At 37.5% G+C, this 283,230-nt stretch overlaps 28 protein-coding genes, 1 non-coding gene and 4 pseudogenes across 44 annotated transcripts in view; 12 read left to right on the top strand and 21 right to left on the bottom strand.

Moving 5' to 3' along the window:
• Positions 1-9,621: 9,621 nt before the first annotated feature.
• On the bottom strand, positions 9,622-14,525 carry LOC137712037 (beta-glucosidase 24-like). Its single transcript, XM_068451184.2, has 12 exons — positions 14,429-14,525; positions 12,679-12,873; positions 12,485-12,543; positions 12,333-12,408; positions 12,114-12,191; positions 11,546-11,633; positions 11,177-11,435; positions 10,956-11,071; positions 10,630-10,853; positions 10,481-10,509; positions 9,991-10,205; positions 9,622-9,911 (listed from the first exon to the last, which is right to left on the bottom strand). Exons 1-12 carry the CDS (start codon positions 14,523-14,525, stop codon positions 9,737-9,739), a joined length of 1,611 nt encoding a protein of 536 aa, XP_068307285.2. The 3' UTR covers positions 9,622-9,736.
• Positions 14,526-16,472: 1,947 nt separating this feature from the next.
• Positions 16,473-20,383, bottom strand: LOC137713178 (argininosuccinate synthase, chloroplastic). The gene is made up of 11 exons (XM_068452445.2): positions 20,214-20,383; positions 20,066-20,143; positions 19,776-19,834; positions 19,588-19,672; positions 19,262-19,403; positions 18,460-18,508; positions 18,156-18,338; positions 17,777-17,851; positions 17,512-17,697; positions 17,302-17,390; positions 16,473-17,218 (listed from the first exon to the last, which is right to left on the bottom strand). Exons 2-11 carry the CDS (start codon positions 20,130-20,132, stop codon positions 16,672-16,674), a joined length of 1,482 nt encoding a protein of 493 aa, XP_068308546.2. The 5' UTR covers positions 20,133-20,143; positions 20,214-20,383; the 3' UTR covers positions 16,473-16,671.
• A 7,008-nt stretch (positions 20,384-27,391) lies between these two features.
• On the bottom strand, positions 27,392-37,587 carry LOC137712045 (beta-glucosidase 24-like). 2 transcript variants are annotated; one of them, XM_088683738.1, is made up of 17 exons: positions 37,351-37,587; positions 35,904-36,017; positions 35,657-35,790; positions 35,405-35,549; positions 35,097-35,299; positions 34,710-34,831; positions 30,511-30,705; positions 30,341-30,399; positions 30,189-30,264; positions 29,970-30,047; positions 29,406-29,493; positions 29,037-29,295; positions 28,816-28,931; positions 28,490-28,713; positions 28,341-28,369; positions 27,854-28,068; positions 27,392-27,774 (listed from the first exon to the last, which is right to left on the bottom strand). In XM_088683738.1, exons 1-17 carry the CDS (start codon positions 37,507-37,509, stop codon positions 27,600-27,602), a joined length of 2,391 nt encoding a protein of 796 aa, XP_088539864.1. In that variant the 5' UTR covers positions 37,510-37,587; the 3' UTR covers positions 27,392-27,599. The 2 variants fall into 2 exon arrangements, with proteins under 2 accessions (XP_088539864.1, XP_088539863.1); XM_088683737.1 differs by lacking the exons at positions 34,710-34,831; positions 35,097-35,299; positions 35,405-35,549; ... (1 more) ...; positions 35,904-36,017; positions 37,351-37,587 and adding an exon at positions 31,837-31,930.
• A 2,530-nt stretch (positions 37,588-40,117) lies between these two features.
• On the top strand, positions 40,118-43,235 carry LOC137712917 (cycloeucalenol cycloisomerase). The gene is made up of 8 exons (XM_068452119.2): positions 40,118-40,278; positions 40,392-40,534; positions 40,730-40,813; positions 41,354-41,395; positions 41,846-41,956; positions 42,029-42,220; positions 42,559-42,656; positions 42,751-43,235. The coding sequence occupies exons 1-8, from the start codon at positions 40,272-40,274 to the stop codon at positions 42,941-42,943; spliced, it is 870 nt and encodes a 289-aa protein (XP_068308220.2). The 5' UTR covers positions 40,118-40,271; the 3' UTR covers positions 42,944-43,235.
• A 542-nt stretch (positions 43,236-43,777) lies between these two features.
• LOC137713146 (ribonuclease J) lies at positions 43,778-51,894 on the top strand. 2 transcript variants are annotated; one of them, XM_068452406.2, is made up of 17 exons: positions 43,778-44,370; positions 44,860-45,082; positions 45,426-45,549; positions 45,844-45,900; positions 46,381-46,572; positions 46,651-46,728; positions 47,084-47,266; positions 47,384-47,464; positions 48,135-48,200; positions 48,301-48,393; positions 48,888-49,013; positions 49,314-49,427; positions 49,577-49,672; positions 49,754-49,851; positions 49,948-50,450; positions 50,831-51,276; positions 51,368-51,894. In XM_068452406.2, the coding sequence occupies exons 1-17, from the start codon at positions 44,184-44,186 to the stop codon at positions 51,461-51,463; spliced, it is 2,763 nt and encodes a 920-aa protein (XP_068308507.2). In that variant the 5' UTR covers positions 43,778-44,183; the 3' UTR covers positions 51,464-51,894. The 2 variants fall into 2 exon arrangements, with proteins under 2 accessions (XP_068308507.2, XP_068308508.2); XM_068452407.2 differs by having other exon boundaries at positions 43,938-44,370; positions 45,426-45,535.
• Positions 51,895-53,584: 1,690 nt separating this feature from the next.
• On the top strand, positions 53,585-54,605 carry LOC137713992 (putative calcium-binding protein CML19). The gene has a single exon (XM_068453353.2). The coding sequence runs from the start codon at positions 53,901-53,903 to the stop codon at positions 54,321-54,323; it is 423 nt and encodes a 140-aa protein (XP_068309454.2). The 5' UTR covers positions 53,585-53,900; the 3' UTR covers positions 54,324-54,605.
• Positions 54,606-56,444: 1,839 nt separating this feature from the next.
• Positions 56,445-62,148, bottom strand: LOC137713068 (conserved oligomeric Golgi complex subunit 2). The gene is made up of 12 exons (XM_068452311.2): positions 61,454-62,148; positions 60,967-61,173; positions 60,223-60,559; positions 59,543-59,704; positions 59,345-59,444; positions 59,029-59,244; positions 58,838-58,946; positions 58,396-58,596; positions 57,666-57,770; positions 57,030-57,155; positions 56,803-56,937; positions 56,445-56,701 (listed from the first exon to the last, which is right to left on the bottom strand). The coding sequence occupies exons 1-12, from the start codon at positions 61,907-61,909 to the stop codon at positions 56,588-56,590; spliced, it is 2,268 nt and encodes a 755-aa protein (XP_068308412.2). The 5' UTR covers positions 61,910-62,148; the 3' UTR covers positions 56,445-56,587.
• A 3,867-nt stretch (positions 62,149-66,015) lies between these two features.
• LOC137711965 (metal transporter Nramp7.2-like) lies at positions 66,016-73,303 on the bottom strand. Of its 2 annotated transcripts, none has more exons than XM_068451116.2 (13): positions 72,887-73,303; positions 72,695-72,773; positions 72,322-72,362; positions 71,896-71,974; positions 71,474-71,578; positions 70,841-70,950; positions 70,534-70,715; positions 69,296-69,365; positions 68,182-68,355; positions 67,654-67,758; positions 67,345-67,476; positions 67,153-67,248; positions 66,016-66,767 (listed from the first exon to the last, which is right to left on the bottom strand). In XM_068451116.2, exons 1-13 carry the CDS (start codon positions 73,034-73,036, stop codon positions 66,441-66,443), a joined length of 1,650 nt encoding a protein of 549 aa, XP_068307217.2. In that variant the 5' UTR covers positions 73,037-73,303; the 3' UTR covers positions 66,016-66,440. The 2 variants fall into 2 exon arrangements, with proteins under 2 accessions (XP_068307217.2, XP_088540676.1); XM_088684550.1 differs by having other exon boundaries at positions 72,695-72,770; positions 72,887-73,123.
• An 8,550-nt stretch (positions 73,304-81,853) lies between these two features.
• On the bottom strand, positions 81,854-92,522 carry LOC137712665 (uncharacterized). Of its 3 annotated transcripts, none has more exons than XM_068451792.2 (28): positions 92,340-92,522; positions 92,014-92,212; positions 91,746-91,861; positions 91,452-91,568; positions 91,083-91,229; positions 90,555-90,917; positions 90,286-90,443; positions 89,554-89,675; positions 89,365-89,456; positions 88,890-89,133; positions 88,701-88,764; positions 87,955-88,100; positions 87,787-87,857; positions 87,519-87,692; positions 86,827-86,898; positions 86,555-86,656; positions 86,383-86,472; positions 85,447-85,522; positions 85,252-85,345; positions 85,081-85,147; positions 84,746-84,925; positions 84,356-84,478; positions 84,186-84,269; positions 83,914-84,098; positions 83,625-83,763; positions 83,479-83,538; positions 82,495-82,599; positions 81,854-82,409 (listed from the first exon to the last, which is right to left on the bottom strand). In XM_068451792.2, the coding sequence occupies exons 1-28, from the start codon at positions 92,433-92,435 to the stop codon at positions 82,296-82,298; spliced, it is 3,600 nt and encodes a 1,199-aa protein (XP_068307893.2). In that variant the 5' UTR covers positions 92,436-92,522; the 3' UTR covers positions 81,854-82,295. The 3 variants fall into 3 exon arrangements, with proteins under 3 accessions (XP_068307893.2, XP_068307892.2, XP_068307890.2); XM_068451791.2 differs by having other exon boundaries at positions 90,546-90,917; XM_068451789.2 differs by having other exon boundaries at positions 90,286-90,917.
• Positions 92,511-144,914, top strand: LOC137712948 (SNF1-related protein kinase regulatory subunit gamma-1). 2 transcript variants are annotated; one of them, XM_088684164.1, is made up of 7 exons: positions 92,511-92,526; positions 142,357-142,577; positions 143,019-143,191; positions 143,491-143,673; positions 143,754-144,029; positions 144,141-144,304; positions 144,392-144,914. In XM_088684164.1, the coding sequence occupies exons 2-7, from the start codon at positions 142,391-142,393 to the stop codon at positions 144,687-144,689; spliced, it is 1,281 nt and encodes a 426-aa protein (XP_088540290.1). In that variant the 5' UTR covers positions 92,511-92,526; positions 142,357-142,390; the 3' UTR covers positions 144,690-144,914. The 2 variants fall into 2 exon arrangements, with proteins under 2 accessions (XP_088540290.1, XP_068308257.2); XM_068452156.2 differs by lacking the exon at positions 92,511-92,526 and having other exon boundaries at positions 142,081-142,577.
• Positions 98,845-101,793, top strand: LOC137712831 (SWI/SNF complex component SNF12 homolog). Its single transcript, XM_068452001.2, has 3 exons — positions 98,845-98,975; positions 99,233-101,030; positions 101,604-101,793. The coding sequence occupies exons 2-3, from the start codon at positions 99,475-99,477 to the stop codon at positions 101,671-101,673; spliced, it is 1,626 nt and encodes a 541-aa protein (XP_068308102.2). The 5' UTR covers positions 98,845-98,975; positions 99,233-99,474; the 3' UTR covers positions 101,674-101,793.
• Positions 105,040-107,647, bottom strand: LOC137711964 (cytochrome P450 94B3). The gene is made up of 2 exons (XM_068451114.2): positions 106,806-107,647; positions 105,040-106,026 (listed from the first exon to the last, which is right to left on the bottom strand). Exons 1-2 carry the CDS (start codon positions 107,587-107,589, stop codon positions 105,275-105,277), a joined length of 1,536 nt encoding a protein of 511 aa, XP_068307215.2. The 5' UTR covers positions 107,590-107,647; the 3' UTR covers positions 105,040-105,274.
• On the bottom strand, positions 121,264-124,857 carry LOC137713639 (putative calcium-transporting ATPase 13, plasma membrane-type pseudogene; annotated as a pseudogene). The gene has a single exon (XR_015955895.1). The product of XR_015955895.1 is annotated as a putative calcium-transporting ATPase 13, plasma membrane-type pseudogene (transcript).
• LOC137713510 (protein LOWER TEMPERATURE 1) lies at positions 137,003-140,061 on the bottom strand. Its single transcript, XM_068452813.2, has 6 exons — positions 139,824-140,061; positions 138,894-138,939; positions 138,628-138,754; positions 138,305-138,375; positions 137,457-137,563; positions 137,003-137,253 (listed from the first exon to the last, which is right to left on the bottom strand). Exons 1-6 carry the CDS (start codon positions 139,944-139,946, stop codon positions 137,215-137,217), a joined length of 513 nt encoding a protein of 170 aa, XP_068308914.1. The 5' UTR covers positions 139,947-140,061; the 3' UTR covers positions 137,003-137,214.
• Positions 144,915-146,127: 1,213 nt separating the features above from the next.
• On the bottom strand, positions 146,128-148,808 carry LOC137712624 (exocyst complex component EXO70B1 pseudogene; annotated as a pseudogene). Its single transcript, XR_015955722.1, has one exon. The product of XR_015955722.1 is annotated as an exocyst complex component EXO70B1 pseudogene (transcript).
• Positions 148,809-156,482: 7,674 nt separating this feature from the next.
• Positions 156,483-159,156, top strand: LOC137713544 (snurportin-1 protein). Its single transcript, XM_068452856.2, has 7 exons — positions 156,483-157,007; positions 157,099-157,285; positions 157,384-157,634; positions 157,797-157,911; positions 157,998-158,090; positions 158,517-158,660; positions 158,792-159,156. Exons 1-7 carry the CDS (start codon positions 156,664-156,666, stop codon positions 158,912-158,914), a joined length of 1,257 nt encoding a protein of 418 aa, XP_068308957.2. The 5' UTR covers positions 156,483-156,663; the 3' UTR covers positions 158,915-159,156.
• A 5,337-nt stretch (positions 159,157-164,493) lies between these two features.
• LOC137712326 (putative inactive purple acid phosphatase 27) lies at positions 164,494-168,235 on the bottom strand (annotated as a pseudogene).
• Positions 168,236-172,296: 4,061 nt separating this feature from the next.
• LOC137712325 (nucleotide pyrophosphatase/phosphodiesterase-like) lies at positions 172,297-184,026 on the bottom strand. Its single transcript, XM_088684636.1, has 12 exons — positions 183,795-184,026; positions 183,575-183,666; positions 175,250-175,313; positions 175,056-175,178; positions 174,811-174,903; positions 174,567-174,696; positions 174,351-174,432; positions 174,133-174,265; positions 173,770-173,975; positions 173,557-173,682; positions 173,139-173,448; positions 172,297-172,783 (listed from the first exon to the last, which is right to left on the bottom strand). Exons 1-12 carry the CDS (start codon positions 183,999-184,001, stop codon positions 172,478-172,480), a joined length of 1,872 nt encoding a protein of 623 aa, XP_088540762.1. The 5' UTR covers positions 184,002-184,026; the 3' UTR covers positions 172,297-172,477.
• LOC137723834 (uncharacterized) lies at positions 177,161-179,997 on the top strand. Its single transcript, XM_088684637.1, has 7 exons — positions 177,161-177,672; positions 177,794-178,188; positions 178,403-178,641; positions 178,772-178,990; positions 179,102-179,200; positions 179,285-179,365; positions 179,467-179,997. Exons 2-7 carry the CDS (start codon positions 177,918-177,920, stop codon positions 179,890-179,892), a joined length of 1,335 nt encoding a protein of 444 aa, XP_088540763.1. The 5' UTR covers positions 177,161-177,672; positions 177,794-177,917; the 3' UTR covers positions 179,893-179,997.
• Positions 180,603-182,055, top strand: LOC148691130 (uncharacterized). The gene is made up of 5 exons (XM_088684638.1): positions 180,603-180,699; positions 180,830-181,048; positions 181,160-181,258; positions 181,343-181,423; positions 181,525-182,055. The coding sequence occupies exons 1-5, from the start codon at positions 180,634-180,636 to the stop codon at positions 181,948-181,950; spliced, it is 891 nt and encodes a 296-aa protein (XP_088540764.1). The 5' UTR covers positions 180,603-180,633; the 3' UTR covers positions 181,951-182,055.
• Positions 184,027-191,847: 7,821 nt separating the features above from the next.
• On the bottom strand, positions 191,848-194,077 carry LOC137712324 (uncharacterized). 2 transcript variants are annotated; one of them, XM_088684441.1, is made up of 5 exons: positions 193,671-194,077; positions 192,983-193,234; positions 192,639-192,717; positions 192,229-192,322; positions 191,848-192,140 (listed from the first exon to the last, which is right to left on the bottom strand). In XM_088684441.1, exons 1-5 carry the CDS (start codon positions 194,010-194,012, stop codon positions 192,077-192,079), a joined length of 831 nt encoding a protein of 276 aa, XP_088540567.1. In that variant the 5' UTR covers positions 194,013-194,077; the 3' UTR covers positions 191,848-192,076. The 2 variants fall into 2 exon arrangements, with proteins under 2 accessions (XP_088540567.1, XP_068307525.2); XM_068451424.2 differs by having other exon boundaries at positions 192,890-193,234.
• A 342-nt stretch (positions 194,078-194,419) lies between these two features.
• LOC137712573 (uncharacterized) lies at positions 194,420-198,226 on the bottom strand. The gene is made up of 12 exons (XM_068451665.2): positions 197,800-198,226; positions 197,481-197,609; positions 197,294-197,386; positions 197,085-197,164; positions 196,559-196,672; positions 196,221-196,294; positions 196,019-196,095; positions 195,693-195,776; positions 195,513-195,605; positions 195,294-195,401; positions 195,108-195,179; positions 194,420-194,996 (listed from the first exon to the last, which is right to left on the bottom strand). The coding sequence occupies exons 1-12, from the start codon at positions 198,112-198,114 to the stop codon at positions 194,568-194,570; spliced, it is 1,668 nt and encodes a 555-aa protein (XP_068307766.2). The 5' UTR covers positions 198,115-198,226; the 3' UTR covers positions 194,420-194,567.
• Positions 198,227-200,854: 2,628 nt separating this feature from the next.
• LOC137712838 (ubiquitin-like modifier-activating enzyme 5) lies at positions 200,855-204,991 on the bottom strand. Its single transcript, XM_068452011.2, has 14 exons — positions 204,634-204,991; positions 204,134-204,202; positions 203,926-204,039; positions 203,681-203,809; positions 203,372-203,440; positions 203,014-203,166; positions 202,854-202,890; positions 202,639-202,721; positions 202,450-202,524; positions 202,082-202,156; positions 201,837-201,923; positions 201,612-201,727; positions 201,394-201,440; positions 200,855-201,225 (listed from the first exon to the last, which is right to left on the bottom strand). The coding sequence occupies exons 1-14, from the start codon at positions 204,721-204,723 to the stop codon at positions 201,092-201,094; spliced, it is 1,278 nt and encodes a 425-aa protein (XP_068308112.2). The 5' UTR covers positions 204,724-204,991; the 3' UTR covers positions 200,855-201,091.
• Positions 204,992-218,706: 13,715 nt separating this feature from the next.
• LOC137713497 (F-box protein At1g67340-like) lies at positions 218,707-220,221 on the top strand. The gene is made up of 3 exons (XM_068452796.2): positions 218,707-219,003; positions 219,094-219,256; positions 219,353-220,221. Exons 1-3 carry the CDS (start codon positions 218,834-218,836, stop codon positions 220,082-220,084), a joined length of 1,065 nt encoding a protein of 354 aa, XP_068308897.2. The 5' UTR covers positions 218,707-218,833; the 3' UTR covers positions 220,085-220,221.
• A 2,269-nt stretch (positions 220,222-222,490) lies between these two features.
• LOC137713853 (Cytidine/deoxycytidylate deaminase family protein) lies at positions 222,491-225,600 on the bottom strand. The gene is made up of 9 exons (XM_068453207.2): positions 225,281-225,600; positions 225,033-225,108; positions 224,802-224,841; positions 224,566-224,624; positions 224,422-224,459; positions 224,137-224,200; positions 223,785-223,838; positions 223,423-223,524; positions 222,491-223,131 (listed from the first exon to the last, which is right to left on the bottom strand). Exons 1-9 carry the CDS (start codon positions 225,466-225,468, stop codon positions 223,075-223,077), a joined length of 678 nt encoding a protein of 225 aa, XP_068309308.2. The 5' UTR covers positions 225,469-225,600; the 3' UTR covers positions 222,491-223,074.
• A 12,269-nt stretch (positions 225,601-237,869) lies between these two features.
• Positions 237,870-239,130, bottom strand: LOC148691131 (uncharacterized). Its single transcript, XM_088684635.1, has 2 exons — positions 238,341-239,130; positions 237,870-237,892 (listed from the first exon to the last, which is right to left on the bottom strand). Exons 1-2 carry the CDS (start codon positions 239,116-239,118, stop codon positions 237,870-237,872), a joined length of 801 nt encoding a protein of 266 aa, XP_088540761.1. The 5' UTR covers positions 239,119-239,130.
• A 17,441-nt stretch (positions 239,131-256,571) lies between these two features.
• On the top strand, positions 256,572-256,652 carry TRNAL-AAG (transfer RNA leucine (anticodon AAG)). The gene has a single exon. It is a non-coding gene; the product is annotated as a tRNA-Leu (tRNA).
• A 2,218-nt stretch (positions 256,653-258,870) lies between these two features.
• Positions 258,871-259,632, top strand: LOC137712323 (uncharacterized). Its single transcript, XM_068451423.2, has one exon. The coding sequence runs from the start codon at positions 258,933-258,935 to the stop codon at positions 259,443-259,445; it is 513 nt and encodes a 170-aa protein (XP_068307524.2). The 5' UTR covers positions 258,871-258,932; the 3' UTR covers positions 259,446-259,632.
• A 4,607-nt stretch (positions 259,633-264,239) lies between these two features.
• On the top strand, positions 264,240-269,040 carry LOC137713332 (TITAN-like protein). Of its 6 annotated transcripts, none has more exons than XR_011065296.2 (9): positions 264,240-264,777; positions 264,966-265,092; positions 265,219-265,537; positions 265,672-265,748; positions 265,853-265,907; positions 266,142-266,595; positions 267,005-267,195; positions 268,140-268,207; positions 268,290-269,040. XR_011065296.2 is itself a non-coding variant. In XM_068452616.2 (7 exons), the coding sequence occupies exons 1-7, from the start codon at positions 264,491-264,493 to the stop codon at positions 267,141-267,143; spliced, it is 1,458 nt and encodes a 485-aa protein (XP_068308717.2). In that variant the 5' UTR covers positions 264,240-264,490; the 3' UTR covers positions 267,144-267,278. The 6 variants fall into 6 exon arrangements, 3 of the variants coding, with proteins under 3 accessions (XP_068308717.2, XP_068308719.2, XP_088540856.1); XR_015955945.1 differs by having other exon boundaries at positions 268,294-269,040; XR_015955946.1 differs by having other exon boundaries at positions 266,142-266,569; positions 268,001-268,207.
• LOC137712322 (arabinogalactan O-methyltransferase 2) lies at positions 267,486-269,751 on the bottom strand. The gene is made up of 2 exons (XM_068451422.2): positions 269,743-269,751; positions 267,486-268,757 (listed from the first exon to the last, which is right to left on the bottom strand). The coding sequence occupies exons 1-2, from the start codon at positions 269,749-269,751 to the stop codon at positions 267,798-267,800; spliced, it is 969 nt and encodes a 322-aa protein (XP_068307523.2). The 3' UTR covers positions 267,486-267,797.
• Positions 269,752-270,361: 610 nt separating this feature from the next.
• LOC137712820 (nuclear transcription factor Y subunit C-1) lies at positions 270,362-272,965 on the bottom strand. The gene is made up of 2 exons (XM_068451991.2): positions 272,020-272,965; positions 270,362-270,654 (listed from the first exon to the last, which is right to left on the bottom strand). Exons 1-2 carry the CDS (start codon positions 272,724-272,726, stop codon positions 270,651-270,653), a joined length of 711 nt encoding a protein of 236 aa, XP_068308092.2. The 5' UTR covers positions 272,727-272,965; the 3' UTR covers positions 270,362-270,650.
• A 3,070-nt stretch (positions 272,966-276,035) lies between these two features.
• Positions 276,036-277,048, bottom strand: LOC148691132 (uncharacterized; annotated as a pseudogene).
• A 2,975-nt stretch (positions 277,049-280,023) lies between these two features.
• The window catches only part of LOC137713454 (uncharacterized), a 6,109-nt gene continuing 2,902 nt past the window's right edge, over positions 280,024-283,230 (bottom strand). For both annotated transcript variants that reach the window (XM_088683889.1, XM_068452749.2), the window contains one exon: positions 280,024-283,230. This exon is cut by the window's right edge and continues 154 nt beyond it. In XM_088683889.1, coding sequence (XP_088540015.1) covers positions 280,522-283,230 — 2,709 coding nt within the window. In that variant the 3' untranslated portion in view covers positions 280,024-280,521.

Raw genomic sequence — 283,230 nt, forward strand, 5'->3', positions numbered from 1 at the left:
AGCTCTTCTTTCATAGCTGTCATCCACTCAGAACTTTGCGATGCTTCTTCGAACGTCTCAGGTTCTGTTGCAGTTGTTTCTTCAATTATGGCTGCATTGGCGTATTTGGGATTTGGCCTTCGTGTTCTTGTTGACCTTCGGAGTTGAGATTGTGGAGTTGATTCTTCTGTTTCACTCGGCCCACCTTCTTCGTTTGGTTGTTGATACACGCCAGTTTGCCAAGGATTCTGAGTCACTCTTTGTTCGACATCATCGCTATTTGGATCTCCTGATTCATCTGAACTTGGTTGGAGTTGGATAGTATGCTCCCCCATCTTCTGTTGCAGCTTTTCTCCAAATTCTCTGGAGTCTGGTAGCACCTCCTTCTCTAAGGACCACCAAGAAGATGCTTCATCAAACACCACATCTCGTGAAGTGTAACATCTTCCACTTGTTGGATCGCAACATTTCCATCCCTTTCTCTGATACCAATTGTTGAATAAGAAGAGTATCCAAGATAACTCTAATGATCCCAAGAAGAAGAAAATAGAGCACACACTTAAAGAAAGCTCACAAAACAAACTAATTAGCAAAGCTTTTCTTCTTTAGCTCTAGGCTTTGTTTTTCTTTGAATGATTTACAATGCTTGAGAACTTGGGTATTTATAGCAAACCAAATGATTAAACTAAGATTATTTATTACCACACAAAACACATTAATTGCACCTAATAATTTTTATTCAACCATACCTAACATTGCCTAACTTTCCTTGCCTAACTTTGACATTGATTTTCAACAAATCCGTCAGACTGTACATTCGAGATTTTTTACGCTCAAGCTCACGAGAAGCAATGGGTTAAGCTAGAGGCGCAAGCTCTGGATGATCGAATATTGGTGCTAGGGGATGACGGCTGCTACTCTCTTTCTTGGTTTCAGGGAGCCTGTCGAGTTCTCCCCCGAAAGCGGCTTTCTATTCTAGGAGGGAAGTGGGCTTCATTCAATGGAATGCCTTGTTGGTTTAGCGAAAAAGGTAGTTTACTTGCTTAGTGCTTGCACTAAGGGCTTATACCCAAAAAGTATGACACACACTATATGTAATGGGACGGACGGGATGAAAGATTTCCCTGGAGTGGAAGGGAGATGTATTTATTTCCACGAGCCTCTTCATAGCAAGAGTTACGAGTTCCGTCGGTTAAGAAGCATATTAAGCGATATTGCAGTGTACAGCTTGGATTCTGGCCGTGTCTCGCGGTTAGCAAATTTTCCGAGTTCGAACATCATCTTTTGCCCACCCCCAACCTGGACGTGGCCTAATATGCCAGAGCTGTCTTGCAGACGTGATCAAGGGAAAGACTCCGGATCAAGGGCGAGGAAGAGGAGGAAGATCAAGGCCGTCGTGAGATGCCGCAATGGGCGTTGAGTAAGTTCTCGATCGGTGGTGTTTCTCTTTTACATACCATGTATTCTGTTCTAGCTCGATGACTTCTTATGATTCTCTGTTTGAACTTTGTAGTAGTTTTTGTAACTTATACATCTCATTGTCTTGTGTGTTTCTGTTTTCCGTTTCCAAGTTCGTGTTTACGATGATCGATTACCGAAAAATATGAAGAAAAACGAACTCGAAATTGAGATCTTAGCAGAGCAAAAGGTTGCTGAAACTGCATAATAATTTCAATAATTCACTTGATCCTATATTACACCTCCATTCTTATCTGCAATCTAGCAGAGGTACAATGGTTTCAATCAAGGTACAGATGTATTAGCTTATCTTAGCCATACAACACATCATGGACGAAGCCAAAGATCAATATGAACGAGACCATTCTCAAACAACAAAGTTATAAATTAAAAAACTCAAAAATTTACTAAACAAAGCACTTATATATTAATTTATAAGGTTTTTCATACAATATATTACATATCACTCAACGCATTTTTTTTATTACCAATACCATCAAATATCTTTATAAAAATAAACATGTTATTGTTCATCTATTGATCTATAACCCAACTTCTCAATTGATTCTTAAAAAATTCCCTAACTGAAAAGTGAAAACACTCTATCACGTAAGATTACCATGTGCATTATGAGCTTTTTTTTCTTTTAAATAAAATAAAATTCACTAATATAAGACGAACAACTAGAACATGCAATTCCAACTGAATCATTAGTATAGTGGAGACTAAGACCGAATTAATGACATGATTAAGACCAAACGACATGCTTAGGGTTTGTGGTTTGGGATTGTGGTGCTTTTAAAAGAAGCAACTTATTAAATAATTTAAAACATTAAATGTGTTTGGTAAAACAAAAAAAAAAAAAATTTAAAAAAAAACTGCTATCAATGAAAGTAAAAAAAACATATAAAAGCAGAAGCAAGGTTACTATGCTTCTAAAAAGGTTTTTTTTTTTTTTTTATTTTAAAAAACACAGTAATCAATGCTCATTTAGTGAACTTTTCAAATGGCAAGTATAACTCTGTTTTACAAAATTACAATCTTTGCCCCCTGCATTATTCTCTTTAACCATTATTATATCACATTAAATACTATATCCTTTTTAGTCGTTAATATGACAGCCCGTCCCGGACTTTTCGTACCGTAGGGGTGAAATGACGGTTTTGCCCCTAATGGATAATTGTTGTTTGTGTGGTTGTTTTGAGTTCTTGGTTGGTTGCATCCCAGCCACACATCCATCATCATCCTTACCCCTCTCTCATGTTCTCCCTATCTGTCCCGAGACCCTCTCTCTATCCCTTTCCTATCCTTTTCGTACGGACACCACCCAAAACCCTTGAAATCTTCACAAATCGAGGAAACAAGTTACACAGTTGTGCTCGTGAGGTCCTTAGGAGTTCAACCATACCCATTTCAGGTAAGGATACCTTCGTTTTCACGTCGAACTCGAGATTCCCTATTTTGGTCACTGTTCATGCACACGTTAATTCTTGTGTTTTTGGGAATTTTAAGCTTGTAGGAAGCTTGGTGAGGTCCTTAGGAGGCTCGGGGTGGTTCGTTTGAAGGTTTTGGACATCGGGATCGTGAGTTGCAGGTTTGGCCGGAGTTTGGTCGGAGAAGACAACGGAATATTCCATCAGTTTGGACAGAATGTTCCTAACGGCGTTAACGGAATCCGTCAGAGTTAACGGAATATTCCTGACGGCGTTAACTGACGCCGTCAGTGTGCCAGGCACGTGTGGCCGTGCCTTGGCCAGCGCGTGGGGGCGCGTGCGGCATCGAAAAATTATTTTAAAAATATGGGGATGTTCCTGAGGTTAAGTAGATCACGTTGGTGTATTCATACATCCTATTTGAGCATTTTATGAGAAGTTATTTCGTAAGGTTGGTTATGTGCTTTAAAATTTACGTATTTATAGTTGTTTCGCATATAGGTGAAACCTAGCCCGAAGACGAGCGCGGTCACTCGAGGCAAGGAGGTTATGACCCTTCTACATACCAGTGAGTGGGCTTTTGGTTTTCCGTATATACCTATATACTTATGTTTTTTCCCAGAAAGTGAAATGAAACATTTATACGCTTTTATGCCATGCATTATGCTTACTCATTTAATTATGCATTATTAGTTGCATGTATACATATGTTTGGTGCTGCGGACGCACAGGTAAGTAACAGGTAAGTTATGGTTTATGTTTATGTTTAGTAGTGATTTGAGATGCATAGAGAGCTCATAACTTGCACCCCCGGTGTTAGTGCTCCCGCCCAGAGTTGAGCACAGTCTTTCACGTGATGTTCACCTCCCGCACTACACGCTCACCTTGGATCCAAGTTAGGTGCACAGTCCTATCGTACAGACCACTTTAGGTGGTTCCGACTCGTAGGTGACCCGCGATTATTCGCCCAGTCTTCACGTGATCGTAGCACTTGAGCATACTTATTATACACTCAGTTCTGTCGTACAAACCACTTTAGTTGGTTCCGACTTGTATGCAGGTGTAGTTAGTGAGTTGGAGATTTGAACTCTAGATTCAACCGTACAGGTCACGTTAGGTGACTCCGGCTGACATATTACATGGCATTGTTTGGCATTACCTGAGTACTTGCATTTTATTTCGAGGCATGTGGCATGGCATATTTCCGAGCATGATTTATATATATGTATATATGTATATATTATATTTTCTGGGAAGTATACAGGTTTTATGGCGAGGGGTTAGAACTTTGTTATGAAATGGTTTTCGAAAAGCTTTGTTTTTGCCTACTCACGCTTTCTGTTTTGCGCCCCTCCAAGTTCTAGTTGGCTAGAACTTTTGGTGGCTCCCCATAGGATTTTCTCGGCTTATCTGACAGATTATCACCAGTGTAGGACCACCTTTGGGTGTGTTTATTTAGTGTTGTTTCTCCCGGACTACACTAGGTCTTCTGTGCTCTGAACTTGGATTTTCACACTTACGCTTGCACATGTATGTTATTACTTTGTGTACAACTGGTTTTTATTTATTCGTACTTTTATTATTATTTATTAGCTTCCGCATTGTGCACATGGTTACGTCACTTCCACGTAACAGCCAACATGCCCTGATCTCGGTCGGGGTGTGTCAGTTAACATATCCAAAACAATTTATATAAAAATTTACCAAACACTCAAATACTACTTTTTATATTAAAAGCACTTTTACAAAAAAAAAAAAAAAGGTTTAGCAAACTCTTAACAACTTTATTTTATAACTATTTATTCTCACAATATAGCAGAAACATTTTTTTTTTAAACACAACAATATCAAACTAACCCTTACACTATGTTTGGATGAGGGAAATAAACTTGAAATTTGGGTAAAAATTAGAATTTATAAATTGACATGCACCAATTCCTGTCACATCTTGGCCCGGGGCGGATCACTTTCCGGGTCCGCTCCACCACCGTAGCACGATATTGTCCGCTTTGGGCTTACCATTCCCTCACGGTTTTGTTTTTGAGAACTCACGAGCAACTTCCCAGTGGGTCACCCATCATGGGATTGCTCTAGCCCCCTTCTCGCTTAACTTCAGAGTTCCTACGGAACCCGAAGCCAGTGAGCTCCCAAAAGGCCTCGTGCTAGGTAGGGATGGGAATATACATTTAAGGATCACACCCCTGGGTGATGTGGGATGTCACAATCCACCCCCCTTAGGGGCCCGACGTCCTCATCGGCACACCACGACCAGGGTTTGGCTCTGATACCAATTTGTCACATCCCGGCCCGGGGCGAATCACTTTCCGGGCCCGCTCCACCACCGTAGCACGATATTGTCCGCTTTGGGCTTACCATTCCCTCACGGTTTTGTTTTTGGGAACTCACGAGCAACTTCCCAGTGGGTCACCCATCATGGGATTGCTCTAGCCCCCTTCTCACTTAACTTCAGAGTTCCTACGGAACCCGAAGCCAGTGAGCTCCCAAAAGGCCTCGTGCTAGGTAGGGATGAGAATATACATTTAAGGATCACACCCCTGGGTGATGTGGGATGTGATTCCCTCATGATTTTGTTTTTGGGAACTCACGAGCAACTTCCCAGTGGGTCACCCATCATGGGATTGCTCTAGCCCCCTTCTCGCTTAACTTCAGAGTTCCTACGGAACCCGAAGCCAGTGAGCTCCCAAAAGGCCTCGTGCTAGGTAGGGATGGGAATATACATTTAAGGATCACACCCCTGGGTGATGTGGGATGTCACAATTCCCTTGTTGGATTCATAAATATAGAAATTTAGAATTTCCACGTGGAAAAAAACTTGGAATTTGGGACCTCCAATTCCCAAGTTTAAATTCCATGTAAATAGGTGTCATTTCCCAATTTATATGAATGAGAGTTTAAAAATAAAAAATTTCATATTCAATTCCATTATTTTTTTAGGTTTACCAAATAAGAAAATTCGCAAATTCTAGAAAATAAAATCTCATCTTTTCAATTTCCGTCATTTTAAAATTTCTTCATCCAAACATAGTGTTAACATCATGGTTACTGTGTTGCTATGTAGATGTTCTCGAATCCAGAGCATACAATATTTGCCTTCGAACATTTTTTTTAAAATTTATTTATTAACCTAAATAAAAATTGCTAAAACAGTTAATTTTGTACTCTTGTTTTACCAAAGAGCCCACGAGTAGAAACAAAAATTATGCTATAAATTGTTATAATTTTTTTATTTCATTTGAGTCTTTTTCAGAGTCACAAAATTGGACAAAAATAAATACACAATCACCACTAAAAGATTAAGATGAACAAGAAATGGGACAAGAACTCCATATTCCACATACAAGACAAGTTCCCTCATGAGCCCTTAGTTTGTAGACAGGTTTATTTTGATTAGCAGCAAATATCTCGAAAACATGAAGTAGTGATGCAGTGCATCAAACTGAAATTCACTGAGCTCTCATATTTAAATAGCTAATTTATATTTTAGTAATTTTGTGTTTTGGTAAGTTGCGTTTTAATTATGTATTTGGGTTGAGATTTGATGATTATCATATATAAAGTTTAAGTAGACTAGGAAGTTGTGTTAGTATTTAATTAGGCAGTTGGCTAGACCTTTTAAAATGCTGGAATTCTGTCATTCAGTACTACGGGCTGGTGTTATTCCTCTTCATCTGGAAGTGAGAGGTCTTAGGTTTGAATCTCATGGATGACGAATTCGATACCAAATTAAGTTGCCCATTATGTGTATATCGTTGTACTAAAAAAAGAAAAAAAAAAAGAAAAAAAAAAGCTAGAATTCTGGAGGTTGGGAGAGATTATGTATTTGAATGAATTTATGAATAGAGTTTGGCACCTTGAGACCGTCAAAAGACGATTGGAGGAGGTTCTCCGCTTCTGTCAAAACCTGCACTGAGGGTGTGCAAGTGATGCCACTACACAGGGCCAACAATTCGCAAGACTCCCGATTTATGATTTTATTTTTCCTTTATGTATAATATATAGATTAAATCTGCACCTATATATCAAATTGTTCATTCAGTCTCTTTGTCCTGAGCGTCTTATCACTGCACCACCAAGCGGCTTTTCTTTAGTATTTTATTTTATTTTTTTTGGTATTTAAAAGCCTGGTTTTGCGTTTTATTTTAATTTCTTTTTGGTATTTAAAAGCATGTTTTGTATTAGTTATTTTTTTGGTATTTAAAAACATAGTTTTGTGTTTTATTTTAATTTCTTTTTGGTAATAAAAGCATGTTTTGTATTTTATTTTAATATTTTTGGTATTTAAAAGCATGCTTTTGCGTTTTATTTTAATTTTTGTTGGTCCTTAAAAGCATGGGTTTTGAACTCAAAAACATAGGGATGTAAATAGATACCTAGCCACCACACCAAGTCTTTTTTTTTTTTTTTTTTTTTTTAACACTATCTCAATTTATATATAATAATAAAAACTAAAATGTAAAAGAAAATTTTTATTTTTTTGGTATTTAAAAGCATTGATTTGTGTTTTGTTTAATTTTTTTTAAAAGCATGTTTCCTATTTTATTTTAATATTTTTTACATTTAATGTGACATCCCACATCGCCCAGGGGAGTGATCCTTAAATGTATATTCCCATCTCTACCTAGCACGAGGCCTTTTGGGAGCTCACTGGCTTCGAGTTCCATGGGAACTCCGAAGTTAAGCGAGAAGGGGGTTAAAGCATTCCCAGGATGGGTGACCCATCGGGAAGTTCTCGTGTGAGTTCCCAAAAACAAAACCATGAGGGTGGTAGGCCCAAAGCGGACAATATCGTGCTATGGTGGTGGAGCGGGCCCGGGAAATGATCCGCCCCGGGCGGGGATGTGACAATTTGGTATCAGAGCCTAACCCTGGTCGCGTGTGTGCCGACGAGGACGTCGGGCCCCTAAGGGGGGTGGATTGTGACATCCCACATCGCCCAGGGGAGTGATCCTTAAATGTATATTCTCATCTCTACCTAGCTCACTGGCTTCGGGTTCCGTAGGAACTCCGAAGTTAAGCGAGAAGAGGGCTAGAGCAATCCCATGATGGGTGACCCACTGGGAAGTTGCTCGTGAGTTCCCAAAAACAAAACCGTGAGGGAATGGTAAGCCCAAAGCGGACAATATTGTGCTACGGTGGTGGAGCGGGCCCGGGAAGTGAACCGTCTCGGGCCGGGATGTGACATTTAAAAGCATGATTTTATGTTTTATTTTAATTTTTGTTGGTACTTAAAAGCATGGGTTTCGAACTCAAAAACATAGGGATGTAAACAGATACTAGCCACAACACCAAGATTTTTTTTTCCTTTTTTAACACTATCTCAATTTATATATAATAATAATAACTAATATGTAAAAAAAAAAAAAAAAAAATAGCAACCAAATGTTACACCTTTTAAGGGCTTTAATTTAATTTAATATTTTTTTTTTTGGTATATAAAAATAAGGAGCTTCGAACCTAGAAACATAGGGATATACAAAGAGGTACCTAACCACTACACCAATTTTTTTTCTTTATCTCAGTTTATGCATAATCATAATAATTAAAATGTAAAAGTAAACATACCAACCAAAATTATATACATTTTTAGGGGTCTCGCACAGGCCCCAAAATCTCAAGACCGGCCTTGCCTCATGTCTACCTGATTTGGACGCACAAATTCCAACTATGACGTGGTTATGTAGGCAAAAGTTATAGTTTTGTGATTGAAACAATGAAAGTGATATTCGTGTAGAGGTTTTCACCAGGTAGGATACACATCACCAAACGATTTAGACTTCGAACATCACATATGGTTGTAGAAACTGTGGTAAGCCTTCTAAAGGTAATTGTCATGTCGATGGTTGTTGTTGCACTTGTGATTTACCTTAATGCCATAAACGTGCCATTTACTCATAGATACTTTGTCTGTTGTTTATAACACTTCAATCGATGGGTTAGGTAATTAAAATTAATGCATGGATGGATTCTTAGTAGATGAAGAATTTAAAATTAGACGTGATTGCATTTGTACAACCCACTTTAAATAGATAATTTATCATTGTGAGAAGTTGAAATGACACAAAATATTCATTTACACCGTAATAAAATAATTGTGCTTGGTTTTTTTTGTCTGCAAAAATATTTGTGATTGTTTGTAGGAGTATTTCACGAAAAAAGTATTTCAGAAAAGAAAAAAAAGTTGTAAGTTTTGAACCTTATATGATACATCATATCTAGGATGAAGTTGCAAGTTTTGAACCTCATACGATACATCATATCTAGGAATTCAACATCCATGAAAAGTGGATCTAGGATCCCAAAAATAAGGAAAGGTTTCTAGCAGATGGACATTGCTTACAAATTTCTACTAAATGGGCTTTGGGTATTTTGCATCCCTCCCTCTCAGCTTTTTCGTTTTGTTTTGTCATCAAAAAATTGTGTGCGAGTATAGGATGTTCCACCGCACATTGGTTACAGACTAATCCCCTTCATTGCAGCCAATTGTTAATAGCAGAAAAGAGAAAAAATAGAATAGTAGGAAACTCCTGCCTCCTTGCAATGGGAGATACAATTGCTTCACTTGTTTCATTGAGTGTAAGAAACCCTTAAACTCTCTTTAAAAAATGATTCTTTAACTAATAAGAGGACAATCAAAGAAGTTGATGTAAGATTGTTTTGCTTGCAATATAACAAGTATATTAAAAGTACATGGCATTCCCACAGAAATTACAAGCTTATAAACTCAACATTCAAGGCACATATAGTACATATGTTACCACTCTTTATTTACAGTTTTCTGCAATTGTGTGCAAGAAAGTAGACGAGCTTGATCAACCATCTGGAGTTTATATCGAAACCTGAGTACGTCAAGCCTCACCCTTTAGGAACTTAGGGAGCCACTTAGCAGACTCTTTTGGAATACGCTTGAGATTGTCTTTGTAGTCGACATAGTAAAGCCCGAATCTTGGGATATAGCCTTCTCCCCATTCAAAATTATCAGATAAAGTGTAGTGGAAATATCCTTTGACATTCACACCACTCCTGCAAAAACAAAAACAACATAAGTAAATGCATACTCGATGCATCCTCAAACTTGTAAACATAGATTGCAGTGACTTACTTTATTGCCTTCTTGATCCAGTACAAATGGCGAAGAATGGATTGAATTCTATGTGGATCCTTAAGTGCGTCACTAAGTCTTAGTTTATCGTCCTTTGCCTCAGTTATTCCATTTTCAGCAATGTAGATTTTAGGGTGCCGGTACTTCTTCTTCATAAACTTTAGAAGTTGTTGTAGGCCTTGAGGGTAACTGTAGACGAACCGACTGCCTCCAGCCTACACAATTAAAAGAAGTTAGTTTTACTATATATAGAGGGAATTGTTATTAGCACTCCAAAAATCTCATTTTTACACTCCTTACAAGTGTATTTTTCTTTCTAATTATGGAAAGTTTGGAGTGCCAAATGAGATTTTTGGAGTGCTAATAATAATTCCCTATATAGAAAGATGGAAATTAAACTACATAGTACAAAATTATATATGCATGTCATCCTTCCCCATTGGCTCAATTAATAAATATCACAACTTCGCAAGTCAAAAGTTATGTGCACCTGAGGACCAATTTGGGTTCCATTTGCATCTACAACAATCACAACATAAGAAAACCGTATAAGTTTTAAAAATTCTCATCGACTTATTGACACAAAAACACATGTGCGCACACAGAAAAGAAGTAATGGTGAGATATTATGAAGTTTACTAGTAATCGACGCCAAAGCTAAAGGATCATTGCTATAGGAGATTGGTGTTTGTGGATCTGCTGGGTTGTTTCTACCATATCTCGTGCTGTAATAGTTGATGCCGACAAAATCTAAGGATCCCTTGATCATCTTCTTCTCTTTCTCAGTGAAATGTGGTAGCCTGTCCTTGACCAATCGTCTCATACTCTTTGGATAAGATCCATATACTAATGGTTCCATGAACCTAAATAAGAACACCATATACAGCAATAAGACTTCTTATACCAATGAAACAAGTAAATTTAGGGATATATATACAGTTATACACACACATATATATACTAACCATCCAAGTTCAAAGTCTATTATTCTTTTTGCAGCAGCTTTGTCTTCTGCCGAACTCGAATAAGGCTTGACAAATTGACCTACTAGACAAATTCCAATTTGTCCGCCTTGCTTTTCCTAAAAAATAATATTAACCAAGAAAAAAAAAATTTATCTCATTTATTTGAGATATGCAAAAGACAAAGCTTCTTTATTTCAGCAGATTCGGTATGAGCGTTTCACCTGAAATTTCTTTCGGTAAAGCTTAACGGCGGAAGCATGGGCGAGGAGAAGGTGGTGTGACACAATGTAAGGTTCTGTGGCTGAATTACCACCATTTGTGCACGGAAATACAGTTTGAACTGAACACCTGCCGGGTGGACCAACGCCTTTGTCGTACCCCATCTTCGCCATAATCCATGGCTCGTTGATTGTAATCCAATTTTTCACCCTATCTCCATAAAGTTTAAAACAAAGTTTACTGTAATCCTTGAAATCTTTCCTGAAAAGAAAACGTGACAAGGAAAATATCAGAATTTATGGTCAATGACTAAATGGTATGTTATCCTAAACTATGAGAAATGAAATGGATGTAATTTAGAAGGTGCTTACACGAAGGAGCGATTGAGAATGCCGCCGTACTTGTCTGTCAAAGCTTGTGGTGGATCAAAGTGCAGTATCGTCACAAATGGTGTGATGTCTGCATTAAAACATATGGTGATATATTAGAACCTCTTCAGTGTGACAGTTAACCCCACCTTATGATGTTAGAGTCCAACTCATGTGTGTTCATTATTAATTTTATACTGTAAATTTATCATCCATCCATATTATAACACTCATCACATTAAAGAACTTTCTGTGAATACGACCGCATGAATGTTTGAAAATTGTATTTTATGTGAAGTGGATTTGCCAAATTTCTATAGAGTGGATTTGTCAAACTTGTACACAAAGAATGAAAAATAAAATATGTGGAAAATAAAGCGTTGTTTCTACCTTGAGCTGGTCGATGTGGAACAAATTAGTACAACATAAACAAAGTTCAACTGAGATGCTCATGAGATTACGGAAGCCTACGAGATCTTTCTGGATATATAGATTTCAACAAACTTATGTATAATATATACAAGATCAATTATTGTCGTAATATAAAGGATTTGCTTGAACATATTCTTACCATTCTTGATTAGTTCATCGATGAAGTTGTTGTAGTGATCGATACCCTCTTGGTTTACTCCACCACTCAAGGTTCCCTCTACAGATTGAGAGTTTCAAACATAAAGCAAGAGTTTAGCAGAGATTAAACATAAAACCTTCAATTTTAATTCACAGATTAGCGGAACCACTTATTAGCAGAACTGCAAAAGAAAAAAAAGAACTAGGTAAAACTGATTACTAGGAAGAATCCTGGTCCAAGAGATGGAAAATCTGTGAAAATCGACTCCAAGGTCCTTGAGACCCTTCACTTCTTCCTACAATTACAAATATTTGGTTTAAGATTTATGCCAAAGACGAGAGAAACTTAATTATTGCTAGCTCGATATGCACCTTGTATCGCTTGTATGAATCGATGGCTGTAAACATGTTCGTGTGGTCTGCAATCCGTTCTGAAGGTAAACAAAAAAATCATAAACAAAACATAACGAACATAAGAAACTAAGAAAAGTAAATGCATGCATTATAATATATATGTCTTAGCAGCTGATATATATATATATATATATATATATATATATATAAACCTGGGAATTTCTCAACGTAGTAGTCCCAAACACTTGGTCCTCTTCCTGCTTCTTTTGCAGATCCTTCCATTTGTGCAGCAGCAGTGGTGACTCCGAACACGAAATCACTAGGGAAGTCGGACCTCTTCACTTTTAGTTCTTTAGGGTTTGATGCATTTTGTAATGGCTGAAACTCGTTCTCAGCATTCACATCAGCTGCATCAACGTATGCACTTAAATTTATTGGATTTTTTTAACTTTAATCCTTCAAAAGATTGAAATTTAAAATAAACCTGATATTATATTAGATATTGATTATAATCCTTTGATGTGTCCTTAATTCAAAATAATTAATATGCATTTCAATTAATGTTTCCCATTAAATATTTAAATTTATTAATATACACATTTTAATTTATTTTTTTACCAAAAAAGATTTTATTTAATTTATTAATTTTATTTAATATTCTTCAAACTTGAAAGACTCAATTAATGTATCTAAATGTTAGTACCGAAATGTATAATATTGAACTAATGTATTTAAATGTTAGTACCAAAATGTATGTACCAAAATATATGCACCGAAATGTATTATATTAAATTAATTACCAAAATATATGCACCGAAATGTATTATATTAAATTAATTATCTAAATGTGTGTACCGAAATGTATGTACCGAAATGTATGCACCGAAATGTATTATATTGAATTTATGTACCTAAATGTTTATATCAAAATGTATGCACCGAAATGTGTTTACCTAAATCTATGCACCAAAATGTATTATAATGAATTTAATTTACCTAAATGAAGAAGACAAAGTACATCGAAATATATTGAATAACAAAAATTAGTTTATCTAAATGTTTACAACAAAATATATTACGATAAATGAAATGAAAATGAAAATTATAATGAAATAAAATTAATATATTAGAAACTAGGAAGAAAAAGAGAAATAATTAAAAAATCAAAATATAATTAATAAATGAGGTTATTAATGTATCAAGGGAGTAAAATTAAATTTTGACCTTACTAATGGTTTTAATCTAAAAGTCATCTTTGCTAAGGATTAAGATGAAGGTTTCTATAAATTTTATTCCCTTTTTCATGTTTGAGATGCAGCTTAAAAATAGCGAAGAAAAAAAAACCCGAAGACATGTTTTATCGATTGGAAAATTCGTGCCTCAACATATTTTCATATGAAGAACTGTTCCACAATTGTAATTTGTCTTAGTTGTTGATGCAATATGGTGAGCAAACAAAGCAAAAAATAATTATCAAGAGAAATTTTAAGATTTAAGATATTGAAGTTAATTTTATAATTAGAACTTACAAACCTTGTGACAAAGAGGCAATAATAAAAGCAATGGCACACATCCCTTGTAAGATCCTTAACCATGGTGGTAAGAACTCCATGACCTCCAAAACAAAAACCCTAATCTTAATCTTTAATTAATATTTCTTGTCTGATTAATGAAATTTAACCCATCTTTATAGGACCTCTTCTTTTCTAGCCATGAACAAGAAAACAAGAAACCAACTAATTAAACAAGATTAAACACTATTTTTCTATATATATATATATATATATATATATATATATATATTTGTTTGGTCAACAACAACAAACAATTAACAAACTGAGAAAATGGTAACCTTTTTTTTTCTAGAAATTAAGTGAGATATTTTTTATGTGGACCACCAGTATATTAGGAGTTTGGTATCTAGGGTTCTTGAAATATTAATAACAACTAAACAAAACCCACCATTTATAGGCAAACCATCATCCTCTCCTTTCGTGAAAGTTCCCTTTCCCCCTTCGTTAGAGTACCTTCTCTCCCATGTGTACGCCTTTTTTGACATTATTATTGGTGGCAAGGCCGGCCCAGGCCCAGTGGGGGCAAGATGACCGTCTGAGGCCCAAAAAAGCTGGGGGCAACAAAATTATTAGGGTAATATATTGATATATATTTTTATAAGAGTATAAATTTATAAAATTTGGTTTAGTGACTAAGAAATTTAATCAGAACTAGTGCTTTTGTTGTTCAAAATTAATGAAATGAGGAGGTCTTAGGTTCAAAACACCATGGGTGCTTATTTACATTTCAATTTTTACAAATTTCTTTTCATAATTGTATAAATTTATAAAATTTGGTTGAAAGATCAAGAAGTTTAATTAGAAGCAATGGCTGTTTAAAATTAACGAGACGTCCTAAGTTCGAAATGTTATGTGCATGTTTATTTTTTTCAATTTTTACAAATTTTTGTTTGGTTGTTAATTTATTTACTAGCTAGTAGTTATGTGGGTTGTTATTTTTATACATCCGTTCCAATTCAAATCTAATCTTCAACAAAGAGTAACGCGTAGACTAAATTTTTAGACCAAATTTGCAAATAATATTACATGACATCAAAAGGTTTAACTTAGTGTTCATTCATTACTTATACATATTCTTAAAGACTCGAAAACATTATTATTTTTTTAGTCTTATATTGACGAGGTTAGTAAATAAGAAAAAATACCTCACGATTTATACAAAAACACTTTAAAAGTTTAAATGGAAAACAAAACTCATAATCTATCTACTTGTAAGCCCAAAGTTTTATAGTTTTCTTCTCTTGATATAAAATAAATTAGTTATTCTGTGTTTCTAAATTATTGAGTTTGAAGTGTTTTTCTAAATATAATTTTATTGATGTCTTACATGTGAAAACAAATAATTTTTTTATATGAAGTAATGACACATTTTTAACGTCGTCTTGGGTCTCAAAAATCTCTGGACCTGACTTGCTGGTGGGATCTCTTTCCCACTGGTTTCTTTTAAACTCTGGTTCAGACCACAAGTTTTTACACTCTGTGACTCAGATCCATTTGCTGCTCGATGGAGGAGGGTTGCGGCTTTCTCTTCCGCCACTTCTGGGGAGTCGGTTGGATGGATCCACTGCTGGGGAGGATGGCCGTGCACGGAGCAAGATTGCTGTGCTTCAATGGCGGTTGTATTACGGGCTGATTTGGGCTGTTTAGTTTCTGTTTTTTGTCTGACCCAATTTCTGTTCACCAAAGGTGCCAAAACAGTTTTTGCAGTACTAACCCAACGTTTAAAGTGGTCTTAGTTTTGTTTATTCTCTTTTTCATTTTTAATCAACCCAAAGATCATACAAATTTTTGCATCAGAGCCACACCAAAACCTTGCAACAAAAAACAAAAACTGTGCAATAATCTCAATTTACTTTTTATTTTTATTTTGGTCTTCTTTCGGTCTGAAATTTGTACAAAAATAAATTAGTATAAAAGCAAAACAATTAAAAAAATATGGTTTTATAAATTAGTAAAACAATAAAAAATGCATTTGTGGGGATGAGTAATATACTTTCTGTTTTCTTAAATTAGTAAAATAATAAATAATTTCACAAGTATGACATGGTTGACATCTATTTCATTAGAATGAAACTGTAGGATTTCAAAATTAGATGGAAGAAATAGATAAATGGCTGGTTTGGAAAGTGTTTTTAAATGACTAAAAATGTTTTACAGAAAATGTTTTTGAAACCAATTTCTAGTAAAAATGCACATTAATTCTGAAAAAACACTTGAAATACTTCATACAAAGACACAAAACTAGTGCTTCCTAAACGCAATAACACTTTCTTTAAAAGTGATTTTAGTTGTTTAAAAACACTTCCCAAACAAACCCAAAGTGTATTTTGATTAGTGGATGACATTTAATTTTTTTCTTTTTTTCTTTTTGGTCAACAACATTTAATTTGTTTTTCATTGTTAGACATCTTCTCTTTTGTAGATACATTAACTTTGTAAAAATTAAACAGTAGGTACATAATGTTTCAATATTCAGAGTAATACAAATAATATTCTCATTTTTTTTGCTAATTTACCTTGCCTAAAACATAAATAAATTAGGAGTAGAACCACAATTAGATTCTTGTTTAAAACAACTGGCTAACATAACATTACAAACAAAACCTAACAAAGCCATTGAAAACTCCCCTTTCAAGAGTCGAGCATTGCTCGAACCCTAATGGGAAGGCCATACAGCCTAATGAACCCAGCCGCATCAGCCTGATCATATATATCCCCACTCTCAAACGACGAGATGTCCTGCCTGTACAGGCTGTACGGGCTCTTCCGGCTGGTCACGATAACTGAACCCTTGTACAGCTTCAGAATTACTGAGCCGGTGGTTGTTTTCGAGATTTCCTCCATGAACGAATCCAAGGACTCGCGAAGTGGGTCGAACCACCTGCCTGCATATACCAGCTCCGCGTATTTGAGGGCTAGTGAGTCTTTAACTTGCATTGTTTCTCGGTCCAGTGTTAAAGACTCTAGCTCGCGTGCAGCAGTGAAGAGGATGGTGCCTCCAGGAGTTTCATAGACTCCACGGCTCTTCATACCAACTAGCCGGTTTTCAACCATGTCAACACGGCCAATTCCATGCTTTCCACCAATCTGATTTACATGATCAAGTAGAGATGCTGGTGAAAGCTCCTTCCCATTGACTGAAACTGGAATTCCAGAAACGATTCCAATTTCTACATACCTACAGGAAACAAGAGCATGGGTTAGAAACATACTCAGCGCACACAGTAAGAGCTAAAACACATAAGATCAGGTGGAACTTACTCAGGTACATTTGGTGCATCTTCAGGATCGACTGTTAACATGAACATATCCTTCTTGGGCTCATTTTCTGGGTCTTCCAAAATATCACCCTTTGATCAATTCAATCAACATATAGACAAATGGAAGAGAGGATTTTAGAACTCAATAGGTAAGATCTCATATGAAAATTCCTATTTATCCAGACAAAAAGGAGAGTTGTAAAGCCTATACCTCATGACTTAGGTGCCATAAATTGCCGTCTCTACTGTATATGGATTTCTTTGTCACTGGGACAGGCACATTATGTTTCTTAGTGTATTCAATAGCATCTTCTCTACCTGTAATATCCCACTCCCTCCAAGGAGCGACAACATTTAGTTTGGGATTGAGAGCGAAAAATGTCAGCTCAAAGCGAACCTAAACAGACAAGAGAGATTGTGTCAGAAGGAGTACATAAGTTGTTGTAATACTAAACGCTCTGAATTGGAAGGCATGCCTGATCATTTCCTTTCCCAGTGCATCCATGAGCTACAGCATCAGCTCCAACTTCTTTCGCAACATCAACCATGGCCTGTTTTAAGAAATGTCATTGTATGGAGTAATAGGTAAATATTTAGTTTAATGTGTTATAGGATATCCTGATATTGACATGACAAAATGACTTGGTAAAAATTCTCAAATTGAACCAATAAGGATCTATACTTGGAGAAACCAACCAACGAGAATTAGACCTCAAAAGAACATATGCATATATCAAGAAATCTAAAAGGTAGTATCTTAATCTGTACATTTGTCTCGACTGTGGATGTATCAATCTACAAAGGTGATGAATTCATAACTAACACAGAATTGCAAAAATCAAACTGAGAGATCACCTTAGCAATAACAGGACGGGCCATTGAAGTCCCTAACAAGTATTTCCTCTCATAGATTGCACCAGCCCGCAAGCAAGGGAATATGTAGTCCTTTACAAACTCCTCCTTTAGATCCTTCACTACTAACTGAGAAGCCCCACTGGCTTTCGCCTTTTTTTCCAGACCATCCAATTCTTTTATACCCTAATAATTTCGAATAAAGTAGCAAGCACGCAAGTCAGAACCAATAATGACTATCTTAAAGTACATAGCATGAAACAAGAAAATTTTGACTTTGAAGTAGATGTTGCTACTTCTGACTTACTTGACCAACATCAGCCGTGAAGCAAACAACATCACAACCATAATTCTCCCTGCAAGTAAAAAAGTATCAGACAAAACAATAGTGACAAAGTCAATACTCAGAAGTAAAATGTCAACTGTGTTCCCTTAGAATAAATCAATATGCATTAACATTGAGTATGAGGAAATGCTTCCGGAATACATAAACGAGGACGCATGCAGCACACAAAAGAAAACTATCCAAAATGGGAATTCCACTAATCTTTAATCAGACAGAGTTATGTTTGGTCCTTATTGGTTGCGGTCCAAAGCAATTATCTCAACTATTCTGTAACAAAGTAGGATAACATGATAATGCAACAATACTTATTCTTGAAAGTACAACACATATAAACATATATAATATAATTTATGTTATGTTACTCTACAAACCCCTGTTTCCTAATGTATTCAATTTGTAGTCAATTCCTTATTTGGCCACAATTATGTTTAAACCTACGTATATGCTTCATCTACAATCATACTATCCCTGAGGTATGAGACAAATTGAACATTAAAAAATACTTATTCCAAAATTTGAAAATTTATGCAATTATAGCATGCATATCAAAGTGTCCCAAAAAAAACTATTGGAATATGGACAGGGCTGCAATTTATGCCTCCAAAGCATGAAAGCTATTGTTCTCCACAAAAGTATAGAATTTTCAGAATTTGAATTGCAATCGAAGATAAAATTCAATCATGATGAGTCTCGTAATCTCGCGGGACATTAAGTACTTGTTTTGAAAACAAATGCCTTTCGGGGGAAAAATACACCGGCATACCTTAACCATGGGACAATGACTGATGTGTCTAAGCCACCACTATAGGCCAGAACAACCTTGTTCAATTTGCCACGCAGTCCTCTTTCCTTCGTGGATCCGGACACTTCTGTCTCACTGTAAGTGGGCAGCACCGCTCTAATAACTGCATTCACAATTTCACGTAAAGGTAAATATAAAATTGGCATCCAACACCTACAATATTACAAGACAAACGAATAAGTGAATTTTGAAAATTAAATATCATATATCGGCATCTCAATTGAGGTCCTTTATTTGTCTATCTATCTAATGTGCAAGTGAAATAACCTCTGATTAGGCAACCGCACCTTGCTTGTTATGAGCTCTTACCCTTCCATTGCCACTGGTAACCGCAAATGCATTCCCCTGCAGCTCACTCTTTCGTGCCCCCAACTGCAGAAACAAATTAAAACGAAAAATCGCATTGCAAACACGAAAAAGGCAAAACGAACAAAAATTGATGTACGCAAGGTATTGCAGGTGTAGGTACAGCTACCTCTTGAAATGAAGATAATTTCCCCGGACAACAAACTCTGCCATGATATGGATATGATTCTGCTCATACAACAAAAATAAATTATACACGTTGATATCAGAATACAACACCAAATTGTAAAATCCAACAATTTTTCCATCAAGATTTAAGCTTTTAAGCATCTGGGTACTGCTCATTTCTCCTCAAATTGTTCTAAATCCATAAAGATTTAAATTTTATTCTCGAAATTAATCAGCATCATTTCAGGAAAAAAAAACCATCTTTGGAGAAAAGGAAAGGTGAAAATGTACCTCTTTTGGGCGCGTGAAAAGTAAGGTTGACGGCGGAGCAGGCGGACATGGACTTCAATTGGGCCATGGTTGCGGCGGCTGAGATCAGAAATGAAATTCAACGGAGAAAAGTAGAATTTGCTGAGGAAGAAGAAGAAGGGAGTCTTCCGTGAACGGAGGTTAGCGGCGGCGACAACGGCGGATGGTGAGGAGTGACGAGCGAACAGACGGTGGTTGTGTAGTTCGAGTCGCTGGCTGTGTGTCTGAGCGTCTGTCGGACTGGGGTTTATTGTGGAGGTTTATACCCAAAACAAACTAAACCCTTATTTTTAGCTAGAATCCATTTATTTTCTAAAACTCAAAATTCTTCCCTCTATTTTATAAAATTCAATATTCACGCCAATTTAGCTTATTTATGTGTATTCCGTTAAACAAACCAAAGTGAATCGAATAATGAGTTTCAGGGCACAATGAAATTGAAATCGAGTTAGCTAAAAATAAGCCTAAATTAAAAACTTGAAGGCAAAATAACCACTGAGATTATCATAACTATTTACTTTGATTCTTAACAATGAAATCGACAAAAGTGGTCCTAAATTTGTTCACCGTAAACTATTTTGATCCTTTTATGAAAAATTTATCAGTAGTCTCATTAAATTGTCATATAAACGACCACGTGACCACCTTTTAACAATATTTTTGTGAATCAATCTCTCCACTTAACGAAGATATTGACAGATTTTAACAGTAGTCTCATTAATTATTTACATGACCGACCATGTGACTACCTTTTAATAGTATTTTTATCAATCAATCTCTCCACTTAACTAAGATATTGACAACTTTTTCACGAAAGAACAAAATAATTTACGACAAACAAATTCAAAAATTATTTTTATCGATTTTATTATTAAGACTCAACGTGAAAAGTTATGACAACGTTAGAACTAATTTAACAAAAAAGCCAAATACCCACCCACTGGCAAACATAAAAGAGTCTCCCTTTTAACGTACGTGCACTTACGTCGCGCAAAGCTGTTTTGCGCGACGCCACATACGTCACGCAAAGATGTTTTGCGCGACTCACGTAGCCCTGCGTCACGCAAAGTCAACAGAAAAAGCGGTAAAACTTACTTGCTTCAGCACTAAAATCGTGCGAGACGCACAAAACGTCGCGCAAATGGCCTTTGCGCGACTGCACTTTGCGCGACGAAGATTGGCGTCGCGCAATACTGTTTTGCACGACGTAAGTACCCTTACGATATAAACAGAACACCCTAAATTAGATAAACAAAATTCATACGCAAATTCCATCTGAATATCGAAAGTTGTCAGCAAGATTCTATCACCTATGCAAATATCTCCATCATCATCACATTCAAATCAACTTTAGTTAATTGAATTAACTTTAATAATTGTAATAGGAAGTAATGATTATGTCCAACCTTCGGGACAACATTTGTAGGCTATATCTGCAAAAAAGTACTAAAAAAGTAGAAAAACTCACCAACGAACGCCAGACGTTAAAAAAAGGGACCCTGATAAAATCGAAAAACCAACAAAATTCGTATCAACAGGAGATAAGATAAGGTGTAATAATGAGGCTACATACCTATTTTTCGCTTGGAAAAATTGAAAAAAAGCGCCTATTTTTCGCTATGGACCGCCAAAATTATCAATTCGCGTGACGTAGGTATACAATTCAACGTCACGCAAAGTGGTTTTGCGCGACGATTAAAGCGTCGCGCAAGGTTTTTTTATTTTTTTTTTAAGTATTAAAAAAATTACCAAAAATGTGACTTTACTCCTTTCAAGTTCAATTTTTATTTCACATAAACCCCACAATAATATATTATTCTAAAAAAAACCCATAATAATTTTTTTTACTTATATATCATTCAATTTCTTAAGTGTTATAAGCACAAAATAAATAAATTAAAATCTACTTAGTAAATACATATACCATTGCACTTGATGGGAAACACATTGTACGAAACTAGTTTCAACGATCCAACCGTCAAACTTGTTTGTATATGCTTCGAGATCGCATACGCCAAAAATAGGAAAAATAACGATTTAACGGTAGTTTTAATGCCGATTTTGATGATTTTTTTACAGCTACACTCCTTGACCCTATATGGAGTGTAAATTTCATCTTCTCCTTGGTGATTGCATTGAGGCTTGATCTTGGTGATTCCACAGGCTTACTCGTGAACTGGGCTGGAAGATTCTTTTGGTCTCCCCCGAAGGTCTGAGCTTACTCTTTTTATCTGTTTCTTTGTTCAATCTCTCCAATTCGTATTGAAGAGGGTTAGAGGATAACTCAGCATATGCAGTTGTTGCTTGTCTCTACATGCTTCAATGTATCATTTTCACTTGCCTTACTTGCTCCCCTTTGCAGAAGTGGTCCCTTCTCTGGAAGTGTATCAACCGTTGAAGATGACTACTCGAGAGCAAAGCTAGGTAAGCAACCAGGGAATAGATTACAAGCAGTCGGTTCCAGATCGGAAGACTGACTCCAAGTGCCAGCTGATTGCTTCTTTCACTTTGCCATGCGAGTAAGAACAAGGACAAAGAAAAAGACAGGGAAAGAGCATGATATGAGATACTTTTGCTTTTGACCTTGATGATATGAGATACCTTTGTTTTTGAAGAAGCGGTGAATGAATCAGCACATGTATTTGTTGTGCTTGTCTCCACATGCTTCGATCTACCGTTTCCTCCTGGGTTATCTGTACTCCAGGCATCTGGTATCTTCTTTGGGGAAGAAGAAAAAATTGAGTAATTCGATAGGCTTTGCTGGGAGTGCACCCTCAGAGGTGAGGAAAAGTTGGGCATTTTCTTCAGGTCTGCCTTGCCATAAAAGATGAAGGTCGACATATATAGGGATTTCCCAATAGCAAGTGGTGGTACTGTTCTTTTACCATTGTCGACAAAATTTTTGATCCAGCAAATCTGGCTTTTTGAAAAAGAGTGCTGACTCTTCGATTTCTGAACGAATGCCTCTTCGATTTCTGAACGAATGCCTCTTCGATTTCTGAGCTAGCGCCTCTTTGCTTTCTGAACAAACGCCTCTTCGATTTCTGAACAAACGCCTCTTCGATTTCTAAACAAACGCCTCTTCGATTTCTGAACAACACGTAGTAGTGCGGATGCGGCTCTGTCAGAGATCTTTTGACAAAGTTGCACGCGTTTTCTGGAAAGCCGAGAGAGCGTCGCCGAACTTTACGCAGGAAATTCCGGCTTTTTGAATCGGTGGTCGTGTCGCCTTGACTTTTTATAGAGGTATCGATCACCTCCAACATGCACACTTTGAAGATTGCCCATCTTTGAAAATCGTCTCCGGCCCTTTTAGATTTTACTTCATCCAACCCTTCTCTTTGAACACCTTTGAAAAATGGCTAACCCATCTAACCTTTGCTTAGATTTGAGTCTCAGCAGCGATCCGGTTGCGCCCCGTCAAGGTAATGTATGACGCCCTTCTTTTTTATCTTCTAATGGCCCTCTTACAGGTGAATACTCCATGATGACAGATGCAACAACAGCTACGATAGTAGCTAGGAACCTCCTCACTCCTAAAGATAGTAGGCTGCTTTCAGGACGGTCTGATGAGTTGGCCGTTCAAGAGTCCCTCGCTCTCAGTGTTCAGTGTGCAGGCTCTGTGTCCAACATGGGCCAACGCCTACTTGCTCGCTCCCGTCAGGTTGAATCGTTGATGGCAGAGGTGGAAAGTCTCAAGCAAGAGATCAAACAGCTTAAGCACGAGAATAGAAGTTTGCACGTGCTTGCAAACAATTATTTGACGGGCATGAAGAGGAAGCTTGATGAGCTGCAAGAATCTGAAGGTCGGATTCAAAGTGACCGTCAAAGGCTTGCGGCTTATCTCCAGATGCACCTCTTTCCTGGGTCATCTAGCGTTCTACCAAGTATCGAGGCCTCGAATGGTCTATCTTCGATGCATCCTGCTCCGATGCCTCCCGCTTTGATGCCTCCCGCTCCGATGCCTCGTAGTGGGGCTTCACGTAAACATCCTTTGTGAAGGCTCCATCATTCTGCCATGTTTTTTTTTTTTTTTATTTAATCAAACGGCATGGAATTTATCTTTGAATGGACGGTGATACTTGAAATGATCCGGTAATAGTTTAAATTCAAGATTGGGTGCCTGAATCATCAACAACATGTTAGTATAAAAGAAAATTGAAATTCGGGGATTGGTTTTGGATGAATTTGAAATTAAAACAGAAACTTGGAAACAAAACAGATTGGAAAACGAATTTGATGGATCAATGGATGATGGAATAGCTAAGGGGTTCTTCTCCACACATGTTACACTTGCATACAAGATGATTTTCAGTTGGTCTTTCGATAAATTATGAAACTCAACACCCCGGGTTAATTAGGTCCGCTTAAATTAACCGTCAAAAGGGGATTGTAATGGTGTGTGGTGTTGTTTGTGGCTGAATGTATGGATGGAATGGTGTGTGGTTGGCACGGCATAAGGGGATTGTCTCCTTTGGTCTTCAATTTCGTCCATCTACTTGGCTTTAAGCATATGCAATCTTATGTTATACACAAGTGGATACCACAAAATCTTATGTTATACTTAATGAAAGTATTAATAAACTCTAAGTGTTAGTAAATCTACCATTTTGATGGACGTTTAGGTACGGATATTTCAGTACACTAATTTAGTGAAATATATTATGATATGGACGTTTACCAATATATTTCAGTACACTAGTTCACTGCAATATATTTAGATACGGATATTTCAGTACACTAATTTAGTGAAATATATTATGATATAGACGTTTAGGTACACTAATTAGAGGAAGTTAAATAAAATTAATGAATTACAATGTGTATAATAATAAATTTAAAATTTAATGCAATGACATTAAATAAGATATCTATAAAACAAAAATATAAAATGAGTTTGAATTCAGTACACATTAAGAGACTAAAATCAATATACAAACTGACACTAGATTTTTATTAAATTTTAATCGTCTTAAAAGATTAAAGTTCAAAAATACAATTCTCGACTTGCCAATCTATTTGTTTACTAACACATGGAATTGAAAAAATTTAGCTTGTTAGTTACTAACACGTGGATCAGGCCAATCTTCGTCACGCAAAGTGCAGTCGCGCAAAGGCCATTTGCGCGACGTTTTGTGTTTAACGTCACGCAAACATACTTTGCGCAACGTATTTAGCTGCGTCGCGCAAGTTTTCGTCGCGCAAACATGTTTTTGTACTAGTGTACACAGGGCCAACAATTCGCAAGCCTCCCGACTTATGATTTTATTTTTCCTTTATGTATAATATATAGATTAAATCTGCACCTATATATCAAATTGTTCATTCAGTCTCTTTGTCCTGAGCGTCTTATCACTGCACCACCAAGCGGCTTTTCTTTAGTATTTTATTTTATTTTTTTTGGTATTTAAAAGCCTGGTTTTGCGTTTTATTTTAATTTCTTTTTGGTATTTAAAAGCATGTTTTGTATTTTATTTATTTTTTTGGTATATAAAAACATAGTTTTTTGTTTTATTTTAATTTCTTTTTGGTAATAAAAGCATGTTTTGTATTTTATTTTAATATTTTTGGTATTTAAAAGCATGCTTTTGCGTTTTATTTTAATTTTTGTTGGTCCTTAAAAGCATGGGTTTTGAACTCAAAAACATAGGGATGTAAATAGATACCTAGCCACCACACCAAGTCTTTTTTTTTTTTTTTTCTTTTTTAACACTATCTCAATTTATATATAATAATAAAAACTAAAATGTAAAAGAAATTTTTTATTTTTTTGGTATTTAAAAGCATTGATTTGTGTTTTGTTTAATTTTTTTTAAAAGCATGTTTCATATTTTATTTTAATATTTTTGACATTTAAAAGCATGATTTTATGTTTTATTTTAATTTTTGTTGGTACTTAAAAGCATGGGTTTCGAACTCAAAAACATAGGGATGTAAACAGATACTAGCCACCACACCAAGATTTTTTTTTCCTTTTTTAACACTATCTCAATTTATATATAATAATAAAAACTAATATGTAAAAAAAAAATAGCAACCAAATGTTACACCTTTTAAGGGCTTTAATTTAATTTAATTTTTTTTTTTTTGGTATATAAAAATAAGGAGCTTCGAACCTAGAATCATAGGGATATACAAAGAGGTACCTAACCACTACACCAATTTTTTTTCTTTACCTCAGTTTATGCATAATCATAATAATTAAAATGTAAAAGTAAACATACCAACCAAAATTATATACATTTTTAGGGGTCTCGCACAGGCCCCAAAATCTCAAGACCGGCCTTGCCTCATGTCTACCTGATTTGGACGCACAAATTCCAACTATTACGTGGTTATGTAGGCAAAAGTTATAGTTTTGTGATTGAAACAATGAAAGTGATATTCGTGTAGAGGTTAAATAGTTTCACCAGGTAGGATACACATCACCAAACGATTTAGACTTCGAACATCACATATGGTTGTAGAAACCGTGGTAAGCCTTCTAAAGGTAATTGTCATGTCGATGGTTGTTGTTGCACTTGTGATTTACCTTAATGCCATAAACGTGCCATTTACTCATAGATACTTTGTTTGTTGTTTATAACACTTCAATCGATGGGTTAGGTAATTAAAATTAATGTATGGATGGATTCTTAGTAGATGAAGAATTTAAAATTGGACGTGATTGCATTTGTACAACCCACTTTAAATAGATAATTTATCATTGTGAGAAGTTGAAATGACACAAAATATTCATTTACACCGTAATAAAATAATTGTGCTTGGTTTTTTTTGTCTGCAAAAATATTTGTGATTGTTTGTAGGAGTATTTCATGAAAAAAGTATTTCAGAAAAGAAAAAAAAAGTTGCAAGTTTTGAACCTTATATGATACATCATATCTAGGATGAAGTTGCAAGTTTTGAACCTCATACGATACATCATATCGAGGAATTCAACATCCATGAAAAGTGGATCTAGGATCCCAAAAATAAGGAAAGGTTTCTAGCAGATGGACATTGCTTACAAATTTCTACTAAATGGGCTTTGGGTATTTTGCATCCCTCCCTCTCAGTTTTTTCGTTTTGTTTTGTCATCAAAAAATTGTGCACGAGTATAGGATGTTCCACCGCACATTGGTTACAGACTAATCCCCTTCATTGCAGCCAATTGTTAATAGCAGAAAAGAGAAAAAATAGAATAGTAGGAAACTCCTGCCTCCTTGCAATGGGAGATACAATTGCTTCACTTGTTTCATTGAGTGTAAGAAACCCTTAAACTCTCTTGAAAAAATGATTCTTTAACTAATAAGAGGACAATCAAAGAAGTTGATGTAAGATTGTTTTGCTTGCAATATAACAAGTATATTAAAAGTACATGGCATTCCCACAGAAATTACAAGCCTATAAAACTCAACGTTCAAGGCACATATAGTACATATGTTACCACTCTTTATTTACAGTTTTCTGCAATTGTGTGCAAGAAAGTAGACGAGCTTGATCAACCATCTGGAGTTTATATCGAAACCTGAGTACGTCAAGCCTCGCCCTTTAGGAACTTAGGGAGCCACTTAGCAGACTCTTTTGGAATACGCTTGAGATTGTCTTTGTAGTCGACATAGTAAAGCCCAAATCTTGGGATATAGCCTTCTCCCCATTCAAAATTATCAGATAAAGTGTAGTGGAAATATCCTTTGACATTCACACCACTCCTGCAAAAACAAAAACAACATAAGTAAATGTATACTCCATGCATCCTCAAACTTGTAAACATAGATTGCAGTGACTTACTTTATTGCCTTCTTGATCCAGTACAAATGGCGAAGAATGGATTGAATTCTATGTGGATCCTTAAGTGCGTCACTAAGTCTTAGTTTATCGTCCTTTGCCTCAGTTATTCCATTTTCAGCAATGTAGATTTTAGGGTGCCGGTACTTCTTTTTCATAAACTTTAGAAGTTGTTGTAGGCCTTGAGGGTAACTGTAGACGAACCGACTGCCTCCAGCCTACACAATTAAACGAACTTAGTTTTACTATATATAGAGGGAATTGTTATTAACACTCCAAAAATCTCATTTTACACTCCTCACAAGTGTATTTTTCTTTCTAATTATGGAATGTTTGGAGTGCCAAATGAGATTTTTGGAGTGCTAATAACAATTCCCTATATAGAAAGATGGAAATTAAACTACATAGTACAAAATTATATATGCATGTCATCCTTCCCCATTGGCTCAATTAATAAATATCAACTTCGCAAGTCAAAAGTTATGTGCACCTGAGGGCCAATTTGGGTTCCATTTGCATCTACAACAATCACAACATAAGAAAACCGTATAAGTTTTAAAAATTCTCATTGACTTATTGACACAAAAACACATGTGCGCACACAGAAAAGAAGTAATGGTGAGTTATTATGAAGTTTACTAGTAATCGACGCCAAAGCTAAAGGATCATTGCTATAGGAGATTGGTGTTTGTGGATCTGCTGGGTTGTTTCTACCATATCTCGTGCTGTAATAGTTGATGCCGACAAAATCTAAGGATCCCTTGATCATCTTCTTCTCTTTCTCAGTGAAATGTGGTAGCCTGTCCTTGACAAATCGTCTCATACTCTTTGGATAAGATCCATATACTAATGGTTCCATGAACCTAAATAAGAACACCATATACAGCAATAAGAATTCTTATACCAATTAAACAAGTAAATTTAGGGATATATATACAGTTGTACACACACATATATATACTAACCATCCAAGTTCAAAGTCTATTATTCTTTTTGCTGCAGCTTTGTCTTCTACCGAACTCGAATAAGGCTTGACAAATTGCCCTACTAGACAAATTCCAATTTGTCCGCCTTGCTTTTCCTAAAAAATAATATTAACCAAGAAAAAAAAATTTAATCTCATTTATTTGAGATATGCAAAAGACAAAGCTTCTTTATTTCAGCAGATTCGGTATGAGCGTTTCACCTGAAATTTCTTTCGGTAAAGCTTAACGGCGGAAGCATGGGCGAGGAGAAGGTGGTGTGACACAATGTAAGGTTCTGTGGCTGAATTACCACCATTTGTGCACGGAAATACAGTTTGAACTGAACACCTGCCGGGTGGACCAACGCCTTTGTCGTACCCCATCTTCGCCATAATCCATGGCTCGTTGATTGTAATCCAATTTTTCACCCTATCTCCATAAAGTTTAAAACAAAGTTTACTGTAATCCTTGAAATCTTTCCTGAAAAGAAAAAGTGACAAGGAAAATATCAGAATTTATGGTCAATGACTAAATGGTATGTTATCCTAAACTATGAGAAATGAAATGGATGTAATTTAGAAGGTGCTTACACGAAGGAGCGATTGAGAATGCCGCCGTACTTGTCTGTCAAAGCTTGTGGTGGATCAAAGTGCAGTATCGTCACAAATGGTGTGATGTCTGCATTAAAACATATGGTGATATATTAGAAACTCTTCAGTGTGACAGTTAACCCCACCTTGTGATGTTAGAGTCCAACTCATGTGTGTTCATTATTAATTTTATACTGTAAATTTATCATCCATCCATATTACACTCATCACATTAAGAACTTTCTGTGAATACGACCGCATGACTATTTGAAAATTGTATTTTATGTGAAGTGGATTTGCCAAATTTCTAGAGAGTGGATTTGTCAAACTTGTACACAAAGAATGAAAAATAAAATATGTGGAAAATAAAGCGTTGTTTCTACTTTGAGCTGGTCGATGTGGAACAAATTAGTACAACATAAACAAAGTTCAACTGAGATGCTCATGAGATTACGGAAGCCTACGAGATCTTTCTGGATATATAGATTTCAACAAACTTATGTATAATATATACAAGATCAATTATTGTCGTAATATAAAGGATTTGCTTGAACATATTCTTACCATTCTTGATTAGTTCATCGATGAAGTTGTTGTAGTGATCGATACCCTCTTGGTTTACTCCACCACTCAAGGTTCCCTCTACAGATTGAGAGTTTCAAACATAAAGCAAGAGTTTAGCAGAGATTAAACATAAAACCTTCAATTTTAATTCACAGATTAGCGGAACCACTTATTAGCAGAACTGGAAAAGAAAAAATAGAACTAGGTAAAACTGATTACTAGGAAGAATCCTGGTCCAAGAGATGGAAAATCTGTGAAAATCAACTCCAAGGTCCTTGAGACCCTTCACTTCTTCCTACAATTACAAATATTTGGTTTAAGATTTATGCCAAAGACGAGAGAAACTTAATTATTGCTAGCTCGATATGCACCTTGTATCGCTTGTATGAATCGATGGCTGTAAACATGTTCGTGTGGTCTGCAATCCGTTCTGAGGGTAAACAAAAAAATCATAAACAAAACATAACGAACATAAGAAACTAAGAAAAGTAAATGCATGCATTATAATATATATGTCTTAGCAGCTGATATATATATAAACCTGGGAATTTCTCAACGTAGTAGTCCCAAACACTTGGTCCTCTTCCTGCTTCTTTTGCAGATCCTTCCATTTGTGCAGCAGCAGTGGTGACTCCGAACACGAAATCACTAGGGAAGTCGGACCTCTTCACTTTTAGTTCTTTAGGGTTTGATGCATTTTGTAATGGCTGAAACTCGTTCTCAGCATTCACATCAGCTGCATCAACGTTTGCACTTAAATTTATTGGATTTTTTTAACTTTAATCCTTCAAAAGATTGAAATTTAAAATAAACCTGATATTATATTAGATATTGATTATAATCCTTTGATGTGTCCTTAATTCAAAATAATTAATATGCATTTCAATTAATGTTTCCCATTAAATATTTAAATTTATTAATATACACATTTTAATTTATTTTTTGACCAAAAAATATTTTATTTAATTTATTAATTTTATTTAATATTCTTCAAACTTGAAAAACTCAATTAATATATCTAAATGTTAGTACCAAAATGTATAATATTGAACTAATGTATTTAAATGTTAGTACCAAAATGTATATATGTACCAAAATATATGCACCGAAATGTATTATATTAAATTAATTACCAAAATATATGCACCGAAATGTATTATATTAAATTAATTATCTAAATGTGTATACTGAAATGTATATACCGAAATGTATGCACCGAAATGTATTATATTGAATTTATGTACCTAAATGTTTATATCAAAATGTATGCACCGAAATGTGTTTACCTAAATCTATGCACCAAAATGTATTATAATGAATTTAATTTACCTAAATGAAGAAGACAAAGTACATCGAAATATATTGAATAACAAAAATTAGTTTATCTAAATGTTTACAACAAAATATATTACGATAAATGAAATGAAAATAAAAATTATAATGAAATAAAATTAATACATTAGAAACTAGGAAGAAAAAGAGAAATAATAAAAAAATCAAAATATAATTAATAAATGAGGTTATTAATGTATCAAGGGAGTAAAATTAAATTTTGACCTTACTAATGGTTTTAATCTAAAAGTCATCTTTGCTAAGGATTAAGATGAAGGTTTCTATAAATTTTATTCCCTTTTTCATGTTTGAGATGCAGCTTCAAAATAGCGAAGAAAAAAAAAACCCGAAGACATGTTTTATCGATTGGAAAATTCGTGCCTCAACATATTTTCATATGAAGAACTGTTCCACAATTGTAATTTGTCTTAGTTGTTGATGCAATATGGTGAGCAAACAAAGCAAAAAATAATTATCAAGAGAAATTTTAAGATTTAAGATATTGAAGTTAATTTTATAATTAGAACTTACAAACCTTGTGACAAAGAGGCAATAATAAAAGCAATGGCACACATCCCTTGTAAGATCCTTAACCATGGTGGTAAGAACTCCATGACCTCCAAAACAAAAACCCTAATCTTAATCTTTAATTAATATTTCTTGTCAGATTAATGAAACTTAACCCATCTTTATAGGACCTCTTCTTGTCTAGCCATGAACAAGAAAACAAGAAACCAACTAATTAAACAAGATTAAACACTATTTTTTCTATATATATATTTTTTGGTCAACAACAAGAAACAATTAACAAACTGAGAAAATGGTAACCTTTTTTTTTTTTCTTGAAATTAAGTGAGATATTTTTTATGTGGATCACCAGTATATTAGGAGTTTGGTATCTAGGGTTCTTGAAATATTAATAACAACTAAACAAAACCCACCATTTATAGGCAAACCATCATCCTCTCCTTTCGTGAAAGTTCCCTTTCCCCCTTCGTTAGAGTACCTTCTCTCCCATGTGTACGCCTTTTTTGACATATTATTGGTGGCAGGGCCGGCCCAGGTCCAGTGCGGGCAGGACGACCGTCTGAGGCCCAAAAAAGTTGGGGGCAACAAAATTATTAGGGTAATATATTGATATATGTTTTTATAAGAGTATAAATTTATAAAATTTGGTTTAGTGACTAAGAAATTTAATCAGATCTAGTGCTTTTGTTGTTCAAAATTAATGAAATGAGGAGGTCTTAGGTTCAAAACATCATGGGTGCTTATTTACATTTCAATTTTTACAAATTTCTTTTCATAATTGTATAAATTTATAAAATTTGGCTGAAAGATCAAGAAGTTTAATTAGAAGCAATGGCTGTTTAAAATTAACGAGACGTCCTAAGTTCGAAATGTTATGTGCATGTTTATTTTTTTCAATTTTTACAAATTTTTATTTGGTTGTTAATTTATTTACTAGCTAGTAGTTATGTGGGTTGTTATTTTTAAACATCCATTCCAATTCAAGTCTAATCTTCAACAAAGAGTAACGCGTAGACTAAATTTTTAGACCAAATTTGCAAATAATATTACATGACATCAAAAGGTTTAACTTAGTGTTCATTCATTACTTATACATATTCTTAAAGACTCGAAAACATTATTATTTTTTTAGTCTTATATTGACGAGGTTAGTAAATAAGAAAAAATACCTCACGATTTATACAAAAACACTTTAAAAGTTTAGATGGAAAACAAAACTCATAATCTATCTACTTGTAAGCCCAAAGTTTTTTAGTTTTTTTCTCTCGATATAAAATAAATTAGTTATTATGTGTTTCTAAATTATTGAGTTTGAAGTGTTTTTCTAAATATAATTTTATTGATGTCTTACATGTGAAAACAAATAATTTTTTTATATGAAGTAATGACACATTTTTAACGTCGTCTTGGGTCTCAAAAATCTGGACCTAACTTGCTGGTGGGATTTCTTTCCCACTGGTTTCTTTTAAACTCTGGTTCAGACCACAAGTTTTTACACTCTATGACTCAGATCCATTTGCTGCTCGATGGAGGAGGGTTGCGGCTTTCTCTTCCGCCACTTCTGGGGAGTCGGTTGGATGGATCCACTGCTGGGGTGGATGGATCCACTGCTGGGGAGGATGGCCGTGCACGGAGCAAGATTGCTGTGCTTCAATGGCGGTTGTATTACGGGCTGATTTGGGCTGTTTAGTTTCTGTTTTTTGTCTGACCCAATTTCTGTTCACCAAAGGTGCCAAAACAGTTTTTGCAGTACTAACCCAACGTTTAAAGTGGTCTTAGTTTTGTTTATTCTCTTTTTCATTTTTAATCAACCCAAAGATCAAACAAATTTTTGCACCAGAGCCACACCAAAACCTTGCAACAAAAAACAAAAATTGTGCAATAATCTCAATTTACTTTTTATTTTTATTTTGGTCTTCTTTCGGTCTGAAATTTGTACAAAAATAAATAGTATAAAAGCAAAACAATTAAAAAAATATGGTTTTATAAATTAGTAAAACAATAAAAAATGCATTTGTGGGGATGAGTAATATACTTTCTGTTTTCTTAAATTAGTAAAATAATAAATAATTTCACAAGTATGACATGGTTGACATCTATTTCATTAGAATGAAACTGTAGGATTTCAAAATTAGATGGAAGAAATAGATAAATGGCTGGTTTGGAAAGTGTTTTTAAATGACTAAAAATGCTTTACAGAAAATTTTTTTGAAACCAATTTCTAGTAAAAATGCTCATTAATTCTGAAAAAACACTTGAAGTACTTCATGCAAAAACACAAAACTAGTGTTTCCTAAACGCAATAACACTTTCTTTAAAAGTGATTTTAGTTGTTTAAAAACACTTCCCAAACAAACCCAAAGTGTATTTTGATTAGTGGATGGCATTTAATTTTTTTTTTTTTCTCTTTTTGGTCAACAACATTTAATTTGTTTTTCATTGTTAGACATCTTCTCTTTGGTAGATACATTAACTTTGTAAAAATTAAACAGTAGGCACATAATGTTTCAATATTCAGAGTAATACAAATAATATTCTCATTTTTTTTGCTAATTTACCTTACCTAAAACATAAATAAATTAGAAGTAGAACCACAATTAGATTCTTGTTTAAAACAACTGGCTAACATAACATTACAAACAAAACCTAACAAAGCCATTGAAAACTCCCCCTTCAAGAGTCGAGCATTGCTCGAACCCTAATGGGAAGTCCATACAGCCTAATGCATATAATAAGATTATGCAACTGGCGTGTAGACTCGCGAACAATGACATTTATGCATGCCTATACCACGAAAAATAAAAGTTGGCAGACTCAACCCTCTCAAGAAAGAGAACTGAAAACAAAAAAACAGAAAGGAAGACTATAAGCAAAGGTTACCTTTCTGATGGTTGAATCTTCGGATGATTTCACAACTGCTGATATCCCAAATGCAGATGGTGCAGTCCTCAGATGCGGATATCAGACCAGATTTGCTGAAGGTTAATGCGGTAAAAGATCCGCTGCAGGAATTATAGGTATGTAAGCAAACTATAATATGGAAAAATGAATATAGCTCTTATTTTGTTATAGTCTAGTACTATTTTTTTCTTCTTCTTCTCAGATTTGAAACGAGAGAGAAGAGAGATTAATCTAGTTGCAACTTACAACTACATTAATAAGATGCTGAAAAATAAATGAACTATAACAGAAAAGATTTTGTTGAGAAAAGGAGACGTTTATCTCCAGCGATCTAACAAAATTAACTTGAAAGACCAATTACATTACTTGTGTCCTTTTAGCACAGGTGACTGATCTTCAGCACCAACCAAATAATCCTCTACCAGTCCGATTTCGAGTTTGTTCACAAAAATTCTTCCGTCTATACTTCCGGAGAAAATTAACTGCTTCGTTGAGTGAAGAGTAACTGCAGTTATCCCTGGTGGATAAACTTGAGTATGCATGAGGTTTCCCAAGACTAGATCCCAAACCTAACAACAGATACATAAATCAAAAGAATAATTTGCTCTCAGTAAGAAGATGATCAATCAAAAGATACAATTTTCTGGAGCAAGAACTAAAACGAGTTTTGCGACCTTGCAAAAGCCATCAAGTGAGCTTGATATTAACACTGGACTAGAGATGCCTGATGTAGTTAACAAGCCAGTTATAGAGGATTTATGCTCCGTTGAATAATGTAATGGTGACGGAAAGCTTTCAACATTTTCTACATCCAGCAAACTGCCATCCAAACGATTGAAAAATAGCATCTTTTAAATTCTTATTATCCTAGAGTTTTTCTAGCATCTAAAAAGTGACGAGGGCAAAATACAAAGTTTAGTTGTTACCTAATCAAGTTCCACACAAATATCATCCCATCATCTGAACCAGAAACAAGAAGAGAACCATCATCCGAAAACAGCATACAGCTCAAAGATTTATCATGTCCACGCCAAGTTTTGAGCATTTTTCCGTTAGTAACCTATGCATCAACTCATTGCAATCAGGACCCAACATTATCGACTTTCTTATTTACCATGACACAGCATTTCGAAACAAGAAAAAGTGGTGGAATTGGTGGCAGTGATTACAAACCTCCCATAGGTAAACATCTCCAGATAGAGCGCCAACTGCAAGATATAGACCATTCTTTGTGGAAGAAAGTGGCCCAATGGCCTCCAGCGGGTAGCTCTGAATAGGCCTCTGAGGCTAATATTGCATACAACAAACAAAATATGATTTGCACGAGAAAATAATGTTATTGTTTACGTTTTTTAGTTCAAAAGGATGGTGTTATCCACACACCTATTTTTAGAATCAGAGGCGTGCGCAATCTATCGAATACAACGGTTTAAACCTAGACATCAATCAGTACAGGAAAATTGCAAAGGATAACCGAATTTCCTTGTGTAATAAAATTTCTTCCTAAGATCGTAGCAATCTTGAAATTTGAAACACAAAGAACATGTAATGATCTCCCCCAAGGTGAGATTATAGGGGTAAATCATCTTAACTGAAGGTTATTGGTGACAACCATGGTTATTGAGGTTAATCCACGTATTAAGCCACCAATGGTTGTACAAAACCTTGGATATTCTTTTGATCAGCCCCTCTAGTTAAATAGCTTGTAAAACTACAGAATGTAAGATTGAATACAATTTGTATTTAAATAGACCATATAATCCATTCTAATAAATTGATCTCTTTCAGGCATTTTCTTGAGTCTCTAATCGTCATTAGGCCAACATTTACACATAACTGAACAGAGATCAATTACAATTTCCAAAACCCCAGGGTTAACTAGGGAACTGTAACACTCCAAAATTGTCGTCCTGCACGAATCCATCATCCATGTCAATATTACTCTAATGTTTTTATGAGGAAGGAGTGCAAAATGACCCTTTGGGAGTGTTGAAAAGACTCTTTTGAAGTGATGGATTACTCTTCTAGAGTACCAATTAAAATTCCGAGAAAAATATATCAAGTTCACCGATTTGAGATGTTAAAAAAATGTGATTTTCCCAATTTAAATCTTGATTTCATATGATCAAATCCATGTATGTATACATGGGAATCAATCCACACACAGATTTACGAGAGAAGACAATCAAATTTTTTAGGAAAATGATTTTCACACCCCGTTCCTCCTTCTACGTATCTCTATTTCCTTTTTTTTTTAGGTTTCCCAAGGTGTCCCCAGGCAAAGCTCAGTATTAATCCTTTGAGGTACGGTCGGGCGCATATGCGGGGACCTCTTCCAAGAAAGTTTTCTACATCCACAAGGGCTCGAAACCGAGACCACTTGCTTAAGCGACCAGAGCCCCTTCCACTCTGACCAACATTCATTGGTCTCTATTTCTTTTATGTCCCCTTAATTCTCCTTTGATTTATCAATCCAATAATCACAAGGGTTTGTTGGGACAAAAAAAAAAAAAAAAAGAGGTGTGCATAAATCATTTCACATTTCCTATTCTAGTACAAGATCACTGAAATCAAACAAACTCTCATTGTTGAAATCGAGTCCAAAAGCTCTGAGAATTACCCTGTTCAAGTTCCACATAGAGATGGCCCGCCGCCCACGGAGCCTGGTTTGTGAACCTGAGCAGCTACAAGGACCTGGTTTCTCAAGCACACAAGACCACGAGCAGGAGAAGCGCAGGTTGGTATGTGAAGGAGTCGATCCCCTGTGTCTATGTTCCATATAGTTATCCCTGCTACCATACTCTTGTCACTGCACACAACCACCGCCTCACCACCACCACTTCCCATCTCTCTCTCCTCTCTCGGTCTCTGTCTCTTTGTGTGTGTTTTGAAATTGCATAGAGAAATGTAGAGTTTTATAGAGAGTTGTGAATTGTGATTATGCAAGGCACAATGCATGTCAAAGGGCTTTAGTCTGTGGGCGTGCATGGAAGGGGTGACGCATGGCACGTAAAAGCGTGGAAAGGACAAAGGCAGCTGGAGAATTTCGTACCTTTCGATTGTCTTGCTCGTATAGCACTTCGGGGTTTGAAGGGAGAAATTTTTATGTGCACTGGAAACACTGTTGTGCAAAATTAGGTGTTATAATATGAGAGAATGATATGATTGATATGTATCATTTTTAGGCTACAATATTAATAGAAAAATACATATGTTATAATTTGAGGGGAACAGTAACATCAGTGATAATGTTTTTGTGTGCACTGAAAGGTTACTCACGGTGACGTATTTGAAGCCAATTAAATATTACCATGTGTTTTAGTTTGTCCATGTGGGAGTTCATGATTGGATTTAAATGTTGTTACTGTGACGTCTTATGAATTTTCTTGTGAAGAGCGTCATGTGTCTATGTTATACAAGTGGTCGACATGCAAATAAATGATTTGCCGGCTATGTCCAATGAAGCAAAGACACATCAAAGCAATTACGTAAGTGGGCCCCTGAAGAAGAAAAATGATTCTTAAATTGAGATTTTGGAGAGAATTTAATTGATTTATAAATCTATGGAGTTTGATGAGTTCAATTGATTTATAGATTCTATGTAAAATTTTGAGTGAGATGCCTCAAAATCTCATGGGAAATGAGGTATTTGTTATTTGTTATGCTTGAAATACTCTATGAAATCTATCCAATTCTTCGGAATCCTTCACTTTTTAAAATCTTTTCAAATCAACTCCTAATTGAATACGTATGAAATTTTAGGGTATCTCCAATGGGAGATGCAAAATGCCTTGAAATGAGCATTTTTCATCTTTTTTTGCTGGAAAATTCTCTAATGATCGAATGTAAATTATTCATCTTCTCCCGAAGATGTAAATAAAACTTAAACTTACATTCAAGAGAGAAAATTAAATTGGATCCCCACTTTCATTTACATATGTCAGAAATGTAGAATGAGATGTAAATATGATTTTTTGAATCTCAAATTTGAATTTTCCCATTGAAGATCCCCTTATAAACTTACTCAAAATCCTACTAATTTTAATCAAGATCCCCTAATTGTAGGCACCTAAATTTCTACAAATTTTAATATATTCATTAAAAAAAATCTTGATTAAATACCAATAAATGCGCTCATAAATTAAGGGTGGTGAGTAAAAATACACTCATAAATTTATAAAAAAATATTTTTTTTCAAAATCTCAATTAAATACACTCCTTGTCGAAAGTTAACTAGATTTGCAAAAACAAAATACTACAGACAAAAAATGACTTACGTACATGCTATCAAAGCTTGTCACATTAGTTACCATGTTCATGTTGAAACTGGGCACCCTTGAACAAAACAAAGACCATATCTTTTTTATTTCTTGTCTAAATTTAACGAACAAATTAACCAGAAAATTCGCTTCTGAAAACGTAAGTTAATGTTACATCATCCAATTAACATAGACTAATGAGCTTATATGTGAGTAATCTATTGTAATTGAAATAGGAATTCGAATTTGGGTTCTCATAAACTTTGAGAAGAAAATTGAAATGAAATCAAGAACGCTTGGTCCACATTAACATATCTTAGAGGTAGAACTGGAAAAAAATTTCGAAATTCCCAAATCAAATCCAAAAAATCCCAAACCCATAACGAAAAATCCCCAAAAATATTTGGTTTAGGATTCGGGATCTCATTTCGGTTCAAAATCCTGTACCGAACCAGCCCTACTTAGAGGTATATTTTGGCAAAACGTGGTGTTGTTAAGGTTGTACGTCTTTATTTAGCCTACTCAACTCCAAACAACTTACATTCACTTGTTTTAAAAGATAAGAGTAAATTGTAGCAATGATCCATTTACTTTAACTCAATTAAAGCAATGGTCCTTCAACTAAAATCTATTACCATTAGTCTCTCAACTCATCAAAACGTACAACTATAGTTTCTCAACTAAAAATTCATTACAATTAGTCCCTCAACTAAAAATCCAACTGAAGAAATAGTTTATCAACTTTAACCCAATTGGAGCAATAGTCCCTTAACTTTAACCCAGTTGTAGCAATGGACCTTCGAACATAACTCATTTTGACAAAATTCTGACGAAGTTGACGAAAAATATCATAGTTACATATTTTGATGAGTTGAAGGACCAATGGTAATGAATTTTTAATTGAGAGATCATTGTTCCAACTTAATTAAAGTTGAAAGACCATTGCTACAATTTACTTAAAAAATAAAACTACTACATTTCTCTTGGCACCAAATTTTGATGACCTAGTTACAGTGTCAAATTAGATTATTTTCTTCAAGGTCACTTGTACATTAGTAAATACCTAACTCAACAGACCCCTTTTAGCAAAAACTCCACCACCTCAGCACAATACGACAAGTGACAACAAGTACAGAACAGCAGCAATATCTAGGCGCAATCACGACGGAGCTCACTCTCACTAGTCACTCAGACAGTGAAACACTCAAAGCACCGCCCACCGCTTCCACGTTCCGCCCCGATCCGAGTAAAAACCACCGGTTTTGAAGATCCGAATACCAAAATGGGCGGTAAAGTTCGCTACTACTCGAATTCAAATTCTTCAGTTGATTAGGGTTTTGAATTGCGGTATCGGAAGTCTAATCCGGGTTTTTGATAAACCCGTGTTTGGCAATGCGTGCAGGTAAAGAAGAACCGGATTGTTATTCGAGTTTATGGTTGGCTCCGAATCCAAGCAAGAGATGGGGGGAGCTCTTCTTCCTTCTCTACACTCCTTTCTGGCTCACTCTCTGCTTGGGAATCGTCGTGCCCTTCAAGCTCTACGAGGTTCGATTTCCGTATCATCTGTTTGGTTACTGAGAAAATAACAAAGAAAATAATAGAAAAGATGGAAACTTTATTTGATGAAATGTATTTGTAGTCCGTAGCAGTGAAAAAGTGTTGATTTTTTTGGGTGAAATTGGTCAATTTTCTTTTGCTAATTAGTTTTCGTAATTGGATTTTGATCTGTGTATGCGGCAGAGCTTTACGGAATTGGAGTATTTGCTAATTGGATTGGTTTCAGCAGTCCCTGCATTTTTGTTGCCAATGCTCTTCGTCGGGAAGGTATTACTTGAATCTTACTAAGTTCAGCTTAAATTTCATTTTTTTGGACAATTTTCAGCTTAATTAAAATGAGGTGTCCGGAATAACGTTTAAATTTTTCGTTTCCCTATTGTCGAATGATGGTTAAAATTACAATTCCACTAGCCCTTTTATTTCCACTCTCGAAAGTGCTTCTTAAAGTGCTTTTGGTAAAAATGTTTTTGGAACCAAAAATGCAAGTGAATCTTGGTTGTTCTTCTTCCAAGAAGCACTTCAAGTGCTTTTGGAACCCAAAAAAGTTTTCTGTAAAAGCGCTTTCAATTATTTTAAAGCACATCCAAACGAGCCAATATTCCTTGTAGTATAAACTTCATTACTGTTTTGAAGTTAGTAGTACTTTAATCCAATATACGAGAGAGAAAGTATGCATTCGCTGATAAACCAATGTATGATTAAGCTTTTAGTGCAATGGAGTAGGAACTATGGATTGTATTAGCCAGAGTTTGTTTATGTTCTAACCTTTTCTTTTTTTTGTTTAATTTTTTGCGAGTATCGTTGCAGGCAGATAGCAACTTGGCTTGGAAGGATCGTTATTGGGTCAAGGCAAGTGTTTTCCTGGGGTAAATTCATTATATGTCATAATTAGGACAAGGTCATCGAACAATGGAACTTATAATTTGGATCATCAGCTTTTGTCTTATTGGTGATATTTTTTAGCAAGGAAAGTCTATACCTTTTGCAGCCAGTTATGCTGGACTTATCGTTTATTCAGAATGCAGTGATATTTCTCTTCTTGGTACTTTGTATGATGTGTTTATATGCATGATATCAAACATCTTGGAAAAAACACTCATCATTTGTTTATCAAGTTGCAAAACATGTGATAAATGAAAATTTTCCGATGTGAGTCTTGTTCTTGTCCCTTGAAGCGGTTCTTTTATCTTCACTGCTTTACTGCACTAATTGATCCACTAGCACTTTGTTTAATATGACATTCTCATCTGTATTATAATTTTATGCTTAGCCTGAACCAAACTTTGATTTCTGTAACAGGCCAGCGTGTGGATAATAATTTTTAGCTATGTTGGGAATTACTTTTGGACCCACTATTTCTTCACCGTTTTGGGAGCTTCATATACTTTCCCATCATGGAAAATGAACAATGTAAGCGAGAAATCTTGAAACGCTCTGCAATAGACTACCTAGCTTTTCTAATCACTTTTTATTTCTGTGCAGGTACCGCACACTACCTTCCTCCTGACACATGTTTGCTTCCTATTTTATCATGTCACCTCAAATATAACACTTCGCAGACTACGCCATTTTACTGCTGAATGGCCAGAACAAGTTCAATGGGTTGCTGAGGCTGCTTGGATTTTGGCTCTTTCTTATTTCATTGCATACCTGGAGACTATAGCTATTTCTAACGTATGTTGCAACACATTTATGATATCTTTCATCTAACTACTTGTACATTTTGACTAATTTCTAAAGGTGGCCTATCAATAAATTAGGTTAGATAAGGTAGAATGCTGTAGTTCATATATATGTCGCTTCATGTTCCTCTAGTCTTCCTTATCCTTTGCATTCCATTTGACCCGTATGCCTTATCCGCTATCTCTGTTGGTTGGTGACACCCTTGCAATATAATGGAGCTCGTAAATAATTATGCATTCCATTCTTTGAAATGCTGGTAATTTAATGATTCGTTGATTTCTATGTGAAATAGATGCTGTTACAATGATGTTTGCTTTGACCATGTGCAGTTCCCTTACTATCAGTTTGTGGACCGGGCGTCTATGTATACAGTTGGTTCCTTGTTTTATGCGATCTACTTCATCGTTAGCTTTCCCATGTTTCTTAGGTAAGAACCAGACAGCCTTTTGGTTCAAATTATTGATCAGAAATATATCAGATCACTTAGAATGCTCATAACACGTGTTTGTTCATGTTAACAGGATCGATGAGAAGCCTGGCGATCCATGGGACTTGCCTAGAGCGGCCATTGATGCTTTGGGCGCCGCAATGCTGGTGACAATTATACTAGATCTGTGGCGCATCTTTCTGGGACCTATTGTCCCAATTCCAGAAACAAAACAGTGTCTTCAACCTGGACTGCCATGGTTCCCGGGACACGCTGCCCAAATTTGACAACTGCTTGTGCAACCGGGGACCTCGAGTTATTTCCCAACACCGGAAGATTACCACGCTCAGGGATTTCTTGCAGTTGCTGCTGCAATGGTTACTGTACCATGTTTGGATGACTAATTTTAATCTCAAGGACATAAAAAGAATTGTATCAGATTATTTCATATGATGCATGTGTTGTTGTACCTTCATAATTTTTGACACAAAGGATATTTTCATCCAATGTGAATTTACTAATTTACCACTACATCAATATGAATAGCTTGTACAAGTACAAGTCCTGCTTTCTGGAAAATGCTTGCTTACAATTTTCAAACACTCACCACAAAAATTGACACATTGAAATCCAACCGCTAACATCTATGTGAAAAAGATAATAACTAAGGAGTCGGTATTCACACTTCAAAATAGTTATTATGTAGTTTAGTTTTTGCTTTTAGCGAGGAATTTGTGATTCAGTTGATTAAGAGCATTTAGAGCATATGAGATTGAGTGTTCAAATTCTTCTTCCATGGCAAATTCTAGTGCCTGCTTGTCAGCCCAAGTGGTTATGCGGCCACGCACACAAATTGAGTGATTAACAACCACCCTATCTTGGTCCTAAATTTATGAACTAAAGGTGACATGCGACCGATTGTACATAGGAACTTGCTCTTTTCCAATATCACTTGTATTTGTTCATTTATTTTGGTTTACTAAAAGAAAATTGGTAATAATAATAAGAGAAAGAAAGAAAAAAGGGCGTTAAACAAGTATGTGTGATTTTATACACGTGTGGGGTGGGGAGAGGATCCAATCCGGGATCTCTCCCATCAAAGGTTCAGAATCAAGTGATTTATGTTGTTGAAATTTGATCTAACGGCTACAAACAGAGTCCCTCTAAAAGTTATAATAATTATAGTCGTTGAATCAAATTTCAATAGTCCGGATCATTTAATCCTTGATCTTTAATGGAAGAGATCTGGACCGAATCCTCTTCTGTGTAGGTGGGGGTTGGGGGGTGGGGGGAATGGTTTAAGCAAAACCCACTCCCACGTGCGAGTGCTTCACCACCTTCATCCTTCCAAAAATGATAAGAGAGATAATTCAGAAGCCTACAAAAATCCTCTAAAATCCTCTCTCCCCATTCTGCACTCTCCCTCCCTCCTCCCCTTTCCCGCTTCTCAGCAAACCCCAACAGCCTCCAGATTTCCGGGGTTTCGTTTCGCCGTTTCGGGCCTCCGAAACGTCCACCTCCACGCTCATGCAATTAGGGGTTCTGGGGGGTTTATCTGTTTACCACTCTCTCTACCCAGCTCCGTTTAAACAAAGCTCGTTGGCCCAAATGGCCGCTCTCGGAGCTCTTTCTCCTTGTCCCTACAGCCTCCTGTGGCGGCCGAAAACCTCGAACCGCTGCGTTTCGTGCTCCGTGGGCTCTTCCACTGCTACAGGTACTTAAAATAAGAATTTGGGTTTTCTTTTCTGCGTTGGAAAAGTTGAAGAAAATGGAAAATGGGAAGTATTATGAAATTTAGTGAACATAATTTTTAGTAATGATGTTTTTGTTTAATTGGGTAACAAAGTTTTCATTCTTCTGTTTGGTTTATGGAATTTGAAGCAGGTTATTTGAACTAATTGGAATTCGAAATAGGGTTTAGTTTTGCTCTGTAGGTTGTTTTCACCGTCTCGGGCATTCTATTTGCGAGAAAAAGATTATAATTTTGTTTTAAAAAAAAAATTGATTTTTTAGTGACCGTACTTGGGTATAATGTGCATTAAGCTTATGAATATGTTTTATATAGATTGTTTTGACAAGAAATCGAATGAGAAGTTATGTTAATAATCACAGGTTGCATATTCTAGTGGCTCCATCTTACCATCGTATAATCGAATTTTTTTAGATGATATTGATGGTTGTTTTATTGGTTTAATTCATTTAGGAACACGTAGGTCGAAAGTAAGAAGATCAGGAAGGATGGAAGGGCCTCGGAAAAGTATGGAAGACTCTGTTCAACGAAAGATGGAACAATTTTATGAAGGGAGAGAGGGCCCGCCAATTCGTGTTTTACCAATTGGTGGCCTTGGAGAAATTGGGATGAATTGCATGCTGGTCGGGAATTATGATCGCTACATTCTGATTGATGCTGGTGTCATGTTTCCAGAGTATGTGAAGTAGACTAGTTTTCTATTGTTTATGCTCCTGAAAGATTGTATCTTAGTAATAATTAGATGTACTTTTGCCTGGTATGGGTTTCTTTTCTTAGGAGATTTCTTCTTTCCACATTTTTACCGTTATGAATTCCGTTTATTTAAGTAGAATCGACAAAATTTCGTAATAGCAGCATAAATGGAAGGATAAATCTGCTGCATACATTCACAACTAAGAAATGCTTTGCATGAAAAATGGATCCTTATTCGTATTTGCTTCTTCTATGAGTGTCTGCTGAAAGTGATCCCTATTTGCCTTCTCTTTTCTTCTGCTTATGTATGCTATATGTATTTTCAGCTTTGATGAGCTTGGAGTCCAAAAGATTATACCTGATACCACATTTATCAAAAAATGGAGCCACAAAATTGAAGCAATTGTTATTACACATGGGCACGAAGACCACATTGGTGCGTTGCCTTGGGTAAAGTTTCCTTCTGATACAATGGAAATGCCATTTTGGCTCAATATCATACTTATTATAAATCTACTGCATTTTCTATGTTTGTACTTTGTAGAAAGAAACATCATCAAAGGACTGATTCCATAAAGTAGTTTTTGCTGTTTCTTTTACTTCTAGTGCTTTTCTAGGTTAAGACGAATTTAAACTGTAAATGTTTGTTCTAGTTAAAAAAGTTAATTTTTTGAATTAACATCTGCTGGAAGTTTATTAGTTTGGTTATGGATTTTAGTTAATACATATTTTTTCTCCAAACAGGTGATCCCAGCTTTGGATCCCAATACACCAATATTTGCATCATCCTTTACCATGGAGGTAATTCTTGCGTAACTTTAATTCTGCAGCTAAAAGTTCCTCTCACGATATGTAAATTTCAACAATGTTGTTTTCCAATGCTGACCACCTAAGAGTTGTTGGTCTAGCAGTCAGGTCCTTGGTTTGCTCCCAAGTGGTCTGGGGTTCGACTCTCTCCCACCTAGCAAAAATGCTAGAGTTTCTCGCTCCCCAAATATTGTGGGGTCAGGCGGGGAAAAAGAGGAGTGGGGGGGCTAGTGATTAGTCGAGTCAAAGACTCGGATACACTAGTTTAAAAAAAAAAAAAAAAAAATGTTGACCACCCGTGGAATGTTAAAGTACTTTCTTTAACCATCCATTTTTAGGGTTTCTGCATCTTATATTGTTGATGTATATGAATCTTTTTGTGATGAAGGATGCCTATCCTCTTGAATTCCTGGGGTTTTCAAATTTTGGTGTTAGCATAATTTTCAAAAAAGTTGATATTGTTCTTTTGAACAGCTTATCAAAAAACGTCTGAAGGAACATGGGATCTTTGTTCCATCTAGACTTAGGACATTTAGAACAAAGAGGAAATTTACGGCTGGACCATTTGAGATTGAGCCTGTTCGGGTGACACATTCTATTCCTGACTGTTGTGGATTAGTTCTTCGCTGTTCTGATGGGACAATTCTTCACACTGGGGACTGGAAGGTAACATTTTTGCACCTGTATAGCATCTTCTCTTCTTTGATTAAATTCTCAAACTTAATAATGAATTTTGTTAAACAGATTGACGAGTCACCATTGGATGGTAGAGGTTTTGACCGTGAAGCCTTGGAAGAACTTTCAAAAGAAGGAGTAACATTGGTTAGCCACTGAGTCTAGTAATGATATATTTTCTGATCTCTTATCCTTTAGGATTCACTTGGTAGTGAAACAGGCATTTTTCTTGGGGACAAAATAGGGGTTTAATTGTTTGTGCTGTTAAAATCAAGAATATGAAATTCATATTGTTATTTGTTACTAACCATTAATGGAAAAATTTATATATTCTGAGTCTAAAATATCTCCTCAAAATGATGGAGTATACATGAATTGTGCACGTGGTTCGTACATTGAAGAATTAAAAAACATCTTGTAAACCACATTTTTGGTCAAGATTTAAAACTGTTTTTCATGGAGGAAAAGATGAAGGTATCAATTAATGCCCATTTTTTGTCAGATGATGAGTGACTCTACAAACGTACTCTCACCTGGAAGGACGACGAGTGAATCTTCTGTGGCAGATGCGCTGTTGAAGCATATTTCAGCTGCGAAAGGGAGGGTTATTACTACTCAGTTTGCTTCAAACATACACCGACTTGGAAGCGTGAAAGCTGCTGCTGATTTCACCGGCAGAAAGTTGGTAGGTTCCTATGACTTTATCCAACATAATTCAGTGTGCTTCTTTTCCTTAAATTACCTTCCACCTTAGTATAGTGTGAGATAAAATTTTTCTAAGTGCTATATTATGATCTGTTAGGTATTTGTTGGTATGTCCTTAAGGACATATCTTGATGCAGCTTGGAAGGATGGGAAGGCACCAATTGATCCATCATCCCTGGTAATAATGCCTGTTGTCTAATTCTCTTTTACATGGGTAGACGAAGATCCCGTAATTTTTCCTCTTTTCCATCAAGTCTGGGTATGCGTGCATGTCCTTATCATATGAGATCTTGTGTTGCTTCATGTGACGTGGAAGTACAATTAAAGAAGTAAAAGCTAGCATCAGCTTCTATTTGGCTGACGAAAACTGTTTTAGCCATAAATGAACTGTGAATAGAAAATTTGACTTGCGTCATTTTTACATTCAACTTATTTCAACTAAATGAGTTCTATCTCGAAGTCCTTTACTAGTTCTTGCCAGTAAACTCTATTTGGGGCCGCATCCTCTATTACTCGATTACGTTGTAAGCTATCAAGTTTTCTTCTTTCCACTTTGACCTGAAGTTTGTTTGGATTATGCAGAAGTATAATGTTTCTAGTTCAACACTTCTAGTCTGGATAATTAAACGATCTGATTCTTTTTGGGGAGATAGTAGATAACATACCGGTTGTTATATTTAGGATTTTGGAAACGGGTGCCTGATGGACTAATGCTGGAATTGGAATTATGCTTGGTTATCATTTAGATCTCTATATTAGTAATGGCATCTATTCACTTTTCTCCTCTTTTTAGTGCGAGATCTCATCTCAGCGTAAAGTTTTACTTATTTATTATTACGTCAATTTAGGTGAAAGTGGAAGATATTGATTCCTATGCCCCAAAGGATTTGCTGATTGTCACAACTGGTTCTCAAGTAAGTTTATCAAGATGCCCTCCTATGGCTGCCCGGTTCCATAATGTTAAACCTTTGGCTGGACCTTTTTTCTGGCAAATGATGTATGCTATTGTGTCAGGCAGAACCACGTGCTGCTCTAAATCTTGCATCATTCGGAAGTAGTCATTCCGTCAAACTGAACAAAGAGGACATAATTTTGTATTCAGCTAAGGTAAGAAAACTTGATTTAATAAGCCTCTCCAGTTGATTTTTGATATAAATTATATCTATATGAGTTTTCAGCATAACCAAATTTATTTAGATGAATAAGAATGTTTATGCTCTCAACTTCGTTTGTTTATTGACGTATAGTTTCTATACCCCTTTAAAACTTATTTAGATGAATAAGAATGTTTATGCTCTCAACTTCATTTGTTTATTGACGTATAGTTTCTATACCCCTTTAAGTTTCCTATACTCATGGTTAACAAATCTAGCTTTTCATTGAAAAAAGAAAGAAAGAAGAAATCTTTCCAAAGTTTAATTCACATGGGTCCGTAGTCAAAGTTGAAATTACCAAAACTGGAAGTTGCATGCAGAACATCAGCTAAATCTTTTGGAAATCTTTTCCAGTTATTTCTACTGTTTTTCAGAATTCTGACATCTACTGTCGCTGCATGGTGAGATTGATCTGTTTGGCTATTTTTGACCTTGTTTACCTTATAGGTAATTCCTGGTAATGAATCTAGGGTAATGAAAATGTTAAACCGCATATCAGATCTTGGGTCAACTATAGTGATGGGTAAGAATGAGGGGCTGCACACTTCTGGTCATGGGTATCGTGGAGAATTGGTAAGTCTTGTATTTCAAGATTTCAATTTCAAAAGGTCCTACTTTATTTATATGATAGGATTTTGTTCTAATCTTCTCAACGGCGATGATAAACTTTATATGACATTGTTGCTTCTTCTTATTTAGGGACAAAAAAAAAAACAGTAGTCTTTCTTTGTTTCACCTTCTTATTTTCTTTTCTCAAGGACTAAGTTACAATGCCATAGTGATTATTTATATTCTGATATGCCTTTTCATGTGCAATTTTCATGTGGTTCCATCTTATATATTTTAACTGGGAAATCTTATTTTCTTTTAAAGGAAGAAGTGCTTCAAATTGTGAAGCCGCAACATTTTCTGCCCATACATGGAGAACTCTTGTTTCTCAAAGAGCATGAATTGCTTGGGAGATCAACTGGCATTCATCACACCACTGTGAGTCACTCTGTTTATCTTGTTATGCTCATGGAACTTATCCTGTTGATAATTCCTTGGTCGATGATATGATCTAATGATATGTAGTATGCGTAATTGTAGCTTAAGTTTTCTTCTGTGGTCATAATTCAAAAAGATTCATGTTACAGGTTATAAAAAACGGGGAAATGCTTGGGGTTTCTCATTTAAGAAACAGAAGAGTACTTTCCAATGGTTTCACATTGCTTGGAAAAGAGAATTTGCAGGTTGGTGCTCCTTAAGAAGTTTTATCTGTGTATTATGATAAGTTAATCGAGCAATTCTAATAATCTAGTCCTATATTACAGTTGAAGTTTAGCGATGGCGATAAAGCATTTGGCACATCAAGCGACCTTTGTGTTGACGAGAGACTAAGAATTGCCTTAGATGGCATAATAGTGGTCAGGTAGGTTTCATAGATTCATCAGTGACACATGCATATTCCTAATATGGCAATTTCCATATGATAGCATCCTGATCTTCTTCTTTTCTTGGTTTTAAGCATGGAAATCTTACGACCTCAAAACGTAAATGGTTCAACTGAAAATAGCATAAAGGGGAAGATAAAAATTACTACTCGATGTTTATGGCTTGACAAAGGAAAGCTTATTGATGCACTCTACAAAGCCGCCCATGCCGCACTATCAAGCTGCCCCATAAGTTGTCCTCTTCCTCACATGGAAAGAACAGTGTCTGAGATATTGAGGAAATTGGTAAGAAAGTACAGTGGTAAAAGGCCAGACGTCATTGCCATTGCCATGGAGAACCCTGCAGCAGTTCATGCTGATGAGGTCAGTGCAAGACTATCTGGAAAATCTTATGTTGGTTCAGAGGTGTCACAGTTGAGGAAAGTATATGATCAACATCAAATTAAGAGTCCGTCAACTAGGACACAAGCAGATGATGGCAAGGCCAATACACATTTTCCAAGTCAGTCAACTACAACACAAGCAGATGAAGGCAAGGACAACACATTGCAGAGCATCTCGCAACAAGATACAGAAGGTCATTTACTCTCTCTCTCTCTTTCTCTCTCTCTCTCTCTCTCTCTCTCTCTCTCCACATGCACATGGGCAAGTGTCTTCATAGACACCTTTTAGAAACATGTTCGGCATCTATATGCACATATGCAAGCATGTATATGCATGTATTCAGTAATTATATGTAACACTGCACCGTAAAATGGTGTTTCTTAGCAGTAACTATCGATATTTTCATGATTCATCGAAGAACTTTCCCTTCATTATGTATTGTAGGCTTTTCCCTTTCCATGACTATCACCTCTATGTCAATCTGATGTATCTAAATATTTTTTTACCTGGAGTTGTGATTTCTGGCATTGACGTTGGGTATGTTTTATTCTTTCATCTCATGATTCTCATCAGAGTCCGTACTTGAAGATGATGGCATTGAAGTCGAAGGACTCCTGCCTGAGGAAGATTCTGCCACTTCAAGTTCCAAGCCAGAGAAGCTTTCTTCTGATTCAGAGGATTCGGAGGATTTTTGGAACGCAATGGTTAGGTTATCAACTGGTGACAAATCAGTAGAAGATGAAAATGGTCTGGTTGCAGAACAGGAAAATCCACAGAAAGATGGTCCTGAAAGCAGTGAAATACCAAATCTTTCAAAGCCCGTGAAACGCAATAAATGGAAGACTGACGAAGTTCAGAAGCTTATTACAATGCGCGGGAAACTGCGTAGCAGATTTCAAGTTGTGAAGGGTAGAATGGCCCTCTGGGAAGAGATATCTAGAAACTTGTTGGCCGATGGGATCAACCGAAGCCCAGGACAATGCAAATCTCTGTGGGCATCCCTGGTTCAGAAATATGAGGTTTGTCCACCTACACCTTAATGCCCGCGTTCCTTCTTCCATTTGTGCTTGTTTTATCATTGCGCTAATCAAATAATGTCTTCACGAACAGGAAAGCAAGAGCGGAAAAAGAAGTCGAAAGAGTTGGCCATACTTTGATGAAATGGATGGAGCTCTGTCTGATTCCGAGGAATTGGCAACAAAATGATTGCTAGAGGCGAAAACAGTTCCCTGAACTTCTGAAAAAAATCCCCGAGAACCAACATTTAATCCGATAGAGCTCGAGGAACAGCCAGACAAATGATAATTCAGCAAGACTCAACGTGTGGATGGTTGTCAGATCGAAGGGATTTGAAAATGAGAAAGTGAAGTAGGTAATTGTAGCATTTCCCTGATAACCTCCATGTATATCAGTGAATCAGATGGACAAGCAAAGGCTCAGGGTCGAAATTTTGTAGTGGGAAGATATCTTTAGCGCTATAGGGCTCGTTTGGAAATGCTTTTAAAATAACTAAAAGCTCTTTTGATGAAAATGTTTGTTATACCATATCTTCTTTCAATATTTATGTTCTTTTTTTAGAAGAGATCAATATTTATATTCTTATTTTATAAAATGGTGAATGCAGGAAAATTTTCTAACGCTTTTAGTTGATTTTGTAATATATTCTTCTGATTCTATCATATGATTAAATTTCAAATATAAACTTAACCAGGTTGTTTAAAGTAATGCGTTCCCTCTAGGCACCTAAATTCAAAAAAAAATTCTTTTTAGTTCAAATAAATTTAATGTAAAATATCGTTTGTATTTAAAAAAATTTATCGGATGTAAATTCAAATGCTGAGTCGATGTACATGTTTCTTATTACTCAAACTTTAATAAGAAAGATAATTGCTCATGATTGACAAGTCATCAAAGAATAATTTAGGTTTCACACGAAGGATTTGACTAAACTTGTATTCTTTATGGATCATTCTGGATAACTGACAACTGAATTTTGCATCACAACGCGTGGAAGAAACACAATATTGTATGACATGTACAATCTGTACTTTTTTTTTTTTTTAATCAACGAGAAAAAGGAAATTTGAGTTTGCGATCTCTCATGCTTATCCCATTATGGGCTTTTCACACGAGAATCTCTACCGTTTAGGATAATCTCTAATGGACGGGTCTCATTCTTTACGAGAGTGTTGAAATGGTTATCTTATCACATATTATACAATAGGGTGATGCTAGAAAGACCGTTGTTTTAAGGGAGGTTTAACAAAATATTTTCGGTACTGTTCACTTTTAATGAAAAATTACATTTATACATTTTCCTGGTACTATTCACTATACCTTTAAAAATGGCTTTTCATTAAAGAGGAAATTTTTTTTGGACTTTTCGTTAGTTTTTCTTTATTTTAAATCATATTTTATAAATCATATGATGTCGCAGTTGATGATTAGATTCATTCTTTAAATGATTAACCGCCACATCATGTGATTTACAATTATAGTCTAAAAAGATGGTCTCTCCAATCATTTTTCTTTACAATGACCCAATGGTAAATGCGTTGATTCTAGCTCCCAAAATACAAAAAAAAGGGAGGTCCAGAGTTTGAGGCTCCAAGATGGTGAGTCTGCCTGACTGTGGCCAGGGGATGCTGAGATGTCTCTATGAGTCTTTTCGGCTCTTAGAAAAAGTGGATAAATGTGACTTGCCACGAGTTGTCTTCCTTTAAAAAAAAATAAAAATCCACTAACAATATCCACATATTAAAGTCGGACAAGCTATATAATCAAATTGCTCCCCCGCTGTCTTCCTCCTAAACTAGAAGTTGTGGGTATAGATTGTTAATATGAGTAGGACAATGATCCTTTCCAAATCCTCTTTGTGGGGATCCGATGATCAATTAATCGTGTTCGTTCATCGTATATTATGCAGTCAGTTTTCGTTAAATACTATTTATATTCAATTTTAAATTAAAATTTTAAAATAATTTCTAACCGCACAATGTACGATGAACGGATACGATTGATTGATTATCCAGATCACCACAAAAATGATACGGAGAGGATCGTATTCCGTATGAGTATATCTCATACACTTTATGCCACGCAATGCGCACACAATGATTTCGCGTCATATACGCGTGTGTACAACGCAGTCAGACGTAATGTGTCTGAAATAATAATCACTTTCTCAAAAAGTCAGAAGCAGGAGGATGTTGACCATAATAAAAGACATGAAACTACTAGTCTCTCTTTCTAGATCGTTGAACTTCTCCCTCTTCCTTTGCAAAATCTGCTTCTGCGTTTCTTCCCTATTTACCTCACACATGAGTCATGACTATGTGCGGAGTCACTTTTTTCCCAGCTACTTTCCTTTTTTTATTTTTATATATATTTTCCTCCTTTGTTGAATGTTTCATTTCATGCATTAATGTCCAGAAAACTCACAGCAACTTCTGCCCATGACATAGAACATGGCAATAAGTCGGTCCAGAAATGATATATATATGCCTGCATGGCTGCAATAATATTGTTCCACTGCAAGCGAATTCAGTTAGGTTTTTCGTAACTTTATGTATAATTAATCGTTTAGCGCATATATCTTTGCATCTGAGGTCTTGTGTTTGAACCCTTTAGATATCACTTGTGAATGGAAAGTGACAAAGGATATGAACGTGTTTTCAGATACTTTGACGAAGATGGTGATGGAAAGATTTCGCCTTCGGAGCTGAGGCGCCGGCTAGGGTTGATGGGAGGAGAGCTGCTGCAGAATGAGGCGGAGGTGGCGGTGGAAATGCTGGACTCGGACGGAGACGGGTTGCTGGGTTTGGAGGATCTTGTGGGGTTAATGGAAGGAGGGAAAGAGGAGGAGAAATTGAAGGGTTTAAGGGAGGCTTTTGAGGTGTACGATGTGGAGAGGTGTGGGTTTATTACACCCAGCAGCTTGAAGAGAATGCTGAGCAAGCTGGGTGAGTCCAAGTCCATTGATGAGTGCAAGGTGATGATCCAACGGTTTGATTTGAATGGGGATGGTTTGATCAGTTTTGAAGAGTTCAGAATCATGATGCAGTGACAATATGCAATTGCGGTTGCAGTGCTCGTGTATATATAGAGTGTATATATTTATTGATCCATTTTTCGGAAATCGGCCAAATTGATTATTTTTTATATTTCAATTGCTACAATGATCGAAATCAAATATTGATCGTCATGTTGATGAACATTGCCGACATATTGAAAACTAATCATTTACGCAATTGAGATTAGAAAAATAATCGCTTTGGCCAATTTTTTTTGTTTTTATGGGTTTAATTAGGTTGAGATTTTCTCTAGCTGTCCATTCATCTTATTCTTAGTGATTTTTCATGCGATAGATTTTTAGCAGTGGTTTGATTTGAATATACTAGTAAAATAAACTCCTTGGTAATATTTCATGGGAATTAAGTAACCAATTCTATTGATTTTTGGGATGATGAATGTGGGTTTGGGTACACGGAGATTTCAATTTTGGTACATGTTAGGCCTCAATTTTGTGAATAATGATTTCAAATTATGGAAAAAAAAAATTCATTATGCCCAGAATATAAATGGTACACCACTGCAATTATATAAGTCGAGAAATTTTTTATTTTTTAAGTTGTTAATTTTTTTAACACAAGTATCTTACCACTTGTGTGACCTGTGGTGTACCACCCTTGTTTCACACACAATGAAAGATCTCTCCAAACTATGAGACATTTTTCAATACCCCTCGACCAGTACATCACATGTAATTATATAATTAAAGGAATACTTGAAAAAAAGTAAAATTTCACCACTTGTATAATAATATGTGGCGTATCGATTTGGATTCCAAGTATATTGAAAAATCTCTCTCAATCTATTGGCACCGACTTCCTACACTAATTTTTTTTGTTATTAGATGAGGTGAAAATTTATTTTTTGTTCTGAATAAATGAGGCTTGAAATGGGTAAATGATTTACATCAAATTTGAAATGAGACTTGTCCTCTCTGTATGTCAGCCGCCACCCCTTGCTCTTGCTCGAGGTAGGCGGCAACCCACTACTCCCTCATTTTCCTCCTCCTTCCCTCCCCTCTCCTTTGCCCTTTCCCTCTTTTGCTCCCCTCCCATCTCCTCTGCCCCTTCCCCTCCTTGCATCCCACCTCCTCTTCCTTCCCCTTTTTCAGTCTTCTTCCTTCATTTTTACTCTCTGTTCTCCCTTGGAGTTTTATATCAGTTTTTCTTTTAGCCAAGTCTCAACTATCCTCTGAGCTTGTCTCAAATTTGGGCTTCATGCCCCTTATTCGACATTTTTTGTCTGCTTTTACTGCTTTCTGCTTTTAATTTTCCTTCCTCCCTCCTCCTTAGCAATGATTTTCAATCTTCACCCCACCATGTGCTCGAATTGGCGGGCTCCAATCAAAAATTGGATATCAAATCCACTTCTGTCCCTCACTTCCCTTCCCCAAACCGACATATGCCAGATCCTCATCGAGGCTAAGTGTTATGTAGTCTCCGCCACATTAAAAGTATTTTACATATCCCCTTAGCCTCACTTTCTACCCATAACATACTTTCTTGCTTTCTTTGTATATCTTTACAAGTGTTCGAGAAGGGGACTTAGATCTGGTGTCTACTTTCTCAATTCGGAGTTTGATTTCCTCCAAGGATGTGACGACGGCAGGAGTCTGGTTTATGCTGCTTAAGATTAGGTTTTTTGTTTGTTTTTTGCAACCTTTGAACCTAAACTTGTGTGGGACTCCTGCTGTTTCGTAGGTAGCAGTTCTCATTTTGCCTTGACTCTTTTTAGGTCTTGTAATAGTTTTAATTTAATAGAAGTTCTCTTGTTTGACCGAAAAAAGAATAAAAATTTTACATCATCACATCACCTCGTTATCAAAAAAAAATTAGTTTAATAAGTTTTTGTTTTTCCGAAAGGAAAAATTATTATAATAAGTTGGTTTGAAGGACATCAGACCCTTGGCCCATGAATAGAGGCTTCAATTTGGTACCTTCATCAATTTTAAAAAGTTTATATGGAACGGATTTACTACCATGTGGAGTCGCTTATCCAATAACATATTGCCAAGTGCAAGTTTTTACTCCATATGCCAATATATTACTAAATCGGAATGCCACGTGACGATGAACCCATTCCAAGAAAAGCAAGCGTGGTGGTTTTAAGAATCTAATTTAATCTTTGAAGAAATTATTATTAATAAACCTCTTGCAATAAGCATAACCACTTCACAACTAATCAACTTATAACAAAATTCTTTGAATTTGGAAAGCAAGAAAGTACACTTACAAATCGGGAAGGGCTGAATGCCCAACTTCATAAATCAATCACAATTTTCCTCTCTGGAGGAGCAACACATTCCCACAAGGAACGATATGTCTCAATATTGGAAACGTCAACACCGAGGGCAGCAAGGTTACGGCCATACTCCTGACAACCATATACGTCGCCATTAATCATCTTGTATTAAGTCAATAATTTCTTAGCCGTTTGCCTGACAACATACATGGATAACGTAGGCCAGTTCTTACCTGAATGTCGAGGAAAATTTGCATGCATATCTTGTCAGTGTCCGACACATTGTGATCAGAAACATCTGAACTTGCTCCGCCTCGTCTTTGTGCACCTTGCCTTATTCTCTGGAGTGAAGTCGCCGTTTTCCTAGCCTGATCATGATAGTTAGGAGTTTAGAATTCAACAAATATGAATTGCAGAAGGTTATATATTTCAAGGGCCATTTCAGCATCCGGACACTAACCACGCTGACGACATTGGAAGCTTGCTCATAATAACGACCAGTAATCTCAGTTGCGGCGTTGAGCAGCACTTCGTTGATAGCATCCCTTGTAAGATACTTTGTAGCTCGTTCTCCTTCCAAAAAGGCCTGAGAGTTGTTGCTTGTTCAGTATATATTTCATAATTTGGAATAAAATTCAGGGTGCTCATTCTGAAGATCAAAAGATGTTGCATACTTTACAAATTAAAAATCCATCTAAAACAACGTTAAAAGTAGTTATGTTCTGTTTTACCAAGTCCATTTAGCACAAGGCAAAAAAAATTTCCACAGCTAATCAGTTTTACTTGGAGTAAAGAAAAATGTTACCACAGGGATCCGATAACACTAAAACATGTGATCGTAAGTGCAAGAATTAAATGTCTCTTCCATATCCTATGAATGGTAAGAGCAATAAGACTGACACTGTATTCCACCTCATCTGAATTTCTGAAAGACCCAGTTTTGCAAGATGGGACCCTAGAATATCGGACCCTAGATTATTGCTACAGCCAAATCTATTAACTGAAAACAGCAGGGAAGGAAAAATAAAAGTAAAAACCATTCACTTGTTTCGGAACATGATGACAATTCTAGCCATAGAGATAGAAGGCCGCATACCCTCAGGGGACGCGATACTCCTGCCACATAGGGTGAATGTCTGACGGGAAGAGGCTTATTTGTCATCCTGTACGTTGCAGTTATTCCCTTTAGCTGTGCCAATTCCTACATTTTTTTAAGGACGGTAACATCAAAACGAATATAGACTTCACAATACAGGAAATGATAAATTAAGAAAATCCGTTAAAGACCCAAAACAGAGCACCAGGATATATCTCTCACATGATGTTTAAACCCATCACCCAGCTTCACATTTTTAAAGGTGTGTGCAAACCCAAGGGGGTCCAGTTTATTGCATTGCACGATTAGCCCAAAATATATTCTTAGAGCATCTCCAAGAGAGTAAAACAGGCCAACTTTATTTTAAATAGTCAAACTTAAAAATTTCATCTCCAAGAGATGCTGTAAAAGACTATTATAGCAAAATGAAGAGTCACTCTTTATATTTAGAGAGCAACTGTTCGCTTGCTAAATATTAACAAAATAATAAAACTCAAGGGTGGACCCTTGAGCAAGGAGAAAAGGAAGAGAGAAAAGGGTGTTTTAGGAAATGAGCGGGTTGGGTTTGAATTGTTAATAATAAAATATTCAAAGTTGCTAATATAAAGACTGTTGTTGGAGAAGAAAGTTGAACAGAGTAGCTAAAATAGTTTTTTGACACTGTTCACTTGCTAGTTTAACAAAAAATTAGAGTCTCTCTTGGAGAAGTTCTTAATCAGTCAAAACTTACCGCAGCAGATTTTTCAATTAGTGCCTCTACAATTGTGTTGATAACTTGAGGCACTAAATCATTCAATGATTTTCCTCCTTGTAAAAGGCTCTGTTTTACGAGATCAAGAACATCGGCAGGACAAGAAGAAAGAAGCTTAAGTACATGCCCGAGGAAGTCACCACAAACCACCTTGTACAGCCGGTCTGTGTCATGAATAATCTGCAAAACCAACACGTGTCAGTCTCTGTATTAAGATTCATTTTTCTTTTTTGAAATTAACTGATGTATATTGGTGAGATGTGGCACGATCCAATTACAATAGAGAATATGTGAAGTCTTTTCACAAGTTTATACAAAGTCCAAGAAGACTTTTAGACTTATTTTACCCTCTTAGCTATGCATGGATTTAGTACATTTTAGACACTATATTATATTAGTAAAATCAAGACATGAAGCATACATATATAAAATCATCAGGAACAGCTGAAGTAGCCCATTCAGAACCAGATTTGGAGCCGGTTTGACCCATCTTGCAAGCAGCCAGTCCAGATGACAGCCAACTTGAATATCTATGATACAGTCACAAATATGTTGTTAGTAACAAAACTATGGTCTAGACTAAAATTTAGCATCCAATCTCCTCAAACTGACCTTGAAAGAAGCTGCAAAGATAAGCGAAGAAACTTATCAGCGCAAGAAAGAACAATAACATCTTCTCTCCAACAGGATTCCAAGCACTCTAACAAAGTGACACTTTGTTTTAATGTTAAATCTGGAGAATTTCCTTGACCAGAAGGTACATTATGCACTGGGAGAAGACTAGTCTCCACAAGTATAGAATCTAGAGCCCCTGCAATTTCCTGAAACCTGAGGTAATTCTAGTAATAAATTAACAGAGCAGTCCACAACATAAAACCTCAATTCATATTCGATAAAATCAGTAACCACCAAGAGTTCTGCCGAGTACCTCAAAGAGAAATAAACCCCAAGGTTCCATTGCTTCATGAAGTCAATATAAACAGCTTCGGCTCGAAATTTGGAAACAGCTGATCTGGATGGACAATAGCCTTGCATGACAATACAATGTCAGCAGCAATTGAACTGCGGATAAGCTATGCCAAATTTTAAAACTTAAATGAGATAATGGGGAGATACTAATTTCTACCTTCTAGATGAGCCAAGAACTTCAGGCTTGATTTGTAATTTTTCAAAAATTCTGTTGGTCTTCCAGGAGAAAAAGCACCGGGTTTCCCCTTTTGGATTGCTGAGAGAACCTCTTTGAGGATTGAATTTGCCAAGAAGTTAAACACGTGCAAACCAGAATTCTCTGGGAAAAGAAACCCATAAAAACAGTAAAGTGACTTGAAAATATAGACATATAACATTCATGTATACATATCCATGTCAATTCTTATAATTTATAACCTACAGCATGGCCCTTTTATGTTTACCATGGATCTATGACGAATTAGCCATCTCCTAAATTTATAAAATCATGGTGCATCGCAGAAGCATTGTATACAAATGAAACAATGAAATTGAGGCAACAAGAATCCAGATAAATGAGTTAAAGATAAATGAAATGATAATGCTACAAAAAAAGAAAGAGAACAAAACATGGTGCATCTTGTAAAATGATGACGTAAAGGAGTAACAATTGATTTCAGTCTACACGAATACACATGCTTAATCCGTACACTAGGGTGCATCACAGAACCATGGCCATTAAATTAAGTTGCACGATTGAAGCAATATGTTGTATTCTGATACAAATGAGTTCAGATAATTGTAATGGGAGTATGATACTGCAAAGAAGCAGCAATGGAGTTTGGACTTTTTCAATACCTTCGAAAGAAATTTCCAACAAAAATTTGCAGTCATTTTCAATACATGTCTTGATTTGCTTGTAATCATTCTCAAGGTCATCTCCAGAGGGTCTTGTAGCAGCCCCTGATGTTCCATGGGGAATAATTTTTTGTATCAATGGAGCTACTATAGTCGTGCGAAAAAGTTCTTCTGCACTCCTAGTGTTATCTATTGCAGCATATGCACGTAAGGAATTGTAGATTGCATTTGCATCTCGATGTTCCAGTCCATCTACAAAACAATGTCCCAAGCTAGCATCTAGTAATAGGCTGGCACCCTGAATCCTCTTCTCCATGTTTTCAATGAAAGGCAGGTTCTGTACTGGCATAATAGAGAAAATAGATGAGCACAAAATGTCCAAGCCCATAATAAAACAATTCAATGTTCAAAATTAGTGTGGATGGAAAGGAAGTAATATAAGATCCGGGGCAAGAATTCTCAAAAATTCAGGTCATCTGACATTTGAACAAAATTAGCTTACATATATAGACCCACATTTTTTCACTGTCGCCTACACAAACGTAAGAAAATTAATAGCTTCTATCAAAAAGAAAAATAAAACGATCAAAATTTAACCGCTCGGCACTTCTTGAAGCCACAGTTGAAAATGCACTCGACGAGTTTGAACTGAATTCTGCTACAATTCAAACTCAAGCCACAGCTACAGATATCAAAGTCGGATGTAATAAAAAATTGATTGCGTGAGAGAGAAAAAAAAGCAACCTTTGCGTGAGCGATATAGAACTTTAGCCGGTTCATCTCACTAGCAATTCTCTCCAAAAGCATGCTTTGAGTGTCTCTGAGATTTGTTCCATTCTCAGCATGTTGTAAGGAAGTTCCATTGCTAAAAGAATTCTTCTCTGCCAAATTTACATCTCCGTTCGACCAATCAGCCGGCACACTCGGCAGCTCTTTTATTAGTTTTTCAACCTGCATTCAAAGTAGGAGAATGGGAACAAAAATCAAAACAACATTGCGGTTAATTGAGACTGATTTTCCAATCTGTTTAATCTTCTCTTCTTCTTAAAAGCTCTCAAATTGGAAATCCAGACAGTGCCACGCAATGCGATTTCAGATCGAGAAGAACAAAAAAAAAAAAAAATCAAGGCTCAATCAATAAGCAATGAAATTCATACTAAATCCTTCAACTAAATCACTGTCACATGCTCCAAATTCCCAAACGCCAAAGCTAAATTCAGAGACGCATTACCTTAGAAACGACATGAAACGTATCAAGCAGGAGCTCCAAGACCTCTCTGGCCTCGGCCGCCTCTAATCTCTGCTTCAATCCGTTCGTCAAGGCCACGAGCGAGTTCTGCACTGAGCCTCTGAACTGCTCGATCTTCTCCCTCAGCTCGACGAGCGGGGCCCGCATGCGGACGACGGCGGAGTCGACGTCGACAAGCTTGGTGCTGAGGTTGACGAAGTCGGCGTAGTCTCGGTTGATGAGGTCGATGAGCTCGTGGTTGAGGGAGGCCAGGTAGGATTGGAGCTCGGATCGGAGCGTGTCGAAGGGGACGAAGGTGCGGAGGTCGGAGATGTACAACTCGGAATCGAACTCCGGCGAGAGGAAGAGCGCGGGCTTGAACCAGAGAGGGTGGGAGTCGAGCGGGTCCGAGAAGAGGTTCGCGGCGGATCTGTGCGGCGCTGCGATTGGATCCGCCATTGGAGTTAGATTTTCTAATTCTCTCACTTGCTTTTCTTCTTTAGATTTCGTTACAATGTGTTTGGATGGCGAGAAAGTGCGTGGGAAAATCGGAATCGAAGAGGTGGTTATGCTTTTACTCCAGAGCCAGAAGGATGTTAGAAAATGAAGACGACTGGCTTACCGGGGCGGGTTTAACGGCTGGTCACTGCGGATCTGGATTACTTATTCTATTTTAAATTAAATTCATGAATAAGATCAAAATCTAATTTTAATCACTTATACATTAATAACTTCATTTGTTAATTACATTTTGATTTTCTAATTATTTCTTCTTCTTTTTTTCTTCTAATATTTAATGTATTAATTTTATTTCATTTATCGTAATATATTTTATTGTAAACATTTAGATAAACTAATTTTTTGTTATATAATATATTTTGATGTACTTTGTTTTCTTTATTTAGGTACATTAAATTCATTATGATACATTTTGGTGCATAGATTTAGGTACACAGATTTTGGTATATACATTTTGGTACATTAATTTAATAATATTTCAGTGCACACATTTCGGTACATAAATTTAGGTATATTAATTTAATATAATACATTTCGATGCATATATTTCAATACATACATTTCGGTACTAACATTTAAATACATTCGTTCAATATAATGCATTTTGGTACTAACATTTAGGTACATTAATTGAGTTTTTCAAATTTGAAGAATGTTAAATAAATTTAATAAATTAAAAAACTCTTTTTTGATAAAAAATAAATTTAAATTTATATATTAATAAATTTAAATATTTAATGAGAGACATTAAATAAAATGCACATTAATTATTTTGAATTAAGAACTCATCAATGGATTAAATCAATCTGTAATCTAACAAAGTTTATTTTAAATTTCAATCTTCTTAAAAGATTACAATTAAAAAACCTCTTTTTTTTTTTTAAATATATTTTCTTTCTCTCCCACTATCTCACGTTTCTCTCTCTCTCTCTCTCTTACACACACGCCATATGCCATCACTTTTCCATCACATCTTTCTCCCTCACGGTCCCATTTTCCCCCTATTTTCCCTCATTTCAGCCGATTCTTTCGCTCTCTTCCCACTCATCTCTTTCTTTCTTTTCTTTTCATCTAACTCTCTCGTCCCGTTTCCCTCTTCATGGCACAAATAGTAGCTCACCGCTGTCCTACAACAAGGAGCTCCGACGCGAAGGAGGAACTCTGGCGATACTCCTCGGTTTCCTCAAACAATGTAAGGTTTGAAATCACTCCTTACATTCCATTCATCATTTTGTTTAACTTTATAACCTTTGCATGTGAGCTTTGGCTTCACACTTGTGAGTTTTGAACGGAATCACTGATGGATTCCATGTCCGGCTAGCTGCAGAGAACTCCGGCAATGATTCTGGCTAAATATTTGCCGTTCTGACGAGGCCAGGCCCATTTTGTTCCATCTTCAAGTTATCTAGACCTAGTTCGAGCCTTGCATGCTGAATTTGCTTCATTCCACACAAATGGCTTATGACCTTCATCCGCATCCATCTAATCATCTTCTTCTACACCAGGTACGAGCACTAGATACCCTATGCTCAGGCATCCTCTGATCCTCTTTGGCGTGAAGCTGTGGCCAAGGACATTGGGGCACCATAACAAAATAATACTTTGGTCCTCACCTCTTTATGCAAATGGGTATTCAAAGTTAAGTATAATTCCGACGACATCGTTGAACGATACAAGGCACGCCTCATTGCCAAAGGGTACACCCAACAAGGTCTTGACTACAGTCAAATTGGTGACATTTCGGTGCCTTCTTGCTCTTGCAGCCGCCTACAATTGGCACCTCCATCAATTGGATGTTCAAAATGTTTTCCTTCATGGTGACTTAGACAAGGAGGTTTATATGCGACTAACTTCCGGTCTTTGCCGATAAGGAGGAAACATGGTGTTTTGGCTCCAAAAGTCACTTTACGCCCTGGAGCAAGCTTCTCGCAATTGGTTTGTGAAGCTCACTACCGCACTTTGCGAAGCTGGCTTTGTACAATCTTTGGCGAATTACTCACTTTTTACTCAGTCTCAAAATAATTCTTTTACTATTGTATTAGTTTATGTTGATGATGTCGTTATTACAAGGGATAATTCTCAAGTAATTGAAATGGTGAAAGACTTTTTCCATCGTCGTTTTTGCATTAAGGATTTGGGACTTCTGAAATATTTCTTGGAGTATAGAGGTGGCAAGATCACAGAAAGGGATATTTGTCTCACAACGCAAATATGCCCTCGAGGTCATTGACGATGAGGGTTTTCTAGGTGCTCGATCCTCAGCGTTCCCCATGAGGGAATTCCTTTCCATAACCCCACTAGATATAGTTGTTTGGTGGGACAACTTATATATCTGACAGTGACCAGGCTAGACATTAATTTTGTCGTTCACATCCTGAGTCGCTTTATACACGAGGCGCATCAACCACATCTAAAGGCCGCAATGAAGGTCCTGCTTTATATTAAAGGATCACTGGGTCAAGGTTTGTTCTTTCCATCTCAAAATAATATCAAGTTGAAGGCATTTTGTGACTCAGATTGGGCAACTTGCCCTATCACCAAACGATCACTTACAAGTTATTGTACATTTCTTGGGAATGCACTGATTTCTTGGAAAACAAAGTACCGTTGCACATTCCTCCACTGCAGCGAAGTACTGAGCCATGGCAGATGTGTGTTGTGAACTCATATGGCTTCGGTACATACTCAAGGAGTTACATGTTGAACATCCGAAGGCAGCAACTTTACATTGTGACAACCAATCTACTTTACATATTTCCAAGATTCCTATTTTTCATGAGCGAATGAAGCACATAGAACTAGATTGCCATCTAGTACGACAACATCTTGTGGATGCAAATTTCTTCCTCCTTACTCTTGGACAAAATTGCACCTACAAAACAAATAACACCTTAGGTCAAGGCCAAGAGCCTCACGCGCCCATGATGAATTTTGGGGGGGGGGGGGGGGGTTGGCTTTGGCCGAAGAACCTCTGATGCCAAAGTTAGAATTTTGAGGGAAAAGTGTTTGGAGAATTTAGAGAGTTTAGCAAGAGAATTAGGATTGAGTTTTGGAGAGAATGGGGTAGTATTTATAGGGGTGTGGCCGGCCTCCTTGGGTGAGAGAGGACCAGCCGGTTCTTGATTTGTGTTCAATTGGGAATAATTGAATAATTAACTAATTAATTAGCCAATTAATAGAATAATTGCCTAATTGATTAGCTAATTAATATAATAAAAGGGGAAAGATTTGGGAGTTACCTTGTGGAGAGGATTTGATGAGGATGGATGAAATAGGTTTTGAATTGTTACCTATTTTGGGCACTTTTGACTTGGTTGAGGGATAATTGTCCGCTGCTCGTGCATAGGAATCCCGGTGTGCCTCAAGGGTAATTTTGTCCTTTTTTACCCAAAAATTCACGTGTCGCCTTTTGATTATTTTTGGCTCCACACATCTCACATCAGGTTTGGTTTCCGTTGTGTACACACCGACAAGTTCAAACTTGGCTAGCTTGTTCACAAAGCCATTAGGAAAGGCTACTTTGAAACTCTGCTTGGCAAGTTGGGAGTGTACAATATCCACTCACCAACTTGAGGAGGCATGTTGAGATATCATTTGCCTTTGATTTTGTCAAGATATGTTTTCCTTGATTGTTGTAATTGATTATGTAATTATGTTTAAATTAGTCAAATGGTGTATTTTAGGATATAGAATCCTTGTTAAATATGATCTCCTTGTACTATGATCAATGAAAAGTATTACCATTTTCACAACTATGTCGTCTTTTTTGGTCTCAACGTCAAACGCTTGAACAATGTTTGCTCAAATGACACGGTAGATCATAGATGACTTTTTTTTTTTTTTTTTTTTTTTGTTTTAGTTCAACGATATATTTTACACTGATGGATGGAGTTTGGCTAAGTCACACAATGGGCAACCTAATTTGATATCAAATTCGCCATTCATGAGATTCGAACTGAAGACCTCTCACTTACAAGTTAAGAGTAATACTATCAGACCGTAGTACTGAATGTCAGATCATAGATGACTTAAATGTGAGGATATAATTTGCAGATGACCAGTAGGAAATACATTATGATCTAAATGAACAACTTTGCAACAGAGATTCATGATACACCAAATGATTATTCTTCCCTTACATAATTTATTGTTCAATATGATGAACACCACATAGTCCTCTCGGGGACATTTTCGGAGTGATACAATAAGAGTCCTACTACTTGTTAAAGAGCTTCTATCTTCTAGTTCATAAAAAACCATTACAATCTTAATTCTTAAGTGCAACGCTGGTCTCTTTCCTCTCAAGGTCTCGAAAAGGTACAAAGATTCAGCAGGTATTAAGTTCGACTAACACGGCTCGTCTCTTTTCCTCGAAGGTCTTGAACCGGTACAAAGTTCAACAAATATTAGGTTCGACTAACACTGGTAATGCAAAGTGGGAAGCATATGCATATGAAAATATATACGTCCTCTACTGAGGTAAAGGTATGTCAGCCAAGTCCTCTCTGAAAGGCACTGGGGGCTCACCATGGTTGGGAAGCCCATTTTCCATTTGGTTTTGGGCTGCCGGGTCGTTCTTTGTGGGCTCAACAAAAGTTACCACACTGTCTTTTCTTAGGGTTAGGTAAAGGACTGCAAGGATGTAAATGGCCATGAGAGGGAACACCAATATCCCAATGAACACAGTTGCAACTTTGGGTAGACTGCTGTGGATTATCCACCCTACAAATCCTGTGCTGAGGTAATAGATGTTGATGCCTATGATTCCCATTCCTAGAATCCATGATATCACAATGATCTGCATACAAAAAATGCCAACATTGTTAGTTTCAATCAGTACTAACTACTAGCAGGTTAGTTTGATATACATTACTGATGTATCATCTATGAGTCACTTTTCTAGGTTTAGTGGCTATACAAGGTTTGTTTGGAAGTGGCCATAATCACTTATGAGAGACTCTTCTCAAAATAACGTCCAAACGGACCCATAATAATAATATAGTACCAGACTTTCGGTGTCCAAGCCTCCAAGCTTCATCTCTCACTTGTCACTCTGAAGTTCTTAACAACTTAAGCTTTTTGTGTCCGGTCGATTATTACTTAGTAGCTAGTTAATTCAAAGGGTTCCACAGTTAACTAATTGAGATGAAGCAAAGCAAAGAGAGCTGAAAAAACCCACTCACATAGATTGAATTCTTGTGGGGTCCCATTTTGGTGGCACTACCGCTGAATTTGAGGAGTGGAATTAGAGCAAATGGGAGCTCAAAAGATAGTATCATCTGCAAAATGCATTTAAAATTTGCTCTCTAATTAATTATTTTTTGGTATATGGATTGGGAAGAAAGTTAAATATAATTATCCAGTTAATTACAAACCGATGCAATGATAATGAGCCTTCCTGCTCCTGAAGATCCGCCGATAATGGAAACAATGAGGCTTGGTGTAATGGCAATGCACCTCGTCATTAAGTTTCTAGCCCATTTTTTCATCTTAATGTCCAAGAAACCCTGCAAATCACCATCAATTTTAAATATTATACTTTACTCTAACTACGGGAACGGAAATTCAAACTTAAAAGTAATGGGGAGAACGCGCTGCTATAGCCAACTTACATACGCTCAAGTTTGCAATTTTATGTTTAAGTACTCATAATAAATGAAGAAAAGTATAAATGTAAATTTAACCTGCATGACAAATTGTCCTGCGTAAGTGCCTGTAATCGTGGAGCTTTGGCCTGAGGCTAACAGTGAAATGGCATACAAGATTTTGCTTGATCGTCCCAACACATTCTGCACATATAAATAGATTAGTTATCTCCTATTATATTCGGAAACAGTATTTTATTATTTGTTACGTTACAAACCATCAATCTGGTCTATAAATAAGATGAGTTTGTACAATGTCAGATTTTATTTTCGGAAACAGTATTTTATTATATGATCCCTTTCTTAGAACAGAGTCTGTTTAATGTACCATAAACAAAATGATAGGTCCCGTAAGAATCATGGTGACTCTATAGAACTCTTGCATCTTGGAGCAAAAAATAGGAAACAAACACGGTGAAATTTATAAGACGTTGTATATGACGGTGAAATTTATAAGACGTCATACCTATCACGTTTTTGCAATACCTACTATGAAGCTGGCATATATATATATATGAACACACGCGTGTGATGTAGATTAGAGGGACGTAGGTGATTAGTTCGTACCTGGAGAAGAAAGGAAGCAGAATTGAGAGTAAGATTACTGCATATGTCGTTGTACTTATCCGAGAGGTTGCTCTGATGGCAAACGGTGCCGGATACGGAGATAATAGCAACATTGATTAAAAATGCTACAAATAATGCAAATCCACTCTCTATCAAGAAATATCGACATGCATCCTGCAAAAATTCAATTAATTAGTGTTAAATAAACAATATGCGAAGCATTAATTAAGGAACTTGTACAGTAATGGCAGCCATATAGTATATGTATACCATATATATATATATATATATTATGGTATATTCCATAAGTATTCTAATAATCTTTTAGATTTATATTTAGTAAGTAGATGCATGCATCATGCTTCTCACTTATAATTGAAAATTTCAAAAGAAAAATCAAACTAATAATAAATAAAAAAATAATCTTGTAAAAAAAATACAAAATAATCAACCTTTTTTTATTAATACTAAATATATAAAGGGAGCACTCCAAAATGATGAAACATTCAAAATACCATAAATTGGTCCTCATGAGTTTAAAATTACAATTAAATTAAAATGAGTTAAAATAATTCAACAAATATTAACTTTGAATGAATGAAAATTTAAAACATTTTGAATGAATTTGAAATTTTAAACTTAGAAAAAATAATAATAACAAAACCCCCATGTTACTATGTTAGTGGGTGGTTTTATGTTTAACTTCTAATTTATTTTCAATTTTTTTAAATAGAACATATATAAATAAATAAAAACTTGATTTTCTTAATTTATTTTGTAAAAAACCATAAAAAACTTTAATTTTAACATACAAAAGGCCAATTGCACGCATCACAAGAGGCTAGTACTAAATAAAAACTCGAGTATAACTGGGATTCATAGAATATGGCATCAGGAGGTTCCTCAAACTATATTAACTTTACAATGTTTTGTATAATTTAGACAAGGTCAAAAACAGTTTAGCATTAAGTTGATAATTTGTTCTATAACTTATTTAACTATGAGAGATTTTCAACCAACCAACTACTTGGATCTTCATGCCATTTAAAATTGTATAAATTATTTATTTGTAATCTAATTGAATAGAAAAGCTGATTAAATATATGGGGCTTACGTTGATGCCACGGACAGATTTTGGAATTTTCCTTGAAAGCACAAGAGCTGAGTGGAGAAAAAGATTGTGCCTGTCAAAATAGTCAAGTGTTAGATGATATAGACAATAAGCGTAGCTACAGTGGCGGATCCAGGATTTTAAATTTGGGGGGTCCCATTAAGAAAGGTAAAATTTTTTATAGACAACATTAACAATGAAAAGTTAAATATAATACATTTCATTCAAAAATCATACGCAAAACAACATTACAAGTTATAAAATCCTAATTTGAGCGTCCACAACGGGGTTTCATAGTATGAAAATGTTCTATGATAGCTTCATTACCAGTACATAAAAAAACATATTTCTCAATATAAATAACTAATTAAGTCACTCAACTATCTTTCTCAATGAACAAATAGATGGTGCTATTGTCTTTGGCTTGAAAAATCTCTCCATATTTTTTATTTCTAAACTACGCATTTAACAAAAAAAAACACAAAACATATACCAATTGTTAAAAGCGGTCCTATTTTCTTTCTTCTCCGCTTGCGATCTAGGCGGACTAGGTGAATTTAAGTAAATTTATTATATACCTTTAGTATTTTGGTGAATTTAAGGTATAAGATAAAAGTTCAAATAATTACAAGTTCATAATAATTTACATAATATTTTTAGAGATCATATTGATTTATATTGAATTTTAAGACAAATAAGTGTGTTAAATATGTGGGTGTAGAAAGTAAAATGAGGTACTGGACGCATAAAAAGGCAGCCACACCAATTAGCAAAAATACACCTAGGGACTGACAACCCATTTTCTTTTTTGGAAAGATCAACTTGATGTTAGCTGTCCAAACGTGATTGGACCAATTAAAAAATACATTAAATGGGAAAGTTTGAGGGTGGTCACGTGGGAATGAAGGGATGAGAGAGACTCATTTAATCATCTTCTTCCTGCTTTCGTCTTCGCAAGAACAAAACCACCAAACCCAGAAGTTACAGAACACCCTGAACAGACCTCGTGTTCGAGTACGAGGGGTCCTCAAAAAATTTCTAGCAGCGATTTAGGGTCGCCGAGAGGTCCTGGGACCTCCTAGGTCCCTCTATAGATCCGCCACTGCGTAGCTAGCAACATATTATTATAGAATATGTGAAAAAAATTAGATGACGTAAGTATTATTGATCAAATTTTAAGTATTTTCATCGATTGAAGTTGTAGTTTAATAACATAAGCATTTGTCGAGACATGTACTTACGGCATAATAAGGGCACCCAAGAGGGCAATGGCATCTCCGGTGGCTCCCTGGCCTTTGAGCTTAGGGATGAACATGCCTTCGAGCACACCGGATGCCGGAGGCTTCACATAACTCATTTCCCCAAAGAAACAGGCAGCCATCACAAACACCAGCACTGCTATCAGCATTTCCAGCTTCCTCACCTGCCCATATACATAATGCAACCACAAACATACATACGTAACCGAATAAATTAAATACACATGAATATATCAAATTATATATACGTAACCGAATAAATTAAATACACATGAATATATTAAATTACCCCATATTTCTGCAGGCCAAGAAGGAGAAGAGTACTGAAACCAGTTAAGAGTACTCCAGTCCAAACTGGAATATTGAACAGTATATTTAGGGCAAACGCTGTGCCAATAACTGCATGCCAAAATTTAGAATCCTCGTTATAACTTGTTCTCATAGGGTTGGTCTAAGATACTCTTTAAAAGAATCGTCAAGGCCGGCCCTGAGGGTAGCCCAAGTAGGCGCCTGCCTAGGGCCCCCACTTCGGAAAGGCCCCCAAAAAAATTTTATATCCTGTAATTAACATATAAATATAAAAGAAAGTAAGAAATATCATAATTCATTTGCTAATGCAGTGGAAATGTTGGCTTCATTTTTCTTTGGGGTGTTGAGTTCAAAACATGAAGCTGCCTTTTAGTCAATATACAAAGAACCGGAGATCAAAGAATTTTAGGGCCCCACTTCAAAGGATCGCCTAGGACCCCCAAATTCTCAGGACCGGCCTTGATCGTCACCTATACTATATATTATATAGAGATACAAACATTTGTTAATATTTTTTCTTCTATTTCTTTTTTTTTTCTCTCTTATACGTTATGGATTCACACACACATTAATGCATAAACATGAATTAAATTTGAAGTGAATATATATTTGCCTTCGGGTATGTCAGCCGCTATGACGGCTAATTCTGCTAGCAACCACAAACAATACTTCACAAATGGTGGGTATTCCGCCTTGCATAATTCTGACAAATGTTTCCCTGAAATTTAAATGGAAAAATATAAATATTATTTAAATAAAAAATAAACCAATAATAGAGATCTTCAATTTTCCTTTTATGCGTAGAATAATATAATCTTCAGTTTATTTCTCTCCTCTCTCATCATCATATCACCTGTTTATCTTATCTGTATCTCCAATCCATTTGTGTTAACAACAACAAAAAGGAAAGAACTTGTTCCTAATCTCTATTTATTTATTATACAATTTCCCTTAGTTATGTAGTTATATAATATAGAATATTATTAATATCTGTGCTATTTTTTAAGATTAGAATAATGTCTATCCATTTCATACCAGTTGTCACACCAAGGTTTGCTGCGAGCGACTGGATTATGAGAGCGAAGATCAATCCAATAAGAATCACCCATAGCAGCTGAAAATACATAGCAAAATATATAATAAGACCACTGCTCCGGCCTTTTCTTTTGCATGCTAAACACATGTAAAGAATTCGATCAATTGATCCTCACTATTTTTTTTAGTAGTGTTGCACTTACTATCTATTTCTACAATTATTTGTACCGCATTTCTCTATTAGAGGTAGATCGCTTGCCAATATATGTTGATTTCATCTCTATTAGAGAGATGGTACAAATGATAATACAAATAATATGTAAGAATAACATTTTTGATCTTTTTCCTTGTTCTTAATGCTTGCTTTTAATAATCATCTTATTTTTTCAAATTTTTTTTTTGCCTTTCTGAATTTTGTTTTATTACCTCGTATCTGTGACTTGCTCCAGCTTGGAGATCAGTTTCCACTGTAAGATTACCATAAACAACATATACTTTTGTCAATAAATGAAGAACAAAAAGCATAAAGACATACGTATACATGTACGGACGTACGCATGCAAATATTGTTATGAAAGGTTGACTGAGCTCTGTGTGTGTGTGTGTGCGCGTGTGCCGCGGCCGCCGCCGGGGGGGGGGGGGTGGTGTGGGTGGTGGTGTTAAATGTGTTTATACTAGACTATATTGTCAAATTGTAAATTTGAATCCCACATTCAGGATGAGAATCAACTTAATCAGTGGTTCGAATTTACAGTTTAGCAAAACTTTTCATGTATATAACACATGGAGAGAGACTCACAGTTGCCAGGATCAAGGTAAGCCAAAGAGACAAGGAAGCCAGGGCCAACATGTGCTAGAAACTTTCTCCATCCAGGCTTCTAGGGATCATCGGAATAATTAATCAACAAACTTAGAACATTTTATTCTGTAAAAAAACTTCATAAAATTAAGAGAGAGAGAGAGAGAGAGAGAGAGAGAGAGATTAAATTACCTGAGGCTCATCCTTAGGGTCAGTATTATGATCAAGGTCAAGATCAAAGTGTTCGCTGGGTGGTGTGGGTTCTGAATAGATGGCTGATATGCGTTTGGAAGCTCCATCTGTACTTGCTCTCTCTTGCTGATCTGGAATTTTGTTTTCCATGTCTCTCTCTGTATCTGTGATCTGCAGCAGCTAGTTAAATTGAGTAGTGATGACTAGTATTGCCTGAATGTGAGGCGAGAGAGAGAGAGAGATATATATATATATATAGAGAGAGAGAGAGAGAGAGAGAGAGAGGTAGCTATATAGTGCATGCAATTATAAAAATAATAATAATGCAGTCCCTCTAATCTGCTCTAATGTGTCTTTCTCGAAGTAGCATAGAGGACAGGGCACTTCCTATTCCTACATGTGCGTGCGTGTGTGTATAATTATCTTATTCTCTCTCCACCATCCCTTTGTTTTATAATTAATTAATTACTGTAGTTCTAAACTATTGTTCCAGTTAACCATGACTGCAGATTCCAGTTTTTCTGGAAAGAAAAACTATAGATTATTGAATATTGTATATGCTATAGTGTGGATAAGACTTGATCTGTACCAATATGGTCTTGAACCTCAACTCTATCAATTACAGAAAGCAAATGTTTTTATAAGTGTCGGCGTAAAGCAAGGCGTTTTAAGGCGTGAGCTTTTATACATATAAGATACACACACACATATTTCTAAAGAGAAATTTGGTTCTCATCCTTATTTTTGCTACTTCATTAATTAAAATTTTATTCTATTTTAATTTTTAATCAAGGTCCTTAGGTTGTAATAAACGTCATTAATTATTTCAATAATAAAATATTCTTTATTTCTAAATATATTCCTTTAGTGTTAGAAATGTTACATTTGGAATATTTATATTTATGGCTAAATTTTTTATCATATATTTTTATTTTTAGTTTGTACCCATTTTAAATTGCAACCCTTTTTAAATTTGTACCAATTTTCTTTTCAGTTTTAATTTGTACCCATATATTAATTTCTTTTTATGCCCATTATTTTTAAAGTTTGTATTTGTATTATTTGTACCCATTTTTATTTTTGCTAAATGTACCCATGCTAATTATATGTATTTATTTTATGTTTTAAAATCTATCGGTCGTTATTTTTTAAAATATGTTAATAATTATGTGGGTAAATTATTTTCTTGCTATAATTTTGTGAAGAACAATATTACTCCAATATTTATTTTTAAGTATTTATTATATTTTAAAAATATTATTTGAATTTTTTTAAATTTCATAATGTCACATCCCGGCCCGGGGCGGATCACTTCCCGGGCCCGCTCCACCACCGTAGCATGATATTGTCCGCTTTGGGCTTACCATTCCCTCACGGTTTTGTTTTTGGGAACTCACGAGCAACTTCCCAGTGGGTCACCCATCATGGGATTGCTCAAGCCCCCTTCTCGCTTAACTTCGGAGTCGTGGGTCACCCATCATGGGATTGCTCAAGCCCCCTTCTCGCTTAACTTCGAAGTTCCTACGGAACCCGAAGCCAGTGAGCTCCCAAAAGGCCTCGTGCTAGGTAGGGATGGGAATATACATTTAAGGATCACACCCCTAGGCAATGTGGGATGTCACAATAATTTGTGGGACATTAAATGCATAAATGCATGAGTAAAATCCCTTAAATGATGTTAAGGACCTCAATCAATATATGTAAGCAAACAAGGTTTCAGTCTAACAATTAAGTTGATTAGGGACCAGAACCAAAATGACCATATATCTAAACTACATATTAATATAACTCACTTTGTCAACTAAAAGCCAATGAAATTACAATTATAACCTTTACTACATAACTGAAAAAAAATGGGGGCATTAAAGTTATTTCGAACAAACAACTTTTAGCTGTTTCTTTTTAAACCTCACAGCCATGTCACTCTATCACTACCCTCTAAATTCTCTCTCTCTCTCCCTCCCTCCCCCCCCCCCCCCAAACCGCCAACACTTTTTTTTTTATGGCTGCATAACTCCTACCAAATTTATTTTAAAAAACAATGTTTGAGAATAATATAAAAAAAAAAGAGATTTCTCACACATAGAGTGTGTGACCTGTGCTAGTACATATATATAAAACACTAATGGTTAGATCATTCATAAATTTAACACAAAAAAGCCAGAGGAGTGCTTAGACTAGATACATACATCATAATACAATTTTCAATCTACTGATTTCACATTTTGTTTACCTAGGAGTTGTTTGATAACTATTTTATTTAAAAAAAAAAAAAATTTATGTTCCATCATAAAATTAATTGACAATGTGAAAAGTAATGTCCCTCTTCTCTACTCGATGAGGGATCATACTCTCTAAGCATTTTTGGTTTTTATTTTAAAAAACTTGTTTCGTAACTATTATCAGTTTTAATTTTTTCAAGACTTGAAAGCTTTTTTCTTCTTTTTTTTTTTTTTTTTTTTTTTTTTTTTTTTAGTTTTGAAAATTTGACATGGTTTGGTATGAAAATAGAGAATACTTACCAAATAATTTCATTTTAATAAAAGAAACTAACAACTGAAATAATTATCAAAACATCACTTTAAGAATAGATATAAACTATTTATTAATAACACAATAGGCATCATATAATTGTTTTGTAGCAGACAGATGGTTTAGATTTTTCTTGTTCATAAGTAGTTAAAAAGAGGTTCAGTGACAAACAAGGTTGCCATGCATAAAGCTTGTGTATGAAGTTTGATGGCATTAGTACAAGGCTTATTTTTGGGTACATCCTTGAAATTCGATTTTTGATTTTACTTTACTCAATGTAACTCAAAAGTCACAACTTTATTTTTTGAAACTTGTGGACTCTCTTCTTCTTGAAACTCAGAAGTCACTCCTGGAACATATGAGGGGCCTGCCACCCAATAAAAATATGCAACATGTGCCAATGAATTTGATTATAAATCTCCACTGTGTTAACAATCAACAATAAGAAAATATTAGTTAAAAGAAGAAATTAAGAATTAGAAATTTTTGGGTTGCTATGCTTGAGTTGTAGAGAAAAAAAAATTTGATTAGTCTAGTGCACCCAATTCAAACCCTCATAACAGAATTAATATAATTAAGGCAATGTGAGGCGAATTTAAGTTTATAGTGTAAAATGATGAGTTTTTTGTTTCATGGGACAAAATGGTATCAAAAAATCGAGTTCTAGGGGGCAAAGTTGAGCGAATTTTGAATTTTCAAGAGTAAAGTAATAACTGTTGAATTTCAGATGGCATAATGAAATTAAAATTGAATTCTAAGAGGCGTAGCAATAAAATAAGCCTTAGTACAAATAAATAAAGTCTAGAATGAACGCGGTAACATCTTGTCACCCTAGCTTCCCTTCCCTTAAATATTTTGGGACACTATATCTACTATATAATTTTGCTTGTTTCAATCTTTGAGGAGCCATGATGTATAGGCTATAGCTACATTTTACCTTTTACCCTTAACAATTTTCCTCGGCTCGAACTAAAGATTTCTCTCTAGTTAGTATTATGCTTTAATAGTATTTCTCTTCAATTGCAAATAAGATATCTTAAATTCTAGCCACATGTATAAAAATAAATAAATAAATCTTTACAGTTTAAAATTTTTTTGGATATGAACAAAGGTTGGGGGTAGGTGCGGGGTATTTTTAGTATTTACTTTATTTTTTAAAAATGGTCTGAGCCATGCCATCTATATTAAATCACAAAACTTATCTTTTATTTTTCTAAAAACCAGTCTGAGCCATGCCGTCTATATATTAAATCGCAAAACTTATACTTTGCAAAGTCCGAATAATATTATTGAATTAAACTAAATGATCTCATTCTTCTACCAAGATAGTAATTAATATGAATTAGACCATTTTTAAAACTTAATGAGTATTTGTCCAAAAAAAAAAAAAAAAAAACTTGATGAGTCGGTATCTGAGGTGGGGGCATTAGCAAAGCTTCAAGCAAAAACATGCTAAAAGATAATGGCACCAACAAATTGTTTATTGATCTTTAAAAAATGACAATTTTATTGCCGTTTAGAGCTGTGAACGATCCATTCATTTGGACTGTATGATCCATGCCTTTATTTTCTAAGTAAATTAAACAATAATTCTTGCTCCTATCAGATTTTCCACTTCCATTTTTTTTTTTTAGCTAGAAATTGACAAATAGTGTAACATCCCACATCGCCCAAGGTAGTGGATCTTGTAAGCTTTATATGTATATTCCTATCTTTACCTAGCACAAGGCATTTTGGGAGCTCACTGGCTTCGGGTTCCGTAAGAACTCCGAAGTTAAGTGAGTAGCGCGCGAGAGCAATCCCATGATGGGTGACCCACTGAGAAGTTCTGTTCGCGTGAGTTCCCAGAAACAAAACCGTGAGGCGTGGTCGGGGCCCAAAGCGGACAATATCGTGCTAGGTGGAATAGAGTCCGGGATGTGACAAATAGGTCGGGATGTGAAAAATAGGTTGTGACGTTCTGTTCCATGATTTATCGTATTTTATTCTCAATAGTAATGAAATTACCAAAATGCAAGGCCACGTAGGCATTTAACATGGACCTCAACCCACAAGGTTAATCAGAAGGACAAGGATTGTCTGCCCTTCCACTTCCGATGCCCTCCTGTTTGTGTGGTCATGGTTAAGCCACGCCAACATTTTATATTATTATTCATTTTTGTCTTATTATCTCTATGAAAAAAACAATACAAAATGTTGACGTGACTTAATCATGACCACACAAAACAGAAGGGCACGGGAGGGCACCAGAAGTAGAAGGGTAGACAATCCTTGTCCTTCTGATTAACCTTGTGGGTTGTGTGCGTTGGAAACCAAGAAAGTTGGTTTAAGTGTGCAGCAAGTGGACAATTTAATTTATTAGGTTTTGAAAACCCACACTTTTGTGCCATCATCCATCAGACATCATTTCTTATATATTTTTTAAATAGAAAACTTCATTTTAATCCTTGGCAAAGATGATTTTTAGATTAAAATCATGAGTAAGATCAAAATCTAATTTTAGTCTTTTGATACATTAATAACCTCATTTATTAATTATATTTTGATTTTTTTTATTATTTCTCTTTTTCTTCCTAATTTTTAATGTATTAATTTTATTTCATTATAATTTTCATTTTCATTTCATTTATCGTAATATATTTTGTTGTAAATATTTAGATAAACTAATTTATGTTATACAATATATTTCGATGTACTTTGTTTTCTTCATTTAGATACATTAAATTCATTATAATACATTTTGGTGTATAGATTTAGGTACACACATTTCGGTACATACATTTCGTGTGACAGCCCGTCCTGATTTTTCTTGTACCGTGGGTGTGAAAAGATGATTTTGCCCTTGGACGTTAATTTGCGTTGTAGGGTGTTTTGTTTGTTTTTTTTTTGTTGTGAACTCATCTGGACCACACATATTCACACACCCATCCTTCCCCCGTGACTTCCTTCTCTCGCTTCTCTCTTGAACTTTCTTCCATTTTTCTTCCTCATCGTACGGACGAACTTCAAACTAACTTTCCACGCACGGATCGAAGGTTTGATGGTTAGTTTTGGACTCCTTGCAAGCCCAGGAACTCATCCATACCATTTTTAGGACGTGAGACCTTCAGAAACCCGAGAACCAAGGAACCCCGAATTGGAGCACTGTTCATGCACACGTGTTCGTGAGGTTTTTAGAAGTTTTTAGGAGCTTTAGAACCTTCTCACGAAGCTCGAGGAACAATTTTGAAGTGTTTTGGACGTCGGGAAGCCCAATTTCAAGCAGTTGCAAGGTTGGCCGGAATATCGTGAGTTTTTCTGGTGAGATTCCGTTGGTTTTGGGCCCCCAAAGTGGTAAAGTTTTGTTCTACTCGTTGTAAGCTTCATTTTGGTACAAATTTCATAGAATTTGGTTGAGAAATGAAGAAGATATTAAAGGTTGAAGTTTTTCTCATTTTTCGGCGAAATTCGAGTTGCATACGACGACGACCGGCGAGGTTCACCGGAGAAGAAGGAGAATATTCAGTCATAGTTAACAGAATATTCTAACGGCGTCAAGTAATGGTCGTTAACGTCTGTTAGGGTTTTAACGGAATATTCCCTAACGCCGTTGGGGTTCCACACGTGTGCCAGGCACGTGCTCGTGCATGGCGGCGCGTGGGAGGTCAGAAAATTATTTTTAAAATATGGGGATGTTTGTGAGGTTGAGTAGAGCACGTTGGTATATTCAAACACCCCATTTGAGCAATGTATGAGAAGTTATTACCTAAGGTTGGTTATGTGCGTTAAATTGACGTTTTTATAGTTGTTTCGCATATAGGTGAGGACTATCCGGAGGACGAGTGCAGCCACGCAAGGCTCAGGGCTTACGACCCTTCTACGTATCAGTGAGTGGGCTTTTGTTTTCAATATATATATATATATATTGACTGGTATCTTTCCAGAAACTACATTTTAAATGGTTTTATAATTGAAATGCCATGTCGAATATCGTCGTTATTATTATTGTGATTGTGTTGGTTATGCTTTGGTGCCGCAGACGCTCAGGTAAGTCAAGTGAGTATGTTGTTAGTAATAGATGTGGTGTTGATGAGATTAAGTTATAGCTTATAGTCCTGCACCTCGGTGATTGTGCTCCACTAGAGTATGGCCTAGCCTTCACGTTATTGTTCACCTCCCGCACCGTACGCTCACCTTGGATCCTAGGCAGGTGTCAGCCTGTCATACAGACCACTTTAGGTGGTTCCAACTCGTAGGTGACTTGCGATACTTCGCATAGCCTTCACGTGATCGTAGCACTAGAGCGTATTTATTTACACCCAGCCTGTCGTACAGACCACTATAAGTGGTTCCAACTCGTGTGCAGAATAGTGGTTGAGGAGCTATAGTTTCAGCCGTACAGGTCACTTTAGGTGATTCCGGCTGACGTATTGATATCACCGGCATATCATGATTTGCTTTATCTCATCTGCTTGATGCTTATACTGTTTGATTGGATATTTCTGACATGGCATATTTGAGCTTTATCATTTTTGCATGATTTGATATACAAGTACGTATGGTATTTTCTGGAAAGTATATAGGTTTTACAGAGAGGGGTTATAACTTTTGTGAATGAAATGATTTTGAAAAGCTTTGTTTTTGCCCACTCATGTTTTCTGTTTTGCACCCCTCCAGGTTTTAGGTAGCGAGGACTTGGGTGACGAAAAAGGTATCGAGGCATTTCTGACAAGCACCCTCCATGTAAGACTTTCTAGTTATCACTTATGTAGTGTCTGTTTATTATGGACTGCACCTAGGATACTCGAACTTCTACTTTGCATTTTCCTTCCATGTTCGTCACTAGCACTCACTGATCTTTTTATTATTAATTATTTTGTCGACTTTATTTTTCTCATATTTTCACTCTTTTGCTTCCGCATTGTGCACTTGGCTATGTCACCCTCACGTGATGGCCAGCATGCTCTAATTTTTTATCAGGGTGTCATTTCGATACAACCATTTAGGTACATTAATTCAATATAATACATTTTGGTACATACATTTAGGTACATTAATTTAATATAATACATTTCGGTGCATATACTTCGGTATATACATTTTGGTACTAACATTTAAATACATTAATTCAATATAATACATTTCGGTATTAATATTTAGGTACATTAATTGAGTCTTTCAAGTTTGAAGAATGTTAAATACAATTGATAAAAAAATATAAAAAAACACTCTTTTTTGGTCAAAAAATAAATTAAAATTTGTATATTAATACATTTAAATATAGAAAAACTAACGAAAAGTCCAAAAAAACTTTCCTTTTAATGAAAAGTCTTCTTTAAAGGTATAGTGAATAGTACCAGGAAAATATATAAATGTGGTTTTTCGTTAAAAGTGAATAATACTGGGAGTGTTTTGTTAAACCTCCCTTTAAATATTTAATGGGATAGATTAAATACAATGCACATTGATTGTTTTGAATTAAGAACGCATCAAGAAATTATAATCAATACATAATCTAACATCAAATTTATTTTAAATTTCAATATTCTCGAAGGATTAAAGTTAAACAACCTACTGGGTTAATTTTTTTTATTTGTACGGACTGCAAATGTTAATGACAAAGTAACCCTTTTTTGTTTTTTTTTTTGTCGAAATCGTAGGCATGGGTTTTTATTGTGCTACGGTGAAATTGGTGGCATAAGCCCAACTAAGACTAATCGCAATTTATGTGATATGTTTATTTATTTGTAATCGGAATCAAAATTAAAAAGAAAAAGTAAAAAAAAGATGATTAAAATTATGGATCACTCTTGTATTTGCTCATAAATTAAGTCAAAATGATCATTAAGATGGGCATAACTCCTCACTTAGGTTATTGAGATTTGAAATCGGTAAAAGTATTTCTTAAGTTTGTGAACCGTTAATCATTTGGTTCTTATATGTAAAATCTTTGTTAAATAAGGTCTAAAATGACAAAAATACCGCAATATAATAAACAATGGGCCGAAATGATTTGACAAAAATCAAGGCTACTTTTGTGATTTTCATATACCAAAGTGAGGAGTTTCGCCATCTTCAAAGATCATTTTAGCTAAAAAGCCTAATTGGAAAGGAACATAATTGGAATCCACGTAATATTAGGAACTGGACTCTTGATTTTGGACACCCGACATCACATACGCAAGGATATTGCTTGGCTGCTGCTACTCTTGGAGCAACTTCTCCTTCATGCAAATCACCATTTAACCTATAAAATACCTGAATCATAACTTTTCCTACCGGTAAGTTTTATTGCCAGAGGTGCAGTTCGTGTTAAAACAGCAAGCAAAGCGAGGTTCGATTAGCGAACGCTAACAAGCTTATGCTAATCCAACAACCTTCAACATTAAAATTATGACATATCTGAAGAAAAATACTGCAGTAAAGTAATATAACTAATGTGAGACGAGAGACCCGAAAGAAACCTGCTGAGGCAGCATCTAATACACAATACAGAAAATGTCAATGGTTACTAACTGCTTATCGTTCAATTCCGACGAGCGCAATAAAAAATGACTATATGCACATATGGTCATTCCGTCTTTGAACTGGAATTAACAGACAGAAAGAGGATGGGGAACAAAACACAAGTGGTGAAGCCAAAGCCGCTTCTGTTTAGAAGGCTTTTGCTTCCCTTGTGCCCGCCACCGTCGAACTAAAGGGGCAAGAAAAGCAGCTTGATAAACCGAATTTCATTTTACAGACAAGATGATTCTCCACAAAGCCCTAACTAAGATGGAGGCAAAAATTACTTCGGGCTCTACGAGAACTGCAGAAATTTATGGGAGGGAAAATTGTAAAAGAAAATAAAAAAAATTGATAAGGAAAAGGAAAAACCCTTTTTCTACAGCAGAAGCCTTCACATGAAGTAGCTAAGGGCCTTCTTTCTTCTTGAACCCCCTTCGCCATAAAGTTCGTTCCATTGTACAAGCTCAGTCATGTTCACGGACTCCGATGAAACACTAGCACATACCTATTTCCACAAAACAAGTTTAGAAAACAAAAGCACAATACTGCGGGAGGAGAGATACGGAATGGAAATTGAGGCTGCATCTTACCCGTTCGTGAGCATCTTTGAAGTCATCCATGTTCAGAGGCCGTATATCAGCACTGCCACTCAAAGATGGAACAGGTTTACCTTCCGCTACGGCTACAGCATGCTCCTGTCATCAGTAGAATGTATTAGATCATACCTTCTCTACAAATCAACTGGCTATTTGACCCCGCAAAAAAAAAATAGAGCAATGTAAATGGTTCGACTGCCATGGATAGTCTCCTTAGGAGCAAACTACGCGTCTTTCAAAACTCTCAAGAGAAATTGAAATTCAATAACTGAATTCCTCGTCCTTTTTACGCCTCTACCAGGATTTAATGTCATTTTTATCTCCTTAAATTTTTTTTCTCCTACATCAAACAAATCAGTCTACCACTGATGTGATTCAAACCAAGTTTGTTATTTTGATAGAGCCACGGCCATTGGAAGGGAGGTGGTTTATGGAGCCATAGCTGTCACCAGCAGACACATAAGAATAAAAGATGTCCCTGATTTTCCCCAGGTTTTAAGGGGATTGTGGAACTTGGATTCGAAATGAAATAAATCAACAGAAAGAAAATCAAAATAACTAGTTTCAAAGTTGAACCTGAAAAATGATAAAAATAAAATTGGGCTTTCTGTCGACTAGAAAAAAAGGAGTTTCTTTGTTTAGAAAAACAATGTAGAGATGTCTCTTTGTTTTATTTTGGTCCTCACCATGGAAAATCAGTTCTTTGTTTTCAAGAGAGAGAGAGAGATGATATAAACGATGACTTCTAATGCTGGTAATAGCGGAGTAAAACTCGAAAGATGAGAGTTGGCAATTTCAAATTTGTTTGGAAATCTAGGACACATAAATTGATCCAAGTGGGTCTACCATCAGCAGTCGCTTAGAGTGACTGCCTAACATTGCACAAGAAAATAAAGAACACTTGGACACACATCATCAACAACCAAGACAAAATCTAATGCCAAGTTTGCTCTAAGGCCAAAGAAACAAAATACGAACCTTTTTTTCCTTCTCCAAAATCTCTTTAATTGGACGATGTGCGGCAGTTACACAAAGATTCTGCAACATAATAACAATTATTGATATAGAATCATAGATTTAACGAAAGCTTCAACTATCAAAATGAATAATATTAAATTAATCACCTTGAGGTCACTTCCTGAATACCCATCCGTCATGCTTGCAATCGCATCAAAATCAACAGTGGGAGACAAGTCCTCTTTTGCCAGTATGACTTTCAATATTTTTGCTCTATTTGGAGCATCTGGCAAATTTACCATCAACCTGCAGAAGAAGGCTAATTATAAATAACTTGACATCATTTAATAAAAAAAGAAGGCAAGAAATGTGTCAGTTGATGGGGCAAACACAACAAGTGGAGAATGTGTACTCATATATAAGGTGCTATTGTTTCGATTTGGACATGATACTTACCTGCGCGGCAGTCTTCGAATGACAGCCTCATCAAGGTCAAAGGGCCTATTAGTGGCTGCCAGTACAAGAACTCGCTCCGCTTCTTTTGTTCGTAAACCATCCCAATTTACCATGAATTCATTCTTCATCTTACGCATTGCCTCATGCTCACCTGGATTTTCCCGTCGGCCCAACATACTGTCCACCTATTACAAGCTCAAATAATGTGAGAATTCAATTAAAAGAAAACAACCCAAAATAAGTAAATTCCTTGAGAACTAAAAGGACCTTACTTCGTCTACGAAAACAACACTAGGCGCAATTTTACTGGCCAGCGAAAAAACAGCTTTCACATATTTCTCACCCTCACCAAACCACTGCACCGAAGAAGACATTGCTTAAAATTGTGAGATGCAATCAACTTCTAAAATTAGACCATAGTCAAACTATCTAAATTGCCAACCTTCGATGTGATGCTTGACATGGATATATTGATAAAGTTTGCACCAGCTTCCGTAGCCACAGCCTTAGCAAGCATTGTCTTGCCTGTTCCAGGGGGACCAAATAAAAGGATACCCTTGCAAGGCTGCATAGAGAGGACATAAAATCACGATCATAAACACTCGTCACCATAGGGCTACAATACTCATATTTGATAGTGTGCCAACATAGTACTGAAAAATAAACAAGTTCATAGATGATAACCAGCACTTCATGCACACTAAAGTGGAGATGAGAGATACCAGAACTATATAATCAACATTAAAACTCACACGCATATACCAGCCATACAATGTTCAGAGAAATCAAATAAAAAAGCATATTTTCTCTCAATGCAGACAAAACATTTTACCTTGGTCAATTGCCCCTTGCAGAAAAGCTCTGGCCTTTGTAAAGGAAGCATCACCAACTCCTTCAATGTATCCTTCACATTCTCAAGGGCGCCAATATCATCAAATGTAACTCCAATGTCACTAGGTGGAATAACATCAGCTAAAAGCCTTTTCTCAAATTCATTTTCCGTAACAACATCCTGATTTCAACCAAAAAAATCATTATTGACGATTAACATAGAGTTCTGCCTTACAGGCAGAAGGAAGAGCAAATTGAGATCAAGGGATAACTCCCCTAAAAAAAAAGATAAAAAAGTGGTCATACAAGTTGGAGAAAGAAAAGTCAGATACCTACCTTAAGAGACTTCAAACTCTTCGTTTCATTCTGGAGAGCCTGTAAAATTTCAAGTCCATACTGGATGCTGCCAGAATTGCAACATGGCATTACTGTGTAATATCCATCCAATAACTGAAATTTCAGCTAACAATTATTCACGAAGATGGCAATAAATAATCTGTTAATTACCTCTCCGCAGACAGAACAACTTTTGTTTCTGGATCAGCTTCAGGATTCTGCATTAAATGATGGTTTAAAGCCCATCCAACTACCTTGTCTGAACCTGCAACATATGAGATAATACATAAGTCACAAAAGATAACACAAAAAGTACAGAACCTTGAGCAGCTAATGGCATCTTGATGTATCATGAAAAGAGCATACTTTCGTTTGTAAGTGTTTGATCCTTGATGCATAGTGTCTCAAGTCCTTCACATTCCAGTCCACATCGACCCAGAACCTATATATAGAAAAATGCACCTTGATTATCATTTTGAAACTCACCAGCTGTAATCATACACTTCAATGAACAAAAATAAAAAGTAAATTAAAAATAGTAAGTTTGGACCAATGAAATTGTTTTTCTTCTGTCAGAGTTTTCACTTTTCCTTTGGATAAATAATGTCAATTGTTTAATTCATGTTAAATTTATTTAAGATCTTCATGGCATTTGAACAGATTTAGCAAAGAAGTGCTGGACCACTAACCATTATGGTTTGTAAATAACGTTAAAGGTCAAAGGATATACAATCAAAGTACAACGTTAAACTACCACAACAGAATTAAACAACAAATTTGTCAGATCTCAGCACTAACAGTATAGTTGTCAGATCCCAGGTAATTGCATTTGGACTCATATGTAAGCAGGTTCAGCCACACTTGACCAGTAACCAAAACCATTCAGCTTGAAAGGGCAACTACGATTTACAAAAGCCACCCTTACAATGGATTGACTGCTTAAATTTTCTGTCTTGAATTATATTGTTTTGGGATGAAGCATTCCAGGTACCAGTAAGGTTGGCACAAGATATATGTGTGTCCAGAAAAGGGGTTGCCATCCCAAACTCATGGTATATGTGTCCAGAAAAGGGCATACACAGAAAACTGCCCAAGAATTCACATTTTAACCTCCAAAACAAGGATTTGAATATCATCATATGATTTCTTCAAGCTAGAAAAAGATAAAGCAACTGAATTCCCAAACTATCACAAAAATGGACCTAACTACACAGTGTCCAAGGAAAAAGTCCAGATATATGATAAGAAACAACTTTGAGTGCAGCCAGAAAAAATAAAAGAAAAAAAAAAAAAAAAACTCACAGTACGCAAGTGATTCAAGTTTCCCTTCATTTTTAGGGTTTCAACGTCTCGATCCAATTGTTGCTTCCACGAGGTAAGAAGTGCTTCATCCTGCAATGTCCATAGCATAATAAGGAAAGCCCCACAAAGAGGAAAAAAGAAACCTATATGTAACAGGAAGCAATATACAAACCTGCGGCATATGAATGGTAACTTTATTGGGAAAGAGTTTAGTCAGAAGTTTTGTCGCCTTGGGAACTTCTTTCCCTCTCTCATGTAGTCTTCCAAAACTATCCTGTAATAAAAAATAATCCACACTCAAAACAGCAAAAGGCCACCATCCAGAAATACCAAAATTTTAAGGCGGAGATAATTCAACTAAGCTGCTATGCAAAAGGATTAGAAGAAAAAGGGGGGAATGAAAGACACAAGCAAATGCACATGTTAGAGGTGTATGAACATTACCGGGAAAGCCAGGTCAAGAAGAGCAGTTTGATTGCTGCCAAACTTTGTGAAAAGCAAACCACCAGGGTGCGACTGGAAGAATGGGCGAAGTTCAAAGAAGCAGCTAAATAAGCATTCAATTTTAAGCACATAATACTTGACTTCAAACAGTGTTATTTATACAGGCTTCCCCTGCTTTCTAACAATTTAACTGCCACCAGTTTTTAACACTTAATCCATATACCATGGTTACATCTAATGCCATTGAGTTAATCATTATCAGTTGTGTTACTTTATATCTATTACTGGCTCAAAATATTGGGCTTCAGCAGGGGAGACATTATCTAGAGTGGCTAAGAAATGGTAGCAAAACATGTTGTGGATGGCATTGTCTAAAACATAGGGAAGGATGGTTCTATATATCATAAAAGAAATTCGAAAGCAGTTCTAAAGAGTATTTAGACTAGCATAAATCCAGCATCTAAATATTCATTTCTTCTCCATTATCACTGAATCACGTATCTTTCGGAGATAAATACATAAGCATGATGCTATGGCTAGGCTTGTACATTTCAAATTCCTTTCCAATGTTCCATTTTTTTCGTTTCAAGTATGCTATAAGATTATATTACATTCTCACAATGTGTTATTGTGATATAGGATTAAAGAGCAAATTGCACACAAAATATATGCAAAACCAACATAAATATTACCTTCTCCTTGCGACTGTCAGTTTGAGTATGAGAACCAATTACAACCACATTATCTGGAAGCTTATCAAGTCTGGCTCTGAATGTAGAAAATGAATCGGAATTCCCCACCAGGGACTTCTCAGCATCTTTCATGAACAAAATGAAAGGGGAATTTCTGCTCTCACTTAGTACAGCCTTTAAGAGAAGATAAAAACTCATAAGAAGATGACACAGTCAAACCAAAAGAAAAAAGGAAAATCAGTCTATGATGGAATGGAAGATATGCCACCTCAAACAATGTGTTGATAAGTAATTTGTCCAAATCTTCTGCGCCCGGGGTTTCCAATCGAAGTTCAGAGACTACAAGAAGAGGGGATAAGCAAGGTTTCGAATATATATGTGTGCATGTGTGTTGACTTAAAGAAGGAAAAAGCTGTCTACAACTGCAAATACATACCATTGCAGAAGTACCCATTGCCTTTACATAGACCCCCCAGATCAACACCATCAGGTATTGGTTTATCAAACTTTACACCGACTTTTGAAAAAGGATTTTCCTCAAAAAGCAGCACAACCTCTCCGCGCATTCCGCTCACAGGGCCCCTGCATAACCAGTGGCATAGCATATGTACCAGCATTAGTGCAATATCATAGGTGGACCGCCTTTATAATAGGGACAACCAAAGTTTACACTCTGATAACATGATACAATAGTATACTCAGTTGTAACTGATGCTCCATGTAAATGCATGTTAGAAGCTTACATAACTACATAGAGAAGAAATAGTGATATCAGTATACGTTACAAATTTACATTCCACTATTATTAACAGTAAATATTCCAAAAAAAGTAACAACCAACTGATATAAGAGAATACCAATATCCCAAGGAACAAAACCCAAAATTCATCATACACTATAAGTTTTATGCACCTCTTACAGTAAAAAAACAACAGGATACAGACCAAACGGTTTCAAAATTGCAGGGATCAGATCAATTAAACAACTGGTAGATGAATCTACTCTTAATCAAAATTGTGTGATATACAGCTTAAACTTAAACATTACATCAGTACAGTAGGAAATTTATAGATAGAGGAATCGAGTTCAGTTCTAATCAATGCATATCATCAGAAGACAAAAGCGTCAGTTAAATAAAAGGATAAAAAAACAGCCCTACTGAACTGTTTATAAGAAATATACCGTGAAGAAGATGATGTAGTATACAAGGCAACAGAAGATGAAGCAATAAATCTTACTCTGTCACCTGCACATTGTAGTTTATAAGAAATCACGCCAAATTATATACAAATAAATTTTAAAACAAAATTAGAAAAAAGGCAAACTTTTAAATTGAAAAAGAGCAACTGAAAGTCCTGCAAAGTGGCAAACCTATTTTAAACAAGTAATTCTTCGATGTCCCTGAGGAAGAGGGTAGGGTGTCAGTCTCCATCTTTGGTTGGGATTCCATGTCATTCAAAGGTGCATTTGACGATCCCGGTGCCTCTGTCTCAGAAGCTGACAGATCAGTGTTCTTAGCCAAGTCTGGCAGTGCAGGACTTTGTTTGGTCAAGCTGCAGAGTGTTTCTGCATTCAATCCATCCTTGAGCAGCTCAGCTTCCCTTGATGATAAACCCTATTGAACATTTGTTATTGATAATTCCCACTAATTAGCTACGGAAAGTATAATAAACAAAAAATAGATGTCAAAAATAGAATATTGGTAAGACGAAGAGCAAAAGTATTACAATTTATACGCCATGGAACAAAAACAAAATGATTAAATTAGTCTCCATACCACAAGAAGATGGAAGTATACTACAAAGAAGAAGTTGAGTGAATGTCAAGGAGGTTTTGTTTATCTTACACCCAAAAAAGAGTGGCTATCAAATATGAGCAACTTAGCCCCAAAATACTGCGCAAGAGCCTTTGCCAACATCTCCTGATATATCTCAGACCCTAGAAAAGGCATTCAGGAACAAACATTCTCAATTGTGGGAACAAATCCTATGTATCATAAATGCCTTATTTTAAATTTAATTTGTTATATCCACACCTGAAGGACCAGAGAGCAAAATGCGAGGGTTCACAGCTGTAAGCTCTGAGGTATACTTCACATGCTCTTTATGTTTCAAGTGTATAAATGAGGCTGCAATCAAAACTTTCTTCGTATTCTCACTGAAATAAGAGAACAATATGAACTCAATGACAAGTACATCTTTGAATTTAACAATCACACGGTGTAATAATCAATAGCAAAAGAAAAGGCATGTCAGAATAGTAACTATATCACTTAGAAGTATCATTTTCATAATTACCACAACCACTAACGAAAATCATACACTGAAGCTACGTAACACATAAAAGCATGACTAGAGAGTGAACCAATAAATTGGGTTCACAGTTTGCAGTGTCAACCAAAAAAAATTGACAAAGAAAAGAACCACATTGTTTTTATTCAATATGATCCACTTAGCTGATTCACATCCCTACAAATCTCTCCAAGTATAAGAGAACTTTGAGCGTTATAAATCATTAGATGATAAAAGAAATAGTTGGGAATAGAGAGCAAAGTACTTCCAAAAGAGAGAGGTAGATTCACATATTCATATCTAGATTCTAATTTATAGATGTAAAGATAAATGGGGATGAATACCTAAGAGAGTACAAAATTATGATTGTTCTTTCAGAAGAACAAAAGAAACGATTCATTCACAAAGCAGATATTACACGGCCATTCTAATAAATAAACAAACAAGTCTTGTTTATCAAAAGAAAAAAGTAATACCTCAAATAGTATGGGAAGTTATCAAAGGAGACATCTATGCTTTTGCCATCAAGAATTCCTGCATGAAGGCCTTCTTTAAATGCAACACACCGAAGAGACATGCCTGATGTTGATGCTGATTGCGAATCCCTCATCCACTCGTTTCTTTCTTCCAATACCTGTTTACAGATACCTTTGCTCAATTTTAGTTTATAACTAGGTGATCGAGCTAACATCCTCAATAAAGGCCTTAGCAAATCATTCATCCCAGAGAGTTTTACATTGCCTGCCTCTATGCTAGAATCGGGGTTGCAGTCTGGAGTAAGAATCTTGTCTATTGCTCCGATATCTTCAGCTTTGTCAGTGGCTCTGTCTGGAGTTGAGCTGCTTTCTAGGCCATCAAGCTCAACTTCTGTACCATCTTCAATGATAGACTGAGCTGGTACCTCAGCACCCGGGTGAACTTTACTGGTGGTTTGAGCTGCGGACTTCCATCGCGATTGTTCTGCCCTTGCGCTAAGAGAAGCCAGTATGGAAGCCCCAGCCACAGCTGAAGGATCTCCTGCCCTCCTTTCAAGATGCAAAAATTTTCCAATACTGCCTTGAACCTCTGCACCCTTAACTGCAGCCTCAGTCAGCAGTAGCTGAAAAATCTATGGTGATAAAATTTAAGGAAAGTATTCATATAGACACACACTTATACAGGCCTAGTAAGTTATAAAAGTGAGTGAAAGTGACGCAAGAAGTTAAGTTTAGAATATAAAAAAAAAAAAAAAAAAGGAACAGATAAGTAAGCAACCCAGGAAAGAGAAGGATACATAAGCATGGTTGCCCACCGAACCAAAGACAACTTCATCACCCGGGTTAAGCGCACAACTGTTGCCTTTCTTGACATTTGTCCCATTTACTTGCACTGATCCCTTGCTTCCCATATTTTCAAGAATTGCTACAGCACCGATATCGCGCTGATCAGAAACAACGAGAGGTCACATACACATTTTAATGAAGTCAAAAATATAAAAAACACCCAACAACACCCAAGTAGGTCGCTCCATATCTCAGTTCCACAAAAATAGTCTGATCACAACTTAGTAACAGGTATGAAAGCTTCTGCCGTCTGCATGCCTCTGGGCGCAGATGCACCAAAGTACCAACAGAATATTATACGCAGGGTTCTCAAAGTATACCTGTGTGCGCTTGATCTTGCACAGAACCCCACTAATGGTGTGACCCCTCAGAGCAAAATTGCACTGTCTGTCTGCACCAATTGTGAAAGTCATTGCGCTAATAGAAATATTTACATTCTGCAGTTGAAAACAAAGAGGATTAAAATGCGCCACAATAACAAAAACAAAAAAAAAAAAAAAAAAAAAAAAAAAACCGAAGCAAAACACCAAAAGAGTAGTTCAGTCGAAAATCAGCCAAGAAGCTCAAATTATTCAACTTCGTAATATAGTTAAAAAAATATAAACAAGAATTACCAGTGCAGACTGTGACAAAAGCTTGCACCAAGGCGTATCGAAACTCGGACTCTGCTTCTGATAGAAACTATAGGAGAGTGAACTCCTCGGCTGCTTTTCAACCACCGGCGAAGACCCTTCATAAACCACCAAACCAACATTTCCAAGACTTCAAATTTCAACCAGAACCCGAACCCCACAACCCAAATTCAAGAAAAACAGTAGCTCAAAACCCAAAATTCACAAATTACAAACACAGAAATGAAAAGTCGGCGCGCCAAGAACCCACCTTCCGCGATCGGCGCCGCCACCGCCACATCTGGCGCAGTAGCTTCGGTCTTTCCAGAAGTCACGCCGTCTCCGGCGGGCGGAGAATAGTCGGGACCACATTCTCCGGGATCGGCAGCCGCCGCCGGCGGAGGCGTACACAGCTCCTTCGAATTCTCCACCCCGGGAGTGGCTTTCTCCGAAGCACTTCCATTATCCGCCTGCGAAAACGAACCCAATCAAAACCCTAAATCTCAAAATTCCACCACCACCCCCCAAAAACCCAATCTTTGACCCTCCCCCCCCAAAGAAAAGAACAAAAATCCGATTTTTCCAACAACGAAGAACCTTCTGTCGTTTCGGCGACGGGGGCTTGTCCTCGGAAGACGACGATCGTTTGCTGTTGTTTCCGGAGAGAGATCCACTTCGCCTCGTTGAAACCATGGCGCTCTCTCTCTTCGTTTTCCTTTTTCTCTGATAGAGATGCTATGAGGAGAGAGAAACAAACACAGAGAGAGAGAGAGAGAGAGATTTTAATTATTTTATGGGTCTTTTTTTTTTGTACTTTTACATTTATAGTTTTCTGTTATTTAAAAAAAATGATAAAAAAATAAAATTAATATTATATATTTCTTCTCATTGTGTTCGGTTGGTGCATGGAAGATGGATGTCCCCGAGTTGGATTTTATAGGGGTAGACGACGGCGCAGGCTAAGCGGTGCAGGTTAGTGGGTCCTGTGTGGCTTTTGCTAAAATGCGCTGGGGAAAGACACAAGGTGGTTTTGTTTCTTGAATTTAGTGGGTTTCTTGTCTTTAGAGATATGTTGTAGGCCTGGTTTAGTACTGAAATGATTTTGAAAAAAATTGGTATAAAAAAAAATTAAGAGTTGTTTTTGTGTTTGATAAACATTTAGCTTCAGCTTTTTTTCACTATTTTGGGTGAAAAAAAGCCAAAAACAAGAAGCTGCAAAACCCAACTTTGAAAAACCGGTTTTTTTCACATTTGTTTTACATAAAAATTTACCAAACACTATAATACTGTTTTTTTTTTCCAAAAGCACTTTTACAAAAAAGTTTACCAAACACTCTGCTGATTTATTTCACAGCTGCTTATTCTCACAGCACAGCAGATATAACTTTTTTTCAAAGCACATCAATACCAAACCAGCTCTTAGTGTGCACCAAAAAATTAACAACTTAAAAATAAGATTTTTCTTCACTTATATAAAGAAACGTGATGTGTTATATGTGTTCCGAACATAATAAAAAATTTCTCGTTGTCTTGCTGCACTTGCATGTATACTTGGTGAAGTGAGAAGGTTTTGCGTAGGGAGAGCACTCATGCAAGGGAGCTTTGAATTCTGATTTGTCAAGGGATTTTTTAGTGTGACCGGAACACGGATGGTACATCATGTGTCACTAAACAAATGGTGGGATATGTGTGTTAAAAAGTTAATAACTTAAAAAATATAATTTTCCACCTCATATATGAGAACACGTAATGTACCACTCGTGTTTCAATCATAATGAAAATTTTCTCTTATTTGCCAATGGACCCATGGTTTTTTAACGTTTTTGAAAATTTGATTTCAATGGAAAGTGAGATTTTGGGTTGATTGCATTTCTTAATATGATTAGATATCGAGAACTATTATTAACACTTTAAAATTTTCATTCTACATTCCTCATAAATATATTTTTCTTTTTAATTATATAAAGTTTGGAATGCAAAATGATATTTTTAAAATGTCAATAACAATTTTCTTAGATATTTTATGATTTTTAAGCAGATAATGATGCACATTTTTCACGTGCTCAATTGACATGTAAGTATATTAATTGAGAATTATAGTGTGTGTCTCATGCATGTTTGATAAGTTTATATTAGTCGGTGAGAAATGATAAGTGGACTCTCTAAAAAGTGGAAATCTCTATAGACTCACTATCAATATTTTATAATATTGGCACAAAAATTAGCACAAAAACATAAAGCAGCAAAGAATCTCACTTTAAAAAAAAATCTCATTAGCAATTTTCTTAGTCAGTTGCTAGAGTTACAATGACACACCCCGACACGGAATGTCTACTAGGACCCCGAATCGAGCCTAACCATGGCCGCGTGTGTGCCGACGAGGACATCGGGCCACTAAGGGGGGTGGATTGTAACATTTCACGTCGCACAAGGGAATGGTTCCTGTAAACTTTATATGTATATTCTCATGCCTACCTAGCACGAGACCTTTTGGGAACTCACTGGCTTCGGGTTCCATCGGAACTCCGAAGTTCAGCAACTAACAAAACCGTGAGGGCGTGGTCGGGGCTCAAAGCGGACAATATTGTGTTACGGTGGAGTCAAGCCCGAGTTGTGGTTGGGGACCGGGTCAGGATGTGACATGCAACGTGGCAATTATATTTGGCAAAACACTTTAAAATGCACAAAAGTGCATAATTTATATACTAATGGGTATTGAATAGGTATAACAGACATTATTTAGCAACGTTTCATGGATGTTCTTAATGGCTACACAATTTTCTTGATCGTAGTTAGCTGAGTTGTATCTACACAAACGAGCACATTGGTTTTAAATTTGTTCGAACAATTAAAGAAAATGAACAAGCAAATTCGGATTTGTTATGTTAAATGCTGAAAAATCTCTCAATTGAAGGTATTAGAAATGATAGGTTTTAGGTTCAAATCTCGTGGATGATGAATTCAATACCAAATTAGACTGCCCATTTTGTAGCTTAGCCGAACTTTCCTTTGTGTAAAAATATTGATATACTAAAAATAAATAAAAAAATAAATAAAACCCCTTAAATTGTATTTGAAATGATACACCTTTTCACTTGTGCAAATGAATAAAATTGGTCAAAATTTTGATGGGATAATGCGATTTGTCTTTAGAATGGATCTTATATTGTGCATGGTTTTCATCGTTGCATGATACATTTTTGTGTTACTTTCATGTAAAGTCTTTAAATATTCTTCTATTTATTATGGTAATATTCTATAGTTCCATTTATAGAAATTTATTTTCCATTAATTATGTGTCACAACCTTTCAAAATCAATCACAAAAACATTAGTGTTGTGATAGTTACATGTTACCAAACGCTTCATAAAATAAAGATATTAACTTTTTTGTTTATTTATGTTTTTACTGTAATATTTTGTGTTAATTGACTCCAAATTAAGTATTCGTTTGGAAGTATTTTTAACAAAATTACTAAAAAGGGTTTTAGACAAAATATTTTGAATTTGAAAAGCCCTTTTCAGTGTTTACTTATATTTTACAAAGAATTTTATCCAGAAAATTTTTTTCATCCAAAACAGTTTCAACTATTTTAAAAATATCTCGAAACAAACCTTAGGATGGTACTCAATCTCCATTCCTGCTCTAAATATAATGCCTGGATTGAGTTCGTCACATAGCAGCTGGATGAAACTGTCAAATGATAAGACAAATCTTATCAACAAAAATTAAATTTCTTTCGTTGGTAGGAAAAATATGTTTAATTGGTCTGGAACAAGACAGAAGAGGGAATGTAATTAATTGCTCAAAAGTTGTATTATTAAACGGGAAAATAACCATTATAACGTGTGGACAAATAACCATTATTTTCTTTTGATTTTATATCTAAAATCATCTTTAAATTTAACGTAACTTCTTACTTTGTTTCCTAAAAATTAAAATCGATAGGAGTAGTCATTCTGTAAAAAATCTATGTTAAACAAGAACCAAAATCATAACAATACTTTCAATTAATAAATAATTCGTCAAAATAATTTGACAAAAATTGAAGATATTTTTATCATTTTATGTTATCCAACGGAGGTTTTTCACATTAATTAATGATGGACAAATTCAGAAACCATTTCTAACGATTATAAATTTCAAGAATCAAAATGAAGAGTTATGTCAATCTCATAAACCATTTGGCTAAAAATCCCTTTCTTTTATCAAGTGATAATAGGGGAATTCAAACTTGTTCATGTCTCAATAACCTAGAAATCGAGTACCATTAAACTAACAACTAATTGATCATTGTCGAGAGAACCATTGGACTTTGAGCTAGTTGAAGTAGTGAAAATTTAAATTACATCCATAAAACATAAATTGATGTACTTAACTAGTGAATATATTTAAAGAATCCAAAAGCATATAACGACCAGAAATGAGCCGCTTGAAGTGCAATGTGTACCATACTCAAAAGCTGCACCCTAGAGAATTCAGCCCAATGTATAGGATTTGGGAACATTGGGAACAACTTCTGTACATAAAGCAAATGCCATGATCACAATCATCCATTACAATTTTTCATTCATAAGTAAAAGTTGTAGCAACAATGTGGTCGGGGCACCGAAGGCAGACAGCTTGAACTTGAAGTAGTTCAAACATGTTTCACGTTCCACATAAGCTCCGAGAAACAACAAAAGTACCAACAGCTCTCATGACATGTTCAACTGTCGTTGTTCAAGAAGAAGCACCACTGCGCAGAGGTAGAGCTTTCCCTTCTCTTTCCTGCTAGCCAGCTGAGTCTCAGGATGTCCAAAGCACTTGCGATTAATTCCGCCATGAGCACGGTATGTGCAGCGCCTTTGCTTCCGGGCTTGGTTTACCTGGATACGAGATACGTTAAGCGAATCCACATCTGAACCTTTAGGCTAGAGAATATGTCAACAGATAACATATATGCAGCTAGCATGCAGATATGAAGCTGTAGTGACTGAAAACCGAATACAAGTAAAGCATAATATTAATACCAGAGCATTGCTCTCAGCATTCTTAAGCAAGTACAGAATAAAACTGTGCAGATTTCACCGGCCACCTTTCCTGTCCATTGGAATGGCGGTTTTTAGCCTGAGCAGTTCGCCCTACTCCGCCACAAAAGCGACGGAATGGCTTGCTGCCCCTCGCTTTGCAGGTTGATTTACGATTTAACATATATAATAATGGGAGTTTTAACGAACAGTCCGCGGTATTGTTCACTTTAACGAAAAATCACATTTTTACATTATAAAGTCAAACTTGATACTATTCACTTTACCCTTTATTTTGTCCTTATTGTTAAAAGTCAAAGTTTTCAAGTCATTTTCATTAGTTTTCCTTATAATATATAAAAAAAATAAATATATATAAAATTCAAACTTCGAATTTCACGTACCAAATGAGAATATATATATATATATAAGAAATTGTTATTAGCACTCCAAAATTTTCATTTGGCACTCCAAATTTTCTATAATTAGAAAAAAAAATATACTTATGAGAAGTGTATAATAAAATTTTTGGAGTGCTAATAACAGTTATATATATATATTTGTGAAAACTACAAAATAATGACAATGGCTTACACTTGGTCTGGTTGTTTGGCTCCCTCCAATACTTCTCCTAAAAAAATCACCATAAAAATTCAGAAATCGAACATATCGAGAATTTCAGAAATCTGATTTTTATTTCCGAACGAACAAAAAATTTGCTTCAAATTCGTTGCTTTCAGAAACGAAGAAAGTGGATTCAAATGCAAAAACTAGGAAACAAAGCAAAAGGACTTACCATGGCTGCTTCTTCGGCGTGTGCTAAGCTCTTACCTTCCACACAAACATCTCAAATTTCGAACAATAAATCGAATGAATCGAAGTTCATTATTAAACAAAAATCAATAAAAATTATGTGAAAATAAAAATAAGTGTAAATATCACCAATATTTTGAGACATGCGACAAAGAGAGAAACATAGAGTTAAGCCTGTTTAGGCATTACTGACTGCTTCTGGGCTCGAATTTTATGCTTTGGGCTGAAGTCAACACTAAACAGTTGTGAAAAGGAGCCCTTAAATTGAGGATTGTTTGGGTCTCGTTTATGACATTTCCATTTTTCTCTCCACTTTCAATTTGATTATTTGTTTAAATTGTGACAAGTTGCTCTTGAACCACTAAATTTATCACATTTTTATGTGAGTTTTTTTTCTTTTTTTTTTCTATTTGAAGGAATAAAAATTACTCTCGATTTGACAAATTCAAGGACAATAGACAAATTTACATGTTCTAAAATATTAATGAAGTCATGCATTAACGATCTTTGTATTGCAAATATTAAATTACACATTGTAATGTGAAACAGCTTAAAATAAGAAAATTAGTAAAATATGCCAAAAATAAAATAGAAGACCGAGGCGAACATCATCATGTGCGGGAAGGCTAGTGCAAGTAAATTCACATAAAGGTTTGAGCTCATATGCGATACTCTATTATTGTATGAAAGTCATCAATCATTTGATCAATTTAAGAATAATACGTGTTTTATTTAAAATCTAATCATATCATAAAAGAAAAACTGTAATTAATGTTGCAGTCAACGCAAATATATCTCATGGCCAAAATGGACGGTACACTGGGAAATCTCGAAATAAGCCAAGTTCATGTGCCCTTCTCAAAATACCAGAGATTTTTAAGTGTCACTGATATACGAAGTGGTATATTATATGTTATTATATAAAAGGAAGTGTTATTAGTACTCTAAAAATCTTATTCTACACTCCTCACAAGTTTATTTTTCTTTCCTAATATAGAAAATTTGGAAGTGTAGAATGTGATTTTTGGAGTGCTAATAACAATTGCCTATATAAATAGTAACTAGTGAGATTTGTGTGTTAAAAAGTTAACCACTTAAAAAATAAAATTTTTCACTACTTATATAAAAATACGTGTTATACCAATACCATTCGTGTTCTCGTTACAATAAAAAATATCTTGAGAATTTAAGCACGTGCTAATCTGAACTAAACATACACCACACATCGATCCCCGACACGTATGAATGATTATGAGGCCCTCGTTTAAAAAAGGGCAATTGTGTAAATTCACGAACTGAACAAAATCGCAAAATAAAAGAGAGATAGCGATAGGGAGAGAACCGGTTCCGCTCCATTGCCGATCTGTAAGCAGAGAGAGAGAGAAGGAGAAGCTACAGAAGCTAGCAACAAGTATGTATATGTCGTATGGTCAATTATTTGATGATCTAATTATTTTCCTATGATTTTAAATTCCTAGTTGTTTTTTAATTTTTGCGTAGTCAGCTTCTTAATTCTGATAAATTAGAATTAGCTTGTATTAACACAGCCAGCATAAGCTTTGAACTCACTAGCTGCTTCTGCAATGCTCGAATTTGGGTTGAATTTTGCTGCTTTTGATGTTTGAATTCTGGGTTCTGCTTCTGAAATTAGGGTTTTGTGTTCTGCAGAAGTTCTTGCTAGGAAGTTTGAATTTTTCAGTGTTTCAGCAATATTGTAAGCCTTCCGAGGTGAAAAGATCGTGTCTTTTTGTTTAGTTGAAGAAGGAAGCTCGGTAGAGTCGAAACCCGGGTTTAATTTCGTTGTTGGGGGTTTGGAAGTTGAGGATATCAGAGGTTTCGATTAGGGTTTTGGGGTTTTTGATGGAATAGTTTTGGTGTGTTAAAGGTTGTGGTTTTTTATAATTGAGGTGATGAATAATAATAATCAGCCCAGGAATGTGGGAGTGCCACCCCACTTTGGCAATTCTGGGGCGGTGTCGCAACCTGTGGCCATGAATCACCAGCCTCATCTTCTCACTCAATCGCAGCCTCCGACACAAGGGGGAGCTCATTTTCCAGGGCACTTTCAGTTGTCTGAGCCGCAAGCGCAGGCACTTGCACAGGCACAGTATGTGAATGCTCACGCACAAGCCCAAACCCAAGCTGCCCATGCCCAATTTGTTCAGTTGCAAGCTCAAGCTCAGTCTCTTGCCCAGTTGCATAATGCGAATACAAGTAATGTTGGTGGTTCATCACCCTCCGTGGCAACACCTGGCACAGGAACTGCTAAGCGGGCGAACCAGAAGCCACCTTCTCGGCCTCCTGGTTCATCTAGTGCCAACACGGGTTCACCATTTAAAACTATGGAGCTCACCCCAGCTGCTCGTAGAAAGAAGCAAAAGCTACCTGATAAACAAATACCGGACAAAGTGGCTGCACTTCTACCAGAGTCTGGTCTTTATACTCAGTTGCTTGAATTTGAGTCTCGTGTTGATGCTGCTTTGGCAAGGAAGAAGATGGACATCCAAGAGTCCCTTAAATGTCCTCCCCGTGTTCAGAGAACACTTAGAGTTTATGTATTCAACACCTTTGCGAATCAGACACAAACAAATCCTGAGAAGACAAATGCGGAACCCCCTTCATGGTCACTTAAGATAATTGGGAGGTTACTGGAAGACGGGAGGGATCCTGTGGTGGCTGGATTGACACCAAAATCAAGGGCAAAATTTTCATCACTGTTCAAGAAAGTTACCATATACTTGGACCAAACCCTCTATCCAGATAACCATGTGATTTTATGGGAAAGTTCCCGTTCACCCGCTCTTCATGATGGCTTTGAGGTGAAAAGAAAAGGGGATAAGGAGTTTACTGCAATAGTAAGACTAGAGATGAATTATGTACCTGAGAAATTCAAACTTTCACCAGCTCTCCATGAAGTTCTGGGAATTGAGGTAGAGACCCGACCCAGAATTATAGCTGCTATTTGGCACTATGTCAAGGCCAGGAAGTTGCAGAACCCGAATGACCCTACTTTCTTTGTGTGTGATCCACCTCTTCAGAAGATTTTTGGGGAAGAGAAGATGAAGTTTTCGATGGTTTCACAAAAGATATCACAGCATTTAACTCCACCACAGCCTATACATATAGAGCATAAGATAAAACTTTCAGGAAATTGCCCAGCTGGAACTACCTGCTATGATATACTGGTTGATGTACCCATGGTATTAGAGAAAGAGATGTCTGCTTTCTTAGGAAGCACCGAGAGGAGCAAAGAGATTGACGCTTGTGACGAATTGATTTGTGCATCCATAAAAAAAATCCATGAACATCGACGGCGGCGAGCTTTCTTTCTTGGGTTCAGTCAATCTCCTGCAGAGTTTATTAATACTTTGATTGCTTCCCAGAGCAAGGATCTCAAGCTTGTTGCTGGAGATGCTAGTCGTAATGTGGAAAAGGAGCGCCGCTCCGATTTCTACAATCAACCTTGGTAAGCTTTTGCTCGGCATTTTATACTTACACTTCTATTTTTATGTGTGTTTCTTTTGTACTCTTAGTATGATTGTACTGCTCAAATTAACTTCATGTCGCTATTCAGTCCAACTATTTAGCATTGACGTCCTCGATACCCTTTATTTATTTAGAACCCCAAGGTTCACCTCGCTTTTGTATTGGTGATAAGATCCTTGCTCGATGACCGTAGTAAAGATGATGAACTTTCACGGTTTCTTCATCCAATTAAAGATTTTAGATGCCTAAATATTCTTGAGAAATATCCAGACTTTGGTTTTCTGTCACTTTTCATTACAGTATAAAACTTATCAACTTTAGTGCTTTATGATGTTAACTTTCGTACATTAAGCAAATCATATACAGTAGGATTTCATCCTTTGTCACGCAATTGTGTGAATTCCACGGGATCTCAAATATCGTGGTATTTACGACACTTTCATGTTCTTCTCTGAATAGACAAGCTAGTTGATCTGGGGATTTTGTATAAAAATTGGGACGTTGCCATATTTTTCTCCCAATTAATTTCCAATTTGATGTTCCTTTTTTTCAGGGTTGAGGATGCTGTTATTCGTTACTTGAACCGAAAGTCAGCCGGAAGTGATGCTCCCGGAAGCACTTGAAATAAGGAATTGGTTAAGTTTCAATAAGTGGCAGTCGTGTATTTCTAAGATATCTAGATCCTGTTGATTTCATATCATCTTTATTTAGTTTCTTCAATCCAATTCTTTCCTTGGTAGAAATTTTTTTTCGTAATTTATTGAATTCATGATGCGATACGATACCCTGTGGGAGGAAAAAATTATAGAACTTTCGTTTTATTAGAAACGCGTTTGAAACTTTTATTAAAAAAAATCAAGTGCTTGCTTAGAAGAGCTGTCAGAAGAAGGCTGACAAGCATTTGGCATGTGTTTTTTTCGTCAATGATCTTAAAGTAATCTTTTTAAGTTTTTCAACCAAATACATCTATGATTTTGGTTGTCAGAAACCGTTTTTATTCTTTCAAAGTTTGACCCCAAACATGGTTATATTTTTTTGAGTGGAGGCAAACATTTGTACTCTTTCCGACTAAAGAAAAGTTTGAAGTTCCATGCCGAATAATGCACATATACTAAGAGCAACTTCAGCGTGGGAGCTTTCCCTCCAGGCTATTCACTATTTAATTCATCTAGTGAACAGTAAGTACTCTTAATAAATAGTAATTGTTTTTTGCATCTTCACCATTGCACTTGAATAGTCATGGCAATAGGTAATAAAATAATAGTATTTTTTTATTTATAAAATAATAGTATTTTTTTTTCCACAAAACTTGAAATCACCGTGGACGAAGAAGCTTCCATGGAAGAGATTGAGAGCTCTGCCGAGCTCCCATATGAGGAGGAGGGAGACGGAGAAGAGCAAGGTTAAATCGAATACGATGCCGACGGAGAACCAAGTCATGAGAATCCGGCAATGGGTCTTGCCGAAATGGAAGAGGGGGTTGGTTGAAAGCCCAGAATTTGAAGTTGCAGTAGCAGCAGGAGACGGTGGTCGCGGGAGAAGGAAGCGGCGGAGATGAGTTTGCAGGGGAGTGAAGGGGTAGATATTTTAAAATCCCAAATCAAATAAAATCTGCACTTGTTTACCTTTCTTCTTCGATCTCTTTCTTTTTGCATATCAAAATCACAAAACCCAAAATTTCAAATCCAATCCAACTGAAAAACGGGTTCCAAATTTTGTCAATTGTGGGTTTTGGATAAACAAAGAAAAAGAGACATAAGAGAGGAACCCAGAAGAAAGGTCAGAAATTTTACAAGATATGCCGTCTGCATGTCCGTTCTTGTCACCGGCATAGTCGGTTTCGTCGGAACCCACATCTCTGTGGCCCTCAAAAAGCGTGAAGACGTCGTCCTGACGTCCTGACGTCAGTCCACGTCAGACTGCCTTCAAACGCTCGGGCCGGCACGAATCGACGGACCTAGCGCTCGAGCCTGCTTGGGCTCTCTCGCCAACCAACGTTGGACCTCCTCCCTTGGGCAATCCAGCCCTGTTCCGGAGCCCGTCCCTCGAGCAGGAGCTCCCGCTGGAGCTGCTCTAACATGTCATGCACATTTCGAACGAAGGCCGAGTGGAAGATACTTTTTTGGTACAAGCATGAAACCTATCACTAATTATTCAACCCGCACTCCTTCAAAAAAAGAAAGAATCCAACTTTTCATGCACACTCCAAGTCCAAGGACGAGCATAAAGTGGCATGTCCACAACTTTTCGTATTGTTTGATAGGTGTGAAATCTTTTAGGATTCGTATCAGTGACTTACTTATGCTCACACATTATACTGCTTTCGAATTTTAATTCAACCATTGACTATCGATCACAATCACACAGCCTCAAAAGCAATGTAGATTTTAAAAAAATTCTGAAGGATATATGGATATATCGCACGAGTGCCAGACACTGTCCAAGCAGGTGAATTCTATATATGGCAAAGCAATAATATTGCAACTCTTATTAAGATCCCACATAGGCTCAAGTTATCTGCTTGCTAAATATGAATAATATGAATTTTGGAACTCCACCCAAAATTTAGGGTTTGTAGTTTGCACGTGAACTTCTACCAATTTTCTGAGGTAAAAGGTGAAACCTTGTTCAACTTTGTGTTCGTCTAAATATCACATTTCACATGCTCTTGAGAAAAACATTTTGAATATTTCGTGTCCCGAGCTCTCATGCTTTTGGAAAAAACTTACCAACTTTAGATGCAGTCTAGTCTGCTAGACTATACTAACATGGAACCCTAGTTTCAGGCCTGGTTTGGTACTGAGGTGATTCTGAAAAAAGCTGGTATCAAAAAAAGCTAGGAGCTATTTTTGTGTTTGGTAAACATTCAGCTTCAGCTTTTTTTCACAGTTTTTGGTGAAAAAAGCCAAAAACAAGAAGCTGCAAAACCCGGCTTTAAAAAACCGGCTTTTTTTCACATCTATTTTACATAAAAGTTTACCAAACACTCTGCTGCTTTATTTCACAGCTGCTTATTCTCACAGCACAGCAGAAGCAACTTTTTTTCAAAGCACAGCAATACCAAACCAGCCCTCAGTATGCCACTTGATAGGTGCCTGCTTTAATTTTTCATTTTTATCATTTGCATCGAGGTCACTTATTACAATCGACTTTTGGGTGTGTGGTAGCAATGGTTCTTGAACTTTACCTCATGTTTAGTTTTTGTCCTTGAACTCTCATGTTAGTTTCTCTTGTTGAACTTAACCCTATGTTGCATGAGTAGTCATTTCGTCAAATCTGTCTTCTTTTCCATCAAATTTAAGGGTATAGTGGTTTGTTATATAGAGAAAAAAAATCTAATTTATTAAAAAAAGAGAAGAATTGGCTCTTTAAGGTTAAGAAGGAATTTTTCCTCAAAATACTTTGCAACCTATTCACAAAATTTTGTGTTTACGATCAAAACTCATATCATAAATCATTCAAAAGACTAATTAAAACTAAAATCTTAGTCAATCCTTAAGAAGTTCCGCTCATAAGCACGAAATGAATAAGTCACAAGGTATTTTAAGGAGGAGTTCCTCCTCAATCCTTGAGGAGCCAAGCCTTTTTCTTTAAAAATTTCATTTTATTATTTTTTGGATGAAAGTCCTATTTTATTACTCGATTTAATGAAAAGTTGACGGAGTAAACGAAAATAACTACTAGTACATTAAATGACATACTTCGAGGACAGAAGCAACTAATAGTAGAATTCAAAGACAAAAACTAAATTCGTGGTATAAATCAGGGACATATAGTCATCATACACTCATACTCATACGTCTTTTAAGTTTTATTTCTTTTCAGTAAGGAGTGCAAGATTAGTTTTTGAGACTTTGGCCAACCCGATCAATTTGAGCAACGTTGGACTTGCCCTTGAGTTTATTTGAATCCAATTAATCGGGTTAACCTTATAAGGCCGCAGGATTATATATACATGTGTAACTCAATTTTTAATTGGATCGAACGAGTTGAACATGAATGCTTACTTCAAACTAAATAAGTGGGTTAAACTCGATCGGGTCAACCCAATTACGCGTCTTTTACCTTGAATTATAACCACCATATCTCCACGACATATTTGCATTCAACACGTTTAATATAGCCATAAACATAAGAATTAAAAAAAAAAAAAAAAGATCACATTCGAAATGCAATGCCGTTTGAAGCGTAGAGTTTACCTAGAAGGTTTTGTACTAATATAAGCTAATTTCTTTTTCGAACCAACACCTTCAACCCCCCAGCCATGTGGGCCGTCAAGAGAGGAACAAAAGCCGGCTGGTCCTCCCCACAAACCGGTCTGATCTCAAACCGCCTTAACACCGAAGCCATCACATACTTCATCTGAATAAAAGCCATCTCCTTCCCAAGGCAAACCCTCGGGCCGGCCTGAAAAACCGGAAACTTGTACGGACTCACCGATTTCAAAACCTTATCACCATCACAACCCGGTTCAATATCAAACCACCGGTCCGGGTTAAACTCGAACCGGTCTTTTCCCCACAACTCCTCCATCCTCCCCATCCCATAAGGAAAATAAGTAACCCTATCTCCCTTCCCAACCCAAGTCCCATCTGGCAGAACAGTGTCCACCTCAGCATGCTTGGAATCCCACGGGACTGGTGGGTAGAGCCTCAAAGACTCACACAAACAAGCCCTCAAAAACCTCATTTTTTGCAAATCATCAAACCCTAATTTTTCCGTACCATTTCTTTGTACGACGACGTTTTCGACTTCGTTCGCGATCTTGTGGGTTATGTCAGGATGCTTGCTGAGCAACCAGAAGAGCCAAGTCATGGCTGCTGAGGTGGTGTCACGTCCGGCCAGTATGAAGCTTATCACCATGTCTCTCACCACTTCTTCACTGTGCCCTGCTAATAACAACCGTGACAACATGTCGTGGCTCTCACTTCTCTCTCCATCTCTTTCAAAAACTTTCTTTTTGTTCTGGATTATTTCTGCAACAAATCAATCAAATCATAGTGTTAAATGAAAATACAAAAATATCAAACAAAATATCTGTATTTATATGAAAAAGAATGCTAAATGAAAATATATGAAAAGATGTTGCATCTAGCATCTGTACTCAATAACTAAAATAAGAGAAATATGGAATGATGAAATTGAGGTTCCATCATAAAACCAATTGGTAATATGAGGAGTAACCCAAGATCATATAAGCACATAGCAAACCTTGTCTCTCACCGATGTGGGACAACTCTCAACACGCCCCCGCACGTGTACGTGTGGCGGATTTTCAAACCTACACGTGGACAACAACTGGGTGACGTGGAGCGCGTGTGGCCGTTTGGCTTCACACGAGGACAACCCGCTCTGATACCATGATGAAATTGAGGTTCCACCGTAAAACCAATTGGCAATATGAGGAGTAGCCCAAGATCATATAAGCACATAGCAAACCTTGTCCCTCACCAATGTGGGACAACTCTCAACATGGAAGACGCAAATGATTTACTGATACTTGCAACCAATCGAAAGTTTACGGCACATTATCTTAACGAGCTGGTCTAATTTGCATCTGCATGTTCAACACTTAATTGATATTACCAAACATGAACAGCATATCAATGAGTTTTCAAAATTTCATCCTGGACACTGCCAAATGTAAACCAAATATCAACATGATATCTGTGCGAACGTTCCCACCTTTCATCACTATCGACAATTTTTTTCGTGTAAAAGAAATTAAAATCAAGATAGTATCCAAATTTCGTACCATGTACAGAGCCATGAACGACCTTAACAGCTTCCTTGAGCTTCTTTTCGGACCCAATGCTCAATGCACGCTTCATCTTCCACATCAAATATAAAGGAGCCGTACCCCTCCTGGCACTTATCTCAGCAGCACATTCAAAAGCTTTCATAAGGGGAGGCACGGGTCGGGTCAAGTCCAAGCAAAACGGGTCGGAGCCCAAAGAAACCTTGCTCACAGTGTCAAAAGCAAATCTCCTCAGTATTTCTTGCATATCCAAAACCCTTTGGCTCTCTGCAGCTTCTTCCAGCAGTGGAATAAGTCGGTGCTCGACTTCTTCCTCGAGAGTGTTCACCACAAACTCCCTTAGGGACTTTATGCTGAACTCGTGGCTCGCGAGCTTGCGCTGCGTGGACCACAAATCGCCATCCACGTTGAATATGCCGCAGCCCAGAAGGTCCCCGAGGAACTCAGTTAGGGGTTTTCCCTTGGGGAAGTTTGCAAAGTTTGTTTTGAGAATGTGCTCCACGTTGGATGGGTTCCCCGTCACAACAGTGCGTCGTGCACCTATCCTGTGCACAACTATAGTCTGTGACGGCGAGCCTGAGAGGAGACTGGTGTACCAGTCTAGGAGGTTGTGTTGGTTCTTGTAGAAAGAGATAAAGCAACCAATTATGGGGTAGGAGGAAGGGCCATAGGTGGAATTCAATAGTGGTTTGGTTAGTCTAGTTTGATGTTTTTGGATGGGGGTGAAGAAGAAATAGAGCAACGAAAGTAGAGACCAAAATAAGAGTAGAGTTATGAACATGGCTGCCTCTGATGACAAAACTTTGGTTTGCAAATGGAGAGTTTTTTAGGATGAAAGATGAGAGCCATGAGGAGGTGTTATATATAGGGTTTTTTTTTTTTTTTACTCCACCCAATTAAGATGGTTTCTGAAAAAATCAATTAATATAGTTTTTGAATATAGGTACCGTACTGAACTGAACCGTTAATATTTTCCGATTCTAGTTTTGGTTTGAGAATAAAACTGGACCCAACCGCACCGTGCCCACATCTAGTCTCCACTCAAATGTAGCTAGGGTCTACATCATATAGAGATAGTGAATCCGTCCCTACTCAACTTGCATAAAATGTGCAAGAAAATTAATATGTCGCGTTAAAAAAATAATGCAGTTAGTGTAACTTGTTGTTCCTACTCTCAGTTTATCATTGTATTTGAAAATAATTGTTATATTATATTAGATTAATCCACAATTAGTGTTGAAAGGTAACAAATTTGGAGTGCATGTATATGTGACATTTCCATTTAAAAATAAAGAATATATATGTTTTACTATTGTTAAAATCTATAAGGGAATATAAGTTAAATTAATTAATTTACACCGAAAAAGTGATTCATGTACCATTTTTTGTGTACACACACTTTTATTTATTTAGGGAAGTGTTATTAGCACTCTAAAAATCTCATTTCACATTTCTCATAAGCGTATTTTTCTTTTCTACTATAGAAAGTTTAGAGTGTATAATAAAATTTTTGGAGTGCTAATAACAATTCCCTTTATTTATACTAGCAAAGGTTACACACTATATGAGTTGAGAAATACATTTTTTAAACATTTGTATTTTATTTTATTTATGAGAGGAGTTATTTGTTTTTAACAGGTTGGCAGGCGTCCCAAAAAAGTAGAGGTTGACAGTTGGGAAAGAGAGAAAGAGAGAGAATGAGTTGAGAGGGTGTTGAAAAAGTGACATAGTTGTGAGTTTTAAAAAAAAGTAAAAACTTATTTTTACAAAATTACTTTAATACTCAAATTGTTTTTTTTTTTTTTGAGAAGTGTTATTGGCACTTCAAAAATCTCATTCTACACTCCTTACAAATGTATTTTTCTTTCTTAATATAGAAAGTTTGAAGTATAAAATGAGATTTTTAGAATACTAATAACAATTCCCCCTTTTTTTTCTTTCTAATATCTTATTTCAGTTTTGTATTAAGAGGGTATAGTAGTAATTTTATTAGTTTTTTATTGACAAATAATGTTTTATTAATAAGTAGTTTAGAGATATAAAGGTTTAATTCTTATTTATTTTATTCGAAATTTATTTGTTTCGAAAGCCAAAAAAAAGGAAAGATATGCAGAGGAGGAAAGGAGTCTGCAGGTTTCATGTCTCTAATGTACACGTATTGGTGTGTGCATTTGATGCATGTATTAAATGGTTTCTTTGCGTGTTAAGACTTAAGGAGTGCTAGGTCAGGGATATATCTGTCCGATCACACGTTAAGATCCCTATTGTTTATGGTGTCACTGTTTGTATTAGTTAGATGGATGCTTGGTGGTTGAGTTAATAAATGAAAGAAGAGAATAGGTGTTTGATTGGAGATATTTTGACAATTTTTAGGCATATAAGTCACGTGATGTAGTATATAATATGAATGAACGACATGGTTTGATATGGCCTACTTCTAACGCCACGTGACTGTGTTAATTAACTTCTAATACATTGAAAAATTAATTGCTCGTTTGATTGCTTATTTAGTAAGCTTGGTTAAAATAAAGGCTTATTATATTAACACCCCACAAATTGTTGAATAAACCTTACATATTTAATATACCTCATATTTGCTTTTTCAATGAAAAATTATCTTAATACACCCCGCTTACTTCCCAATAATACCATCACACCTCACATTCTCAATACACACCTTACATTTTTTACATGCACCCCATATTTTTTATACATCTCACATTTCTCAAATCTTATAAAGCTTTTAATTTGGACAAAAAATGCCGACTGAAATTTTAACAAAAGATGCCGCCTTAGATTTAAAGCATATGTGGGTTTTTTCAATTCTACCATTAAAACCCATGTCATCTATTTTTAATATTTGGTGGTAATTTTAGGTTTTTAATTCTTCATGTAATCTTTGTGATCTCTAAAAGATGAATACGAATACAGAAGCTTGAATAACGCAGCAAAAGTAAGATTAAATAATTATCGATATCGTCAAAATCACTAAAAGAATAAAGAATATGAAGTCTTACCTCATGTGAAGCTTCCGAAACATCGATTTCGTGTTTCATTCGTCAAAATAATTTTTTAATCAACATATTTGTAGTTTCATTGGTTAGGATTTTATTCAATCATGGAGGTCGGAGCGATTTTGATAGTTGAAAAAGATAAATAATACGTTAAAAGTGATTTGGGGTGTATTTAGAAATTTTTTTTAAAACCTAATAAGGTCAAAATTGCCATTGTATAGAAGAGTAAATAAATAATTTAATATTAAATTTTAACGTGAGATGCATTCAACATTTTGTGGGATGCTAATATAAAATGCCAAAATAAATTGTGTACATGCGTTTCAGTATCCTCTGGCCGTATAAAATTATAACGATGAGAAGGTTCAAATTAGACAAAGACCTAACTATTATTCTCTAGATTCTTTTATACAAACAATATTTCATGTTAAATTAATCTAACTGACGAAAATGATATTCAAACTTGAGTAGATAAAGAGTGTGCGCACTTGCTCAAATAATTGTAGCTAGGCCATATTTGCTAGTCCTGTAAGTTGGGTGCATGACTTCATTATGATCGGACAATAAAGCGAATATTAGGAATGGTTACTAATTAATCATGCATGATTATTACCTTATTTTCTTGTTAATTTTAAATAATAAAATTTAAAATGATTTCTAACTGTACGATTTACAATGGATGGACAAGATACGCGAATTCTCAGAATCTTCGTAAAAATCATCCAAAGAGGATCCTTATTCGTATATCAATTCAAAAATGAAACTAAAATCGTGGCTTTATCCTGTGCCGAAATATTAAACAAAAAACCCACGTGAAGAGTATTATTATTAATTAGCACGTTTTTTATTCCACAAGTGGAAGTAGCACTTGCAGACTTGCAGTTGGAGAAGAACATCAAACAAAGACATTCCATGGAAAAGTATATACTGCAAATCTTGAATTTGAATAAATAATGACAGTTCAAATCAACTGCAATTGCTCGTGTCGTTGTTAATCGCTTAAAGTATTTCGGAGCTTGCGTGCTTCAAGTGTTTTTGTTGCTTTAAAAAACTACTTCCTGAAGTCGGCACAAGAAAAAGATGATCAAAGGACAACCAAAGAAGGTTTTTTTTTTTTTTTTTTTTCGTTACAATTAATTTATAACACGTTTACGTAACTGTAATCGGAATTAAAATACGAAATTGAATTCTGATTACGGGGTATACGATTCCAAAAGTTTGGAATTCAATTCCAAAATTTGGAGGATTTGGATTATTTCGATTAACATGGTATTCGGATTCCTGATTGCTTGGACAATCGAAATCACACTTTTGTTTCTTTATGCCCTCACTTACTTTTTTATTTATTTTCAAGACTATCCTTTATAAACTCATTAAAGTAAATACTTAAATTTATAAAAAAAATAAACAAAAACATTTTAGTGTGTCTATGAAATAAAAAAAGCAATTTAATTTTTTTCTTGCTATTATATATTATATCAAATTTTATTAAAAAAATTATATAATATGTGATTTGGGACAAGGGCATTTTAGTAATCATACTGATTTATATTCTAATTTTGCTGAATTAATAAACAGCTTTATGGAATTAGTGTCATTTATATTTTGATTCCAGAACATTTGAGTAAACAGCTTCAACAGGAATCCGATTCTGACTTCTCCTAATTTCAACTCCTTGTCAATTCAATTCCTCCTAAATTCAATTCTTCCTCAATTTAATTCTTCATATTTTCATTACGGTTACGTAAACGCGCCATAAGTTTTCAAATGTAGAGTAGAAAGAATTAATATTGTGGTCTTGTTTATTTAGAAACATATTATATGTTTTCAAATGATGAGTTGTTATGATTGTGGCTAAGGTCATTTTGTAATATCCCACATCATCCAAGGGAGTGGATCATCTATGCCTTATATGTATATTCTCATCTTTACCTAGCACGAGGCCTTTTGGGAGCTCACTGGCTTGGGGTTCCGTAGGAACTTCAAAGTTAAGCGAGTTCGCGTGAGAACAATTCCAGGATGGGTGACCCACTAAGAAGTTCTCGTGTGAGTTCCCAGAAACAAAACCGTGAGGGCATGCTCGGGGCCAAAAGCGGACAATATTGTGTTATGGTGGAGTCGAGCCTGGGATGTGGTGGAGGCCCGGGGCGGGATGTGACAATCTGGTATCAGAGTCAATCCCTAGCCGGAAGTGTGCCGACGAGGACGTCGGGCCTCTAAAGGGGGGATGGATTGTAACATTCCACATCGCCCAGGGAAGTGGATCATCTATGCCTTATATGTATATTCCTATCTCTTCCTAGCACGAGGCCTTTTGGGAGCTCACTGGCTTGGGGTCCTGTAGGAACTTCGAAGTTACGTGAGTTCGTGCGAGAACAATTCCAGGATGGGTGACCCACTAGGAAGTTCTCGTGTGAGTTCCCAGAAACAAAACCGTGAGGGCATGGTCGAGGCTCAAAGCGAACAATATTGTGCTCCGGTGAAGTCAAGCCTGGAATGTGGCGGGGGCCCGGGCCTAGATGTGACACATTTGGCGACATTTTATTCCACCTTAACTATCTATTTTGACTTGTGGCTTTTTCATGATAAACTTCCAACATAATGTGCACTTCAACGACGTGATATTTCTTTGGTGTCCATTTGTTGTTTTTGCCATAATTTTGAGGAACCTACTATTCAACTTTTCTTCAATTGTCGGATATCTAGGCAACTTTGGAAGTGGTTAGCATGTCAATTTGGTACCTCTTTGTCATTTTCAGATTCTCTGGTTTCTTTTTGGGATGTCTACGTACGTTAGCCATTTGCCCAACAATTGCACAATATCTAGATTTTTGCGTGTCTTTCTACTATTTCGGGGATTTGGAAAGCTCGAAATGAGTTAATTTTTTAGGGTCACCCAATCTATTTTTGTCATCTTTGCATATCTATCAATTTTGGGATCGTTCATGGTGTGAAGTTTATTCTTGATTATTCTCAAGGTTTTGACACTAGTATCATTTCTTCTTTGGGGATCCAACGACAACCTATCCCTCGCAAGGCACCAACTATTCTTCATATGCTTTAGTCTTCTCCTTGATTTCCTTGGTTTAAGCTTAATACATATGATTTGTCCAAAGGAAATCCCGATCCTGCTGCTTGTGGAAAGGAAATCCCGGTCCAAAGGAAATCCCAATCCTACTGCTTGTGGATGAGTTTTCCAGGGATTACCATGGTCAATTTCTTGGTGGCTTCTACCAAAGGATTTTTCATCGCAACTCTTTCTTTGCAGAATTATCAACAATTATTATTGGTGTAGAGTTTGCATATCAGTGGGGTTGACATTGCCTTTGGTTGGAAAATGACTATTCTAGTGTTATTTCTGCTCTCCAATCGACTGATTTTGATATTCCTTGGCCTCTTCGTACACACTGGTCCATTTGTTTGGACCACATTCAGAAGATGACTTTCTACGTCTCTTATATATATATCGCGAAGGAAATTTTGCTAACATGGGATTGTCTTCTCCAACCTTAGTATGACACGATTCCCCTCCGTTGGTGGCTTATGCTGCTTTGTTTTTAGTTTATATTGGCTTTCCTGGCTATCGGTTCTCAAATTAGTTTGCATATCGACATACAAGTTTGATTCACTTTCTTGTTTTCTTTTTCTTAACCTTGTGATGTTGCTAAATCTGTTTTGCAGGTTTAGACTTTTAGGTTTAGTTTTAGAGGGGTTAGGTTTCATGTCCCCCCTCTTTTTCTTGTATCTTTATTGTTTGCGTTTCTAGAAGGGTAAGGTTTATGTCCCATCTTCTTTTTTCAGGTATTTTTTATCCATTTTTCTTGTATTATAAGGGGTTATATTTATGTCCCTCATGACTAGGTGTAACTTCTTTTTCATTATTAATAAAATTTCCCTCGTACCATTGAGGTTTTATAAAAAAAAGAAAAAGATGATGAGTTGTCATGTTTACTTATTCTAAATCAGGGAAGTTGTGTTCGAGCAACTCAGTGAGATAAACAATGTATATGAGACAAAATACGCTTTTTCTTTTTCACAAGCAAAAGTGTTAGTGAGTTAATTATTAGTTGTTAAGGGGGAATCAATTAGGATCAAACCTACACAAGATTGTATAGGTGCTTTCTGCCATTGCGAAAAAGCGCCATTTGCAAATCAAATACACTTCTTTATCAGTTTCAATTCTTGGTTTTTTTTTAAGTATTGGATTACTTAGTGTAGTTTGAAACTCGCATACTTTTAGATTTTGCATGTATTAACAATCTATGCAAGTGTTGAATCAGAATAATTCCAATACATATGTGTTAATAAATTAAAAAGAGGAATAAAAATAATGTCAACTTTAAGTAAAAACGCAAATCTTGATTAAAAGTGAGACTGGGTATCTAAACTGACAAACTGATGGAAGTGGCCGAACTGAGCCGTAAAAGTTCAAAAGTTCGATTTGGGCCTTGTTGAACCATTTCGCACATAAGTTTTAGCACTATATATTACAGCTGTTCTGCCGCATTCGTCGTGATATGTATATAGTAACTGATCACCTTTCAAACGTAGATGATCATGGGCATGTTTGGAAATGGTTTTATAATAACTGAAAGCATTTTTAGAGAAAATATTATTGAGTTCCAAAAGTATTATAAGTGTTTTTTGTAAGAAGCACCAGTTATGTGTTTATTTCAGGAAGTATTTTGAGTGTTTTTCTAAGATTTACTTGTATTTTTACTAAATATTAGTTCTTAAAACATTTTCACAAAAAAAAACTCTATATTAATAGTTAGGGTTAATTAGCAGAGCTCTGGTGTTTTAACCTTTAAATAATTAGGGTTAGCAGCTTTGGAATTTTCCATCAAACCCTAAATGGAGGCGCATGCAGTTTTTCGTTTTCTTTGGACTTGGATGTATACAATATCAATTAAAAAATGAAACTAAACATGGCTTTATTCTGTGCCGAAATATTAAACAAAAAGCCCACGTGAAAAGTGTTACTAATTAGCATGTTTTTTTATTTCCCCAAGTGGAACTATCACTTGCAGACTTGCAGTTGGAGAAGAACATCTTCCATGGAAAAGTATGTAATGCAAATCTTGAACCTGAATAAATAATGAGTTCATATTCAATTGTATTTCCTTGTCGTTGTGAATTGGTTAAAGTATTTTGGAGTTTGCGTCAAGTGTTTTTGTTGCTTTTAAAAACAACTTATTTAAGTCGGAAAAAGAAAAAGATGATCAAACGATAAAAATAGAATGTTTTCTTTTGTTACTATCACTAATTAAATTTAAAAATGTAGATTAGAAGGAATGTTGTTATTGTTTATTTATAAATGTATTAGGATTTCAAACGATGAGTTGTTATTTTTACTTAGTTTGAATTTGGAAAGTCATGTTTGAGTGTTAATTGTTAGTTGTTAGGGTGGTCGAGATCGAATGCGTGCTAGGCATTATTGCCTTTTGCAATTGCGATAAAGCGCCATATGCAAATCAAATACATTTCTTAATTAATCTAATTCTTGCATTTTTTAAGTATTGGATTACTTAGTGTAATTTGAAACTCACATAGTTTTCAATTGCTTTCAGACTTAAACCAAACTAAAACCAAACCATTTTTTCCCCTGAATTTTGCATGTGAATCCCCTTACACGTATGAAAGAGGAAATTGTAGAAATGATCCCTCAACTTTAACCTAATTAGAGTAATGACCCTTTTGACATGACATATTAACAGAAGTCTGATGGAGTTGATGAAAAAGATCATAGATGCACGTTTTGATGAATTAAGAAATCAACGATCATGAATTTTCAATTAAAAGAACATTACTTCAATTAAATTAAAACTAAGAAATCATTGCTACAATTTTTTCCGTACAAAAATGATTCCCTCTCTCATGGCACAAAAATAATGTGAAATATGCTTAGCACGTGGACCAAAAGCTCTCAATTTTGTTTGGTGGGAAGCTAGCTTAGAAGGTGTTCCTTTTCTCCCTATATAGATATATCGGCACCTGTTGTCACCCTCAGCTCTCAAATCCAATCACAGCGTGATGCTTTTCCTTCCAAGAAGTGACTAATCACTCAAGTTACACCATCCAAACATTTACCCTCAACATCAATACGCCGCCCTGCGGTTCCACAATTAGGACAGGCCTTAAAAAAAGTAGGCCTTGTTGTAAGCATCCAAACCAGTTTTATAACTTGAAGCTTCAAATAAGTTAGATACTCTTATCGGAAATAAAAGTACAAAATAAAATCCAAAACGTGCACCTTCCGGGCTAGAAAACGGTTGCGGCAATCATGCATGTGGGTTTTTAATTATTTATAAGAATAACTTACATAGACTGAAGCGTTATGGATGACATTTCTTACAGAAGTAACACTATGTTTGGATGAAAAAATTTAAGATTACTAAGAAATTTTAAAATGACGGAAATTGAAATGACGAGATTTTATTTTCTAGAATTTGTGAATTTTCTTGTTTGGTAAACCTAAAAGAATAATGAAATTGAATACGGAATTTGTTATTTTTAAACTCTAAATCAGAGAAATTGGGAAATGACACCTATTTACATGGAATTTCAACTTAGGAATTGGAGGTCCCAAATCCCAAGTTTTTTTCCATGCGGAAATTCTAAATTTCTATGCTTATGAATACAAACAAGAGAATTGGTGTATGTCAATTTACAAATTCTGATTTTTACTTAAATTCCAAGTTTATATTTTTCTCATCCAAACATAATGTTAGATTACTCATGTCTTCTTCTTTTATCAAAATTCACATTGTTTATCCGGTGTAAAAGTTGCCATAATCAAGCAATCTTGCCTAATATTTCCAGCCCTATTCTGTCTGTAAGACTGTCCAAAGTGAAACTCAGTTATTTTTAGTTTCTAGGGTTTCCATTTTTGGTAGGTCTTAGAGAAGAATTTTAGTTGAATCTGTCATTTTGGTATATGCTAAGTGACCACAAGTTGGGAGTAATAGAATTTTGAAGCTCAAGATTCAAATCCTTTTGATAAGCAAATATCAAGTATAGTTTTTCTTATTCACAATTTTTTTTTTATTACAAACGATATTTTTACTATGTTAGGCTATGGATAGGGGAAAGGGCTCAAGCCTGATATAAATTGGGATGAAGAGAAGATTATCCACCAGTTCAATCCACTGTAATGTTCATAAGTTTAGTCTACAAGAATAAAAAGCTGACGTCAATGAAGTGTTTGGAATTGTATCAACTAACGGAAAACTCTACAATGCATTCATGCATTAGATGGCTTGATTTTGACAATTTCAATGTTGTTCAAACATTGATGCATCCCATACATATGTGTATTGTAGAAACACTTTCAACATACTGTCTTATAGTACTTCTCTTCTTAATGTTGAAAGAGGTCTAAACGTGGGAGTAGGATTTTCTCTCCTCCTATTACCATTCCCTTCTGTTGATGCACAAAATCGGCGAGGACTTTGGTACAACAGAAAGTATTAGGTTTGTGGCATTCGCTAGATTGCTTTGGTCATTAGTGTGGATAAGTATGTAAATGAATAGAGAAAAGGAAGCAAACAACACAAGATGTACGTGGTTCATCCATATTGGCTACGTCTACGGAGTAGAGGAGTTCTCATTAGTTGTGAAGGGTTTACACAAATACATAGGTTCAAGCTCTCTTTTAGAGTTCTAGTGAATAGTTTAGTACAAATGACATTAGGGATTATTGTGGGAGAATGATCCCCTTTTATAGAAGAGAGTTTCTAGTTTTGTTCTGACAGTGACACATGTCGTGTTGTGATTGGCCTCTGATATCGACACGTGTCGCGCTGTGATTGGCTTCTGATACCGACATGTGTCGTGTTGTGATTGGCCTCCTGGTTGGAGGAAAAGTCTTGTGGGTTATTGACGGTATGTTGTTGACCGGTGCTTAGTAGTTTCGGGATTGGTCAAGGATGGTACAAACACCTTCCATCTCCTCCTCTCACACTCTTCTTTTTGTCTTATTCTCTATATAAAATATTCAAAACAAGATGTAGATGTGTCGTAATCGCAACCGTTTAAATAGGAGGGGATGAAAGAAGAAAGAAATTAGAAGGGGAGAGAATCCTACTCCCCACATGTGAATAGCAACTGCATATATACAGAGGATATTCCCATGGGACTTTAGGTTGGAGATAGTTTCCCTTGGACCTCTCTTCAGGAGCACATTCCAGGCTCCTTAATCAGTTTGGGTTATGGGCTCTGAGACAGACCGCGGTTTCCTTCTTTTATTTTTTTTCGAGTGCTTCTATTTGCACCCACTAAACTACCCAGCACATTCAATGCACGAATGATCCGATGAATTTTTCTAGGATGGCGTTATCCACATCTTTTTTTATCTTTTATATCTTTTTTAATTTCCGACCATTGATCGAATGAATTGAACAGAATCAAAGAACAAAAATTAACAAAAGATGTATGAAAAGTAAACAGAAATGTGTGAATAGCACTGTAAGGTGTATGGTAGAGAGAAGTGTGTGAATGTTACTGTCTTTTTCATAATCCAAGTTCCTCATTTGCAGTAGCTTGAGCATTATAGCCAGATTTGTCGGTATAAACTCCATTAAAGCTAGAAACTACTATAAGAGCGGAATAGAAAAATGCAATGCTAAAAGAGCAAAATAGAATTTTTCGAACAATATGATACAAAATGCGGTTCACAGTCTCTAGAACTTGTCGTCGTCATTCAAAATGTCGATAATTCCATCTCACATCATTCCTAACATCAAAGCGGTATGGGATTGTTATGGGACTGATAATTAAGATAGGTTTTTGTAATTTACGTAAAATTAACTAAATTAACAAGAATGAAATCAGCAACAATAAAAACAAACGTTTTGGCAAAAGCAAAAGTAAAAGGCACAAGAGTTTAGCTCCCACTATTAACAATCCTATGTGGTTCTACCAATTATTTATGAATTATCACATACATGCTTTGAATGTTAGGTTTTCCTAATGTATATTCTCCTCGTGATATTCAACATGCAATCCATCTGTGTTTTCAGATCAAATATAAACATGCAAGGTTCATTAAGTTTTGTGAAAAACCCTACAACCCTTAAGAGTGTGATGTTCATTTTAAGTGAAATTATAATTATCAATCACAAGAAACTCTACTCAATTTCAGGGTGATATTCCAACATAAATTGCATCAAATTACTTGTCTAAACATTTTAATAGAAGCTAAGCATTAAGACATATAGAAGTTTAAACGAATTCGATACCAAATTAAGTTGCCTATTGTGTGGCTTAGCCGAACACCCCTCCTCTAGTGTAAAAAACTACCTCAATTGTTAGAACTACATTCAGCTAAACATTCTAATAAGTTTTTTTTTTTTTTTTTTGAAAGAACTGCTAATAAGTTATTGAAATGTCTCTTATTTTTTTTTGGATTAAATAAAAGGAAGTTTTAACGAAAAGCCCACGGTACTGTTCACTTTAACGAAAAACCACATTTTTACTCTAAAAAGTCAATCCTGGTACTATTCATTTTACCCTTTATTTTGTCCTTATCATTAAAACTCAAAGTTTTCAAACTCTTTTCATTAGTTTTTCTTAAATAAAAAGCTTCAAAAGGAATTTGGTGTACTTAGATAATTCCATATTTACAAAAAAAATCTCTAAAAAATGTAAAATAAGGAGGAAGTCCATGATTTCTTTGGACGTAATTTTTTTCTCAAAAAAAGTAAAGCTTTGCTCTACTTTTGAAAAGCTCCAAAAGGATTGTATAAACTAAGTGGGTTGTAGTCAAACTATGATTTCATAGGAGTTCAATAAGCTTTAAAATCAATGTGTATTCAATTAGGATTTTAAAAGGAGATTTTATAAAACTTTGAAATCATGACGTAGTCAAAATAGGATTTTAAAGGATTAAAAAAAAAACATTCAAATCCGAAAGTAGTCAATTAAAATTTTAAAAATGTCCACACATGTTAGGTGTAGTGAGATTGTTAAGGATTTGCTATGATTTTAGTGAGGGATTTTAATGGATTTGAGGGTGGGTGGTATAAATACCACATGCCATCAAGAATCCAACCCTCCACCTTGTGATTTCAAAATCCAATCGCGAAGGCTAGAGTCGAACTGAAGAGGCATTCAAAACCTCCATGGAGCTGTTGTGACAAAAACATCATTAGGAACCATGCTTCTCAGGTTCACTCGAGTTTGTAGGAACTGAAAGCTCGATATCAAAACTCCTTTCCTTGCCCACAAGCAGTGAAATAGTTTTCATGGCATCTCGGGCTTCTTTTCTCAATCCAATGCAGGCCCTCGTTCATTCATCTCTCTCAATCCGAATGCATGCGGTGTTCCAGACCCATCTCTGAAGTTCTTGCCCGAGCCAGTTGACATACGAGCTTCTTCGAATGGATTCCTTTGCTGCCAGGGTCGTGATGGCTAAAAGGCTTTTACTACATTTGTAATCCTATTACAAGGAAGTGGTCAAAACTTCCCAAGCCAAATGCGGATCACGGGTTCTTGTATTTGACATGAAGATGGAGTGCGCACAACTTGGCAGAGGATTTGGGACCCTAGGTATGATGGATGGAAAGCTATGGATCCATACTTATTATAAACATGTAAAAGGTTTAAGAAAAGTACAAAAAAAAAAAAAAAAAAAAAATCTAAAAATCTGAGGAAATCAAATGAAGAATTCATATAAATCCATAGAAATCTGTAATACAATTCCATAAAAATCTATCAAAATCCATATGTAATTGTAGAATCTATTAATATCCTTTGAAATCTATCACCTAAAAAAGTACATTAAAATCCTCTAAAATTCAAATTGACTACACCCCTAAATCAACATTATTCGAACCATCCTCCGCAACAGTAAAGTATAAACTTTGGATAATGTTTGTATAACTCCTTCTTGAGGAATGAGCTTATTTCTCACTTTTAAATAATATTATTTACCGTAAAAATTTATAATTAGAATTGTTCCATTTCTTAATCTTCATTTGAAGAACATTCTTACAACAAATCATTTGAATAGGAGCTTGTTCAGCCATTTAAATGTATAAAATAAATGGACAGTTCATCATGAATATGTTATTTAGTACATAAATCGTTAATTTATTCAATATATATGGATGACTAAGCAATCTCTTAGTTGAATGATTTTTTGTATGGTTAATCTTCAAATAAAGACTAAGTAATTGAACGGTTCTGATATAAAAATATGTTATTTGCATGTGGAATAAAAAACTCATTCGGGAAGGAGAAATGCGAGTATTATCCAAACTTTAAATGACACTTACAGTTGCTCTTATGAGTTTTATTTTTTATTTTTTTATTTTTGTTTTGTTGTAGAACTTTTATAAAATGAGCGTGCATAATTGACATGAAATCGTGTAATGAATTTTCTTTCTCACTAGGCGCACACCTTCTAAAGAATAGACAACAGTGACCGGATTGTCACTATGTTTTTCAGTCAGAAATGACATTGCATCATTGGAATCAAGTTTTAATTATATTATCAACGAAATCTATGCTGAACATACTTGCATCCTACAAATATACGTTGTACAACAAAGTATAAATTACATTACTATAGAATAATAAACGAATTTAAAAACTTTGAAACAAAAAATTATGTCAAACTATGAATTACACGAACGAGCAGTGTCGCTTTTGAATTGGGTCTTCAATCCTTCAAAATGAAAACCACTTCAAATAGAGTTCTTCTTAGACTTCTTCCACTTGAGATAGCTGAAAATAGGTTTCTCAGGAACAGGAATCGACTTGACAACCCAACCAATTGGCCAAGAGACTGCTGCAATACCAACACAAGCACCCCATTGCCCCCAATTCAACCTTTCTGTATCTGCAAACTTCTTCAAAAACTCCACCATCACCACCTGCAGCAAAATTGTGACAGCAATAATTCCCAAAAACAACTTGTTGGTGTGGATTCCTCTGAACACATTCTTCTTCTCAAGCTTTCTTGCATTGAACTCATTGAACACCTGGCACAGCACAAATGTGTTGAAGATCAGTGTGTCCTTCACCTTGTCCTCCACACTGAAGATCGATTTTCCTTTGAACTGCAATGTCAGGAGGATTGCAATCTGGTAGAGTGCTTGAGGCATGAGGTTCCTCCACATTATATTGGTGATCAGAGGCTCCGTCCTCCCGACCGGCTTTTTGTTCATGAGCTCTTTTGTTGGCTTCTCTGTGGCGAGAGCCAGAGCACCTAGTGTGTCCATGATCAAATTCACCCACAGTAATTGAACAGCTGTTAACGGGACTTCACCAGCGGAAATTGCTGCTACAAAGTTGATCACCAGCGCTGCGACATTGACAGTGAGTTGAAATTGGATGAATTTCTGGATGTTTTCGTAAACACATCTTCCCCACCTTAAAACCGTGGCCACCGAAGAAAAGTTGTCGTCCATGATCACGATATCTGAGCTCTCTTTTGCAACTTCTGTGCCTTGAATACCCATGGAAAGTCCAATGTCAGCTTCTTTCAATGCAGGCGCATCATTCGTGCCATCCCCCGTCACCGCCACCACATGGCCTAGTTGTTTCAAGCATTGCACCATGAGAAGCTTGTCAAATGGGGAGGACCTTGCCATCACACAGATTTTGTCCACCTTTTCCATTCTTTCTTCTGGTGTGTAGTTGCGAAATTGTACGCCTTCTATCACCGTGCCGCTGAAGAACATGTCCTGATCGGGTTTGAGTATCCCGCATTCTGTGGCTATTGCTTTAGCAGTGAACACATTGTCGCCTGTGATCATTTTAACATTCACTCCTGCATGTTGACAGTTTTCAACAGCCTTCTTCACCCCTGGGCGGCATGGATCTTTTAACCCAACAAAGCCTAATAGTGTTAATCCATCTTCTTTTAGCAAATTTTTATGTTCTTGATCATCCACTTGCTCTTTTACCTCAATTTCTTTATGTGCAAAAGCAATGCATCTGAGGCTGCTTGCGGCCATACCTTGAATAATCTGCTCGAATTTCAATTTTGCGTCTTCATTGATATCTTTAACAACTCCAGATGCATTGTAGTAACTTGTGCACATTGCTAATACCATCTCTGCAGCTCCTTTCCAATGTGCTTGCACAGAATCGTCAACCTTTCGCTTCATCAAAATCCCGCTTCGTTTCTTCTGCGAATTGAAGGCCTCGACATAGAGAATGCTACAACTCTTCATCACTTTCTTCATATCCATCTTCGCTCCGTGCACTGCCCACGAAAGAATCGCCTTCTCAGTAGGACTCCCAGAGATTTCAATTTCCGAACTCGAATTGGGCCTAAACACACTCCCGGTTGTGTTCAGAGCAACCCCTTCATAAATCAAGTTACGAACAAAAGGAGATATAGATGAATACGCCTCTTCTTCCACAGGTTCCTCACCAAGCCAAAATTTGGTCACCTTCATTGCATTCATGGTGAGAGTGCCTGTTTTGTCGGTACAAATGACGGTGGCAGACCCCATCGTCTCACAAGCAGAGAGCTTCCTCACCATCGCCTTATCTGCCATCATTCTCTTCATCGAATACGCAAGCGTTAGAGTCACAGCCAGAGGTAGGCCTTCCGGAATTGCCACCACAACAATTGTAACCGCAGCTGCTACAATCCCTACGACCACGTTTAATATGTCGTCAACTTTAGTCTTGCTGCCATTATACTCCTGGTTTCCATTCTCGTCCTCTGTATTTCCAGTGAAGTACCTAACCATCAAGACAATCAGGACTAAAAATGCAACTACCAAACCGACTTTACCAATCGATGACGTTAGCTTGTTGAGCCGAGCTTGCAGAGGTGTCTCTTCACCATTGTCGCGGATGATTTGGCTCATCATTTCGCCCCATGTCGTGTTCATTCCAACAGAGGTGACAAGCATTCGAGCATAGCCATCAGCCACTTTTGTGCCGGAAAACAAGAAAGGATTCTGGTGGTGACTAATTTCGACATGATCACTCTCCCCTGTCATGCTTGATTCGTCTACTTGTAACGAATGGCCATCTAGAAACAATCCATCGGCCGGAACTTGGTCTCCGATCTTTAAACAAATGACATCACCAGCTACAATTTCGAATATCGAAATCTGCTGGCGCCTGCCGCCTCTCACGACTTCGATTTGAACATTGTCGCTGACTTTTGACAACTTATCAAACTGTCTGTTCTGTCTAAAATTACTCACAGCAGAAACAGAAATTACCAGAGTGATTGCAAGAAATATGCTTCCGCCATCGATCCATCCTTCTTTTGGGCCGTGTACTTTGATTCCCAAGCCGAGAGAAAGAGCGGCGCAGCCTAGGAGGATGAGAATGGTGAGGTCTTTGAAGGCCTCCCACACAAAGTGGAAGAACCCTTTTGTTTGTGGCTTCTTGTACGTGTTAGAGCCGAATGCTTCGAGTCTTTTTGCAATGTCATCTTCAGGATCATCGCCACCATGGATTCCGTGCTCTGCGTCGGTTGTGAGTGCTGACGCAATTTCTTCAACCCCTCCCAGCTCCTGGAGCTGCTTGAGGTTTTTCTCCTTGACAAGGTTAGTGAGGGTAGTTTGTTCAATTTGGAATAAGCTATCTGATGACTTGACAGTAATGGCCTCGTAAGAGCGAGATCGAGATATTTTGGTGTTTTTGTATTTTGGCGGTGAAAGGTTGAACGCTCTGGAGCAGTAGATTGTGGCAAAAGCAGAACGCCATTTTCTTTGGTGTTTGGTAAGAGTGCTTTTTGGAACATCAAAAAGCAGCCCGATTCCAATGCAAGCCAACTTTGCATGCAGAATGGTAGACATGCTAAACTGGAAAGTGCTTCCAAGTTTAGAAATCGTAATGAAATTCAAGGCGGCAACCGCAGAGATAGATGAAAAGACTGCGGTGGCCAAATATTAAGCACGTAACGATTACTCAGTAGCTAATCTCGCGTAATTTAAACAATTATCGACCGGAATACTATCACGGATTCCCAACAGAGGTAGAGAAAAAGCTTTGGAGATGAACGAAATCTATCTCAAATGGCAAACAAATAAATGGAAGCAATTGTTGTTCCTCACAAGTTCGCGTGAGTATCAACTTATAGCCAGTTAACTTAGAGAGGAAGAGAAGTTCAGTGGAGACGTGCGTGGCATAAAGTTTCCCACGTAAGTATTACTTCTTTCCCAAGAATTCACAGCCAATGACAAACATCATGGCGGTAGCTTTCGGAAACCAAATAAGTATAAAAAAGAAGACGAACCGCCATGGTATACTGGGAACCAAGGTCGGTTTTGAAGACAACATAATATCTTGAGCGTACGCTGACGCCTGTATTTTTGGGCAAGATGAGAACAATGTTATATCCTGGAGGTGCTTTGGACATTACGAATAATGAATACGTGTGCTTCTTTTTCTAAACTATTTCGCATGCAACTTCTTCATTATTATTCGTCATAGGTGGGATAAATGATTCTACATCATGGACGTGTTATAATTGGAATTAAGGAAAGGATGGAACGTATTCGTCATAGGTAAAAAAGCTCTTTTTTAAAAGAAAAGACATTTTTTTTTTCCGACAAGTGTTCTTAATGGGCGATCTGTAAAAAAAAAGAAAAAAAGCTTAATACTTCATCTGTAAGTCAAAGAGGCTTGTGTTATGTTTTGATCTGTGATGGTGTAGCCTCTCTTCCCTCCAAACTTTTTTCGACAAAAAAAAAAAAAAGAAAAAAGAAGAAAAGAAGACTTTCTTAACGTATTTTAGGGAAAATTATAAAAATAAAAAATTTTCAGATTAAACTCTTTGACTATTTGATATAAGTTTTTTTTAATCATCTATTTTGATTATTGTAGTTAGTTTGATTAGTTGTACTGGCAAGGGTAATAGAAGAAGAAATAAAAAACGTATACTATTTATAAAATCACTAAACAAAACATCATAATATATATCCAAATATTTACATATGTGTAGATAACTTTATCTATTTATATACAGCAACCATAATCATTCTCGACGAGTTTTCATATTTCAAAACCGTTCCATCATGTTATCCATATTATTGAAAAAATTATTAAACTAGAGAAAGAATTACTAAAAAAAATTGTAAGCCCTAAAACTCAAGTATGAGGTAGGGTAGAGTAGAAACAAAAGTGTATAGAGAATAACAGGGTTTTACAAAACTTATTGTTCTTCGTTCAATAAATTTGGGATTTGAAATGGCTAAATATATGAAATTCAAGAAAAAGAGAGGGAATAGCTATATCAGTGCACAAGTGAATGTCGATTTTTTTTTATAATTAAAAGTGAATGATGATTTTAATTTAAAAGGTTATTAATTTATGATAAATGACCATTTAATGTAATATACTTCAATTTTGGGATCAATCTGTTGGATGAAAGAAAAGATACTAATTGAATTTGTTTAAAGTGTGAGAAGGATTGCAAGGCAATAGAAATAAGTGTAATACTAATTTCATTTTCTCAAGTCAGATACGTCTAGGTCCTTATGTTCTTCTGCCAGTGAACGGAATTACATGACCCTTGAGTGAGTTTTGTTCCCATCCCAACCCTACGGCATCCAAATTCCAATTGGAGTGGTCAATGGGTTTTCGTCGACAGAGATTCAAAATGTTGACTCACTTCAAATTCATGCACAACTGGCAATTTTCCATATGTTAGTGCTGTACAACACAACTACAATATGAGAAATTTTATTTGAACTTATCTAACATTTTTCTACACTTAACTTATTTTCTTTACCCATATTGTTTTTTATTAAATAATTAATATCTCTTTAAACCCAAATTTATTACCTAAACTACCATCTCAAACCCAATTCAAAATATAAAATTATCTTTACACTCATTCCCTTTATAAACTAACATCTCTAATTGAATGTTTTTTTCTTTTCAAAGAGGCGTCATTTGCCCCTCTATAATTGCATGCTGTATAGTACTAGCATTTCCATGGCTGTTTTTTTTCTTTCTGCTACCACAACCCATCCATGGACTTGGGATCCAAGAGATCATTCTATAGACTTGAATTTGCCAAGAGAATTTTATGCAAGCTCCAGTTTAGTCATTTTTTAAATCGAGCATTTTCATGTACTTTTTAAGAAACTTTGAAGTGACATAGGTCTGGGTGTTTTGCTGCTATGTTAATAAACAAATAAACAAATAGGAGCTATTTCGAATAAAAAATGTGCAAGACATGCCACCCGCTAGTTCGTGGTTAAGGTTGAGCAATCTTTATTTGCACCAAGAATCAAGTTTTATGTCTTTGCAATACTAATCAAAAGTCCTTGCACTAATGTTTTGAGGCGCACATAGACGGCAGAGAAAAACAAATACAATAATATAAAAAAGTATGAAATTTAATCCAAGGAAAAAACAAATAAACAAAATATTCATAAATCGAGTTATATCTTAGTTGGAGGATTAAAAACTTCAAAATCACCATCCATCAATAGAAAAACTTGTTTTTCTCTATCAGTGTTATTAGGGTTTTAGTCAAAATGAACGTAAGATAAACAAAGGGTGATGCTATGGTTTAATTATAGTATGTGGGTCTATTGATAAATTTGGTTTTTATTATTAATTTCATTTTGTACTTAATAGTAATTATGCAATAGGGTAAAATAGACAATTAACATTTAAAATTTGTATTGAATGTAAAAAGATGTTAGATAAGTTTAAATAAAATTTCTCCTACAATATTCATTCACCTGTAACCCGCGTACACTGTCGGAGAAAGAAACAATGCAAGAACTTAAGCTGGTTGCGGAAGAAATCTCGCAGGAATTTACGATCCTTGATTAATTACCCAAAATGTATACAATTAAATTAAGAATTTCAAGTTTTTATTTTTATTTCTTTTTTTTTGTTGCCGAAAAGATTTTAAAGTGAGATTGATATCTGTAAAGTAGATTAGACATGCACGGTGGAAACTTCTTGGTCCCGTATATTGTTAGCCCCACTACCGTTTTGATATAGGTTTTTATAACTGTATTTTTTCGTCAAGGTTTTGGCTAGTTGTCCTCCTCGCTGTACTTTTTTTCTTTTCTAATAAATTTTGGTAGGCTTGGGTGTTTGAGGATCGTCCACCAGTTCATACCTAGGTCAAATTAAAAAAATAAATTAGTCATGGTGGATATTTTTAGGTCCTGTATATATTTTTAGTGATCGATCGATGTTCCAATGAATTAATGCATATACGTACATTAGTCGTTAGGGTTGTAGAGTTAGCTCAACTAAATTTAAATTCTACAACCACTTAGTACTACAATTTAGTGATATTTTTATTCAATTATAAGTGAGATGTTTTATTTTTGAATATCATAAATGTTGAATTTGATACCAATGTATTCATCAAACTTTTAGTTTAAATATATCATTGTATTAAAAAAAATTCCTACAAAGTGCCATGGGGTCAACTTAATTAACTTATAGTGGCTTAATTTCCTACCAAATCATTAACAAACTCAACCTTAAGTGTGTGGTAATGTAATGGTTTGATGAGAATCACATCATCAACCACCTCGAGTGTGGAGTTAGTTCAGCTAATTTTGTAAGTTTACAAGACTCATTGGGGTCAAGTTGTTGATCGTAACAATTCATTAACAACACGTCCTTCACCTCAAGCTTTGTAAGTAATAGAAAATTTAATTTAGGTCAAGTTTAATAAGTATAAGAAATTTGGTTTAGGTCAGAAAATTATTTTCGACATTAAGGAATTCAATAATCCTATCTTCTTGAGTTTAGGTCAGAAAATATCGGAAATACCAAATGTCAAACATATGGATTTATATGGTCTGTGAATATTTTCGATATTTGCAGAAGCGCTGGCATTTTGTATAAGTTTTACAGTCATTTCGGTGTTTTAATTTGATCGCTTCCTACATTGACCTAAAATTAAATTCATTAAACATTATGGCCTATTCCCATACGAAAAAAAAAAAAGGAAAAAAAACCTTTTTGACTAAAATGATATCAAACCCTAAAATATTCTGAAAGAAAATGAGTCTTAGTGGTTGAGAAAGAATGGTGTAGCTACTTACCGTTATATAAATTATTTACGTTGAAAGTTATGAGTTTCTCTGTCAGTGTGCGGGACAATTATATTGCTTTTGCTTTCAACCTTCGGCAGGACTTGGGTATTTGCATAAGTTGACGCATAGAATTAACATTAAGTTCTACAAAAAAAAAAAAAAAACAAAAAAAAAATGATACGGTAAAAGTTTGGAATATTTGGATCAAGTCGTTTGAATTGACCTCATGTTGTTTTGTTGCACTACTCTTCTAAGACAATTTGGGATCACAATAATTAACTTATAAGACTACCTTTATCATTTTTTTTTTTTTTTGTCAGAAAGAGTTGGTTGCATATAACAATATGGGTGGACACTTGGAACTGAAATCCGAAATCAAAACACGAACCAATGTTCATACGCTATTTTTTTATTTTGTTTGCAAATAGTTTGAAACCGAACCGAGTCGAACCAAATAGTTTGGTTCCATTTCGGTTTAGCTTCAAAACCGCACCACAAAAACTTTCCATTTGGTTTTGGTTTCACTCAAAACAGTACCAAATTGAACCGTACCCACCCCTCTATAACAGGGCAAAAGCTCCAAGAAACAGAATTAAATACAGACAAGGATATCCCGTGCTCAAGGGGTTAATACATAGAACTCCCAGAAAAGAGGAAATCACAGCCAAGCCTGAAAAAGACACAAAAGGATGGCGCAAAGCCATCCAGTAAAAAAACTAATAACAAGAACCAACAAGGGAGGGGGTTTGACGCCCATCTATAGTTTCTACTCTCAACAAGCCAAAGCTTCAACCTCATGAGCTGCTCTATTTTTTTGCCTTGAAACCCATCACCATCTCACAGAATTGAAATACAGAAAAATTAGATACATCAATCAAGGCCAATATACAAGACGGTGTTGCGGCATAAGCGTTGTTGCAGAGTCTACTCAATGGCTGCAGTGGTGAAAGATTGAGTGCAGGTTGAATTGGGATGAAGTTAACTTCGATTTGTTATGTTCAAGAATGATGAATCATTGATTGTTTTTATATATGTGGATGATTAAGGAGTTCAAGAATGATATGAGCAAGTATGAGATGAATAATAACTTCAGCCGCTGAATCAAATTTTAATGATACGGATCCACTAATTTGGTGGATTAAGATGAAGGGATCCGGGAGACCCCTTTCCAATAAACAGTTGCTTGATGAAACAAAAAATTTCTTCATCCTGCATTTCAGTCCTCTAAGTTGTTTTTTTTTTTTTTTTTTTTTTTTTTTTTTTTTTTTTTTTTTTTTTTTTTTTTTTTTTTGGTAAAGAAACCCGAAACGCCCTAACTTAAACCAAACCATAAGTGTAAGCTTCAATCCTCTAACATGCTAAAGGAAAAAGAGGGAAACTATTAGTGGCGAGTAAAATATGGCAAGGTAACAAATTTGATTGGTTAATTACAATAACATCCTTTGAGACTTATCGTGTTTTCCCAAATTTCTTTCACGTTTGAAATATTACATTAACACTCCTTAAGGTTTTAATTCACTTTTACATAATCCCTCAAGAACATTTTGACCTCTAAATTATTTTTTTTTCCAAAACAATAAATCTTTTTGAATAAAGAGAAAAACGAAAAAGGAAAAAAAAAATTCATAGGCATCTCTATGCCGTGCATCTTCTTCTTCTCCTCCCGTATTTTTCCCAACAACCATTCCCCTAATTTTTACAGCCACCAAAACTCTCTCTCTCACGGTGAATTTAATGGTGATTATTAACCGAAATTCGCTAGCTAAGACGATTCACTCTATTTTTTCTAAAGACCAATCACCCTTAAATTCATCCTGAAATTTTCATCTCTACATTCTACTAAAAAATCACCTCCCCTTTATGTGGACCACCACACCATAAGTCCAATTCCTCCCCACACGCTCCAAAAACCCGGCATGAGTGTCCCCCGCACATTCCACCAGTGCCATCATGATCAGTCCCAGATTGTACGACAGGGTCCTCTTCGCCTTCACAATGTGCCAAGGGCGGTCGAAGAAGTCTCAAGTAATTAATAATTATTTTTAGAAGACTTTTCTATTTTTAAAATGTATTTTCTTAAAGGTTTTTTTAGCCAAAATGGTCCTTGAGATTTGCATAACACATCACTTTAGTCCTAGAGATTGAAAATCAATAGAAATGGTCCTTGAAATTGTCCACCATCCATTATTTTGGTCTTTCCATTAAAAACTCCATTAAGTATCTCGGAGCTCTTGGCCAGAAGTTTGGGCAATTTTCAAAGTTTCGTAACTCAATCGTTTCTTAACCAAATTCAACCCATAATATATCAATACGAAAATAGGAAAGTGTAGAACAAGATTATACCTATTTGGAAACCCAATAGTTTCTGGAGATGATCGAAAAATAGCCTGAAAGGTGACTGATCTGCGAGAAAACTGAAAAACTTGTCAAAAACTCAAGGACCATTTTGGCTATTTGGAAGTCCAATTCCTCCCCACACGCTCCAAAATCCCGGCGTGAGCGTCCCTTGCACATTCCACCAGTGCCATCATGATCAGTCATGGATTGTACGACAGGGTCCTCTTCGCCTTCACAATGTGCCAAGGGCAATCGAAGAAGTCTCAAGTAATTAATAATTATTTTTAGAAAACTTTTTATTTTTAAAATGTATTTTCTTGAATTGGTTATTATTATATTTATGTTTTGAATAGATTTTTTTATTTTATTTTTGAAAGTAATTAATAATGACTGAAAATTTGTTTGTAATAAAATATTTTAAGGTGATGTCAGCCCTAAAGAGATTATGTGAAAGTGAATTAGTGTTAAACCCCACCCCTAAATATTTGTAATTTCTTTTGTTCCCCTAAAGATATATGAAAGTTACATTTTGGTCCCCTATCTTCACCCAATCAAAATTCCCTTTTCAGATTTTCCCTTTAGTTCTCCCCCTCTCATAGCTTGCCATGTGGCAAGCACTCACTTCCTCTCTCAGCTTTTACCTCTCTTGCTCTCTCGCAGGCCTCCCTCCTTGATCTACCCATACACACACACACCGAGACACCACCACCCCGACGTCGACAACACCACCACCACCACCATCGTGGACCTCCTCTCCCTCTCTCTTCAAGTTCGTGAAGCTCCAGGACACCCAAAACTCCCCAGCTAGCCTGTGACCTTTGAACCCAGATTCCGGCCACCCCACAACGGATTAAAGATGCGAATATTAGCAGCGATTTCGTCTTTCATATTTTGTACAGCTTTACGACAACATAGTATATGTGAGTGGACCCCTTCTAAAATGCATGTTTTAATAGTAGAAATGCATACATGAAAAGCATGATTTTAATGATTATATTTTATGAGATTATGCTTACTGAGAATATTTTAGAATACCATATTTTATCGAAATGATGTTCTTTGTTGTATATATGATGGATAACTATATACTATTTATGAACATGCTTTTACACACTTCTTTGTAGTATATATGATGGATGACTATATAATATGAAGAAGTTTTGAGATATATGTATCTATGTTTGGAAAGACTATGTTTGATGATTTTGTGCGTATCTAGTGGTCACTGTTCTGCCTATGAGCGAGGGAGATATATGGTCTAAGGAGACATATCTAGATGGCTTCGGGCCGAGAGATATATGCATTGGATTCGGGCCAAGAAATGTAGTGCCTACGGGCGACTTGATACCACTGGTTAGTACACTGTATACGAGATATGTTTTATGAAGGTTTTATGGCATGCTAGGGTTTCAGAAACCTATTACATATTATGCTATTAGTTTTCATAAAACTTTGGGGGTTAGTGTGTTGATAACTGTTTCAGTATTATATATATATATATCAACCTGGTCCACTCATATTTGTTTTGCGCCCCCTAAGGACATAGGAACGAGGCTTATGACCCGTGCTACGAGACTTTCCTCTACCAGTGATATCGTGCTGTCATCTCTGCTTTGACATCATTGTAATAACACCTTTCATTGTATTCTGAATTAAATGCATGCTCTGGACATGTCATGCACTATCACTATCTTCACACAGAAATGAATAGTCACACCTTATTATTTTGCTACAATTCATAATCATCATTTCGTACCCTAGAAGTTCTTTTCCAACGATATGTGTTGAATATTAGTATATTATTTTATGTAGTTCGAACGAAATTTATACGCATGTTTTACATGTTCTCAGCATATGCATTTATTAAATGGCTTTCGTCACTTTCCGGTGTCGGCCAGCACATGACCATCCTGATGTCCCACAAACATCGAGATCGGGGCGTGTCAATTAGAACCCCAACAAGTGTTAGTGTAATGTCTCCAACGTGAGAGAGTTTCGTGAAAACACTATAAATCTCAAGAAGTGTTAGTGTAATTACCTCAAATTTGATTTAGATCAATAAGTATTTTTATATTCGGATTTAGCCTACAAATAAAGACGACTAGATCCTCCAAATCTTAGACACAAGGGAGAAAAGTTTCCACTGACCACTAGCACTCTTTTTTGTTATGCGGTCTATAATTCCCTTCGAGTCACTCTCAATGATCACTTCCCTAGTCCATAACTCCTTGCCCAAAGGCAAACCTATAAGAGCGGCCTCAGCCTCCACTACTTCACGAAAAGTGCGCTGCAAAGTAAACGTCTCCCCGCCAATAAGAGAACCTAGATGATTTTGAATAATGACTCCCACAAGATGGAGCCATTGAAGGCTCAGTGGGGCAGATGCCCCCACTCAAGTAATTCGTTTGTTTAGTTGCAGACAACAATTATATAATATACACGGGTTATCTTTGAAGAAAATATATGTATCTAATGTTAGAAACTCAATTGGACTAAACTATCATTTAGTGTAGGACGAAATGTGTTTGGTAACAATACAATTTGACATAAGTTGCAAACGTGGAAAAAACTGCTTCCTATTATTAAGGAAATATGGATAACAATTGTGGAGATAACTTACATCCCACTTATTTGCTGAAACTGTTGTTAACTGACAAAAACCAACTCTCCATGATAGAGGGAAGTTGGTGAATGTTGATCTATATAAGGACTCCCTACTCGTAAAGAAAAGTTATGCGTTATTGAGTTCTATCACCTTAAGAACAATAAGTCTTTCAACAAGTAGAAGATATCCTTTTCTTGTTCTGCAATGGCTGCCTCAGGTATCATGTTGACATCTGTTAGTAACCTAGGAAACCTGTTAATATTATATACTCATAGTTTTCCAACATCTATTATCCAATATACATTCATTCTACTTATACTTCATATCAAATATTATATGAGCAATACATGCTCTTGTTCTATCATTCAAACTGAAAAAACCCTTTCCCGCCTATCATGTACATATATTTTTCTCATCACTTTGCCACTTCCCACTACTATATTGAAATTTTTGTAACATTGGAATTGTGGTACATCATCATTTGAAACCATTTTTAATATCATATTGCCTATAACCATATTATAATAAGGTTTTCTTAGTTGTTTTCGGTTGCCCCCACTAAAAAAAATTTCTGGCTCCGTCCTTACCCATAGCCCCACAAAGTCTTGCTATTCCAACCCCATCCACATTAATCTTAACAAAAGGATCACAAGGAGGGGACCATGTATGGAAAATTGCTTCCTTTCTTGCAAGGAAGGTGGGGCTGACAAAACAGGAGTAATCTCACTAACAAGAGCAGAGCTTCTCAGCAAAACTCGAGCAGGTGAAGGATCTAGTGCATTGAAAAACATGACATCTCTCTTTCCAAATCTCCTAACCATTAGACTGATAAATTCAGAAAAGCGAGGGTTCAACAAAAACAATGATGTGACTAGTTAAGGATTAGGCTTGTAGTTTAACAGAAAGCCAAAGCAAACACACATCACCCATGGCATAAAAGCAGTACGTGTTCAATAGATTCCTCAAACATTTTACAAAAGGGAGGGTTTGAGGCAATCTTAAGACCAAAAAGAAAAAGCTTTGTAGGATGCATTGGTTATCGCTCTCCACAGAAAAAAATTGTTCACCTCTGGGCCCGCTCTGATGTTCCAAATCAATTTCCGTACCTTGTTGTCAATTTGATGAAATGAATGCATCAAGACCTGGCTCGATGAAAACTTGGTTAAATTTGATCTCAGATACTGGATCCTCTATTTCTCGAAATTCAGGTGGACTTAGTTGCCCAAATTTCTTAATAAGCCCCAAAATTCCCAAAGAACTTTCATTTACTGAGGTTTTCCTTGAGCACTACCAGACTGGTAGTAGTGTTGTTTTAGAATTTCAGTTAGCTTTTCAAGTATCCTTCCAACATTCTTTCCCCTAGCAGAATTGGAAGGACTGCTTCCAGTAACTACATCTCTAGACTCATTAGGTTCGCCCATTTCTATAAGAAAGCAGCAACGGGGTTAGATGATGACGTGCACGGTGAACCCACACTATACTTTTATGATGGTGAGTAAAAATGCACCTTTAATGAAATAGAAAAATCGACATAAACCCAAAGCATTAACGTATTTAAGGCAAAATCTAAAAATTTAAAATTTTCGAATCAAATCATCTTTTCACATAAGCAACTTAACTTATATATTTTTGCTGAAAGACTGTCTTACCATTGCTATTAAATTAATAAATTCAAAAATGTTATTCTTACCATCTATTTGTATCATCTCTCTAATAGAGATGAGACTCACATGCGTTAACGGGTCCTATCTCTATTAGAGAGATAATGCAAGTGATGGTACAACTAGATGGTAAGTGCAGCACTACTCTAATAAATTTTGTCCTACCTCTTAATTTTTGCTTTGTTTAATGTTCTTCATGAAAAGGGTTTCTTATCCTTTTGAAATGTGATGAACCATGCTATATTACTCTTTTCGGTACAAGTGAATCACAACACTTTGATTTCTAGCAAGCCATCTGATGTATTCATTCTTCAATCCACAAGTTATCTAACAAGTAGGTATGATACAATATATATGTTCATACACAAATGGATGACAAGTAATGGGAATTTGGCAGGAAAGAAAAAATAATAGGGCAAAGGAGGGTCATTTCACAGATGGCTGCAATATGGTGCAATCATTCCATGGCTAATATTCTGCTAAAAAGTGACAACATAACTCATCTTTCCATTGTGGGAGGGTCCAACGACTCCATTGTTGCTTGCTTTCAAGCATGTAGAAAGGCCAAGGGGTTTCCAAAAACAATGCACAGCTATCATGAACCCCTATCCTTTGAAAATTATGTAAGCAACAAAGCTTTGACATCAAGAAACCTTTGAAAGAACAGACCCACGCACCCATTCCTATGGCGGAAAGAGAGAATATTTGCATCAGCACCCTATGCAAAACCCTAAGTTTGGCCAATCAGCACTTTACTTTCGGCCCATGCCAGTCCGTCAGAACCAAATGTCCTTCCCTTCTAATCATTTCCCCCTAATCTCATAATCTGGATGTTCACATCCAACCCAATAGTGGACATAATTTGTAGTTGATAGAATGTTTTCCAAGAGTTCTTTACATGTCCCAATGTTCATTCCGGAAAAGTAGTGCTAGCGGACCGGCACAAGTACAATGTGAGCATAAGACGAGCTGTAAACTTAGGTATACTAAATTCCGTCCACCATCACATTTGTGAAACATATGTAGTTTGTTGTGATTGGACGTATTCGAAATCCAGAGTCTAAAACATGGAAAAGAAAATGGCACAAGCACATAACATAGTTGATTCTAATATAGTATTAGTGTTGTGTCACTAGATTGCACAACACAAAGCCACGCATGAGCGTCTCATCCGGAATTTGAGCAACATCCATTTAAACGCCTCTTGTTTGTCTACGCGGCGCATGTACAAATTTGGTTGCTAAAAAAACTTTAATAGCTAGGTTAATATAGCCTAGACCCTTGAATAAACAACTTAATTGATCATGGGATTCGTAATGTTTGCATTGCTTGTACTGCAGGATTTGGATTAATTGATCATGGGAAACGAGATGGGTAACAACGACACATCAGGTTTGAGAGGTATGCATGTATCTTGAGATTTGCAATTGCATTCTCCAGCAGATGAAGAGAACACAACAGTTGGTGAAGTTGCCGATAAACCAAGTTCCTCATTTGCAGTAGCTTGAGCATTATAGCCAGATTTGTCGGTATAAACTCCATTAAAGCTAGAAAATACTATAAGAGCGGAATAGAAAAATGCAATGCTAAAAGAGAGAAATAGAATTTATCAAACAAGACGATACAAAATGCGGTTCAGAGTCTCTAGAACTTGTCGTCGTCATTCAAAATATCGATAATTCCATCTCACATCATTCCTAACTTACATCAAAATGGATGAAACTACTCTCCTTCCCCTAGAAGAGTACACATACAGATAACAGAGGAGCTGCCCCGCAGTCTGACCTGTGCTTAACCACTTGAACTTCTCAGCCGTGCAATCAATTCATCCTGCACGCATTATTTCATGGATGAATAAAAGCAGATGAAGGTTTTTATCTCCGCCAAAATAACAACAAAAACGATAATGACGCTTTATCGGATCTCAAGTGCCAACAGTCCACAACACAATAAACCCCCCCATTCCGGTAAATATGTAAATAGGTCCTCTAAACAAATACTTAGATTCGAGATTAAATTGTCTTCATACTTACCTTTTTCCCCTTTGTAGAAAGACCTTTAGCCTTCAGAAGGGCACGGAGCCTCTCTACAGTTAACCCTTGGAAGTCCCTACTAGATGATGCTTGACTGCTTGATCCCTCTGCACGTTAAAGCAATTGCAAGCTATAACTATAAGGGTACAATTGATTCATGGGAAATTCAGGAAAATAGGACTCGTTCAATGTATTACTTAAAAGCTGCTCTAATTTAAGAAGCATTGGGTCTTCTAGTGAAGATTAAATGGGTCCACCCACTATGCATGGAAGTTACAAAGATAAATACGTCTCTAGAATGCGATATTATAATCAGAGATGTCAGCAAAAACAAGAGAAATTGGATTAATATATGATTTCAAATTGTACACAGAAGTAATAAGATGGCAGAACCTTCGGAGTCAAAACTGCACATCATGAAATTCATTGCACCATGCTCATTGTTGGTTGGTAACCAATTCAAACCACAATGAGACCGTAAAATTATGCAATTGACCACCAATTTCACATATGAGAGAAAACTTGTACCCTTTGACAAGTAATAAAGGTGATAAAATTCAAGGATGGGACTTTACAGCATCACAAAATTATGAATTTGAAAAATTAAAGTTAAACGTAAAAGATAGATATCAAGGAACCACCACACTAAACCCCTTATAAACGATAATGAAAAGAAAGAAAAAAAAAACATTCTACTAAACCCCTTATAAACGATAATGAAAAAAAACATTCTAGTCATTGAAAACTGAGAACCCAATTCATCCAACACAATTCTTTTAGTCAAAAGACTTCATGATGACTTATGTCTAACTGATAGCTAATGCAATATAAAAGCCAAAGAACCTTACCTTGTCGAGAACTAGTTTGACTAGTGGCTTTCTTAGCTGAAGCCTTGCTATCCAAAACTCTTTCAGCAGGCCTAAATGATAAACGAAAACAGGTAAATGAGACTGCACACAATCTTTTTCCATGGTCAAATTGAGACTGAATACAATGATAAATATAGAAATGAGCACCCAAAAACGCTACACCAAGGGATGCCCATATGAAGATAATGAATGGTAAAAGGCAGTTATTTAATACAAAAAACCATAAGTTAAACCCTCAAACTAATTAGTTCATTCAAACATAAACAAACAGGTGGATCTTATCAATAAAATCCATGTCGTACCTCTTTTTAGAACTTTCAGCTGCACCAGCGCTTTTTGCATCCTTTGAACTGGAATCTCCCTTCTGTTTTTTAAGTGTAAGTGATCTAATCAATATGTTCTGTTGGTTTGTCTGTATCAGTTGACCATCTGGATAAACAAGATCAAGCTGTAAAGTCAGAAGTGGAATAAACTGAATATGATAAACAAAAATAACAAATTTTGCAAAATAATGCATTAGCATAGAGCTAAATAAATGAATTTTAGAAACTTAAAAGCACATGCAAACCTGGGGGTGAGGTGTCATGGGTACATACATAAACTCGCACTCCGCCCTGAAAAAGTTCTGCAACATGTAAGCAAAACTAGGAGAGGAGTAGGTGGTGGAAGAACCAGATAGGAAGCAGACAATATAATTGGTCCAAATGAGTGAAACACGCCAAGAAATGCATCACAGAAAATTGATTTCGTAAAACACAAACTTTATCTAACTGGCTTCTCATATTAGAAAACAAACCTAGATACAAAACTATGCTAACCTCCTGCAACTTTCAAATTTTTAGACTTTATACTCTTTCCAGCACTTGATCAATAAATTATTGATTTAAATAACTTGGTACATTGTTGTTATCCGATGAAGCATTCTAGGCCGTAACCTAACACACCTACGATGCTCTCCATTGTATGCAGAAAGCAACACATTTTAATGCAATTGGGAAAAAAATTAGCATTCACATGTACACTTGGCAATAGATAACGATTTGAAATTCAGTAATTGCCGAGTGCTTACAAGTTATATAACATGCAAAACCGAACATCTGTGAAAAAACATGGAAAATCCTCCACATATAAAATCAACATGGCGTATTCAAATCTACTTTCCCTCATAAAATTGAAAACCCAATAGTCATAAACTCAATCAAAACAAAACCCAATACTTTTTACTTCTTAAGATACAGATTTACACCAAGATTATTCACAATCGACTACATACAAATGCAAATTATACAATTCAGTCTGAACCCAACAGACAAATAAATAAAAAGTCGAAGTCTTTACTCTCAATTTACTTCTTAGCTGTAAAATCCTAAGACCCAAATGCTTGTTTTAGTCACAGATTAATTGGAACCATGTGAAACGAAAAACTGATGAATCCAATAATACATCGGCAACCCAAAAGGAAAATACAAATAAAAAGGAAAGAAGAAGAATTTATCACCGGATTGGAGGAGAGGACGGTGGAGGAGAAGAGGCCGCGGGAGGGGAGGTTCTGGAGGAGCTTGGAAGGGCTGGAGGCCGTTGGATTCGTATCGGACGGCGGCTGAGAAGACGAGGCCTCCATGGAGGCGCGTGAAGAACACCTTGGGTAAAAAGTATTCACACAGGGGTTAAAAGAGAGACACGGAGGGAGTCAAATCAAATGGGGTTCGGTGAGTGTGGGAGTCTAGTTTGATGACCAGTACTATTTCATTTCGCTATATATACGGGGAGTGGGACCCCTAGGGCCGCACGTGTATAATGATTTGGCGGTATTTCTTGGTTTTTTAGAAAGATTTTTCTATGTCCGAACCACTACATGTTATTATATTATTGAAGGAAAGTTTTTCTTTTCAAATGTCTTTCTAATTATTTAATGACATATAATGTTCAATCCGTGTATTGGAGAAAGTGCAAAATCACTCCTTTCTTTGGAGTAAATTTTTTTTTTTGGAAGGGGGAGGAAGGGGGGTTTGGAGAATTTAAGTTTCCAACTCAGAAAATAGAAATTAATAACAAAAATGATTTACAGAGAACCATTTTCCTTTTGTGCACTTTATATATGCTTTTAATTTCATCCAAATAGTTTTGGGAAGAAGGGGTAATCGACATCTTTGCGATAGGTGAACGTTTTTTGCACTCGAAAGTGTCGCATGCTTCTCACATGACATCACTGAACGAAAATTTGGATAAAATTGATAGCCTTGTACAAGTTAAGAGGGGTAATCAGCAAAATAAATTATTCAGGAAAGTAATCAGCAACCTTGTGATAATTCCGAGGTATTTGGCAATTTACCCTTCTTAGAGGTTTTTTTTCTTTAAAAATGGGGATAATTGGTTGCAAGCCACGATTATCCATCCCTTCGAACCCGGAGAAGTTATGGAGAAATTTGCTTGTGACCACAGTCAAGCAGACTCATTAGCTCAGGGCACGAACTCAGAATCTCCCACATTTTTCTGTTTACTAGAGAGCCATAGTCTACGTCATTGACGTAAATATGATGACCATTCTTTAGGTTTGATCCTTCAATTAGATCTTAGATTTTAGGTATATTAAAGTAAAGTTAAATTTAAAGTACAGAGAATTTTGTTTAAAAATAAATAAAATTGTCGATACTAGGGATAAAACGTACTGGCGTGTTATCGATATTCTTTTAAAGATAATGTTAGGGAAACCAAATTCGCAAACCAAATGATGTGTCACCAACAGAAAATAAACACGTTAATCAACACTTAAGTAATAATCCAATCATTAACGACCATTCATTCAGTTTACAAAATTTGGGTTAAAATTTTCTAACATTATCCATAGAGTAAATTGTAGTAAGGGTTCCTTAACTTTAATCAAATTGGAGCAACGGTCCCTTAACTAAAAATTCATTACCATTGGTCCCTTAACTCATCAAAATGAGTAGCTATGGTCATTTTTGTTAACTTTGTTAGAATTTTGTCAAAATAAGTTATGTTGGAAAGACTATTGATACAATTGGCGTCCCTCAACTCATCAAAACGTGTAGCTATGGTCCTTTTCGTCAACTACGTTAGAATTTTGTGAAAATGAGTTATGTTGGAAGGACTATTACTACAATTGAGTTAAAGTTGAGGGACCATTTCTCCAGTTGAATTAAAGTTGAGGGACCAATGGTAATGTGTTTTTAGTTGAGGGACCATATCTGCACATTTTGATGAGTTGAGGGACTAATAGTAATGAATTTTTAGTTGATATATCATTGCTTAAATTAAGTTTAAAGTTAAAAGATCATTGCTACAATTTATTTTTATTCATAATCCAATTATCAACATCCACATTGTTCAAATTAAAAAAAATGAGACTATATAGAATGGGTTGGATTCAACTCTTATCTTTAGAGGCCCACCATAGGACAGGTCAGCATTGGGCCTGGTATAATGTAACCGGACCCGGACCATACAAATTGCCCGCCCGCGGTTTCTCTTCCACTTTTGAAAACCCCGCTCGCCCATTGATTCACCAGTAACCGTCAACGACCGAACCGCAGGTAACATTGAGCAAAGCTACAAGCCTACAATCCAGTAAACAGCAACCACGTGTCGGTCACACTTCCACGTCAGCGGTTCATCCTCGAACACAGGGTGCGCAAAGCCCGCCCCGGCGCACGATAGCGTCGCCCATCAGTGTGGTCGGCATTGAAAACCGGATAAGAACTTTTCCTTAAAGTAATCAGAGGAATCGGATATACATTGCCAAATAACAACTCTTAATAATTGAACCGCAGGCCCATCACGATCAATGTAACGTCGTCATTACAATCGTACACGTGTCCGAACGAGTAACTTTCAGTAGGAGTATGAAAAACCAACGGCCTGGATTGCTCACGCACGACAAGAACACTGACGTGTGTTAGTGTTTACTTTATGATTTTTGTCGTTAAATATTGGCAGGGTGATCCAATCTTTGTCTGATTCTGAGTAACAGAGTTTCCAGAGAGAGAGATATTTTAGAGAGAGAGAGAGAGAGAGAGAGTTGGGAATTTGGGTGTTGAGAGGAAAATGGGTGTGCCGGCGGTGACGACGACGGGGGAGGGAGGGAGTCCGAGGAGTCCAGAGGCGAAGCTGGGGATGCAGGTAGAGGATTTGTGGGACGTTCAGGAGCCACAGCTGAGTCCAACTGAGAAGCTCAATGCTTGTTTTGAGAGCGTCCCTGTTTCTGCTTTTCCTCCTGCTCCTGAGAATCAAGGTACCCCATTTACATCCATCCATACACATATATTTATATATATGCATATATACAGATGGAATAACATGCGATCATGTTAGAATTTGTAGCATACGTATCTGCTGTGATGATCAAATGATTTGTTGATTAGAAAGGAAAATAATTGGGTCGTAAGTTGTTGCATACAAATCACCAAAATCGCCGTTTGACGTGTGTTGGAGAAACTTTCTTATGAGATTTCAATGAGATGTTTTTGCATACGTATCAGACTGTGATTTGTAGGTAAGGAAGAGTGGAGCTAACCAGTGATCCATACGAATTTGATGATGAATGTTATTAGAAGAATTAAACAAAAATCAAAAGATAACTAGGAGGGATCGGTTTTGTTGGAATCTGATAAAGTTTGCTTCTAATGTTGTTGTTTGTTGGATTAATTTTTTTGGGAAACTTGTTGTATTTCAGTGATTGAGATAAGGTCAGACACCAGTTTAGCTGAAGCTGTTAAAATCCTGGCCCAACACAAAATTCTTGGTGCACCGGTGGTGGATGTCGATGCGCCTGAGGACGCTAGCTGGATCGACAGATACATTGGCATTGTTGAGTTTGCCGGAATTGTTGTGTGGATTCTGCATCAGGTTAGCAAGTTAACAAACCTTATGCATTGAAAACGTCAACTACGTTGTTTATAAATGCATTGTCTTAGCGTTCCTCCTTACCTGCAAATCACATCATGAATCATGATACATAAGAAACATAACTACTCCTGAAAACCATAAAAAGAAAAGTCATGCGCACATGTCAAACTGTGATTTGTTTGGAAGGAGAGCCGAAGTGTTTTCCTTTTTAGTTTTTAGACTCAGGAGCTACGTTTTTTTTGCTATAAATTATCAATGTGGAGGAATATAAAACATGATAATTATGCTAATCTTGACAGTCAGAACCAACGTCCCCGAGGACCCCAACTAGTCCATCTAGTGCAACTGCTATGGCAGCAGCAGCTAATGGACTGAAAGGTCTTGATCTTGCAGGACTCGATTTCGTCTCTGATTTTGCCGCAGCAACTTCTGGTAGTTTTTTCGAGGCTTTGACTTCTTCCGAGTTTTACAAGAACACACAGGTCATACAATATTATTAACATCTTCAATAACATAAGATCATTCATTCCCATCATATGTATGTTAACATTTGAGGATACAGGTTCGAGATATCTCGGGGTCATTTCGCTGGGCTCCGTTTCTTGCTTTGCAGAGCTCAAACTCGTTTTTGACCATGCTCTTGCTGCTTTCAAAGTACAAAATGAAGAGTGTTCCTGTAGTTGATTTGGGAGATGGAAAGATTGATAATATCATCACACAATCTGCTGTGATTCACATGTTAGCGGAATGCGCTGGACTTCAGTGGTTCGAGAGCTGGGGAAAGAAGAAACTATCCGAGCTTGGTCTTCCCATGATGACTGCTAATTGCATTGTCAAGGTGAAATCTCTTCTCAGTTCCCATCTGAAACTATCTTTCAATGAACTTGGGGATTTCTCTCATGCATGGTTACCGTAACGCTTAGCTTGAATGCATAATATTCTGTTGCAGGTGTACGAGGATGAACCAGTGCTGCAAGCGTTTAAGCTGATGAGGAAAAAGAGGGTTGGAGGGGTACCCGTGATTGAAAATGGCGGTAGCAAGGCAGTAGGTAATATAAGCCTAAGAGATGTTCAGTTCTTGCTTACTGCACCAGAAATATACCATGATTACAGGTTTGTAGCGAAAAAGCGTTCAAATTTGTTCATAAGAATTTCAGTTGCAGTGTAAATCTGGATCACTCATTTGACATGTCTTGACAGGTCCATCACAGCAAAGAACTTCCTGACAGCGGTTGAAAGCTATCTAGAGAAGCATCAGGGAGTCTACCCGACGTTGAGTACCATGGTTACGTGCAAAAGGGATGACACAATTAAGGACTTAATCCTGATGCTGGACTCCAAGAAGATCCACAGAGTATATGTTGTGGACGATGATGGGAATCTGGAAGGAGTCATTACGCTTAGGGACATTATTTCAAGGCTAGTTCACGAGCCCCGTGGCTACTTTGGTGATTTTTTTGACGGTGTTCTACCGCTGCCTCAGAATAGCAGGGTTTAAGAGAGGTACCGAGAACAATGGTTTTTTTTGTTTTCTTTTCCCCTTGTATGTAATAATCTCTGTTCTAGTCCTATGGTGGTTTTGTTGGATGTGTTTTCGTCGTAGGCAAGTCCTCTGTAATTAGTGGTGTTCAGTTTGACACCGTTTTGACTCTGTAAATTTGTTGTATCCATAAGCTCCATGGGAGCTTTTTCGCAGTAATAATAATAAAACTTTCTCTTTTCATCTTCTTTTCTGCTCTTTGATACAAGCGGCGTTAGGGGATCGGGAAATCGAACTTAAGGTCTCGGGGGTAAATCTCTGGAATTGGAAAATTGAACTTAAGATCTCGAGTACAAGGGGGAAGTCTCTTGACGACTTGAGTTACAAGCACTTTTTGGAGATTAGTAAAGTTCTAGCCTTTATTGGTAATGGAAATATCTTCATTGGGATGTTGGGAAGGTTTGTTTACAAGGTCTTGGGGATTGTGTCTTTGGCATCCACAACTCTCTTCCCAAGCAAGAAGCTTACTTGTCTTGTATTTACCTAGATTAAGCTTTTTAGACAAGTTTCCTCATTTCAAGCAAGAATTGAGCACCTTCTCTATGTTGCATTTCATGCATGAGAGCCTTTTACCATGTAACTAGGGTATATCACCATCCTTCCATCTTTATGCTAGATTCAGTTGCCCATGCGTTCACAAACTGTTCCTAATTGTTCTTGTCCGAAGACCAAGTTGGACGTTTTCTTCAACATCTACTGCTGAAAAATGCTAAAAACAATCGAGCACGAGTAAACTAATCCAAACCTGTCTTATTTGTATTCGACTGATCTTAGCACTCCTCGTTATCGAAGGCAAGAAGTGGCTAATTATAAAACCAAGGCTTTTAAGTGATGATATATACATATAAAGGCTATACACACACACAAGGTTTCCAACTTGGGGAACTTCACGCTAAATGAAAAACACATCTACTAAATCAATCCGAGTCGAGAGCGACCGTGTTTCGAATCAGTATGCGGCGGAACTCGTCTTTGAGCAGAGTCATCGCAATTCCGACCCCGTCTACAAGTTCATCATCTGAACAACCTTCAACTTTACTATCTGGAAACCTAAACCACTTACGTTGCTCACAATTGATTTCATCCCTGAAGTATATCAGATGTTATAAATAGGTCCTTAATTCTAGTCAGACAACTTCATGATCTTCCCTATTTATAGCCGAAGGTTCAAAATCGGAGATGAACGAACGAATCAAGTGATGACTACTGATTCATAACACCGCCTTTACAAAATTCCGAAAACTCACTAAAAGAAGAGAAGAGTTGTAGTAACCAGCTTGATATTCATGCAACATCTGATAGACATTAAATTTACATCTCCGTTCTTCAAATTAATAGCTCAAGTTGCACTCATTTTCAGAGGAAAAAATAAAACCAAAACGTAAATGGGTATATGTTTCTGAATCGTTGTGTATATCGAATTCAATATTTTACACCAATGGTTCTAGTTCTTCTTCCGCACACAGATAACGTACAAGACTCACTGGCGATTCATGGAAATCAAACACATGAACCACGAAAAAAAAATCAACAGCATACAAAAAGCTAAAGTCTACAGAACCTGTACAAAAGTTATTACAGTAGATGATAGATGGGTTGGAAAATAGCTTTCACAAAAACCTGTGTTTATAACATTAACACCAGCAAAATATTTAAATAGGTATCATCATCAAGCTACAATTTTTTTTTTTTCGTTTTCGACATTAGAACTTCAATTCCAACTTCCAACTAGTTTTGAATAAAAGCAAAGAGCTTACCTCCTATGTACTTTTTCTTCTCAGATGGTTCAGAACACAAGGTGTCCCTTCGAACAAATCCAACACGTAGGTCTCCAAATCATCCGGTGTGTACTTTATATACTTCCCGGCATGCCTTCCACTCTCCAGCTGACTCCCAAATCTCCCCATAAATGATCTGTACGCTGGAATCACCTTCTCCGATATAGATATCCGAAGCTCCTCCCGAAGTTGAGCATCTGGGACCTTCCAAGCTGTTTGGGTCCGATAGATTTCTTCAAAGTTTGCATTGAAGTTCTTAAACCTCTCCTTCAAAGCCATCTTTGAAGCATTACTTGTGCTCCCCCCAATCCCTTCGTCTTTCAAACACGACAGGACCTTGCTCCAAGCAGCTCTTAGATACCCAGTAGCATACTGGCGTACCTGGCCACGGCGCTTGCGAACCCATTGGTCTCCCAAGAGTTTTCTAATCTCCGAATCCTTCACTTTCTGCACTATGTACTGAATATTATTCATCAAAAACACACATTGCATTGCTCCATCATCATAAACCCTAGACTTCTCATCGAGATTGGACTCCAAATTCGAAATCAACAACAACAACCTATGGCCTATCGGAGACATGCTGCCTATACCCAAATCATCATTTGGCGATCCTTGCAACCTTTCCAACTCTTCCTCACCGGTATCCAAAAGCGAATTGAGAGTAACACTATAATCAACCAACAATTTGACATAGTTCATAACATACCGAGTGAGCGGGTGAATCTCGCCGCTTAGCATTGGTTTCTTACTGGCCTCGCTCTGAACAGCATTCTCAAACTCAGCAAATGTCCCTCTCGCCGCATCACCGAGCATATCCAACACTCCCCTGGCCTCACCAACCACATACTCATCAGACATCATTTGCTGCAAGTCCGGCAACACATCAGCCATGGCATCATACATGTCAAGTATCCGAAACAGCTTCTCGGGCGACCTTCGACCAATGGCAACTGCCTCTCCAAAATTCAACAGCTGCATAACACACCCTTTGGCAGTGTCATTGAAGCAACACTCCCTAGTCTCATCAATCCCTTCAAATATCTGATCACAAAGCCTCCTTTCGCCATTGATCAAAACCCTAACGCCAATTTTCACAGCTTGTATCCACTTCTTCATCTTCTCATCCAAACTCTTCCACTCAATCTTCTGCACCTCCTCAATGCTCAGCTTTTCGACGCCCAGAATCACCAAACACTCGTCCAAAGCGTCGCGCCTGACGCTGTTATACACCTGCACACACTCCTTTTCATAGCCGGACCGAATCATACGCTCCGCAATCTCCTTCAGTTCCACGACGGCGTCAGGATGTATCAAATCGACGTCTGTGTCGCCGAGGCTGCCGCCGCGCTCGTGGAACCGGCCGGCGTCGCGGTCCTCCTCGCCGAAACTCCCAAATTCATCGTCGATTTCGCCGTCGTTTGACACGAACGACAGCGACACTCTCCGGATCGAGCCGTAGAGTCGATCCGAGTCGAAAGGCACCGTGTTTCTGATCAGAATGTGGCGGAACTCGTCCTCCAGCCGAGTCATCGCGATTTGGAGTGCGTTCTCGGCCCGGTCAACCAATTCGTTATCGGACCGAACCGAAAGCCCCTCCATGAGGGTGAGGATCTCATCGACGGCCGCCAAATACTCACCGGCCTCGACCGGCGACTCCTCCCACGGGACCGAGTTTCTGTGAGCTTCGGATTTGGACTCCCACCGGAAAATCACCTTCTCGGCTTCCCCGAACCGGTCCTCGTCGGCCTTGGAATCCTCGCCGTTGATCAAATCGGTGATGTTAGACAATCTATTGTCCAAGCTCGAGAAGATCAGGAGCATGTCCTCGCGGACCTCCTTGGGGGTGTTGAGGCTCTTGACGATCTGCTGAGCCGTGGCGAGGACCCGGTCCTCTCCGCCACCTCCTATGCTGGTGGTTGTGGTGGTCATTTGGGAGATGTTTGGCTGCTAGGGTTAGAGATGGTAACAGGTGTTTGGGTATGAGGGAGTTAGGATTTGGATTTGGGGAAAGTGGGATTAGGGGCGGAGGTGACCATTCGGGGGACGGCGGAGTTGGGGACTTCGGGCGGTGTTTGGTTGCGGGGTTATCCGAGACTGCGACTGAAATGACGAAACTGTCCGTCTGGCTTTTGGCCGGCTGCTTTTGGGTGTGCTGGTTTTCGACAAGACAGAGAGAGAATTTTGGACAAAGAGAGAGAGAGGAGTAAGTTTACGGAAACTACTTATCGTGCTTTGAACTCTGCGTTTGGGGAGTGCTGGGGTGGGGAGTTCGGGTGCGGTGCTGGTGCGCGAGTGTTAACCTGGGGGTTAGCTTCCAATTCCACCGCCGTTTGATTGGTCAAAATTAGGCGGGACCCACTGTCCGACCTTATACTCTCTCTTTACACGAGAATAGGAATATTTAAATAACGCGACATGAAAATATTTGTTCAACAAATAATAACGCATTCACACCCAAATATGGTAACAATAGAAACCTGTTCACACACACACACACATATACAAGGAGTTTGATCTAGATGAGTCCCTACTTATATTGTTGATCTAAACAATTTGGACGTATCTGTCGGTGTAAATTACTTGGATGGAAAGTAGTACTGATTTATCCGGTGTCTAAAATATTGATATCGATGTAATATTAAATACAAATTGTATAAATATTAATGGATATATTGAATATCGATATTGGTTACTTTTTATGAAAATGATGAAACCTTAAAAAAAAAAATTTAGGGAGACTAAAATTTCAAACTAAATTTGTAAACGAAATAACGTGTCACCAATAGAAAACAAACATTTTAATCGACACTTAAGTAATAATTCAATCATCAACAACCACATCATTCAGTTTACAAATTTGGTTTAGAAAAATACAGTTCCCTAGTATTACTCAAACTTAAGAGTTTCTCAAATATGAGGTGAAGTTTAGACTCCACCCCATTTTCATATCTTTTCATGAAAATATCGTCCATATCGAAGAAATTTTAAATATTAAATTTACCAGGGTGAGTCTTAGTGAGGCTACCCACATGAAAAATATGAAGGGAATAATGAGTGAGGAAAATGACTTGTATGGCAAGAGTCCGTTTAAATAATACAAGGACATGTTTTAGATTTATCAACATGTCTTTGTACCATTGAAACAAAACATCACCGTGATGGCGTAACTGTACTATAAAAGCTGCTCTTGCCAATGAGAGAATTAGCTATTTATGAAATCTCATTAAGGTGATTAATAATGACTTACAAGTAGGACTGGGCAAACAAGCCTTGGGCCAGCGGGTATGGACGGTACTAGCGGTTGGGGGTGGGGTGGATCTAATTTTTTGAAGACACGGGCCTTTAGCTCGAACTGTATATGTGACGTCTCACATACAGATACTCAAATCTCACACACACACACACACACACATATCACTTTCTCGATGACTCTCCCAGACTCGAACTGATACTCTTCTCATTAGTATTCCCTCTTCATCTTTCTTTCCCAAAGTCCTTTCTCTCGATCTATCTCTCTTCTAGAGTCTAGATTGACTCTTATCCCTCTCAATTCTCAGTTTTTCTCTGTCGAACTCGAAGGGACAGACACTAAAGTCAGTCTTTCTTTGTCGAACTTGAGGGGACGAACAACTCAAAACGACGAATCAGTCATCTCCTATGTCTGACTTAGATTTGCATGAAAGCCAAGCTCTGCTAATGATCTTTTTCAGTTTCAAGGTATTATGTTTTAGGGATTTAGGATTGAAAACTAAATTATGGTGTAACAACCCGTCTCGATTATTTTTACGGATTTTGGAACGAAGGGGTATTTTTGGTAATTTCAGTGGGTTTGAAAGATATTTTGAATGGGGATTGTTTTTGGGCCTTAAATGGTGAGCAAGGTGGGGCCTTTTTTTTATTTTTGGTCCCCCACCCTCTTCCCTCCGTTTGCCACGGGACACTGGGGTCACCTTCTCTCACTTTTTTCTTCCCTCTCCCATAACACTATCTCTCACCACATTCTCGTCTCTCTTCCTTTCTACATTCTTGGACCTCTCTCTCGACACCTACCCTTACTCTCCAGCTCCTTGAGGACCATCACACGCACCAACCCTCTCACTCAAACCTCCCCGTGTGCTCCATGAAACTTGGAGGAAAGTTGGAACACACTTAAAATCTCCCTATGTCTCATGGTGCCATGGCATTGCCATTGTGCACCTCCTCTTTCGAAAAACCCTCAACGTAGGTAAGCCCTAAATCTCTTGGTTAATGTTTACATGTGAGTTAGGACGATTTTGAGATGTTTTGGTTATCGTTTGATGCATAAACCAACTTGGGCGTAATGCTCGACGGTTTCCAGCGAGGAACTTGAGATTTGCAGGGTTTCTCCGGCCAACTCTGGCCACGTTTGGGTACTTCGAATCCTTGTCTCCCTAGCTTCATTTTGGTATATTGCATGCTAAGGATAGTTGTGAAATAGAGCTCGATCGGAGCTCGACAATTCCCTACCGATTTCAGGCCTTTTTCTTTTTTGGGTCCGGTAACCCACGACCCTATCCGGGTCGACCGACCCGTGAACTAAAAACCTGACCCTTGTAGTCAGCCCAAAACAGTGCACGCCTAATTAAGTAACCCTGCCTAAACTTTGGGCTATGTAAACTTGGCCCAAACCTAAAGCCCAATCCATTAACCTACTAACCCAAACCTCATTTCTTTAAACCCAAACCTAGGCCTAGCCCCGATTACTTAACCCAGCCCAAAACCCTTATGACCCAAACCCAGGCTTTTGGGCCAAGGAACCCGGCCCAGATTCTCTATCCACCTTGCGACCCAACCCGGCTGAACCGACCTAAACTAGTTTGGATCCAATGGAATATTCCATTATGGAATATTCTCGCATTGACTTTTTGTTGATTTTGTAGGGTAATTCAACGTCTTGAATCCGTTTCCGACGTCCGTTTTCCCAAATTCAATCGTTTGAGTGTAGTTTTATTAATTGGACCCTTTATGTGCTTAGGTGCAATTATTATGGCGTTTCCACCTTCACTAGCTTGCGTGGCTTTTCGATAGTGAAGTATCTGTGAGTGGACCCCTTCTAAAATGCATATTTTACTATTAGAAGTGCATACATGAAAATAATGATTTAATGGTTACATTTTATGAGTAAATTAGACTTTACTTTTTATGAGATATCATGCTTTACTGAGAATATTTTGGAATACCACACTTTATTGATTTTACGTTTTTCGTAGTATATATGATTGATGACTATATACTACGAATAGGTATTTACGATATGATGTTTTAGCTACTGAACTCCGATTAAGATAGATATATAATTATGTGCTTACTTAATGGTTATTCGAACGGTCCTGCCTACGGGCGTATGTTCTACCTACGGGCGAGTGATACTTATATGCCTTCAGGTGGGTGCTGTAGGAGCCTACGAATGATTTATACTTATATGCCTTCGGGTGGGTGCTGTAGAAGCCTACGGGCGAATGAAGGCCTACGGGTGGAAGATATTTATATTGGCGTCAGCGGGGCATTTGTAGATGGCTTTGGCCGGAAGATACTTATATTGGCTTCGGTTGGGTGATGTAGGGGCCTATTGGTCGAATGATATCTATATATTCTCTTCGGTCGAGTGATGTAGGGGCCTACGAAAGACAATTATATTGGCTTCGGCTGGGAGGTGCAATGCCTATGGGCGAATGATACTGCATATGGGCGCGTGATGTAGAACCTTCAGATGAATGAAAAAGTGTTCTATATGCCTTTGGGCGAATGAATATTATATATATGTATATGCTATATATATATATAATATATATATACACACACACCACTACTAAACACATTATATATAAAATATATGTTTTATGAAAGGTTTTATGGCATGCTAGGGTTTTCGGAAAACCTATTACTTATTATGCAATATGAGTTTTTCATAAATTTGGGGCTTAGTACATTAAAGATTAACTATTTTATTACTACTTATATATCAACTTGGTTCACTCATGTTTTGTTTTGCGCCCCCTTAAGACTTAGAATCGAGGCATACAATCCCGGCATCAAGGCACTCCCGCATCTACATCTTCGAGTCTTCTAAGTGTAGGACCCATCTCTTTGCTCATTCAATTTTATATTATTCCTTTTTAGTGTCTAGCATTAGTTGTATGCTCTGAACACGTTCCTCAATTGCATAAACATTGTATTTAAATTTATAAGTCTTATTTATATTTATTATTTCTCATGCATCCTAATATGGCTTCGTCACCTTCGGGTATCGGTTAACACGTGCCTACGCTGGTGTTTGGAGAATATTAGGGTCAGGCATGTCATATGGTTTCCTAGGGATTTTGTTGGGTTCTTGAATCTTGACTTTTATTATGTTCCAATTTCAAATCTTTTTTTCAGTTGAATTTGAATCGATTGAATTTGAATATTCTGTTGGGTATTTTTAATTAGATTATGTAAACTGGATTTGAATGTTTCATGCAAATTAGATCGGTGGAGCGTTTCATGCAAATTGGTAGGGTTTGAAACATGTATTCACCTCAAAGAGAATTGGAAGAAGGTTGTGATTCCTGCGAACACCTGTGCAGCTGTGCGGCTGTAAAAATTTAGTTTTTTTTCCCCAAAAAAAAAAGAAAAAAAAGAGGACCCTTAGACCCGGCACGAATCGACCCATTTCAAACAGGCCGAGTTAGGTCCTATTCCTGTATTAAAATTTGTTGTACCTATCCCGACCCGGTCCCTTCAAAATTGGGCCCAGCCCTACTTACAAGTTCAGGGAATAAATCATCCCAAATCTCTAAACACAAAGTTTACGATTTGTGTAACATATGTATTTTACAGCGGCTAAACCAATCTTATGATCACATTATTATTTTAAATATTCTTATACAAACCATACTAGAAAAGGAGATTTTTTTTTTTTTTTTTTTTGAATAAGCGATATTATCTACTAAGGGGAGAGGGTTGGTTGAGCCTCATAATGTACTAGCAATAAGGTGGTTCAAACTCGCATTTGACGAGAATCGAATATAAAACATCTCACTTACAAGTGAAAAGGAATATCATTAGAGTGTAATACTAAGTGACAAAAAAAAAAAAAAAAAAAATTAAACACGGAACTCCAGATATACAATTATCGACAATAGAAGCTAATGAGTCCAGATAAATTAAAATAGATAATTAAGGGAATCTTAATTGGTACCATCAAACTTAAAAATTGAACCATCGCATCTCATAAAGTTTAATCATCCTATCTAATCCAGATTAGTTTGGATAAGATTACAAAAGCACGAGATGCGACAGGGTAGCACTTTCGTAATTTCGTTATTTTTGTGAAAAAAATATTATATTAAATTATAAGTTGATGAATATAAAAATGAGAAAAAAACACTCGTTTTTCTATTTTTCTTGCTCCTGAATGACGCAAACATTTGAACATCGGTGATCTGTACTTTTGCAATACGTCACGAATGTGAGTTTTTCGTGATTGTCAACTGCTACTCCCATTAGTTGACCAATGAACAACCCCTAAGTATCCTTTTATTTTATTTATTTTTTAATTAAAAAAATAGTATTATCCATACATCTATTTTTATTTGTCACACGTTGTTTCAATTTTTAACTGTCGTATCGAATAAATTGAGAAGATAAATTTTAAAAAATTAATAAGAATGTGTGAAAAATAAAAATAAATATGTGAGTAACAATATCCAAAGAAAATTACAAGAAAAAGTCCTGGTAACAGCCCCTAGTAAAAGAGTCAAACTACCAAGCATACGAAGCTTCCATAACCAAGCTTGTAAATAATTCATGGCATGACCTCCAGCTGCAATTGCGTCGGTCACAAAATCCGCTTCATGAAAAATATCTTTTTGTTTTTTTTGTTTTTTTTTCGATAAAAAAAAAATTGCAAAGAAAAGCTTCGATAGTAACTCTCACTAAAAGAATCAAATTGTCAGGCATACAAAGCTTCGTGAGGCAAAACATTAAACCAAACTTGAAAATCACTCACGACATGACTTCTATCTGCAATTGCATCTATCACAAAATTTGCTTCACAAAAAATATGCTTAAACGTAATTTCTTCGAGGAAGCTAGTGAGAGAATAAATACTATGTAAGATAATTTCTTTTGTGGATTATAAAAAAAAGAAACACATAAATAAAAAAAACTAAACCAACTCATCTAACACGTTAGATTTCTAATTTCGCAAATCTTAAATCCAAATCCATGCTTTGTTTGCAAATGATTCAGTTTCCATCAACATTTGTTAGAGAATTAAGATCCTTAGGGTGCACCTCTTTCTTTACTCGTCGGGATTAGCAAATTTAATCATAATACGTTATAATCGAAATCATTCATTTTCTTAATCAAATTTCTGAATTAATCTAAACTGCAAGGATGAGAAATTCAGACTGGAGTACATAAAAGAGAGTACATCCATTTTAATCAATGTAACTACGTACAGTCGCACACATCTGTCAAATTATGTTTACACACTCACAACGTAAAATCAAAGAAAACAAGAGACCAATGGACTATGTCCCAAAAATCTGAACCTAAAATTCTTGGCCTCAAGTATGGACAATGTGGTTTAATTGTCCTAATCTATCTATAAATCGTTTTAATTAAAAATTATTTTACAAAATGTGGTTAGGTTGTCTCTCTCACCAATTTTCTAATTTTGGGACTGCGATTTTGATTGGTGCAGCCATGATTCCAGTTTCACACGGAGCATTGCCAAGCTTAGAAAATAGAAGCACTTGGACCATGACTCGTGACTAAAATTTCTACAAACATTAACCTCTAATTTTAGACCTGACAAATTAGAGGCTATTTTGGGATTAATTTCACCAATAAAAATGATGATGAGATTATGATAGGTTCATGTTCGATTTCTTTCTTTGTAACAAAATAAAAACTACAATTTTTTTTCTTTTGTTTATTGTCATTCTAAAAGAGGAAAAAAACACAAATGATGTATCCGCTCCATTTCACGACTAAAAATTTGTACAAATATAAGACTCGATGTTTACATGATGAACATTGTTTCAACTATTTATCATCTTAATAATAAAATGATAACTTTTTCTCAATTTTCTGATGGTATGTATGTATTACTGTATTATTAAATTATTATTTATTACCATTTTGTATATAATTAACGCTTGAATTGGCATGAACACAATACACATATACCAGTAAACTCGAACACGACCTCACTAAAACAAATACCCACTTTGAGATCCTAAGTTCGGCTCTCCCCTCCACAAGAAAAGGAGAATGCTTAGAAACTGCTGTAAAGGTTTTCCCATATGGGCAAAAAGCTTAGTTTCCTCCTGAAATTAAGCTCCAAACAAAAGTGATTTGCATCATCATACAAAGCCGGTAACAGAAAATTTCTCGTCAAACTGTCATGCCATTGAAAGTTTAAACGATTACGAGAGAAGTCAATTTTGACGACCCTTTTAGCCAACCAATCCTTTGAACTACTTTTTGTCACTCGTAGACGTAACAAACACTTGGAAACAACTAGGAAACGAAAAGGGGACACTCATCTATGGCTCATGTCAACGTTGTGTGTGACAAACGGTGATGAATATTTTATAGAACGCTACTTGATTGTGAAAGATCAGCGGCCACTCCTGCTGAATGTCCAATTATATTTGGACGCATGTCAAATTTGTGCTTATAAGTTTAATTATTTGGACGCGTGTTCAAATTTGATTGGGTATCAGCATGAATGGCTGTTGATCTTTCAGCAGTCAAGTAGTGTTTTATCTTATAACCAATAACGGTAATCACCTACTTCTGAGTGATCAAACATTTGTACGATACTCAATAAGGAATGGGAAAGTCATGCGATGAGTGTTGTAACTTGTTAGAACATCTGTTTCAAGACTCGAGACATATAAGTTTATCTTCCAATATGGGTTTATAAGATAACAAGAACGGCTGTCAGTAACTCCATTAGCGAAACGAAATACAACGGAAACATGGATAATGGGCTTTGCACATCTAATGAGCTTTGCGCATCCAATGGGCTGACCCAAAGTCAAGGAACCCAACAGTTTTGCTCTTGCCGATACCGTTTCTAAAATTTCTGAGCAACGCCAGTTCCCAAAAATTCAATTTCGGACGACCACCAAAATATGGCGCCGCACGATCTCCGCCGCGCGTACAAGAGACCGGCGATCTCAGACCAGCAGAGGCGCCGAGAGCTTGCGCTTCAGCGCCAAGAGCAAGCCCGGCGCGACGTCCAGCTCCAGGCGCGCCGCTTAGCCTCTACCCTCCTCTCCCTCCCGCCCGAACATGAACAGCCCTCCGAACCCGAACCCGAATCCGCCTCCGAATCCAAGGAGTCCGAATCCGACGTCGAATTCGACCTTCGCAACGCTTCGAAGCTCAGAGGCACGGAGGCCCGAAAATGGTTCGCCAGGCAGCTCATGCTCCCGGAGTGGATGATCGACGTCCCAAACCGCTTGCCCCACGACTGGTTCGCCTTCCATTTCTCTAAATTTCAATTTTTTTTTTGCAAATTTAATTTCAATGATTTCTTTTAATTTTTGGTTTTTGTGGAAATGTAGGTACGTGTTTGCAAGGCCATCTGGGAAGCGATGCTTTGTCGTTTCGTCCGACGGAGCCACAATCAGCCGGCAACGAAACGGCACTGTTCTGCACCGTTTCCCGTCGGCTCTTCCCAATGGTTCCAGGAGCCGAGACGGGTCGGGTTCCGCTCAGTCGTATTCTATACTGGACTGTATATTTCACGAGGTAAGTATTTCAATTGGGGGTTAAATTTGATATTTACTTGTTTCAATTGCGCTCCAAGTGTTTGATAAAATGCCAAGCTGAATGTACATTGAATGCAGATGGACCAGACGTACTACGTAATTGACATGGTGTGCTGGAGAGGTTACTCTTTGTTCGATTGCACGGCCGAGTTTAGGTTTTTCTGGCTGAGTTCTAAGCTCGGGGAGACGGGGGCTTGTGCGGCTCCGTCACACTATCATAGGTATAGGTTCAGCTTGGTTCCTGTGCATAACTGTGATCACAGCGGGCTATACTCAGCCTATGCTGGAGCGGTACCGTATGTAAAGGATGGTCTATTGTTTTATAACAAGTAAGCTCATTTCCTGATACTACTTAAAATTTGTTGTTATGGATCTGTGAAAATGTCATATACTGTTGCTATGGATCACTGTTACAGTAGTTTCTCGATTTTTTTATGCTATTGAAACTTTCTTTGACATACGATTTATGTAAAATTGTTTTTTCTTCCTAGGCATGCTCATTACCAACCAGGAAATACCCCATTAGCATTAGTCTGGAAGGATGAGAGTTGCAGTCAGTACGTTGTTGACACAGATAACAAAGGACAGGTTCCAAGCCATCAACAGGTATTTTTTGTTAAGAACCCTTCTTTGCTCTATTTGTTGGTTGGGCTATCTCTACTCTCTCTCATTTTCTGATTCCATGTGATCAGGTAGTTTTGGAGCTGCAAGGTGATGGAAATGTGACTACATCCGATGATCCACCAGTTGTATTTGGTTGCTTGGACTCAGCCTTCATACAACAGGTATGTTTTACGGTGAATTTTCGTTATAGGAACATGGATATCTGCACCTAGTAATTGCGAGTTGAGTCAGGCAAAGTATGGTAGGGCTTTTATGGGAGCGGTTCTGCCTCACCCGAAACAAATATTTTGCTTAGCTTTTCATGGTAGTTTTTCCCGTATCTTGTCTCCTCCCAACCCGACCCCAATAGTTACATTTTCTCCACCAATGCTCAAAAGCCATAATACCAAATCGGTCCTTGCACTTGTTGTCCTGAGGAAAATGCGGTTCTATCTCAGATCACTGGTAAACTACTCTGAAGCCACCAGACTAACTGACTGGCTGGTGTCATTGAGTTCTTTACAACCCTAACATGTAACATTTGTCCTCTCTTTCCTCGTTGTATTCATGTCTTTTGCCTTTGTGTTCTAACTTCAATATATTTTCAGTCAGGGTTGCATTCAGGATGTCTTCTTCGTTTTGCTATTGGTGATGGAGGATTAAGTGTTGTAGATGGGAAGCTTGAGAAGGCAGATTTACATTACCTTGGCAAGTCCAATCGTGCCCGTGCTTTTGCAGATACTTACTCCAAGGTTTGTAGAAAACTGTAATTCCAAAATTGTTGGTGGAATTCACTCTTTCTCAATATTAAAAATTAGCCTGTTGCAAAACCGTTCTAAATCATTGCCTATACTGATAATTCCTTTGGAATATAATCTTGCAGATTATGTTTCAGAATATGGTTCGGCGGTCTCCCCTGAAAATTGACGATTTGGTAGCATCAATCAATTCACCAGATGATGAAGGAAACAGACCTGATGTACCGGAAGTTGATATGGTTGGTTGATGATCAGTCGATACTCTGAAATTACCGGAATACAGAACACACAGCAAATTCAATATCCTCATTGGGATCAATGTAGCGTTCATATTCTCGGGTATATTAGTTTCCTTCGATGTATTTTTGTGTAATCTTAACACTGCAAGAAAGCTGAGCATCCTTGTTGGATGATCGATGTATACTAGTATCTTTCTATGTATTTTTGCAATAACACTTTTTCTCCTGGAGTATGAAATTATTATTTTCAATTTTCCGGTCTGGATCGCCCGCCTCAATTGCTTTCGTTTCGAAGAGTTTTTTGTTCTTCCTTTTTTGGTTAAATTAACCATAAATAGTAAGGAAAGAAACAAGAAAGTAGAATACAAACATAATTAAGCATGGTAAAATTTCTTAATCTAAATTAATCTTGAGAATGCTAATACCCGAATCGGTAATTACATTCCTCATCTAACATATTTAACTATCAATAAAGAGTTGAGCAAATAATATCATATACTAAATAACATATCTTCCTCATGAAAACCAAAAAAACTGAAAAAAACCGAAAAATGTTGTAGGCATAATTTATTGAATAATTATGAAGGCCTTAAAGAGAGGGGTGCGGCAAGAGTAAAGAGAAAGAGAGAGATGTGTAATTGTAGGTGTATGTTATTCAACCCCATTGTGCCTTTATTTATAGTAGTAGGGAAGGTTAATTCCTTACCCTTTATGATTACAACATTTAATAGGTAATCAACTCCTAATAGGAATATGAGAGATATTCCCATATCTACTAGGATTTACACAATCACATTCATAATCTAATAGAACTGCAACACTCCCCCTTAAGTGTGTAAATACTCAAGTAAATGGTGCATCAATGATGAAGCAAGTATAGTTGATGAAGTTGTCGGCACAATGAGCAAATGTGAGTCCCAAATCAACGAAAGAATGCATAAAAAGATAAAACTCACAAAACATCGCTATGGTAAAACCCAAGGTGGAAGAAAAACCCATAGACTAAGGAGAAAAGTGAGAAGTTGCATTCAGTCAAAACTATACGTCATTTGGACGCAACTAGAAGAGCTCACAAGGGTATGATCAGCCCAGGATGGGTGCCTCGTTAAAACCTAGTTAGGTAGCAAAAACCCAGTGGGAAAAATGCTCCTAATCGTAAGGAAAAAGAGTACATTAAGATCAAGGGAGTATACTTCTGGATACTTCCCCTGAGTTTGACATAACTTCCAAATGAGAACTACAAGTATTGCATATGAATAGTTAGGCATACTAATTCCTCGGACAAGCTTCTGGAAGGTTGACTTCGGCAGTGACGTCGTGTAAAGGTCGGCAAGGTTGTCTGGAATCAGCTTGCATGACTTCAATCTCCTGATGCTTTGCTGATGTAGATGTAAACGCAATATGTCTTGGTGTTGACTTCGTTTATGTATCATGACTTGGTCGGGTTGATACATGTGGCATAATTTTCATGGATCGTCAATCATGGATGAAAACACAACAAGTACTTTGAATATGCTCAACAAGAACTCCTAACCATGTCTCACTTGTGGCATAGTGAAGTGAGGTAAGTCTTGGTATGATTCGAAGATTTCGCAACTAAGGTCATATCGTGGACCTCCAAGATATTGCAATATCCCTAATAGTAAAGACATAACCATTTGGGGATTTTGCCTTGTACGGGTTTGATAAGTAACCTATGTCAGCATAACAAATAAGGCAAACATCATTTCAAGGATCAGAGGGGTTGGATCCATTGAGATGCGTTGGGATTTGCCCTCGTAGTACCTTCAGGGTACGTCTTTAATACCAATTCAATGGATGCGTGTAGGCATAGTGCTGTATCTTTACCAAGATCAACAACGAATGAGATGTCATGTCTAAATACAATAAGCTAAGTACAACGAAACGCAAAGTTTGAACTTAGATATGGAATTTCGGATTCCATAACCTCTTCAAGGGTCTTATTTGCATATAACGTATGGACGATCAAAGGTATACTTAAAAGTGACACATTCGAGGTGTAATTCGACTGATAGACCAAAATACCATCATAACAATGCTTCAACTTCAGGTCAAGGCATAAACGAGTTTTCCCAAGATCTTTCATCTCAAATTCCATCTTTAAGTGCAAGATAGTTTTCTCAAGCTCTTCCAGAGTCTTAGTGAGATTTGTGTCAACGACATAAACTGTAACTCTAGCAATTCGAAATAAGACTTCATAGTTTAACATGCAAGGGCATAATTCATCCCTGACTGATCAAATAATCACTTAGACGGGTATACCACATCCGTCGGATTGTAAGTGACCACCTCAAACAAGTTAAGAAGGTGTTCCGTGGTTTTGGAACTATCTGAACCAGTCCATTTAATTCTTCGGGAACTTACATGTAACCACATTTCATAATGCTGTTATCAATCACAGGATGTTTGAAAGAAACCTTGCGTCGTAAGGCGCGCATCATATCGCACTATTTCATTCATCTCATAATGCTTCATTTCCCACTTCTAACACAATAGGGTTACCTTGGGTAGTGTAGGAACGACAGGTCCAAAACAGACTTTGGTAAGGAATTTGACTTGGATTGTAATTTCAATTGTCCAATCAATTATACGTTGTCACTTAATCAACGGAACATGGTTCGATATCGTCGCTTTTCATTTATGTCGATAACTACCATATAAGTGAAAAAATCATCGATGGTAATCTCATTTCAATTCTATTTTCTCATTCAAACTAGTATACTGGACCAAGAACTTTAAGTCACGGGAGTAATCTGGATTAATCTCATGAGATGGAAATGATTTGAGACAGCAATCGAGTTTAGATTCATTATTGTGCCGTGTCTTCCTTTTCTATGGAAGTGAATCCTATGAAAAAAGTGAAATGTCGTGCTCTAGGTCAAGACAGATTGATTAGTTATCCGCCGGTGTACCGGACTGTCTAACAAGGGTGGCACACCCTCTAGGGATGTTGACTCGACGTCCGTTAAGTACGTTTATCCTTGCAGGCATGTTTGCAGCTGGTATATGATATCGTTACTTTAGCTAGATCAGAGGAATGTGTATGGAGCAACATTTTGAAATTTAAGATTCATCGCACTTACTTATCATACATGTGCGGTTATAAGGATCGAGATGAGACATAGTAGGTAATGTCCACGCAAATTCGCGTCGTTCTACGGGATCGTTAACATTCTTACCTATCCCTACTGGCGGGAAGATTGTCTCATTAAAGTGACAATCCACAAATAAGCGTTAAAAAGATCGAATGCAAGGGCTAAAAAAGAGCTAATGTGAAGGAGAATCATAATCGACAAAGATTCACATCCTTCTTTGATACGTTGCGGTGGCGCAACTTGGCACATGGAATGCACACCCAAATGCGTCAATACGAAAATCGTCAGGTTCGTACCCAGTAACCAATTGTAACGTCATATAGGTTGGGTGGCAATGGGCCTCAAGGCAAACCAGCATAACTGCGTACAAGATTGCATAGCCTTAGGCAAAAACCGAAAACTTGGTACATTTACCAAAATCTGGGCGATCATTTAGATTGCGCTTTATGATCGCTAGGCGAGTCTATTTGGGGTGAACATGGGAATTCGATGTTCAATTATAAACCCAAAATACATGCAATACTTTATCAAAAATAGTCGATGTAAACTCTCCAGCATTATCCAGTCTCTCGAACCTTAAGGGATAAGTAGGGTGGTGAACCCTTAATCGACCGTGAGGTGTAGTAGCAATAGGTATGGACAAACATGTGACCAGTTTGTCGATTCATCAACCAAAACCATAAGTATTTATATGGTCCGTATTTTGCTTGGATTAGTCCATATATTATTCCCTTGAATCCACTGTGAAAAGAGAGTTGTTTCGTATCTTTGCAAGGGATGATTTAGAAAATCAATTTCCCTAATGAGCATGCTTGGCAAAGTGTGATTGTAGGCACAAGATCCTTACTTCGGGTAAGGAGATGCGTTGTAGCATCATTGTTCGACCTAAGTGTCCTAAATGGTTGTGCCAAAACAAGTAAACTGCTCAATCACCAGGCTCCAGGCCGCCATATGTGGTGTATTCCTAGTTGGGAGACAACCCATTAACCCCAAATCAAAGCTTTTGGAGGTGGTGCAAATATATTTCACTCTATTTTCTTTAGTGGTTTCATTTATGATCATTGTCATCTCGAATATCCTTAAAAACTCAATGACGGGGAGAATTTAAGGTCCCTTAAATGGTGATGCAATACCATTCATACAATGAGGAGTGTGCCAATGCTTTTAATCAGGTTGGATAGACCTGAAGTTGTTGTTAGAGATGTGATTTAGGTGTAAAGTTAGTATGCGTAGTATGCATTCATCCAAACAACTAACATTCCCACATTCCAACCTAATCATGTGTTTAATTGAATCGGTCACATGTATTAAGAAACATAATTCAATTAACTCATATTCGAGGACAATATCAATAAGATTATCCATAAGTAAAACCTACAATAAACTTGAATCTAGGAACATGGAAAAATGTTCACAAAGTAAATGGTTTACTAAGGGGATTCGGCCAAGAAAGCCATCCATGTCAAAATTCTGCTCTTCTAACGATGTTCGGTGGAGAAAAATTAGTCTCACATTGACTACTAGAATGGTACTCCTTAACAACACTGGTAGGGGCACGAACAGGTGCATAACCACTGATCTATTTCATCAAGACGGAAGTAGATTATGCAGGGTTAAGGTTCGGGAACACTATCCTTTATTTTTGAAGTTTTAGGTCTTAGGTGCCAAGGATCACACTTCGGGCATGATGTCACACCTTGGCAGGCCCTGATTATACCATATGTTGTAAAAACAAACTCAAAATTGGGTTGTGAGAGAGATAGACCCCGAATTGGATTCGGTAGGCTCCATCCGAACAGGGTTTATACCTTTCTCTCATGTTTGGGGTAGTAATCAGATCTAAGAATTTGGTAAACTTCCACCTTCTACATTGTTGCTTCAAGGGCGAGTTAGAAACAAGGAAGGATGAGAAAAGTATTCTCTAGTCAAAATTCAATCGGATTTATAAACTTCAGAATTGTACTTATTCATGGACGTAATCATGGTGTGCTTCGGGCGATATCTTTCATGATTAGACGGTCCGAAGGAGCGAGCCAAAGAGCCATGAAATCCTCGTTCCGGAGGTATTTCCGTTGATAATGCTTTAGGCATAATTCTTCCAATGAAGATCATGGCGGTGGCTTATTTAGCTCTTCCATGCCATTGTTGGTTTCAATATTTTCGCAACTATTTGATAGTCAAGTGGAGATTCATGTCTTGTACCCACATATAAAATGATTTCTATTAGAAACGTCCAAATAAGGGAAATCGAACTTGTGAAGGTTCGACAATCCATTGAATTGGAGGGAACAAGATTGTGATTGGTGCTATGGGAATGAATCATCCATAAGCATCAAAGTTAGAACATTCGAGTTCTAAGACATGGTTTTTCATGAAAATGTTAGGTTTTCATGGGTGTATTTGTTTTATGAAAATTGCGGGTTTCAAAGGCACTAAATTTGAAACTACAAGTTCAATTTAGTTTATGAACGTTTAGTTCATAAAGGAGAGGTTCTTGCAAGAACACAGAATGCAATATACAACTAAATGTAGTGGATTTGAGTTTCTTCGGGAATTTATGTGAGAGAAATAAATTGTTGCTTTGCCGTCGTTGCTTTTCTTGTACTCGAAGAGAAGCGATGTGTGATTGAATGCCGTCATCTTGACAAATCCGAAGTCATGATCTCTGTAAATACTCCAGTTAGGTTGCACTTGGCTGAAATCAGATAAGTGGCTTCCTGCGCCACCAACGACAACATGTATTGTTCCTTTCACTGCCGCGGAGTAATGTGATTGTTCTGAAGTTACGCATTGGCTCTGCAACACCGCACCAGAGTGATAAGAAAAATGAAAGGATTAAAAGAAATGAAATGGAAGTCATCGACAACTATTTGCTGAAACTGAAACTGAAAGAGTTTCAAGCGAAAGAAATTGATACCTGGTAGACGGGGCATGATCTTTCATAGTGATGGACAAGGCCGTAAAAGGCAATGTCAACCTTGTACTTCTGCCAAAGTTTCTGCAAGCTTTCCCTTCCCATAGGCTCTTCAAAGGAGCCCTCCTGCCCATAATAATAGTTAGAGGAATAGCCAAGCACGCGATGGGCGGCAAAGATCAACCAACGCTATTTTTGTCTATCAACAGTTGCAAGGCAATTCTCGATGAACTTGTACTACTCCGATCCCTCTCTCCAGTCGTGCTCAGTGTCAGCTATGCAGAAACGAAACATGCCATAGTCAGTTTTGTGCCTGTTCATTCATAGAATTCTCATTAGAAGTGCAAAAACACTGCTGCAGGCATCCTATACTCCAGAATCAATATAAGTACTTCAAGTTACAAGAAATGATGCAATTTACCAGAACTTTGCTCGGTTCTCGGCTGGAACATAGAACATAGTCTCAGCCAACACGCCACATTCTCCACCAGAATCCATTTTGTCATAAAAGGACCCCGAATCAGGCCAATCTCGCTCATGATTACCACTGCGGGAAGCAAAATCGAGATTCATCAACCAAGATCATAAATCAATTTTATAAATCTCATTAGAAACTGATGGAAACATGTAATGAACACTTCCACAAACCTGCCAACCATATATGGCACTGTTGATGCAATCGGTTCCACCTGTGCCGTGAACTGGTCCCATTGTGAGATGTACCCTTTGCATACGTTAGATCTCCAATATGAAAAACAATGTCGACGTTCTCCAAATCGCTGATGATTTGATCCGTAGTCATCAGTGCACCAGGCTGGTAATTACTGTACTCATTTGAACCGTCACGCTCTCCCTGAAAGATGCAGGAGAAAATATGTTTCACACACCGAAAACTCAATGTAATCAAACTGCTTTTGTATCCTACAAACATACACGACACTGTAGTGAAAGGCTAGGGATTAAGCCTAAACCCCCTAGCAGGATGGTAAAAGCAACCACAAAATGGACGTTCTATGTAACCGGTAAATGGCACGGCTCAAAGTCTTTTTCTCCTCAGATCTTCCAATAAAATGTAAAAATTAGAATTGAAAGTACCTTGCCCATGTCACCGAACATTATGACACGCTGTAAGGAGTCCTGTCCAGGATATGGAGATGATCTGAATTTGTACTTCTTGCTCCAGATAATTGTACCATTGGATAAACGATGTTCCAACTTGTAAAACTGCCTGAAAACGATCATCACAACAGTAAAAAGATATCATCTGTAGTTAACAACACTCTTAAAAGCAAAGAGAACAAACAGGGAATAAATCTTTATATGCATACTCGATGTTTGGCCACAAATCCTTCAGGAAACTTGTGTGTATGAAACCAGGATCACGCCACCCAACTGTCTTTGCAGGTGCACCTTAATGAACCATCACAGTTTAACAATTTTTTGTTAAGATATCCGTCTCTGTAAATCACGCAAATGTGACAAGGTGGTGAATACATAAAAATGGATCATACCACACATCATGCTCCGATCAAATGTCAATGTTCCAGCTCCGGATCGCATTCGAGCTTGCCCCTCTATACCCCCACTCAACAAATGGAACAGCTTCATTTATGTCGTAGCCACTTGTCCAAGTTACTGTCATCTGAAAATACATAAATACCTTACTATGAGTTCGCAGCACACCAAAAGACACATGAACCATAACATAACATTTCAAATTCTCGGATGTTTAATTTATAAAAAAAATTCGCATCAAACAACCAAAGATCCCGATTGAAAAAGAAGTTTAACATAAGAACACACAGAACTGTAAGTTAGGATAAACTCACTTCATTCCAAGACTTCCCTTGAGCAAGGCGTGGAAACACAGGTGCTTTTGGATTGGCAAATGTTATGAAGTTTGAAACTGCCACCAGGTTTGGCTGCAACAGTCAAGTATTGGATCAGTCACGTAAAGAAAGACAACGATTCTTTAACGAACAAAATAGAATATGAGGAAGCATGGGAACACAAGAATGAATCATGTTCATACATTCGACAACCCGCCTGAAAATAATGCAAACGAGAAATCTGCCCGCTGATTTATAAGCTGAAACTTCAAAGAAGATTTGCCAGTCGTTGTATAATTCGGATTGGAGTCTGTTGCATACTTGTACTGAAGCATAGGCGTCATATATCACAATGGTTAGGAATGTTCAAACAAAATTGTTTCATCCGCTATTTACTATGACAGAGTTGCAAACTACAGTCACAAACCTTTATAGGGGCAGTGCATATATAAGGAGTTTGTTCTTTTGGTGCTTTCACTGGCGGGCACATCGAATCACTGCCATATTAAAACACCATTACTTCAATCTCCAACAATTAAAAACAAAGATCTACATACAAATTTTGCAAACAAGATTCGATCACAGAATAGTGCATGGTAAGTTGAATCAATAGCTAGACTGTTCGTGGTAAAGTAGGTTATGTAATCGTTGTCAGACATTTTACTTGAATCTTGCCGGAGAAAAGACTCCAACCCAATCATCTCCAGTAGGAGTCTGGTTCTCAAGATCCACAGTTACCCATCCGGTATCCTCATCCTGCAATCGTAGGAATAAAAAATACATATTATCAACACTTTAACTCCATGGATAAAAAAGACAGATCATATGAATTCAGAAGTTTGAATTCCATGCAAAAACTCATGTACTCAAAGAGTCACCGTACACTCGGCCAACAGTTACACAAAAAAAAACAAAAAAAACAACATTCAAAAGGCAAAAACTAAATACGGATTATTCAACCAATGGGCAATCAAATAAAAGACGTTACAGTAGCCCCCAACTATTTTGACAGGGCGATATTCTTAACTAATATAACCTATGGGGAAGGGGACACGAACTTGAGTGCAAGCCCACATAGCCACTGTAATCAAATTCAAAATTAAATGATGATAGAAGTTATTTCAACTATCCACTTTTACCCCATATTTTTTCACAATGCCAATCTGTTGTTTCTTTATTTCCCATTGACATCTATTTGTATACAAAAATATTTGAGCAGCAGCTAATAACTTGACACATAAATGTTGGCAGCCATTGAATCAAAACAGTAAAAATAAATTGTTACCTTCAAGCCGAGCACTGAAGGGGAAGCTTTGACGGAGGTGGTGGATGAGAGGTTGATGGTGGCTTTCTCAATGGCAATCTTGGAAAGCGGCTGTTCCCCAAAACCATCGCCCTTAGCGGCAGCTCCCGCTAAGTTGGTCAATCCCAGAATCACCACAATCGCAAACAGTTGAAAACTTTGCGCCATTGCTGAGTTTGGTTTTTTGAAAATGATGAAAACAAATTCGAGAAAACCCCTTATTTATATGAATTGAACAGATAACAAACACACTTTGATTCCATTTGTGATTCTGGAAATATCACAAAGTTTCACTATTTTTCTTCTTCTTTTTTACCGTCTTTTTGTAATTGGGAGACAAAATTGGGGTAGGATTTGAATTGTGGGAGGATTTTAGAGAGAAAGCGGGAAGGGGAGGGAAGGGAAGGATACGTCCGTTTGTATATTAGTGCTTGTGTTTAAGATATTGGATTCTTTCTGCCATCTTGGTACTACTACACTTGATGAATTACATGGTCTGCTTCTTAGCAAGGAGATTCAACTTGCAAATCGCAAGAAAACCAATATAGCCACACCTTTTCAGGCATATCATTCTTTTGCTGGTATTCTTCCTACCTCGCATCTCTCACCATCTCAAGCCTTCTCTGCTCAGCCTACATTTAGTCATAACAATCAGGGTCGTGGCTCCTCCAATTCTTGAAATTACAATCGTGGTAATCGTGGCAATCGTGGTAATTTTCGTTACAATAATTCAAGGCCAAATTACAACAGTGGAGATCGTAACAATTCTAACAGTTCTGGAAATTACAACAACTCTGGCAAGAAGATCATCTGTCAAATCTGTTGACAATTTGATCATGAAGCATATGAATGTCCTCACAGGATGAATTCAAGTTACAATGGTAAATCCTCACAATTGGATATGGTTGCTAATACATCGTCCTCTACACGAACATGGCTTGTTGACTCTGGTGCCAGTTCCCATATGACCAACTCATATGCTCATCTTCAAAGTCCAGAAGCTTACACTGGTCCAGACCAAGTCTTTATTGGTGATGGCAAAAGTTTGCCCATTCTTCATTCTAGCTCTTCACTTTTACCTACATCCACTTGTACTTTTAAACTGAACAATGTGTTGTATGTCCCTGATTTGAAACAAATTCTTCTGTCTGCAAATCAATTTTTGCTTGACAATTGGTGTTCTATGCATCTTTATCCTTTTCACTTCACCGTGAAGGATCTTTCCTCGGGGAAGATGCTTTTTAAAGGACCTGTTCAAGATGGTTTCTATCCTTTTCATGCTTCTCGATCTACTTCACCTGTTGGTATTAAAGCTTTTGCAGTAGCTGCTAAGGTTTCAAGCTCTATTTAGCACCAAAGATTGGGTCATCTATCTACTAAAGTTCTTAATAAGTTGTCTGCACAGTCTTGTATTTCTGTTTTACATAGTACAAATAAGCCCTTTTGCTCCAATTATGCATTAGGCGAGTGTTCAAGGCTTCCTTTTGTTTCAGCTTCTTGTAATACCAAAAAGCCTCTTGAACTCATTTACACAGATGTATGGGGGCCAACATCTGTTACTTCTAGTCATGGATATCAGTATTATGTTATTTTTGTGGATTATTACACAAAATACAACTAGTTTTATTCCTTCGAAGTATAAATCTGATGTTTTTCAAATCTTTGTCCAATTTAAATCTCTTGTTGAGAACTCTCTGGGTACTAAAATCATTGCTTTGCAGTCTGACTCTGGTGGAGAATTTTTAAGTTCTTCTTTCTCCAAATTTTTGGTTGATCATGGTATTAAACATCAATTAAGTTGTCCTCACACTCCAGAGCAGAATAGCTGTGCTGAGAGAAAGCACAGGCACCTAGTTAAAACTGCTAGGACTCTGTTAGCTGCATCCAAGGTTCCTTATGTTTATTGGGTTGACGCATTTGCTACTGCAATCTATTTGATAAACATGCTTCCTACTGCTACCAATTCTTCACCTTGGGAATCTTTATTCAAGAAATCTCCAGATTATAGTACTCTCAGAGTGTTTGGTTTCAGTTGTTTTCCATGGTTGCAACCTTATACTTCCTCCAAACTAGAACCAAAAAGCAAGTTATGTGTGTTCTTGGGGTACAGTTTGCATCACAAGGGTTATAAGTGTCTTGATCCAGTCACAAAGATGATGTATATTTCGAGGCATGTATTGTTTGATGAATCCAGTTTTCCATTTAATCAATCACTTTTCCTGTCTTCAAATACTTCTTCCCCACCAACTCAACCACTTATACAATCTTCACTACCTATACCATCTGAACTCACCTTTACCTCTATTACTTCCTCACCCTCTCAACCTTTAATTTCCACTTCAATCTCTCCAAATATTTCTGAAGCTTCTCAACCTTCACGGCCATCTACATCCGTTTCTATCTCTGCATCCTCTCACCTCCCACCTAGTGATTCTGACTCCTCTCTTCCTATTCCTTTGCCTTCTAATATTCATCCAATGCAAACACGGTCAAAATCAGGGATTTTTAAACCAAAAGCATATTCTGCCACTAAGCATCCCCTTCCTTCTTATCTTTCTCAAGATTTTACACCTACTGCAAGCTTCAAAATATCCTCATTGGTGCCAAGCAATGCAAGAAGGGTACAATGCCTTGTGTAGCACATGCACATGGTCTTTGGTTCCTTCATCTCCATCTCAGAACTTGGTAGGCTGCAAATGGGTTTTCAGAATCAAGAGGAAACCAGATGGATCTATTGAAAGGTATAAAGCTAGGTTGGTAGCAAAAGGTTTTCACCAACAAGAGGGACTGGATTATTCTGAAACGTTTAGTCCAGCAGCTAAACTTGTTACTATCAGATTGCTTCTTACTCTTGCCTCTCAGGTCAACTAGTTTTTTAATCAACTAGATGTGAGCAATGCCTTTTTACATGGCACACTTCAAGAGTAGTGTTCATGCAGCAACCTCTTGGTTTTGAGGTCTCCACTCATCCACAATATGTTTGCAAGCTTCATAAATCCTTATATGGATTAAAACAAGCCCTACGGGCTTGGTATGATAAGTTACAAGGTGCTATTCACTCTATTGGGTTCATTGGATCTCAGAATGATCACTCTCTTTTTGTCAAACGATCTCCATATCTTGTGTTTATATTGGTGTATATGGATGATATCTTGGTTACTGGAGCATTGTCTAGTGAGTGTCACCAAGTTATCTCTCAGCTTAGCAGCATGTTTCCCATTAAAGATCTTGGACCACTTCATTATTTTCTTGGGATTGAAGTAAAGAGGTCATCCTTTGGCATTTTCATTAATCAGACCAAGTACATCTTGGATCTCTTACAAAAAGCAAACATGGATGGAGCAAAACCCTGCCATACACCGTTGAGTACTTATAAACTTGATCATACTTTTCCTTTACTTGAAGATGCCACTGAATATAGGTCCTTGGTTGGTGCACTTCAGTATCTTACATGGACCAAACTTGATATCATCTTCAAGTTGTCAAGAGACTTCTTCAGTACTTAAAAGGATATATTGAACTTGGTCTTTGGTTTTCAAAATCTTCATCTCCTCTCTATTTTCAAGCATTTTCAGATGCTGATTGGGCATGTTGTTCCATTGATAGAAGATCTACCGGAGGATTTTGTATTTTTTTGGGCAGTGCTATCATTAGTTAGTGTTAAAAAGCAACCAAATGTGGCTCGTTCTTCTACAGAAGCAGAGTATCGTTCTCTTGCCAATATAGCTGTTGAGATCACTTGGATATGCAAACTTCTTGTTGATATTGGATACAAATTGCCTTCTTCTCATCAACTTTGGTGTGACAATGTTTCAGCCATTTCACCTGCCAAAAATCCAATTTTTCATGCTCGGACCAAGCATGTTGAAATTGATTATCATTACATTCGGGAGAAAGTTTTGGCTAAATATGTCATTGTTCAATCCGTTTGCACTCAAGATCAAATTGCTGATATTTGTACTAAGGCACTGTTAAAACCAAGATTCTTGTTTCTTCGTTCTAAACTAGCACTTCGGATCCCTCAGTTTAGTTTAAGGGGGGATATTAAGGGTAAAAATGTAACTGTATCCTCTAGAGGTCTAACTTGAGGATAGTATTGTAGTTAGTTTTGACTGCTGTTATGATTAGTTAGCTTACTCACTAAGTTTTGTGCCTTGTATAAATACTCAAGTGTGTAATATTATTCTGATGATGAAATACAAGATATATTTCTTAACAGAAACTTCTTAAACATGAAAATAGGAATTATTCATTATTCAATGATAGAAAATACCCAGAAAGCGCACTGGCAATTGCTTCTTGCATTCACAACTTATTTAGCTTCACTATTAAATGGCTATTCTCTTTTCCAAGCTAAAAAATTGGCTTGATTAGAAAAGAAAATAGTGTAATTAATTAGATATAACTTGATCATGAAGCCAAAGTGGTTGGTTCACAGCCATCATGAACACATGCCAAAACATCTCTGTAATCCCTTGAGATTGTGAAGGAATCATAGACCTTGCCGTCACTGCTCTTCATGTACTCAAACAGAAGTGATGAGTGGTTAAATGCTGTGAGTTTCGTGTATCCAAAGTCGAGATCTTGGTAAACACTCCAAACTGTCTTCAGTGTGCTGAAAGCTGATAAGTGGCTGCCTCCTCCTCCAACAACTACATGGATTGTTCCGTTCACCGTCCCTGAATAGTGGGATGTTTCCGAGTTTACGCATTGATTCTGCAAAACACCGGCATCAGACGATGAAGAATCAAGATTAGTTAACCAGAACTTGGCAAACTATAAAATCTTTCAATGTGCCATCACATCCACATTGTGTTATTCATCCACATATCCTAATAAACTTTGGCCAATAAATTTTGGGTGATGAGGGTGTTTGGAGGGACGGGGCGTTCTATCAGGGGCTAGGTTCCTTCTAATCCATTTAAGTAAGGGGAAGGTAGGTTGCTTTCTTAGCGTTTTGGTCCTGGTGTGTAGTTCTGATCGTCTAATACTCAATTGTCCGAAATATTGCTGTTAAAAGAAATATAGGTTGCAGGAAATTCTCAGTAAAATGCTATTGTCTTTTGTTTACCTGATAAATGGGGCATATTCTTTCATAGTTATGGACATGACCATAGAAAGCAATGTCCACCTTGTACTTTTGCCAGAGCTTTTGCATGTCATCTCTTCCCATAGGCTCTGCAAATGAACCCTCCATGCCATACCAAGAGTTGGAGGAATAACCGAGAACGCGATGACCGGCGAATATTAGCCAAGGCTGTTTGTTCCTGTCAGCTGCTGCAAGGCACTTTTCAATGAATTTGTACTGCTCAGAACCTTCCCTCCAGTCGTGCTCAGTGTCTGCTATGCAGAAGTGGAACATTCCATAGTCTGTTTGATACCTGTAAAGATTCAGGTAGAAACAAAATAACATTTCTTACTTCCCGAAAATTTTTCTTGTGTAACAAGTCACAATATAGTAAGGAACATAATCATTTGATGTTATTTACCAGAACTTAGCTCTGTTCTCAGCAGGAACAAAAAACATGGTCTCAGCCGGCACACCACATTCACCACCTGAATCATTCGTGTCATAGAAGCCTCCGGTGTTTGGTGTATCACGTTCGTGATTGCCGCTGTTGGTGCAAATCATCATGTAAGTTTCAGAAATGTGAACTTATACAAACAAACACATCAGCAAGGATAGGACAAGCAATGCAAACCTTGCAACCATGTAGGGCACAGCTGATGCAATGGGCTCCACCTGAGATGTGAACTGGTCCCACTGTGAGATGTATCCATTGGCATAGGGCATATCTCCAATGTGGAAAACTATGTCAATGTTATCCAGGTCCTTGATCAGTGCATCTGTGGTAAGGAGTGCTCCGGGCTGGTAATCAGCATATTCATTTGAACCGTCACGCTCAGCCTGAAATTCGTGCAAGGAAATATGAAACTTTGTTTCGTATTATCTTTGCAGCTACATTTGCAGAACTTAATGTGACATGTAAAGTTTAGTCAAAAAAATTTCATTGTCCATCCAACATCTCCACCAAGCTTGCTAGTTTTTGTTTTCTTTAATGTACCTTTCCCATGTCACCAAATATGACAACCTTCTGTATCGAGTCCTGTCCTGGATACGGGGATGACGTAAAATTGTACGTCCTGCTCCAGATATAGGAACCATTGTATAATCGATGACCAAGCTTGTAAGTGTACCTGTATAAAACAACCAATCAATATTAAAGCCTTCAGGACAGAACAAACATTTCTCATGAAATGTGATGATTTTCAAGCTGCATACTTTGAATTAGACCACAAATCTTTCAGAAAACTTGTGTGGAAGAAACCAGGATCACGCCAACCAACTGTTCTTGCCGGTTCATCTGCAAATTATTATTACAAGAAGAACTTCATTGATCGCAACAATTGTTTTTCTTTTTCAATGTCTCACTCTTTCCACATATCCTTATATATAAATTTAGCCTTGTTGAAATTAGATTGATCATATGATTCGTACCACACATGCTTCCTCGAGGGAAAGTCAATGTCCCTGCTGGGGATCGACTTTGTGCTTCTCCCGCGAAACCCCACTCAACAAACGGTACAGCTTCGCTGATATCGTAACTGCTTGTCCAGGTAACTGTCATCTGCAAAAGAATAAAACAATATTTATAGGAACTCAGTTTCACTGGTACATCATACATAGCTTAAAAAGAAAAAAAAGGAGCAGTTTATCAGTATGACCCGGGACATAAACGTACTTCATCCCAGTGCTTCCCTAAAGCAAGACGAGGGTAAAGAGGCGCCTTCGGATTTGCAAAAACTATAGCATTAGAAATTGCCACTAATTTCGGCTGCATTACAGAAAAAATCATATACTCAGAATTAATTAACAACACTTGAGCGCAAATATTTGTAGTTCAAACATTCGAAATGTTGTAACGATATAAAACATTTTTTGGAGCAACTAGATTAGCTAAAAGAGAAGAGACAAGGATGGACTCACGCTTGACAACCCACCGGAGAACAATGCAAATGCGAAATCCGCCCGTTGATTGATCAATCGGAAATACAAAGTGTTATTGCCTGTCTTGTTGTAGTTAGCATTGGAGTGGTTGGCATATTTGTACTGCAAGAAATGATAAAGCAACAAGATTTGAGTTCAGTGGGAGAATAGCTCTCGAGCATTAACATCTTTACCTTGATAGGAGCTGTGCATAGATATGGCTCATAGTAATCTTCTGTGAATGGACAAGTTGATGCACTGCCATAAACATGATTTGACTTGTTTTATTAATTAATTAATATACAAGCTTTATCTAAAAATATGCAGTGGAAGGAAAAAAGAAGATTATGTAGTAAAATAACAAAGAACAATTAAGAAATATGTGCACGACTACATGATTCGGAATTGGACAAGGATTGTTTGCCCTCCTACTTCCGGTGCCTTCCTATTTTGTGTGGTCACGGTTAAGCCACGTTAACATTTGATATAGTTTTTTTTATAGAGATAATAAGATAAAAATGAATAATAACATAAAATTCCTAGTACAAAAATCAATTTGCGCGACGGAAATTTGCGCGACGCATCAAATTTCGTCGCCCAAAGTGTGTTTGCGCGACACTATACAAAACACGTCGCGCAAAGCTGTTTTGCGCAACGTACTTTGCGCGACGAAGACGACGTCGCGCAAAACAGCTTTGCGCGACGAATACATCGTCGCGCAAAGTTTCATTGCGCAAAAGACGTTTGCGTGACCCCTATATGCGTCGCGCAAGATTTTGGCGCCAAACGAAGGATCGTTACCGCTTTTTTTTTCTAAATTTGCTCAACGAAGGCAGAAACACGTCGCGCAAAATAGCTTTGCGCGACGTAGTTGGGAAGGCGTCGCGCAAAACAGCTTTGCGCTACGTGTACCTATCTATGTCGCGCAAAGCTCTTTTGCGCGACACAGTTGTACCTACGTCGCGCAAAGTTTCTTTTTTTTTTATCCCTTTTGCTTTTCTTTTGGGGTTCTTTCATTGCCTTTTCCTTTTGTGGTATCCACTTGTGTAAATATTTTAAAATGACGATCTAATTAGTTCATTGTATTCATATAGGGTTAAAGAGTGTAGCTGTAAAAAATCATCAAAATCAGAGTTAAAATAACCGTTAAATCAAGATTTTTTCGTATATATCCGTCGAAATGGTTCGTCCCGTTACTTGATCTCTTAATGTTTGTTTTTTGCAATTTTTGGCGTATGCGATCTCGAAGCATATACAAACAAGTTTGACGGTTGGATCGTTGAAACTAGTTTCGTACAATTCGTATCCCATCAAAACATTAGCTTCACTAACACTTGGAGTTTATTTATACTTTCATTAAGTATAACATAAGATTTTGTGGTATCCACTTGTGTAAATGTTTTAAATTGACAATCGAATTAGTTCATTGTATTCATATAGGGTTAAAGAGTGTAGCTGTAAAAAATCATCAAAATCAGAGTTAAAATAACCGTTAAATCAAGATTTTTTCGTTTATAGCCGTCGAAATGGTTCGTCCCGTTACTTGATCTCTTAATGTTTGTTTTTTGCAATTTTTGGCGTATGCGATCTCGAAGCATATACAAACAAGTTTGACGGTTGGATCGTTGAAACTAGTTTCGTACAATGCGTATCCCATCAAAACATTAGCTTCACTAACACTTGGAGTTTATTTATACTTTCATTAAGTATAATATAAGATTTTGTGGTATCCACTTGTGTTTCTTAATATTATTAAATTTCTTAATATTATTTTATTGTTTTTCATATTTGTAGGTCAATTTTGATGTTAACTTGTTGTTCAATTATGTTAAACATGTGGAACTAATTTCTTTTTATTCCAGATTCTTAATCTTGTTTTGTTTCTTGTTTTAGGTACTTGTTTATGACTCGGAGTTCTCATCCGATTCGTGAACATATCCTGGAGTGATTGGGTTCTTCGTCCGGCTGCAAGACGTAAAAGAAAGCGCTACTTGGGAGGCAACCCAATGCACTGAATAAAACAAAGCATGTTCATAAAAAATAAAAAAAAAAAAAAAAAAAGATACTAAACATGGAGAAAGGTGGAGCTTCACAAAGGTTGTTTGCGGATGGTCTACGAATCATTGAATGGGGAATTAACCATTCCAAACTTGACACCTCTTTCGATTAGAAACCGTCAAAAACCTTTCCATATTTTCCATTTTATTCCTGCAATTGACTGCTGCCTTCCTCACTCAGTCTTATCCGATCATCACCTTCAATTACGGGCAAATCTGCGAGATGAGAATTTTATTTTTAAAAAAGAAGATGGAGTAGGAGAAGAACGTGATGAGAGTGAGGGTGTGGGGGTCATGAAGGAAAGAAAAAAGAAAAAGTGACAAACAAAATGATTGTGTAGAAACACTTTAATTTAAGTTAATGATTGTTCCATTTGCATAATAGCTTTAGGTGTTTTTGATTTCTCTGTCACCATATCACTGTTGTATGATCTTTTATTTAGTTTTTTTCACACTTCTGGGGATCGATATACACGCAGAGAATGAGTTATTGGCAGCAGATGGATAGGCAAGCAGCATTCAACAGTTAGGAAGAAAGCTGGCAAAATCTAGTAGCAAAGGTGGCAGAAACATGCTTATTCACTCTTTTCATTCTCTTTGTTTTGATTTCCCTCTTGCAATCGACTTTAATTTGTAGAAACATGCTTATTCACTCTTTTCATTCTCTTTGTTTCTTTGCAGATTTATGAAGAAGGATTTGACTTTGAAAAATCACTTTAAGCACTAGAAAATTTATCTTCCATTGATAGGTTTTCAGAATGTTGGATACCAAAAGTTGAATCAATTATATCAAATTGGAGCATGCATGATTCCTTTGTCGCATTTGATCACTCGTCGTCGGAGCGTGACCAATGCGCCTCCCACATTATCAGCATCTACTGCTCCAGGCGTGATTGGGGAGCCTACACCCCTTACTGAGGCTACTCCTACGGCGTCTCAGGTGCCCGTATCATCAACATCATCAGTGTCGGTTCAACCTCTCAATGCACGGCGGCCTCACCGTCGCCGCCGCGAGCTGGAGCCTGGTGATCACGCTTCCTCCTCCTCCGGAGTCGATGGTGGGGCCTCCCAACCAGGTAGTTTTTTTTCTAATTCTCACTACGTTGTATTTTTTTTTTCTATTTTAAAACTATTATTGTATGATTGTGAAAATTTGTTGGATTGTGAAAATGTGTTGCGGGTTGTGAATTACTGTTTTAAGGTTTTGGGAAATTATATACTATTAGGGGAGGTTTTGCCCAATTTTCTGTACAAATTTAAGCTTTTTACCATTTAAGTTTTTTTGGGCAGCTAAAAAAAACACCAGGGGGCCTAATCGAATGCTAAAGGAGGCACATGTTGTACGTATGTCCGCCTCCTTGATCAAGATTGCATATGACTCGCAACATCGTGGAGCGGCTACCTCACAGCAGCATAGCAGCGTTGTTACTAGTTGTGGTTATGTTATTCGGAATTGTTGTCCTATGCGGTGGGAGTCTTGGGCACAAATTCCCGAGGAGACGAAGAAACTGGTGCGAGACAAGTTGTCGGTTAGTAAATTAATTTTTAGCCCTTATCATTTTTTTAAAAAATTTTGTTTACAAATATTATAAACCAAAGTATATTATCTTAATATTATTAAATTTCTTAATATTATTTTATTATTTTTCATATTTGTAGGTCAATTTTGATGTTAAGGACTTATCCCCTGAGGTCAGTGCCTACTTAGAGGGGACCTTAGCAAACCGGTACAAAGATTGGAAGAGCGCTTTTCACACGCATTTTCAGCTATGGGATGATCCGGAGATTGCTCGCCTAGAGGGTTGCCCAAACGAGTTGACGGAGCGGCCAGAGGATTGGGAGTGGCTCTGTAAACATTTTATGGATCCAAAATTTGTGGTATGTACATAATACTTTAATAATAATTTACTGTTTTTGTTATTTTTTTAAGTTTTTTTTAATAATTTCATTCAAATAATCGCACTAACATGTATATTGTATGTTTAACAGAAGAAATCTATTGCTGGCAAGAAAGCTCGGGACTCAAAGACACTTCTCCATCATTCCGGTTCGAAGCCCTTTTCGTATAGGCTTGAGGCACGACGTCAGGTAAAAGTACATTAATTTTTAAATTTTATACATTTTATTCTTTATTATTGACTAATAAAATTTACTTAATGATTTTTTTTTTAGGAGGGTTCTAAGTTCCCACAGATTGACTTGTTCAATGACGTTTACGTTCGACCCGGCAATGAGACCGCTAAGGAGATTCATGTAAGTATATGTAATTCTTATTATTCTTATTTTTACGAATCGTTCAAATATTATTTACATTTTGTTATTAAACATTATATGTTTTTTCTTTATTATTACAGGATGTTATGGTGGAAAAGTCCACTGCTGTTCTCCAAGAAGCAACATCGCAGCTTCCCCCGGAGACCCCGATCGAGGACGTCAATGTACCCGATGATGCAGATATTCAGATCGTGACTGAGGTCTTGGATCAGAAGTTGGGTCGTCGTTATGGCAAGGTTGTTCGATGTATGGGGAAGGCGGGGGTTTGTGAGACGGGTGCCTCCTCTTCCAGATCGTCCACAGGAGAGGTCAATGCCTTGAAGGAGGAAGTGACAACCCTAAAAGGTCAGCTTGCGGCCCAGGGCGAGCACATTAGGGCCCAGGATGAGAGGATGAGTATGATTGTACAAGCCTTAGCGATGTCCGGCCTCCAGATCCCGATGCCAACACGTGATGTTGCTCCACCTTCAACTTCCCAGCCACTTCACCCAGCTGATACCCAGTAGCATGATGTATCCTAGAAGACTAGTAGTTTTTTTTTTTGTGTTTGGACATCTTGTGTGTACATTTTTATATATTTTATAATTAAATACTTTTTCTTGGTTTAATAATTATTGTTTAGAATTTCATTACAATATTTATTAAAAATTAAAAAAAAAAATTCTTTGGCCAAAAAAAAAAAAAAAAGGGTTTGCGCGACGAAGAAGTGATCTGCGTTGCGCAAAACCACTTTGCGCGACCCAGGTTCTTAGTTGCGCAAAGTGGTTTTGCGCGACCCAGGTTCTTAGTTGCGCAAAGTTGTTTTGCGCGACGCAGGACATTCGTCGCGCAAAGTGGTTTTGCGCGACCCAGGTTCTTAGTTGCGCAAAGTTGTTTTGCGCGACACAGGACCTAGGTTGCGCAAAGTGGTTTTGCGCGACGCAGGACATTCGTCGCGCAAAGTGGTTTTGCCCGACCCAGGTTCTTAGTTGCGCAAAGTTGTTTTGCGCGACACAGGACCTAGGTTGCGCAAAGTTGTTTTGCGCGACGCAGGACATTCGTCGCGCAAAGTGGTTTTGCGCAACGTAGATCACTACTGCGTCGCGCAAACCCTGCTTTCACGCACTTGGCGCAACGGTGAATGCGCGACGAACATCCGTTGGGCTAATTTTTGCACGACGTTTTTTGACTTTGCGCGACAAAGGTCCTGCGTCGTGCAAAGCCTTTTTTGTACTAGTTGTGGTTATGTTATTCGGAATTGTTGTCCTATGCGGTGGGAGTCTTGGGCACAAATTCCCGAGGAGACGAAGAAACTGGTGCGAGACAAGTTGTCGGTTAGTAAATTAATTTTTAGCCCTTATCATTTTTTTAAAAAATTTTGTTTACAAATATTATAAACCAAAGTATATTATCTTAATATTATTAAATTTCTTAATATTATTTTATTATTTTTCATATTTGTAGGTCAATTTTGATGTTAAGGACTTATCCCCTGAGGTCAGTGCCTACTTAGAGGGGACCTTAGCAAACCGGTACAAAGATTGGAAGAGCGCTTTTCACACGCATTTTCAGCTATGGGATGATCCGGAGATTGCTCGCCTAGAGGGTTGCCCAAACGAGTTGACGGAGCGGCCAGAGGATTGGGAGTGGCTCTGTAAACATTTTATGGATCCAAAATTTGTGGTATGTACATAATACTTTAATAATAATTTACTGTTTTTGTTATTTTTTTAAGTTTTTTTTAATAATTTCATTCAAATAATCGCACTAACATGTATATTGTATGTTTAACAGAAGAAATCTATTGCTGGCAAGAAAGCTCGGGACTCAAAGACACTTCTCCATCATTCCGGTTCGAAGCCCTTTTCGTATAGGCTTGAGGCACGACGTCAGGTAAAAGTACATTAATTTTTAAATTTTATACATTTTATTCTTTATTATTGACTAATAAAATTTACTTAATGATTTTTTTTTTAGGAGGGTTCTAAGTTCCCACAGATTGACTTGTTCAATGACGTTTACGTTCGACCCGGCAATGAGACCGCTAAGGAGATTCATGTAAGTATATGTAATTCTTATTATTCTTATTTTTACGAATCGTTCAAATATTATTTACATTTTGTTATTAAACATTATATGTTTTTTCTTTATTATTACAGGATGTTATGGTGGAAAAGTCCACTGCTGTTCTCCAAGAAGCAACATCGCAGCTTCCCCCGGAGACCCCGATCGAGGACGTCAATGTACCCGATGATGCAGATATTCAGATCGTGACTGAGGTCTTGGATCAGAAGTTGGGTCGTCGTTATGGCAAGGTTGTTCGATGTATGGGGAAGGCGGGGGTTTGTGAGACGGGTGCCTCCTCTTCCAGATCGTCCACAGGAGAGGTCAATGCCTTGAAGGAGGAAGTGACAACCCTAAAAGGTCAGCTTGCGGCCCAGGGCGAGCACATTAGGGCCCAGGATGAGAGGATGAGTATGATTGTACAAGCCTTAGCGATGTCCGGCCTCCAGATCCCGATGCCAACACGTGATGTTGCTCCACCTTCAACTTCCCAGCCACTTCACCCAGCTGATACCCAGTAGCATGATGTATCCTAGAAGACTAGTAGTTTTTTTTTTTGTGTTTGGACATCTTGTGTGTACATTTTTATATATTTTATAATTAAATACTTTTTCTTGGTTTAATAATTATTGTTTAGAATTTCATTACAATATTTATTAAAAATTAAAAAAAAAAATTCTTTGGCCAAAAAAAAAAAAAAAAGGGTTTGCGCGACGAAGAAGTGATCTGCGTTGCGCAAAACCACTTTGCGCGACCCAGGTTCTTAGTTGCGCAAAGTGGTTTTGCGCGACCCAGGTTCTTAGTTGCGCAAAGTTGTTTTGCGCGACGCAGGACATTCGTCGCGCAAAGTGGTTTTGCGCGACCCAGGTTCTTAGTTGCGCAAAGTTGTTTTGCGCGACACAGGACCTAGGTTGCGCAAAGTGGTTTTGCGCGACGCAGGACATTCGTCGCGCAAAGTGGTTTTGCCCGACCCAGGTTCTTAGTTGCGCAAAGTTGTTTTGCGCGACACAGGACCTAGGTTGCGCAAAGTTGTTTTGCGCGACGCAGGACATTCGTCGCGCAAAGTGGTTTTGCGCAACGTAGATCACTACTGCGTCGCGCAAACCCTGCTTTCACGCACTTGGCGCAACGGTGAATGCGCGACGAACATCCGTTGGGCTAATTTTTGCACGACGTTTTTTGACTTTGCGCGACAAAGGTCCTGCGTCGTGCAAAGCCTTTTTTGTACTAGTGAAATGTTGATGTGGCTTAATCATGACCACACAAATAGAAGAACACGGGAGGGCATTGAAAATGGGAGGGCAGACTTGTCCCTCGGAATTTGCTTGAGTATACGACGCTATGGAAAGTCATATAATATTATAATAATAAATTAAAAACTAATATTAATTTTCTAGATAAATAGTATGAGTTATTGGATTATACTATTTGTATTGATGTCATTTTGCAAGTTAACCAACCCGTGAGTTGACGCGACACGACATCAATATAAATGGATAAGCCAGACACAACCCGTTACTGCCCTTAATTGGATTTTCAAATGCTTATGTTGTAATGAAAGTTTGAAACACCCCAGCAAACACAGTAAACGTAGAGCATATTATTAATTGTCAATAATAGTCCGATATGTGCAGGTAACTCTTTTTTTTTTTTTTAACTTCAGGTCCCACTACAATGCTATGTTTCATTCAGATGTACGAGTTTGATGCAAAATTTTACCGTTGCAAAAAGATTCCTACATACAAGATCAAACCATTGATCTCCTAGACTACTAAGTGATACATACCATAAAAGAAGAACTGAATAACTTGCTACATATATGTATCAAATAAGTAAAAGAGGGAAGCTCTTATTTGTGCCTTGAATTAAACGTCCAAAAGATAAGATTCTTTGAACGTGGAAGATCATTAAGAGGAGCACAAACCGAAAGTGTAAGCGAACCCTAAACTGTAGACACAAATTTCACACACACAACAATGCCCAAGAATATATGTTGAATTGAATATTTTAATCTCAACCCTATAAAAATCTAAGGGCTTAAATTAAACCTCTGAAAGTTGACCTATCACACTAATATATACAGAAAAGAAAAAGAAAAAAAAATGAACTGGATTAATAATTATGAGTGGCAAAATTGCACATTACTTGAATTTTGCGGGAGAAAAGACTCCCAACCAGTCATTAGCAGAAGGATTAGGACTAACAACATTCACAGTTACCCATTCATAATCCTTCCCCTGCAAACAGAAAATGAACCAAAAACATCATTATATTCCAAACAAAACTATTCGTACCGCATTCATCAATGTCAAGAACAAATATGATACAAAATTGACGATACTCAAGAAGTAGTTGCTGACGTTACCGTGGTGCCAAGAACTACAGGATACACATGAACAGAAGCCTTTTCGTGAATCGCATGGACGGTTTTGTGGATTAAAATCTTGGAAAGTGGTTGCACTCCATCACCCCCCTCCTTATCCCTGTAATGTTTATGACCTACTGAGAAATTCACTAAGAAAATCAACAAGAATGCAGCTTTCAGAGACAAGAAGCTAAAGAAGCTCTCCATATCTGTGTATGCTTGGGTCTCATATGTCTTAACTCTTAGCTATATTTATACACAATTTCATAGCAGACCTAAAGCACTATTTTTTTTTTTTTTTTTTTTTTTTTGTCTTTGCCTTCATTTTCTATTTTCTGCTATTTATTTATTATTTTTTTTTAAAATTAATTTTTGTTGGCTTTTCCTTTGGCCGGCTTCATTTAAGAATCGCATCAACGTTTTCTACATGGTTTTTTTTAGCAGAAAATGTTACTTTTATAAGATTAATCTGGATGCCTTTGCCCTTCGGCATGAGGGAACAAGGAAGAGACCACAAGGAAAATGAAAACTATTTGCATAAGGTGTTGACATGCTGCGAGAACGTTCTTGCAAATTTATAAATACTATTATACTACCATGTGAGAATGTAGAAAATTAGAACACTCTTGAAACGAGAAAAATCATGAAATGAGAAAGTCTATTCTAGTGCAGAATGAGAAATTGTCAAATATTCTTACCTAATCAATTTATTTTTAGGTTTTCAAGTCTTAGTTTACGAATTACATTTATGAGATTGAGAACCACATTTAAAAAAAAAAAAAAAAAATTGTACGTGTTAGTAAATGCAAGGATAGCAAGGAATCGAAATGGTAACAATATCTTATGTTAGCAAATACAAGGGGTGCAACTTAGGTTGGGTTAATCCGAATCTGTCTATACTCAATTCAGTTTTAAACATGATTGCGCGAGTTAAAATTAAGTACAAACTTGCTCAAACTCAACCCAGCCTCAATCGATCATTTATTAGGTTGGGTTGGGTTGATTCCTTGCCCATCCATGTCAACGCAAACCGAACCCGATTTCTAGCCCAAATTCTCTCATGCACATATTACTCATTCCGCTTCATATTATATGGGCAAGGTATAATTGGTTTTTATTTGTACAATGAAAGATAATGTTGCTTTTTTGTTTCTTTTGGTTGAAAGTGAAACTTTGGTATTCTCTTGTAATTTTATTCCAACTTTGCGTGGTTGAAACATTAAAGTCCACACTACATAGTTTAGTTTTATGTGGATGATGATTTGCAAAATTGAATTATAACTAATATACATCTATGTTGTGGTAAAAATTTGATAAAATCTTGCAGAATAAGGTGTTACAAGATTGAACTCGATAAATTTGGGCAAACCCGAACCCAAACCAAGTAAGCTTGAACCCAATAATCGGAACTCGAATAAACTCGCATGAACCCGAACTTAACCCAAATCGAGATTGTGAATGTTGGGTTAGGGTTGAGTTGATCGTCTCACCTGACCATCCTGCTCAAGTTGCACCCCTATCATACATAAGATAGGTTATGAAGCGAAATAAGTTTAGGGAAGTGATTTTCAGACACCTGTTTTAGTTTTTTTACACACATCTCTTTTTATTTGAGACTATCGAATTGAATAAATCAGACGAAATCATAGCTAGGATTAAAGAGAAATTTATAAAAGATAAAAAAATATATATGAAAATCCCTCTCCCTAGTTTTAGTATCAATTCCAACTCATTTCATGTCAATGAACATGAGAATAGTGCCCTAAATAGTGACAATTTTTTATTTTATTTTTATAAGTGATACGAGTACAACTAATCTAAACTAGATAAAAAGTAAAGAAGGCAGTCTGTATCCGGAAAGTAGGGGGTTCGAAAAGAAAGTCGGACTCACTAAAGCAATCTACAATTTACAACAACAATAATAATAATAATAATAATAATGACAATATTAGGGAAATTAAAATTTTAAATTAAATTTGCAGATCAAATTATGAGTTACCAAAAAGAAATAAATATGTTAATATAATCTAATCATCAACATCCATGTCATTTGATTTACAAAATTTAATTTAGAAATTTGATCTTCTTAACATTAGCCTAATAATAATAATAATAACAACGACGACGACAATAATAATAATATTTTTTATTTGCATTGATTCCCTAAGATTGATCTCCAAATCTCTACAATGATTTTCAATTGTAGGGAAGGGACGATTGATAATTCAAAGACGCATTATCCTCCACCATTTTTATTGTTTTTTGTAAAGCATACAAACAAAAGAAGCTACGATTAATACACCATCTGAAACATTTCAAACCTTAAAACATCCAAGTACCCTCGCTCTCGTGGAGAGATTATCTTTACAGCAAGGTATGACCAACAAAACAATTAATTAGTGAACTCCTTTTCCATATTTGATTAGTGATTAGTGATGACCTTTCTTTGTGTACCATTTGGAATTAAAAGCAACACCAATAAATAAAGAGTATGGGACTACATTACCCTATAAATTTAAAAGTGGGCCCATAGTAATACTAACGCGCTAGAGGTGAGAGCGAATCAGATCGACTAGTCTCTTTATTGATCAAGATTTTTAAGTATTATCTGTAAATAAATAAATGAGAAACTTAAGGAGTGAAATGATTTTCTTACATATATTTTAGTAACGCATGAAACTCAATAATTAAAATAAGAGAAATACTAAAGAAACTTTCTCAAAGTGGGACTCTCCATAAATTATACACCACTTCATAATTCTGGCACAAGGTTTTATGATGTTGGTACAAGAATTGCGCCAAAGACATGATGTGATGGAGAGTTTATAAAAAATTCTCACACTTAAGAGAGTTTCCTTGGTATTTCCCATCAAAATAATTCAAATTCATATTGTTTACATGTAGAGTAATATTCTTCATACTATGTTTTTATACCACATTTATATATCATCTTAAGTGGCATTTGATGTGAACAACTACATTATTTGAAAATTTGCAAAACCCAAGGAAATGAAGGAGAAAGACTCCTCGTATACCACAATCATCATTTGATTAACTAATTTTTTTTTAATTATTAGTTTATGAAATAATGAACTAAATTTAAAATTTTGATTAATTCAAATGATGTGGCTATCCACATCAATTACCATCTAAGATGGCATGAAAATATAATACAAAAACATGATATGAATAACAGTATTCTTACGTGTATCCATACCTAATATATTTTTGGTCGAATCCCCAAATATCTTGTAGAGATGGGAAATGCAGATAATGTCTAGGTCAGCTGGTTCAGTTCGACCATAAAGATATAGGTCACGTGACTCGCATTTTATTTTACTCATTTATATAATTCCAGACAGGATATCTTATCTTTACTGCAAATAGGCACAATAAATTAATTCTTTATGCTAAAAAAGGAAAACTTGATCAAATATTAATTTGTAAATTGATCACAGCATATTTTGTGAGACGATGCTGTAGACTGGTGTGCAAATATGGTTTAAGAAGCTTAGGCCCACGAAATTAATTTATGTTTTTTTTCTTTTTGGTGAATATAGGGGGTCAAGACACCCAAACAAACTAATACATAGCACAATCATATAACACATTATAGGCAGCCTTTACGGTGAAAGTTCCATTTGAAGTACATCTCCATATAAGTTTGTCCTCTCTAGCACCAATAGTCCCAGCAGGCCAACTGATAATTTTTTGGACCAAGTTTTCTAGAAGAGCAGATCTTAGCTTACTGACATCCCACCAACTATCCCGAAAGAAAGAGATTGGAAAATCCTCCTCAGGAAAGTTATAAGCATCAATATAATTAATAAAACGATCGTTCAACATCCAAGGGTCTTTCCAAACTTGACACCATCACCTTTTCCAATTCTCCATTTCATTCATTTGTGCAACAAGTCAGTTCCATAAAGAATTCCTTTCTAAGTGTAGGAGCAATCAGACTTCTCATGTAATTTAGTATCCAAAATAAAGTTCCCTTGCAAGTATTTCGTCTCATAGATTTTCGCCCGAAGACATGTATCCTTAGCATGAATTCTCCATCCAATGTTAGCCAACAAAGCTTAGTTCATCTCTGTCGTTTTCTTTTATCCCACACCTCCAATGCACTTGGGCTTGCAAACAAGGTTCCATTGACATAAATGAATTTTTTTTTTTTCTATTAAGAGTCCCCCCCAAAAGAAGTTTATGTTCAACTTATCCAAATGTTTGCATACACTAACCGGAAGCTTAGTGGTTTGCATAGCATACACTGGTATAGCAGAGGTGACTGCTTGGATTAAGGTGGCTCTTCTAGCCATTGAAAAGATATTACTCTTCCAAGAAGAAAGTCTACTCTGAACTTTATCAATCACACCTTTATAAGTTGACTTAGAGACTCTACATTGGATCAATGGCATCCCCAAATAATTTCCAAGATCATCAGATAGAGGAGATCCACAAATAGCACTGATTTTTCTAGCCTCGTTTGCACAAGTATTAGGAGAACAATACAACATAGATTTCTCAAGGTTGACTGCTTGGCCAGATGCTAGGAAGAATTTGTAAATACATCTCTTCATCACCCTAGATTGTTTTGGTGTTGCATCTGCAAATAGCATAAGATCAACTACGAAGAAAAAATGAGAGGCGCTGGGACCAAACTAAGAAGCTTCGACAAGTTTCCACTTACCAGAATTGACTTCCTTAGTAATAATGTGTGACAACTTCTCAACACAAAGTACAAAAATATAAAGGGACAAATGATCCTATTGTCTGATACCATTACTAGGCGTAAAGCTCTCGGTTAATTCACCATTAACACAGACTTGCTAATTAATACAGGATATGCGGTCCATGATAAGATGAATCAAACTTTCAGGCAGGCCAATCTCATAGAGCTCACCACTGATAAAGCTCCAATTTAAGCGATCATAAGCCTTAGACAAATCAAATTTCCAAGCTGAAAAACCTTTCTTACCCTTGGACTTTCTAAACTTATAAAGAATCTCGTGCAATGAGAATATTATCCGTTATATGCCTGTCAAGCACAAAGCTAGCTTGATTTGGGCTTATCAATCCAGGGAGAAGAGGCATGAGCCTCATCCTTTGAGGGTTCTCAATTTTAGGCACAAGAGAAATTAATATACCATTCAAACCATGAGGCAATTTATGAATTTGAAATGTTGTTTTAACCATATCAACAATATCACTTGCACATCTGCCCCATTGAGCTTGATAAAAGCAAGCAAGAAACCCATCGATACTCGGTGCTTTAGTACCTCCAATACTGAAAAAGGCTATACTTAACTTCCGCAGGGGTCAATCTCTCTATTAAGTGATCCAATATCATCCAAATGAATAGAAGGAAAAAGTTTAGGTGGAGAATTAACATGTCAAGACCATTGCCATGAAAGAATAGTGTTTGAAAGAACTTCACAGCAAGACTTTTCAGTTCATCATGGTCTACAATTCAATCACCATGATCATTCTTCAGTCCCTCGATTCAATTTCTCCTTCTTCTCACAATCGTGATAAGATGGAAAAATTTAGCATTAAGGTCATCGTCTGGTAACCATTTCAATCTAGACTTTTGATGCCAGAAGACAACTTCCTGATTTATAATTTCGTTTAACTCTGAAATTAATTCTTGTTCCAAGTTGAGAAGAAAATTGTTTGGGCCTCTACGTAGTACTTTATGGATACCAACAATGCGTCCAAGGAGCTTCTTCTTCTTCTGCTTTAAGACGTGAACATTCCATCTTTTCATGGGCTCAACTAGAGCATCCATGACATTTGGTGGCAGTCAGCTACACCACTAAGGTAATCCCACAATTTTCTTATCTTCGCAATACAAGGGCTAGCATAAATAAACGTAAACAACCGGGGGTTATAACCAGCTTCCCTCACACAAACTGAGATGGATTGATCAGTGGTGCCAATAATATCAACATGAACTTTACTGTTATCCCAAAGAAGCCATAACCCTCCAGAGAACCCATTAGCATCCACTATTTCAAACGAAGGAAAGCCCAGCGATTTGGCCACAAAAAGGGCTCTAATACCACTAATTCTAGGCTCACAAATTGCAAGAATCTCCAATTTGTGGTTCTGCTTTAAATTAGTAACATTATTCTGAAATTTGGTGCAGCCAAATCCTCTAGAATTCCACACAACTATATTCATGTTTAAAAATAGTACGGATTGAGAAGGCAGAGAACCAACATCATCCAATAACAAGCACTACACCTCTATAAATGTGGACACAACGCATACCCAACATATACAAATTTGACACAATCTCCCGACATATCAAATGCTAGGATACCCAGAAAATCAAGAACACAGACAACCCTAGAGATTTGCAGGTACAAATTAACAAAATTGTGGAAAATTACACAAATTTGGGAAGAAATACCAAATTATCTCATATGGGTTACGAGGCCGCAACCATCTGCATCAACAATCGAGGCAGCAGAAGAAAAACAGAGATCGAAAAAATGATTTTCCACCAATTATCAGGAGGTCTAGGTTGCTTTCACTGAGGAGAGAGAAATAATTGCGGGGGTGGAGATGGTTAGGAAGACTAGGGGAATAGCGGGTTAAAGGGCATGGCGTGATACTGGATAGAGGGAAAGGGTAGATCTAGAGGAGGAGAGAGAAGGGAAGGTAAATCGGAAAAAAGGCAAGCATGAGAGGCTCATAGATGACGGCATTTCACAAACATGGATAAGTGTCTATGTTTTTAGAGCTGTTAATCTATTAAATACAATCGTTTTCTGATTTCAAATTCATATCACAAACGTGGATAAGTGTCTACGTTTTTAGAGTTGTTAATCTGTTAAATACAATCGTGTTTTGAATTCAAATTATTCTGATTAATATACCCCTCATACTTAATCGGTTTGACTCCACACAATTCTTTGAAAATGAATAATACTTTACTCTTAACGAGAAATTTGACATTGTATTGAGTAATGGAAGTGAGAGGTCTTAAATTCGATTCTCGTCAAAAGTAAATTTGATCTAAATTACTATTACTAGTCATTGTGAAGTTTAACTCACTTCCTCACCCCTTAGTGTAGTTATAATTATATATCATTTAGCTAATCTTCTCTTGTCAAATTGATGTTGCACTTTGCCACCTCGTTAATTCTACAAGAACTTAAAATGTCAATGTAGTGATGTTTCAAATCAATTATGCAATATTATGTGAGGACTTAAAATTAAAAATGTCACATCGTGTTATTAGTCAAGAATTTCACAATAGCTTCCAAATAAGGCAAATAAGTCCTCCAATTCAAGGAAGCCTTCACATAAAAGTAGCTAAGGGTTTTCTTTTTGCCTTATTGTTCATTTCACTGTAAAAGCTCTGCACGTTTATGGATCCGACAAAACGTTAACACATACAAATTTACAGATCACCAATTCAAATAAGAAACACATACAAATTTACAAATCACAAATTCAAATAAGAAACAAGTTCGACTCATGGTGATGTCGAGTTAAATACTAATTTATTATGATTGGGTGAACTTATTGTTTGACTTACCTAAAATTCTCAATCAATCTTTAGTCTAATAAATCGTTGTATTAATAATAAAAATTAAAAAACATGCAAAAGCAGTCTCACTCCTATTTCTTTTCTTTTTTTTAGGTAATAAACAATCAAAATTTTAAATATTAAACATAACCACACTCCTAATTAACTATTATTAGAATCTTGCAGTACAAGGGTAGCCGATTGACCTGACACATGGTGTTTTCTTATATCCAAACCTGTAGGACAAGAACGAGCGTGTAAGGTATGAACCCTCTTCACACATCTCGTACCTAAACAACCAGGCATCATTCTGTATCATGACTTCCGACTCCAAGTCGGTAAGCACGCAGTCAGTGTGAACACATACCAAACACATGGCTGTCCCTAAGCAATAACTTAGTCTACACATTTGAATAAGTAGAACTTAAAAATATATACATATAGATTGATCAGAGCATATTCTCTGTATCATGCTCTTGCAACATAGCATATTCAGTTGATGAAATTAAAATCCAGTGCAAGTCAAGGTTCATGATTCATTAATCTACGAGAAGTAGTATCGGTACAACTATAAGGGAAATATATAATCTAGGAGAAGTTGTATCTCGGTTTTCCCAAGGAGAACTATCATTCGGATCAGTTAAAAGCGCAAAACTAGTAACGAGTTAGCAAAGCTCTTTCTACATTACAGAACTACAAATGCGCGGGCAGGACATAGGAGCGACTCTGGTGTTTCATAATCCCTTCATTTGTTTGCAACTTCACGCCTTAAAAAGGTGGGGGCAAGCAGCTTCTCCAGCTCCACTAATCTGAAATTACATGTACATAATAAGTAAAACAAGCAGAAATGTGTTCTGGAGCATAAAATGTAGCAGAAAACATCAATCGTTGACTTACATCTCATATTTCTGGATTGCTTCCTTTCGTTTCATCACATATGCATCACCATCTTTAGGTGCATTGATCAATGCATTGCATACAGAGAGTGGAGCTGGGAAGCCGGTCGAACCAACAGAATTGAGTCAAATGACAAAATTAAGAAGGAAAAATGCAACATCTTATATAGCACTTTAAATCCATATGGCTATTTATAGCCTTTAAACTGAGTTTATTCGGTTCATTAAACAGTTTTCGGTCTCGTGACTTCAAGGACTTCAACTTATTTGTTTGTCAATTTTAGGTGATGGCTCCATTCTCTGTAATGCAACCAAACTAGAGAATGTTGTTGAAAAGACAAAAGCACACCGGTCATTCCATTCAGAATGGCTTTCAAATATTCCACAGATTATAAAGAAAATGTTACATACATGGCAGTGAAGCTTGTTGTTTCATTACCACGTCTTTGTGAACCTTTAGAAAGGCTGGTTTGTCAGGCTGCTTGATACCCTGTTCAACACGCGCAATATAACCATGTAAATTGTAATCCATGCAAACAGCACTCAGAAATAAATAGCAGTCAACGGAAACTTTTGATAGATTATGATCACCAAGTGGATGCATCCTCCGTTACAAAAAATAAAAACTACTGAGACCCAAAAAAAAAAAAAAAAAATCTTACTGATGTGGTCCATATCGAAGAAGCAACTGCATCTTCAGACAGACGCTTGGAATTTTCTAGGCTAATTGAGCTAAAACAAGAAGTATCCACTACCTTCTTCTTTTCCCGCCTCTTCAGTATCTTCATATGGCACTTCTTGATATAGTGCATCAAATGATACTTAGAATGCCTAGAGCACAACTCTGCTTGGATGTCCGGGTTCTCAGTTAGCCAGTCGGCTATATCTTTGGACTTAACCACGTCATCTTTCTCCAACGATTCTAACCAAATATAAGCCGGTCTCCATTGATCAGTGCGCTTAAATCGAGCGTGTGGAATATCACCCTGGTTTTCTTCCTTTCCTTCCTGCCATTTAACATTACAGAAACCATGTCAAAACATCGGCACAATATTACCAATTCAAACATCAATGGTGTATTTCCCAAACTCCATTAGTAAATTAGCAAAAACACCAATGACGACAATAAGTTTTACAGAAAATAAGAGCTTAATTGGAGAAAAGAACTCCCCAACTATCTACTTGTCAGGCTCTAATTGATTCTTAGTTGTGAAATTCCGCTGTTACCTTTCTCCATTGGAAAGCAAGAAAAGTATTTTTCTAAAGTATTGGGTTCGAAGTGTTTTTCCCTAAACTGTAATTTTATCAAGGGTTTATAGTCGAAAATAGTAATCTGCCAGAAGGCACCTAAAACTTTCACTAATTTGCCTAAAAATCTCATCTAATCCCAATTACCTTAATCACACAAAGATTGGACCTTAGGAAAATTTAACAAAATTAAACCTGAATTGGAGAATGTGGGTCTTGGTTGGGGAGTCGCATGCAATTCTGGATGGCAATGAGGCGGTGGCAGAGGTCGCCGCGGGGCATGGACTTGATGCCTTGGGGTATGAAATCGAAGTTGGAGTCGATCCAGGCTTCGACCTCGTCCATGGAGACAGCTTTGGCCTCGGGGAACGAGCAGAGCCAAGCTCGGGCCATGGTCTCCCACTCCTGGGAGGACTGCTCGCTGGCGTTGTCGTTGTCGGAGACTCTCTGTTCTGCCACCGCTTCTTCTTCTTCGGTTGCCGCTGGCGGTGGTGCTGGTGGTGTCGCAGCTAGAGTTTGGTCTCCGGAGTTCGACATTTTGCTCCCCGCGAAGGAGGAGGAAGAGGAGGAGGAGAGAGCGGAAAGCTGACAGTGCTGCGAATTTTGCAGCTTTCTGTGAACTGCTGATACAATTAAAACAAGGGGGCAGCAACGACGTCGTTTTCGAGATGGTGGTTTAGCAACACAAATGTGTGACATTTATTTTGGATTAATTACATTTTAACCCCAATAATCGAGCTGAGTTGTTAAAATGGACCGCGAGGATTTTTGTTTTAGCTTTTTAAACCCAGTTTAAAAATTGTATTAATTTTAAACCACCCATTACGTTGACTAGAAGACCAACCGTTAGATGCTGATATGATTGTGTGTGAAAGAAGAGAAACTATATCAACCGTGACGTCCTATGTTGATAATACAATTTTATACTACGATGACATGCAAACTCAAAAATAAGATTATATATCTCATATATCAAAAGTACATGTAGTTCTTGGGAAAAAGAAAAAGAGTACAAGTTAAGCAATTTTCTTAATTTAATTCCTACCAAAAAAATTTCCAGCATCCATTGCTCTATAATTATCCCAAGCAGAACTACCTGGTCTTGGGTGCTTTGGCTATCTTTTTCTTTCGTTTCTTCAGAGCCTTCGGCACTTTAGTTTTCCGAGCTTCCCTCTTCTCTTCCTTCACTTTCTTCTTGTTCTCTTTCCTAGCAGCTTTCTTTTCGAGAGGATCCTGTGCCTTGGTTTCGGAAGAGGAGCTCCGCCCTTCCGAGTCACTTGAGTTGTCGTCATCTGTGTCAGAGTCAGATTCAGTTTCGGGATTTGCAGAGGGATCTGCTACAGAAGTAGCATCATCCTGTTTCTGCCCTTTCTCAGATGAATCTGGTTGACCTTGAGGAAGAGCCTCCTTCAGTCCTGTAATAGTTTTATAGTACATGTCTCCAGTGTCCTCTCCGCTAGTTAACCGCATTACATCCCGCTCAGCATTCTTCACGTCATCTAATGTCTTTGGAATGTATGACTGGAAAGAAGAGAAGAAAAACAAATCAATATCCCAAAAGTTCGGGTGCCCACAATCACGCAAATACGCGAAGTCAAAGGCATTCAATAAACACAGTTACATTGTCACCACCTGTACAAATACAGAGTCTGCAATTTCCTCCTCTGCAGATATATCTCCTCTCGCCGTAACCTTTCGCTGTACCTGAAGTCAGCCAGTCAAACATAGATCTTACTTAAAAGTTTTTTATCTATTTATTTGTAGTTTATAGGAACCTAAATTCTTTAATATTTGAGACCAAAATGGAAGGAATCAAACCATATCGAGATAACTCTCCACTGCATCATCAGCAATAGTTGGATCAACTATAAAATCAAAGAGCTCTCGAATTGTCATAACAGCCACACCATGTTTTTTAAAGAAATCCTGTATGCCACCAAACGCTTGATAAGCTCACAGCAGCGAGTGCATTACTTGTATTTTTCATAAGCAATGAAAGCAGAACTTAAGAAAGTGACTTCCGCATGAAGAACTTACAGATACATGGACGCAATCTTCACGTAGGAAATCAAGGGCATGAGGGTGGTCCAGATCAACTGCTTGAGAAACATCAATAATGTACAAGTGACCCTGCCAAAGAGGAAGGGAAGACATAAGAACATAGCACACTATCATGTGCAATAAGCTCAAACTTCAAAGTCGTTTGTAGCAACTCACCTCAAAGTAAAGTATGTTGTATTCACTAAGGTCTCCATGCACCAGTTTGCTCTTCTGATACATTGTTCGCATAGCAATAATCATCTGGCAGAATATACTACGGCGTCACTCCAGTACCCAAAGAAATTATCAAATACAAAAAAAACATTTTTGCTAGCATAAAATTCGTTCATTTAAAAGTTTCCCAATAGTGACATTCGTATACAATCCAAAAACAAATCTAAGTGCATGTGCACATGTCCCAGTAGAATTATCTTGACCAACAGGTTCTTGTATTTAAATTATTATCACAAAAAAATATTTTCATATGAAAGATTTTGGCACACCTCCATATAACCTTCTCGTAGCTTGTCTAGTGATAATGCAGCATCCTTTAGACGAGGTGCTGCCCAACCCGACTTCCCTGTAATAGATTACATTAATCAAAGCTACTCTAAGCAGAAAGTATTTTTTTATATAATCAATAAAACCAAATCAAATTGATATTTCAATTCCGTCAGAATATATGTCCATTAAAATTAGAGATACCTATGAATTCCATGACCAGAACATGAAGTCTTAAAATAACTGTAGATGGGCACCTAATTCCATTGTCCTTTAGCCTGCATTTTCACAGACCATCTCACATTCATGAGCACGACAAAACCAGCTTTATAAATTAATAGGACTGAAGCGGAATTTTTACATAAACTTAAGCTAGAACCATTGTGCAAAATGGATAGACACTTCCTTTGTATTTCCACATATGTACTTATTAGACACAAAGTGAAGATAGTACTCATATGCAGATTTAAACAAGGTTAAATTAGTGCTGCTACTTACCAAAGACTTAATTGTACTCATATTTAAAGTTGTGTTTGTCTTACCTCTTTAAATTCCTCATTTCTTTCTCAGCCCAAGTCTGCACCATTTTCCTAGGATTGCGCTTGCAATATCCATGTCTGAATCGGTAATCCCCTTGTACGTATCTATCCCTGTCCCTGAAGTTTTTTGGCCGGCAAACAAGTAAGATACATTATAAATCTATTGCTATAAACACAAGTACGGAAAATTCAGCACACTAATTGGTTGTCCTCGGAACTGAAAAATATTTTCTGCATGGTCTATGATTACATGGCTAACTTGTTATACTTATCAAAGACAAGAAGATAATAACTTCAAAAAAAATAAGGATTTAAAAATAAACTCGAAAGATACATCACACATCTACATGATAAAGCAAAGAAAGATAAAGTTTAGAAGATGTGGTAGCAATGAGCAGTATATATTTCTATGCCCCAAAGAAATTTCTCATATTTGTTGAGCTTATATTGTTCAACCTAATAACAATCTGACTTTGTTAAACTGTAAATTAGCCATTGGAACAAGCTCAAACTGTCACAGAAAGCTTACTTGAAAACCAGAATAGATGTTTTGAACACTTTGATCGCCATTTCCTGGCCATCAGATTTTGTTGCGTGATACACGTTTGCCTGTTCAAGAAGAAAAAACAATTCCACGATCAAAACTAAATTAAGCAGTTATCATCACCGATTCACTGCAGCAAGATCAATACCAAGTCAATAAATTAGAGGTTAAAATATGAGTAACTCAATACGTACTTCTTTCCCGGTAGAAATGCAGCCATTGATATCATGAAACACGCCACTATTCAACATTTTGAACAAAACCATCCGAGTTCTAGGATCAATGGCCTAGTGAAAACACACAATCACTAAAACTAATGAGCTAAAACACATAATTGGAATGATTAAAGAAAACCCATGAATGGAAAATGCTGTCTTTCACCTGCTCAACAGTGGCACGGTCCGCTTTCTCAGTAGTTTTCGTTCTGCCAATGGCCATGTCCCGAACACTACCCCGAATGGCAGTGGTCACGGAGTTGGACATTCCAACGTTGAACCTCCCTTCCCACTCCTACACCCGCAAAACCCGAAACAAAAGACGTCAACTTTGCAAGAAAATCAGCACCAAACAATAAACAGACTTGCAACCAAACAATTTTACAACTGAAATCCGCTTTAAATTCTAAGTCTTACATACAATTACAACAGCAGGAAGAACAAACCCAATTAAAATTTCAGTGTTAAATTTGCAAAATTTGTACCTCCAGAGGCGAAGCTCGGATGTGGGTGGTGAACTTCTGGTTGCGATTAGCGAGAGGCTGAAGGGTCGAGGAAGCAGGGCGGGAGTGAAGACCGCCGTGGGCATTGGGCCGCCGTGAATTGATGGTGAAGCCACCTTCTACTCCTCTGTCATCGTCCTTGGAGTCCAAATAGTCCAACGCATCTCCGACGTCGGAGTCCGACGTCCAAAGCTCCTCATCCTCTTCGTCTTCTTCCACTTCTTCTTCCTCCTCCGCTTCTGGTTTTGCCTCGGGAGCTGCTTTCTCCTTGTCTGCTATTTCTTCAACGGGCGCCATTTGCGATTGGTTTACTAATTTTTGTGGGTTTTTGCAGAGGAAGCAATCGAGGGTTGGAGGGCGCTGAGCTGACACCGATGGAGATTTCGGCGGTTTTGATTTCTGAAACGGCTGAGAGCCGCTTGCAAATATAGGGTTTTGCGTGCGATGGAAGACGCCACGTGGACGGTGTAATTTCTTCGTAATTAGAAAAAGCACCACAATAATTTTTGTATTCGTGTAAAGGACTTCAAAAGAGAGAAACTTTTGCCTCAATAACAATTGGAGCTGAGGTTTGGTAGAAAACTAAAGCCTCCAATTTCCCTAAAATAAACCTTTTCTATATGAAAAATAACTTTTTTTATGTGAAAATTAAAAATACTCCTCATCGAGATTTTCTTAAAAAAAACAAATTTTAAAATTAAAAATACATTAAAGTTAGATCTACAAAATGTGAGTTTAAAATGTGTGAAATGACTAAAATGGCATATACGACATTAATTGAGTTGTGATATACATTATAATAAATATTTTGGTTGTGTAAATCTTAAGTTAAGGTATATTAGGAATCTTTCAAATCTAGAAGATCTTTCCTATTAGACTTTATATTACTTGGAGAGCAAGTTTCTCTAGCACAAGATTTGAGAAATAACACATTCCTCAAACATATTCTCGATCCCTCTTTCTTCTCTGCTGTACATTTCTCTTTTTCTCAGTTAAATATAGGTCACAACAGTTTTCACTTTTACCCACTTTCTCTCCCACACCTATTTTTTATCTCTCTTTCTTTATTTTTTTTTTATAACTTTTATTCGGTAACTTCCATAATATGCATGCATACAAATTGCTAATACCACACACATATATAGCTAGGGTTTAGTCAAAAACCCTAGTCGATTTTCTTCGACGATGAAGCGATCACAAATAGCTCCTCCTGCTTCCGCTTCCGCTTCTGCTTCCGATGAGGTTGAGGATCCGGATGCTAAAATAAACAAAGACGACAGATTCAGTGGTCTTCCCGATGAAGTTGTTCATCGCATTCTGTCCCCTCTTCCCTACTCAGATGTAATCCGAGTCGGAAGCTTGTCGACAAGATGTAGGCAAGTTTGTACCTCCATTCCCACCTTGAATTTTTCTCAATTTCCCTCAGATTCTACAGACACCTTCGACAAGCGACTGGAGCTGCTGGCTTCCTTGGACAACTTCTTCTCCCGCCGCCAGCTCGCGAATGGCAAAGACAAGATACGGTTACAAACCTTTTGATCTTGAGTGGGAGTTTCCGCACCATCGATTTGAGCGGGATACCAGCATCCCAAATTGGAGGGACAATGAGGCACGTCGAGTTTGCGCTTCTATTCATAATGCTGTCGACTGTCGTCTTGAAAATCTTTCTGTTTTCTATGGGATATGGTCGTCCGCCAACGCCAAACGTGAACGAGTTGAGTTTCCTTGTTGCGCTTTCAACTGTGGGTCTCTGAAGTCTATAGATCTTGAAATGTTTGATACAATTATTAAAGCTCGCAGCATTGCTACTTGCACTGTTTCTAATCTGGTTTGCTTGAGGTTGAAGGAAGTGACTGTGGAAGATGGTGACGGATTTTGCAAATGGGTTTCGTCGGCCTGCAGATTTCTTAAGGAATTGGTACTTAAAGATGTGGCTAGGTTACAAAATATTACCATTGAAAGCCCGTCTTTGAAGTCGTTTCGGCTGCACTTGATTTCGGGGTGGAGCCCCCTCCACCATCTTCATATCTCTGCTGAGAAACTTGAGCGTGTAAATATAGCTTGCAATGGCAGGCCGTTGGAAATTTCTGCTCCAAATCTTACGTTCTTGAGGATGCATTGGAGAGGAACCAAGATGACGAACATTCGGAATCCAGGCGAATTTAATCGTTTGGAAAAAGCTGAGCTTGAAGCTGTCCACAATTAGCCCGGAGTTGAGATGGAAACCGCATCTCATGATCAGTTCCTCCTCTCTAGTGTTGTTCAAAGTGTTAAAGTTCTTGCTTTACGCGACCGATGGACTATAACAACTCTGTCCAAGGAAGGTTGCACTGCACCACCATTACATAACGTTTGGTGCTTGCGAATGAGTACCTGGAGTTCTGAGAGTTTGACAACAACCTAGTTCCAACAGTGGCCTCTCTTTTCAAAAGACTCCCTAATTTGAATACCTTGGAGATTTACGTGTCCCATTTGTTCGGAATACCAGAACATGGATTTGATAGCTGGTATTGGCAACTCCAAAAGCTGGATTTTACATCCCAGCTTAAGCATGTAACCCTAGAATTAGAGGTTTCTGAAGGGTTTAACGACTCTAATCTAATCGAGTTTGCAAGGTATGTGCTCGAACATGCTCAGAATTTGAAGAAAATGGCTGTGATTTGTGAACCCCGTCAGTCAAGGTTGATAAGTTTGATAAGGTCGATCACGAGTACTTCCAATGCCTCAGTTGTCTTTCTGGAAAAACGCTCTACCTGCAGTTCCGAGATTTGGCACGCCTATTCCGCGGGATCTGTACAAGAACTGAATAAAATCTTGATCGATCCTCTTCCTGATGTGGCGTAGTAGTGAGTCTCACTAGTTCCCCCTGCCCCTCTCTAGGTGTAGGTGTATTTTGTTAGTAGCGAGGTCTTTGATTCTTTATATGCACTAATGATCGATCGATCCTACGTTACTTCATTTTATCGAAATTGGAAGAACTGTCATGTCACGCGTGTTGCTTTTGTTGATAGTATTCACTTATATGGAGCTAAACGTATTTAAGTAAAGTCCAGTGGAATTGCAATGGACTTGTAGCTCGACTGGTTAACGACATTTCACTTACAAATTCATTACTTAGCAACCTCCATAATGTATGAGAAGTTAGTATGATCCATCTCATGTACACCCCACTTCAAGGTGTGACTATAACCTTAAAAAAACACGAAAGCTAAGGATCGATTTCGATTGCTAAAGCAATAATGGACTACCCCAAAAACGAACATCTGTGATTTATTCAAGAATTTAGGGCCTCAAGTTGCTTTCGAAGATCTTCTAGGTCGTCAATTGTACCCTCTGTAGCTTCAGTAGGTGGTTTTTGGAACTCATCCGCACTGGGAAGCTCGCGAACAAGACCTTCTGGAAGAGCATCTGAGACCAGATGACGGATAATGATGAGAAAACAAGCCATTCATAAATTTGTAAACCCATAAATATATCAAATATAAGGAATTGTAAATCACCACAGAATTCCAATTCCAAATAGTGGAGATGTTCGAGCGAAATCCATAGAACTTGAAACAGTAAAGGATAAATTACCTGGAGTTTGGGCCTCCGTACTTTCCGGCTCGTTATCATCAACAACACTGCAAACACAAATTGAATGTATGCTTTCATTTCCATGAAACTAGTCCTCCGAAATGCATGTCATTCTTTTTATATGCAACTTAGTAAACATCCCTGATGTTCATAACTATTTAACACAAAGAAACATTAACTACTTAATATGAAGAACATTCCATTGTTGGTAGAAGTACCTTATTTCCCATTCATTATCAAGATGTAGTGGAGATTCCGGAACTGATGATGCTTCAGCTTCCATCTTTGCTTTAATTGCAGCATCCCTAGCTGGCTTTACAAGCAAGTACTCTTTCTGCACGGTAGATATTACCTCAGCATCAATGACAAACCAATTAACCAGATGTTTAAATAATCATTTAGATCCAGTTCAGGTGCCCAAGGCCGGCTCTTAGTTTCTTTACCTGCCGTTCCAGACAAGCAAAATTAGAACACTGAGGGTTTGGCTTCATTTCCATAGTTGGGAAGAAGTCTTTAAGAGAATTATATCCCTGCAACCAAGCAAATCAAAAATCAGGCAGATCAGCACGGAGCAGCGATGCAGCATTTGATGCTAAATCTTAAACATATAGATCTAAGATTTTACAACATCCTTCGAGATGTTTTGCCAAATAAAGCAGAATGGGAGAGAATATAACATACGACTCACCAAGTATGGGGAGACGTTTCCGAAGTTCAGCAAGTATTTTAGTGTATTTTGGACTAGAAGCCCAGCAACAACTCCCTAAAAGATGAAAACAAATCAGTTGCGATAGGACATGATATGCCGACATATTAATCAACGAATTATAGATAGTCTCCACTACTACAGATTAACAAAGCGAAGCATCATATTCAGTTGAAAGATTTTCTTTTTTTTATTTCTCTTTGTAAAATTATATGCCAACATATTCATGTGGTCACCCTACTACATGAATTTGAAGCAAACAACCAGTGAAACACTAACACTAACAAGTTTGAATGATAAAAGTCCAAAGAAGGGAGAGCCGCCAATAGACTGGAAATGAAATTCCATACCATAGTGGTAGGTAAAGATGCAGCACACACCCCTTCACGCTTAAGTGTACGTTCATCCACTCCAGATGCCACAACCTAAAGAAGAGATATATATAAGACAGAAAGAATATCAATTTTCAATTCTTCATGTTTTATATTCCTCAGAGAGAATCCTTCAGCATCATCAAACTTCAAGCAAGAGAAGCATACCAAAGGTGGTGCACACGCAAAACAGGCAGTTTCACCAGGAATCAGCAACTGAATATGGCCTGAAACAGCATCCTCAGACACACCTGTCAAAGTTTATGTTCTTCATGTGAATTTCGTCCTTGACCATATAACTCATACATACAAAAATAGGTCATACACCATGAGTCATTCAGTTAACACTTAAGGTTTCACAAATGTAGGAACTATTTGCTTACCAGACTCCATCCATGTCTGATTCAGTTCATTGCAAGCCTGTTTCACAATAAAAAAAACATTACGATGGTTTACTTGGAGGCAGAAAGAATGAAGAGAACATAATTATATATTTAGGACAAAGAGAACATAATTATAAATTTATAAGTGACAACTTCATACCTGATTAACAGCCATTCTTGCTTCATAATTATCAACACAGCTTAGTACAAGGTCCACTCCACTGCCTTCTTTATTTCGGCGAAATGATTTATTTTTTAAACTAGCCATAAAGGTATCAAAACCTTGCACAGTTGTGATGTTCAGTGTATAGCTCTAAACACAAAGAAATTGATTAGCATGGTTACAAACTATGGGCACTATGATTGGGAGATCAAATATACAAAGATCAATACTACTGGCATTATCATACAATCCATCTATCTATGCCTAGAAAGTGTACACAGAAAATTTAAGATCGAATAAACTTTTATGGTTGTCATTAAGTTCGAAAGGAGAAAAAATCCTGATAAGTGCTTACCTCAAGCACAACATCGGGATTTATGTCTGAAAGGGTCTGTACAGCAGCATCTGTTTTCGTCATACCACTCTGAGAAGGAAAACACATTAAAATGAAAACTTCAAAAATGCATGATCATGAATTACTTGGAAAATAAAATTTTGTGGGGTATGTAAAAAAAAAAAAAAGGAATAAAGGCGAGAAAAAGGGACTTTGGTAAATCTTTGAAGCATAAAACACCTAGTCTTTGAAGCATAAACCTGATTGAGGATCGGTAAAGAAATTTTTCACATATTAAGAATAACGAATGAGAATAACGAGTATGAATACCTGCTCTGGTCGAAAGAATAACCTATTCATGTTAGCTAACTCTACTTTGTCATAATCATACAACAAAAGGCGACCAATACCACATCTTGTTAGCATCTCAGCTGCTACACTTCCTACACCACCTACTCCCTGCAGATAACCAAATATAACCAAATAGGACATCACTACAAGGCATTGGCAATAACTAGATTTAATTTCGTTTATAATTACAAAATGAAACAATGAAAGAGGAGATAAATACACACAACAATGGCAACTGAGAAGTCCCGTATTCTTTCATAGTTTTCCACAATGCCCATCCTTTGAAGTGCCATAAGCCTACTGTAAGGATTGCTATCTACAACCTCGGCACTCATATCCTGCCAACGTAACATGTAATGCATGAACAAACAATGAAATCATCACCTAATATCATACATTTTGACAATGACAGTAGATAAACCGTAGAATTACCTTCACTTTTGAACGCCGAACAAGTCCGGGATTTGCAAGGCTCGTAAGGCGTTCTACACGCAATTGTAGCTACAAATTACATTTTTAATGAAGCAAAAAGAAAAGTCAGCTCTACAAGAAAAAGTACAAAACTTTAGTAAACTTATCAGCATTCAGCTAATTGAAAACGTTTCACTTGTGTTTCATAAATCAAACTTCAAGCTAAACATATATAATTAAATATCCTAGTTTCTTTCTCTCAATTTTCTCAGGAAACAAACAACCACCAAAAAATTAAACGAATAAACATGCAATCAATTAACAAGCAATACTAATCAAAAGTCAACGCATAGATTACTGAAATTTCACATGAACAATGAACATTAAAACATAAAAACCGAAAATCGATCCGTTGCAGCCAAATCAAGCAGCTAATTCGATCGCAACCGGTAAAATCCAAACCAAAAGCTCTCTCAAATTCTCAGCTGAATCTCAAACGGATCGGAATTGCGAGATTTTACCTTATCGATGGGAGCATGATGAGAAGGATCGGCGAGCGATTTCTTCAGCGATTCGAGGTCGCTCAACAACTCCTTCAGTTCCACTTCCATTGTGCCTCTCTCTCTCTCTCTCTCTCTCTCTCTCTCTCTCTCTCTCTCAAAAACGCTCTTAAATTCGGCTCTATACAGAACCGGTACCTGCCTTGCGGCAGCGAAGGAAATGGTATCACTGTTGTTTGCCACTTCGCCGGAGCTGGTCTGTGAGCCTATGAGACCGAGAGTGGACCAACAATTTGGGCCCCCAAAAATTGGGCCATCGAATAGCTCGTAATATCTGCGTTGCTAAAAACGCCCGAGTCTTGTAGAATTGGTAAACTACATGGCCCAAATTGCGACAACTTAAATTATAAGGACCAAAATATTTGTCTGGTTAATTCCGTTAACGAACGAGACAAAAGAGAAAAATAAACTACAAGAACCAAAGTAGAACTTCTTTGTTAGTAATGCTGTGTTCTAATGATATTATCTCTGACTGAAGTATGATATTTAAGATTAACATTTAGAGTAGAATATCGTTATATAAAAAAGTATAACTTTGTCCAAACTACATGCACCAGTGTCAGTGTATAGCCTTCACAAATGTAAATGCTATTAGGTCTCGTTTGTTACAGAAGGCTAGCTTGTGTATGACTGTTCACTATATTAAAGGCATTTTGAAGTAAGAAATGGATACAACTTCCTTATTCTGTCCAAATTGAAAGTTACTCATAAAGAAAAGTTGTTCATTTTGATCCTACAATTTTTGTGGAGATTAATAAGGATATTTTTCTTTTGACCAAAAAAATAAAAATAAAATAAGGATATCTTTTCTTCACAAACAACCTTCAACTTGAACAAATATGAAAGTTGTAATTCATTTATTCTTTTAAAATGCATTTAATATAGTGAATATGCATATCTAAGTAAATCTTCTCTAATGGTCTAGTAGTATTCTTCTTCACTTGTAAATGAGAGGTCTTAGGTTTGATTTTCGCCAAAGGCAAATTTGAACCACATTATTGCTAGCCCATTGTGAGGCTTGGCCCACTCCTCCATCCCCTTAATATAGATAGTATCGTTTGTTAAAAAAAATGTAAATCTTCTCTAACTAACTAGAATTATTATTTGAAACACCATTACTTATTAACTTCTCTCATACAAATGAGTGAGTCTCACCTAAATAAGTTAGAACCGAAATAACATTTTTCTATGATTAATGATGTTAAATAAATGAATGTAAGGTGGGGATCAAAGTGAAGAAACCGTTTCAGCTTCCTTGTGATATTGTGTGCAATTGTTCATCCCAACTTTTGTTCCTGCGTGCGAAATTTTAGTTTGATACGCCACCCAAATTTTGTCAACCATATATTTCAATGTTTTAGTGGGTCTAAATTGTCTTCTGCATCTTCCCACATTTTTCAGTTTTATTAGTGTTATTAATTTTAAGCACACTGATTAGCAAGAAAGTGACAATTTCGAATATTACAATAGCAAACTGTGGGTTTGAACTATACCGACATCAAATACGTTCGCTTGTTTAAATTTTAATGATTCAAGTTAAGTTACAGTCTAACAATATAATATCATATCAAGCGTCTATTAAGAAATCATTTTTTTTTCTTATAATGTTATTATTTATGTTGTTTCCCATTTAAAATATTTTATTCAAGTATATGATTACGAACAGAAATCAGGTAGGTCTAAATTACCAGAAAAAATGGTTGTTTTTTATTTTTATCAACTGAAAAATGGTTGTTTGATCTGTTTGTTTGTGTTTGTGTGAGCTAGCTAGAAGAGTTATTGGAGTGCTTATGCATATAGAAAGAAAATAAAAAAGGCTTTGCTTTGCCCATTTAGTTAGGTTTCTTTTGGGGCTAAAACCCGATGGCTTTGAAGAACAATCCACGAATATTGCTGTATCCCATCATGTTATGGAAAAGCTTTGTCCTCTTTCCAGAATGGACCACTTTTATCCCAAATGAAAATTGATGGGAAGTAGGAACATATTCTTTGATGAACTAAATCAAGTAAAAGTTTAGATAAAATTTGCCTAATCCAATCCCTGTCACTGTCGAAAAAGCAGCCTAAGAAGGACCTAGGCACTAAGGTCGTCCCGATTAGGGTCTAGGTATTTAGAAATTCGGTGAAGTCTTTAGACAGCGATTAGGTGGTCTAGGAAGCCCTAGGCATTTAATTTTTTGTTTGCTGGCTACCCCACTTGTAAAGGTGAGATACCCTTATTAACTCAAGAGGCTTAAGACGTGCTTAAAGTGACTTTACAAGAGTGGTGAACATATGTCAAATACCATGCCTCACTTGACTAAGGCTCCATTACCCATCAATCACTTTAATATCCTGTTTAGTTACAAGCTTACGCTACCAGGCTCGGCTGTTTCACTTTTTGTTGCTTTAGGCCCTGTTTGGTAAATCGGATAAGATTAGTTATACAGACTCGGGTGTTTGGCATTCACTCGTACTAAATAAGCGCCGGATTAATTTAACCGGTCGGCTTATTTAACACGGTATACGCCCGCTTAATAAAACCAACCAAAACGCCCGGATTATTTAGTCGGTTTCACTCTCCTCTCTTGCGAACTTGGCCCTCTTTCGTTTTTCTCGGCATCTTCATCCTCCCCCTCACCTTCTCTCGCCATCGTCATCCTCCCCGTCGCCTTCTCTCACCATCGCCGTCCTCCCTGTCGCCTTCTGTTGCACCGCTTTCTCTTGCCATCTCTGCTCTCCTAGTGCTCGTGGCCTTCCTCGTCTTCCTCTCCTTGTGGCCTTCCTCATCACTTACTCGCCGTCCTCCCCTGCAACTGGGTCTTGCAAAGAAACATGGTGCGGCGGAGAGATGATTTCAATTTGGGATTTTTCTGCAATTGGCTATTTGAATTTATTTGGGATTTTTCTGCAGCCGGGGAAGAAGAATATGGGAGAGAAAGGGAGGGAGTTTGGGGGGTGTGGCGGAGAGAGCTGGGGAACAATTATTTGGGATTCTTCTGCAATCGAGGAAGAAGAAGGGAAAAAGAGGGAGGGTGTTTGGGGGTGCAGAGAGATCTAGGAACAAAAAAATGATTTCACTTTTTTTTTTAATTTTATTTTAAGTTTGATTCCTCCTATCTAGTATAATACCAAACACAGTATAAATAATACGGTCATTAGTCCGATACTGCATCAAACGCCCGACTAATTTAGTCAGTACTATCCGATGACTATTTATCCTATCCGACAAAAATAGTCAGTACAGTCCGAGCTGCCAAACGAGGCCTTACATTATTCTTTTTAGATTAAAGGGTTCAAGGATAATTTTCTTGTAAAATAATTCTTGACTTTCTTTCTTGTAAAATAACTCTAAATATATAGTTTAGTTTATGTATTCATTCAATTGTAGTACTTTATAATTTATATGTCCTTCTATTTTGCATTTATGTTTCCAATACAAGTGTGTGTGTGTGTGTAATTAATTTAAATATAGTTGTGTGAGTAGTCACTTATGTATATGTTTTTATTATTATATAATAAATCTAATTAAAATAAAATAAAAATCCGTCTAGGCTCCTGAGCTCGTCAACTAGAGCATGTCACATTTAGAACCTTGATCCCAGTATCATAGTATTGATTCGTGATTGAGATACGATTAGAATTGAACCCTAAATCTATTATTATCATCTTAACTCGTTTTTCGACGCTCTTTTTCTCTGTTTGGTCTAACATGGTAACACCAACACGACTCAGACACAATTTTTACTACAATGAATCGCATGCTCAAAAGCTCCTTTATCAATCTAGACGTAGAAGGATCAAGCCCCACCGAACTTGTAAATTCAATCTTACGTATATATTGTATATATGGTATGTAGTGTGTACTACTTACAAAGGTTATCATTCTGTAGCTCTAGGCTTTAACCAAAAATAGAGAAGCAAGCTGTTGTCACTTCTCAGGTATGCAACCTTATAGCTGCAATATCAACAGTAAAACCTAATTATATAACCGATAGCGTAGCACATCATGGTATGACTGATATTTGTGACCTTAGCGTGCACAAAAAGGAAGGTGTTCTTCTAGGGTTCTACCTTCACAATTGATCCTAAGCCACATTTTTATGACCTAAAAACCTTAGCCAACACTATATGGATCGATCGATCGCGCATCTTCTGTCATGTCGGATGGCAGCACCCAAGCTTTTGGCCTCGGCATGGCCCGGCAAGAGAAGCAACAACGCACCATGCATGCATCATTACTAGAATGAATGCAATCGAGTACTGAAGTTTCAATGCCTCTTGTATGGGGTCACATATATTCTTCCTTTAGTATAGAAATTATTGTTGCTCAAAAGTGGCACGTAAATGGGTTTCTAAAACAATGTAGACGTGCTTCAATGTGTTAATGTGTGGTCATCACATTGCACCTAACTCTAAAAGTTGTTTGGATATATTGGGGAATCCTTCAACAATGAGCATTGTTTTACAACTAATTTAGGGTTTAAATTGCTCATCGAGTCTCTTTCACTCAATAAGCATGCATGTGAAGATGCACTTGGTGTGTTGTGATTATGCCCCTCAACACGATAGCTTCTAAACGGAGTAAGTTGACATTAAACGAGTTCACTGTTACATGTTATTTTGATTCTATTATATACTATTACGTGTTACATGTCATTTTGGTTTGATTATATACTATTACGCAGATAAAAACTTATACATGACATTATATTATTAGAAGATTACATATATATCCCTCTTGCTTTTGAAGGGTGACGTATCTTTCTCTCTCTCAAATTCTCACTAAGTCATAAGCACACAACAAAAGTTAATTTAAGATGTGGAGAGGTTCACATCAACAAGTCATTGTCATTCTCTCTTAAGTTGCGAGGTCAATAAGCGAAATCTATGACTTCTCAGAAATTTGCATCACTTGCTGATAAACATATCCATATCCATTGAGTTCAGAAAACAATCATGTGAATATAAAACAAGAACTAACGACCGACCATGCCCTAGAAGTTATCTTAAAATGAAAATAACCCCTGATGAAGCAACTTTGCTTCTGATTGTGGCTAATTAATCCTTCTTAATTAACAAAAAAAAATTGAGTTAGAGGTATGTCTGTCCTGCGAAACGTGGTTGTCATGATGTTTTTCGCGGCTGAAGACGACGAAATATGCATTAAAATAAATTATTTAATCGTATTATAGTTTCTCCTGTAGACCGTTGTTAGTTAATTAATTGTTATTAACTCTTAATTAGTGTGTGCTCTTGTGTAATGATTTTATATTAGTACTGTCGTTGAAGACTCAAGTGAGGTCTTATATATTAATTAATTTAGTCATCTGATTGGGGGATAACTAGCATCAGAAGACGAAAATTATTCAGATGTTTATGCAGCACGCAACGCAACCACGTATGCAATTGCACCGCAGGGATCATCAACAAGTCAATGTCGCCATTTTGTATTAATTTTATTGTTAAAAAGAAAAACTTCTTCATGAACGTGGGAGCATCAACTTCTCCATTAATGTCACATTGCTAATCATATATTTTCTTACAAAGTTAAGACCCAGAATTTTGCGCAAATCTCCTCTCGCAACCTATGGATGTGGGAGCATCAACTCCGTTCCTGTGGTCTTTTGAGGAATGGGAGAAATTGTTGGAATTCTATGAGAGAGTCTTCGAAGTCAGGATGCATGCAAGTTTTATACAACCAGGTGGAGTGGCATGAGAATTGTCTCTTAGTTTATGTCGAGATATTGATTCCTCCAATATTTTAGTAAAATATGAATCATATAATCAAATTGTAGATACATAAAATCGTCTATGCACTTGGATTTTTCCACGATGCTAATTCACATTGCAAGTGATGTTAGAGTGCAAATGACGTATTTATCCTTCTCTAATTAGTGTTAAATCAATGTCTAAGTCATTAGATCCGTGTTCACAATCTATACCATCGAGTTCAACTGCACATGAAATATGTCACCAAGATCAGCCATCACACACCTAATTAATTAAAAGATTTGGACAACATTGGTCGGTAATATGGCACTAATCAATATGATTAAGATCAACGAATTTGTCACTTAGCGTTAGCGTAACAAAACTACGGCTGGGCCCAAAACTGAAAAGATCTAGGTCTACTTTTTCACGAGGCTTCAGTAACGAGGCATGTGTTGATAGCCAACTCACTGATTCTAATTATTATTATTTTAAAAAGGAATTAGTTGATGGGTTCATTACAATGGTTTATCTTTTTGAGGTTCAATAAGGTTTACAAAGGTATTTCAACCTTCAGTCGGCCACAATCGTGCGATTTATCAATGCGAGAAATCGAACTTATGACGTACTGTGTGGAATTCGAATCTGAAATTCGTTCTTAATTACTAGGCCACACTAGGGGTGGAAAAAATTCCCAAAAATCCCGAACCGAACCGAAAAAATCCCGATCCCAAACCAAAAATTTCCCAAACCGAAATTCCCGAAATTTTCGGGATGCTATCCCGAACCGATCCCAAAATTTCGGTATGGAATTCGGGATTGGCTTCTCGATATTTCGGGAATCCCATACCGAACCGAAAATATATAATATTAATTATTATATATATATTATTCTTTTATAATTGATGCTAGTAGTTTCTAATTCATGCTCTGCAACCTGGAATGCCCTACACCTTGCATATTTTTCATGTTTTGTTTGATATTCATGTAGATTTTATTATTGCTGCTGCCATGGCTGATGATTTTAGAAGGCTTGATTTTTTTGTCTCTCAACATATTGCAAAAAAGGTTTAATTAATTTGAATTTTGATTATGATAAAAACAGTCAGGCATGTCAGTGTTCAATTAAATGGTAGTGTGAATGAAATGAAATTCCTAGTTCATGAATGTGTTCTTGAATTATATATTTGAAGAACAATTCATAATTTCATATTTCAATTTGGGATTCCCGATTTGTCCCAAATCCCGAAAATATTTCGGGATTCCCGAAAATTTGGTTTGGGATTGGTCTTCAAATTCCCGTCCCAAAAAATTTTGGTTTGGGATTCGAGATACTAGTTTTGGTATGGTATCCCATACCGAACCACCCCTAGGCCACACCGTGGTGTTCACTGGTTCTAATTATTTCAAGTCCACAGCATTAGCCACATGTAAACCATTAAAACCACATATGTACGATGTAGCACCAACCTTAAAAAGCTTACCTAAAATTGGTTGATGCCATTGCCACCTTAGCCTAAGAGGCAAAAGATTAAGCCAAGTGTGTGAACATGCAATTAGCTTAATAGCCTCCTTTCCAGATTAGCTCAGCGATATAATTTGTTCTTGGACCAAAGCACCCACGCTGCGAATGCTTTACATCATGGGGATTTAAATTAATTGTTAATTAATAGAAACTTTAACGAAAAATTCCCGGTATTGTTCATTTAACAAAAAATTATATTTTTACACTAAAAAAATCAATCATGGTACTATTTACTTTACTCTTTATTTTGTCTTTATCGTTAAAACTCAAAGTTTTCAAATCATTTCATTGATTTTTCTTTAATTAATTAACCCTTGATGTTGATGTTTTAGCTTCTTGTGTCTAGATTAAGATTGAGTTAAGCAATAATTATAAATTTGAATTACCAAAAAGAGAAAAAAATAATATAATTATACGATGGTGGTCAGAAAAATGTTGAAATACCTCTGTGAGTCTTCCTAGCCTCCAAATATGTGAGTTGCATGACAAAGCACCAACTAATTCCTTTTTGCTAAAAAAAATTAAAAATAAATGGATACAATTGTTAAATTGTTAATCTGAAAGGTGCATGCATGCTTGTGGCAAATGGCCGCAATGCAGCACTCATTTTCTACCAAACTATTTTTAAAATGGACAAGATTTGTGTTCCACCAACTCCACATCTTCAAGCCTTATCCAAATCCTCATTCCCATATCCAAGTTGTAGGAGTTTGGAAGTTTTCTTTATTCAATTTTTGTTCATGTCCCCACTCACAAATGTGAAACATATGTATATCCACGTTAGTAACTTGGTTTGCAAAACTTTCACAGCTCACAACTTGCACCATCATGCCCTAGGGTACGAAATGAGTAATCAGTGTACAGATGGAGGCCGATAGAGACATCATATAAGGTTTTGATTCCGATGAAAAGTTTTGGGTGCATGTAACGGTAATAGTATGGTGATTTTCAGACGGACGAGATCAAAAACAACGTTTTCATTTTTTTATTACAAAATTTTAAAATTTGATTGGATCGGTTCACATTTTCAAATTCAGAATTTTTTTTTGGACTAGGAGTAATCTTGAAAGTTTTGGAACACAATTTGGAAATTCATATATTTTGCAAGTTTTTTAATATTCCCAAACTTTCTCATACATGCATTTTATTGTTTTTTCATCGGTATATACTTGTGTATAAATTGATTTAATTTTGTGGTATAACATAGGATGCTTGTACTTTTTTTTTTTATATATGTGTACGATTAATATAAGAACAATGACCAAAATGTATCGACGACTAACAATAAAATACAAAAGATGATTACAAAAATACATAATTTTAATAAAAATTTTAAAAATAAAAAAATTTCAAATTTTTTTAATTGAATAAGGTCTAAACACTTAGAGTAGTTCCATCGGGGAACTGATAAGCCAGCACCCAGCCAAAAAACCAGCCCGGGGCCCAGGCTATCCACTCCAGCCTAGCATTTTGACCGGCACCCAACCCAAGCCAGGAAAGAGACCAGCCTAAAATCGACAGACCCACATGCCGGGCCATCAACCTCCCGCACGATCAACACGTCGCAGAGAGATCTTGGTGCAGAGCTCCTCGAGGCTGAGGTTGAAGAAGGCCAATTTGCAGGCGGAGCAAAGGGTGATGGGGATGGGGGTTTGGGGGCCTTCGACGCCCTCCTTGAGGCTGAGGTTTAGAGAGAGAGAGAGAGAGAGATCCCTTCCACTGTGTTCTTCCCATATCCCTTCATCTTGCTAATGGGTTTCTTTCTTCTGCACATTGGAGGGGAGTGGTGGGGGAGCTTCTGGGTAGAGACAGGGGAGGGGAGCAGTGGGGGAGTTTCATATCCCTTCATTTTGTTAAATTATTATTTTATAATAAAAATTAATAATATTTTAATAAAATTGACTAGGCTATTTGGTTTTAGGGGTGGAGATGCTTTAGTCTATTACTGTACACTTGAGTCTATTACTGTTTACTTGAGTGGATAAATGAGCGGGGTGCTGGCACAAAGTCTTTAGGGGTGGAGTTGCTCTTAGGAAAACTTCATGTCGAAAATTCGGAGTTCTCAGAATCTCTAAAATGCATACCAATTTTCATTCTAATTTGTCAAAATAAAAAAACACTATTTTAACTTGCACCCCTAGATAATATTATTTGCATGAGTGACATAATTAGTTTATTTCTTATAATAGAATGTTAAAAAAGTACGTGTGTAACATGTACAACTAAATTTGTAACACTACATAATAATATAACAATTTTTTTTTTTTTGAAAAAAAATGCCTCCTATCATAATCCCCAACCATAATACTTGCATGAAAATTTGAAACTTATACAGTGGCTTATGTATGTGACAACTTCCACGTTTAATCCAACAAGAGAAAAGATTAGACACGTATATATTTCTGATAAAAGGTTGTGAAACTTTCACAACTCTCAAGTTGCACCGCCGTGCCTAAGAGTATGAAATGTGCAATGAATTGATGGGGGCAGATAGAGACATCATATATATTAGGGTTTTAACTGTGATGAATCTTTTTTGTGCATGTAATCATAAAACCATCACGTCTTATAGTATGAGCGTACGTGTGAATAATTTTTCGTAGAGTAGAATGTTAATAGATTAAATACGTATTATAACATAAATGAGTTGACAACATCACAAGGTACTATTACGACTTGACCGGTTTACAAACTTTGTCGTATATCACACTTACCATCAATTAACTTAAAAGATATTAGGCATTAGTTAGGCAGCAGAATGGGAATTAGTGTGTAGGCGGTTAGACGGGGTCTAGGCAGACTAGGAGATTTAAAGTATATTATTATATTTCGTATAAATAAGTATCTATTCATATTATAATAAAAAAATTAAAAAAAAAGATAACTATATTGGGATTCATAAATTGCAAAATAAAATGATACATAGATCATAGAGTATTAAAACAATATTGAATACATGTGATTCAAGCATATAATGAGTGTTCGTCCAAGTATTCAACAAATCTCTTACATTTTATTAAAAATAAAATGCAAAATTAAAATTATCGATCTTCTGTTTTAATGAAAGTTGCGACCTAGACGGGTGCCTAGGCAAGGAGAGCCACCAAGGGATTAGGGTCCTAGGCTCATCTTGACTTATGTGAAAGGTGTATGAAATCAACCAACGGCGCCAAGTTTTTATTCGCAGAGGTGTGAACCTCATGGAAGAAGATGAAGCAAACGACGTCATTAGGCTGTTTTGGTTTTAAATTTGTTTGACTGTTTAATGAAACGATGAGTTTGGCAGGGGGGTTTTAAAAGAGACATGCAATTTTAAATGGAAAAAGCAACCCCACTACTAGTTCAATTCTCTCAGCTAAGAGTAATATACACCCTATAATTTTCTAAAGCAACCCACCTTCTTCTTTATTTGCAGACCTCTTCCCCTTATCCTTCTTTTTCTACTTCTTTGTATTTTCTTTAGCCTTCCACAGTCTACCTCTTACTTGGTTGTTTGGGTTTGTACATATGTTTCTTCTTTTGTATTGAATTTAATAGAGGCCTTTCAGTTTTGTGAAGATTACACAAATTACATATATTAACATGTTATGAATTCAACTTTTATCTACTCGCATATATATATATATATATATATGTGTGTGTGTGTGTGTGTATATATATTTATTTATACATACATGTGTGTGAAAGGTCCCTCCTCACTCAAAATTCTGGCTCAGCCACTGTGCCTAGTCGAGTCTAAGCAGACGCCTAAGCAAATCTAGACGTCATTTCTTAATTTTCAAACGTCTACTGATTAATCAGGACGTTAGCCAGCCGCCTAACGCCTAAGCAGTGCTAGGCGAGAGTTTTTAAAATAGTGCATGAGGTTACACTTGCATGAAAATTTGAAACTTACAAAATGGTTTATGTATGTGCCGAACTTCCACGTTTAATTCACGAGAAAAAAAAGATAGGCATGTACACATTGTATGGTAAGGAGTTGTTTGGTTTGAATAAAGTAAGGTCCTACTCGTACCCAATTTTTTTATGGAGATTTAGTCCGAGAACACGATGAAAAATAAGATCCTACGTAAGACTTGGAAAGTTTGGCTTTTTCGTCACTCATGCAGGCGGCCTACGTAAACTAAAAGCCAATAAACATGTTTTTCATGCTGCTTCCATGAGAACTAAGCATATATCATGGGGATTTAAACCAAATTAATTTGAAACTTCATTTATAAATTAAAAATAATCATGTGTTAACATTTTGTGTATGTGTTTTCTTTAAGTGAAATTTTGATGATTTATCCGATTGGTGGCAATTTGGCGATTATGCAATCAATAAAGTTATCTGGACATATGCACTTGCTGACATACTTTTCAACATACATGAGCGTTACTGTTCTATGTAAAACCCCACATGCATTAAACAATATGCTAATAAGTGTGTTAATTTTATGCGTTCCTCTTTTTTTTTTTTTTTTTGGTGAAGTGTTAATTTTGTGCGTTCAAATAACATCATCTTTAAATAATTGTCTTATACGCATATTTCGTTAGAAATAACGGAATCTGCAGAAAACCCAACAACTGGTCATCTTAGAATTAAATCCAGAAGCTCACCTAAACTCGTTTTGGGACAAATGGGGACGGATTCCACCAATTTTTTCTTTCTTTCTAAAGTTGTATGCATATTCCCCCACCTATTTATTCAAAATACTACTGCAGATAAAACCTAACCCTTTGATTCTTTTTAATGTATAAAAAATACTAAGACGTGTTTGCTTATAAGGAATAGATTTGCGAGTATTATTTTTAGAGTGCTATTAAACTTACCTCAGTGTCTTATTTCTCCACCCATATTATAAGATTCTCACTCACCACAAAAAGTTAAAAACTTGAAATGTTATCTTCCCACCAACTATTATTCCTAAAATAACCTTTATATTGAAATTATTTTTCTTTTTATTTTTATTGAGTAAAACAAAATCTACAAAGACATAATTCAATTGATCAAGATGCACAATAAGGATCGCATCTTTACAATACATTTTACACAATTCCCCGCGTCTTCTCCATCCTCCAGCACCCCACCCGCCCCGAGAACACCGTGTTCCACTTCATCTGCGCCTCCCACAACAATCAGTATGTGGATTGTGGATTGTGGACTGACAAGCCTTTATCCTAGTTTTCAAGGTTGTTTGCTGGTATTGACAACAAAAACAAACATATCAAATTAAAATGGCCAAAGGTATAGGGGACTTGGATTTTTTGAAGATTTAGAGAGGTGGGTTGTTCTAGAAGATGGGGAAGAACGAACCTGACAACGTAGAGAGCATGGGTTTTTCTTTTCTTTGGTCTTAGGTATCATTTACAAGAGAGTAAATTTGGTATTAAATTTTTTATTAAAAGGTGGGTGGAAAAATAAGATAATGGGGTGAGTTTATCATCACTCTATTTTTATTCATATATTTATTAAAAAATAATGAGTAAAAAGTAGGTATATTTCTATATCTGAAAAATTAAGTTATGAGATAATCAGAGAAAATGGTTTATCTTACAAGTTTCTTTACTACTACTTAAAAATGTGATGAAAGAACTCGATTATTCTGGAGTTTATCAGTCTATTTTTTTCATCTATTTCTAGGGTACAATATTTGATAATAGAGAATGCAATACATCATTATGAACACGCCAATTATAAAAATTTGAAGGAACAACAAAAGGTTCAACATTGTCTTGCACGTATTAAGTTTTGATTATAAAACGTTACTGTAACAATAATGCTATCATATTACATTTACTTACAACCTCACGCAAATATATAGTGCTCACTTGTATTAAAAAAACAATCCAAATAACATCGAACCTTTCAATTCCAACTGTCATGACAATTTAAGGCCAATGGTTGTGATGTTAGTTAGTGGTGAAATGCCTTGGTTGATCGAGCTCTACTATTTAACCCACTTTGTCAGTTTCAGCTGTTCCATCTTTATAATTTAGATGAATTTTATGGAACAGGATCTCCTCCGGATCCTTGTAAACTAAGCTTCCTGATTAAGGGATTCGGACCGTTGAAATTTGATTCAACAGCTACAATTATTATAACTTTTAGAGAGATCCCTGTTTGTAACCATTGGATCAAATTTCAACGATCTGGATCCCTTTGTCAGGAGGCTCAATTTCAAAGGATCTAGAGGGGATCCGGTTCCGAATTTTATCATTGCTTATTCAATAATTTGTAATAATCTTTTTTAGAAATTATTAAAAACTCCTAGGAGAATTATAAATAAAAAGAATTTGGGAAAAAAATTCCAAGGTGAATTCGGCAGAACAATAGGGTGTACTGTACTGGGCCTGCACCGGCTGGCCTAAAGCTCAGTCTGGGTCCACAACGAGACTTTTGACCAGTCCTTTCGTCTCACCCAAATCGCTAAAACCGGAGAGAGTATCCTATTTATTTCTCCAACAGGATCCCCTCCGGATCCTTGGTAAGAATTTTAGGGATTTATAAATCATATTCGTTTATCATATATCATATTATTAGTTTTTATCAAATATTATTTGTGTTTAATTTTAAATAAAAATATTTAAAATAATTTCTGACCTCACGATATACAATAAACAGACGATTCATGAATTTCTAGAATTTACACAAAAATAATCCAACAAGAATCCGGCTTCTTTATTTCCCACTAAAAATTAATTAAACCAAATATAAAGCTTAATCAAGGATTAATATTTAATTCTCTTCAAATCAATCTCGCGGGTCCCACATAGTGGCTTGTCGTTTGGTCTCCCTCCTTCCCCTTGTATATAAGTCCGTCCAGACGTCATCGTTCTCGACTTTTATCTCCACCCTCATAAAACCCACAAACATCCAAACAACCACCGTTTCCATACGCACAGAGAAAGATCGAGCTTGGATTATGTGAAGATTCTGCAGAAGAAGAAGAAGAAAAGCTAAACATGGAGGCGGCGACGCTGCAAAGAAAAAAGCTCAGAAGCTCCCGCCGATCAACCGCCGCCGCGAAGTCGGATTTCTTTGACGGCTTGCCCGACGATCTCGTTGTCTTCGTCCTCTGCAAGCTCAGCTCCTCCGCTTCCTCGCCGTCCGATCTCATCAACGTCCTCATCACGTAAGCGCCGTGACCTCGGATTTCTTATTTTTCTTGCTTGCTCTTGATGAATTTCTCGTTTTAATTTTTGGAAAATAAAATAAAATATAGTTGTAAGAGATTGAACCGGTTAGGACTCCACTCTCTGGTGTTATCAAAGGCCGGTCCAAAAGCATTTGCAATCCGGGCCAAGAACTGGTCCGATTCGGCTCACCGGTTTCTCAAACAGTGCGTCACCGCCGGTAACATTGAAGCTTCCTACACTCTCGGAATGGTCAGTCGCTTAATTTTATCTTATTTATTTTCTGTTCTTTTAATTAATGTAATTTTCTTTTATTTTTGGAAAATAATTTCGCTTTTTTCGCTACAGATCCGATTTTACTGTTTACAAAACCGAGGGAGCGGGGCGTCGCTCATGGCGAAAGCCGCCATGAGAGCCCACGCGCCTGCGCTGTACTCGCTCGCCGTGATTCAGTTTAACGGCAGCGGCTACTCCAAGAAAGATAAGGACCTGCGAGCTGGCGTGGCTCTCTGCGCGCGAGCCGCTTCCCTCGGCCACGTCGACGCGCTTCGCGAGCTCGGCCATTGCCTCCAGGACGGTTATGGAGTCAAGCAGAACGTCACCGAGGGACGCCGCTTGCTTGTCCAGGCCAACGCGCGGGAGCTCGCATCCGTTCTACGCTCCTCCGCGGCGAGCCGGTCCCACCACCACCAGCACTTCTACGCCTGCCTGACGGGGCTGGTCAGCTGCCCACTGCTGAGCGACTTCGGGTGCAACGTTCCACCTCCGGAGCTCCACCCTGCGAACCGGTTCATGAGGGAGTGGTTCGGGTCGGGGCGGTGGATGGCGGGGCAGGGAATGAAGATGTGCTCGCACGTGGGCTGCGGGAGGCCCGAGACGATGCCGCACGAGTTTAGGAGGTGCTCGGTTTGCGGAACGGTGAATTATTGCTCGCGTGGGTGCCAAGCGCTGGATTGGAAGCTGCGACACAAAGTCAAGTGTAAGCCGATCGAACGGTGGCTGGCGGTTGACGGTGAGGCAGTGGAGGAGTTGGGGGGACCGGTGGAGGGTGAAGAAGGTGACAATATGGCCGTTGGATAATGAACTGATATTTAAAGGAAAAGAAAAATATGCGTTTTTTATTTTATATGTTTTTGTTTTTGTTGGTTAAAAATTAAAATTACAGATGTATATTGCGTCATATATAGAAAGGGTAAATAGTATTCTATATTGGACTACTTTCTTTTCTTTTTCTTTTCACAACGCTATATTTTACACTCGAGAGAGGGCGGAATTTGGCTAAGATATACAATAGGCAACCTAATTTGATATCGAATTCATTATCTACGAAATTCAAACTTAAGATCTCTTGTACCTCTTACATACAAGTGAAAAAAAATATTATCATACTATAATACTGAGTGGCTATATTGGACTTGATAATAATAGGTTAATGGCGCGTTTTCGTAACCATAATGAAAGTAGGAGGAATTGAATTGAGAAGTTGGAATGGGAAGTTAGAATCAGATTCATGTTGAAGCTGATTACTTAAATGTTCTGGAATCGGAATAGAATTTCATAAAGCTGTTTACTAATTCAGCAGAATCGGAATATAAAACAATATGATTACTAAAATGCCTTGTCCCAAATCAAATATTTTATATACTTTTTTTTAATAAAATTTGATATAATATATAATAGTAAGAAAAAAGCAAGTGAGCTCCTAAAAGGACTTGTGTTAGGTAGAGATGAGAATATACATATAAGGCTTACAGGATCCTCACCCCTGGGCGATGTGGGATCTTACAAGGATAGTCTTGGAAATAAAAAAAGCAAGTGAAGGCATAAAGGGAACAAAAGTGTCATTCCGATTGTCCAAGCAATCAAGAATTGGATTACCATCTATATCTAGAGAATCCAATTCCACCGATACAAGGAATTGAATTCCAAAATTTGTGTGGGCCCCACTACCTTTTTTATTCCTTTATGTTTAGTAAACACTGGAATACTCCGTAATCGGAATTCAATTCCACAAATTTCATTCCGATTACGGATACGTAAACACGTCCTAAGTTAGTAGGGTGTGGGGGGCAAATTCGTACTTACATATTACAAACCCCACAAAAACATGCATGCAAAACGCAAGGAATATGGAGTTGGAGTTGTTCTATTCTATGTTATATTATTGTCATGGTGTATAATTAGACGTAATAGGATTTGATTAAGTTGCGGTGACTTTTGTTAATTTATGCTAGAAAGTAGAATTTTTAACACATATGGAATCATGTGATGTTACATCTTACAAACCACCGTTCATATGGAATCACGAAATGGTCATAGGTTACTGATTTTTAGTCATGTTTTACTGCCCAACCCTGGTAATACTACAATAGATCAAATGTCAAGGTGTTTTCTCATCTGAAACTATTTTACCTTTTTTTGTAAGTAAAAACAAAAAGTGAAAAATGAAAACGAAATGGTCGTAGGTTGCTGATTTTTAGTCATGTTTTACCGGCCAACCCTGGTAATACTACAATAGATCAAATGTCAAGGTGGTGAAGTTTCATTAGTTGGAAATGGTTGAACAAAATTAACCATACTCTTCCCAGGAATCATACTTTGAACTTCTGTTTAGTTGACAAAATTAAGCTTTCGTTTTTTCAATGTCGTTTTCATCGTAGGCCAGCCAACCGAAGAGAGGCATCCAGTGACTCTTCAACTCCAATTGCACTGGTCAAACTTAACTGGGTGCTCACAAAACAAACAGATTTAGACCGACAGATGTTTTGGTTTGATTTTTGGAGGTGGGTTGTTTGTCCTCACATTTCCATGTTTTTCTTATGTCTTTTTGTTTGTGTGGTCACGGTTAAGCCATGTTAATATTTTATATTCATATTACTTTTTATTTTATTATTTTTATAAAAAATTAACATAAAATATTAACATGACTTAACCGTGACCACACATCACAGAAAGACATGAAAAAAGTATGAAAATAAAAAAAGGAGACAATCCACCTCCTTGATTTTTTGGTCTTGAAAACTAAATTTGCACGGATAAAATGATCTGACGGATTGACGTGCACCAAAAAATTTAGACTTAGATTCTCTCTTCTCCATTCTTCTTCTTTGAATCGAGACCCTTTAAATAAAATCTAATAGTTGGGAGTTACGTTACATATTTAATGAGCCTTATTTTATCAATTTTATTGATTTTTTTTTTGTCAGAAATTTTATTACTTTTGCTCAATAAAATAAATAAGAATAAGGCTCACTGAATACGTGGCATAATTCCAAACCGTGAGAAACAAACTTTCCATGCACATTACAGTCAACAAATTTGGGAAAGAGTTCTAACTGTCAACTTCTTTTTTTTCTTATTATATTTTACACATTTGCTCATGATCAACAATATTATGTCATGATCAACAAAAAATAAAAAAAGAAGGGAAAAATGGACTGATCATAAACTACATGATCAAGAGTAGTACATCAAAGATAACAACGGTAACGATGCCAGTCAAAAACACCGAGAAATAGACTTATTAAACTCATTTCGTGTTACATGCAACAGGATTCAATCATAAATACCGACAAATAGAGACTTATCAAACTCATTTCATGTTACATGTAGTGGGGTTCGGCCATAGACACCGACAAATAGAGACTTATCAAACTCATTTCATATTACATGTAGTGGGGTCTTCTAGTGTTGTAGATAATAATCTTCTTGTTGATTCCCTTCTAATCCGTCCTAAAACGACACGAATGGTACTCGGATACATGGTTTTCCATATCTTCCAAACTTTTTCGGGCAGAAATATTGAAATCGGAAGATGAAAATCACTTCCATACAATCACAATAGGTTGTTAACGTCTCGTGAGTTCATATGATTCGGTATCTTCTATTTCATAGTTCAACAACAGACCAGAGTGCAGAATTGAAAATAAACATCGTACCTACAAGTGATTCATGATTCAAGAGACAACAACCAAATACTAGATGCTTACACACGAGAGGGATTCATGATTCACATTTTCACCGAGCATGAAGGTCCGTTTACCGGTTTATGGTAACGAACGATACGAAATCTAGGGCTCCTCAAACTTGACTAAAAGTTGGTTCAGGTAAGGGTGATGTTTCCTGACCTGCAATTGAGACGTAAAAACACAGATATCAGTTAAGTTTTCGGCTCCTGTGTTATGGATAAAGGATTTGCAGGTTGACTCAATTGGATAACACTTTGGAGGTTCACACAAGCAACCTCGTACACACATTAGCGTTTTAAAGGGAAAAATTAGCGAGACTATTAGGGACCGCTCATCAAAACAAGGAAACGTCAAGCTGAAGAGATTAAAAGCCTAATGTTCTAATTTCAAAAGCATATGCAAAATCAAAATGAATTTAATAGAACAGTTCAAGAAGTGAATGAGACATACTTTCACACCGGCCAATGATAGTAGTTTATGGGAAGCAATGTAGGCAACATCTGGATTGTTTAACCTCTTTTCCACAAAATATATAACTTCCGTGACTCCTGACTGCAAATAAGAAGCAATTGGCAGGAAAAACAAACTGGTTAGACACTGGCAACGTACCACATTGAACGTGCAAATGCTCAGGTTCTTGAAATTTTAAGGCAATAAAAATAGATTACCATCTCTTTACATGCTCATTACTAGAGTTTTAGCGGGTTGGAGAGGGACTAGGAAGGGAGGGGAAGGCGGGAGATGGGAATGACATAAGCATGGTTATTTCAGATATACCGTAAAATACAAGCACAAAGAAGCAAAGGAAGAACCTGAATAATTATCTTGGCACACTCGTTGCAGGGGAACATGGTCACATAAAGCCTCTGCAAAGAAATAGAGAAAAAGCATTCAAACAGTACTTTCAGTCACAGAGGGCAACGAAACAGAATAACCACAAAATGGAAAAGAAGGAAATGTAGTCAACCATCATTTAAACTTAAGTACATTTTAGAACTTGAGTTTCTACCAAACATATCCATGTAAAAGTCCCTCAGGGTCATCATTTCGTCAAGTTGGTCGAGGACAACATTTTAGTTTGAATCCACATTATAATACTAGGTCAGCAGATGGAGATGATATATTCGTAGTTAATGGGAATGGGTAAGTGTAACCAGAAGTAACCTGTCCTGCAGCAGAAGCATGATTCGTGTTTAGGATAGCATTGACTTCAGCATGACAAACATAACTGCAAAACGAAATCAGAAATACTAAGACAAATAACCAGAGATTTGAAACCAGTATACAATGAAAGCACAAGCATTGGATATGATGTGATAGCGGTGGGATGATAAATTTGACTAGTGCAATGGAAAGAAAACAGATATTAGATTCCAACTTCAGAATAAGTTCAGAGTAAACAGCAGACCACGAGTCAGAAAATTAATTTAAGAAAGCACAAACACTTACGGGTACTTTGTCTCCAAAGGATCCCCAGTTTTGGATTTCTGAACAAGAAAGGACAGTTTTACCAATTACTACTGAGTACTGACCATAGCATCATATAATCATTCTTTTTTCTTTGTACAATTTCATCAAATAGTGTAGACAAACCTTTGCCCAAGGAAGCTTGTCATCCGAACAACCTCTCGGGAACCCATTATATCCAATTCCTGAAAAGAGAGAAATTGGCTGGAAGTCAAAGGAAACTACATTTGCAAAAGTTCAATGATCGTAAAAATCATAATCGATGGACAATAAGAGCCATACAATCACTGAACAATATACTACAATATAATTTATAATTCGACTTAATTTGGATGTAGAGTTCACGTCAACAAATCCCATACCTAGAATTACACCATTTTCACTCACCAAGCATGCTCCAACCTATACACCACAAATACAAAACATAGCACCAACGACCAATCAATATATTGTCTAACTCACCAAGTTCTTATCAGACCACAAATCGAAGAAATTTGCAACACTCTCATTGCTAATTCTCAAAAATTTAATTCCTCCTCATTTAATCACAAATTCATCAGCATGCATACATAAAAAAAGCAGAGAAATATGACCTGCCTGTTAGGATCTTTGGATCTTTCAGCTGATAAAAATGCAATTGCCATGAAATAATCATCCCATGATAAATATCTGCAATCAAAACAAAAAACACAATTAAAAATTAAAAACCCAATAATAATATAAGTGAAATTAACCATTTTTGTAAAATTTGTAACTAATTACTCATATATTTATTACTGCAATAGAAAAGTATGACCAAAATCAAAGGGCTTTATGAAAAGTTGGAATTTTGGACACTAACCCTTCGCGCTTTGAGGGGTCGAAAGGGCTCTGAGAAGAGCATTTCCTGGAAACGACGCCGTTTTTCGACAAATCGAGTTTGGGGGACTGCCTCTTAGGGTTTGAAAAGAAGAAACGGCAAGTGAGCGCAGAGGCCAGGGCACCGAAAACGGCCGCGGTGGAGACCAGGGCGAGCTCGCGGGAGTTCATTGAATTGGAAAGGGAGAAACTTCCGCCTCACTGTCACTTCCGAGAATATTTCCAGCTTGGAGTTATGGTGGTAGAAGAAATAGCGGGAAAATTAGGTGACGAATTGGGGAAGATGCGGAAACGCGCGGCAAAAAGTGGTTGGTGAATATAGTAATAAAAAAAATGATGTTTTTATATAAACGCCTTGTTTTTAAATGTCATAAATTAAATATCTATTTTTTTGGTAAATTTGATTAAATATTTTCCCTTCAATTTTGGTACTTTAAATTTTTCTCATTTTATTTCATTAGAAGTCTATTCACGTTAGCATTTCTTTTTTTTCTTCCTATTTTTATGTATCTCTTATTATGATGATTTAAGATTTTTTATTTTTTATTAAATATTTATTTTAGTAAATTAAATAGAATGCAACAAAACTCGTTGTTAGGTACTTTTAATTATAATGGTATATTTAGTTACTTGGTACATTTGAATTTTTGCTACGTTTGTTTTCAAAACATAAGTTTTATTACTTTTTTTCCTAATAATAAGGAATTACTTTAATTAATTAATTATTTTTTTTTATAGAAAGAGTCGTTAACAATGTAAAAGTTTAAATTACGTTAATTAATTTTTTTTTTATATAAAGAGTCATTAATCAACGGACAATAGCCTTTTTGTTAATTCAAAATTATATGATTTATTCTTTTTATTTAGTATTATCTACAATAATAAAGATTTATCTCCGATCAACTAAAAGTTATTCCAGAGACTTATCTACCAAAAAACAAGACTATCTAGAGCATTGTGTATGAATCAAACATATTTTTAAACATTTCGAAAAGGATGAATATTCATTTTAATATAGTTTATAATTGGGTACATTTTAATTCAGGGTTAGTACGTTTTCGTTTGACGTTGCACTACAACAGTTTGGGTGTTTTACGACTTGAAATTTATGGTGTATAGTACTAGCATGCCTTAAATGATATTATTCACAACATTCGTAAAGTTCATGTCGTAATACTTGCACATAATCTAGCATTCACGGCATCACTTTTGTGCAAGTCGTTAAATAAAAATATTTACGGCGTAAACATTGTGTGTCATATTTAACAATTTACACGACGTACTTTCCTTCTCTTTTAAGGCATCGCGTTATGTCGTAAAGTGAATTTTATATATATTTAGGTCCCTACCTTTTATGGCACGAATCATACATTGTAAATAATGATTTCAAACTTCGCGCCCAAACTTTCCCACTCCACACCTAACAAAAAATGGACAATGGGAAATTATAGCGCTAGAATGAAGTATCAAACAAGTGAAATTCTAGACCATCCCACTTCACTTTCCCCTTTCTCTCTCTGCCTTTCAGATTGCTCGTTTCTTTCACACCATCGTGACCCAACAGGCATGTCATACCCACATTTATTTACCCATAAAACAAACCCCTCTCTCTATCGCTTTGTTGCGGTCCATGGGCTCATCTCCATGTCGCTTGCTGTCCACCACCGAAAATTCAAGAACCCAGGAGATCCATTCCGCCAAAACTCATATCGACACCTAAATCTTCCACTCCCAAACACATGAGATCGTCGTTTTTCTCCTAATGTTCTAAGGTTGATTTTTTTTTTTTCCAAATTTTTATTTTATTTTTATATAAATTTGGTTTTGAATTTACAGGTACTTTCCTTGACACACCCCGACCTAGATCAGGGCATGCTGGCCGTCACGTGGAAGTGACGTAGCCATGGGCACAGTGCGGAAGCTAATAAAATAATAATGGGAATAGTAATACGAATAAATAAAAACTGATTTTACATAAAGTAATAATAAGTGCAACGTAAGTGCGACGCTAAGTTCAGAGCATAAAGCCTAAAGCAGTCCAAATGAAAATGACGCAACCAAAGTACACCCGAAGGTGGCCCTACGCTGGTGATCGTCTGTCAGAAATGGCCGGAAAATCCTCTGTGAAACCACCAAACCTGCTAGTCAACTAGAACCTGGAGGGGCGCAAAACAAAAGCGTGAGTGGGCAAAAACAAAGCTTTTCGAAAACCATTTAATAAATAAGTTCTAACCTCTCGCCGTAAAACCTGTATACTTCCTAGAAAAATAGATATATATATATATATATATATATATATATATACCAATTATGCTCAAGGATATGATATGCCAAAACCTCAAAATGAAATGCAAGTGCTCAGGTAATATCGCATCAATAACATATAAACTGTCAGCCGGAGTCACCTAACGTGACCTGTACGGCTGAATCTAGAGATCAAATCTCGATCTCAGTAACTAGACCTGCATACGAGTCGGAACCACCTAAAGTGATCTGTACGACAGGCCTGTGTGTAACATATATATACGCTCAAGTGCTACGATCACGTGAAGGCTGGGCGAATAGTCGCGGGTCACCTACGAGTCGGAACCACCTAGAGTGGTCTGTACGACAGGACTGTGCACCTAACTTGGATCCAAGATGAGCGTGTGGTGCGGGAGGTGAACATCACGTGAAGGACTGTGCCCAACTCTGGGCGGGAGCACTAACACCGGGGGTGCAGGTTATGAGCTCTCTATGCATTTCAAATCACTATTGAATGTAAACATAAATCACAACTCACCTGACACTTACCTGTGCGTCCGCAGCACCAATACACACATATATAAATGCAACTAAACATGCATAACAAATGGCAATATAATTTATGGCATATAACGTATAAACGCTTTAAATCAATTTCTGGGAAAATATAAGTATATAGGTATATACGGAAAACCAAAAGCCCACTCACCTGTATGTGGAAGGGTCGTAACCCCCTGCCTCGAGTGACCACGCTCGTCCTCGGGATAGGATTCACCTATATGCGAAACAACTATAAAAACGTTAATTTTAAAGCACATAACCAACCTTTAGAAATAACTTCTCATACAATGCTCAAATGAGGTGTATAAATACACCAACGTGATCTACTCAACCTCAGGAACATCCCCATATTTTTAAAATAATTTTTCACCGTCGCACGCGCCCCCACGCGCAGGCATGTGCCTGGCACGCTGACGGCGTCAGTTGACGCCGTTAGGAATATTCCGTTATTCCTAACGGATTCCGTTAACGGCGTCAGGAATATTCCGTTAGACTTGACGGAATATTCCTTCGTCTTCTCCGGCGAGCCTCCGGCGCCGGAAACTCGGGAAAAATTCAAACTTTGATAACTTCTTCCTTTTTCAACCAAATTTCACAAAATTGGTACCAAAATGAAGCTTATAACAAGAGGAACAAAATCATACCACTTTCAAGTGCTAAAATCCACGAAATCTCACCTGGAAATTCACCCCAACCCCGGCCAACCTCGAAACTCGTGATCCCGACGACCAAAACCTTCAAACGAACCACCCCGAGCCAACTAGGGACCTCACCAAGCTTCCTACAAGCTTGAAATTCTCAAAAACATAAGAAATTACGTGTGCATGAACAGTACCCAAAATCGGGTATCCCGAGTTCGACGTGAAAACGAAGGTATCTTTACCTGAAATGGGTATGGTTCGACTCCTACAAGCCTCACGAGCATGGATGTGTACTTTATTTCTTCGATCTGTGAAGGTTTGATGTGTTTGTGTGTGTGTCCGTACGTTGGAAGGAAAATGGGAAATGAAATGGGAGCTCAGGACAGGTGCAGGGATAGGGGAACAATGAAGGTGAGTGTGGGGAGGAGTGTGTGGTACAAAACCAGCCACACCAAGCCAAAAAGAACAATTACACAACGAAAAATCACGCTAGGGGCAAAATCATCTTTTCACGAGTACGTTTTTAAAATTTCCGGAACGGGCTGTTACATTCCTCCAATAGGCCCTCTAGCTGCACATTCGCACTCCACGACCTCCAATCTGGGTAAATTTGGGTTTGATTTTTTTCTAAATCTATACGTATTTGTGCCTGGCTTTATTATTCTGTGATCGGGGATTTTTTAACTTGATTTATTAGTACATATGGAGGATTTTTTTAATCAGTTTTCTATTTGCTTTTTATTTTTCAGTATTTTTCTTTTTGTTGTGAATTTGTAGGATGAAATTATTTTTCTAGAATGCTTCTGTATTTCTGGTTGTTTAAAGGTAAATCTTTTTGGCTTGTTGCCTATACAAATTAATAAGAAAAGAAGTTTTAGTATTTTTGGGCTTTGTAGATGCTATGAAATTGAACCATACATAATTGTTTAAGCTACCACCTTATACTCTACAATCAATTCCAAGAGCTATCATTTATGTGTTATGGAGAAGCGATTTTATTATGTGAGATCCTCTTTGAATCTAGAGCAATGAGTGCTCTGTACTCGAGTAGTTTTAAAAATTAAAAACATAAGCTATTGTTTATTGGATATTACATATTAATGCTCTCAATTGTAATGTTTATCTTTTAGTTGCTCTGCTTTGTAATCCTACACGTCCTGGAGGCTTATCTCCTCATGTTGCTTGTGTATACCAATACTTGTATCACTCATACGAAAATCAATGAATCAATCGGTTTTTACTAATGATGGAACTTGTGCTTATTGGTTATATTTGGTTTTTGGGTTCACTATCTAATCCATAGTTTGTAATACACTTCAATATTTTTTTTCTTTTTTATGTGTTTTGGGCTTCTACATTTGGATCTTTCTGAATGTTTGGTTAATTCATTTTTTTTATTTTAATTGTCAATTACAGGTTGGTACTTGGTTGCTTGACTTCTAACCCTTTTATTAGCTCATATGAGGAATTGGGTGCGTGCTGTATTCTCTTTGTTGTGACGGACTTTTGTTTGAAATTTTCGTTGAAGTTCTTGTTTTGCTAAAGTCTATGTGCTTTGCTTTTTAAATGGGATTGAGTATTTTAGGTTTCATTATTTTTTAAGGAATGGTCTCTTCGTGTACGGTTAGGTACACTAATATGGAAAAAATGGTCCAAAGATCCAAATAACCTGAGCAGCAAATAACTTTTGTGAATCCATTTATGTCCTTTGCAGGTCGATCATGCTATTCGTTAGATAACCACCTATATTTCTAAGTGCAGTGACAAATATATACAGGTTAAGTGATTTAATAACTTAAATAAGTGTTAGTATGCTCACATTTAAGTGTCTTGTAGGAAATGTATCAGCACTTTTTTATTGTTATAATGTTGTATTTTGTAAGTTATAAACTTATATATGCATTTGAACAACATTTGGGTTACCTAATCTTTTTTATTGAGTGAAACAGTTTTTGGTAGGTATGCTGGAATGGATTCCTTCCCAAATCTAGAGCGGTAAGTAATGGTGCCCAATAAATTACAAATCTGTGGCACCAAGTATTTTAAAAAATTTAGACTAATATTAATCCAGACTATTCCAATTAAGTTTCCTTTGAAAGAGTTTTAATTATAGTGTTGGGGATTTGTTAATTTTGCTTTCTCTCTCTCTGTGATTTGGTTGAGATTGCAGAGTGACTTGGGTTTCTTGACCTCCAGGTCACATAGGGTACTCATCAAGGTTCTACTTTTATAAAGGAGGTGGAGATGTTACATACTTACAGTGACACTATAATCCAAATAATTTGTTTTGAAAATCCGAATAATCTATGAGTATGTAGTAGTAATAGTAGTAGAACAACATTGGGGCATAGCCTAGTACGTAAATTATTGACTTTGTTGTGTAGCCTAGTACTTTGTGAGTCTGTTATAGTAGTAGTGTAGTACTTTTTTTAGTTTGTACTTTTGGATAAAAATGATAATTTGATTGAGTTCCTTTGGTATGATTTATATTCACTTATTTGTTCTATTTCTTTTTACTATTTTTCAAGTACTAACCATTCAAGTCTTTGGTGAATTTTTAAACGAAGAGGTTGCAAATGCAGCGGTAATGAGTGGAAAAGTTTACACTTAATTTTATTAGTATTAAAGTCTATCAATTTCCAAGTTAACATTTTGTTTTGACTAGTTCTTAACTTACCAACCGAATCCATCTCCTTTGACTAGCTAGAGTATCTTGGTTAGGCACTCTATCCGTTTCTAGGGCCCAGTTTCCAAAGACGAAGTTGAGACAGGTTGGGAACTCTCTCTTTCTCTCATTTTGTTTTAGTTCCCAAGAAAGTTGATTGGATTGAAGAAAATGGAACAAAAAGAAACAGCAACAACAACAACAACAACAACAACAAAGTCTTTTCCCACTAAGTGAGGTCGAAAATGGAACAAAAAGAAATGAAAAAAAAAAATTGAAATTTATTGGTGCTTCTGTTGATGTTGAATTTGTAATATATTAAGACCCAAAAACTAGATAAATGGTTAACTTTGATGTAAATTGATAACAGCAAGCCACTAGGTCAAAAAAAGTGAGTCTTACCTTAGAGTTTTTGGGGATATCATAATTGATAACCATATCCACTTGTCGAATATCCAATCTTCTACTTGCCACATCAATTCTTCGGTGCGTGAATTGTTAGAGACTCATAAATTTATCTACTTGCAAGTCTATGATTTTTCTGCGGGTTATAGGAAACAGTAAAATTGTAAAGGCATAATTTGTGTATATTTTAGTCATTTGATACATGTATGACACACCCCGACCGAGATCGGAGCGTGCTGGCCGTCACACCAAGGTGACGTAGCCATGTGCACGTGCGGAAGCTAATAAAGTATTAATGTAAAGTACGAATAAAATAAGACTAGCATACAAAGTACTAAAACAAGTGCTAGTAAGTGAGATACAATTTCAGAGCAGGTCTATAGCAGCCTAAACTAAAACGACGACAATAGTACACCCGAAGGTGACCCTACAATAGTGAGTGTCTGTCAGAAACACCGGAAAGCCCTCTGGGGAAACCACCGCAACAGCTAAGCAACTAGAACCTGGAGGGGCGCAAAACAAAAGCGTGAGTGGGCAAAAACAAATCTTTCGAAAACCATTTATAGAAATACTTTATATCCCCTCGCCGTAAAACCTGTATACTTCCCAGATAAATAAACATATATACGTATGTATAGGTATGCCAAACATGCTCACAGGTATGTCAATCATGCTCGATAATATGCCATGCCGAAATCTCATAACGATATGCAAGTGCCCAGGTATAAACATATCAATATCAAATAATCTGGCAGCCGGAGTCACCTAACGTGACATGTACGGCTGCATATAGAGCTCAAATCTCACAATCAATAACTGAACCTGCCCACGAGTCGGAACCACCTAAAGTGGTCTGTACGACAGGCCTGGGTGTAAAACATATGTACGCTTTAGTGCTACGATCACGTGAAGACTGTGCGAATAATCGCGGGTCACCTACGAGTCGGAACCACCTATAGTGGTCTGTACGACAGGACTGTGCACCTAACTTGGATCCAAGCTGAGCGTGTGGTGCGGGAGGTGAACATCACGTGAAGGACTGTGCCCTACTCTGGGCGGGAGCACTAACACCGGGGGTGTAGGTTATGAACTCTCTAATCATCTCAAACTACTGCTGAATGTAAATATGAATACCACTTACCTGGCACTTACCTGTGCGTCCACAGCACCCAATATGCATATGCATAAATATATGCAACTACTAATATAACCATCAATGCACGAATAATGATGAAATAATGCATGGCATAAACTAATAGACATTTATTCAATTTCTGGGAAAAATATAGTATATAGGTATATACGGAAAACAAAAGCCCACTCACTGATACGTGGAAGGGTCGTAGCCCCCCTGCCTCGCGTGACCACGCTCGTCCTCGGGGTACGTGTCACCTATATGCGAAATAACTATAAAAACGTTAACTTTAAAGCACATAACCAACTTCTCTTAATAACTTCTCATACGTTGCTCAAAATGGACAAATGAATATACCCACGTGCTCTACACAACCTCAGGATCACAACCATATTTTTAAAATAATTTTTGGACCTCTCACGCGCCCCCACGCGCCAGAATAGGCACGGACCCACGCGCCCCCACGCGCGGCCACGTGCCAGGCACACTGACGGTGTCAACAGACGCCGTCAGGAATATTCCGTTAAACTGACGGAATATTCCGTTAAACTTAACTGACGCCGTCACTGCCGTTAGGAATATTCCGTTAAACTTAACGGAATATTCTCCTTTCTTCTCCGATCAGTCCCCGACGCCGTCGCCGGAAAACCTGCAAATCATGATTTCTCGCTCGTTTTTCCACCTTTTTCCACGTTTCTTGCACCAAAATCAACCCTAGAGCTAGTAGAACATGTCCCAACAAGTTTTAAGGCCTAAAATTACGAGATTATACCTGTCCAAATCTTCAAAACTCGGCCAACTCCACATCCAACGATCCTGACGTCCAAATTCACCCAACGAGCTACTCCCAAGCTCCTGGGAACCTCACAAACACAACTATAAGCTTCAAAATCCCAAAAACAAGCTAGATTAAATTTGCATGAACAGTACTCAAAACGGACATCGTCGAATCGACGTGAAAACGATGTGTTTCTCACCTGAAAATGATATGGTTGTGTTCCCCTCAACCTCACGAGCTCAAATGTGTCCTTGGTTTCCTCGATCTGTGAACATTCGAGTGGGTGTGTGTGTTGGTCCGTATGTTTTAGGAAGAAGAAGAAGGATAGAGGACTCGGAGGAGAGAGAGAAGACAGCAGGAGAGAGAGAAGGACAATGTCTGTGTGTGTGTGTGGGAGTGTGTGAGGTTCCAAACACATGCCACAACACACCAAACAACCAAAACGTGACGAAAGCACACTAGGGGTAAAATTGTAATTTCATACGTACGTTTCGATATTTCCGGGACGGGATGTCACAACCTTCCCACCTTAAAAGAATTTCGTCCCGAAATTCAAAACAACAAAGCAGCAACCCCTAGTAATCAAAGAACAATCGAGGGTACAAATCCCTCATCCGATCCTCTGTCTCCCACGTAGCTTCTTCGACTGAATGGTTTCTCCACAAAACTTTCACTAAGTTTACCGTCTTGTTCCTCAGAACCTTCTCCTTCCAGTCTAGTATCGTCACCGGCTCCTCGTCGTACGTCAAATCTGGATTAATCTCAAGTGGTTGAGGAGGTATCACGTGAGATGGATCAGCGACATAGTGTCGGAGCATAGACACGTGAAAAACATTATGCACTCTAGCCAACTCCGGAGGCAACTCCAACCTGTAAGCTACCTCACCAACTCGTTCTGTGACTATGTATGGTCCGATGTACCTGGGGCTTAACTTCCCTTTCTTTCCAAACCGCACGACACCTCTCCACGGTGAAAGCTTCAGAAATACCCAGTCTCCGACCTCATACACTCTGTCCGTAGCATGCCGATCCGCTAAACTCTTCTGCCTGTCCTGAGCTGCTTTCAGGTTAGACTTAATTACCTGAACATTCTGAGTAGTCTCCTCGACAATCTCTGGACCTACTAAGACTCTCTCGCCAACCTCTGACCAATACAACGGTGTGCGACAAGCTCTGCCATACAAGGCCTCAAATGGCGCCATGCCAATGCTCGAATGAAAAGTGTTGTTGTAGGCAAATTCCATCAAATCTAACCGCTGGTGCCAACCATCACCAAACTGCAACACCGAAGCTCGCAGCATATCCTCCAAAGTCTGAATAGTTCTCTCTGACTGACCGTCCGTCTATGGATGATACGCCGTACTGTAAAGTAATCTCGTGCCCAAAGCTTCCTGAAAAGCCACCCAGAACTTCGATGTAAATCGTGGATCACGATCCGAGACAATACTCACAGGGACACCATGATACTTCACAACCTTCGAGATAAACAACTCCGCTAAACGGCTCAAAGAATACTTTTCCCTTACTGGAATAAAATGTGCCGACTTAGTAAGCCGATCAACGATCACCCAAATGCCGTCAAAGCCATTATGTGTATGCGGGAGCTTGTACACAAAATCCATGGTGATATTTTCCCATTTCCACTCTGGAACGGGAAGCGGCTGCAACAACCCAAACGGCTTCTTCCTCTCTACTTTAACCTGCTGACACACAGCACACCTGCTCACATACTCGGCTATCTCTCTCTTCATACCCGGCCAATAATAAAATGGTCGAATGGTATGATACATTTTAGTAGTTCCTGGATGCATGGCATAAGCCGAGATATGTGCTTCATCGAGGATTTCTTTCTTCAACTCCACACTATTAGGCACGAACATTCTACCCTCAAGCATCAACATGCCATCCGAATCACGTACTCTGAGGTCTCGCCTCCTTCCCTGCTCTCGAGCTTGGATTAGTTCTTGAGTCTCCTGATCAACTACCTGAGCTTCAAGCACCCGATCGACCAAAATTGGCCTAACTTGAAAATTAGCAAGTAAAGCCACATCTCGGTCCTCCGCTTCTAACCTCACTCCTGTCGCACGCAAGTCCGCCAAAAACGGAAAACGACTAGCGTACAACGCATTAATGCGGCCCTGAGACTTTCTGCTAAGTGCATCAGCCACTACGTTCGCACGACCAGGGTGATAATCAATCGTGCAATCGTAATCGCTGAGCAACTCCAACCACCTCCGTTAACGAAGATTAAGTTCCTTCTGAGTAAAAAGATATTGGAGGCTCTTGTGATCTGTAAAGATCCTGCACTTCTCTCCGTAAAGATAGTGTCTCCACAACTTCAACGCAAAAATGATAGCAGCCAACTCCAAATCATGTGTAGGGTAATTCAACTCATGAGGTTTCAACTGCCGCGAAGCATAAGCAATCACCCTACCATGCTGCATCAATACACATCCCAGACCATTCAAGGAAGCATCGCTATAAACCTCGAAATCACCACTATCGTCCGGGAGTGCCAAAACCGGTGCATGAGTGAGACAATGCTTCAACTGCTAGAAACTCTGTTCACACCTATCATCCCACTCAAATTTAACATCCTTCCTCGTTAATCTCGTCAGTGGCAAGGCAATCACCGAAAAATCCTTAACGAATCTCCGATAATACCCCGCCAAGCCAAGGAAACTTCTCACCTCGGTGACGGTTCTTGGTTGCTCCCAACTCTCCACAGCTGCGACCTTCTGAGGGTCCACCAAAATACCCTGAGTAGAAATGACGTGCCGCAAAAACGCAACTTGATCTAACCAGAACTGGCACTTGCTAAACTTAGCATATAGCTGGTGTTCCCTCAACCTCTTCAACACCAAGGTAAGATGTCGAACATGCTCCGCTTTCGACTTAGAATACACCAGAATATCGTCAATGAAGACAATGACAAATCTATCCAAGTAAGGCTGGAATACTCGGTTCATCAAATCCATGAAGGCGGCTGGTGCATTCGTCAACCCAAATGGCATAACCAGAAACTCGTAATGACCGTAACGAGTCCTGAATGCCGTCTTAGGGACATCATCCCTACTGATCTTCAGCTGATAATAACCAGACCTCAAGTCTATCTTAGAGAACACACAAGCACCTCTCAGCTGATCGAACAAATCATCGATACGAGGCAATGGATAACGGTTTTTAATCGTCACCCGATTCAATTGCCTGTAGTCGATGCATAGCCTCAAAGTTCCATCCTTTTTCCTCACAAACAAAACTGGAGCGCCCCAAGGCGAAGTACTAGGCTGAATAAATCCCTTATCCACTAACTCCTGCAACTGAACTTTCAATTCCCGTAACTCAGCGGGAGCCATGCAATAGGGAGTCAAAGAAATAGGATTAGTACCTGGAAGCAACTCAATAGTGAACTCCACGTCTCGATCTGGGGGTAAACCAGGTAAATCCTCCGGGAATACATCAGGGAAGTGTCTGACCACTCTCACATCCTCAACCCTACCAGGAGCGGCCTCATCTAACACCACATGTGCTAGGTACCCCTGGCAACCTTTAGACAGTAACTTTTTCGCTCGCAAAGCTGAGATAACGCCGTGTCTCACCCCACTCTGCTCACCCACAAAAGTAACCACAGGTAGTCCAGGTCGGTGAAATGTAACTACTTTCCCGTAGCAGTCAATGTTGGCACGATAGAAGTGCAACCAATCCGTGCCCAAAATCACATCAAAGTCCACAATATCTAACGGGATAAGATCGGCCAATAAAGCAACACCCTCTACGATCACTGGACACCTTGGGTACACACAATCTATAACACATCTCTCTCATCTAGGCATGGCGAACTCTAAATCGTATCCTAGAGGTGTGGGGCGAGGTTGCGTCACTTGAGCAAATGTATGAGAAATTACGGAATGTGTAGCTCCATAATCAATTAAGACTCTAGCAAAACAACCAAGAATGTTCAACGTACCCATAATCAAGTCTGGGTTGTTCTGAGCGTCCTGCAGAGAAATATTGTGAAGACGCCCCTGTCCCTGCTGACGTCCGCCGCGGCCTCCGCTCGCCCGAACACCGCGTCCCTGCGCACCACGCCCCTGACTGGGCTGACCCGACTGTCTTGAAGACCCTGCACTGCTAGTGGCAATCTCACCCTGCTGATACTGTCCTCCCTGGTACCACTGAGAGCCACCCACTGGAGCTGGAGGATACGGCGTATAGCCGCCCGAATACTGAGGATAGCCACCCTGAGAATAGGGATCCTGAGGGTACTGATACTGCCCCGGAGCATAAGGGACAGCATCACCCTGATAGTGATAAGCACCACCTCGACTCGTCTGACCGTAGCTACTAGGACCCTGGATCTGCTGGAGCGGTGCAGGTGGTGGCATAAAGGTCTGCTGAGGTTTCTGCTGCTGCTGACCCTGGGGACAATTCGCCGCTCTATGTCCCACCTGTCCACACGTGAAGCAGCCACTGCTACCACGTCTACACTCGCCGAAATGCCGGTTGTTACACCTACGGCAAACTGGGACTCTGCCTCGCCCACCATCGCCCTGCCTCTGGCCTCTAGCGCCACCAGAAAATCTACCTCCACGACCCTGTCCAGTGGCACTGAACCACCACTCGAAGAACTAGAACTAGCTCCACCTCTCTTGAAGTTCTGAGTCTGACGGGGCCCGAGCGATGCTTGACCTTTACCTTTGTCGTCCTTCTTCTGATTGCCGTCTTTCTCTTCATCACTGTCGCTCGACATATTCTCAGAGTCCTCAATTCTCAACAGTATCTCATAGAAGTCCTGGTAAGTCTCACTGTGGACAGCAGTTGCCATAGAACGCCACCTCTTCCTGGTGCCCAAACGGAAACGACGGAGCATCTCTGCTGGATTACCAGCAACATCAGGATGGTAGCGGGACAGATCAGTAAACTTGCGGTAGTACTCATTCGCCGACATCTTCCGCTGCTTCAGTTCAGTAAACTCCTGCTTCTTTCTATCGATGTACTCAGGGGGCACATATCTCCTCTTAAACAAATCCGTAAAAACATTCCAATCCGTCCTCTGATCTGGAGTCAACCTACGAAGCTTCTGCTCCCACCAAGCTGCCGACTCCGTATCCAGAAACCACGAGGTCGTCTCAACCCACCTCTCCATAGGCAAGTTCCCCTGATTATGCAGCACACGGAAAGTCTTCTCTATGTGTTCTAGCCAGCGCTCTGCGCCCTCATGCCCCTCACTGCCCTTAAACTTATCCAACTTCAGATTGTACATAGTCTCCAGAGGAGTCCTCTGGGGAGGGCGCATCACTGACTGAAGGGCTGTAGCAAAAGCTTCCCCCAACTGAGTAATATCGGGGAAACTAGGCTCAGAAGAGCGACGGGGTTCCCGACGAGGCGGCATAATTCTGACAGAAGACACCAAAACCATTAGAATACTCACAAGAACAAAGGACTGCCAAATCTAGGCTCTGATACCAAACTGACACACCCCGACTGAGATCGAAGCGTGCTGGCCGTCACACCAAGGTGACGTAGCCATGTGCACGTGCGGAAGCTAATAAAGTATTAATGTAAAGTACGAATAAAATAAGACTAGCATACAAAGTACTAAAACAAGTGCTAGTAAGTGAGATACAATTTCAGAGCAGGTCTATAGCAGCCCAAACTAAAACGACGACAATAGTACACCCGAAGGTGACCCTACAATAGTGAGTGTCTGTCAGAAACACCGGAAAGCCCTCTGGGGAAACCACCGCAACAGCTAAGCAACTAGAACCTGGAGGGGCGCAAAACAAAAGCGTGAGTGGGCAAAAACAAATCTTTCGAAAACCATTTATAGAAATACTTTATATCCCCTCGCCGTAAAACCTGTATACTTCCCAGATAAATAAACATATATACGTATGTATAGGTATGCCAAACATGCTCACAGGTATGTCAATCATGCTCGATAATATGCCATGCCGAAATCTCATAACGATATGCAAGTGCCCAGGTATAAACATATCAATATCAAATAATCTGGCAGCCGGAGTCACCTAACGTGACCTGTACGGCTGCATATAGAGCTCAAATCTCACAATCAATAACTGAACCTGCCCACGAGTCGGAACCACCTAAAGTGGTCTGTACGACAGGCCTGGGTGTAAAACATATGTACGCTTTAGTGCTACGATCACGTGAAGACTGTGCGAATAATCGCGGGTCACCTACGAGTCGGAACCACCTATAGTGGTCTGTACGACAGGACTGTGCACCTAACTTGGATCCAAGCTGAGCGTGTGGTGCGGGAGGTGAACATCACGTGAAGGACTGTGCCCTACTCTGGGCGGGAGCACTAACACCGGGGGTGCAGGTTATGAGCTCTCTAATCATCTCAAACTACTGCTGAATGTAAATATGAATACCACTTACCTGGCACTTACCTGTGCGTCCACAGCACCCAATATGCATATGCATAAATATATGCAACTACTAATATAACCATCAATGCACGAATAATGATGAAATAATGCATGGCATAAACTAATAGACATTTATTCAATTTCTGGGAAAAATATAGTATATAGGTATATACGGAAAACAAAAGCCCACTCACTGATACGTGGAAGGGTCGTAGCCCCCCTGCCTTGCGTGACCACGCTCGTCCTCGGGGTACGTGTCACCTATATGCGAAATAACTATAAAAACGTTAACTTTAAAGCACATAACCAACTTCTCGTAATAACTTCTCATACGTTGCTCAAAATGGACAAATGAATATACCCACGTGCTCTACACAACCTCAGGATCACAACCATATTTTTAAAATAATTTTTGGACCTCTCACGCGCCCCCACGCGCCAGAATAGGCACGGACCCACGCGCCCCCACGCGCGGCCACGTGCCAGGCACACTGACGGTGTCAACAGACGCCGTCAGGAATATTCCGTTAAACTGACGGAATATTCCGTTAAACTTAACTGACGCCGTCACTACCGTTAGGAATATTCCGTTAAACTTAACGGAATATTCTCCTTTCTTCTCCGATCAGTCCCCGACGCCGTCGCCGGAAAACCTGCAAATCATGATTTCTCGCTCGTTTTTCCACCTTTTTCCACGTTTCTTGCACCAAAATCAACCCTAGAGCTAGTAGAACATGTCCCAACAAGTTTTAAGGCCTAAAATTACGAGATTATACCTGTCCAAATCTTCAAAACTCGGCCAACTCCACATCCAACGATCCTGACGTCCAAATTCACCCAACGAGCTACTCCCAAGCTCCTGGGAACCTCACAAACACAACTATAAGCTTCAAAATCCCAAAAACAAGCTAGATTAAATTTGCATGAACAGTACTCAAAACGGACATCGTCGAATCGACGTGAAAACGATGTGTTTCTCACCTGAAAATGATATGGTTGTGTTCCCCTCGACCTCACGAGCTCAAATGTGTCCTTGGTTTCCTCGATCTGTGAACATTCGAGTGGGTGTGTGTGTTGGTCCGTACGTTTTAGGAAGAAGAAGAAGGATAGAGGACTCGGGGGAGAGAGAGAAGACAGAATGAGAGAGAGAGAATGACAGTGTCTGTGTGTGTGTGTGTGTGTGAGGTTCCAAACACATGTCACAACACACCAAACAACCAAAATGTGACGAAAGCACACTAGGGGTAAAATTGTAATTTCATACGTACGTTTCGATATTTCCGGGACGGGATGTCACATGTATGAGTGTAAAATTGTGAAGGCAATTTGGGATTTAGGTATGTATGACAATGATTAGGTTTTCTTTCAATATCACTTTTCTTATTTGAAATTAAATGTGTATTTCTACATATAATGGTACAATAGATTTTCTTTAGCTCCATGTGCTAATGTCTATGCAGATAGAGATAGCAATTAGTGTGGTTCAAGCATTAGGAGCAGTATTTCACTCCAAAGGACTTCGTTTGGAAGTGTTCAAGGAAAAGTGAAGTCTTTTAAGTGACAAATTTCTTTGTTATTAGAGGCCTATTTGGTATTTCATGTGTAGTTTGTTATGGACCTTAGCTTTGTTCAACTTGTGATACATTTTGACAATATGATTATTTATGAAATTATTGTAGTATAGTAAATGTGTAATTTTGTCGATTCTTTTATATACACACACACACACACACACACGCACATGTTAATTAAAAATTAAAAATAAAATAAATGTAAATTACAATATGCAAAATTAGCAGTAATTGTTGATGCTAGTCTTCATTTACGGTGTATGACGTATGCCGTAATTGCTTTCACAATATTACGACACTCAACAAACGCCGTATCAAATATAAATTACGGCACACAGGTTTGCCTTAATTGTTTTTGTAGTATTACAACATTTTATTAACGCTGTATCTAATATCAATTAAGGCGCGCAAGGCACGTCTTAAAGAGCATTTACGACACTTCATTAACGCCGTATCTAATACCAATTAAAGCACACAAGGCACGCCTTAAAGAGCATTTACGACGTGTTTTGCTTAAATTATTCACGGCTACTAGAGAACGTCGTATTTGATAAAACATCTTTTACTACAGGGGCTTTTACTGCTTGGGGGTTCACGCCGTGAATTATTATTTACTGCACCCTTTGTGAGCCGCAAAAGACCAATTCTGTGGTAGTATTGATACGCTTTCATTTAATGTGGGTACGTTTCCATTTGGCATGGGTGTACATTTAAATTTGAAAAGTTTAAATTTTTAGAGTTAAATATAGTTGAAATTTTTAAAATATATAGCAAATATTTAAATGTAAATTAATTTCAATTAATCTAAAGTATTTCAAGTTTGAGTATCTTAATCAAATGTTTCAAAAGCTTAACAAAAAACTCAAAAAACATAAATGTTTAGTCTACAAAAGTCTAAAATAAGGCATCTAATTCTAATTTTCTCAATAATGAAAAAAAGGGGTTAATCTCAATTTACTACTTTGAAGTTTCTTGGTTTTCAACGTGTAATACATAAAGTTTTTCCATCCCAAAGTGGTATATAAAGTCATAATTTTGGAACATTATCATACATTCGTTGAGTTTGCTGTTAAATCAATTGTTAACTGATGACGTGACGCTCACGTGGATAGTGACTAGGTGCCACATGTCATAGGGGCCACATAAATATTAAAAAATTAAAAAAATTAAAAATTAAAAAAAAAAAAGTTTATGAGGGACCACACGGCCAAAAACCCATCATCCCTTCCTTCTTCTCCTGCTTCGACGCTGTCATCAAGCACTCCCTCCCTTCTCGTGCCCACCCAACCCTCTCTTCTCTCCTGCACCCACCCAACCCTCTTTTATCCCCCGCACATCTTCGACTCCATTCTTCTTTCCGCTGATCCTTCCATACCCGACCCACCTCTTCCTCACCACCATACCCCAACCCCACTTATTTGACGGTTGGTGGTCAACAAAACCCAGACTTACGGCTGAAGAGTCATACCTACTAGATTTGACGACGGTGGAGAACAAAACCCAAGGGCCGGAGAAGACAGTGGTGGGGAGCACAAACCCAGCAGCCAAATCGATTTTTTAATCTTTTCAAAATTTCTTTTGATTTTTGGGTTGAATAGGTCTCTGTTCTGCCATATGTTATGCAAGATTTGGTCTGATTTGGATTTTTTTTTACTGCATTTGTTGTAGATTCAGATCCCAAGTGCCAAATAGGGATAAATAAAGTGGAAAGGGTTGGGTGGATGTGAAAAGGGAGTACAGCGCTGCCCAGATGATGAAAACAGAAAAAAGTGGAAGAGAGAGAAAGAAAGAGAAAAGTGAGAAAGACAAAAAAGGAAGAAGGAAGGGATGGGTGGGTTGGCAAGGGTGTAGCGGCAGAGATGGTGGACAGTGGAAAGATTCTCCTCCTGATGATAAAGATTAAAGGGAGAGAGAAGAATATTTATTTTCTAATATTTATTTTTTTTTAATTTTTTAATTTTTTTAATATCCACGTGGCGCCCAGTTATTGTCTACGTGGCCATCATGTCACCAGTTAACGGCTAACTTAATAGCAACCTTAACGGATGTATGAGACTGTTCCAAAATTTTGACTTCAAGTACCACTCTGGGATGAAAAAAACTTGATGTACTAAATGTTGAAAACCAAGAAACTTGAGGGTAGTAAATTGATATTAATCCTAAAAAAAGTTTGTATTCATTTACCAAAAAACTAAAATTTGTATTCATACAAGTGGTGGAGAGAATTTTCAGTGTCAGAAACACAACCTGGTACACCAAGTGTCCTAATACAAGTGATTGAAAATTTATTTTCAAGTATCAAATCACTTGTATTATGAAACTTAGTGTAACGGCATGTGTTCCCAACACACTAAAAATCCTCTCGTCTTTGTCAATATGGTGTAAATATGGGTTACACATTAGTCCATATAAGAATTTCGAACTCATGAGTCATCAATTTATTGTTGGATATTGCAAACTTCATGGCTCATTTTGAAAATCATCCTAAACTAGAATGGTGTATAGTTAAACCTAAAATAACATAAAAATGAGCAAAGAACAATAACCCACAACATAACATTGTTAAAATTGTGTGTGGAGATGAACGCTAGGGGTTGCAGTTCAATTTAAACAAACAGAAAAATTTAAACGTGACATTAAGGTTTAAAACTGTTTGTCGATTGATAGAAGATGGCATATTTGAAAATTTGGAAGAACTCTGAATCCATAATTAAACTCTTCAATTCAAAGGTTGTAAATTTATTGAAACCTTTCGAATGAAGAAATTCTTAAAAAACGATAAATCTCATAATTATTTTCCAAAAGAATCACTGCAATCTAATTGCTTAAAGTACGAGTCTCTTGCAACCATTGTTGTTACTACTCACATTTTAAAGAGTCACTCCCACACTTGACTTACCATAGGATTGTCCTCCTAGCCACTATTGTGGGTGCAAATTTCTTCCTCCTTGATCTTAGACAAAATTGCACCTACAAAACAAATAACACCTTAGGTCAAGGCCAAGAGCCTCACGCGCCCATGATGAATTGGGGGGCAGGGGGTGGGGGGGGGGGTGTGGGTGGCTTTGGCCGAAGAACCTCTGATGCCAAAGTTAGAATTTTGAGAGAAAAGTGTATAAGAATTTTGGAGAATTTTAGCAAGAGTGAAGACCTAGGTTATTAGAGGCAATGAGGTTGAATATATAGTGCATGGCTCGTCCCCTTGAGAGAGAAGGCGACCAGCCTTTGTGTATTTTTTGGGTATAATTGGTGATTTATTTGGCCATTAGTAGATTAATTATGTAATAAATCTATTATTTAGCCAATTAACAAAATTTAAAAAGAATGTTTTGGGGGTTACCTTGTGGAGAGGATTTGATGAGGATGGATGAAATATGTTTTGAACTGTTTACCTGTTTTGGGCACTTTTGACCTGATTGAGCGATGATTATCTACTACTCGTGCGTAGGAATCCCGGTATGTCTCAAGGGTATTTTTGTCCTCTTTTATCCAAAAATCCATGTGTTGCCTTGTGAGTATTTTTGGCTCCACAAATACCCTCACACCTATTGGGCTGCTCACAGGAAATGGCGGCAAGTGTAGAGATCTTCTTGCTTTAGGAAACGTAGAATTGCTTCCTCTTTTGATGTAAATTCTCTCTTTAATTGGAAATTAGATCATTCTATGAAATGAAAATTAATTTCTCACAAAGCCTATTTAAGTCCACCTTAAGTGGATTATTAAATCAACTTTGGAGAGTGATTTATTCTACCCTACAAGAGAGAGAAAGCTAGAGGATATTTATTCCTCTTCCCCTACAAATCTTCTACGCTTACCTGTGTAAAGGACCGTCTTTCGTTGCTTTCTTTGTCTTCTTCGCGCCGCACTAAGGTGTGAAAAAATTAATTTTCCTTATCTTCTTCTTAGATAGTGCTGCCGCGGGGCAACCGTCGGGGTGGTGCGGCACCTAGGCTGGTAGGGGCCAAGAGTCGGCTTGACATGGGCCGATGAGGTGTTGTGGCAGAGACCACTGCTTGGGCTGCTCGGCTTGGCTAGAGCTAAGGGCAACTTGTGCGGCTGGGGCCGCGGATTAAAGCGCTAGAGCATAGTGCTAAACGAGCTGAATGGCTTATGTCCTTTGAGCTCTTGGACCTGGCTAGCGCGGGCCAGGTCGGCGATTGAGAGAAATGAGGAGGTCACCAGCCTTATAGGCTGCTGGAATGCTGGGTTGAGCTCCTCTGCTGAGTATCGTGAATGGCATTGGTTGCTTAGTTCTCTTCGCCGGGAGAAAAAATGGGCTGCTCCCGAAATAGAAGGTAAGAAAGATCAAGGCGGATGCATTGACTCTTCTGATCGCTGTCGTGGAGCTTACTATGATTAAAGGTGAAAAAAAAAGATCTTCCCCGCCTGCTCAAGAGATATTGGTTGAGAAAAAATTGAAGACTTCATCCGCTGCTCGTGAAGATCCGCCTGTTGCTGAGAGGCTTGTGATTGGCATGACTTCTTCCAATGGGAAGAAAAATGAGGTTGCTAGATATGAGCCTGTGGCACCTGCCATGTTGAAAATGGTTAGTACAATTACTAATAGGATTGCTCAGCATAGACGTCCTGTTATGCCCCCAGTGTTAAAGTCTGTATCAAAACGTCTGTTGGGAGGTCCGGTTCATGTAACATCCCACATTGCCCAGGAGAGTGGATCATGTAAGCCTTATATGTAGATTCCCATCTTTACCTAACACGAGACCTTTTGGGAACTCACTGGCTTCGAATTCCATCGGAACTCCGAAGTTAAGCGAGTTCAAGCGAAAGCATTCCCAGGATGTGTGATCTACTAGGAAGTTCTTGTGTGAGTTCCTAGAAATAAAACCATGAGGGCGTGGTCAAGGCCCAAAATGGACAATATCGTGCTACGGTGGAGTAGAGCCCTGGATATGGTGGGGGCTCAGACCGGGATGTGACAATTCACCTTTGGAGAGGCTTGCTATTATGAAGAGCGATAAGGTGGACTCTGCTGCTAAAGTGGTGCCAATGCCCAGTCTTTCTGCTGCTGAGACTGATTCGCTTACTGGGAATGCAGAGACTTCTTGCGCGGACTGCTATGAGAAATCCACTAAGCTTGCTTCTGGGGAGGCTGCTGAGATCTGTGTGCTTTTGAAACCAGATCTGCTTGAAGACATAGATGTTTGTGCTAAGTTTGTTGATGGCGTTAGAAAGGTTGTTTGCCTAAGTTCCTTTGCGAAGCATACGACCCAATATAGAAAGACTGCTTTGCTTGCTATGATGCAGATATAGCAAGGCTTCCAAGGAGGTGGCGAAGACTATGACAGCTGAAGCTTATTCCTCGGCCAAGGAAATCAAGAGGTTGGATTATGAGCTCGCTGCTTTGAAGAGGTCTAATATTTCTGCCCCCACTTCTCTGCAACTTGAGACCGCCCACCAAAAAATCGTTGACTTAAAGACTAGGCTTGGCACGATCCAAGTTAAGTATGAAAGTGCAAAGAAGGAGATTGGATGTTACATACCTCAAATTCAAGATCTTGATTTTGCAATTTCTAAGCTTCGTTTTGCTACTTATGCAAATGATGAAGAGTTAATTTCTTCTTATAATCAAGTGATCCACTTCAAGAGAATCGTTGATAGGCTTGAACCCTAAGTGTTGGAACTTCAAGGTCTACTGAAGATCAATGAAAGTCTGAAGAAAATAGTGGATGAGCTACAATGCGTCTGTGTTAATCTACTCAAGGAGAATGAGCAATTGAAGGGTGAGGAGGATGGGCTCGAGGTTTCGAAACTTTCTCTTTTTCTCCAGAAGACATGCTTGCTTTTACTTTTGAGGCTTCCATTGATAAAGTAGTTGGAAAAGTTGGTGCCCAGGCTGGGGGCAGCCGGGGTTGAAGCGCTGGATAAATGTGTGGTGATTGAGTAGTCGTGGGATGTCCAAGCTGCTGAGGTATAATCTTCTAGGTAGCCTTTAAGATTGTCTTTGTTTTTCTTTGTAGCTCTTGTTTGCTTGAACTCCTTCGACCTTTGATAGTTGTTTATAAACATGCTTCCTTTGCTTTTCTTCATCTTCGCTTTTTTTGTTCATGGCTTAACCTTTAGGCTTTATAGATCAATGGCAGGCGTGTTACTTTTCTATAAACAGACAGGCCTTTGTAGCCTATGAAGTCGTAGGTGTTGGTGTAGAACTTTGCAAAGTTGCTAGTCATGGGGTTGGCAGCTGAATGCTTTACTTACAAAAACAGACAAGTCTGCGTAGCCACTAGGTTGTTAACCTTGGCTTTCTCTAATTTCGTAGGTTGCATAGCAAGTATCACAACACTTTAGGACTTGGTGTAGGTTGTTCCGTGCTTGGTAGAGATGAAGCTTATCGACTACGTAGCATGTTGGCAGTAAATAAAGCTTCGTATATATGCGCTAGCTTGTTTAACCTTTCACAAGAATGTGTGGTTGTATAAGTCTAGCGCTGCTTTACTGCTCAAAGGGCAAGCCGTAGACAGTCTTCCGAAAACCGCAGGCTACCTTAGTGCACTCAGTAGCAGCTTTAAAGTTCCAGGACAGCCGTCCATCAGATGTACTGCGTAATGTGTCCCCCTCTGTCTCTAGGGCCCAGTTCCCCACGGATTAGGCTAAGAGACCTAAAATCCTTCAGTTAGCTAAGCCTTGAAAAAAACTATTGTGGCTACTTCTAGGAATCCCGACACAAGCCATCGTGCATCTAGTTATACTAGGGCAGCCTGGCTCATCCACGTCTGGATATTCGAAGTGTAGAGTTTATCTTCCCGTCTTGGAGAGCTAACCTGTGTGGGTGTCAGGGAACTGGTTTATCCTTTCACACTGGAAAGCAAATGGTTTACCCTCTCGCACTGGAGAACAATTGGTTTACCCTTTCACACTGGAAAGCATGGTTGGTCCTTCGAGGCTGCAATTCCTGTGATAAGTCCCTAAGAAGGGCGCGATCTTCTTTTGAAGTGCAGAATTGATCAGTTATTGTAAGCATACAACCAAACCAAGTTGTGATTACTTTTGAATTCCTTATTGAAAAACGAGTGAAATGAACGAGAACTTAGCTGTAAGGTAAGAATTGCATAACAACTAGATAGTCATCGGCTTGTGAGGTGGTGCCCGTCGAGCTGCATAAGTCTTCAAGCTTTGACGTAGCGGGAGGTCACACATGGTACTTCTTCAGATTGTAGGCGTTTCATTACTTTTCGATCTTTTTGTTGTTTCATAGTGGTGAGGGTGTAATTGCTCTTGTCGCCTACTCTGCTAATCTTGTATGGACCTTCCCAAATGGGATCCATCTTTTTACAACTTTTTCTACAGGCAGTGATGAAGGTTTTTCTTAAGACTAGATCTCTGGGCTGGAACTGCCGGCTCTTGGCTCTTTTGTTGTAGCTAGAAATGAGTTACTGCTAGTAGGCTGCGAGGGTGATGGTCTGCTTGCGTTTCTCCTCTGCCAAATCTAAGCTTGTGGTCATCTCCTTATTGTTCTGCTCAATGCTTGGTAGTAGAGCGGTGATACTTGGCTTGATGACATTGGGATGAATGATTGCTTCTGAACAAAATGCCAAAGAGAAAATAGTGTCACCGGTTGTTCATCTTTTGGTGGTGCGATATGCCCATAGACATCCGGGGAGTTCGTCTAGCTATTGTCCATTCTTGCTGTTGAGGGATTTCTTGAGGTAGTCGAGGATCATCTTATTGGATGTTTTAGCCCACCTATTACCTTAAGGATATTTTGGCGTGGACATGTACTACTTGATGCCATATTTTTGGAAGAATTTCGCCAAATTTTTGCCCACGAATTGCAAGCTATTGTCGGTGATGAAGGATTAAGGATGCCAAATTGGCAGATGATGTTCTTCCATATGAAGCGTTCTATGTTCGTCTGAGTCGTGGTCATCATGGGCTCTGCTTCTACCCATTTGGTGAAGTAGTCGGTTGCCACGATCATCATGCCTCTGCCCCAGTAGCGGTGATACTTGGCTTGATGACATTGGGATGAATGATTGCTTCTGAACAAAATGCCAAAGAGAAAATAGTGTCACCGGTTGTTCATCTTTTGGTGGTGCGATATGCCCATAGACATCCGGGGAGTTCATCTAGCTATTGTCCATTCTTGCTGTTGAGGGATTTCTTGAGGTAGTCGAGGATCATCTTATTGGATGTTTTAGCCCACCTATTACCTTAAGGATATTTTGGCGTGGACATGTACTACTTGATGCCATATTTTTGGAAGAATTTCGCCAAATTTTTGCCCACGAATTGCAAGCTATTGTCGGTGATGAAAGATTAAGGATGCCAAATTGGCAGATGATGTTCTTCCATATGAAGCGTTCTATGTTCGTCTGAGTCGTGGTCATCATGGGCTCTACTTCTACCCATTTGGTGAAGTAGTCGGTTGCCACGATCATCATGCCTCTGCCCCAGTAGCAGGCGGCATAAGTCTTACCAGGTCGATTGCCTACTGCATAAACGATGAATGACTCGTTTGCGGGTGTAGCTCGTTTGCAAGAAGTGCTGGTACCGGCTTGTAGCATTGGCAGCACTTTTGTACTAACTCTTTAGCATCTTAGTGCATGGTAGGCCAATAGTAGCATGTGTTAAGAACCTTATGTGCTAAGGATCAGCCTCCAGAGTGATTTCCTCAAATGCCTTCATGAATGAGCTTAGAACTTTCAAGTTATCGGGAGGTGCTAGGCAGCGAAGATATGGTCCGGTGTAAGATCTTTGGATAAAAATGTTGTTCCATATGTAGTAGCATGCTGCCTTTATTTGGAGCTTTTTAGACTTCAATCTTTCTATGAGGAGTGTGTCGTTGACCAGGTAGTCTATAATAGAACTTTGCCAGTTGGGAGTTACACTAACCTGTGACATCTTAGTAGCCGGCTCTGCCTTTATGTTTGTCTTATCTAAATACTTCATCGGAATAGAGTGTTTAAGTTGGTGGTCAAGGGCGGAGCTTAAGCCAGCTAGCGCATCTCCATGGACGTTGTCTGCCTTCAGAACTTGAGTGAAATGTAAGTCTGAAATGCCTTAAGTTGCTTGCGTACCTTCTTTAGGTATTGAGCTACTCCCTAGTAGTTTGGCTGGTGATTAACTGGGAATCAGAATGAATTGCGAGCTTCTTCATTGCCAAGTCTTTTACCATTCGGAGGCCGACTAATAGGGCCTTGTACTCTGCTTTGTTGTTGGATGCTTTAAAACCTAGAGTGATCACCTGCTCAGGCATCGAACCGTCTGGGGTGACAAAGACCACGTTTGCTCCTGAACATTTGTAGTTAAATGCGCCATCGACATGCAAATGCCAGAAGTCTTCATCGGGTGGAGGAGGCATTGCTAAAGTGTGCTCAACTACCTCCAGGGCATCGCTCTGTTGAATCGCCTTGGCTCGGCATGAATTCCGTTATAAAGTTTGCTAAGGCTTGGGCCCTTATCACCATGTGGGGTTGGAAAACTAAACCGTATTAGCCAAGTTCCAACGCCTACTTCATCACTCATTGAGAAGGGTCCGGACCATGTAAAATTAATCGTAGAGGATATTGAGTCATGACGATGACTGTATGAGCTTGAAAGTATGGTCTGAGCTTCCGAGCCACAACAATTAGTGCCAAAATTAATTTTTTGATCCTCGGATATTTAGTTTCCACATCTAGAAGAGCTTTAGAAGTGTAGAATACCGGCAGTTGGGCCCTTAGCTCTTCTTGTATGAAGGCAGAGCTCACTACTACTTCGGAGACTGCCAAGTAGATGTATAAGTCCTCCGCTGCTTCTGGCTTGGATAGTAGAGGAAGTGATGTAAGATACTTCTTCAGGTCTTGGAAGGATTTTTCACATTCTTCATCCCATTTGTCTCATTGTGCCCTCTTGATGGCCTTGAAAAAGGGCTTGTATCGATCGGTGGACCGCAAGAGAAAGTGGTTAAAGGCAGCTGCTTGTTTGGTCAAGCTTTGGATCTCCTTCAAGGTAGTTGGAGACTTCATCTTTAGGATTGCTCGGATTTGCTTGGGATGTGCCTTAATTCTTCGTTGGGTTACTAAGTACCCTAAGAATCAGCTTGAAGATACTCCAAACGTGCATTTGGTAGGGTTGAGCTTCATCTTGTACTTTTTAACGATATTGAAAGTTTCCACCAGGTTGCGAATGTGGTCTGACTGCTGTTTGCCTTTCACCATGATGTTATCGACATAAACTTCCATGGTTACCCCGATTTGATTTTTGAACACTATGTTTACTAACCTTTGGTAAATGGCTCCCGCGTTCTTGAGGCCAAAGGGCATGACCTTATAACAGTAAGTGCCTTGCTCTATTACAAATGCGATTTTCTCTTTATTAGGCTCGTACATGGCTATTTGGTTGTAGCCTGAGTATGCGTCCAAGAAACTGAGCAGCTGGTTCCTAGAAGTTAAATCTATTAATAAATCGATCCGAGGGACAGGATAAGGATCTTTTGGGCATGCTTTATTGAGGTCGGTGTAATCCATGCAAACCCTCTATTTGCCCTTTTCTTTCATGACTAGCACGACGTTAGCAAGCCATGCTGAGTGTGCTACCTCTTCTATGAATCCGGCCTCCAATAGCTCGTTAATTTTCGCCTCGATAATCACCATTCGCTCGAGTGCGAAATGTCTTCTCTTTTGGATCATCGGTTTGGCAACAGGATTGACGTGCAGCTTGTGGCAAACTACCTCAGGGTCGATGCCCGGCATATCAGACGGTGACCATGCAAAAACATCTCGATTTTCTCTAAGGAAATCTGTGAGTTATTCCTTCTTGGCTAGGCTTAGACGTGAGTTGATTCTAACCGTCTTTTCCGGCTGCTGGGGATAAAAAATGATGTCTTCGGCGTCCTCTTTGAGTTTCCATCCTATCTCGTCTACTTGGGTGCCATCTTCTTGATCTGCTTGTTGTAATTTCTATTTGGTAGATTCTTCGTCCCTTTGGACTTTGGTAGCCTCCACAGAGGTAAAGGTCTTCTTCTTTGACTTTTTCAATATTCGCACAATACATCGTCAGGATGCGGCTTGGTCAGACTTGATCTTTCATCTTTCTTCTCCTCCCGGGATGTGGAATCGAATGGCATCCAGCTTGATCAACCAAGATCTCCCAATAATCCTATTGTAAGGAGATGGGTCACTTACGATCGTGAACGTCAGTTTTGAAACAACTGGTGTTGTTTTTACATCAAGTGTGATGTGGATGATAGCAGTTGAGGTGTACCCGTTGAATCCAGTGAGTACCTCTGCTCGACATATGATTGTGCTTTCCAGGCCCATTTTCTAAATGACTGACAACTGAAGTAGGTTGACTACACTTCCAGTGCAACCATCATTCTGTCAATTATAGCATAGGCTAGTTGGACAGATACTACTAGTGCGTCGTCGTGTGGGAAATCAACGCCTTTTGCATCCTACTCGGTGAAGCTAATAATAAGTCCAGGTTAAGTGTTGACTGCTTAGACTTGTGAGACTAGTAAAGCATGTTGGATCTTCCTATTTTAGAGTTGTTGGTGGCCCCCAAATGCTTGGACTCGGCGAAGATACCATTTATTCGAATCATCTTAGTTGGTGGCTCTTCATTGTCGTCTGCATTCCTTTTTGGCTGTGCAGCTAGCTTGTCCAAGTATCTGTCGACCTTGCCTTTTTGCACGAGCTTTTCTAAGTAGTTATTCTAAGTATAGCAGTCGTCAGTTGTGTGACTGGGACCTCGGTGGAATGCGCAATACTTGGTGTGGCCCAACTTAGAAGTATTTCCTTTTGATTGTTTCGGCAACTTAAACCATGGCTCGTTCTTGATGTCGCGAAGGATTTGATGGATCAGAATTGAGAACTTATAATAGTTTTTGGTCATCAGGCCTTCTTTGTTCGTAGGTCGGTCCCTACATTTAGCCTTCTGCCTGCTTTTACTGTACTGCTTCCCGTCCTCTTTTTTTTGAGCCACTGCCGACTCTTTTCGAGGCTGCTCGAGTGCCTTCTCTACTCGCGAGCCTCGTCCCAAAGTGCATGCTTATCTGCTAGAGTTAAATCTTCTTTCATGATCATCTCTCTGAACAGTGGGTGGTCTGCTGGGAATCATTTTTGGAAGGCTGCACTTGCTATCGAGTCGTCGCATCCGACGATCTTCGCCTTTTTCTTAATCGAGTGGTAGGGTGAGTCTTCTTTGGTGAAACCAAGGAAAGATCATCAAAACTCCCGATGGATCGTGGTGGCAAGGCGTGAAACCAATTTTGCCCCTTGCCTTGTAAAGTAATGGTGAAGATTTTGCGCATAAAGGCATCGTTGCTTCGATAAAGGACCATCGTGCTTCGGTAGTGCTTCAAGTGCCTCTCTGGATCTCTATCTCCTTTGAAAGATGTAAAGTGTGGCATGCTAAACTTACATGAAGGCATTGCTTGCTCAATCCCGTCCATGAAAGGTGACTTGCTTATATTGGTCATCTCATACCGTAATGCTTCATCGGCCACTTTGTTGCTTTGGAAATCACGCAATTGTTCGTTGAGGAGTATCTTTACCTCTTATTGGATTTGCCTTTGTTGGGGTAGCGAAGCTCTCAGCTGCCTCTGGTCTTGACCGGCTAGTCTAGGCTGCTATTCCATGTTTTTGACTCGTCTACGTCGTGGTAGCAGGGCATATAGTCATCTCCTAGCAGGCGAGGGAATTCTTTGCAAACTACCAGTTGAACTTGAGCCAAATTGAGTGACTGCTTTCTCTATCTGTCATGTTGCCTGCTCTGATGTGATGTGGATGATACTCCTTGCAGGCCTAGCCAAAAATGAATGTTGTGCCTAAAAGGCTGCTTATGTTGATCATCGGAACATGGCCCCAACCGTAAATGTATACTTGCCCTTGGGCCTAGTCGAGAGTGCACGCTCATCCGTGTGCTAAGACAAAAGTATACGCTATCTCGGGGGCCTAACCGAGAATGTACACTACCCGAACGCTCGGCTCGTGGTTGGTCGAGTGGCTGTTTGCTGGGACGCTACTAGAAAGGCTCGTCTACCCTTGTCCTACTTTGAAACAACTAATCAAGGGTACGTTGGATCTTGGTACATTGCAAAAGTTGATTCACCAAGGTCGTCTGTTGTGCAAGGGCACTCGTCAACTTTATGACTTGTCGAGACAAGTGTTGTTCGCCATTTGGATTGGAAGAGCTTGGAAAAAAAACGCTTCCTTAAGTAGTGGAAAGGTAGTAGACTCCGAGCGCAAGATTTAAGTTGGGAAATGTCAAATCCGCGGAGAAATATGGTGAAAATGCCCTTGGCTCGATGGTTGGTCCGGATGGTTGAGATATTCTCGGGCCAACTTGGGCTGCTTAGGAAACCATGGGAGCAGGCAGAGCTTCGGGAGTAGGCAGGGCTGCGGAAGCAGGTTGCTCAGCGCGTGATGCACGCAGGTGCGAGGCTTGGGCCGTGGCTTTGGTGTCGTGGGCTTTGGATGGGACAGCTTGGGCTTGGGCCCGTGCAAGCTTGGATGGCATGGCTCGGGCTGTGGAAGTGGTGCCATGGACCCCACCGTGAGTGGTGGTGGCCGTGGTGGCCACCGCGGTGGTTGCCATAGTGGAGCCCCATAGCGGTGGTGTTGCTCCTATGATCACATTTAGCCTCGTGGATCGCCACAGTCCTATTTCTTGAGTATTGGAAATTTCACTTGTGGAATTTTCTAAATTTCTAGCCATTGTATTTCTCTTTTACGTTTTATCAAAAAATCTTTGCAAATAAAAAACTCTAATAATAAGAACGTACGAAAAATCTACAAATGGACAAGAAAATAAAAAAACCTTTTGATGCGAGAGTTTTCTACGAGTGTGTGACTCTTCTCTCCACGAAGGCACCAATTTGTGGATGCAAATTTCTTCCTTCTTGATCTTGGACAAAATTGCACCTACAAAACAAATAACACCTTAGGTCAACGCCAAAAGCCTCACACACCCACGATGAATGGGGGGGCTTTGGCCGAAGAACCACCAATGCCAAAGTTAGAATTTTGAGAGAAATGTGTTTGAGAATTTTGGAGAATTTTAGCAAGAGTGAAGACGTAGGTTTTTAGAGGAAATGAGGTTGAGTATATAGTGCATGGCCCGTCCCCTTAGGAGAGAAGGTGACCGGCCTTTGTGTACTTTTTGGGTATAATTGGTGATTTAATTGACCATTAATAGATTAATTAGGTAATAAATCCATTAATTAGCCAATTAACATAATTTAAAATGAGTGTTTTGGGGGTTACCTTGTGGAGAGGATTTGATGAGGATGGATGAAATAAGTTTTGAATTGTTTACCTATGTTGGACACTTTTGACTTGGTATGCCTCAAGGGTATTTTTGTCATCTTTTATCCAAAAATCCACGTATCGTCTTGTGATTATTTTTGGCTCCACAACTATCTCCCTAGAAGTACTTTAGGGTTGAAATACATGATAGAGGTGTAGGAATTGGGGTGGGGTGGGCACCCCAATGAACAAAACTTGATGAAGGTCTTAGTTGGAGGCCATGATAAATTAATCGTTGTCCTAAAGTTTGAGTGACCTCCATCACTACCCCAAATGAGGTGGGATAATTTGGACAGATCCAAAAGGATGATAAGTATAGATTAGGGGCACATACCCTTAGAAAAGCCTTCCCCAACTCCCAAACTTTCACATGCACCTTGTCCACCACAAAACCTACAACTTTCGCCTTTAAAGCAAGCTTTCCACTCGATTTTGATGGCAGCATCTCAGAGACAAATGGATACCAACAACCTAAGCTATCGGTGGGACTTGTAATGTCCATGACCAAAATCGAAAAACCTCTTGATCTTCCATTTCTATACCTTGACATGCATGTTCTCCAAGGTCGTGCAAGTGGTACATCTGTTTCTTGGCATGTACATATTGATATCTTTCGCTAATCAGAGCATCCAAGTTGATATGGCCGAGTTGGTCTAAGGCGCCAGATTAAGGTTCTGGTCCGAAAGGGCGTGGGTTCAAATCCCACTGTCAACATTCCTTTTTGCCTTTTTTTCACCCTTGTTTTGCAGCAGCCTTTTCTGATAACATGCATTTCTTCTTCCCCATTTTGATTCACAACTTCTCTCATTTCAACTTTCTAGTAAGTAAACGTGTCATAATATTGCAAAAATTTTCACCCTTGTTTTGCAGCAGCCTTTTTTGATAACATGCATTTTTTCTTCCCCTTTTTGATTCACAACTTCTCTTGTTTCAACTTTCTAGTAAGTAAACGTGTCATAATATTACAAAAAATAACTCAAAAATCATAGTAGGCAATAAGTTAAAGAAATTTTATTTGCAAGATGTTCGTCTTTTACTAAATGACAAATTTTATTCAATGATCATGCATCTAACGTTTTGTTCTTGACATATTATCGACATTATTATCAGCACCTTATCTAAATCATCAAGAAATAAAGAACACACCTCAAATCCAGAGAAATAGAGAAAAGTAATGGGTTCAACTGAATGCCCAACGTTTCTATGGTCAACCTCCCAATCACATGATGTTTGATGAAGAGAGGTCTCTTTGGAGGGACCCGTCTGATCCAATAAGAAATTTTTTGATATGATCGGAATACGGAATGATATATTATGTATTATTATACAAATAGTAATATATATGTATTAAAATGTTAATAACTTAAAAAATATAATATTTCATCATTTATATAAAAACACGTGATTTACCACATGTGTTTCAATCACAATGAAATTTTTTCCAACCGCTCAAGTGGCAGGATCAGAGACCCAATCATGATCCTCAGCCTCAGCCTCATGTGCCAATCTGCCCGAAGCGTGGAGTAGTTGAGATATAAAAGTGGGTCGCTTTTTCTAGGAAAGTGATTCTGTCAAGATTTCTTCTATCAAATCCTCTTAATCAATTAATTTGAGCTCTTCAAATTTGATTAAATGATTAAAAACAGAGAATCTCTTTAAAAATTATAATAATTTTAATCGTTTCATCAAATTTTAAAGATCTAAATTAATTGATTATGAGGATTTAGTAGAAAAGATGTGAAGATAATCATTTCCCCTCTTTATGTACAAGTGGGCCGACAACCATAGGCCTACCAATAAAGCCTATGAATCTACGTCCAATAAACCAAACCGCACGTGCGACCGTAATTATTACGCGCCCTTTCATTCCTCCTCGGTCATCTCCTATAAAAAATAAAAATAAAAAGGTCAAAGAGATTAAATAATGAGAAGATAGAAGATAGAAGGGAAAAAAGGCAAATCATAACCCAATTACGTGATCCGTTATTTTTCTTAGGGTTTGGCTCTTCTGTAACGGACACTGGGATTCTCGTTGCTCTTAAATAGGAACGGAAATGTTACTCATTAATACAGTGTAGTAGTATTTATTTTCATTTATAAGTATGAGATTTTATTTTTAATTCTCATCAAAAACGAATTTAAACCACACTATTATTAACTCATTATAAAGCTTATCATACTCACTCGTTTGTTCAAATAAAAAAAATACAAAAGGACGTGAATGATCGTTATTGCATAAATTTATGCAGAGTAACGTTCTCTGATCAAATATTGATTGGTCAAACAAAAGGATCAAACGTGTGAGATTTGTTGACCATAAGGCATTTAATGGATATGTAAGATTGTTTGAACAAAAAAACATTTATCAACTATATGTCAATGTTATATATGTTGCAGACAATTTTAAAATATTGCATGTGAGACAGTTTGATTAGAAAATATTTTTCAAATAATTGTATGTCAAATGTTCTCAATCTTCACTAGCACTAATTATGTCTTGTTTGTAAGTGACTTTCTACCACAATGGTAGAGAAGAGTACTGTATTTGCATCACGATGTGGGTTCAAATTTCATCGGCTCCCTAATCTAACAAATTTATCATTTGACAAAAGAAAATTATGCATATCTAACAAATTTATCATTTGACAAAAGAAAATTATGCATTCTTTGATTGATTAATCTCCCTTGAATGCTTAATATTGAAATAATATAATGTGAGACTGTTTTGTACAATAGATTGATTAATTTCTTGGACTACCATCTCTTGATTAGGTTTTTTTTAACTTTCTAGCCTTACCTTTCTGAGTTCCATTATCCCTATTAATCCAGAAATTAACGTTAAACATGGGCATGATGGTAATTTGGGCTTGCTTTAGTTTTGTGTGTGTATGTGTGTATATATAGGGCACGCAACTTTTGGCATCCTACACAAACTGTTTTTGCATCAGTCGTATCTGTACTAAAAAACCCTTCATTTGCTTCCTTTTATTTCCAATGGAAGGAGATGATCAAAAGGAGTTGCAGCTCCTCCCTTCTCCTCACTCGATGACATCTCGGCCGTCGGATTCTTCCATAAGATATCGTCGATCAAAGTCAGCAGTGCAGGAAGGGCCTAATGATTCCCAGCTTGACCTACAATTATCAATCAGTGTAAGGCCAGCCAAACCTTCTTCCTCGGATTGTTATGTCTTCGCAAATCCAAATACTTCCGAGTTAGATGTCTTGAAGCCCAAGGCAGCCAGTTGCATGGAGTCTTTGAAATGGCAGGCGGCGGAGCAAATCAGACTGGCGGCTACGGAGAAGGCGTACGCGGAGCAAGTGAGGGAGCTCGCAAGGAGAGAGATGGAGTTGGCTCAGTCGGAGTTTACGCGTGCCCGGCACATGTGGGAGAGAGCGAGAGAGGAAGTGGAGAAGGCCGAGAGAATGAAGGAGAAGGCAATGCTTCAGATGGACTCGACGTGCATGGAGATCACTTGCCAGTCGTGCCGGCAAAGGTTTAGGCCTTAAAAAAAAGGGACCATTTGGTTAGCGGATAAGAGACGGCAGACAGAGAGAAGAAGATCTTTGTGTTTTTCTTTCCTGATCATACTTTTGAGTATTGGATTTTGTGGAATTTTTCTTTGGAGAAAACACAAAGAAAATAATTACAAATTGATGGATATAATGAAAGTGAGACATGATGAGATTTGAACTATGTTCATTCGTGTGATGAATGTCTTATGTTTAATTTGTAAAATTTAGAGTAGAATCAGCCTATGCATGTGTTATGTATGTTTAATTTGTATTCCAACCGGGAACTGGAAGGACACTTTTCTTTTGATACGAGGACTAATCCTCACCTCCTACTCAGCATTCTCGAGCAACTCTGAAGATGGTATACAATAGAAATGAAAGAATACAAAATTTTAGTTACACGAACCAAACTGGATCACACTTGAAGTTTGATACGAGGACAATTCTCTCCTCCTACTTTGCACCCTCGAGTAACTCGAAGATGGTGTACGCTAGAGGAAAAAAATGTAGCAAAACTCTGGTCACACAAACCTAATTGGATGAAGCTTAATTAAAGCACAATTTTTTTGTTCTGCATAATTCTATCTGATCAATTTATTGGAATTGATTGCGGAACTCGAATGAACTACGTGTTGTATAATTATCTGGAGGCTACAAGATAATTTCAGAAAAATTACATATATAAATATGAATCTGGATCCAATATTTGTGCTTCTATAAATACCAAGAAGCATGACTTTTTAAGCTTCCATATCCGGCTTGTTGACTCGGCCAACTGCAAACAAATTTACTCAGTTCATCAATAATTTTCTTAATTAAAGAGAATAATTTTAATTAAGCTAATTGCATTTGACTGACTGAACCATCATGACATTAGATTGGGCAAGATTGCATGGAATTCAGAGCACAGAATAAGTATCCCCTTTTATCATGACTTCGCAGTTTCTGAACATATACAACAAATTAGCCTGCTGGACTTGAGTAGATAATGGAATAGTATGACACAAATTATAAAAATAATTTTTTAACTTAACTACCACAAAGCGATATTTTAAACCATAATTAAGAAAGAAAACTCAAATTTAGGTGCAAACAGATGGGCACATAACTTGACGATATTTTTAAAGTCACAAGCAAAATCACAAACTAACAATCTTAGTTTAATTTAATGGTACATCTCTTCATAATGTTCGAAGGGTTTCAAGATCGAATCCCTCTCCCGTTGATCTAAAAATGAAGTTGCAACAAAACCCTAACTCCTAGATTGTTTTATTTTATGTTTGGTTAACCACTACTGAAATTTGAAACCCAAGTGAAGTGAAGAGAGGGAAAGATCGATCGGGCTGACGTAAAGAGGGTCAAGTTTCAGAACCCTGATGTCGATATGGAAAGGCAAATGAATCAGAACAAAAAGGGGCAAGTAATTTAGCAGCAACAAGACATCGTTGCTGTACATCCACTTGGATTCAACTTCTTAACTTTTGTTCATCAAATCATACACGCACTACCCATGTCTCCGATCCAACACAAAAAGAAAATCATTTCTATTGGTCTAAGTCATGACTCTGCTCCAAAAGCTTCAATCACAGCACTGAAACATCACCAGAGACCGAACACGGATCGACTCCTTACAGGTAATGATTCATTTCAACGTAACTGTAGATCACAATCTGACTGATGATATACAACAATATCTCATGACAATGACAAAAAAGAAATTTTTTTGCCGACATATCGATTTCTGAATGACTTGTTACATGTAAAGAGACAAGTATTTTCCCGAGCTAGCTAGCTTCGTTTGTCAGCAGCTTCTACACAAATACAATCAATCAGCTAAGGATACACACACACACACATATACATATATATGGTTGCCTGCTATAATGCAGTGACTTTGATTCTGGATGAGGTAATAAGAGAAAGAGCTAGACATAATTTAGTGGGCACAATGAACTGAAAAGTGCAAGGAGGCATGGGAAGAAAGAAAATAAAGGGTAATCAAAGATTTGACTATTTATTTCAAGGCAGATCCTTTATTTGATTTTCAGAATCTTCCCATCCCCAATCTAATCTATGATTTAATAACACGCCTTTTTTTTTTTTTTTTTTTAAATAACGTAGTATTCTAAACTATTTTAATTTATAGAAAATTGTCGTAATTCTGATATAAAAAAAAACAAAAACAAAAATAAAAAAACGAGCACATTGCCGTTAGCCAACTGCATAACGCAACCCTTTTTTTTCACTTCTTGATAACTTGGGTTTACTGCTTAGGTCCCTAAGGGCTGGTTTGGTATTGCTGTGCTTTGAAAAAAAGCTGCTTTTGCTGTGCTGTGAGAATAAGCAGCTGTGAAATAAAGCAGCAGAGTGTTTGGTAAACTTTTTTGTAAAAGTGCTTTTGAAAAAAAAAAAGCAGTATTATAGTGTTTGGTAAACTTTTATATAAAACAAATGTGAAAAAAAGTCAGTTTTTCAAAACTGAGTTTTGCAGCTTCTTGTTTTTGGCTTTTTTTCACCCAAAACTGTGAAAAAAAGCTGAAACTGAATGTTTACCAAACACAAAAACAGCTTCCAGCTTTTTTCAGAATCACCTCAGTACCAAACCAGGCCTAAAACAGTCTTTTGGTCTGCAGATGTAAGCACTAGCCTAGTGGTTTCATTATCATTGCTGCTGTTATTTTAAGTGATTTTCCTTTTCTTTCTATATTTACTTATGTTAAAAGGATCAAAATCTTAACTAATATTCAAAAGAAAAATACTATTTAAACAATTGAATGTACTTGTACTATAGTAACCCAACAGTTGTTATCATGAGATGTTCACTGCTCAAAAGTTGGAAACCAAATAATGAAGTTCATGGCTCTTGAAAATTCACAAAAACAAAATAAAGTTACTGTAGCTCAGTCGGTTAAGAATATTCAAATATTGGACCCAATGATTTTATGTTCAACAAAAAAAGTTGAAGTTCTTCAAAAATTAAGTGGCAATAAGGGAAGTAGACCAATTATAAGCCTCCTTTACAAGTTTTCTTAACTTTCTGATATTGGGACAATTTTTTTTATATTTTCACATACCGGCTTCACACGTAAGCGAACTTGCTATGACATCACGAAGAAAGTTGAGCTTCTACGGCAAAATTGATTGGCATTTTGGGGGGTAGATCAACTCCCTATACGCCATTGTCAACTTTTCCGATGTGAACAAATCTTCAAATCCTCACATTCGACTCCTCACCTTCTCAGTATCGCTTATCTATAATTATAAAAAGTGCCTATTACTGGTGGAGCCTAATTGATTTAAACTTTAATGTTATATATAACAGGCAGTACTGACATCTGACCACCCACATTATGGGTATGCCTTTGTCTTTGGATTTCTTGTCTGCAGAAATACCAAATACTAGCAAATACCAGGGCCATCGACTCTTTCAGAAAGTTTTAAGAGCAAAGGGATAAAAGATGTAGGGCATCATGCTTGTTGAATCATCAAACATAACCTTAACATTTGTCTTTTCATATTGTCCACTTATGATGTTCATTTGATGCTCTTATTTATGAGCAGATTGATGTGTTAAATCATATATAACTCTACATTTTACTTGCTCTTATGATCTTATCCCATGAGTCATGGCTGTTATAGTACTGTAGCATCTACTTGCGCAACGACGATTGTCCATGAATGTAGATTTTGAGGAGAGATTTAATTTAACACGCATTTACGAATGTCATTCACCTTCTACGCGTTCATACGCAACTGTTACTAGTACGATTATAGTGTTAGACACATCAAGTGAGACGTTCTTGTTAGAACAAAGACTTTTGCAGCATTAAGTGAATCTAGATGAATTTCGGAACCAACCATTGTTTGTTCATGCGGCATAGAATAATGTTGTATATATTATCATAGAACCAACTTTTGAAGTTTTGAAAAGTGTCGAATTCTTGACATGTTGAAGACTTTTAGCTCATATTTTTCATTTTCAATATTTCAATGACTTGAGGAGAGTTCGAACACTGCTCAGAGTTTTCAAGGGTCTCAAAAGGAGTCCGTGCACTGCTCGAACTCCCATGAGTAGTAGTGCCTATACTTTTGTACCTATCTTTCAACATGTAACAAAATAGAGATAGAAATTAGGTGACTGAATTCCTAAAGATTGTTTGTTGTTGAGTCAACTCAAGTGACCAAATGAAGAAAAAAGGGCACCTCACTTTTGAAGTGGGAAAGTTCAGATGATCATGGATTCATGGTGGGACTCAAATTGTTGCAATCACACCATGTGAAAATGTGATTCACACCCCATTGCATCACTGGACTGTACTGCTACCAATGTTTAAAATACCTGTATAGGTGGCAACTTCGTTGTGTAAATTTATGAAATATCGATTGTTTTCGATGGAAATTTAAAATAAAACTTTAGGGTTATGAAACACTGGTTTGGACGAAATATAAGAGCTTCTTTGATATATAACAAATGTGTTAGAAATATTGACGATATATGTCGATTTTAGCCTAAACTTAAGTGTTTATCCATTATACTTCACCCCTCATTTCCATATCTTCTTCTTATTTTTTTGATATTTCTATGGAAATATTGAACGTATCGAAGAAATTTTAAATATTAACTACTACTATATCATGGCAGCGCGTGATTTGTTTGAAATACAGTTATTTTGATGTTGTGGTTGTTTGAGAGTTTCCATCTCGCAAAAGAAAACTTGTTTTGTAAATTTTTGAATTTTAACCACAGAAAGTGACCTAGTGATAAGAGCCGGACTGCAGCTACCAAATAAACAAAAAAGAAAAATTTGAAAGGTCATAAATTCGATGCTACAAACTAGTAATTTTATTTGAATGTGGTAACGGACTAGATGAAATTCTAATAGCCTCTTCGGGCCGGAATAACAGAAGTCACGACTTTAGAGGCGGTTAGCGACTGTTAAACGTTTGCCTCCAAATTCCGAACAAAACAGAGGGAGGAGAGGGAAGATCTCATTTTCACTTGTCGAACCCTAACCCTAACCCTAAAACCGAATTGAAGGATGCAGGAGAAGAAGAAGGAGATTACGAAGAAGAAGAAGAAGAAGTACGAGTTCGAGTACTGCGTGGTTTGCAAGCTGAATCACGACCAAGGTCCGAGCCACAAGTACACACCCAGCCACACCAAGTCCCTCTCCGCCTTCCTTACTCGCTTCCAAGCGAAGCTCTCCGATGTCCGCTTCTTTCTCAAAAACCCTATCCCTCTCCGCCCCGAACACGCCTCCCGCAACCGCCTCTGGTGCGTTTTCTGCGACTCCGACGTCGACGAGCTCGATAGCTCCTTCGCCTGGTAAGATTTCTGTCCTCAATTTTTAATTAGCTGTTTAATTCCTGTTTGTTTGCCGACAAATCAAACGAAAGTGGAAGAAAATTGGGAGAATTGTTGAGCAATTTGCATTGTTGGAAAGGAATTGAATTGTGCATTGTGATATACATGACATTGGAGTTATGCTCTGTTTGTGATTTTGTAATTGTCAGTGGTAATGCAATTAATCACCTTGCAAACGCGGAACATCTGAAGCATTTGAAGCATTTCTTGTGGAAATACGGTGGAGGAATAGACCGCGTCGATACATTCAGAATTTCGGAAGATGAACTTGCTAAGGTATATGTATGCTTTCAGTTTCAATCATCAGTGATGTGATCATCTGAGAAAAGATACTAGAATTGTGACTTCTAGTCAATTTTAGAGAAGTCATTAACGAGCGGTGATTATTTTGTGTGTCTGCAGTGGGAGAAGAAGTGTAATTCATTGAAGCTTGAAGCTGTGCCATGTGGTGAAGGATCTCGAGGACCGACATTTGGACCATCGAATGATATCCATACTGAACTGAAATACGGAATTATAGATACTTTTGAAAATAATAGTAGTTCAAGTTTTTCACATGGTGTTATGCCTTTACTATATCATACAAATGAGTATCAGGTATCCCATTCAGGACTCCCTCAAGTTACAAATGTTGGCTGCTTTTCGCAAGATGTTGCTACCTCTTCTTATCATGGGGGATCAAGTTCTGGTACAAATTCCATAAATTCAAACGCTTTAAGAGGTATGCATGTTCTATTTTTATGATGTTGATATCTTATTTAGTATCCATATGGTTTGTATTTAATATAAGTTCCTCCCGTATTATGGCTTATGCATGTTTTATGCTCTCTGCTGTGTGCTTACTTCGTGACTCAGTTATCAGGAGTAACCAACATTCTTTGGTTTCTAATGGTAGAAAATCCTCGGCTGATGGTTACTTCAGTAATGAAAGGGTAAGTTTGATCATCCACACTCTTCACTAAAAGCATCTGTTTCTTGTGGTTGTATTTAAATGAACGGCTATAAAATCGGAAAACATGTAATACTTTTGGTGTAGATGAGAGAGGGGTCTCAGCGTGAAAGAATGACAAACGAGCAGAGCAGTTCTCCAGGTATCAATCTTTGATTTTTGATTTTTAATATGTTAGTATCCTCTCTGCTTCTGTTCAGCTGATCATCCTGGTGCACAATGTATGCATGATTTGAGCAATAAGCTGTCATTTCTTAGGAATTGTAGAAAAACTTATATACATCTGTCTGGAATCTCGGTGGCTTGGCTCAGGAGGTTGATATAGTTATCTTCTATTTGTTGTAGCTGTGGATCCTTATTTAAAATTTCTCTACAGTTTTTCAGAATCTCACCCAAATATCGTCCATGGGTCCTAAAGAGGCTAGTGGAAATGTGCACACTGGGGCACCTCCTCCTTGGCTTCAAGCAGATGAAGAAATTCAGTGTAGTGTTCCACTGAAACGAGTTTCAGGCAGCCTTATTCCCCCGTCAAATAAGTTGGGGAAGTCCAAGAAATTGAACCCAAACCGTGTGGGAGCTGCTTGGGCAGAAAGGAGAAAGAGGGAGATGGAGATGGAGAAAAGATGGGAAATTGTCATGAGTGACTGTGATGCCAGTTGGCTCCCTAATTTTGGTAGAGTTTGGCAGTCTGGTAGCCGAAAAGAGTCCAGAAAAGAATTTGAGTTGGAGAAACAAAAATTACCTAAGGTTGAAAGTCAGTCGGATATGCCAATTAAGATACAGCCTTACATCAGCAAACGAATGGTGAGTTCCATGTTCCATCTTAGCATGTAAGTTTGTTGTCGAATTCAAGATTTTTAAAGCTATTTTTTTGCGTTTTAGTAGATTTTTCTTAGAAGTAACACCATCCCCCATTTTGGCTGAGCATGTTGACTTCTTCGCTTACAACCCGCTTTCCACCTCATGCTTACGAGGACAAGAGATGTATGACCTGGCACCAAACATGAAGTTCCCACCATGTGATCTCCATAGGGATTAGTTTAGTGGTTTTTATTTCATTGGTTTGGATTATAGATTACTGAACTTATCACAGTCTAGACCGTGCAGAGAACTGATGGGAGGCTTTCATTTTAGTGTTTTTGTTAATAAAGTTGATAAAATTTAGGCAGACACAACACAACACACTCTTCAAGAATTACCAACGCCTTAAGCACTTATTTTGTTTCCCTCTTCATGCAGAGAACTGATTCGAGTCAATAATTTTGCCATGATGGTTTTCACTGCGGGAGAACCAATGTGCATGTTCTCTACTTTTTTCCTCGAGTTTGTGGTGTACGTCTCGTCAAATGGAGCTGGAAGTATGATGGCAGGCAGGTAGCAAACTGAAATTCAGCCGGAATTTGATTATTAGGCTACTGTACAAAATAGCTGTAAGTTCAAATGACTATGGCACTCAAATGTATCCAACTTGAATTTTTTCCGATCAAATATATTCAATGAAACTTTTGCCTCAGATCTTATGCATGTTGCAAGTAGAATGATATTTCTTCTGGTGACATCAATGTTTAGATCCATCTTTAATTAGTTCATGTTGAAACAGCATCATTAGTAGAATTGACGTCGTTAGGCACTGGATATTAGATCCCACAGGCCCTGCACTGGAACTGCAGATTTGCACACAGATCTTTACGTTTTGGCACGCCAGTCATAGACACGGATATTTGCACAGAAATAGTGATTCTTATTTACAAAGAAAATAAAAATAATTGATTGAGATCTGTCCACTAGGACTCTGTACCCCAAGAGAAATAGAAAGAGCTCCTACTCTATTTATGACTGCAATTTCACAACTTGAAATTGCTGTCTTTCTATCTTCGATGCCAAGCTGGTTCACGAAGAACTGCCTTGGTGTCCCATTTTCCTACATTTTACCATTGCTCTATTGGAGAAGCTCAATGATCAAAGGAGCTTGTTCTCTTTGTACTTCCACGGTTCCACCTCAGGGTGACAAAATAATGAATAAAGTTATTTATTACTCTATCGTAATCCCTTTGGCAGGGCAAAAATTTGTAGAGTTTAATTGGCCTGCGATCCTAAAGTTCCATAATCTCCCTTTTGAAGAAACTAAGTTCTCATCACACAGAAACTCCCAGGAAAACCACTTCTCGATCATTCGATCTACGTCATGCACTACCACATGCGTAATGTTTGCTTTTCTTGCTATCATACTAGCAGAATAGATTGATGACATCCTACCCGGTTCCTCTGGTGTGTTCCCGCTTGGTCCATCCACCACCACCACATCCCATTTAAGCTCGTAGACTTCTTGCGGTAGGTTTTTCAATGCAAGTTGACATTTTGATTGTTGAAGCAGTTTTGAGCTTGGTGCGCAATCTGGGTTTTCCCTTGCATGCTGGAGCAGCTTGTAAGCCTCTTTTGCAGGTATCTGGTAGTCCACCTTGTAAACTCTGGTTGTGTTGGAATTTGGTTTCAGTGTGCTTATCTTGTTTTGATCATCCTCTAGAAAGACGGTGGTGCCGCCTGCATTGATTGATGAGAGAGAAACGTACTGAGGTTCAAGCCCGAATATGAGGAAGTTGCAGGGAGCTTTCTGCGAAATGAGATTCGACAGCAGTTGGTATTCCTTTTTCCTGAGGCTGGAGGTGTTGGCAGAGGCATTTGTTTCTGCCGGAAACTTGGTGCATATGAACGGGAATGAACATGTATTTCCAAGAGCAGGAGGAGGAGGAGGAGAAGAAGATGTAGTTACTGCAATTCTAACAAGTCTGAGCACCGAAATGATGGAAAGGATCAAAACAAGGAAAGGGATGAGTTTTGTTTTGGAAAAGTTCATGGCTTTAGATCCTCTCGATTGCTTGGGTCTATGAGGCTGGTTCTCTTGTTCTTGCGGTGAGACTGCACAAGAGAACCGAATGAGAGAGGTTACAAGAGCGAAAATGTGGCACTTCGGGGGGCCTTGTTTTTCAGGTTTCTATCTGCTTTCAGCTCCTCCGCAGCCGCTATCACAACCTCGTACGGACATGTCTGGTGGTGGGGCATTGGATGGTTGAAGCTGTTAAGCTGAAAGACCACGTGGCGGCTGGCTGGCTGATTGAGTGAGGAACAAGGAAAGGTTTTTGCTTAGGTTTAAAGGGTTTATTCTCTTTTTAATTATTGAGGTGCTTGTTTGTTTGTTACATAATGCAACGCTGCGTTTTGAGATCAATTGCTGTGTGTGTTGGACCTCTGAAAATCAATAACAACAATTTCTGCTAGCGAGTGGTTGTTGGGCAACTTTCAAGCTTTTAATCATGTCAACTTTGTTCACCATTTGCTAGTTATAATAACATGTAGAAGTTTTGATAAGTGATTTCCACAAGTCTTTTTTCTCTCCTATACGCTCATGTTTAATCCGGATATTCGGAAATCAAAGAAAGATATGAGGAGAGAAAAAAACATTCACGTGAGTGTACATAATAAGAAAAAAAAAATGTGCGGATGTTACTTCTGAAAAAATGTAAATTGTACATTTGTCTTAAAAAAATGTACATTGTACATTGTTACTCTACAAATATATGCTATGGTTGCTGGTGGTAGTATTGTGTTTTTTGTTCTTATAGAACGTAGCTGTTTTAGTCATGATGCATGGTGTCACATAATAAGGTTATGCTATTTGGAAAACAATAAAATTTAAGTTTTTCTTCACATGATATTGTATTATTAGACTAGAATGTCATTTGACATTAAACTCGTTTCATGTAAATTGCTCTTTGTTATAGATACTGTTATTGAATGGTAATTGATTTGGATGGTTGTAGAATTTAGGTGGAGAATCTTGGACACCTCATCCAACACAACTACTCAACTGTATACTAGTAAGCAAGTGGTTATTTACCACAGTGGTAGAAAGGTGTTGTGCCCTTGCATGACGGAGTGAGTTTAAACCCCGTCGGTGACTAATCTAACATTTAACTTACTAACGTCATCGTTTCACTCAAAAAAGAAAAAAACTTGTATACTAGTAAGGGGATTTTCTTTACTACTCACGAGCATACTGAATACTCCGAAGCACCATACAATTTTTACTAGATGGCGTTCAACTACTTGTAAACACGATTGGCTTTTCTAGTGGCAATATACTCTAGAGTCTAGGCAAGGTTAGATGAACTGATGAAGGGTGAATTACTATTGATGAATTGTAATATTCATTTCATATTATCTTAACAGTATATGTAAAACAAGATAGAAAAGACACAATAACATTTTTACGTTGGATTTCCAAATAAAAACATGAGCTCGAATGACATTGGATAATTTCACTAAATTTATATAAACTACAGGAAAGGAGAATTGAACACGGAACCTCTAGTGTACGGCCTTGTTTTAGAGGCAACAATTGGATCCTTACACTACAAAGTAGTTTTTCTGGATGCAAATCACAAATTGAAACATGTACAAACGACTTGCTAAAATGTTTCGAACTGTGATTCGTCACCTCTACGCAATCAAGATGAACAATCGGACATGCAGTTCAGAACCAAAAGCAGCCAGAAAGAGAGTGGGAGAGGAGAAAAAAGGAATAGAAATCACAAAACATGCTAAAATCTAAGAGGTTTGATTAATATGAAATGACCCACAATCATTCGAGTTAGCAACATGAGATAAAATAGCCTAAATTATACAAGACTGCACATTCAATATTAAACACAGCAATGATCAGCTAGTGATTTTCCAACTGCTCTGGATCAATAGTTTTACCAGGTCTAAGTCATCCTCATAAGAAAATAATAATAATATTAATTCAGCTGTTCCAAAATCATCTGCCAAAGCTCAATATCCTTCCGCCGTGCCCGCCACGCACCAAATCATTAGCAAATTAGTCTCTTCAACTGCATAGAGAAATTGGAAACAGTCGGTATTGTTTCGTTTTGAGTTAGAAACTTTCGTGCTACAACTTCGAAAGTTTCATGCTAATGGTACAAGGATCACAAATTTTACAGTCAACCAGTAAGGTCACCTTTACTGATGAACCCAAGGAACTGAATTCCCTTCACAAAAGGAGTAGCTCGCAGCATCCAGTGATTATACAGTACAGCTATGAAATTTTTTAGATTCAAATCCGAGAAGGAATTGAAACCGACAATAAACTCAACCGGCATTTTGAACCATCACCTTGCAATGCAGGCATTTTAATGCATGATCACTGAGGTTTGTAAGATGCAGTCCATACTGGGCAAGCAAAGTGATGACAACAAAAAGCAGAAGGCAATCCATTCGGAAGATAAAATCAATCAATCAATAAAAAGCAAAGCGGCCTAATTTCAGTTATTTGGGATGGCAAGTACACATCATTTAAGTTGATTCGAGAAACAGAAAACAAAAAGCAATTCTATAAAGAAGACCATTGGATAGTTTTATAGACTACTGCAATGGGTCCAAGGCCACTCTTCCCCATTACATAGAAGGTAGAATTCATAAGGAATTTGACCTCAATCACCACGAAACTTATAGGGCATCTGATAATAACTACTTATCATGCAAATGTTCGGTCTTTTCTTTTTTCCTTCAAGAAGACCATCAGAATCACCACTATTCCACGAGCAAAAGGAACATCTTTATCATGCTTAGACTTTGCATAATCACCACTATTCCATATTCTCCTCCTCCTCTATTCCCGAAACAAGCATATCCATAAACCATCAAGACATTGAAGTTGAGTACATAAGACCATATCAACCATTATCCACAGAAATACTACTTGGAAGATTTGGATCCAAATGGCCGTCTCAAGTTTCATGTTTGGTAACTTCTATACCCTATAAAATTGCCTCCACCAACTCCAAGATTTCCATTTTCTTAATAAGCAATGAAAGCACGCAGGTGCAAGAGAACAGCTAAATATAAACTTACCAAATCAAAAGTCCGAATCACACAACAGTCGAATGCTTCTCTAGGAACAAATACAAGTTATGCCTCGAAACCTATAAAATTTAGCTCCTTCAAACAAATTTCGTAACTCCTATTCGACGCAGAAGACACGCACAAAGAAACCATTTCAAACATCACAAACGAAGCTATACATTTCGCCCAAATCACGCTAATGAAAACAGAACATAACCGAAAAGAAGCTAAATTTATCAATGAAGCCATGAAAATGTCACAAACCCGACTCAACAGTACAATTCCCACATGAAGAATCATCAAAGTTATCCAAATGAAGCCACTTTTCGAAACATAGATACAATACACATTACCTTTGACCATCAAGGTTGCCCTGCCCACTGCTCCCTCCACTCCCGTACGACCCATCATCCGCCGCAGTCTGCCACACAGACTGCCACGCCTGCGACGGAGGCTGCACCCCGTAAACCCCAGTGGGGTCCACCGCAGGCCTCCCAATCATCATCCCCCCGGCGCCCCCAGCCGGCTGACCCATCGGCGGATAGAAATACGGCACCCCACTCGCCGTCGCCCCGACCATACCTCCGAGACCCACCGCCTCCTCCTTGATCTCGTCGCGGGGCACAATATCCACCAAGAAATCGAATATGTCGGTGCGGGTAATGGCGGCGGCAATGTCGTTTTTCTGGAGAGTCCGGCGCTTGTTCTCCTCGGCGTGGAGCCAGGAGCGGATGGTGAGCTCGAGGATGAAGAGCTCGCAGGCCTTGGCGAAGAGTACGGGTGCCTCGGCGGAGATCATACGGACGTCCTCGTCGGCCTTCATGATCTTCTTGATGCGGGCGAGGGGGAGCTGGTGGTTCTTGAAGTCGTTGACGCTCTCAATCTCCTGGCGCTGGAAGGTCCAGAACATCTGGAGCTGCTGCTGCTGCTGCTGGAGGAGGTGGTGGAATGGGGGGGCGGGGACGGAGGATTGGGTTGCTGGGTAGGGGGAGGATTGGACTTGCGGTTGCTGCTGGGTGGGGGCGGCGGCGGCGGTGGCAGTGTTGGGGTTGGGGTCCATTTGGTGTGATGGGGTTGAGCCAAATGGTGGGTTTTGAGGGAGTTTGGGAGGGGGGTGAAGATGAAGGGTTTGATTTGATCAGAGGGGGTGGATTGAGATTTGATTTGGGGAGATTTTTGTGGTGGAGATTTGAGGATTTCAAGGGTTGGAGATGGATGTGAGGAGAGAGAGGAGAAGAGAGACAGGGATGCTCTGTTATTGGTGGGGTTTTCTGTCTTCCAAGAGGCATGTGCCACCTCAGATTTTCTTTTAATCGAAAATTACCTTAAATATTTAGAATCCAATAAGTATGTTTATTTGTTGCTTTACAATCTAATACTTTTTTATTTTTATTGTAAATAAGAGCACATCATTACTAGTTTATTGTGAGATTTAACTTTTCCTTCTTTTAATATAAATAATATCGTTTTTAAAAAATAATAATAAAATAAAATAAAAAGGTTTATTTTAATTTAGTTTGTTCAATTTTTTAAGAAATAAAAAGTTCCACTTTATCATTACTCGAAAAATTCACATATACCATAGTTTCAAACAAAAATACTATGTCATTGAGATAATTATTTCTAGAAAAGTAGAGAAAAATATAGAAATGAAGTAGTGATATAAGATAATTATTTTTGGTAAGTGATAGATTTTAGGTTTGAAACATTCATGTTTAATTTTATCTCCGAACCTTATGTTAACTTATTTTATTTTATATAAGTATAGCTAAAGGATGCCTTAGTATTATAGAGATGCATAAAATGATTAGTAATCAGTTACTAACTAAGTCAAATACTTAAAATTTATATTAATGTTAACCTAGGCGGAGTTTTTTTGTATATAACTTGCCAAAAAGCAACACCTTATGAGTTATACATATTTGGAATGAATATTTTTTTAATACTATTATGAGAATCTAACTCATCACGTCCGTCCACGTACGAGTTCCATGTTCATCGAGATTTTATAGGTCTTATTCAATTTTTGTAAGAAGAGAACACACTGTATACGTCGACAAGAATTCTATATTAATTAGACCAAAAATATCAAATAAGAATAATTTGTAGGTCCCACATACTATTCTTTGCGGAGGCAAATGCACATGGAATCTTTACGAGAGAAAAAGAAAAGATAATAGAGCAAGTCCATTCTTAAAAAAATGTGTTGATATTCAGCTCATTTAATCCATTTAGTAAACAGTAATAAACGTTATGAACAGTAATAGGCTTTATGAACAATAAATTGGTCAAATGCTTCTCTATCCCTAAAAAATGCGTTGGCATAAACGATCACCACTATTACAAAATGCGCTGGTACCTAGCCTATTTAAAATATTATTAATTTTTTTTTATAAATAATAAATTTTATTTAAATTTAGTTTTAATTTTGGATAGGATTTTTAACCAATCTCATCACGCCACATGTCACAATCTGTTTACAATAATTTAGCCAAGATTTCGATAAGATTTTCAACCAATCTTGTCACGCCACGTGTCATTATCCGAACGTACTATTTTGTGGATAGATTTCCGATTAGATTTTTAACCAATCATGACGCACTACGTGTCACTATCTGTTTAAAATAATATAACCATGATTTCGATAAGATTTTCAACCAATCACATAGTGCCATGTGGCAGTGTCCAGAACCTCATCATTTCTTGTTTTGTCCATATAAACCCTACATCCCTACATCCATCATCATTCACACACCAAAATCAATCCTCCTTTTTAACTTAGAATCTTTCTTCATCATTTTTAAATCTTGAGTTCTTACAATGTCTTCTTCAAGGAGATTGTCTAAACAATTTAAGGAGCAACAGAAAAAATTGTTGGCACAACGGGAAGAATTGTTCAATCTCGAGGAAAGGGGAGATGAGGCATTCGCAATGGAGAAGGATGAAGATGATGAACATAGAAGGCAAATGGCCTCACATTTCAGCCGTGTCATGGAAGTTATGGGTCAAATATCTAAACCCATATGTGCTGCAAACGTGGATAGAAAGAGGGAAAAATGAGGTAATGGTCTCTTGGAAGATTATTTTATCATGTTTTTAGACGTCATTTTAGAATGCAACGAAGTTTGTTCGACAAAATTATGAGTGCTATTTGCAACCATGATCCATACTTTGTGAAAAAAAAGATGCTTTTCATGTTCAAGGTTTTCTTCTTGAACAAAAAATTACTGCTGCCTTCCGGATGCTTGCATATGGGGCATCTGCAAATCAAGTGGATGAGATAACGAGGATGGGAAATTCAACTGTTTTGGAGTCCCTGATGTGGTTTTGCTCCGCAATCGAAGCTCTTGATACCATTGAGTACCTCCAAACACCCACACCAAGGAACCTGCAAAGGCTGCTGAGGAAGGGTGAGATGCAAGGCTTCCCTGACATGATTGGAAGCATTGACTGCATGCACTGGACTTGGAAAAATTGTCCAAGTGTGTGGCCAAGAGCTTATGACGACAGAAAATGAGCCAAAAGTATTATTTTGGAAGCGGTGGCTTTATTTGATACATGGATTTGGCATGCATTTTGAGGTGTTCCAGGAGCTCAGAATGACCTAAATGTCCTCGCACAATCTCCAGTCTTCCACGAAGTGTTGCAAGGAAAAGCACCCATAGTCACATATTGGGTCAATAGTTATAAATGAAGGACCGTACTACCTTGCAGACAGCATTTACTCAAGGTGGACAACGTTTATCAAAACAGTGCCACATCCACAAAGTGAAAAAGAAAAGCACTTCGCACAATGTCAAGAGAGGTGTAGGAATGATGTACAGCGTTGTTTTAGTATCTTGTAAGTTGGTTGGGCGATTGTCAGGTTAGCTGCCAGAATGTTTGATGTCAAGGCTCTTCGATCCATCATGACAACGTGTATCATTCTCCACAACATGATTGTGGAAGATGAGTATGATTATGTTGTCGTCGATGAATACGAGCTGGACACAATGAACAACTCAGGAACACATATTGTGCTCATGACGGCACAGAAGATTCCATGCAACACGAGTCAAAGTGACTTAATTGAGCACCAGTAGAGATTGCAACAAGGTGAAGATAATGAAAATGAGTTTGTGGTGGAAGAATAAAGTTCTTGGTTTATGTAATTTTATTTCGTGTGTTTTTTTAAGTTTATTTGGTGTGTTTAAATAAAGCACTAAAAATATTTAAGAGATTAAATTTATTGCTAAAAATAAATAAGAAATTACATAAAGTACTACAAATAAATAAGAAATTACAAAAAGTAATAAAAACAAAGACGAAATTACATAAAGTACTAAAAATTAAGACGAAATTAAATAAAGTACTACAAATAAATACGAAATTATACAAAGTTTATGGAACTAGGATCTTTGTTGCTAGGATTTGTGTAGCTCGAACCCCCTCGACTTGTTTCTGCGTCTCTTGCACGCCTCATTCGCACCACGTCTCTTTTTCTCGATGTCCAAAAATATTTTGAATTCAGAGACAGTCCTACTAAAGGCTTGTTCATAGTGTCACAATCTGCTTAAGCCATCCTTTCTTCTCTAAGCATCTCATTTTCTCGATTAAGTGCTTCTTTAATCATCTCGTTTTCTCAATTAAGAATTTCTCTTTGTCTCTCCGCTACCGCATCACGTCTCTCATTAGCTGCTAATATTGCCGCCATAGTAATAGTTTTTTCCTCATCTCTAGCCGCTTCCTACACCATGTTCAATTCACCTTGACGAGCAAGTTCATCCATATATTTTGTGTAGTCATTTTTGGAAGAACTCCTTTTTTTTTTCTTTGTCGCCTTTTTACCTTAAGGCCTTAAGGACCGACGAGTCAGCTAAGTCTCCAGCACTTCTTCGGGCGTCCCTTCTGGCACTTTTTCAAATGTGTCTTCTTCCTGTGTAGATGTGTCTGGTTCTAGCGAACTGTGTAGAGGGATGTCGCACATGACAACTTCTAGACCTGTTGGCATAATTTTGTATCTGGGACAATTTTTGATAATTTCCTTTCCCAACATTCCCATTTGTTGAATGATTTGTTGTGGTTCTTTGAATTGTAGAATGCTTGTGCTTGTAGTGTCTACAAAATTGTCACCTGATCCGCTAAACTTGTCCCACTACGCAAATTTCTGGAAGCAATCGAGATAGCGTTTTTCCAACAAGTGAATGATATGTTGAGTTTTTTCCAACACCCTTGAAGACCTTGACTACTTCTGGCATCTTTTCCATGTATGGCACAAAACATTTCCGTAATTCTACTCCACATTTCTCACAACTCCATCTCATTACCCGTAATCGGGTCATGAGTGACTTGAACCCAGCATTCACACAATGTAACATCTTCGATGAGCTTCCACGTAGCCATTTTTTTTCACACAAAAAGTATATGAAAGCTTTGGTAGAAAGTGTTGAAAATATTGAAATGTGGTGTAAGGTAGAATATAAGGGTTAGGTATTTATAGAATTTTTTTTTAAATTTTTTCTGTATTTTTAATAACTTTTTATTAATTTTAATTTAGTTAATTAATTTGGACCGTTGGATTTGAAAAAATTCAAATCCAATAGCCTATATGTTAACACATGGCCAACGGTCATAATTCTAACCGTTGTCCCTTTTTTTAAAAAAAAAATTTTGGACTGAAAAATGTGGACCGTTGATCACTGGATTGGACGTCCCAAATCACACCATGTCACTAGCTATTGGATTTCAAATTCAATTTTTTTTTACCGTTGGAAATCCAATGGTCCAGAAAACTAGGCATTGGAAATCTAACGACCCAGAACGAGCCATATGCCCTCCCCGTAAGAGCCGTTAGTGCGCTTGCGCATGAGGGCCCTGCCCATGTTTTCTTGTTGGGGACGCGCGCCCGCTCGCGCGTGCTTCCCACACGCCTAGTGCAAAAAAGAAAAATTTAAATGGATTGTGACGTCACGCTAGTATCAGCATGACGTCACATAGGTGGGGCCTTGGTTCAACACATTATGGGCTAGCCTATGGGACAACTTGGGTTGTCAGCTGACCTAGGGGTTTGGGCTGGAGAGGATTGGCTGGGTGCCGGGCCATTTTGGCTGTTAGGTGCTAGCCTAAATGTCCCCGGTGGACTTGCTCTTATACACAAATGTCTCGCTCAGAGGAGTTTAGTATCTTGGAAGAAATGAAATACAATGTAGAGGGATTTTTATTTGGAAATGGTTTTAGAACACTGATCTTTTTTGTTCTGCACATCCTGGTTTATTTATACTCGTTGATTTTTCTTTGATTTATTCACTTTCAAAAACTAAAAAAAAAAAAATGAATAGAGATGTGCTATGAGAAAAAAGTAAGAGTGCAAAAGTCACTTCTTTTATTATTAAAACTTCAAAATATTCTATCACATAAGTCAATCTCTTTTATACTTGCATTCAGTGGCAGAGCCAACATAGGGTTATTAATTGTCTTTAATCCCCAACAATTTCAAAAACTCCATGTATATTTTTTTGTGTATTGTATGTGACCCCTACAAATAGCTAAGGTAAAGTAAATTACAACCTCCTCCTCCTACTTCTTTTATTTTATTCTATCATATTTGTCTTTCTTTTCTCTCTTTTTGTGTGACTCTATTTTGCGCATTAAGTGCTCATGAAATACTTTAGTTGAAAAGCCTTGGCAATCTTTGATATTACTCCATAGCATATTGCATCCACCCTTGACAAGTCTTTACAAATAATAGTAATTGTTGACATATATTGGCATAAACTTTTAGCATATGTTGATAGAAATTGACAGATGCCGATTAGGTATTTGATAAAATAGCCCAATAAAACTTTTTGATTGATATTATAACCTCATTATTTGAAAATTCAAACTACGCCATAGGTATTAGTGCATGATATAAGTGTATGTATATTCCAATTCTAATTTCACAAATTAAATATTTTCAAATTTTTTTTTTCAATTGAAAAAGTTGATTCCTTCTTTCTTTTTATTGATAAAAAAAAAACAAATCCCCTTCTTTTAGCAAATTCCACGTGGTGTTGCACCAATATCAGTTTGAAGCAAAAGATGAGAGATTTTTTAGTGTGCCGGACACGTGGCCTGGTACACTAAGTGTAATAATATAACTAGTTAGAAGTTTGAAAAAAAAAAAAAAAAAATTCCAACCCATTGTTATAATAGGGCTTAGTTGGTGGGCTAGATGATAGGTCAGATAACCTATTCTATTGTGGATTCAAAGCTCATCATGTCCAGTTCTGCTCATCTCACATTTTGACACAACAAATAACGAACTGAATTCAAATTCATTTTAATTAATCACAACGTATCATGTCTAGCCTACCAAATATATTAATGTACCAAACCACATTTCCAGCATACTGAAAAATTTCTCAAAAAACTATCTGCACAGTTAGGGCTGTCAACTATTAAAAAATAGATTTACAAGTCAATGAGCAAAAGCAAAGGATTAGGATCCTCTCCTGACCTTAAAAAGCTAAGCCTGCTAAGCAGGCAATCGTGACCGTTAAAATTTGATTCAACAATTACAATAATTTTGAAGGAGTCTTCCTGGTTGTAGCCGTTGGATCAAATTTCAACGATCACGATTGCTTGCTTAGCAAACCCAGTTTTTTAAGATCAGGAGAGGATCCTGATCCAAAAGCAAACACTTTGTCGTTGACTGATGTGATGCCTGTTGTCTCTTACTTTATACAGCAGTGAATGAGAGTGTCGTCCTCTTATCTGGTTTTCATGCACTGCTGTATTGTAACACACTCAAAACTTTCTAAAGAAAAACTTGCAGCGCCAGCGATGTTTTTGTCATTTGCAATGCCAACGATGTTTTCACAAAAACATAAGATCTAATGAATTTTAGTCTCAACTGATGTGGAAACTGCTCTATCGAAATTGCCGTCATTATTTCCGTCATTCTCAAGGCAGCTCGCACAAAAACATAAGACCCTATGTATAATTGTCTCTCATCTCGTGTTAGTTGCCATGCCGATGTTTCTCTCTAATTCTACACTGCATTTTTTCATGTACCCAAAGTCTATTTTTACTTCTTTCATATGGGAACATTTGTGCAACTCAGTTTTTAGTACCATTTATTTACTCAAAGCTATGGATTGTACAGGCAAAATGTAACAAGTGAAAAACACAAAGGGATTTTACCAGGGTTCCTGCAATCTTAGCATTTTCTTTGAAAAACACAAGACTTGTAGAAACTGACTAAAAAATTTACAAGACAAATAACGTGATTCGGTTTCGAAATGCCTCAAAAGTGAATGTGAAATGCTGAAATGTAATATGGTCAAGAATCAAGTATATGATAAAAACATGGGAATAGCAATCAAGAGCAAGTAGAATGAGGAACTAACAACTTGAAAATTTCATTCAGTTCACTCTTTCTGCTTTGGCTCAAGAGTTTATCCAAGTTTGGTATAACACAGAAAACAAACCCTATAAACCATTTTTCGGTATACCAATTAAAAGATCTAGCAGCTCCGAGGTCCGCATTTTCGACCAGCTGCAACAACAAAAACTTTAAAAAAAAAAAAAAGAGTGCTTTCCCGGGTATTAAAACTTTGAAAGTGAAAGCTCCTAAACTGTGGTTCAAATTGAAAATACGACTGAAACTGGTCTCAAGGGCATTTGCACGCCTTCGGACAAAACTGTGGATCCATCAATGTAAAGATAAGAGAACTAAAAGCGATATACCTCAGTCTTGCAACTCATGATAACTGCCCTGCCTAACTGGAGAAGAAGATGCAGTAAAAGGGGATGAACTTTCAGTTCCACAGGTGGATACGAGATTGTAAGTCTTCTACTTCTGTTGATGATGAGTCCACTAAAGCTGCAATCACTTAGCAGTCAGCACCCTTCTTTTTGTATTTCCTGAAACGTTTCCGACTATACACTAGCAACTTCGGCCCTTGGGGTTCCTCCTCCCTCTTCATCATGTCTTGCAAATCTTTTTTCTCAGCCTCTTCTATCAAGCCCGTTTCTGTAGTTACTTTGCCATTATCCACCACAGCCTCTTCCTTGGTGCTCTTCAACAATCCCACTGGGTCTTCACCATTACATCCTTCACCTGTCACCTCCATGTCATCTTCATGTTCTTCTGATTCCACCTGAAGCAGTTCCGACGGAGTAGCTGCCGGATCAAGCTCAAAGCATCCTTTCGGAACATTGGGACCTTCATGACCGGTGAGCGTGATAGAAGGGACCTGGTGAGAGAAACGAAAGAGTTCTTCCCTTGGAATTTTCACGATTTTACTTTGGTCCGAATGTTGGCGGAACACTGTTTTGAAACCAGCTACTTTAACCAGTGGGACAATTGTCAGACCTTGCTCCTCGTTGTAATCATTAAGCAGTTGCACCATATCATATTTGTGAATAACGTCATCTGGGGTATGCTCGTTCCAAACAGCGGACCAGTTCCTATATAGTGCCCACACTTCTCCTTTTGTTGGATATATGCAGACAACTCCTCTTTTGCCTTTTCTCCACCTAACCACCTTGTGTGAGAAAGAAGGAAGATTCTTATAGACTACATGCTTCCCTATCCGAAGTTCCCCGCTAGTCTTAGAAAAACCACAAGCAATCCAATCTAGTGGAGCAATTTCGATGTTACTTTTCGAATTTAGCCAACTCATGCTAAGTTTGAATGGTTTCAATGATATCACACTGTGAACCATGGCATAATAACGGGGCATGCCATCATCTTCATCATAGACAGCCCAAACCTGGTTGCTACCAAATGACTTTTCTGTACGATCCTTGTCGAAATCATGAAAATCAGGGTCTGGAACAGTCATTGCCACTGTATTAGCTTCTTTGACATCAGCGTCAACATGAGAATTAGCAAGGGAAGACTTCTTGGGATTCACAAATGCCCTACATCCTGCAACACTAATTTTTACACCACGCAGGCCAACTTCTTCCTTTTGCTTCTCTTTCACCTGGTTATTATCTGCATTTTTTGATGTAAATGAAGTCTTCGGTGCAGCAGCCTCCTTCCACACTTTAAGCTTCTGGGAAATTTCCTTCTTAGCCATTTCTATCAAGACACTATCCACTGCAGCTACATCAAACCTTCCTGTACCAACACTACCCTTGTACAGTCCGAATACACTTTTCATAGCAACTCCTCCATTTGCTATTCCCATTTGAGTTCCCATCTCTTGCCTGCTCAGATGCCTTTTCTTTTTAGGCCTCTCTTTGGGTACGGAACTGGAAGCAGCGCCAAGAGACCCAGACGCTAAGGCAGCATCTGTTTTCTTACAAGCTTCATGATTCCACTTCTGCGCCTCCTTATTTAGAACCACCTCTTCATGCCCTCTCTTCAGTTCCCCAAATCCTGGGCGAACGTCACTTGCAGTTTGACCAGCACAGGAACCTCGTAATTGCCCACTTTCAAAACTTGCCCGTTTGAAGAATTTTCCTGCCGGAAATTTTTTTGTTGATGTGTCAACTCCAGAATTTCCTGCTAACTTCACATTAATGGTAGCAGTCTGTGAACTTCCTGGAGCACATGTATTCATGGTCCTGTTATGCTGCCTAGAACCCTTTCGCTGAAAGTAGGAAACCCATGGAGTTGATCTACCATTGGGCATTTTGGGGGCTGGTGTCTCAGAAGCTAAAAAGCGCTGATGGCAGTTGTGACACAGAAGGTATTGGTTCAGATAAGTCCAAAGATACTCAAATTGCATCTTGCAACTACTGCACACAGTCCAAAATGTCGGTTTTGGTGGAGAAGGAGGTCTAACAGAATTGGTATGAGTAGCACTTCTCTGATCCCTTCGGTTTGAATGATGATAGTATGAGGAGGTATGGAAATCATTCTGACTCATTGCAGTGACATGCTCAGTATGAGTAGCACTCTTCTGATCCCTTCCGTTTGAATGATTGTAGTCGGAGGAGGTATATAAACCATTCTGACTTGTTGCTCTAATATGGTAAGAAGCACTCCTCTGATCCCTTCCGTTTGGATGATTACAGTTGGAGAAGGTATGGAAACCATTCTGACTCATTGCTGTAACATGGTCGGTATAGGTTGCACTCCACTGATCCCTTCCGTTTGAATGATTATAGTTGGAGGAGGTATGAAAACCATTCTGACTAGTTGCTGCAGAAAAGTTGCCATCTGGAACTCTTTCAAGCATGTATCCTAAGCTCCGCCTCTGGTCATAAAGAAATCTCTTGTCTTTATCGGACAACAAAGTCCAGGCTTCATTAACAATTTGGAAAGCAGCGTCTGCGCCTACAGATTTATTTTTATCTGGGTGGAGAGAGAGTGCCAGTCTCTTGTATTTCTTTCGGATTGTGTCCTTGTCAGCCAACGGTTCCGCACTGAGGACCTTGTAGTAATCGGTCTCCCCATTTGTTCCCTTCTGAGCGGAGGTGTGAACATGAAGAGTTGTCAAAAGTTGAGGAAGACCATCAAGCTCGGGATACAAGGTTTGGGCCTTTAAAGCAAATCTTAGAGCCCCAGAGACATCACGCTCTGTAAACTTCAACTCTGCGAACTCTTTCGCCCTGAGGGCCTCGTCTTTATTACATTCCATTTTCAC

This window comes from Pyrus communis, chromosome 14 (genome assembly GCF_041283825.1).
Source record: "Pyrus communis isolate YQ-2024b chromosome 14, ASM4128382v1, whole genome shotgun sequence".
Taxonomy (NCBI): Eukaryota; Viridiplantae; Streptophyta; class Magnoliopsida; order Rosales; family Rosaceae; genus Pyrus; species Pyrus communis.

Coding starts and splice junctions, on each gene's coding strand:
- LOC137712917 (XM_068452119.2), top strand. Junction 41,957..42,028: donor CATCATGGAAAATGAACAAT/GTAAGCGAGAAA, acceptor ATTTCTGTGCAG/GTACCGCACACTACCTTCCT. Junction 42,221..42,558: donor AGACTATAGCTATTTCTAAC/GTATGTTGCAAC, acceptor GACCATGTGCAG/TTCCCTTACTATCAGTTTGT.
- LOC137713178 (XM_068452445.2), bottom strand. CDS start 20,132: ATGGCCCAATTGAAGTCCATGTCCGCCTGCTCCGCCGTCAACCTTACT. Junction 19,835..20,065: donor TTTTCACGCGCCCAAAAGAG/GTACATTTTCAC, acceptor TTGTATGAGCAG/AATCATATCCATATCATGGC. Junction 18,339..18,459: donor TCACGGCTGATGTTGGTCAA/GTAAGTCAGAAG, acceptor CGAAATTATTAG/GGTATAAAAGAATTGGATGG.
- LOC137712820 (XM_068451991.2), bottom strand. CDS start 272,726: ATGGACCCCAACCCCAACACTGCCACCGCCGCCGCCGCCCCCACCCAG.
- LOC137712323 (XM_068451423.2), top strand. CDS start 258,933: ATGGAAGGAGATGATCAAAAGGAGTTGCAGCTCCTCCCTTCTCCTCAC.
- LOC137713146 (XM_068452406.2), top strand. CDS start 44,184: ATGCAATTAGGGGTTCTGGGGGGTTTATCTGTTTACCACTCTCTCTAC. Junction 44,371..44,859: donor GGGCTCTTCCACTGCTACAG/GTACTTAAAATA, acceptor TAATTCATTTAG/GAACACGTAGGTCGAAAGTA. Junction 48,201..48,300: donor TTGTCACAACTGGTTCTCAA/GTAAGTTTATCA, acceptor CTATTGTGTCAG/GCAGAACCACGTGCTGCTCT.
- LOC137713853 (XM_068453207.2), bottom strand. CDS start 225,468: ATGAACTCCCGCGAGCTCGCCCTGGTCTCCACCGCGGCCGTTTTCGGT. Junction 224,460..224,565: donor ACAAGCTTCCTTGGGCAAAG/GTTTGTCTACAC, acceptor TTTCTTGTTCAG/AAATCCAAAACTGGGGATCC. Junction 224,201..224,421: donor CCTTTGGAGACAAAGTACCC/GTAAGTGTTTGT, acceptor TTCGTTTTGCAG/TTATGTTTGTCATGCTGAAG.
- LOC137711965 (XM_068451116.2), bottom strand. CDS start 73,036: ATGGAAAACAAAATTCCAGATCAGCAAGAGAGAGCAAGTACAGATGGA. Junction 72,774..72,886: donor ACCCTAAGGATGAGCCTCAG/GTAATTTAATCT, acceptor GATGATCCCTAG/AAGCCTGGATGGAGAAAGTT. Junction 72,363..72,694: donor TTACCTTGATCCTGGCAACT/GTGAGTCTCTCT, acceptor GTAATCTTACAG/TGGAAACTGATCTCCAAGCT.
- LOC137712831 (XM_068452001.2), top strand. CDS start 99,475: ATGAATAATAATAATCAGCCCAGGAATGTGGGAGTGCCACCCCACTTT. Junction 101,031..101,603: donor GATTTCTACAATCAACCTTG/GTAAGCTTTTGC, acceptor CCTTTTTTTCAG/GGTTGAGGATGCTGTTATTC.
- LOC137713510 (XM_068452813.2), bottom strand. CDS start 139,946: ATGGAGGCCTCGTCTTCTCAGCCGCCGTCCGATACGAATCCAACGGCC. Junction 138,755..138,893: donor CCATGACACCTCACCCCCAG/GTTTGCATGTGC, acceptor TTGTTTATCCAG/ATGGTCAACTGATACAGACA. Junction 137,254..137,456: donor TTTCTACAAAGGGGAAAAAG/GTAAGTATGAAG, acceptor TAATGCGTGCAG/GATGAATTGATTGCACGGCT.
- LOC137713068 (XM_068452311.2), bottom strand. CDS start 61,909: ATGGCGGATCCAATCGCAGCGCCGCACAGATCCGCCGCGAACCTCTTC. Junction 58,597..58,837: donor TTCCTGATGATTTTATATAT/GTATGCTTCATG, acceptor TTGGTTTTGCAG/ATTATTCATGACACAGACCG. Junction 56,938..57,029: donor CTTCCAATGTCGTCAGCGTG/GTTAGTGTCCGG, acceptor TATCATGATCAG/GCTAGGAAAACGGCGACTTC.
- LOC137711964 (XM_068451114.2), bottom strand. CDS start 107,589: ATGTTCATAACTCTACTCTTATTTTGGTCTCTACTTTCGTTGCTCTAT. Junction 106,027..106,805: donor CGTTCATGGCTCTGTACATG/GTACGAAATTTG, acceptor GATTTGTTGCAG/AAATAATCCAGAACAAAAAG.
- LOC148691131 (XM_088684635.1), bottom strand. CDS start 239,118: ATGCCGCCTCGTCGGGAACCCCGTCGCTCTTCTGAGCCTAGTTTCCCC. Junction 237,893..238,340: donor TTCTAGTTCTTCGAGTGGTG/GTTCAGTGCCAC, acceptor CAGTGGTACCAG/GGAGGACAGTATCAGCAGGG.
- LOC137712838 (XM_068452011.2), bottom strand. CDS start 204,723: ATGGAAGTGGAACTGAAGGAGTTGTTGAGCGACCTCGAATCGCTGAAG. Junction 202,722..202,853: donor TCAGACATGGATGGAGTCTG/GTAAGCAAATAG, acceptor AAACTTTGACAG/GTGTGTCTGAGGATGCTGTT. Junction 201,441..201,611: donor GATAATGAATGGGAAATAAG/GTACTTCTACCA, acceptor TTGTGTTTGCAG/TGTTGTTGATGATAACGAGC.
- LOC137712037 (XM_068451184.2), bottom strand. CDS start 14,525: ATGTCAAAAAAGGCGTACACATGGGAGAGAAGGTACTCTAACGAAGGG. Junction 12,544..12,678: donor CTACGTTGAGAAATTCCCAG/GTTTATATATAT, acceptor GTTTACCTTCAG/AACGGATTGCAGACCACACG. Junction 11,072..11,176: donor TTTACCGAAAGAAATTTCAG/GTGAAACGCTCA, acceptor ATTATTTTTTAG/GAAAAGCAAGGCGGACAAAT.
- LOC137713332 (XM_068452616.2), top strand. CDS start 264,491: ATGCAGGAGAAGAAGAAGGAGATTACGAAGAAGAAGAAGAAGAAGTAC. Junction 265,538..265,671: donor AAATTCAAACGCTTTAAGAG/GTATGCATGTTC, acceptor TTCGTGACTCAG/TTATCAGGAGTAACCAACAT. Junction 265,749..265,852: donor GTTACTTCAGTAATGAAAGG/GTAAGTTTGATC, acceptor CTTTTGGTGTAG/ATGAGAGAGGGGTCTCAGCG.
- LOC137712573 (XM_068451665.2), bottom strand. CDS start 198,114: ATGGCGCCCGTTGAAGAAATAGCAGACAAGGAGAAAGCAGCTCCCGAG. Junction 195,180..195,293: donor TGGAGAGTTATCTCGATATG/GTTTGATTCCTT, acceptor GGCTGACTTCAG/GTACAGCGAAAGGTTACGGC. Junction 194,997..195,107: donor CAGACTCTGTATTTGTACAG/GTGGTGACAATG, acceptor TCTTCTTTCCAG/TCATACATTCCAAAGACATT.
- LOC137712324 (XM_068451424.2), bottom strand. CDS start 194,012: ATGTCGAACTCCGGAGACCAAACTCTAGCTGCGACACCACCAGCACCA. Junction 193,235..193,670: donor ACCCACATTCTCCAATTCAG/GTTTAATTTTGT, acceptor GTTAAATGGCAG/GAAGGAAAGGAAGAAAACCA. Junction 192,323..192,638: donor ACAACAAGCTTCACTGCCAT/GTATGTAACATT, acceptor CCGGCTTCCCAG/CTCCACTCTCTGTATGCAAT.
- LOC137713992 (XM_068453353.2), top strand. CDS start 53,901: ATGGAAAGTGACAAAGGATATGAACGTGTTTTCAGATACTTTGACGAA.
- LOC137712665 (XM_068451789.2), bottom strand. CDS start 92,435: ATGGTTTCAACGAGGCGAAGTGGATCTCTCTCCGGAAACAACAGCAAA. Junction 84,926..85,080: donor AGAGTTTGAAGTCTCTTAAG/GTAGGTATCTGA, acceptor GGTTGAAATCAG/GATGTTGTTACGGAAAATGA. Junction 84,479..84,745: donor GCAAGGGGCAATTGACCAAG/GTAAAATGTTTT, acceptor CTCTCTATGCAG/CCTTGCAAGGGTATCCTTTT.
- LOC137712948 (XM_088684164.1), top strand. CDS start 142,391: ATGGGTGTGCCGGCGGTGACGACGACGGGGGAGGGAGGGAGTCCGAGG. Junction 142,578..143,018: donor TCCTGCTCCTGAGAATCAAG/GTACCCCATTTA, acceptor GTTGTATTTCAG/TGATTGAGATAAGGTCAGAC. Junction 143,674..143,753: donor AGTTTTACAAGAACACACAG/GTCATACAATAT, acceptor TTGAGGATACAG/GTTCGAGATATCTCGGGGTC.
- LOC137713497 (XM_068452796.2), top strand. CDS start 218,834: ATGGAGGCGGCGACGCTGCAAAGAAAAAAGCTCAGAAGCTCCCGCCGA. Junction 219,004..219,093: donor CTCATCAACGTCCTCATCAC/GTAAGCGCCGTG, acceptor AATAAAATATAG/TTGTAAGAGATTGAACCGGT. Junction 219,257..219,352: donor CTTCCTACACTCTCGGAATG/GTCAGTCGCTTA, acceptor TTTTCGCTACAG/ATCCGATTTTACTGTTTACA.
- LOC137723834 (XM_088684637.1), top strand. CDS start 177,918: ATGATTCCTTTGTCGCATTTGATCACTCGTCGTCGGAGCGTGACCAAT. Junction 178,991..179,101: donor TTATGGATCCAAAATTTGTG/GTATGTACATAA, acceptor TATGTTTAACAG/AAGAAATCTATTGCTGGCAA. Junction 179,201..179,284: donor GGCTTGAGGCACGACGTCAG/GTAAAAGTACAT, acceptor TTTTTTTTTTAG/GAGGGTTCTAAGTTCCCACA.
- LOC137713544 (XM_068452856.2), top strand. CDS start 156,664: ATGGCGCCGCACGATCTCCGCCGCGCGTACAAGAGACCGGCGATCTCA. Junction 157,912..157,997: donor AGGTTCCAAGCCATCAACAG/GTATTTTTTGTT, acceptor CCATGTGATCAG/GTAGTTTTGGAGCTGCAAGG. Junction 158,661..158,791: donor TTGCAGATACTTACTCCAAG/GTTTGTAGAAAA, acceptor ATAATCTTGCAG/ATTATGTTTCAGAATATGGT.
- LOC148691130 (XM_088684638.1), top strand. CDS start 180,634: ATGCGGTGGGAGTCTTGGGCACAAATTCCCGAGGAGACGAAGAAACTG. Junction 181,049..181,159: donor TTATGGATCCAAAATTTGTG/GTATGTACATAA, acceptor TATGTTTAACAG/AAGAAATCTATTGCTGGCAA. Junction 181,259..181,342: donor GGCTTGAGGCACGACGTCAG/GTAAAAGTACAT, acceptor TTTTTTTTTTAG/GAGGGTTCTAAGTTCCCACA.
- LOC137712045 (XM_088683738.1), bottom strand. CDS start 37,509: ATGGAACATAGACACAGGGGATCGACTCCTTCACATACCAACCTGCGC. Junction 30,400..30,510: donor CTACGTTGAGAAATTCCCAG/GTTTATATATAT, acceptor GTTTACCCTCAG/AACGGATTGCAGACCACACG. Junction 29,494..29,969: donor CGATGAACTAATCAAGAATG/GTAAGAATATGT, acceptor GTTTTAATGCAG/ACATCACACCATTTGTGACG.
- LOC137712325 (XM_088684636.1), bottom strand. CDS start 184,001: ATGGAGAGCTTCTTTAGCTTCTTGTCTCTGAAAGCTGCATTCTTGTTG. Junction 174,904..175,055: donor TCTCCGGTGGGTTGTCAAGC/GTGAGTCCATCC, acceptor TCTGTAATGCAG/CCGAAATTAGTGGCAATTTC. Junction 172,784..173,138: donor GAATATGCCCCATTTATCAG/GTAAACAAAAGA, acceptor GGTGTTTTGCAG/AATCAATGCGTAAACTCGGA.